The 288,358-nt window shown below is 48.3% G+C and overlaps 1 protein-coding gene and 1 long non-coding RNA gene across 3 annotated transcripts; one reads left to right on the top strand and one right to left on the bottom strand.

The window, feature by feature from the left end:
* Positions 1-91,060: 91,060 nt before the first annotated feature.
* Positions 91,061-279,326, top strand: EXTL3 (exostosin like glycosyltransferase 3). 2 transcript variants are annotated; one of them, XM_063915068.1, is made up of 7 exons: positions 91,074-91,163; positions 119,858-119,969; positions 151,993-154,570; positions 214,148-214,275; positions 262,957-263,101; positions 276,175-276,303; positions 278,518-279,326. In XM_063915068.1, the coding sequence occupies exons 3-7, from the start codon at positions 152,423-152,425 to the stop codon at positions 278,725-278,727; spliced, it is 2,760 nt and encodes a 919-aa protein (XP_063771138.1). In that variant the 5' UTR covers positions 91,074-91,163; positions 119,858-119,969; positions 151,993-152,422; the 3' UTR covers positions 278,728-279,326. The 2 variants fall into 2 exon arrangements, with proteins under 2 accessions (XP_063771137.1, XP_063771138.1); XM_063915067.1 differs by lacking the exon at positions 119,858-119,969 and having other exon boundaries at positions 91,061-91,163.
* Positions 223,951-226,016, bottom strand: LOC134911097 (uncharacterized). Its single transcript, XR_010176317.1, has 2 exons — positions 225,846-226,016; positions 223,951-224,292 (listed from the first exon to the last, which is right to left on the bottom strand). It is a non-coding gene; the product is annotated as an uncharacterized LOC134911097 (long non-coding RNA).
* Positions 279,327-288,358: the final 9,032 nt, after the last annotated feature.

Below are 288,358 nucleotides of genomic sequence, written 5' to 3'. Positions count from 1 at the left end.
CTCCTAACACTGCAGCGTGTCAACCATACTACGCCCTTGGCGAAGTGGGAGGGGGGGTAGTATCTGGGGGGGGGGGGGGTTAGAAACCTTTCTCTGTTTCTCTATCTCGTCTTTCATTGGAGACCTGGGAAATGTTTCATTTTCATTATCTGTTAATATTTATCTTGTTGCACACCAGGGATCCGTTCCCAATCCAAACCCCCCCTCTCCTCCTGCAGCCGTCACTGTATCTACAGAGCGCTGAACCATCCAACAAGCCAATGTTTTCTCACCTCTCCCCGGTGGCAGACGCCCTGAGCATCATTTTGGCTCAGCAATCTTTTATATACAGTACACTGTAGATGTAAATTTAATTAATCGTCACAAACATTGTTTAACTAATTAATGCGTTGCTAAGGGTTACAGCAGCAATTCTACATACCGCAAGACTTTTTTTATCTTTAAGCTAGCGTCTCGTCCCGGCTTCGCACAGGTCATGCCTTGCTTCACTATGATATACACTGGCATCCTGACATTGAAGATTCCGGCTTCGGAGGGGGTAAGAATTTGTATCCCCCATTACCCTAACCCTAACTCTCCGTGGATGGTGGCTAGGGCTAACCATCCAGGGGAGGCAGTTAGGGCCAACCCTCGGGAAGGTGGGTAGGGCTAGCCCCCCCCCCCCCCCCCCCCTCCCTAGTGCCTTACCCTAACTCCCCGGGGTCCTAACCCTAACAGTTACCCCAATACTTACAATTGGCCTGTCTGTCTTGCGGCATCGGTCTCCCAAGGCGTGTTGGGATTCCGACGTTGGTCACTTGACTGCTGACATCCCTTCCATCAGGATGCTAAACCATACCTCCCAAAATTTTCAAATTTTGGTGCAGGAATACTGCACACGGCCTATATGAAAGGGGGTGTGGCCTTACGGCAGTGTTGCGTTTGCTAGTCACACCCCCATTTTCCATCCCTGAGGGGGCATGCCCAGCACTCTGTGAGCTACTGGCATGCCCGCAGTTCCTCCGTCTCCCTTTTGTCATAGATTAATGTTTCATACACCTAAACATTCTTCAACAAATGCTGTAAAAAACTGTGAAAACCGCATCAAAATCTGTCCAGCGGATCTCGGGATTAACCCGAACAAATCGGCGGACAGATCTGCGCTTACCAGGGACTTGATTTATTACCTTTTTTTTTTTTTACTAAAATCCAATAACACATTAATTTAGTATCACTCACTTCACCTTTTCTTAGTAACCAGAACGCATTTTCCTTACTTATAATAGGATATACGATCTGTCCAAATTTACAAAAATAAATAAATACCTGTAATAGTAACGCTGTCCTGAGACACACAAGCTGATCACTGTGTAAAAAAAATAAACTAAATCATACTCGCCTATCCAGGTACCGGTGATCGGGGCTCGGGTGAGGGCTAGCGGTCATCGGGGCTCCCTACCGCTTCTGTGACCCCCGGTGCAGTAAAGTGATGCTGCAAAGTATAAACAGCCGTGGGGAATGGCGAGGGGGAGGTGGGGGTAGTCGTGATGGGGGGGAGGGGGAGGGGGGTTCAACCTCGCGGCATCAGTATCAGCGATGTAGGTGGCGGCGCATGCATAATCAGGGGTTTTTTTTATTAAAAATATCCCAATAATGCTGCGGAGGTATCACAGGTATCACAGGGACAGAACTGATATTAACAGATTGGGTCGATTTTCTGATATCCCATCTGCATCCTCAGCTGCGGATGATAATAAATTGTCACCACAGAGAGAGAGAGAGAGAGAGAGAGAGAGAGAGAGAAGTATAGCCAAAAGCATTGTTATATCTTTCAACACCGTTGAAGGGGATGTAGTCAAAAGGTTGTCAAAGACAATGGCGACATTTATAATGTCAAGCACCAATGTTAACAGCTAGGAGGTTGACATTTTTGAAAAGCTGATGGCAATGTGTCCACATTCTTAGAATGCCGACAAGTGAATGTCCACATTAGGGTTAGGCTGCTGGCTGGAGTGTTTGAGTTAGGGTGCAGGGGGGTGGCTTAGGGTTGGGATGTGGAGGGGAGGGTTAGGCTGCGGGGGGGGGGGGGTTAGGGTTAAACTGTGGGTGGAAGGGTTAGGGTTAGACTGTAAGGGAGGGTTAGGTCTAGGCTGCAGGGCTTGGTTAGGGTTAGGCTATGGGCGGGAGGGTTAGGAGTCAGGACATGGGCGGGAGGGTTAGGCTGTGGGGGGAAGTTAGGGTTAGGCTGTAGGGGGAGGTCAAGTTTAGGCTGCCGGGGGTGGTTAGGGTTTAGGCTGGTGGTGGGAAGGTTAGGCTGCAGGGGAAAAGTTAGGGTTAGGCTGCAGGGGGAGGTTTGGGTTAGACTGTGGGGGGATGATAGGGTTAGGCTGCAGGTGGGAGGTTAGGGTTAGACTGTGGGGGGATGTTAGGGTTAGGCTGCAGGGGGAGGTTAGGGTTAGACTGTGGGGGGATGTTAGGGTTAGGCTGCAGGTGGGAGGTTAGGGTTAGACTGTGTCGGGAGATTAGGGTTAGGCTTAGGGGGGAGGTTAGGGTTAGGCTGCGGGTGGGAGGTTAGGTTTAGGCTGTGGGTAGGAGGTTAGGGCTAGGCTGTGGGGAGAGGTTAGGATTAGGCTGCAGGAGGAGGTTAGAGTTAGGCTGCAGGGGGAGGTTAGGTTTAGGCTGCCGGGGGTGGTTAGGGTTTAGGCTGGTGGTGGGAGGGTTAGGCTGCAGGGGAAGGATTAGGGTTAGGCTGCATAGGGAGTTTAAGGTTAGGCTGTAGGGGGAGGTTAGGGTTAGGCTGCAGTTGGGAGGTTAGAGTTAAACTGTGGGCAGACGTTAAGGTTAGGCTGTAGGGGGAGGTTAGGGTTAGGCTGTGTTTTGTTCATACGTTTGTAAATCCAGTCATCAGGACACAGAGACATGTGAGTTCACTGCTGTGCTGTTTATTCCCTCCAACTCCAGACACACTGCACACTGGACCACCCACTTCCCAGCATTCCCCTGGTCCCAGGGACCATCACTAAAGATTCAGGCTTACACCTATTAGTAAGGGAGTGTCTACAAATATTAATACACTAACATCACATCCTCTTTTCTTTAAAGATAAGCCCTGTACGCTTCATTGCAACAATTAACAACGTCATATTAAGAACATCATCTAACACGTTTCAATGAGTCTCTCAGGTCTGCGTATTTCCCTTTTGGGTCTTTCATACACAGTCTGTGTTTCATCGACCATGTTGGACCTTTCTAGAATCGTGGTTTGTTCACCATTATGAGGATCATCATACATGTCAGATGAAGGGTATTCTTCAGTCATGTTGTCTTCATTATGGTTAGGTTGAGATCTTAAATCCACCCGATTTCTTCTTACTTCCGTTCCATGCTCTGTACGTATAGTATAAGATCTTGGTGCTACTTGTGCTTGCACAATACCTTTCTGCACCCAAATACCTTTCTCGTGATCTCTGAGACGGACTTGGTCACCCGATTTTAGATCAGATAAGCTTTTTGCTCGCCTGTCATGGAACAGTTTCTGTTTCGCCTGTTGATGTTCCTTACTCAGTCTGACCAACGCTGAGTTATGTGTATTAAGCAGTTCATCATGTATCGGGAGATTTGCTCTAATCCTCCTTCCCATCAGCATTTGTGCAGGAGAAAGTCCATTCTGTAAAGGTGTACTGCGGTAGATTAAAAGACTTTTGTAGAAATTTTCTTTACCTTCTTGAGCTTTTTTCATGAGACTCTTTACAGTTTTTACTGAACTTTCCACCAACCCATTTGAGCGTGGATAGTGGGGACTTGACGTAGTATGGACAAATTCCCACTCATCAGCAAATTGCCTAAATTCAGCACTGGAAAACTGAGGACCATTGTCAGTGAACACTTCCATAGGAACACCATGCCTTGCAAAGATTGACTTCATGCAATTGATTACGGCTTTACTAGTAGTTGTATGTAGTGTCTTCACCTCAGGGTAGTTAGAGTAATAATCAGTAACGACAATGTATGTTTTCCCATTACAATCAAACAAATCTGCGCCAACTTTCTGGTACGGTCTCTCTGGCACTGCGTGAGGACTCAGTGGCTCGACTTGTTGTTTCGGTCTATACGTAAGACATAATTCACATGTAGCTGTAGTCTGTGCTATGTCTTGGTTCATTCTTGGCCTAACTTCACGCGCTCTCCGCTTACATTTTTCTTCTCCTAAGTGGCCTTCATGTATCTTGCACAGCATAGTTTTTCTTAGTCGTGCAGGTATGACAAACCTATTGCCAGGGCCGGTGCAAGGTTTCTCGGCACCCTAGGCAAAACTTCTGCCTTCTGTCTCTTCCCCCTAACCACCCTTCAGATGAAAGGCATGCTGCTCTCACCCCCTACTCTGTTAAATGTCTGCTGTTCTATCCCCCCTAAAATCTGTGTGCATGCTGCTGCTCATCCCCCCAGACTGTGTGCATGCCTGCTCCTTATCTCCTCCCCCCACCCCCTCACCACACCGTTGTTATCGCTCTCTTTCCTTATCAATGCAGAGAATGCACTGTGCAGCCACCTTACCTGCAGGCTGCAGTGCAGAGTTGGAACTGAGTAGTCTGTGAAAGAGCCTGGAATGAAGAGCAGTGCTGCATATCACCCCCAGCAAGGACTCCAGGAGCTGTCAAAGTTACTGCCTGTGCCGGGTGGAGGTGGAGCTGGAGGCTGCAATACGGGAGCTTAGCAGTCACGGCTACTGTAAGATAAGCATTCTGGGGGATTGCAGTGGCTGTGAAAGGTAGGACTATGCTACCTTTTTTAGGCAGCTGTAGCAGGCCGCCCCCTCAGGTTCCGGCGCCCCTAGGCAGCTGCCTAAAGCTGCCTAGTGGAAGCTCCGGCCCTGCCTATTGCCTTTGTAAATAATACGATCGACAACTGTAAGGTCACTGCGGTACATCCAAAAATCATGGATAGACAGCGGGCACGCATGTTTTTCTGCTGGCCAACCTTTCAGAATGATATCTTTCAACACTTTCATTGTGTCATCTGTCTCAGTTTCTTTCCTAATCTGTTCTTGTCTTGCAAGAGACACTGGTAGAGAAGCTACGATCAAATTAACATAGGCTTCTATCTCTTCATCCATCAGACTTTTGGAACCTTCACTTTTGTCCACAGCACGAGAAAGTGTATCAGCAATGTACATGTATTTGCTGAGACAGTACAGCAAGTGTACATCATATTTCTGTAGTCTGATAAGCATTCGTTGAATTCTCATGGGACAGTCATGTAATGATTTAGTCATGATAGCTATCAATGGCTTGTGGTCAGTTTCCACTGTAAATGTTTGACCATACACAAACTGATGAAATCGCTCACATGCATATGTGATCGCTAGAAGTTCTTTTTCTATCTGAGCATACCTTGTTTCAGCACTTGTCAGTGCTCTTGATGCATAGATTACTGGTTGCCATGTATCTTCATGTTCTTGTAACAGCACTGAGCCTAGGTCAAATTGCGAAGCATCTGCTGAAGTTCTTATTCTTTTCGCAGGATCAAAGAATTTTAGCACTGGTTGCTCTGTAATGATCTGTTTCAAGTTTTGCCAACCTTCTTCTTGTTCATCTTGACCACATCTAATCGTTATCTTTGTCCAACAACCATCTAAGAGAGGCTATTTGTTCAGAGAGTTGAGAAATAAACTTTCCTAAGTAAGTAATCATTCCTAGGAATCTTCTGACATCGTCTTTGTTGTTAGGACGTTCCATGATTGTTCACTATGGCTGATTTTTTTCCTTGGGTCTGGTTTTACACCTTGATCCTAAACCACGTCGCCCATAAAGGTAAGCGTATTCACGCCAAATTCACATTTGTCCTTGTTTAGCTTTAGATTCACTTTCTTGACAAGTTCCATTACTTGTCTCAATCTAGAATCATGTTCTTCCTTTGTAGATCCCCAGACAATAATGTCATCCATCATTGTTTCAACACCTGGAATATGTTCAAAAATCATGTGTATCTTTTTGTGATATACTTCTGGAGCAGACAATATTCCATATGGTAGTCGAAGAAATCTGTATCGACCTTCTGGTGTATTAAATGTACAAAGCTTTGAGCTGGCCTCATCTAGCTTCATTTGCCAGAATCCTGAAGATGCGTCCAATTTACTGAACCATTTTGCTCCCGCAAATTGCGACATGATTTCATCTCTGGTTGGTAGTTTGAAATGTTCTCGTTTAATTGCTTTGTTTAAATCTCTGGGGTCTAGACATATTCGGAGTTGTCCAATTTTCTTTTCAACAATTACTAAGGAGCTTACCCATTCAGTAGGCTCATCAACTTTCTGTATCACACCCAAGGCTTCCATGCGATTTAACTCTTGTTTCAGTTTTTCTCTCAGCGCAAACGGCACTTTTCTACAGGGGTGTATCACTGAAGAAACTTGCGTGTCTATATTTATTTTATGCTCTCCAGGCAAACAACCTAGACCTTCAAACAAGTCTCTGTATTCTGTAAACATCAATTTGCAGTCATCTTCTACTTGTGATGTCACCATAAAAACTTTCTTTAGCAAGCTTAGTTTCTCACAGGAACTTAATCCTAAAATCGGTTGCACATTTTTATCCACAATCAGTAGAGATGTTTTAAACTGTTGTCCCTTATATTTCAGTGTCACTAAGCAAGTACCTTTCACAGGAATTTCCTCCGCAGTGTACCCTGTAACTCTCACTTTGGCTTGGTGAATTTTAGGTTTTACTCCAAAAGTCTTATAGTCTTGAAATGATATTAAATTCACCTGCGCACCAGTATCAAGCTTAAAGGGAATGACAATCTCGTTCACAGTTTAAGGGACAATCCAATCTTTCTTATCTGCACTGCAAAGTTCAATGCAATCCACAAAGAATTCATCTGTTTGTTTAACAGCATGCACTTTGGTTGTTTTACTTTTATTTTTACAGTGTCACAACTGAGGGCCTGAGCTGACGGGAGGCAGCCTCAGTTGTAGGGGCTGAGATGTACCGGAACCTGGGAGGTTGTATCAGACCCCTGGACATGTAAGTAACATGAATAATAACCGCCCGAAGGCGTGACCATGACAACTTGGATAAAAGTCAATGATGTTTATTATGACAACTCCGCAACACAGCAGCAGTAAAAGAAAACGTAAAAGTCAGCAAAGAATAAATACAGTTCCTGGGTACTACAGGATGGCAGGAGCCACAGGGCACTGGTAGTGTGAGATAGTTCTTATGATCTTCTAGATGGAAAGTCCTTACCAGGCCCGACTGTAGCAATGGAGATAACCCAGGATTGTGCCAGCTGGTGTTCCAGGAAAAGCTGGGTTGCTGAAGATAAAACAGCTGCTGTGGATACTGGCTGGAACCAGACTGTTGTTAGCACGGAGTGGATACTGGCTGGAACCAGTTAAATAATAAATGAACTTGGGAGCGATGAAATATGAACTGAAATGTAGAACTTGAGAGCGGAGAAATAATAATACCGGTGGAGAGTGGTAAAGTGTAGAAAGGACACCGGCCCTTTAAGGGAAGCTGTACTGATAAAGCTGAATCTATTTATCGTACTTATAACCCTTTAAGAGGTCTAAGAACACTATACGCTGACTACGTAAGAAGTACCGTAAGGGTACGCTACTTGCGTAACGATCGTTCAGCCGTAGGCGAGACGCTCAAGCGTCGCGTTCGCTCACGGCCCAGAGATCACAGACTGGCACACTAATGGCTACAGACAAACGTAATGATTCGCTATGGCGTAGCGGACGCTCGAGACCACGAGGAGATCACCAGCGGCGCAGACGCTCACAACGCTATACCTTGATATCTATACCTTTAACAATGAGATACACAGTATACCTTTATGTAGAGACAGTGTGTAAGTGCAACCTGGTGTAAGCTGATTAACTACAAAGCTGCTTGAGCGTCACCGACGCTCTGTGAACACTTAACACTATGAGAAAATACACAGATACTTGTTTAGGGTCCAAAGCCTATTAAATGTATTATAACTAATATACTTGTAAAAAGGAATCACAGTACAAATGATACACTACAATATAACAGAGACTTCCTAACCAAATAACTACACTATAAATACAATACAATTCAAGATACTTTAAGGAAAATACGAGAGAAAGAGTAGAGAGAGAGAGAGAGGGGTAGAGATGAGAGAAATGGCTCACAGTAAGACAATATGATCACGGAGAAAAACTTACGCACAAGGGGAAACGATCGCATGCGCCTGGACATCCAGCACCCGATTTTCAGCAATGAGAACCGTTGAAGAGTGAGAGCTGGATGTGGTCGGCCTGTCTATTTATGCCCCACACACAATGCAATCTAATGGTCCCTACAATCTGATCGTCCATTGGACACAGGAATTCGGCTTCGCATTATAACAAGAGGTCATAGGTTGATTCATACAGGTGGGCTGTGACGATTTCAAACAGCTCAGGTGGGTGGGACACTGGGTTTCCCGCCGCATACCTGAGTAAGAGTAAATAATAGTAATGGACATAAACTCCTTATGTCCATAACTATTCGCACGAGCGATTAATACGCTCCAAACCAACACCGGAATATTGCTATTTAAATACTCTTCCGATGGGTACCAAACACTACTGTATGACTCCTGTTAGACCCTTCCTACAATACAAAGAGGGATTCCTCCGTTCAGGGACATTCTATATTAACCAAACTTTCAGAATCTATCAAAGGGACCATGATCTATAAACTACGTTAATTGTGGAAATATGTAACGATTGGGTTGCACGCTACGACTACATACTCTTTACCGTAAATACGCATACCGATGCGAGCGGGTGCACGCATCAGCGGGTATGCGCTATCACGGGAAAGCGCACGCATGCGCAGCGCGGACCAGTGTGAGGTGCAAATATGGCAGTGTGCATAGAGATATTTTTCTGACTTTGACAGTCCACCCTTTGGCAGTCAATAATAACTGCCACCTTCTAAAACATTTCAAAAGGAGAAAAATATATGTCAGGGGTTAATTCATTTCCATGGTTGGGTAGGGGAGGAGAGAGGAGTAGGTGTGAAGAGGGTATGACCTAGTGAGATAGCAGAAGCATGTGTGTATGAGTCCATGTTTGGGGGGTCATGTATCATCGTGCCGTACGTGTTGTAAATCAAGCTTCGAGGTATTGCGAAGTATACATTTGAATTCCTTCTTATCCCGTGGTACAGGTCTGTGGATGGGCTATCAAACTTTACCGAGCTCTTTTCGGCTTTTGAACAAAATGGGGAGCACATTTTAGTTGATGATACATGAATGGGGGAATATGTGATTGCTGATATCTGTGCCTGTATTCCCTATATTATGTGTGTTATTACCTGAGGGTTGTAGAGATGAAGATGAAGAACACTTATGGAAAATGCAATGATATTCTATGTCAGGTAAATGTACATCTGTCGTCGAAGTTTTGTTCGGTATCAGTTGAAAGTCGTCTTCTTTGCGCTGTTTTGCTCGTTAGGCATGAGCAACAAGCTTTGTCAGTGCCATCAGATTTACAAAAAATGTTGGGCTAGCGTGAGTTTAAAAATACTAGGGAAACTGGGGATCCATGGCAAAGTTCATCAAGTGTCCATTTCTCAAGTGGTCAAAACTCTTTCTTTGGTCCATCCGTTGTCTGTATAGCGTCTCGTCAACTTCCTCGTCCAAGGGGGTCTTGTTATCTTGGAGAAAAGCAGAAAAACAGGTGAAAGAAACGGACCGTATAATCGCATTTTCATCACATCCTGGTTTCTATCATTGGGTCATAAATCAAATCCAGGTTAATTACAGTTTCCTCACTCCTCAAACTCATCACTCTTGTACTTTGTTTGCACCTCATTAAAGCCTGCCCGCATCTAAATATCAATCCAATAGATATAACAACACCTAAAATACATAGGAGAAACTTTCCAACATCCATTATGACTCCTTGAGCCCAGTCTCCCAAACCGGAGAACCAATTTCGCGGGTTCAACCATGACACCCAACCAGTCAGCTCATTACCTACAGCAGCAAGAGTGAGATTGTGTTTTCGGCGAAATTCCCACTTTAATTGGAGAATATCGTCCATCTTTTGGTCTATGACCTCTACCGGATCCTCGGTGCTATTCGTGATGTACGTGCAACACTTCACGCCGTACTGTGTTGCCAATGTAACACAATATCCGCCTGTCACTGCTGTGAGGTAATTAAGAACCATTCTATGCTGTACCAGTTCTGTTTTATAAGCTTGGAGTTCTCTTCCAGTGTATCTAAACGTGTCATCATACATTTCAGTGATATTATCTAACAAATTTGCAAGCGCAGAGATGTATCTATAATTCATCACTCCTCGAGCGGTGCGAGTGAAATCTAACGCCACCAGAACCTGAATCCCGGTGGATTCATGGATCAGATCAGAGGCCGGATGCTCTAACCTTTCTGACAGTTGTCTTTTAACGAGGTGCTCGTAATGAGTGTGAGTATAAGGAGCTTGGGCACCACGGTGTATGTCTTTCATTTTGTCATGTGTTACAGTCATCACTTCGGGCAATACTCTTCCAATATAACACAATCCTTCAGAGTTTGGGGCAAGCCACTTGTACGCCTTTCTCCCGCATATGAAATATGCATCATCGGGGAGAACATATGGGACGGAGAAAGACATTACCATATTACACACCTTCCAGGTGAAATCTCCTAGCCCTAATTCTTCCATCTGCTTAATGCACGTATCAGGTTGTACGATATGTGCACAGTATCCTGGTGATACTTCTCCAACTCTAGTAATCCTATTTCCTAAGGTGTAGCTATACCGGAAAGATTTTCCTCTACTGGCTATGTGGCGTACAAGCTCTGTATCTGTAGGCATTCTATCTGCTCTATGTGAAAAGGTCATGGTGTGGTTACTCCATGATACTTCCCAATTTCCCGGCTTTCTGGGATTGGAGATGTTAAAACATAATAGGGACCTATCCACGTGGTATTGGTGGAGTTTCAAACTAGGAGGGCTGGAGATATTAAACCTCCGGTCCACCGGTCTCCCACCATTTAACTCAAGTACCTCCCCTATCGTTAAAGGAAATGGTACTAGCCCTGATTTGCTATGACCCTGAGGTACTTGAGAGCATACCCAACAATCTGTTTTGTTTAATACATTACCCACTAAGGAGTGATAGTCACTCAATGGATGCCGGTCCATATGGATATTAAAACTGGATTGGCATTTCTTTATGCACCCATCCTCAACCAAATTGTCACAGAGCCTACAGATACAGTTTTCTTCAGCTAACAATCCATCACAATTTCTTCTATCGGATCGTTTTCTGATACTCGCCTTTGCTTGTTGGTTAGGTTGATCTTGGAAAACTACGCCTCCATCATCATAATCGGAACCCATTCCAGAACCTCTCTCGACCTCTATGGTATTCTCGCCGGAACAGACTGCTCTGGTCAACATCATGGTCAACAGGAAAATCCGGATCACAGTCTCTTGGGGCAAGTCCATCTTTGAGGAGGAAATTGAGAAAAATGAGGAGGGGGAAAAAGAAATTTTCAAGGGAGAGGGGATGGGAAGTGGAGAAAAACAATAAAAGGGAGAAGGGAGTTGACAACTGCTTTCGGTCTTCAAGGCTCAGGTGCCGCCTCAGTCCTCCTGGAACAGACACTCCAGTGATACAACCTCTACCGTCTGTTCCTTATCACGGGACTTCTCTGGATCAGCAACCTTCTTGCAGTGGGATGAATGGACCCAAGTCTCTCTCTCAGCAACCTTCAATGCTGTGGTGCTAGTCAATAAGACCTGGTATGGTCCTTCCCATCTATCAATAAGACAACCTGAGCGTAGAAAATTTCGTATCATTACATAATCCCCAGGTTCAATGTCATGACAATTACTATCAGGTAGATCAGGAATCACCAACTTCAGATTTTCATTTTGATTCCTCAACTGTTTACTCATGTTAATTAAGTACTTTACAGTTACTTCATGGTTACATTTCAAATCATCCTGAGGGTTAATCATGACATGCGGTTGTCGACCAAACAAGATTTCAAAGGGGGACAGATTAAGAGGGGACCTGGGAGTGGTTCTGATGCTATACAAAACAATGGGTAAAGCTTCTGGCCATGTCAATCCTGTCTCTGCCATTACTTTACTCAATTTATTTTTAATAGTGCTGTTCACTCTTTCGACCTTCGCACTCGCCTGTGGACGGTACGGAGTGTGCAGCTTGCTATCAATTCCCATCAACTTACACATTCCTTGAAAGACATCACCTGTAAAATGGGTACCCCTATCACTTTCGATTATTCTAGGGATACCATATCTACATACAAATTCCTGCACAATTTTCTTAGCTGTAAACATAGCGGTATTTGTAGCCGCTGGAAATGCTTCGACCCAATTCGAGAAAACATCTATACAAACAAGTACATATTTCAAATTCCGACATGGGGGTAATTGAATGAAGTCAATTTGTATTACCTGAAAAGGGCCGCCGGCAGGTGGGATATGGGATGGTTCTGTAGGTATTGCCTTTCCAATATTCTTTCTCAGACAGGTAAGGCATGACATTGCTCTTTTACTCGCATGAGAGGAGAATCCTGGGGCGCACCAGTATGCTCTTACCAATTTGCACATCCCCTCCTTGCCTAGATGAGTCAGCCCGTGAGCTGCTTCAGCCAGACATGGAAGATATGTCCTGGGGGCCACTGGTTTACCATGTCCATCCGTCCAGAGCCCTGAGGACTCCTGGCCATATCCCTTTGCCTTCCAGACTGCTCTTTCCTGTGCGGAACACAAATTCTGCATTTCACACAACTTCTGTGTGTTGATGGTATTGAATACCATCAGTTGTGTGGTGTCTGTCGGTATGGGGGTAGCAGCTGCTAACTTAGCAGCTTCGTCTGCTCGGCTGTTACCAAGTGATACTGGGTCTTGACCATATGTATGTGCTTTACATTTGATAACAGCCACTCTGTCGGGTTCCTGTATCGCTGTTAGAAGCCTTTTTATGTGAGCTGCATGCGCTATCGGTGTACCAGCTGCCGTCATGAAATTTCTGAGGCGCCATAGGGCTCCGAAATCATGGACTACCCCGAATGCGTATCTAGAATCGGTGTAGATATTGGCTGACTTACCCTTAGCCAATTCACATGCTCTGGTTAGGGCGACCAGTTCAGCAACCTGGGCTGAGTGAGGTGGGCCTAGCGGTTCCGCTTCTATGGTGTCTTGGTCATCTACGACTGCGTATCCAGTACACAAGTCTCCCGAGTCTGACTGTCTGTGACAACTACCGTCCGTGTAGAACGTGAGTTCTGCATCTTCCAGTGGATTGTCACTGATGTCAGGCCTTGCGGTAAAATTTTGGGTCAAATATTCCATACAATCATGTGTGTCTTCCTTTGTATTAAATCCTCCTTCCCCATCACTCTCACCTTCCACCCTTTGTGCCTGACCAGGCACACCTGGGAGATATGTTGCAGGATTTAATGCACTGCATCTCCTTATGGTGATGTTTACTGGGGCCATTAGTGCCAATTCCCATCTTGTAAACCTCGCTGATGAGACGTGTCTGGTTTGGGCAGAATTCAATAAGGCTGACACTGCATGTGGTGTATGGATTGTGAGGTTGTGGCCTAGCACGACATCTTCGCTTTTTGTTACTAGCAATGCTATTGCAGCAACGCTTCGCAAGCATGTGGGGAGGGATCGCGCTACCGTATCTAGCTGAGCGCTGTAGTATGCAACTGGTCTGCTGGCGTCACCGTGTTTTTGGGTTAGTACACCTGCTGCGCACCCAGCACTTTCTGTTCCGTATAGTTCAAAGGGTTTCCCATAGTCTGGCATACCTAGCGCTGGCGCCTGCGTTAGGCACTGTTTGAGTCTCTCAAATGCTGTTTCGGATTCGTCGGTATGCGAAATCCGATCAGGTTTGTTTGAGGAGACCATTTCCTGCAAAGGTAACGCCAATATGGAAAACCCTGGGATCCAATTACGGCAATACCCACACATTCCTAAAAACGTTCTGATCTGTTGCTGGGTTTGTGGCAGTGTCATGTCTCTAATTGCTTGGATTCTATCAGCGGTCAGGTGTCTCAGTCCTTGTGTTAGACAGTGTCCCAAATATTTTACCTTAGTTTGGCATAATTGCAACTTGTCTTTGGAAACCTTGTGACCTGTGTCTGAAAGATGAAACAGGAGCTGTTTCGTATCCTTCAGAGATGCTTCCAGTGAATCTGAACACAGTAATAAATCATCCACATACTGTATCAATACTGATCCACTCTCTGGTTGGAAAGACTGTAAACAATCATGCAAAGCCTGAGAAAATATACTTGGACTATCTATGAAACCTTGGGGTAGTCGAGTCCACGTGTATTGGACTCCTCTGTATGTGAATGCAAACAAATATTGGCTGTCAGGGTGCAGAGGTACCGAAAAGAAAGCGGAGCAGAGGTCAATAACAGTGAAAAATTTGGCAGTGGGAGGAATTTGCATTAGGATGACAGCTGGATTTGGCACTACGGGGAACTGACTCTCAACTATTTTGTTAATCCCCCTTAGATCCTGCACTAGCCTGTAACCCCTCCCCCCACTCTTTTTAACAGGGAAGATGGGACTATTGGCAGTGCTGGACGTTCTTACCAGAATGCCCTGTTGTAGCAAGCGCTCTATTACTGGGAAAACTCCTAACTCCACCTCTGGCTTCAGAGGATACTGTGGGATTTTTGGAGCTATCCTACCATCTTTTACTTGTACAACTACTGGAGCTACGTTTGCCATTAATCCAGTGTCCTGTCCGTCTTTTGTCCAAAGTGACTCTGGTATTTGAGATGTCATTTCTTCTACTTGGGATGGATTCCTATTTGTCATAATGGAATGTGACATTCATTTTGATGGGGAGTCTAACATGTCTCGCACTTCCTGAGCGTGATTCTCGGGTATATCCAAGAATACACCTTCAGAAGTACAATAAATGACGCACCCCATTTTACATAGTAAGTCTCTTCCCAGGAGATTGGTTGGTGCCGATGCAGCCAGCAAAAAGGAATGCTTGGTATGCAAAGGCCCTATTGTAATCTCGGCTGGTTTGCTAACAGGGTAGTGCTGGACTACTCCTGTTACTCCCATGGCTGGAATTGTCCTACCAGTGGTTCTCATGCCCACTGTCGAATTTATCACTGACTTGGCCGCCCCTGTGTCTACAAGAAAGTTTAAAGTTTTACCAGCTACATTGATTGCAATCTCTGGTTCACTTCCAAGACTGGCAATCAATTTAACTGGCTGCAGATTACAGGTATGGCCACACCCCTATTGGGTATGCTGACCTCCCTGAATCCCGTTGGCAGCAACTACTTGTGAGGGAGTTAGCTGGGAACTACCAGAGGCATGCCAATCTCTGTTCGGGGGGTATCTTTTTGTTTCCCCTGTATGTGGCTCAAAACTCCGCCTCTGTGGACCCTGCTCCCAATGTCTTGTGTTGTGTCGTTGTCTAGGGGGTTGAAAAGATCTTTGTACACTCTTTATTCTACAGTCTCGTGCATAGTGTCCCTGTCTGTTACAGGAATAACAAGTTATTTCAGTTGACTTACTTACAGGATTCGATGGTACATACGCAGGCTGCTTTGTGGTCAGCGCCTGTATACTTACTGACATTAACTTATCACTTTGCGATTCTCTGTGCCTGGTGATGTTTCTGTCGTGATCAATAGCAGCCTCTCTCAAAGTGGACACTGACAGACCTCGCCAACATGGTTGCGTGGTCTGTACCCTAGCCTTTAATGTTTCCTTTAAACCATCCATCAGTACAGATACTGCTACTTCTTGATGGTTTGGGTTGGTCCTAATGTCTTCTATACCAGTGTATTTTGCCATTTCTAATAGTGCCCGGTGAAAATATTCTGCTGCCGTTTCGGACTCTTTTTGTCTAATGGAGAATATTTTGTTCCATTTAACAACGGCTGGGAAATACTCCTTTAGCTGTAAATTTATCCTTTTTACGTTATCTTTGTTGTACACATCTGAAAGCGGTACATCTTTGTCTAGTCCACAATCAGCCAAGAATTGAACTGAGTCGACATTTGAAGGTAAACAAGCTCTTAGCAGTATCTGCCAATCTTTGTTGTTGGGCTCTACAGTGTTCCCTAGATCCCTGATGTATTTTTGGCTAGCAACTAAGTCTTTCCTGGGGTCAGGAAATTCGGACACTATGGTTCTTAATTCCATTCGGGAAAATGGTGTGTACATGGCAATGTTCCTTATGGGAGTGGCTCCTGATACATCTGTTTTCCCATTGGGAACTGCTATTACTCTAACAGGGTTAACTCTAACAACCTCATTCTGTGTAGATTCTACAACTTGTGGTGAAATTGTTTCGGTATAATGCATGGTGCCGTACTTACCCGTTGACACGACCTCACCTATCCCTCCGCTAGGGGCCTTCACTAATCTCGTGAGTGGTGCAGTTCCTACTGTGGTTTCTGATATGGTGGCCGCTAGAGAGAGCGCTGAAATTGTTGCCGAATCGTCTTCTTGATCACACTCCTGAGGAAAGTTCAGAACAGGGTACAACTTGCACGGGTTAATAATTGCATGGGTTACTTGGTTAACATCATTAACATTTACAGGGTTGCTAAGAGTTTGTGTTTTACACCCCAGTGCGTTTTTCTCCGCAATCAACTTCTCTCCTGCAATGTATGGTGGAGGCGGGGCTGTGGCTATCAGTTTCCTGACTGCCCCAGATCCCGCCGCCAGAGCCAAACCTCTCTGTATCTCACCTTCCTGTTGCCATAACTGTAAATAATCATGATGCTGGATTCGTCTCTTTGTTGATTTTATGAGACATATCCTCCTCCTTAAATTTTGTAACACTTCTGGGCTGAAGCTACCTATTCTTGGGAATTTCTCCCTGTCTTGTACAGTCATTCTCTCCCATTCATCACATAAAACCTCTGTGTGACTTCCATATTTCTCACACATGATGTACCTTGCCGACCCGACTGGTCGGTTCTCTGAATCAACCCGAACCGAGGTTGATCGCCCCCTACCTGAACAACTGGCCCCCATAATCTGCAGGCGTTGCTTACTACTCCTTTGATCTTTATATCACGGTCTTCAGCGAACCCTTACAGCAAACCAAATTATTCAAAATAGGCCGGCGGTGGCGGTTTACCGAGTACCCCACTCACTCGCCCACCTCGACCAATACGACCTGATCACACCGATATGGTGCTGGCGTACTCGATACAGGGCCCTACCAAAAACCTTCTGTTTACTGGAACATATGAGGGTTACCAGCAGGACACTTACTCTTTCCAGTAAAGGTGGGGCTGTTAGATAGTTCCTGAGTGACCAGCGAACTTCCCTTCAAAAATAAAAAATTACACAAATCACGTCAGAATGTACAACTAGCGTTTATGACTTTTGTACGCAAAATGATACTAGTCAGGTTTACTAATGCACACAATGACGTGCGGTACAATCGTTCAGTACATAAGCACTACCTGTTATGTACTGAGAGATCAATGGAATCGAAAATTTCGGCTGCGAATTCCTTCAGCCAGAGCTTGTATGGCCTATATGGGTTCTGCACCAACCCCCGGGGTTGTGCCTCTTACCTTTATAGCGGACTTCTTTGTCTCCTTATGACCTCCTGGTCTGTTATGACCTCCTGGTCTTGTTCTGTACGACCTCCTGGTCTGACCTCCTGGTCTGTGTGGTCCGCTATACTCTAATGCTCAAATATTATGTTTAACCAAGGATGCCTCCCTAGCCACCGTATATGTCACTTACACGTATGTCCCTTACGAGTACCCGATTTCTTTTTGGTTCAACCTCTTATGTGATAAAAAACACACTCACTCAACACATGTACACTTTTGCTTCTATTTCTATTTCTGCGCAGAAATTTTCTTTAGCCCAGCTGTGTTACCAATTAGGAGCAGGATCTGTTAAACTAAATTTCAGATTTTCCAAAAATAGACTTGCGTTATTTATCGCCTTTTGCGCTATTTACCGCTTAGCGCTAACTATCGCCTTTGCGTTAATTATCGCTTTGCGCTAAAATTCAACTTTTCGTGATTTGAGCTACGTGGGCGTAACCGGACGCTCCGTTGCGTAATGTACGCTGCGTGCGTCGGCCTTTGGATTGCGTACGCTAGTCTTTGTTAGAGACACGTGTACGCAATGCAAAGATCCACCGTAACACAATACACTTTTATCAATGTAGACGATCCCTGATCATCTACCGCGTACCCCACTGGCTTTGCCTTATCTCCCAGGCAAACCTGTGTGTTTCTCTACACTTTTAACTATTACCTCTATTCTTAAACTATGAAATAACAGCAAGTCTCTTTTAGCACTTTTCTATCAACTATAAAATTGGCAAACAGGATAGTGATATACGAAAATGAAAAAGAAATGCAGATATATGTATGCGTGCGTGTGTACGCAAGACAGAAGACAAATAAACAGTTTTAAAAGACACAAGCGTTTTGTTCTTACCTCCGGTTCCCGGATTCCTTCAGCACTCTTTATCTAAGCGAAGCAGACGCTTATCCCGTCAGCACTGCGAGACAACCTCCCACCCTTTGCTGGGGGATAATGTCTGCTGATCTACCTAGTGCAGATATGTGAAGGACAGGACGAGCCGCCAATTGATAAAGCTGAATCTATTTATCGTACTTATAACCCTTTAAGAGGTCTAAGAACACTATACGCTGACTACGTAAGAAGTACCGTAAGGGTACGCTACTTGCGTAACGATCGTTCAGCCGTAGGCGAGACGCTCAAGCGTCGCGTTCGCTCACGGCCCAGAGATCACAGACTGGCACACTAATGGCTACAGACAAACGTAATGATTCGCTATGGCGTAGCGGACGCTCGAGACCACGAGGAGATCACCAGCGGCGCAGACGCTCACAACGCTATACCTTGATATCTATACCTTTAACAATGAGATACACAGTATACCTTTATGTAGAGACAGTGTGTAAGTGCAACCTGGTGTAAGCTGATTAACTACAAAGCTGCTTGAGCGTCACCGACGCTCTGTGAACACTTAACACTATGAGAAAATACACAGATACTTGTTTAGGGTCCAAAGCCTATTAAATGTATTATAACTAATATACTTGTAAAAAGGAATCACAGTACAAATGATACACTACAATATAACAGAGACTTCCTAACCAAATAACTACACTATAAATACAATACAATTCAAGATACTTTAAGGAAAATACGAGAGAAAGAGTAGAGAGAGAGAGAGAGGGGTAGAGATGAGAGAAATGGCTCACAGTAAGACAATATGATCACAGAGAAAAACTTACGCACAAGGGGAAACGATCGCATGCGCCTGGACATCCAGCACCCGATTTTCAGCAATGAGAACCGTTGAAGAGTGAGAGCTGGATGTGGTCGGCCTGTCTATTTATGCCCCACACACAATGCAATCTAATGGTCCCTACAATCTGATCGTCCATTGGACACAGGAATTCGGCTTCGCATTATAACAAGAGGTCATAGGTTGATTCATACAGGTGGGCTGTGACGATTTCAAACAGCTCAGGTGGGTGGGACACTGGGTTTCCCGCCGCATACCTGAGTAAGAGTAAATAATAGTAATGGACATAAACTCCTTATGTCCATAACTATTCGCACGAGCGATTAATACGCTCCAAACCAACACCGGAATATTGCTATTTAAATACTCTTCCGATGGGTACCAAACACTACTGTATGACTCCTGTTAGACCCTTCCTACAATACAAAGAGGGATTCCTCCGTTCAGGGACATTCTATATTAACCAAACTTTCAGAATCTATCAAAGGGACCATGATCTATAAACTACGTTAATTGTGGAAATATGTAACGATTGGGTCGCACGCTACGACTACATACTCTTTACCGTAAATACGCATACCGATGCGAGCGGGTGCACGCATCAGCGGGTATGCGCTATCACGGGAAAGCGCACGCATGCGCAGCGCGGACCAGTGTGAGGTGCAAATATGGCAGTGTGCATAGAGATATTTTTCTGACTTTGACAGTACTCTGCTGGAAGCTGAGCTGGAAGCAGGTAATGTTGTAGCTGGAAACAGATGAATCCACAATGGATTGGAGAGTCAGGCTACACCGCAGGTGGAATGCTGGTGCGGGTCTCTATGGTGGAAGTCTTGAGACAGGAGCTGGAACCTGGAAGACAATCACAGGAGAGAGACAAACAGGAACTAGGTTTGACAACCAAAGCACTGACGCCTTCCTTGCTCAGGCACAGTGTATTTATACCTGCAGCAAGGAAGGGATTGGCTAGGCAATTATGCAGATTATCAATACTGAGAACAGATTGGTGGAAATGATCAGCTGACAGAATCCAAGATGGCTGCGCCCATGCAGACACTTGGAGGGAAGTTTGGTTTGTAATCCATGTGGTAATGAAAACAGTAATGGCGGCGCCGGCCACCGGAGACAGGAGGCGCCAGGCTGACAGATGCACATCCAACCACGCGGACACAGCGGAGGCCGCGGCTGACGTAATCGCCACTCAGACACTCTGCATGCAGAAGTTCAGGGACGGCGGCGGAGGCCGCGGGAGACGCCATGCCAGGTGTAATATGGCGTTTACTGTGACAGCGTCCCAGAGTGACAGGAGAGGATACAGGAATGTACACATCAGGATAACAGATGGGATCCGGTCCTGGAGCGCTGAGCCAGCCTTAGGAGGCATCTGATGGGTAAGAAATGGCGTCCAGATACCCGGATCGTGACAGCACCCCCCCCTTTAGGAGTGGCCCCAGGACACTTCTTTGGCTTTTGAGGAAACTTGGAATGGAATCTCCGGACCAAGGCAGGAGCATGGACATCAGAAGCATTGGTCCATGAACGTTCCTCAGGACCATAACCCTTCCAGTCAATAAGATATTGTAGTTGACCGTAACGGTGACGTGAGTCCAGGATCTTGGCCACTTCATACTCAACGCCTCGTTGAGTTTGGACTTTCGGAGTTGGAGGAAGTGAGGAATGAAACCGATTCAAGATCAGCGGTTTCAACAGGGAAACATGGAATGTCCTGGGTATTTTTAAGAAGGGAGGCAACTGGAGTCTGTAAGCAACAGGATTGATGACTTGTTCAATCTTGAAAGGACCGATATAGCGAGGTGCAAACTTCATACTGGGAACTCTTAACCTCAAATTCTTCGTGGATAACCATACCCGATCACCCACCTTGAGAGCAGGAACTGCTCGACGCTTCTTATCCGCAAACTTCTTGTACCTGAACGATGCCTTGAGCAGAGCTGATCGTACGCTCTTCCAGATATTGGCAAACTGATGCAAGGTGATATCCACTGCGGGAACAGAAGTTGCTGGAAGCGGTTGGAACTCAGGGACTTTAGGGTGGAATCCAAAGTTAGTGAAGAATGGTGTTGAAGCAGATGAAGAATGATACTGGTTGTTATGACAGAACTCGGCCCAGGGAAGTAATTGAACCCAGTCATCTTGAGAGGAGGACACATAGATGCGGAGGAAGGCCTCCAAGTCCTGATTCACCCTCTCGGTTTGACCATTGGTCTGAGGATGGTAAGCCGTGGAAAACTTTAGCTTGACTTGGAGGACTTGACATAAACTTCGCCAGAATTTGGCTGTGAATTGAACTCCTCGATCTGAGATAATTTCTTCAGGAAGACCGTGGAGTCGGAAGATCTCTTGTATGAATACTTGAGCCAACTTGGAAGCTGACGGAAGACCGGTGAGAGGAATGAAGTGTGCCATCTTGGTGAACCGGTCAACTACCACCCAGATGGTATTGAACTTGTTGCACATGGGTAAGTCTGTAATGAAATCCATCGACAAGTGGGTCCATGGTCGACGGGGAACGGATAGTGGAACCAGTTGCCCCGCAGGCGACTGGCGGGATACTTTATGTTGGGCACACTTTGGGCAAGATGCAATAAACTCCAAGACGTCCTTTTTCAGAGTTGGCCACCAATAGGACCTAGAGATAAACTCCAGGGTTTTTTGGATACCTGTATGTCCGGCAAAACGGGAAGCATGGGCCCAATGCATGAGCTTCTTCCTTAGCATCGGCTTCACAAAACTTTTCCCTGATGGGGGCGTAGAGTCCATCCCTACCGTGGAGAATGCCAACGGATTTATAATAGGATGCTTGTCTGAAGACTCTGACTCATTTTCTTGCTCCCATGAGCGGGAAAGGGCATCGGCCTTGCGATTCTGAGAGCCCGGACAGAACTGGAGTTTAAAGTCGAACCTGGAAAAGAAAAGTGCCCATCTGGCCTGACGAGGGTTGAGACATTGTGCGCCCTTCAGGTATAAAAGGTTCTTGTGGTCTGTAAGTATGGTGATTGAATGAGAAGCTCCCTCCAACAGATACCTCCACTCTTCTAGAGCGAGCTTGATGGCTAGCAACTCCTGGTCGCCAATGGCATAGTTGCGCTCAGCTGGGGAGAACTTCCGGGAGAAGAAACTGCAAGGGTGTAAATGGCCATCTTTAGCCCTCTGAGATAACACCGCTCCTACTCCAACGGAGGAGGCATCCACCTCTAAGATGAAAGGAGAGTCGATGTCAGGCTGTTTCAGAACAGGCGCAGAGATGAACCTTTGTTTTAAAAGATGAAATGCTTGCATGGCTTCTTCAGACCACTTGGACGGGTTAGCACCCTTCTTAGTGAAAGCAGTAATAGGCGCCACAATGGTGGAAAAGTCTCGTATAAACTTTCTGTAATAGTTGGCGAACCCTAAGAACCTCTGGACCCCTTTGAGGGTTAAGGGTACCGGCCAATTTTGGATTGCTTGTAGTTTCTCAGGATCCATCTCTAGTCCGGAACCGGACACAATGTACCCTAGAAACGGAATGGACTTGACTTCAAAGACGCATTTTTCTAATTTGCAATAGAGATGATTGACACGGAGACGGGACAGAACCTCTTTAACCCAAAAACGATGTTCCTCTAAATCGTTGGCAAAAATGAGGATATCGTCTAGATAGACCACGACATGACGGTATAGAATGTCTCTGAAGATCTCATTGACAAAATGCTGGAAGACAGCTGGAGCATTGCTCAATCCGAAGGGCATGACGAGGTACTCATAATGTCCGTCACGGGTGTTAAAGGCGGTCTTCCACTCGTCACCCTCACGGATCCGGATGAGATTGTATGCACCTCGCAAGTCCAGCTTTGTAAAGATGGTAGCTCCGCTAACTCTGTCAAAGAGCTCAGTAATCAGGGGTAAAGGATAACGGTTCTTGATGGTAATGTCGTTCAAACCTCTGTAGTCGATGCACGGCCGCAGACCACCATCTTTCTTTTTTACAAAAAAGAAGCCTGCGCCGGCTGGAGAAGAAGAAGGTCGAATGAACCCCTTTGCTAGGTTCTCTTTAATATATTCCTCCATAGAATGCGTCTCAGGCAGAGACAACGGATAAGTTCGGCCTCGAGGTGGAACCTTCCCTGGAACGAGATCAATCGGACAGTCCCATTCTCTATGAGGAGGAAGGATATCAGCAGAAGCTTTACTGAACACATCCGTGAAATCTTGATATGGAGGAGGTGGAACATCAGACGACCTGGGGGAGGAAGAACAGACAGGCAATACTTTAAACAAACATGTCTCAGCACAGGAGGAACCCCATGCCAGGATTTGCGTAGTCGTCCAATCAATTGTAGGATTGTGAAGACGGAGCCATGGAAGGCCCAGGACCACAGGATGTGTGGCTCTTGGAATCACTAAAAAAGAAATAAGTTCGGAATGAAGAACTCCCACTCTCAGACGAACTGGTAGAGTCCTTAAAGAAATAACTGCATCAAAAATGTTGCTGCCATCCACGGCAGTTAAAGAAATGGACGAAGGAAGTCTCTCGGTGGGTAGGGACCACCGTTTAACATAGGCTTCGGTAATAAAGTTCCCAGCTGCTCCGGAATCAAGGAGGGCAATGACGTTCCGATAACGTTGAGCAACTTGAAGCGAGACTGGGAGATTACAATCTTGAGGAGATGGAGAGGAGATCATTACTCCTAGCCGGCCCTCTCCTTGGCGAGCTAGGATTTGGAGTTTCCCGGACGTTTGGGACAGGCATTAATGGTGTGAGACGGAGCTGCACAATAGAGACAGAGAAACTCGGAGAGACGTCTTCGGCGCTCAGCAGGAGTTAAACGGGAACGGCCAAGTTGCATGGGCTCATCTTTAGATGGTGACAGTTGACGAGGAGGAGGAGCAGAAGATTTTGGAGCAGATGATCTTCCACGCTCAGTTGCTCTCTCTCTGAAACGTAAATCAACTTTCTTGCAGAGTGAGATTAGCTCATCTAACTTAGAAGGTAAGTCTCTGGTAGCTAACTCATCTTTAATACGCTCAGATAAGCCATGCCAGAATGCAGCATACAGGGCCTCGTCGTTCCATGCCAGTTCGGATGCCAGGATCTGGAACTGTATCAGATATTGTCCTACAGTACGTGACCCCTGGCGTAAACGGAGAATCTCGGATGAAGCTGAGGTTACCCGGCCTGGCTCGTCGAAGATGCACCTGAATGTTGACACGAAGGCAGTGTAGGAAGATAGCAGGGTGTCGGACCTCTCCCATAACGGTAATGCCCAATCAAGGGCTGAGCCACTGAGAAGAGAAATAATGTAGGCAATTTTTGTACGGTCACTGGGAAAATTGCCAGGTTGTAGCTCAAACTGAATCTCACACTGGTTGAGAAATCCCCTGCAGAATCTTGGAGATCCGTAAAATTTTGCTGGCGTTGGAAGATGAAGACGTGGAGCAGAAATGGGTAAGGTGGGTGGGGTTATAGCTGGAGTCACTGTGGTTGACGCACCAGACGCGCCTGATCCACGGAGAGTTGTCTGAATCCCATCCAGCCGAGTAGAGAGATCCTGGAGACAGCGGATGATGTGGCCCTGTGCAGCCTCCTGATGTTCTAGTCGGGCTGCCAGTTCTTGCATCGGCCTGGCCGCTTGATCCTGGTCTCCGGCTGGATTCATTTGGTCAGTGCTTACTGTCACAACTGAGGGCCTGAGCTGACGGGAGGCAGCCTCAGTTGTAGGGGCTGAGATGTACCGGAACCTGGGAGGTTGTATCAGACCCCTGGACATGTAAGTAACATGAATAATAACCGCCCGAAGGCGTGACCACGACAACTTGGATAAAAGTCAATGATGTTTATTATGACAACTCCGCAACACAGCAGCAGTAAAAGAAAACGTAAAAGTCAGCAAAGAATAAATACAGTTCCTGGGTACTACAGGATGGCAGGAGCCACAGGGCACTGGTAGTGTGAGATAGTTCTTATGATCTTCTAGATGGAAAGTCCTTACCAGGCCCGACTGTAGCAATGGAGATAACCCAGGATTGTGCCAGCTGGTGTTCCAGGAAAAGCTGGGTTGCTGAAGATAAAACAGCTGCTGTGGATACTGGCTGGAACCAGACTGTTGTTAGCACGGAGTGGATACTGGCTGGAACCAGTTAAATAATAAATGAACTTGGGAGCGATGAAATATGAACTGAAATGTAGAACTTGAGAGCGGAGAAATAATAATACCGGTGGAGAGTGGTAAAGTGTAGAAAGGACACCGGCCCTTTAAGGGAAGCTGTACTCTGCTGGAAGCTGAGCTGGAAGCAGGTAATGTTGTAGCTGGAAACAGATGAATCCACAATGGATTGGAGAGTCAGGCTACACCGCAGGTGGAATGCTGGTGCGGGTCTCTATGGTGGAAGTCTTGAGACAGGAGCTGGAACCTGGAAGACAATCACAGGAGAGAGACAAACAGGAACTAGGTTTGACAACCAAAGCACTGACGCCTTCCTTGCTCAGGCACAGTGTATTTATACCTGCAGCAAGGAAGGGATTGGCTAGGCAATTATGCAGATTATCAATACTGAGAACAGATTGGTGGAAATGATCAGCTGACAGAATCCAAGATGGCTGCGCCCATGCAGACACTTGGAGGGAAGTTTGGTTTGTAATCCATGTGGTAATGAAAACAGTAATGGCGGCGCCGGCCACCGGAGACAGGAGGCGCCAGGCTGACAGATGCACATCCAACCACGCGGACACAGCGGAGGCCGCGGCTGACGTAATCGCCACTCAGACACTCTGCATGCAGAAGTTCAGGGACGGCGGCGGAGGCCGCGGGAGACGCCATGCCAGGTGTAATATGGCGTTTACTGTGACAGCGTCCCAGAGTGACAGGAGAGGATACAGGAATGTACACATCAGGATAACAGATGGGATCCGGTCCTGGAGCGCTGAGCCAGCCTTAGGAGGCATCTGATGGGTAAGAAATGGCGTCCAGATACCCGGATCGTGACATACAGCATTTGGCAAAGTGATTAAGTCTACCACATTTCATGCAGGTTTTACCATAAGCAGGGCACATTTTAGGATTGTGAGCATTTCCACATCTACTAAACATTTCCTTATTAGACTGCGGCTTAGACTGCTTCATTCTTGAGAATGGAGGTGTGCATGGCTCTGTTTTCTGCACTACATGCACATCAGCTTCCTTGTGTAACTTTTTGGCTTGAAATCTAGTTATTTCTGCAGATCTACACATAGTCACTGCCTTTTCTAGTGTTAGGTCTTGCTCTCTCAGCAATCTCTCTCTGAGTCCATTATCAGGTATTCCACAGACAATACGATCTCTAATCAGTGAATCCTTTAAATCACCAAACTCACAGGTTTTACTGAGTGATTGCAGCTCTGTAACATACTGATCAAATCCATCTACAGACTTCTGATCACATGTGAAAAACTTATATCTTTCATATGTCACATTTTTCCTTGGCACAAAGTAATCTTCAAACTTTTGCATTATAGAAGATAGCACCATATTCTGCCCCTCAGCAAACTGAAAACTATTATAAATGTCCAGCACATCCTCTCCTATCACATGGAGGAAAATGGATGCCTTCGTTTTGTCAGTCTTTGAATCAGCTCCACATGCAGCAATATATATATTAAACCTTTGCTTAAATCTTTTCCAGTTTTCAGACAAGTTACCAGACATCAGCATGCCGGTTGGAGGAGCCAGTTTATTCATGGTTACTCACTGTTTGAAGATAGGAGCACACGGCAGGCTTTGCAGACACAGAGTATCCCAGCCACAGACTTCTGCAAGATTTTTTCACACTCTGAGAGCACTAGCAGTCCAAGTTAAACTTCTTCTGATACCATGTTTTGTTCATACGTTTGTAAATCCAGTCATCAGGACACAGAGACATGTGAGTTCACTGCTGTGCTGTTTATTCCCTCCAACTCCAGACACACTGCACATTGGACCACCCACTTCCCAGCATTCCCCTGGTCCCAGGGACCATCACTAAAGATTCAGGCTTACACCTATTAGTAAGGGAGTTTCTACAAATATTAATACACTAACATAACAGGCTGCCGGGTGGTGTTTAGGGTTAGGCTGCAGGTGGGAGGTTAGGGTTAGACTGTGAGGCGAGGTTAGAGTTAGGCTGTGGGGGGAGGTTAGGGTTAGGCTGCAGGTGGGAGGTTAGGTTGCGAGTAGGAGGTTAGAGTTAGGCTGTGGGTAGGAGGTTAGGGTTAGGCTGTGGTGGGAGGTTAGGGCTAGGCTGCGGGAGGTTAGGGTTAGGCTGTGGGTGGAAGGTTAGGCTGTGGGGGGAGGTTAGGGTTAGGCTGCGGGTGGGAGGTTAGGGTTAGGTTGTGGGTAGGAGGCAGTGGCGTAACTACTGCCCCCGCATCCCTCGTGGTGGCTTGGGGGCGAGGGGCTGCGGGGGCGCCGCCACTGATTTAGAGCAGATTGACATGCGGACGAGCGTCCGCATGTCAATCTGCTGTCTCCTCTCCCTCCCTGCTGTAACGGGACACGGAGGGCACAGCGCGCCGCGCGCGCCTCTCCAGTGTCCATCCTGCGTCTCCGTCCATCTGGTCTAATAATGGAAGTGCCGTTCGTGAGCTCTGATTGGCTCACGAACCGGCACTTCCTTTATTAGACCAGAGAGACGGAGATGCAGGAGGGACATGAGAGAGGCGCGCGCTGTGCCCTCCTTGTCCCTCCTTCACAGCAGCGAGGGGGGGGGGCACTGAGGGGGCATGTATGACACTGAGGGGGCATGTATGGCACAGGGGGGGCATGTATGGCACAGGGGGCATATATGGCACTGAGGGCATATATGGCACTGAGAGGGCATGTATGGCACAGGGGGCATATATGGCACTGAGGGGGCATGTATGGCACAGGGGACACTGAGGGGGCATGTATGGCACAGGGGCATATATGGCACTGAGGGCATATATGGCACAGGGGGCATATATGGCACTGAGGGGGCATGTATGGCACAGGGGGCACTGAGGGGGCATATATGGCACTGAGGGGGCATGTATGGCACAGGGGCACTGAGGGGGCATATATGGCACTGAGGGGGCATGTATGGCACAGGGGGCACTGAGGGGGCATATATGGCACTGGGGGGCACTGAGGGGGTATATATGGCACTGGGGCGGAAGTGTGGGGGCATATATGGCACTGAGGGGGCATGTATGGCACAGGGGACACTGAGGGGGCATATATGGCACTGAGGGGGCATGTATGGCACAGGGACATATATGGCACTGAGGGGGCATGTATGGCACAGGGGGCACTGAGGGGGCATATATGGCACTGAGGGGGCATGTATGGCACAGGGGCACTGAGGGGGCATATATGGCACTGAGGGGGCATGTATGGCACAGGGGGCACTGAGGGGGCATATATGGCACTGGGGGGGGGGGCACTGAGGGGGTATATATGGCACTGGGGCGGAAGTGTGGGGGCATATATGGCACTGAGGGGGCATATATGGCACTGGGGGGGTACTGAGGGGGATATATGGCACTGCATGTGTACCTGGCACATGGGGGGGCTATATTTGGCACTGGGGGCACGTGAGCACCTGGCACTGTGGGGGAATATCTGGCACTGGGGGCATATGTGGCACTGGGGGAGGGGGGGGGGGCTATATTTGGCACTGGGGGCATGTGAGTACCTGGCACCGTGGGGGAATATGTGGCACTGGGGACATATGTGGCACTGGGAGCACAGCCCTAGCAACAAGCACTACCCCCTAGCAATGAGCATGACACCCAGTGCATGAAACTCCTGGCAACGAGCATGACACCCAGTGCATGAAACACCTGGCAACGAGCATGACACCCTGAGCATGAAAACCCCTGGCACCGTGCATGGAACCAAGAGCATGAAACCCCTGGCAACGAGCAGGTAATTTAAAAGTAATTAGAAGCCTTACTGTAGGACTTAATGTGTAATGGGCATTACGGTGTGTGGCATAATGTATCACGGACATTGCGGTGTGTGTCATAATGTGTCACAGGCATTACGGTGTGTGGCATACTATATCACGTGCATTGTGGTATGTGGTATAATGTCTCAGGGGCATTGCAGTGTGGCATAATGTATAACGGGCATTGCGGTATGTGTCACAGGTATTATGGTGTATGGTATACTATATCACGGGCATTGTGATATGTGGTATAATGTCTCAGGGTCATTGCAGTGTGTGGCATAATGTATCACGGACATTGCGGTATGTGTCATAATGTGTCGGGCATTACTGTGTGTTGTATACTATATCACGGGCATTGTGGTATGTGGTATAATGTCTCAGGGTCATTGCAGTGTGTGTCATAATGTGTCACAGGCATTGTATGTGCTATAATCTATCAGGGGCATTGTGTGTGTAGCATAATGTATAACGGGCATTGCGATTCCTGTCGTCATGTGTCACAGGCATTACGGTGTGTGGCATAATGTGTCACAGGCATTACGGTGTGTGGCATAATGTATCACAGACATTGTATGTGCTATAATGTATCAGAGGCATTGCAGTGTGTAGCATAATGTATAACGGGCTTTGCGATTCCTGTCGTCATGTGTCACAGGCATTACGATGTGTGGCATAATGTGTCACAGGCATTACGGTGTGTGGCATAATGTGTCACAGGCATTACGGTGTGTGGCATAATGTGTCGGGGGCATTATGGTGTGTGCATATTGTGTCATGTGCATTATTGTGCGTGGAATAATGTCTAAGGGCCATTGCAGTATGTGGAATAATGTATACTGGGCATTACTATAAGGAGGAAAAATGACAAATAATGTAAGGGGCATGAATCAGGATTATTTTTCTTTCCAGTGGTGGCTAACGTCTGGGCGTGCAGGTTGCAAAACTGGGGTATAAGGAAGTCTTTTCCTGCAATACCACGCCCCTTTATGTAAAGCCACGCCCATTCCAGCGAAGCCACACACCCTTTTTGGCGGCGCGCGCGCGCATGTTTATCCCTTTCATGGTGCCAGTTATGGGGGATTGGGGGGGGGGGGGGGGGCGAAGAATTTTTTGGCTTGGGGGAGAAAAACTTCTAGTTACGCCACTGGTAGGAGGTTAGGGTTAGGCTGTGGGTAGGAGGTTAGGGTTAGACTGTGGGGGGGGAGTTTAGGTCTAGGCTGTGGGTGGGAGGTTAGGGTTAGGTTGCAGGTAGGAGGTTATGGTGTGGGTAGGAGGTTAGGGTTAGGCTGTGGGGGGAGGTTAGGGCTAGGCTGCGGGTGGGAGGTTAGGGTTAGGCTGTGGGTAAGAGGTTAGGCTGTCGGGGGAGGTTAGGGTTAGGCTGCGGGTGGGAGGTTAGGGTTAGGTTGTGGGTAGGAGGTTAGGGTTAGGCTGTGGGGGGGAGTTTAGGTCTAGGCTGTGGGTGGGAGGTTAGGGTTAGGTTGCAGGTGGGAGGTTATGGTGTGGGTAGGAGGTTAGGGTTAGGCTGTGGGGGGAAGGTTAGGGTTAGGCTGTGGGGGAGGTTAGGGTTAGGCTGCGGGTGGGAGGTTAGGGTTAGACTGTGGGGGGGAGTTTAGGTCTAGGCTGTGGGTGGGAGGTTAGGGTTAGGTTGCAGGTAGGAGGTTATGGTGTGGGTAGGAGGTTAGGGTTAGGCTGTGGGGGGAAGGTTAGGGTTAGGCTGTGGGGGAGGTTAGGGTTAGGCTGCGGGTGGGAGGTTAGGGTAAGGTTGTGGGTAGGAGGTTAGGGTTAGGCTGTGGGTAGGAGGTTAGGGTTAGGCTGTGGGGGGGAGTTTAGGTCTAGGCTGTGGGTGGGAGGTTAGGGTTAGGTTGCAGGTAGGAGGTTAGGGTGTGGGTAGGAGGTTAGGGTTAGGCTGTGGGGGGAGGTTAGGGCTAGGCTGTGGGTAAGAGGTTAGGCTGTCGGGGGAGGTCAGGGTTAGGCTATGGGGGGTGGTTAGGGTGAGGTGGAAAGAGAAGATGTGAAATGGGGGGACAGGAAGGAGGGGCAGAGAGAGGGGGTGTGACAAGTGAGAGAGAGAAAGTGAGGTGGAAAGAGAAGATGTGTGATGGGAAGCAGGAGGGAGGGGCAGAGAGCGGGGGTGGGGGTCTGAGTGCAGTTTGTGTACAGCGTCAGAACTGTAGGAGGTACAGGGTGTGGTGTCTTTAGTTTGTTGTATTTGCAGCCATGACAGTCATAGCGCCAATGACTCACGTACCTGCATATACAGAATGATAATATACAAAGTCTTCATTAATGCCACTGAGACGACACCAGGGGATGTGAGTGAGCAGGCTGACATTACAGGCTGTTTACTACACGGACGTTTGATGAAGGAATAAGGATGGTGCCATTTAAATGCCATGGAAACAAAGGCTGAATATTGAGGGTCCTTTTCTATCAGGACTAGCACAGTGATAATGGCTGGCTGTTACCGATGATAATGACAGATAACCAAATGAATCACATCATAGCAATTTACACTACACATACTGTACAAATCCAAATAATGGCCCTCATTCTGAGTTGATCGCAGCAGCAAGAAAGTTAGCAATTGGGCAAAACCATGTGCACTGCAGGAGGGGTAGATATAACATGTGTAGAGAGAGTTAGATTTGGGTGGGGTGTGTTCAATCTGCAATCTAATTTGCAGTGTAAAAATAAAGCAGCCAGTATTTACCCTGCACAGAAACAAAATAACCCACCCAAATCTAACTCTCTCTGCACATGATATATCTGCTTCCCCTGCAGTGCACATGGTTTTGCCCAATTGCTAACTTTCTTGCTGCTGCGATCAACTCAGAATGAGGGCCCATGTGTGACACTGGGCCTGATCCAGGCTTGTAAGTAAAGCAAAACAGCACACAACTGGGCGAAACCATGCTGCGCTGCAGGTGCGGCAGATGTAACATGTGCAGAGATAATTTAGACTTTGGTGGGTCATATTGTTTCTGTGCAGGGTAAATACTGGCTGATTTTGCATGTATCCCACACGTGTTACACAGCTTTATTTTTACACTGCAATTCAGATTTCAGTTTGAACACGCCACACCCAAATCTAAAGGTGTGTACACACGGCGAGATAAATCTGTAAGATTTTGACTATATAGTCAAAATCTTAAGGAAAGTTAGTGCATATCTCAAGGTGTTAGGCAGCTTGCGATTCAGATTCGATCCCGATGTGCTCCCGTGGGGTCGGTATCATAAGGCTAGATAGACTGGTCAATCTTGACTATCTAGTGTACTATCTAGTACAAAGTATAGACAAAATTGGCACTTAGTCAAAATTCTACATAGACAAAATCTCATGTACAGATAGTTACAATCTGTACTATCTGGGCTCTGGGGGAGTTCAAGGGAAATCACATAGTCAAAATCGGCATAGCAAGGATCTCACCATGGGGGTCATTCCAAGTTAATCGCTCGCTGATGATTTTTGCAGCGCAGCAATCAGGTAAAAAAAATGGCAAAACTGCGCATGCGTATGCACCGCAATTCGCAGGTGCGTCGTATGGGTACAAAGAGGATCGGTGCTGGGCGATGGATTTAGCGAAGATTCCATTCGCACAGCCGAACGCAAGGTGATTGACAGGAAGAGGGCGTTTGAGGGTGTCAACTGACCGTTTTCTGGGAGTGTTTGGGAAAATGCAGGCGTGTCCAGGCGTTTGCAGGGCGGGTGTCTGATGTCAATTCTGGCACCAAAAAGACTGAAGTGATCGCAGCGGCTGAGTAAGTCCAGAACTACTCAGAAACTGCACAAAATGTTTTTGCTGCACTTTTCTGCACAGGCGTTTGCACACTTGCAAAGCGAAAATACACTCTGCCGTGGGCGGCGACTATGCGTTTGCACGGCTGCTAAAAGTAGCTAGCGAGCGATCAACTCGGAATGACCCCCAATGTGTACACACCTTAACTCTTTCTGCACATGTTATATCTGCCCCACCTGTAGTGCAACATGGTTTTGCCCAGTTGTGTATCAGGCTTATTATTAATATTATCATCATCACCATTATCAAAGATATCTGTGCCTCATAGATACATTCAGGTGGTACTTAATATTATTTTAGGGGATATCCCTCTAAAATGCTTTGATAAATAAACTCTATAGACGATGTCTGTGTGCAGCTCAACATTCTGGACCACCAAATTTGAACTTGCTTTAAGGCTGACAGTTTATCTTTTTTTTTCTTTTTTTTACTTAAAAATAAATTAATACATTTTTCAATTTATTTACTTAACAGAACTATTTCTTTCAAATCAATTTCTTTCAAATCAATTGGCAACGCATTTCTTTGGACTTCCTGTGCCCATGGAAATGGATTGTCCATTGAGATTATGTCTCCATGGGTGATTCTGTCAATCGCCCTCTAATAGAATCCCCTGCGCCACAGTTCCAACGCAGAAATCCACCACTTTGCTTTGGTGCAGCATTTCTTCCTGAATGCGAACCCCTCAAATTGCAATGCATTGAAACCATGGTTTGGGCAGGTGCTGGATTTGCTCCTGTAAAGTGAGGCCTCTGGTGTTAGCGTTTTATGACTCTGCGCCGTCTGTGAGTTACACTAGATCTGTGAGTATAGATCAGCCTAGAGCTGAGCTGTCGTCCTGCTTAGTGACAGGTATGTGATGTCTTTGTAGTGTTCTCTCTGTTCCAGTACAACCTGTATTACTGTGTCTTACTGTAAAGTCAGAGGATTTCCCTCAAAGCTGTTGTTTTGTTCTGTTTACCTGACACAAAGCCATGTGTCTGTGCGCTGCACAGTAATCTATCACTACCTGTCTGCCCAAGGCCTAATCAGCCTCTCGGCTCCTATGAAGCCTCTATCTGTTGGCATTGCTACTGCTGGGAAGTTTGTGAACGCGTGCAAGAAATAGGCTGCTGAAACGGTGAAACACAGACAATAAACTGTATTTACAACATAATTTATTAATGCTTTATAGGCACTGACAGTGGTGCTAAATCCTATAAAACTCCATGTTGCCCCAGGGCGTCAGGTGTGCATGTCTGGAGAGAGATTACCTAGCAGGATTGCAGCCCACAATTCATCTTTCCATATGAGGCTAATTCTATTCTGTTATGGGCACGTCATAGACTGCAGGTTTTATGAGGATATTCTGTCTGCCTGTTGCTGCATGCTCAGTTACTCATTTATGGTCAGAAGAGGGTGAGGTCTATGATGGCGGGGGTGTCATGGTTTGGGCAACCCATGAGTGGGGCTTAATTTGGCCTGATTCTCCAATGAGGCATTTTGCCAGATGGGATATACCACAGCAGAGGGGGAACTAAATTACAGCCCGGTGAGAACAGCAATATTTCCTGGAATAACAGTGGTGGTCATTCCGAGTTGTTCGCTCGCAAGCTGCTTTTAGCAGCTTTGCACACGCTAAGCCGCCGCCTACTGGGAGTGAATCTTAGCATAGTAAAATTGCGAACGAAAGATTAGCAGATTTGCGAATAGACACTTCTTAGCAGTTTCTGAGTAGCTCCACACTTACTCGGCAACTGCGATCAGTTCAGTCAGTTTCGTTCCTGGTTTGACGTCACAAACACACCCAGCGTTCACCCAGACACTCCCCCGTTTCTTTAGACACTCCCGCGTTTTCCCCAGAAACGGCAGCGTTTTTTCACACACACCCATAAAAAGGCCAGTTTCCGCTCAGAAACACCCACTTCCTGTCAATCACACAACGATCACCAGAACGAAGAAAAAACCTCGTAATGCCGTGAGTAAAATTCCTAACTGCATAGCAAATTTACTTGGCGCAGTCGCAGTGCGAACATTGCGCATGCGCAATTAGCGGAAAATCGCTGCGATGCGAAGAAAATTACAGAGCGAACAACTCGGAATGAGGGCCAGTGAACGGAGACATGTGCTCTCGACAGTGGGAGAACTGCAAGTTCCAGCTTGCCCACCGAGTCAATGTGGAGGTGCCAAGCCAGCAATGGTTTGCACATATATATATTTATGCCTTTGCTAGATATGTAAATAGACACGGGCGCTGTCGCTTAAGACCAGTAGGGCCAGGGCAAAAATCACGTTAGTGGGCTATTACTTATAGCATGTAGCCTATGTTTTATGGTTTATAATAAATAGCGCATCTGCCTTGTAATGGTACTTTTCTTTTTTTTTTTCATTTTAAATGCTACCATACTATATAAGTTCACCAAATGCAGTATATAAGGGTGTGCAGAATAGGTAGACAAGCATATACTAGTTTCACTTTTTAAACATACATACAGATGTGTCCACATATATCTTTGCTATATCCCGCCATGTACGGCACGGTTTTGGTATATAAACTTGTGTAACAGGAGTCTTGCTAGAATGTGCTCTGCTACAAAAATTCCACCAGCGACCGACTCCAGGCTTGTGCAAAAACAACAAATACCTTTTATTCAGGTAGCTCAAAAACAAAGATATACATAAAACAAAGATCACTGTCTTTAGTATAAACTACCAGGGAGATTAGGCCCTGCCTCACTCCCTCTTACTTAATAAGGAACCCTTCAGGCCCCGGCATTCTGACACTAGTGGCCCAGCCCTCCGGATCCCACTGTCACTAGCAGGCCTATCACCTGGACACTAACTGCCTTCAGGAGCCCTGAATCATGGGAGAGACTCTGCTGGCTGATGAAGCAGTTTCTTGAGCTAAGAAGCCTATAAGACCTGGTCTGGGCCCAATGGATGGGAACACAGTCCATCCACACTTCCCATCCACCCCAGGACCCTGTGTGTACCTTACAGGGGGCAAAATACCTCTCCTGCCACACTTGCAAATGCAAATAAACTTACAAATGCAGTTTTGCTGCAGTCTGCAGGTAGTCAGGTTCCCACACTCAGCAATTCCTACCAATTTACCAGTTATTAATATATAGCGCACACATACTCCGCAGAGCTTTACAGAGAATATTTGGCCATTCACATCAGTCCCTGGCCGAGTGGAGCTTACACTCTATATTCCCTACCACATGTACACAAACATACACATTCACACTAGGGTTCATTTTGGTCGGAGATAATGAACTGACCAGTATATTTTTGGGATTGTGGGAGGAAACCGGAGCACCCAGAGGAAACCCATGCAAGCATGGGGAGAATATACATACTCCACACAGTTAGGGCCATGGTGGGAAATGAACCCACAACTTCAGTTGTGTGAGGCAGTAATGCTAACCATTACAATGTCCGTGCTGATGTTTGATGCCTGACAATTCTTAAAGCATATAAACTACCAATGACAGACGCAATACTGCCATGACACAGGGCAGACCCCCAGGTAGGGGGCGTGGCCAATGGAAGGGTTACAGTTAAGCATAACTTCCAGTGGTGCGCTGAGGGGGCATTGCCGAATCATCACATGGGGTATGGATATATCTCCTCTGAACTCTTGGGCCCCTATACAGGACTGACCCCAGATACTTTGTTCCCACCCCCCTTCCTCTCTTGGCACCACTGTGTGGGCAGCACTGCAGTAGCACAACTAGGGAACGAGGAGCCAAAGGCTCTGGTGGACCTGGGTAAATGCCCTTTTTGCCCATTGAATAAAGCAGCAATGAACATGGGGTACTTGATAAACATTCAGACAAAGGGCTTTGCGGATGCATCTTGTTCCATTAGGAACCCACGTCAGGATGAATCCATTAAGTTTTCTCCTTGCTTGTGCACACTGCTGACTTATTTCGTGCCCCTCGCAGACGCTGTCAGTGTTCTAGACCAGATAATTCTAATTTATTTTTGCCAATATTCACGGCCATAAGGAATTATATATTGCCTGGATGTACTATTAATTATCCGCGGGGACGGGGGCTCCCTGTGATGTGTAAGAAGTGAAATGATTACAGAAGCGATCGCTTCACCTCTGCTGCGGGAACCAGGTCCGTTCTGCACATGCGTGGTCTGCTGTCCGCCATTACCAGGGCTGGTTCTGGGGGAACCCTCTCCTGGTGATTTCAGCAGATTGGAGTCCATAGACTACAGTGGCTGACAGCCTCATGGTAACTGTGCTGTTGGAAGTGAATACTATGGAGATATCTGCTGAGGTTGCTCCTTCATACATTCGGAAGATCCTTAATATTTGCAGGTTCCGTTTTCGGGGGATATGCTGCAAATATTATTTGCTAACTATGTCCCAAATTCCTTTATGACAGCACAGATACAGAGTTAATGAGAGCATGACATACAGATGGGTCCTCCGTTATCTTGACTGTTTCTGCGCCTAGGCGGAGGTTTAGTCACGCCTAGGCGATAGCTTAGCTTGCTGAGTTTAATCACGGACAGGCGCGTTGAGGCGATACTAGATACTCGGCATGCATTACACATCTCCACCACTGGGTGACTAATGCTCCACTAATCCAGTACTATAGATCGAATAGCGGCGGATTGATCTACAGCTCTGGCAAATGGTAATATCATGGACGTCATGACATGATTTGATTTTGGGGTACACTGATGAAGGGGTAATGGCCATACAATGCTAGGGCGGTTGCAGCTGTGCCACTTTGGCATTTCTGGTCCCTCAGGCAGTCCCAGGTCAATTGCCTTGTGCCAGTGCCCTTGCGTGATTAAAAAAAATCCACACAAGATCTAGAGGTACATTAAAGACTCACTCACAACCACTGGTGTTTATTTTACTAGTGTTTAATGTGAGTGTCCGTTGCATTCTCCTGCTGCTCCTTCATGCCCCAGTTCCCCACCGACTGCAAATGTCTGCCATGTTCTAACAAACAGGAACCCGACCAATGACTCATTCATATTGTTGCTTATTAGGTGGACTAGGTACAAATATTGGTTCTGATTCTAAGTTGCACTCAGAAGCGCATGTGGGCCACCTGCAGCTTTATGCAAATCCCGCAACAAACTCCTCCCCTTGTGCACATCCGTTCGCCTGAATGTTCTGAATCGTTCTGAGTCATTATGCGTTCTCTTATCATTAGCCTTTGCTCTAGAAGGTCCACTGAAGGTGGTAGCAGCCACTGTGGGCCGTATTCTATAGGAGTCGGAAAGTGCCGTCTTGTCGGAAGGGGTTTTGACCTATTCAATGCCGCGCCTTTTTTTTCAGACAAGTCGGAAAACCTGACTTGTCGGAAGAGTGTTGGAATACTCGTGGATCGGCGGCTTCAGCCGCCGAGCCGCGGCTATTGTCAGAAGCGGGGCCAAACCCGACAGGTTTTAGCCCAGTTTATGACAATATCAATCCGACTTTAAAAAAAGTCGGATTGACCCTGTCGGCAGAGCTGGCCTTAGCTATAGGCAGGCTAGGCATTTGCCTAGGGCATCCAAGCATGTCTAGGGGCATCCAAGCATGTCCCTGCAGTATCTCATGCTGAGAGGGACAGTCTGAAAACTGTTACTTTCCAAATGTATTCAATCAGTACTTGTATACACTGCTTTTTACATTTGTCAAATAGAATGCCCACAGTCCCTTAAACTCCCTCCGACATGCTTGAATGACCCTGACTTGTGAGACCTCAGACAGCAGAAGCCTGGCATTGAATACAGTTCTGTCGGGTCATTTCTGTTGGAAAGGACCCGACAGCTGTTGCTTACAGCCCTAAGTGGGTAACTAACGTCTAAACATAACTATATAATTCCCCGGTGATCTTACATCGCCTTCCTAGTGTTTGAACATTTGCAAAGTCTATATATAGAACTGCAACATAGGAAGCCATATGGGAGCACGGAAGCGATGGCCTCCGTTTGTGAAAATGGGGGCGTGTCACCGCCGTTTAGGGGGCATGCAGAGGCCAGGGATCTCCATCATAGGACGGGCAGCATGCAGTGCCGCGGTGAGCCACCCTATAGTGGTAGAGAGATCCGATGGTGGGATCACTACTATTTACATACAGCGCTATCACTGCTGCTTCCAGAGAAGTGATAGGAAATCCCACCGCACCTGAATGACCCCCATAGTGAGCTGGACCTATTTGCTAAAATCCCAGGATCCATTCACTGTACCCTGGCTGTGTATTGTGTCCCGGAGTTTCTCCGCAAACCATCTCCCACACCTCAGCCAAGCGATCATAAGAATTTATACAAAACTTCCATGGGGTGCGTCTGTACCGCGTGCATGGATTCCACCGTGACTGAGGGCATCTGTTGCTATTGGAAACAGGCAGTAATAAGCTATGGCCGGGAAATGCCAGTTATCCTCCTTAACGAGCGGATCAGTTTTTATTGACAGCGCTTTTCAAGTATCGTTACAGTGTTATTTTACATCATTAAATCAGGCGACGGGGATTTGTGTGATTATGTGTTCTAGAGGCTGGAGAAGTGGACTATTAAATAGCGGATTCATTTTCCCCTCTGCCAATTATTCTGTCTATGTCTTATAGTATGGTAGCATTTGATTCTAATTAGAATTTGGATTTTCAGGACAGATACGGGGCTTGTGTTACCCAGGCAGAGATGCACCGTACAGATGTACTGCAGCTCCTGACCTTCAAGGTATTGAAGGCGGCAGCTGGTGTTGTCACAGGAACGGTGAGTGTATGACGCACTTTACCCAATGCAGCGAGACCAGCACCTGGGGGAATAAAATACATGTTCCAGACTACAGTGCCTGAGCCGGTTATGGCATAAATACAGTATTTACTATGCTGAATGTTATAGTACATCATGCATTGTTCTGTGTACAGGGTGCCCGACGTAGATGATATGCTGCTGCCAAAAGGGGGTGTGGCCACATCTTGCACCTACCTACCTGCCCGACCCATATACCAAGAGATACCCGGCTATCTGGTCCTGAACCCATTCTTCCTTTCCTGCCATAGACTTTTCACTCCAGAGTTTTGGCTATAAAAATGATTAGAATAATACAAAGAAGATATTTCTAGCACATACTTTGTATTTTTCATGTGCTTTATACAGTCAAAACTCTGGCACAAACGTTAGTATAACAGGAGAGGCTCTGCCTCACCTGCCTCACCCCACCGTACGTCACTGGTTGCTTACCCCCCACCCCAAATATTTAAGAGATGCCAGTCAATGTACTGGTACAGATGGAGACGCTCTTATCTACAGCAGCTCCATCGCAAACGTGCACTCCCGGCGTGACGAGGCGATGCGTCTGCCTAGTCACGCCGTGAATTCACAGAGACGCTTCCTATTCTGAGCGTCTCTGTCTTGGCAGCGCGCCCGCCCGGACGGAGATGCTTTCCATTCAAGTGAAGCGGGCGCGCCTAGTCACAGACGGAGCCCTGACTAGCGTGGCTCTATCTGTATGTGCAGGGCCATCTTAACGGCAGTGAAGGCCCATGGGCAAAGGAATGTTCTGGGGCCCCTATCCATCCTCCAGCAGTAGAGGTGGGGGGTGCTATCAACGGCAGCTTTGATGTCCCGCGGGCAGTAGGGGGTGTTCTATCTTCCGCTGGAGCAGTAATTTCTACTAATTACTCCTTTACTGCAGAGATGGTGGGAGATGGGGCAGGAGGGAGAACACTAACCTGTAGAATGGGCATTGAGTTGAATGAAGGGGCCCCGGTACATGACTTCCAGGGTGGTAGGGGGTATTTAATATACAGGGGAGGGGTGGATAGTGAAGTGGGCTTAATATTCATCATTTTCCAGTGGGAGGGCAGCTTGCCTGACTGCAGATATCTCCGGTTCCTGGAAATAGATTTCTTAGCTTTTTGGGGATAAAAAACTAGAGAGTCCCACCTTTCAGGAGACTTGGGGATCAGAGTTCAGGAGCCAGAGTAATCCACCAATGTAAAATATAAAACTGCATACCAGGCGTGTGGAGCGGGAAGCAGATAGCTTCGTGACAGACGGGATCCCGGAAGTTGATATACCGACACCGGGATCTCGAAGTAGGAGGCAATGCCTGCGTCGAGATACCGACGTTGCACGGGATGCCGAGGACACATTACCGACAGCTGGCATCCCGATCGTCCGGACAGCGGGACGGGATTCTGCTGTCGGCATTCCAACCGCCGGCACCCTGTCCATCGGCAAATCATATTGATCCTTGTGGAGCTGGAGCAGGGACCGGCTGCTGGAAGGCTGATATCTCTAGTTCTGGGCATAATAAAGACAAGCTGCCAGTGTCCACAGAAAGGGTAGAGTCGCAGCTTTCGGAGAATGCCCCCAGAAAAACTCTAAGTCAGACAGAACCCGAGATATCTGGCTGGAAAGAGCAATAAAGAGTCTCGGATGGGGACCACTGCTTTGAAGTCAGATATCTCCAGTTCCCCAGGGCAGATTATGAAAATTCTGGTACCCCTGGAAAAAGGGGACCCTTAGCTATACTCCTGGGGCCCTTGGGCAATTGCCTATTGAGCCCATACAAAAAGATGGCCCTGGGTACTAGGATACACAAAGATGTGTACATTCGATTTTGCGCATGCGCGGTATGCAAAAACTTGACGTTTGTGTATACGTTAAGAGATCTGTCCGACTGACTCAATGTCTCAATGTTTAGAATCCCCCTTATTACACTCAGATCAGAATCGCACGGCAGTTACTGACCATTTAACAAACTGGAATGGAACATAAGGCCAAAGGGAGCTGATTGACAAACGATTTGCCCGGACAATGGCATACAATTAAACAAGTCTGTAGAAGCTGCAGGACAGGTTCTTGGAATTTAATGCTGTAAAACACGCATACTCCCCAGGGTACAGGACGGAGACAGGCGCAGCCAGACAGAACACGGACATACTAAGGTGAAAGACGCAGCCAGACAGAACCGCACACGGACATACTAATGTGACAGACGCAGCTAGACAAAACCGCACACGACATACTAAGGTGACAGGTGCAGCTAGACAAAACCGCACACGACATACTAAGGTGACAGGTGCAGACAGACAGAACCACACACGGACATACTAAGGTGACAGATGCAGCCAGACAGAACCGCACACGGACGTACTAAGGTGACAGGCGCAGCCAGACAGAACCGCACACGGACGTACTAAGGTGACAGGCGCAGACAGACAGAACCGCACACGGGCATACTAATGTGACAGGCGCAGACAGACAGAACCGCACACGGACATACTAAGGTGACAGGCGCAGCCAGACAGAACCGCACACGGGCATACTAATGTGACAGGCGCAGACAGACAGAACCGCACACGGACATACTAAGGTGACAGGCGCAGCCAGACAGAACCGCACACGGGCATACTAAGGTGACAGGCGCAGACAGACAGAACCGCACATGGACATCCTAAGGTGACAGACGCAGACAGACAGAACCGCACACAGACATACTAAGGTGACAGGCGCAGCCAGACAGAACCGCACACGGACGTACTAAGTTGACAGGCGCAGACAGATAGAACCGCACACGGACATACTAAGTTGACAGGCGCAGACAGACAGAACCGCACACGGACATACTAAGGTGACAGGCGCAGACAGACAGAACTGCACGCGGGCATACTAAGGTGACAGGCGCAGCCAGACAGAACCGCACATGGACATACTAAGGTGACAGGCGCAGACAGACAGAACTGTACACGGACATACTAAGGTGACAGGCGCAGCCAGACAGAACCGCACACGGGCATACTAAGGTGACAGACAGAACCGCACACGGACATACTAAGGTGACAGACGCAGACAGACAGAACCGCACACGGACATACTAAGGTGACAGGCGCAGACAGACAGAACTGCACACGGACATCCTAAGGTGACAGACGCAGCCAGACAGAACCACACACGGACATACGAAGGTGACAGGCGCAGACAGACAGAACCGCACACGGGCATACTAAGGTGACAGGCGCAGACAGACAGAACTGTACACGGACATACTAAGGTGACAGGCGCAGCCAGACAGAACCGCACACGGACATCCTAAGGTGACAGACGCAGCCAGACAGAACCGCACACGGACGTACTAAGGTGACAGACACAGCCAGACAGAACCGCACACGGACATACGAAGGTGACAGGCGCAGCCAGACAGAATCGCACACGGACGTACTAAGGTGACAGGCGCAGCCAGACAAAACCGCACACGGACATACTAAGTTGACAGGCGCAGACAGACAGAACCGCACACGGGCATACTAAGGTGACAGGCGCAGACAGACAGAACTGCACACGGACATCCTAAGGTGACAGACGCAGCCAGACAGAACCACACACGGACATACGAAGGTGACAGGCGCAGCCAGACAGAATCGCACTCGGACGTACTAAGGTGACAGGCGCAGCCAGACAAAACCGCACACGGACATACTAAGTTGACAGGCGCAGACAGACAGAACCGCACACGGGCATACTAAGGTGACAGGCGCAGACAGACAGAACCGCACACGGACATACTAAGTCGACAGGCGCAGACAGACAGAACCGCACACGGGCATACTAAGGTGACAGGCGCAGACAGACAGAACCGCACACGGACATACGAAGGTGACAGGCGCAGACAGACAGAACCGTACACGGACATACTAAGGTGACAGGCGCAGACAGACAGAACTGTACACGGACATACTAAGGTGACAGACGCAGACAGACAGAACCGCACACGGATGTACTAAGGTGACAGGCGCAGACAGACAGTACCGCACACGGACATACTAAGGTGACAGGTGCAGACAGACAGAACCACACACGGACATACGAAGGTGACAGGCGCAGACAGACAGAACCGTACACGGACATACTAAGGTGACAGGCGCAGACAGACAGAACTGTACACGGACATACTAAGGTGACAGACGCAGACAGACAGAACCGCACACGGATGTACTAAGGTGACAGGCGCAGACAGACAGTACCGCACACGGACATACTAAGGTGACAGGTGCAGACAGACAGAACCACACACGGACATACGAAGGTGACAGACACAGACAGACAGAACAATGGGGGTCATTCCGAGTTGTTCGCTCGCAAGCTGCTTTTAGCTGCTTTGCACACGCTAAGCCGCCGCCTACTGGGAGTGAATCTTAGCTTTTCAAAATTGCGAACGAAAGATTAGCAGAATTGCGAATAGACACTTCTTAGCAGTTTCTGAGTAGCTCCAGACTTACTCGGCATCTGCGATCAGTTCAGTCAGTTTCGTTCCTGGTTTGACGTCACAAACACGGGTGGTCTTCTGTTTGCCAGCGGTCGGGCTCCCGGCGCTCAGTATACCGGCGCCGGGAGCCCGACAGCCGGCATACCGACACTTATTTTCCCTCGTGGGGGTCCACGACCCCCATAGAGGGAGAATAAAATAGTGTGGCGCGCGTAGCGCGCCACCGTGCCCGTAGCGTGGCGAGCACAGCGAGCCCGCAAGGGGCTCATGTGCGCTCGCCAAGCTGGCGGTAAGCCGGCGGTCGGGCTCCCGGCGCCGGGATGCTGGTCGCCGGGAGCCCGACCGCCGGCCAGCCGTAGTGAACCCCACAAACACACCCAGCGTTCGCCCAGACACTCCTCCGTTTCTCCAGCCACTCCTGCGTTTTTCCCAGAAACGGTAGCGTTTTTTCGCACACACCCATAAAACGGCCAGTTTCCGCCCAGAAACACCCACTTCCTGTCAATCACATTACGATCACCAGAACGAAGAAAAAACCTCGTAATGCCGTGAGTAAAAAACCTAACTGCATAGCAAATTTACTTGGCGCAGTCGCACTGCGGACATTGCGCATGCGCATTAGCGACTAATCGCTCCGTTGCGAGAAAAAAATAACGAGCGAACAACTCGGAATGACCCCCCATAGCTTTATTGCTGATGTTCCAGAAAATATAAATTCCTTCTTTGCCTTTGTTCTCCCTCCTTTCTCTCCCATACAATAAATAGAAGCACAGGCATCTCAGTGGGTCACTTTCTGTTGGGAAACCTTGGCAACCAAAGTACAGTAAATGCTGTTGTGTTGTTATGGGGGACGTCACATTAAGCGTATTTCAAAAAGTTCAATGGAAATGTATTGAGGAAAAGATAATAAGGCCCTATTTACTATTCCCTGCAGTCTGATAATATCCATTTCTTATCTTTGTATACTGCGAGTAAAAAGAATAAAGTGATAACTTACATCATCACTATACGCCTGGGATCACCCAGCTTGCTGGATATGCCTGTGTAACACTTAGTACAGTGGGGGTTATTCAGAGTTGCTAGCAAACCAAAAAAGTTAGCAATTGGGTAAATCAATGTGCAGTGCAGGTGGGGCAGATGTAACATGTGCAGAGAGAGTTAGATTTGGGTGGGGTGTGAAATCTAAATTGCAGCGTAGAATTAAAGCAGCCAGTATTTACCCTGCACAGAAACAATATAACCCACCCAAATCTCTCTGCACATGTTACATCTGCCCTACCTGCAGTGCACCATGATTTTGCCCAAATCCTAACTTTTCTGGTTTGCTAACATCGCTGAATAACCCCAAGTATGGACTGGGAAGAGGGATACCTACCACAGCCTATAAGCTATCATACTGTACCTTGATAGACAGCAGGGGGGAAGGGGGGGGGAGATGGACGACAGGGGCACCGACAGACCATTCCGAGGAGCGGTCCGGCCCACACAGGTGTGACCAGACTGTGGATGCCCCTGCCTACAGAGCGGCTGCATGTGGGGCATCCACAGTTGCTGCGACCGCAAATAAATTGCGGTCTCAGCCGCTGGGCGGCACTGTCGGCATGCTGGACGGCCCCCAGAATGCCATAGAAATAATTGCAGATTCTGCTAAAAACCAGAATCTGCAATCCAATCTAAATCAGGTCCTATATTAGGTCTTGATTCATATATATCACTAGGTGATTAATCGCGCCCTACGGGCGCTGTTCACACCGTCGTAAGGGGCTACGCCCCGTTAACCCTTGCACACCCTTGTGGCGTGCAATATTTTTATTATATGGAGTATTACCTCCAATCATAATTGTGTGAGTGGTTAAATATTGTACGGACAAAGGGCGTGCAATGGTTAAGGGGTGGAAGCCCCTTGCAAAGGCGTGAACAGCGCACACAGGGCCTGGTGAATAACCTAGTAGGTACTTTGGTTGGGGGAGTAGGGGGTGCGGGGAAGAGGCGGATGGGATCCTGGGGTGCCACGGGAGGGGCGGTTGCGGTGGTGCCGCAGGTGGGGAAGGGTGCATGGGTGCCGCGGGTGGTGGTCCAGAGGCGCTGCGGGTGGGGGAGGAGCAGTTGCGGGGTTGCCCAGGGTGGGAGAGGAGTGGATGTGGTGGGAGGTGCGGGGTCGCTGAGGGTGGGGGAGGGGGTCCGGAGAATCGTGGGCGTTGGAGGGGGTGTGTGGGGGTGCCGCGGATGGGACCCGGAGGTACTGCGAGTGGGGGAGAGGCGGGTAATGCTTATCCTGCTTCTCCTCCTGTCAGCATCTAAGCTGCTGTCCTCCTTTTGGCAGTGGCTCTCCCAGAGACTCGCACAGCAGCCAGTCACTATTGTTCGTGCCGGTGTCCCAATGTGCCGCATTACAGGGAAGAAGATGTACGCAATAAACTACAGCTCCCAGCAGCCCTAAGGGGCGGAATGCTTCGGCGCTAGGAGCTGCTGGGAGCTGTAGTTTATGTAGTGCGTCTACTTCCCTGTAATGCGGCGCGTTGGGACACTGGTGCTAACAATAGTGACTGGCTGGCAGAACTGTGTGACTGGCTGAATCAATGTAAAAGGTGAGAGTGCTGTGCAGTGTCAGTGACACTACACACATGCAGCGGCGCCGGAAGCACAAAACCTTTTCTCCCCCTCGGCGCCGACAGCACAAAGCCTCCTCTCCCCCTCGGCGCCGGCAGCACAAAACCTCCTCTCCCCCCTCCCCTCCCCTGTGTGACATTCAGTGGCCGGGAGGGAGCCAAAGTGGGCGGAGCTAGATGGGAGTAAGGGGCAGAGCTACACGGGACCATGCTGCAGCAGGAGGATGATCTGCTACAGCTTCGGCCAACCAGACTTCATTAGATAAGTGTCTGGAAAGAGAGTGAGTGTGTGTGTATATATACAGTGTCTGTGTATACTGTATATATGTGTGACTGTGTATGTGTGTAATGTATGTGTGTAAACGGTACTGGGAGAGGGGGCATTACGTGTGTAAGCGTCACTGGTATAGGGGGTGTTACGTGTGTAAGCATCACTGGTACAGGGGGCGTTATGTGTGTAAGCGGCACTGGTACAGAGGGCGTTACGTGTGTAATCGTCACTGCTACAGGGGGCATTACGTGTGTAATTGTCACTGCTACAGGGGGTGTTACGTGTGTAAGCGTCACTGGTACAGGGGGTGTTACGTGTATAAGCGTCACTGGTACAGGGGGCGTTACGTGTGTAAGCATCACTGGTACAGGGGGTGTTATGTGTGTAAGCGGCACTGGTACAGAGGGCGTTACATGTGTAATCGTTACTGCTACAGGGGGCATTACGTGTGTAATTGTCACTGCTACAGGGGGCATTACGTGTGTAATTGTCACTGCTACAGGGGGTGTTACTTGTGTAAGCGTCACTGGTACAGGGGGGGCGTGACATGTGTAAGCGTCAATGGTTCAGGGGGCATTACATGTGTAAGCGTCTCTGGTACAGGGGGCATTACATGTGTAAGTGTCTCTACTACAGGGGTCATTATGTACGCTGTGCGTTTGTAAAGTATGCAAGGGTGCAAATTTATAGTTTGCAGGGGGGCGCCGAACACTCTAGCACCGGCCCAGACTGCACACCCACTGCACTGCACAGCACTGTCACCTTTTACATTGATTCAGCGTCCATACATTACCCTCCATTATATCACCCTCTCTATCCGCTACATTAACCATCTCGGGGCTTCCAGGCCGGCAGGCCAGGTGCTGTGTTGCGGAGTCAGGGCCTCTGGGATTCTGGGCGCGGCTGTGGTGGGGAGGCACTTCTGTGACATCACACGCAGAGCAGGCTCCGGGGCTCAGAGAGTATGCGGCGCAGGGAGGGCTATGAAAGTCTTCCGCTGCGCCGCTTTCATACACATCTATGCCGGTGGCCGCAGCAGCTTTTGTTCCACCTGCGGCGCGGCTAGGGAGTGGGGATTGTTGATGCCGGAGGGGGCAGGTGGACTGGCAGCAAGACATTGGTGGTCATTCCGAGTTGATTGCTCGCTAGCAGTTTTTAGCAGCCGTGCAAACGCTATGCCGCCGCCCAGTGGGAGTGTATTTTAGCTTAGCAGAAGTGCGAACAAAGGGATCGGAGAGCGGGTACAAAAAATTTTTGTGCAGTTTCAGAGCAGCTTCAGACCTACTCGGCGCTTGCGATCACTTCAGACCATTCAGTTCCTGATTTGACGTCATGAAGACACCCTGCGTTCGGCCAGCCACGCCTGCGTTTTTCCGAACACTCCCTGAAAACGGTCAGTTGACACCCAGAAACGCCCTCTTCCTGTCAATCACTCTGCGGCTGCCTATGCGACTGAAAAGCATCGCTAGACCCTGTGTAAAACTACATCGTTCGTTGTAATAGTAAGCCGCACGTGCGCATTGCGCTGCATACGCATGCGCAGAAGTGGCGAGTTTTTGTCTGATCGCTGCACAGCGAACGAATGCAGTTAGCGATCAACTTGGAATGATCCCCATAGGACGCTGCAGTAAAAGGATTGTTTTTCCCCCTATCTACAGCGCAGAGACTTGCTGCAGATGTAGTGGCATACCCTCCAGCTGCACCTTTTTGGCAGGTACAGGACCTTTTTTTTATGGTCTGTACTGATTTTTGACTCTCCAAGCTTCCATTGAAAGTATAGGAAAAGGGGCGTGACCACGCTGGTGTACTCGTGGCCACGCCCCCTTTTCGAATTTGCATCAATGTTTATGTGTAAATTGTTGGAGGGTGTGTTGCTGCAGATGCAGTGGGACTATTTTGGGGTGTGGGGCTGGAGCTGCAGCTCCATCAGTCCCATTGCTAATCCTGCTCTGTGAAAACACAGCAGGCAAAGGGCAGAGCCTCCCATTGGATGTAACCTGTGTGGGAGGGCGTTTCTCACCCAATCAGCTGTGGGCTGGGTGTGATAGACCTGCCACTAACCCAATGAGAGCTCCTAGCCACGCCCAGCGTTAGAAACCCAGGCACAGAGTCACAGGGCTATTATATATATCATACTTGTGTACATATTATATCTGCAGGGCCGTAGAAAGCTTTCCCGGGCCCCAGTGATGAAAGGGGGCATGGCTTACCTGGGAGGTGTGGCCACACCCTCTTAAATGTTTTATTTTATTTTTAAATTACATTTGCTCCTCAGCCAGGGTCAACTACAGGGAGGGGGTGCGATCATTGTAATCGAACTCCCCTCCGCCAGCCGCCCTGCACCCTGCAGGCAGAAGCAGAGGTGTAGCTAGGGGCCACAGTGCCCGGAGCAGGGGTATGTTTCGGCGCCCCCTCCCCTGTACTGAATTGGGGGCATGTTACATTTGAAATGAAAAAATATTTGAAAATCCTAAATTGGTGACAGGGCCGGTTCTAGTCCTTGTTGAGCTCACGGTGTAAGTTTCCTTTGGGTGCTCCTCATGATTAAAAGAGGAACATTGTGCGCTGAAGGTGTGCAACAAAAATATAGGGGAGTGGCTTCATGTGGAAGGGGCGTGACCACAGAATTGTACCAATTCAGATTACACCACACAGTAGTGTCCGTTATTCACATTACACCACACAGTAGTACCCCTTATACACTTTACGCCACACAGTATTGCCCCATATACACGGTACACAACATAGTAGAGCTGTTTATACATGTTACACACCACAGTAGAGCCCCTTATACACGTTACACAACACAGTAGAGCCGCTTATACACGTTACATCACAATAGAGCCACTTATACATGTTACACCACAGTAGAGCACCTTATACACTTTACACCACAGTACAGACGCTTATACACGTTACACCACAGTAGAGCTCCTTATACACATTACACCACAGTAGAGGCGCTTATACACATTACACCACAGTAGAGCCGTTTATACATGTTACACCACAGTAGAGCCACTTATACATGTTACACCACAGTAGAGCCGTTTATTCATGTTACACCACAGTAGAGGCCCTTATACATGTTACACCACAGTAGAGCCACTTATACATGTTACACCACAGTAGAGGCCCTTATACAGGTTACACCACATTAGAGCTGCTTATACACTTTACACCACAGAGGAGCCGCTTATACACATTACAACACAGTAGATCCGCTTATAAACGTTACACCACAGTAGATCCGCTTATAAACGTTACACCACAGTAGAACCGCTTATATAGTTACACCACAGTAGAACCGCTTATAAACATTACACCACAGTAGATCTGTTGATAAACGTTACACCACAGTAGATCCGCTTATAAACGTTACACCACAGTAGAACCGCTTATAAACATTACACCACAGTAGATCTGTTGATAAACGTTACACCACAGTAGATCCGCTTATAAACGTTACACCACAGTAGATCTGCTGATAAACGTTACACCACAGTAGAACCGCTTATATAGTTACACCACAGTAGATCTGCTGATAAACGTTACACCACAGTAGAACCGCTTATATAGTTACACCACAGTAGAACCGCTTATAAACATTACACCACAGTAGATCCGCTTATAAACATTACACCACAGTAGATCCGCTTATAAACGTTACACCACAGTAGATCCGCTTATAAACGTTACACCACAGTAGAACCGCTTATAAACATTACACCACAGTAGATCCGCTTATAAACGTTACACCAAAGTAGAACCGCTTATAAACATTACACCACAGTAGAGGTGCTGCAGAAGCTGTGGCAGAAAGCGGTGCTGCAGCAGCTGGGGCAGAGAGTAGTGCAGCAGGACAGACGTAACACTGCTGCACAGCTACAAGCAGACAGATAAATAAAGAGGACAGGCAGAGCTCCGGCATATGCTGACGGTCAGGATCTCCTGCTGTTGCCTCTGGTCTGTCCTAATCTCTACCTAGTCTCCAAGTGAAGTCAGTGTGCGCCCCCTTTGCTTCTCCTCCTCCTGCTTTGCAGCGGCCTGCAGTATAGTGGGCATAGGGAGGGGTGAACAGGCTGCGGTGCGCCCTCTAGCTTTTCCAGTGCCCGGAGCTCGTGATCCACCGGAGAAAGCTGAGAGGTGACCCGGCAGAGTGATCAGATCTGTGTGTTCGATGGACACACAAGCTGATCACCGTGTAAAAAAACCCACAAAAAGTTTTTAAATAAAACAAAAAACCATACTCACTTGTTCAGGGAGCCGGTGTCCACTGCTCCGGTGAGCGTTGCCGGGCGCTGGGTCCCCCATTTGCTGCAATGTGACTCCGATGCAGTAAAGTGACGCTGCAAAACGGCAGTGCACTTTACAGCACCGGGGGTCACAGCACAGAAGAAGGACCCGGTGCCCGGCAGCAGCCTCCTGAAGCAGCGCGGACCGGTTCCCTGGACAGGTAAGTATATTATCCTGCTGGGGGGGTCCGCGGCGCGCGGGGGTAGTTGCGACGGGGGGGGGGGGGGTTGACCGGGTGGCGGTGGTAGCCGCGATGCCGGTGGGGGCGGCGCATGCGCAGCAGGACATCGGGGTATATTTTATGAAAAATACCCCATTGATGCTGCGGAGTGTCATCGCAGGGACAGAGCTTGACCGCAAGCTCTGTTCCTGCATGTGATAATTGATAGATCCCTGCGATGTAATCAGTTATCGCAGTGCGAGTTTGGGCGATTTTATCACCTGTCATCTACATCCTGGATGTGGATGGTGATAAATAGGCCCCAAAGCCTGTTATATCCTGTGGTGTTCTCTGAGGTAATAACCATTTTACCATACACCTTTATGTATGTTTACAATCCCGATCTTCGGAAGTCCTGCGCTGACCCAACTCTGTTGCTTAGGAACTCACCTGGATTGTGCCATTGTGAGTGTAACTATTAGTATGAATGGCTTACTCCTGTCTGGCTCTCTGCAGTATTTCTGTTCTGCATATTATATTATCCGCTACACTTCATCACATAATTGTCACATTAACCTGTTTGCATTTGCCAAGTACAAAGTCAAACATAAAGAAAAATCCAATTTGTACTTAGATTCAAATTATCCTTCACATGTCTGCGCTCATAGGCAAGCACAGGAGGGGTTTCCAGTTGCCAGTAATGGCATTTTTTTAAATTTTTTATCTACTTTTGTAAATACGGGGTGCTGATTTATTTCTGGTCATTCCAGGGTAGATTTACTAAACCTTCCAAAAATGAAAAGTGGTGGTATTTCTCACAGCAACCAATCACATTCTTTCTATCATTTCTCTATTGCATCCTAGAAAATGATACAAAGAATCTGATTGGTTGCTAGGGGCAATACCACCACTGGTATGTTTTAGAGGGTTTCATAAATATACCAGCCTGAAATACGCTCGCTATGTACTTGTTTACCCTCCCGGAAGTAGTGGGAGACTTACGATTTTTTGGGGAGTCCTCCGCACCCCCAGAAGAGTAGGTGGCACTCCCGCATCATCACCCACTAGTGAAGGGGGCAGTGCCAAGAGCGGAGCTTAAATACACAATGCACATCTTTAAGCCCCACCCCTGTCTGCGGACCCACAAATCGCAGCATTTTTCCTATGGTGGGGGAGGGCCTAAAGATTTGACAGCCCAGACCCACCCAGTGGTGCAAGTAGAAATATTTTCTTAGTGGTACTCAGTGCTGAAAAATGGGTGTGGTCATGTATTGTGAGGAGGCATGGCCACATGCTGCTAGTGGGAGTGGCTACATGACCCTAGTGGCGTGGCCACACGACACATGCCTCCAGTATAATAGAAATATATAGTGATACCTCCAGTATAATAATATATAGTAGTAATGCCTCCATTATAACAGAAAACAGCCACTGTCACACTCCCAGTAACCCTGACAAAGTGGGAGGAGCCGTCATGCTGACAAGCACCATGGTCTTGTTGCTTTGTGGTACATTATAATTGTGGTAATGGCAAAGTTTGTAGCAGGTGGTACTGCGTACCCTCTGCCAAATTCTTAAGGGTTCTCTGTACCCGAGCGTACCCGCATACTTGCACCGATGGACCCACCCCCCAAAAGTGGTTAGCAGGGATCTCCTCTCTAGAAAAGTACGTTGGTAAGTATGGTGTATCTACATGGTCAGGTCACATTATTATGACCACCTCCTACATGTGACGCTGGCAGCGCGTAGCCCATGAAGTACTGTATATCAGGCATCGTGCGCTGGCTTGGTGGGTGTATAAGGTGTGTGATAGGCCGTCTGCACACGTATCACTCGTTGCTGTCATGTATAAAAGGGGCGACTTAACCGAGATGCAAAAAGAGATTATTATCGGCTTTCGGGCCAAGGGGGGCGGTATCTCTGACACAGCGCAGTCTGTGAACTGTTCGCGTGCTGCTGCGGTGAAGATGTATCGTGACTGGACAAATGACACCAGTGCGAATAACGGATGTGGAAACTGCGGTGAGAGGTGAACATCGGCTAAGAAGGTGCGTGAGGGCCGACCGAAGTGTTACAGTGGAGCAGCTCACCGTCACACTGTACCTGGAGTCTGCCAGACGTGTGTCTAAAGTGACCGTTCAGCCCATCTACCTGCTGTCCGTGCTGCACACGGCGGTTACTCCGGTAATTAGCCTAATTCAGTAATGAGAGCATCGCTGGGCAAGACCGCCCAGCATACTGAACGGTCCCCCCCCCCCCCCCCCCTTGAATAAGCAAAAATTGCGATCGCATCGCAATTTCTGCTTGTTAACAGAAACTAAGGAAGCCTCCTGCCGGCGCAGCTTAGCATGAGGCCCGCCGACATCTTCCTGATCGCGGCGGCTGCGTGTGACGTCACGCAGCCGCCATGAACGCGCCCCCAACACGATCGCCCCCCCGCAGAAAATGCAGACGCATGCGCCGGACGGTCACTGTGCATGCGCCCGCATCTTTTTCTAAAAAATTCCGGCTGGATCGCACACTGCTATCCAACCTGAATTAGGCCCAATATACACATCTAGAACCAGCCAAAGGCTACATAACACTAGAGAGAGATTTTTAATGTAAGCCTTACTATAAATTCCCCCTAACACTGCAGACTACACACATTACTATGAGGTAAGGAAATACAGGTGAGATAAGAGTAGATGAGAGAAGACAGCAGCAGCCGCAGGTCACATTTCGGCTGGGCGCTGGGAGGGTAAGAGGTTCCTGGAGTGTAAACTGCAGGTACTTGTTCTGCAACTTCTGCGGTTACTCCGGGTAAAATAGGAGCTTGAGATTGAATTATGAGCCTTTGATCTTGTCTGTCGGAGTTCTCTTACAGAAACCACCCTGACACCTCCAGCCTTTCATCACAAATGACCTGGTAACTGCTAGAAAAGGCAACTTTATATGTGACTCACTTCATAAGCTTTAATTGATAATATGGTGATTTTAATATTCTTTTAATTAATTTTTGGAATTTCTTCATGGAAAAAAATAAGCGCATTCAGTGATCCTTCATTGTACCACCCTTGCTTATCGGCAGGTACATTCTCTGTACAAATGTGAGTCACCTGTGAAATAAAATGCATTACTAATGTTATTTTTTTTACATGGTGGCAAGAATGTTGCAAATCACTAATTGCTGAGTCTGCAACTCATTGTCATTGTGCATCTCCACCATTTATGTTCTAGCAATGGCAGATGAAGATGACCATGGGCCCCTGGACTGAGGCCAACAGCAGGGGCCCCACTTCCTTCTTTATGGAACTACTGTCTGACTACCTTTATCTCCCAATTAATGTAAACCCTATAAATGAATTTCAGCATCTACTATAGAGTGTAAGCTTGCATGCAGCGTACTCTTACCCCTCTGTCTGTTTGCTCATTGGCGCACCCAGTGGGGGTTTCTGAGAACCCAGAAATCTCCCCCGATGGACCAATTTTTTTTTTCAGTGATGAAAACAGCTTTGTCATTGGTTTGTTTAAGCATGCTGTGTACAGTGCTGGCAGTGGGACTATTTTTATGAGTATATAGAAATCCCCTCCCACCCCATGCGTTTGTCCTCACTATTATTTCCCAGTCATGTTTTCTTACTATGTGTTCCCAATTGTAAAGCGACACGGAATATGCTGGCGCTTTATAAGTAACTGCGCAGTGAGATATTGCTCTCGATCTACTTGTATTATTTCACTAGAAGCCTCAGCACATTAACATATAGAGAGACACAATATGTGCTCGCCTGGGGACAATAGGGGATATATTGGCAAGGGCCCATGAGGCCATAAATATCAACTTTATGAACGGTAGGGGGTCCCACAAAAAAAAGGATTTTAATACCTACCGGTAAATCCTTTTCTCCTAGTCCCTAGAGGATGCTGGGGTCCACTTCAGTACCATGGGGTATAGACAGTTCTGCAGGAGCCATGGGCACTTTAAGACTTTTTCAGAGTGTGACCTGGCTCCTCCCTCTATGCCCCTCCTCCAGACCTCAGTATAGGAACTGTTCCCAGGAAGACGGACATTTCGAGGAAAGGATTTACTTTTTTAAGTTAATGGTGAGAGTCATACCAGCTCACACTTCAACCATGCAGCACACATGGCATTCAACAAAATACATGCTAACGGCATGAACATTACAGCAACCTTGCTGAAAACATTTTTAACAAATTAACAACTGAACGCAAAGTACGCACTGGGTTGGGTGCCCAGCATCCTCTACGGACTAGGAGAAAAGGATTTACCGGTAGGTATTAAAATCCTGTTTTCTCATACGTCCTAGAGGATGCTGGGGTCCACTTCAGTACCATGGGGTTATACCAAAGCTCCAGTACGGGCGGGAGAGTGCGGATGACCCTACAGCACCGATTGACCAAACTGTAGGTCCTCATCGGCCAAGGTATCAAACTTGTAAAACTTAGCAAACGTGTTTGCCCTTGACCAAGTAGCTGCTCGGCAAAATTGTAATGCCGAGACCCCCGGGCAGCCGCCCAGGAAGAGCCCACCTTTCTAGTAGAATGGGCAGTCACCGAATTCGGTAACGGCAATCCTGCCGTAGAATAAGCATGCTGAATCGTATCTTTGATCCAGCGCGCAATAGTCTGCTTAAAAGCAGGACCCCCAATCTTGTTGGGAGCATAAAGGACAAACAGAACCTCTGTTTTCCTTATCCGAGCCTTTCTAGCGACATAGGCCCTCATTCCGAGTTGTTCGCTCGTTCTTTTTCATCGCATCGCAGCGATTTTCCGCAAACTGCGCACGCGCAATGGGGGTCATTCCGAGTTGTTCGCTCGCAAGCTGCTTTTAGCAGCTTTGCACACGCTAAGCCGCCGCCTACTGGGAGTGGATCTTAGCATAGTAAAATTGCGAACGAAAGATTCGCAATATTGCGAAAAGACTTCTCTGTGCAGTTTCTGAGTAGCTCGAGACTTACTCTGCCAGTGCGATCAGTTCAGTGCTTGTCGTTCCTGGTTTGACGTCACAAACACACCCAGCGTTCGCCCAGACACTCCTCCGTTTCTCCAGCCACTCCCGCGTTTTTCCCAGAAACGGTAGCGTTTTTTCACACACTACCATAAAACGGCCAATTTCCGCCCAGAAACACCCACTTCCTGTCAATCACATTACGATCACCAGAACGAAGAAAAAAACCTCGTAATGCCGTGAGTAAAATACCTAACTGCATAGCAAATTTACTTGGCGCAGTCGCACTGCGGACATTGCGCATGCGCATTAGCGACTAATCTCTCCGTTGCGAGAAAAAAATAACGAGAGAACAACTCGGAATGACCCCCAATGTTCGCACTGCGACTGCGCCAAGTAAATTTGCTTAGAAGTTTGGTATTTTACTCACGGCATTATGAGGTTTTTTCTTCGTTCTGGTGATCGTTGTGTGATTGACAGGAAGTGGGTGTTTCTGGGCGGAAACTGGCCGTTTTATGGGAGTGTGTGAATAAACGCTGCCGTTTCTGGGAAAAACGCGGGAGTGTCTGAAGAAATGGGGGAGTGCCTGGGCAAACGCTGGGTGTGTTTGTGACGTCAAACCAGGAACGAAACTGACTAAACTGATCGCAGTGGCAGAGTAAGTGTCGAGCTACTCAGAAACTGCTTAGAAATTTCTATTCGCAATTTTGAGAATCTTTCGTTCGCAATTTTGCTAAGCTAAGATTCACTCCCAGTAGGCGGCGGCTTAGCGTGTGCAATGCTGCTAAAAGCAGCTTGCGAGCGAACAACTCGGAATGAGGGCCATAGATTCTCAAAGTCCTAACCACATCTAGTGACTTTGAAGCAGCGATGGTGTCAGTAGCCACTGGCACCACCATAAGCTGGTTTATATGGAAAGAAAAAAAAACATCTTTGGAAGAAAATGTTGACGAGTTCGTAACTCAGCTCTATCTTCATGGAGAACCAAGTAAGGGCTCTTGTGAAACAAGGCCCCTAACTCGGACACCCTTCTTGCGGATGCCAAGGCCAACAGCATGACCACTTTTCAAGTGAGAAATTTCAATTGAATCTCCTGAAGAGGTTCAAACCAATCCGATTGAAGGAATCGCAACACCACATTAAGATCCCATGGTGCCACAGGAGGCATAAATGGAGGTTGGATGTGTAGCACCCCCTTCACGAATGTCTGAACTTCTGGATGGGAGGCCAATTGTTTCTGAAAGAAAACGGACAAGGCCGAAATCTGGACCTTGATTGAACCCAATCGTAGGCCCGCATCCACACCCGCCTGGAGCAAATGGAGAAAACATCCTAACTGAAACTGTTCCGTTGGAGTCTTCTTGGTTTCACACCAAGACACATATTTTCTCCAAATACAGTGTAATGTTTAGACGTTACTCCCTACCTGGCCTGAATAAGAGTGGGAATGACTTCTTTTGGAATACCCTTTCGGGCTAGGATTCGGCGCTCAACAGCCATGCCGTCAAACGTAGCCGCGGTAAGTCTTGATACACGCATGGCCCCTGCTGCAGTAGGTCCTCACGGAGAGGAAGAGGCCGAGAATATTCTATGAGCAACTCCTGAAGATCTGGATACCAAGGCCTCCTTGGCCAGTCTGGGAAAATGAGGATCGCTGGAACTCCTGTTCTTCTTATGATTTTGAGAACTTTCGGAATTAGTGGAAGTGGGGGGAAGACATATACCGACCGAAACACCCACTGGGTCACTAGTGCATCTACTGCTATTGCTTGGGGGTCTCTTGACCTGGAACAATATGTCTGAAGCTTCTTGTTGCGACGAGACGCCATCATGCCTATTTGAGGAATTCCCCAAAGACCTGTCAACTCTGCGAAGACTTCTTGGTGGAGGCCCCACACTATCCTGGATGAAGATCCTGTCTGCTGAGGAAGTCTGCTTCCCAGTTGTCCACTCCCAGAATGAAAATTGCAGACAGAGCTTTTGCATGTCTTTCTGCCCAGAGGAGGATCTTTGACACCTCTGCCATTGCCGCTCTGCTTTTCGTTCCGCCCTGACGGTTTATGTATGCGACTACTGTTACACTGTACGACTGGATCTGTACGGGTTTATCTTGAAGAAGATGTACCGCTTGAAGAAAGTCCCTTGTAAATGGCTCTCAACTCCAGAACGTTTTTGTGAAGACAAGCTTCTTGACTTGACCATCTTCCTTGGAAGCTCTCCCCCTGTGTGACTGCTCCCCAGCCTCGGAGACTTGCATCCGTGGTCACCAGGATCCAGTCTTGAATCCCGAACCTGCGTCCCTCTATGAGGTGAGAACTGTGTAGCCACCACAGGAGCGAAATTCTGGCTTTGGATGACAGGTTTATCCTCTGATGCATGTGTAGATGGGATCCGGACCACTTGTCAAATAGGTCCCACTGGAATCGGCCAAACTGTATGGCCTCGTAGGCCGCTACCATCTTTCCTAACAACCGAATGCATTGATGAATCGACACTTTTGTTGGTTTCAGAATTTGTTTGACCATTCTCTGGATTTCCAGAGCCTTTTCTAATGGAAGAAATACCCTCTGTACTTCTGTGTCCAGTATCATCCCCAGAAAGGACAATCTTGTCGTCAGTTCCAATTGTGACTTTGGAAAATTTATGATTCAACCGTGATGTTGGAGTACTGTCAGGGAGAGTGCAATGTTCTGCACCAACTTTTCCCTGGACCTCGCTTTTATCAGGAGATCGTCCAGGTAAGGAATTATATTGACTCCTTGCTGTCGAAGGAGGACCATCATCTCCGCCATCACCTTGGTGAACACCCTCGGTGCCGTGGAAAGTCCGAACGGCAACGTCTGAAACTGGTAATGACAATCCTGCACTGCGAATCTCAGATAAGCTTGATGTGGAGGATATATAGGAACATATAAGTAGGCATCTTTTATGTCCACTCACACCCTGAATTTCCCCTCCTCCAGACTGGAAATCACTGCACTCAGAGATCCCATCTTGAATTTGAACCTTTGCAGGTAGAGATTCAGATTTTTCAGGTTTAGAATTGGGCTGACCGAGCTGTCCGGCTTCGGAACTACAAATAGGCTTGAATAAAAACCTTTCTCCTTGTTGTGACAAGGGAACCAGGACAATGACTTGATCCTGACACAATCACTATATTGCTGCTGCTACCACTTCCCTATTTGTTACGGCCCACATGTCTAGGCCAGATTGAACCCAGAACTGACTGAAGAGTTTCAGACGTGCCCCCAACTAAGCGGACTCCCGCAAGGGAGACCCAGCGTCATGCTGAAGATTTGGCATAAGCAGAGGTTGAATTCTGCTCCTGTGATCCTGGAGACACTGTGGACTTTATTTCCTTTTATCCTTCCTTTACCCACAAAGAAAGGGGAACCTTTACCCTTTTTGTATTTATTGGGCCGACAGGACTGCATCTGAGAGTGATGTGTCTTTTTCGCCGGTGCAGGAGCATTAGGCAAGAATGTCGACTTACCTGCGGTAGCCGCAAAAACTAAAGCATCCAGCCCATCTCCAAACAGGGCCTCACCTTTATACGGGAGAGCCTCCATATTCCTTTTGGAGTCTGCGTCAGCATTCCATTGGCGAATCCACAACGCCCTCCGTGCTGAGATTGCCATGGTAGTGGCTCTTGATCCCAAGAGACCAAGATCTTTCATGGTTTCTAGCATGTACGCAGCAACGTCTTTGATATGACCTAACGTTAGGAGTATCTCATCTCTATCTATTGTGTCAATGTCTAATGACAAGTTTTCTGACCACTTTTCAATAGCACTACTCACCCACGCACAGGCAATGGTAGGCCTGAGTAGTGTCCCATTGGCCACATCAATAGATTACCTCTCCAACTTGCGGTCTGCCGGTTCCTTAAGTGAAGCCATCCCAGGCGCAGGGAGAAACACCTTTTTTCTTTAACCGTGACAGGGCACTGTCTAAAATGGGGGGTGACTCCCACCTTTTGGAAAAAGCTAAGCTGCCTGAAATCCTTTTGGGAATCTGAAATTTCTTTTCAGGTTAAACCAGACTCCCTCCAAGAGACTGTTCAGCTCATGAGGTGGAGGGAAAATTACATTACTTCTTTACTAAAGTAAACCCTCTCCTTGTGGTAAAAGAGGGGGCTCCGTAACTTCTAACACCTCCTTTATAGCTAAAACATGTTTTGAATGCTTTTCGCTAACTTAGGACCTATTCCCCTGGAATCACAAGTGTCGACACAGGAATCAGAGTCCGTGTCGGTATCAGTTTGTACTACTTGTGCAAATGTTTATGTGACCCAGAGGGTCCCCTGTGGATGAAAAGCAGAACTGTTACAAATCACATCTTCAACAGATTATTTTCAGTTTTCTGCCTGAGACTCAGTCCAATCTCTTACTGATATGATTCACACTATCACGTAAATCTTTCACCCAGTCAGGCTCTTGGTGTCATATTACAACTGTGTCCCTAACATGGCTCCCACAGAGGAAGAGCTCCCTGCCACAGACATGTCACACACGTACACAATCACACCACAGACACTCCGGGGCTTATAGGGGACAGACCCACAGTAAAATCTGTCAGAGGGACACAGAAATGAATTGCCAGTCCACAACTCAGTGCTTAAATAAAAATCCCTGTGTCGTGTACTTTGTACACAGAGACTTTCCACTCTGTATATATATATATATATATATATATATATATATATACAGGTTGAGTCTCCCTTATCCAAAACGCTTGGGACCAGGGGTATTTTGGATATCGGATTTTTCCGTATTTTGGAATAATTGCATAGCATAATGAGATATCATGGCGATGGGACCTAAATCTAAGCACAGAATGCATTTATGTTACATATACTCCTTATACACACAGCCTGAAGGTCATTTTAGCCAATATTTTTAATAACTTTGTGCATTAAACAAAGTGTGTCTACATTCACACAATTCATTTATGTTTCATATACACCTTATACACACAACCTGAAGGTCATTTAATACAATATTTTTAATAACTTTGTGTATTAAACAAAGTTTGTGTACATTGAGCCATCAAAAACAAAGGTTTCACTATCTCACTCTCGCTCAAAAAAGTCCGTATTTCGGAATATTCCGTATTTTGGAATATTTGGATATGGGATACTCAACCTGTATATATATATTGCCAATAATAGGTTATAATATCACAATATACACTTTCCCCCCCTTTTTTTTACTCTGACACTAAAAACAGAAGCTGAGAGGAGGATCAGCATTTCTTCCCTTGCTTTTTGCTGGAAGAAAATGGCGCTGAGCAGTGTGCTGGCTGACTGAGGAGGAAGCCCCGCCCCCTGTAATGGCGCGTTTCTCCTCAGAATTTTTCACAATATTTTTTATACTGGCGGGGGCGTAGGACTGTGCCTCGGCATCATATGCTACATTTAGCCAGTTTAGAGTAGGTTTCATGCTGCCCAGGGCGCCCGCACCCTGCACCCTGCTGTGCCTGTGTTATGGCTAGCATGCTCGCGCAGGGTTCCCGCCCGCTGCGCGGTACCTTTTGCCATCACGATGACCGGAGATGCTCTTCGGTAATACACTCACCTGTCTTCTGACTTCTGGCTCTGTTAGGGGGGTGACGGAGGGCTGTGGGAGTGAGCACATAGCCGCAGCTAGTGTTAAGTACCCTTCAGGAGCTAATGGTGTCCTGTCAGCAAGAAGGAGAGCCATGAAACTATTCAGGAAGTTGGTTCCTACTTCTGCCCCCTAAGTCCCACGAAGCAGGGAGACTGTTGCCAGCAGTCTCCCTGAAAATAAAAAACCTAACATAAAGGCTTTTAGTGAAACTCAGTAGAGCTCCACTAGAGTGCGACCAGTCTGCCTGGGCACATTTTCTAAACTGAGGTCTGGAGGAGGGGCATAGAGGGAGGAGCCAGTTCACACTCTGAAAAAGTATTAAAGTGCCCATGGCTCCTGCGGAACCGTCTATACCCCATGGTACTGAAGTGGACCCCAGCATCCTCTAGGATGTATGAGAAATATAAAGAGTTAGAGCTATTATATTTACGTTGGTTGAGATCTAGTATATAGGCATATCTTGCTTCCCTTGCCCACTTTGTGTAGTGGCCGGACCCCCTTTTGGTCCTCCAAGGGATCCTGCTCTTCCCACCATACAACTCTCTGCCTGTGGCTTCTTGCTGCCTCCATTCCCCTCCTTACATCATTTCAGTGCCCCTGTGAAATTATTATTTACAGTTTCTGATATAGCGCAGCACATTATGCATCTCGTGATATACTCTGTGCTGCTGGGGGACCCTGCTACTTCCACTATATATATCTCAGTCTGTGGCTTCCTGCTGCCTCCATTCCCCTCCTCACATCATGTCACTGCCCCTGTCACATGCAGCCCTGCCCTCACTGACACATCACTCATCTCCTGATATACTCTGTGCTGCTGGGGACCCTGCTCCTCCCACTATATAACTCTCAGTCTGTGGCTTCCTGCTGCCTCCATTCCCCTCCTCACATTACGTCACTGCCCCTGTCACATGCAGCCCTGTCCACACTGAGACATCACTCATCTCCTGATGTACTCTGTGCTGCTGGGGACCCAGCTCCTCCCACTATATAACTCTCAGTCTGTGGCTTCCTGCTACCTCCATTCCCCTCCTCACATGGGGGGTAATTCCAAGTTGATCGCAGCAGGTATTTTGTTAGCAGTTGGGCAAAACCATGTGCACTGCAGGGGAGGCAGATTTAACATGTGTAGAGAGTTAGATTTGGGTGTGGTGTGTTCAATCTGCAATCTAATTTGCAGTGTAAAAATAAAGCAGCCAGTATTTACCCTGCACAGAAATAAAATAACTCACCCAAATCTAACTCTTTCTGCACATGTTACATCTGCCTCCCCCGCAGTGCACATGGTTTTGCCCAACTGCTAACAAAATTCCTGCTGCGATCAACTTGGAATTACCCCCATCATGTCACTGCTCCTGTCACATGCAGCCCTGTCCTCACTGAGACATCACTCACCTCCTGATATACTCTGTGCTGCTGGGGACCCAGCTCCTCCCACTATATACCTCTCAGCATGTGGCTTCCTGCTGCCTCCATTCCCCTCCTCACATCATGTCACTGCCCCTGTCACATGCAGCCCTGCCCTCACTGACACATCACTCATCTCCTGATATACTCTGTGCTGCTGGGGATCCAGCTCCTCCCACTATATAACTCTCAGTCTGTGGCTTCCTGCTGCCTCCATTCCCCTCCTCACATCATGTCACTGCCCCTGTCACATGCAGCCCTGTCCTCACTGACACATCACTCATCTCCTTATATACTCTGTGCTGCTGGGGATCCAGCTCCTCCCACTGTATAACTCTCAGTCTGTGGCTTCCTGCTGCCTCCATTCCCCTCCTCACATTACGTCACTGCCCCTGTCACATGCAGCCCTGTCCTCACTGAGACATCACTCATCTCCTGATATACTCTGTGCTGCTGGGGACCCAGCTCCTCCCACTATATAACTCTCAGTCTGTGGCTTCCTGCTACCTCCATTCCCCTCCTCACATGGGGGGTAATTCCAAGTTGATCGCAGCAGGTATTTTGTTAGCAGTTGGGCAAAACCATGTGCACTGCAGGGGAGGCAGATTTAACATGTGTAGAGAGTTAGATTTGGGTGTGGTGTGTTCAATCTGCAATCTAATTTGCAGTGTAAAAATAAAGCAGCCAGTATTTACCCTGCACAGAAATAAAATAACCCACCCAAATCTAACTCTTTCTGCACATGTTACATCTGCCTCCCCTGCAGTGCACATGGTTTTGCCCAACTGCTAACAAAATTCCTGCTGCGATCAACTTGGAATTACCCCCATCATGTCACTGCTCCTGTCACATGCAGCCCTGTCCTCACTGAGACATCACTCACCTCCTGATATACTCTGTGCTGCTGGGGACCCAGCTCCTCCCACTATATACCTCTCAGCATGTGGCTTCCTGCTGCCTCCATTCCCCTCCTCACATCATGTCACTGCCCCTGTCACATGCAGCCCTGCCCTCACTGACACATCACTCATCTCCTGATATACTCTGTGCTGCTGGGGACCCAGCTCCTCCCACTATATAACTCTCAGCATGTGGCTTCCTGCTGCCTCCATTCCCCTCCTCACATCATGTCACTGCCCCTGTCACATGCAGCCCTGCCCTCACTGACACATCACTCATCTCCTGATATACTCTGTGCTGCTGGGGATCCAGCTCCTCCCACTATATAACTCTCAGTCTGTGGCTTCCTGCTGCCTCCATTCCCCTCCTCACATCATGTCACTGCCCCTGTCACATGCAGCCCTGTCCTCACTGACACATCACTCATCTCCTTATATACTCTGTGCTGCTGGGGATCCAGCTCCTCCCACTGTATAACTCTCAGTCTGTGGCTTCCTGCTGCCTCCATTCCCCTCCTCACATCATGTCACTGCCCCTGTCACATGCAGCCCTGTCCTCACTGACACATCACTCATCTCCTGATATACTCTGTGCTGCTGGGGACCCAGCTCCTCCCACTATATAACTCTCAGCATGTGGCTTCCTGCTGCCTCCATTCCCCTCCTCACATCATGTCACTGCCCCTGTCACATGCAGCCCTGTCCTTACTGACACATCACTCATCTCCTGATATACTCTGTGCTGCTGGGGACACTGCTCCTCCCACTATATAACTCTCAGTCTGTGGCTTCCTGCTGCCTCCATTCCCCTCCTCACATCATGTCACTGCCCCTGTCACATGAAGCCCTGTCCTCACTGACATATTATGCATGTCCTGATATAGTCTGTGCTGCTTCCTCACCCCTAGGTGTGCTAGGGGTGTCTTACCCGCACAGTGTTTGTTCCCCGATTGTAAGTCATATGTGTACCAATTTTGGTCTTAATTGCTCCAGGCATTCCAGAGTTATGCTGTCTGCTGACATACTCTGTACTGCTGCCTCATCCCTAGGTGTGCTAGGGGTGTGTTACCCCCACAATGTTTGTTCCCAGATTGTAAGTCATATGTGTACCAAGTTTGGTGTAAATTGCTGCAGGTATTCCGGAGTTATACTGGAACATACATATACACATACATACAGCACACACATACATACATACACACACACACACACACACACACACACACACACGCACATCCATTTTTGTCGATTTCCGTGGATGGACAGTGACATTTGTAAAACCGGTTCTTAGCAAGCACCTGGGACCTAAGGAGAAGCTACCTGCCAAGTTTCAAGATTGTAGGCCTTGTGGTTTAAGAGATTTCGTCAATCATTGAGTCAATCCCGTTTTTTGCCTTTCATACGTATATATAGATAACATAGACTGAGATTATATCTATCAAATCTAATATACAGCCACCTGCACAAGTGGGAGTTGGGTGGATTCAGGATGGCCCGGAGGTAGTTTCTTGGGTCCCTAACCTAGCTGCAGTGGGATTGGCGAGGGGGGGGGGGGGGGGCTGTTCCATCTAGGGGCAGTCTGTGCAAACCTCTTTGCTACAATTTGACCCCATTTTGTTTATTGCGGCTCTACGTGGGGAAGATAAAGCTGGAGCCATAAACCCGCTAATACTGTAAGCCCCCAGGCAGTCCCCCTATTCGCCCCACAAGGATCTGCACCTGGTCATACATGTCACCTTCCTCAATGGATTGTTAGAATCCAACACAGTTGGTAGAGCAAGTACATAAACTCGGCCACACACAGTAACATCCGGCAGCAAGACCTGGGCAACAGGATGGGTGTCCCCTAGAGGGGACAAGGGTTTTTCTGGGCCTTTTAGGGCACCTGGAAGATGACACCACCCACACACGGACTGATGGAGGTCACTTCCTGACTGGATTTACCAAGATGTCCGATAATGATCCAAGCAGATTAATATCAGGGATAAGGGCCACATACAAAGTGGTAGGAGGCTTATTGGCCATGATAGCCCTCTCCATTTAATGGTGTTCAACACTAAGGGTGCCCTGGGGTGACTAGAGTGTCCACCATTGGCCTCACCCCACAAGTGCGAGACCTCATTAACGCTGTATGTGAAATGTGATCACTTGCGTGCTGTGTCATTGAGCAATCGTCCTTAGATATATCAGAAGCTTTGGGAATAGGACACTGAAGACGTTTCAGAGAAATAATAAGAATTTACTTACCGATAATTCTATTTCTCGTAGTCCGTAGTGGATGCTGGGAACTCCGTAAGGACCATGGGGAATAGCGGCTCCGCAGGAGACTGGGCACAACTAAAGAAAGCTTTAGGACTACCTGGTGTGCACTGGCTCCTCCCCCTATGACCCTCCTCCAAGCCTCAGTTAGGATACTGTGCCCGGACGAGCGTACACAATAAGGAAGGATTTTGAATCCCGGGTAAGACACATACCAGCCACACCAATCACACCGTACAACCTGTGATCTGAACCCAGTTAACAGCATGATAATAGAGGAGCCTCTGAATAGATGGCTCACAACAATAACCCGTTTTAGTTAACAATAACTATGTACAAGTATTGCAGACAATCCGCACTTGGGATGGGCGCCCAGCATCCACTACGGACTACGAGAAATAGAATTATCGGTAAGTAAATTCTTATTTTCTCTGACGTCCTAGTGGATGCTGGGAACTCCGTAAGGACCATGGGGATTATACCAAAGCTCCCAAACGGGCGGGAGAGTGCGGATGACTCTGCAGCACCGAATACTCCAGGTCCTCCTCAGCCAGGGTATCAATTTTGTAGAATTTTGCAAACGTGTTTGCCCCTGACCAAGTAACAGCTCGGCAAAGTTGTAAAGCCGAGACCCCTCGGGCAGCCGCCCAAGATGAGCCCACCTTCCTCGTGGGATGGGCTTTAACAGATTTAAGCTGCGGTAATCCCACCGCAGAATGCGCCAGCTGAATAGTGCTACACATCCAGCGCGCAATAGACTGCTTAGAAGCAGGAGCACTCAGCTTGTTGGGTGCATACAGGATAAACAGCGAGTCAGACTTTCTGACTCCAGCCGTCCTGGAAATGTAAATTTTCAGGGCCCTGACTACGTCCAGCAACTTGGAATCCTCCAAGTCCCTAGTAGCCGCAGGCACCACAATAGGTTGGTTCAAGTGAAAAACTGAGACCACCTTCAGGGGGAAACTGAGGACGAGTCCTCAATTCTGCCCTATCCATATGGAAAATCAGATAAGGGCTTTTACAAGACAAAGCCGCCAATTCTGAAACTCACCTGGCCGAAGCCAGGACCAACAGCATGACCACTTTCCACGTGAGATATTTTTAAATCCACAGTCTTAAGTGGTTCGAACCAATGTGATTTCAGGAATTCCAAAACCACATTGAGATCCCAAGGTGCCACTGGGCACAAAAGGAGGCTGAATATGCAGAACTCCTTTGACAAAAAGTCTGAACTACAGGCAGTGAAGCCCGTTCTTTCTGGAAGAAAATCGACAGAGCCGAAATCTGGACCTTGATGGACCCCAATTTGAGGCCCAACGTCACTCCTGCTTGCAGGAATTGTAGGAATCGACCCAGCTGACATTCCTTCGTCGGGGCCTTCTTGGCCTCACACCACGCAACATATTTTCGCCCAATGCGGTGATAACATTTTGCGGTGACATCCTTCCTGGCTTTGAGCAGGGTAGGGATGACTTCCTCCGGAATGCCCATTAGGATCCGGTGTTCAACCGCCATGCCGTCCAACGCAGCCGCGGTAAGTCTTGGAACAGACAGGATCCCTGCTGCAGCAGGTCTTGTCCGAGCGGCAGAGGCCAAGGGTCCTCTGCAAGCATCTCTTAAAGTTCCGGGTACCCAGCTCTTCGTGGCCAATCCGGAACCACGAGTATAGTTTCCACTCCTCGCTTTCATATGATTCTCAGTACCTTGGGAATGAGAGGCAGAGGAGGAAACAGATAAACCGACTGGTACACCCACGGTGTCACTAGAGCGTCCCCAGCGATCGCCTGAGGGTCCCTTGACCTGGCGCAATATCTTTTCAACTTTCGTTGAGGCGGTACGCCATCATGTCCACCCGTGGTCATACCCAACGGTTTTTCCGCATTTGGAAAACTTCTGGATGAAGTCCCCATTCTCCCGGGTGTAGGTCGCCCATCGGAGAATCCTTGTGGCTTCTGCCATCGCCATCCTGCTTCTTGTGCCGCCCTGTTTGTTTACATGGGCGACCGCCGTGATGTTGTCTGATTGGATCAGTACCGGCTGGTTCTGAAGCAGGGGCCTTGCTTGACTTAGGGCATTGTAAAAAGCCCTTAGCTCCCGGATATTAATGTGAGGCGAAATTTCCTTGGAAATTTCTTCCCTGTGTGACTGCACCCCAGCCCCGAAGGCTGGCATCCGTGGTCACCAGGACCCCGTCCTGTATTCCGAATCTGCGGCCCTCTAGTAGATGAGCCCTCTGCAGCCACCACAGCAGCGACACCCTGTTTCTTGCTGACAGGGTTATCCGCTGTTGTATCTGTAGATGGGACCCGGACCATTTGTCCCACAGGCCCCACTGGAACGTCCTTGCGTGGAACCTTCCAAATGGAATTATGCTTCGTACGAAGCTACCATTTTTCCCAGGACTCGTGTGCATTGATGTGCCGACACTTGTCCTGGTTTCAGGATGTCTCTGACTAGAGATGACAACTCCTCGGCTTTTTCCACTGGAAGAAACACTCTTTTCTGGTCTGTGTCCAGAATCATTCCCAGGAACAGAAGACGTGTCGTCGGGACCAGCTGTGACTTTGGAAAATTGAGAATCCAGCCGTGCTGTTGTAGCACTTCCCGAGAGAGTGCTACCCCTATTACTAACTGTTCTTTGGACCTCGCCTTTATCAGGAGATCGTCCAAATACGGGATAATAAAAACTTCCTTCTTGCGAAGGAGTATCATTTCGATCATTACCTTGGTAAAGACCTTCGGAGCCGTGGGCAACTCCAACGGCAGCATCTGGAACTGATAGTGACAGTCCTGTACCACACATCTGAGGTACTCCTGGTGAGGAGGGTAAATGGGGACATGCAGGTACGCATCCTTGATGTCCAGGGAGACCCTGTAATCCCCCTCGTCCAGGCTCGTAATAACCGCCCTGAGCGATTCCATCTTGAACATGAATCTTCTGATATAAAAAATTCAAGCATTTTAAATTTAAGATGGGTCTCACCGAACCGTTCTGTTTCGGTACCACGACCATTGTGGTATAGTAACCCCTTCCTTGCTGAAGGAGGGGCACCTTGACAGTCACTTGTTGTGATTATAGTGTTGAATAGTCACCAACACCGCCTCCCTGGCAGAGGGAGGTGCCGGTAAGGCAGATTTTATGAAACGGCGGGGGGGCGAACATCTCGAACTCCAGCCTGTACCCCTGAGAAACTACCTGAAGGACCCAGGGATCCATGTGAGAGAGCCCACTGGGCGCTGAAATTTCTGAGACGGGCCCCCACCGTACCCGGGTCCGCCTAAGCAGCCCCAGCGTCATGCTGTGGGCTTACCGGACGCAGGGGAGGACTTCTGCTCTTGGGAACTAGCTGTTGCTTTTTCCTCTACCTTTGCCTCTCGGCAGAAAGGATGAGCCTCTAGCCCTCTTGCTTTTCTGGGGCCGAAAGGACTGTACTTGATGATACGGTGCTTTCTATTGTTGTGGGGTAACCTGTGGCAAAAAAGTCGATTTCCCAGCAGTAGCTGTGGAAACGAGGTCTGACAGACCATCCCCAAACAGTTTTACCCCCTTATAGGGCTAACTTCCATGTGCCGATTCGAGTCGGCATCGCCTGACCATTGCCGAGTCCATAACCCCCGTCTGGCGGCAATGGACCTAGCGCTTATTTTTGATGCCAGTCGGCAATTATCCCTCTGTGCATCACGCATGTATAAGACCACGTCTTTTATATGCTCTATTGTCAGGAAAATATTGTCCCTATCCCTAGTTATTTTCCGACAGGGAATCTGACCATGCAGCGGGAGCACTGCACATCCATGCCGAAGCAACGGCTGGTCGCAATATAATGCCCTAGTGTGTGACTATATCTTATAGGGTAACCTCCTGCTTTCTATCAGCAGGTTCCTTCAGGACGGCAGTATCCGGAGACGGTAGTGCCACCTTTTCTGATAAGCGTGTAAACGCTGTATCTACCCTATGGGGTGTTTCACCGCGTGACCTATCCTCTGGCGGGAAAGGGTACGCTGCCAATAACCGTTTTGAAATTATCAATTTCTTATCGGGAGAAAACCACGCTTCCTCACACACCTCATTTAATTTCTCAGATGCAGGAAAAACTACTAATAGTTTTCTCTCTCACCAAACACAATACCCTTTTTATGTGGTATCTGGGGTATAATCATAAATGTGTAATACATTTTTCATTGCCTCAATCATGTAACGGGTGGACCTATTTGGAGGGTACACTAGTCTCATCGTCGTCAACACTGGAGTCGGCATCCGTGTCGACATCTGTGTCTGCTATCTGAGGTAGCGGGCGTTTTTAGAGCCCCCCATGACATTTGAGACGCTGGAACAGGCACAAGCTGAGTAGCCGGCTGTTCTGTGTCGTCGACCTTTTATGTAAGGAGTTGACACTTTCACGTAATCCTTCCATAAATTCAACCTCACCGGTGTCGACCCCGCAGGGGGTGACAACATATTTACAGGCATTCGCTCCGCCTCCACCTCATTATCCTCCACATACATGTCGACACAGCCGTACCGACACACAGCCCACACACAGGGAATGCTCTGATAGAGGACAGGACCCCACAAAGCCCTTTGGGGAGACAGATGGAGAGTATGCCAGCACACACCAGGGCGCTATATATCACAGGGATAGCACCTATAAAAAAGTGTTTTCCCTTATAGCTGCATATATATTGTATACTGCGCCTAAAATGTGCCCCCCCTCTCTTTTTAACCCTTTCTGTAGTGTATTAACTGCAGGGGAGAGCTAGGGAGCTTCCCTCCAACTGAGCTGTGAGGGAAAAATGGCGCCAGTGTGCTGAAGGAGATAGTTCCGCCCCTTTTTTGCGGACTTTTCTCCCGCATTTTTATGGATTCTGGCAGGGGTTAATGTACATCCATATAGCCCTGGGGGTTATATGTGATGTATTTTTGCCAGCCAAGGTGTTTATATTGCTGCTCAGGGCGCCCCCCCCCCCAGCGCCCTGCACCCTCAGTGACCGGAGTGTGTGGTGTGCATGAGGAGCAATGGCGCACAGCTGCAGTGCTGTGCGCTACCTTGGTGAAGACTGATGTCTTCTGCCGCCGATTTTCCGGACCTCTTCTTGCTTCTGACTCTGTAAGGGGGCCGGCGGCGCGGCTCTGGGACCGGACTCCGAGGCTGGGCCTGTGTTCGATCCCTCTGGAGCTAATGGTGTCCAGTAGCCTAAGAAGCCCAAGCTGGCTGCAAGCAGGCAGGTTCGCTTCTTCTCCCCTTAGTCCCTCGATGCAGTGAGCCTGTTGCCAGCAGGTCTCACTGAAAATAAAAAACCTAAAACTAACTTTTTTTCTAAGAAGCTCAGGAGAGCCTCCTAGATTGCACCCTGCTCGGTCGGGCACAAAGATCTAACTGGGGCTTGGAGGAGGGTCATAGGGGGAGGAGCCAGTGCACACCAGGTAGTCCTAAAGCTTTCTTTAGTTGTGCCCAGTCTCCTGAGGAGCCGCTATTCCCCATGGTCCTTACGGAGTTCCCAGCATCCACTAGGACGTCAGAGAAATAATGATTAATGAAGTCATCAAACATTTTAAGGAACTTCCAATTGAGGAATAGGTTTATTTTTCTCATGCAGTAAATTGTCTTACTCCATCACCTAATTGGCACCAACATGCCGGAGGTCCCACGCATTTAATAAATCCCCCACACCAAGCTCTACCAGCAGAGATGTATGTTTTTTTGGTAAGGGTAACTGATCAGCCAAATAGGTATGCCTAGGGAAAGCGTCATCAGAGAGAGCAGACGATCGCTATTCCTGAGGCTTTAGTAGACAGACATAAACTAGACACCTACCAATAATGAGAAGGCCTATTAGTCATAGCTGTGGGAACGTAACATTGGAGAAGTTCCAGGTTCAGGGAAATAACAATTACAGAATGGCAGAAACCTTCAGAATGTCCAATCGAGTAAAGTCACTTCTTCAGGATACAGATATAAGACTTATTATATGAGCTCGCCTCTATTGCTAATGGATGAGGACACGTTACACTGTTGTAGGACCAATTGCCAAGCGCAATGACATATGCTGGTACTATATAAATACATGCTAATAATAATAATAATTGAGTCATTTATCCTGAAAGGAGTATGTCAGATAGAGGAGAAGAAAACGGGACAGACAGAAGTGTGGGAATCAGATAAAAAATGATTTAGGACCATGATGATCCAAAAACCCAATGCACCAGCTACCAAGAGGTGTAATGGTCTATTTCTCTCTTCCCCATATATCTACCAGCAGTAATAACCTGGGCTATTTACTGTATGAAGCGGAGATAAGCCACATGTCACTTTCTCCAGAGATTTGCCTTAACTCAGCCTCTCTCACACTTAGAAGAGGGTAACCCCACGGAAATATCTGGTTTCTGCAGTGCTTTTTTTACGCCCACTGTGCCTTCCCATTACACCTCTATGGACATGCCAGGTACAGAGTCAGTATAGCAAACGGCTTTTCACTATGAGCTAACGACATATCAGGATTCTCTTGATTCTCTCTGGGTCAAACTACAGTGCACATATAGATATTACTGGCTGGCAGTATAATACCAGTGACACTGGAATATGTATCGCTGTGATAAGCCATGATACATAGCGCTGCCACTGACACACCAATGATATATACAGCCCACCAGTGCTGCTTTTCCATGAGGAAAGGTACCAATAGCAGGCCTGCTAGTGGGCCCTGATGCTGGATGTAGGAGCTAGGTCCCATGGTCATGTAGGAGCTAGGTCACTTGGTCATGTAGGAGCTAGGTCACTTGGTCATGTAGGAGCTAGGTCACTTGGTCATGTAGGAGCTGGGTCACTTGGTCATGTGGGAGCTAGTTCAATTGGTCATGTAGGAGCTAGGTCACTTGGTCATGTAGGAGCTAGGTCACTTGGTCATGTGGGAGCTAGCTCAATTGGTCATGTAGGAGCTAGGTCACTTGGTCATGTAAGAGCCAGGTCACTTGCATTTGGGCTCCTTTAGTATAAATATGCACCACTGCTTTGCAGCAACATGCGCAGCAGATGGGGGGGGGGGGGGGGGGCACAGCATTTTAAGGGCCTCAGCACCCTGAGCACTCGGAAAACAGGTATTGGTACTGGGTGTGGTAGGGATGGTAGATATTAAGTAGGTCGACAGTGTCTAGGTCGACCACTATTGGTCGACAGTAACTAGCTCGCCTGGGTCTCTAGGTCGACAGGGTCTTTAGGCCTTTTTGTGTTGTTTTCTTCATACAGTGACCGGGAACCCCAATTATTACACCGTGTCTCCTCGTATGGCTCGCTTCGCTCTCGCCATGCTTTGGGCAAGGTGCTTCGCTCCGCTACCGCTGCGTTCGGCACAGGTTACCATTCCCAATTGTAGTCCACGTGGATCATTAAGTATGAAAAAGTAAAAAAAAAAAAAAAATTGTGAAAAAATAAGAATTTACTTACCGATAATTCTATTTCTCGTAGTCCGTAGTGGATGCTGGGAACTCCGTAAGGACCATGGGGAATAGCGGCTTCGCAGGAGACTGGGCACAAAAGTAAAGCTTTAGGACTATCTGGTGTGCACTGGCTCCTCCCCCTATGACCCTCCTCCAAGCCTCAGTTAGGATACTGTGCCCGGACGAGCGTACACAATAAGGAAGGATTTTGAATCCCGGGTAAGACTCATACCAGCCACACCAATCACACCGTACAACCTGTGATCTAAACCCAGTTAACAGCATGATAACAGAGGAGCCTCTGAAAAGATGGCTCACAACAATAATAACCCGATTTTTGTAACAATAACTATGTACAAGTATTGCAGACAATCCGCACTTGGGATGGGCGCCCAGCATCCACTACGGACTACGAGAAATAGAATTATCGGTAAGTAAATTCTTATTTTCTCTGACGTCCTAGTGGATGCTGGGAACTCCGTAAGGACCATGGGGATTATACCAAAGCTCCCAAACGGGCGGGAGAGTGCGGATGACTCTGCAGCACCGAATGAGAGAACTCCAGGTCCTCCTCAGCCAGGGTATCAAATTTGTAGAATTTAGCAAACGTGTTTGCCCCTGACCAAGTAGCTGCTCGGCAAAGTTGTAAAGCCAAGACCCCTCGGGCAGCCGCCCAAGATGAGCCCACCTTCCTTGTGGAATGGGCTTTTACAGATTTTGGCTGTGGCAGGCCTGCCACAGAATGTGCAAGCTGAATTGTACTACAAATCCAACGAGCAATAGTCTGCTTAGAAGCAGGAGCACCCAGCTTGTTGGGTGCATACAGGATAAACAGCGAGTCAGATTTTCTGACTCCAGCCGTCCTGGAAACATATTTTCCGGGCCCTGACAACGTCCAGCAACTTGGAGTCCTCCAAGTCCCTAGTAGCCGCAGGCACCACAATAGGCTGGTTCAGGTGAAACGCTGACACCACCTTAGGGAGAAACTGAGGACGAGTCCTCAATTCCGCCCTGTCCGAATGGAAAATCAGATAAGGGCTTTTACAGGATAAAGCCGTCAATTCTGACACGCGCCTGGCCGAAGCCAGGGCCAACAGCATGACCACTTTCCATGTGAGATGTTTTAAATCCACAGATTTAAGTGGTTCAAACCAATGTGATTTGAGGAACCCCAAAACTACATTGAGATCCCAAGGTGCCACTGGAGGCACAAAAGGAGGCTGTATATGTAGCACTCCCTTGACAAATGTCTGGACTTCAGTAACTGAAGCCAGATCTTTCTGGAAGAAAATCGACAGGGCCGAAATTTGAACCTTAATGGACCCCAATTTGAGGCCCATAGACACTCCTGTTTGCAGGAAATGCAGGAATCGACCCAGTTGAAATTCCTCCGTTGGGGCCTTCCTGGCCTCGCACCACGCAACATATTTTCGCCAAATGCGGTGATAATGTTTTGCGGTCACATCCCTCCTGGCTTTGATCAGGGTAGGGATGACTTCCTCCGGAATGCCTTTTTTCTTTAGGATCCGGCGTTCAACCGCCATGCCGTCAAACGCAGCCGCGGTAAGTCTTGAAACAGACAGGGTCCTTGCTGGAGCAGGTCCCTTCTTAGAGGCAGAGGCCACGGGTCCTCTGTGAGCATCTCTTGAAGTTCCGGGTACCAAGTCCTTCTTGGCCCAACCCGGAGCCACGAGTATAGTTCTTACTCCTCTCCGTCTTATAATTCTCAGTACCTTGGGTATGAGAGGCAGAGGAGGGAACACATACACCGACTGGTACACCCACGGTGTTACCAGAGCATCCACAGCTATTGCCTGAGGGTCCCTTGACCTGGCGCAATACCTGTCCAGTTTTTTGTTGAGGCGGGACGCCATCATGTCCACCATTGGTTTTTCCCAACGGTTCACAATCATGTGGAAGACTTCTGGATGAAGTCCCCACTCTCCCGGGTGGAGGTCGTGTCCACTCCCGGAATGAACACTGTTGACAGTGCTATTACATGATTTTCCGCCCAGCGAAGAATCCTTGCAGCTTCTGCCATTGCCCTCCTGCTTCTTGTGCCGCCCTGTCTGTTTACGTGGGCGACTGCCGTGATGTTGTCCGACTGGAACAGCACCGGCTGACCTTGAAGCAGAGGTCTTGCTTGGCTTAGAGCATTGTAAATGGCCCTTAACTCCAGAATATTTATGTGAAGTGATGTCTCCAGGCTTGACCTCAAGCCCTGGAATTTTCATCCCTGTGTGACTGCTCCCCAGCCTCGCAGGCTGGCATCTGTGGTCACCAGGACCCAGTCCTGAATGCCGAATCTGCGGCCCTCTAGAAGATGAGCACTCTGCAACCACCACAGGAGAGACACCCTTGTCCTTGGGGACAGGGTTATCTGCTGATGCATCTGAAGATGCGATCCGGACCATTTGTCCCGCAGATCCCACTGGAATGTTCTTGCGTGGAATCTGCCAAATGGGATTGCTTCGTAGGAAGCCACCATTTTTCCCAGGACCCTTGTGCATTGATGCACTGAGACTTGGCCTGGTGTTAGGAGGTTTCTGACTAGCTCGGATAACTCCCCGGCTTTCTCCTCCGGGAGAAACACCTTTTTCTGGACTGTGTCCAGGATCATCCCTAGGAATAGAAGACGTGTCGTCGGGATCAGCTGCGATTTTGGGATATTGAGAATCCAACCGTGCTGCCGCAGCACTACTTGCGATAGTGCTAACCCGACTACCAACTGTTCCCTGGATCTCGCCCTTATCAGGAGATCGTCCAAGTAAGGGATAATTAAAAACTCCTTTCCTTCGGAGGAGTATCAACATTTCGGCCATTACATTAGTAAAGACCCGGGGTGCCGTGGACAATCCAAACGGCAGCGTCTGAAACTGATAGTGGCAGTTCTGTACCACAAACCTGAGGTACCCTTGATGAGAAGGGTAAATTGGGACATGGAGGTAAGCATCCTTGATGTCCAGAGACACCATATAATCCCCTTCTTCCAGGTTCGCGATCACTGCTCTGAGTGACTCAATCTTGAATTTGAACCTCTGTATGTAAGTGTTCAAAGATTTTGGATTTACAATAGGTCTCACCGAGCCGTCCGGCTTCGGTATCACCAACAGCGTGGAATAATACCCCTTTCCCTGTTGCAGGAGGGGTACCTTGATTATCACCTGCTGAGAATACAGCTTGTGAATGGCTTCCAATACCGCCTCCCTGTCGGAGGGAGACGTCGGTAAAGCAGACTTTAGGAAAACGGCGAGGGGGAGACGTCTCGAATTCCAATTTGTACCCCTGAGATACCACCTGAAGGATCCCGGGGTCACTTGTGAGTGAGCCCACTGCGCTCTGAAATTCTTGAGACGGGCCCCCACCGTGCCTGAGTCCGCTTGTAAAGCCCCAGCGTCATGCTGAGGACTTGGCAGAAGCAGGAGAGGGCTTCTGTTCCTGGGAACTGGCTGTCTGCTGCAGCCTTTTTCCTCTTCCTCTGCCACGGGGCAGAAATGAGGAACCTTTTGCCCGCTTGCCCTTCTGGCAGAAATGGACAGCGCACTTACTCTTGATGCCAGTCGGCAAATATCCCTCTGTGCATCACGCATATATAAAAATGCATCTTTTAAATGCAATATAGTCAGTAATATACTGTCCCTATCCAGGGTATCAATATTTTCAGTCAGGGAATCCGACCAAGCCACCCCAGCACTGCACATCCAGGCTGAGGCGATTGCTGGTCGCAGTATAACACCAGTATGTGTGTATATACATTTTAGGATATTCTCCTGCTTTCTGTCAGTAGGTTCCTTAAGGGCGGCCGTATCAGGAGACGGTAGTGCCACCTGTTTTGACAAGCGTGTGAGCGCTTTATCCACCCTAGGGGGTGTTTCCCAACGTGCCCTAACCTCTGGCGGGAAAGGGTATGATGCCAATAACTTTTCAGGAATTATCAGTTTTTTATCGGGGGAAACCCACGCTTCATCACACACTTCATTTAATTCATCAGATTCAGGAAAAACTACGGGTAGTTTTTTCTCACCAAACATAATACCCTTTTTAGTGGTACTTGTAATATCAGAAATGTGTAAAAATAAGAATTTACTTACCGATAATTCTATTTCTCGTAGTCCGTAGTGGATGCTGGGAACTCCGTAAGGACCATGGGGAATAGCGGCTCCGCAGGAGACTGGGCACAAAAGTAAAAGCTTTAGCACTACCTGGTGTGCACTGGCTCCTCCCCCTATGACCCTCCTCCAAGCCTCAGTTAGGATACTGTGCCCGGACGAGCGTACACAATAAGGAAGGATTTTGAATCCCGGGTAAGACTCATACCAGCCACACCAATCACACCGTACAACCTGTGATCTAAACCCAGTTAACAGCATGATAACAGAGGAGCCTCTGAAAAGATGGCTCACAACAATAATAACCCGATTTTTTTGTAACAATAACTATGTACAAGTATTGCAGACAATCCGCACTTGGGATGGGCGCCCAGCATCCACTACGGACTACGAGAAATAGAATTATCGGTAAGTAAATTCTTATTTTCTCTGACGTCCTAGTGGATGCTGGGAACTCCGTAAGGACCATGGGGATTATACCAAAGCTCCCAAACGGGCGGGAGAGTGCGGATGACTCTGCAGCACCGAATGAGAGAACTCCAGGTCCTCCTCAGCCAGGGTATCAAATTTGTAGAATTTAGCAAACGTGTTTGCCCCTGACCAAGTAGCTGCTCGGCAAAGTTGTAAAGCCAAGACCCCTCGGGCAGCCGCCCAAGATGAGCCCACCTTCCTTGTGGAATGGGCTTTTACAGATTTTGGCTGTGGCAGGCCTGCCACAGAATGTGCAAGCTGAATTGTACTACAAATCCAACGAGCAATAGTCTGCTTAGAAGCAGGAGCACCCAGCTTGTTGGGTGCATACAGGATAACAGTGAGTCAGATTTTCTGACTCCAGCCGTCCTGGAAACATATATTTTCAGGGCCCTGACTACGTCCAGCAACTTGGAGTCCTCCAAGTCCCTAGTAGCCGCAGGTACCACAATAGGCTGGTTCAAGTGAAACGCTGAAACCACCTTAGGGAGAAATTGAGGACGAGTCCTCAATTCCGCCCTGTCTGAATGGAAGATCAGATAAGGGCTTGAACAGGATAAAGCCCGCCAATTCTGACACGCGCCTGGCCGAGGCCAGGGCCAACAACATGACCACTTTCCATGTGAGATATTTTAACTCCACAGATTCAAGTGGTTCAAACCAATGTGACTTTAGGAACCCCAAAACTACATTGAGATCCCAAGGTGCCACTGGAGGCACAAAAGGAGGCTGTATATGCAGTACCCCTTTTACAAACGTCTGAACTTCAGGAACTGAAGCTAGTTCTTTCTGGAAGAAAATTGACAGGGCCGAAATTTGAACCTTAATGGACCCCAATTTTAGGCCCATAGACACTCCTGTTTACAGGAAATGCAGGAATCGACCTAGTTGAAAATTCCTCCATCGGGGCCTTATTGGCCTCGCACCCCGCAACATATTTTCGCCCAATGCGGTGATAATGCTTTGCGGTTACATCCTTCCTGGCTTGATCAGGATAGGGATGACTTCATCCGGAATGCCTTTTTCCTTCAGGATCCGGCGTTCAACCGCCCTGCCGTCAAACGCAGCCGCGGTAAGTCTTGGAATAGACAGGGTCCTTGCTGGAGCAGGTCCCTTCTTAGAGGTAGAGGCCACGGGTCCTCCGTGAGCATCTCTTGAAGTTCCGGGTACCAAGTCCTTCTTGGCCAATCCGGAGCCACGAGTATAGTTCTTACTCCCCTCCGTCTTATAATTCTCGGTACTTTTGGTATGAGAGGAAGAGGAGGGAACACATACACTGACTGGTACACCCATGGTGTTACCAGAGCGTCCACAGCTATTGCCTGAGGGTCCCTTGACCTGGCGCAATACCTGTCCAATTTTTTGTTTAGGCGGGACGCCATCATGTCCACCTTTGGTTTTTCCCAATGGTTTACAATCATGTGGAAGACTTCTGGGTGAAGTCCCCACTCTCCCGGGTGGAGGTCGTGCCTGCTGAGGAAGTCTGCTTCCCAGTTGTCCACTCCCGGAATGAACACTGCTGACAGTGCTATCACATGATTTTCCGCCCAGCGAAAAATCCTTGCAGCTTCTGCCATTGCCCTCCTGCTTCTTGTGCCGCCCTGTCTGTTTACGTGGGCGACTGCCGTGATGTTGTCCGACTGGATCAGCACCGGCTGACCTTGAAGCAGAGGTCTTGCTTGGCTTAGGGCATTGTAAATGGCCCTTAGCTCCAAAATATTTATGTGAAGTGATGTCTCCAGGCTTGACCACAAGCCCTAGAAATTTCTTCCCTGTGTGACTGCTCTCCAGCCTCGCAGGCTGGCATCCGTGGTCACCAGGACCCAGTCCTGAATGCCGAATCTGCGGCCCTCTAGAAGATGAGCACTCTGCAACCACCACAGGAGAGACACCCTTGTCTTTGGTGACAGGGTCATCCGCTGATGCATCTGAAGATGCGATCCGGACCATTTGTCCAGCAGGTCCCACTGGAAAGTTCTTGCGTGGAATCTGCCGAATGGAATTGCTTCGTAGGAAGCCACCATTTTTCCCAGGACCCTTGTGCACTGATGCACTGACACTTGGCCTGGTTTTAGGAGGTTTCTGACTAGTTCGGATAACTCCCTGGCCTTCTCCTCCGGGAGAAAACACCTTTTTCTGGACTGTGTCCAGGATCATCCCTAGGAATAGAAGGCGTGTCGTCAGGATCAGCTGCGATTTTGGAATATTGAGAAAATCCAACCGTGCTACCGCAGCACTATCTGAGATAGTGCTACCCCGACTTCCAACTGTTCCCTGGATCTTGCCCTTATCAGGAGATCGTCCAAGTAAGGGATAACTAAAACTCCCTTCTTTCGAAGGAGTATCATCATTTCGGCCATTACCTTGGTAAAGACCCGTGGTGCCGTGGACAATCCAAACGGCAGCGTCTGAAACTGATAGTGACAGTTCTGTACCACAAACCTGAGGTACCCTTGGAGAAGGGTAAATTGGGACATGTAGGTAAGCATCTTTGATGTCCAGAGAGACCATATAGTCCCCTTCTTCCAGGTTTGCAATCACTGCTCTGAGTGACTCCATCTTGAATTTGAACCTTTGTATGTAAGTGTTCAAGGATTTTAGATTTAAAATTGGTCTCACCGAGCCGTCCGGCTTCGGTACCACCAATAGTGTGGAATAGTACCCCTTTCCCTGTTGCAGGAGGGGTACCTTGATTATCACCTGCTGGGAATACAGCCTGTGAATGGCTTGCAATACTGTCTCCCTATCTGAGGGAGACGTCGGTAAAGCAGACTTTATGAAACGGCGAGGGGAAGACGTCTCGAATTTCTTGAGACGGGCCCCCACCGTGCCTGAGACCGCTTGTAAAGCCCCAGCGTCATGCAGAGGACTTTGCGGAGGCGGGAGAGGGCTTTTGTGGGAATTGGCTGTTTGCTGCAGCCTTTTTCCTCTCCCTCTGCCACGGGGCAGAAATGAGGCGCCTTTTGCCCGCTTTATGGGGCCGAAAGGACTGCGCCTGATAATACGGCGTCTTCTTAGGTTGAGAAGCTACCTGGGGTAAAAATGTGGATTTTCCAGCCGTTGCCGTGGCCACCAGGTCTGTTAGACCTACCCCAATAACTCTTCCCTTATATAAGGCGATACTTCCATATGCCTTTTGGGATCAGCATCACCTGACCACTGTCTTGTCCATAACCTTCTTCTGGCAGAATTGGACAGCGCACTTACTCTTGATGCCAGTCGGCAAATATCCCTCTGTGCATCACGCATATATAGAAATGCATCTTTTAAATGCTCTATAGTTAGTAATATACTGTCCCTATCTAGGGTATCAATATTGTCAGTCAGGGAATCCGACCAAGCCACCCCAGCACTGCACATCCAGGCTGAGGCGATTGCTGGTCGCAGTATCACACCCGTGTGATTGTATATACATTTTAGGATATTTTACTGCTTTCTGTCAGTAGGTTCCTTAAGGGCGGCCGTATCCGGGGACGGTAGTGCCACCTGTTTAGACAAGCGTGTGAGCGCTTTATTCACCCTAATGGGTGTTTCCCAACGTGCCCTATCCTCTGGCGGGAAGGGGTATGATGCCAATAACTTTTTTATCGGGGGAAACCCACGCATCATCACACACTTCATTTAATTCCTCAGATGCAGGAAAAACTACAGGCAGTTTTTTCTCACCCAACATAATACCCTTTTTAGTGGTGCTGGTATTATCAGAAATGTGTAAAAACATTTTCCATAGCCTCAATCATGTAACGTGTGGCCCTACTGGAAGTCACATTCGTCTCTTAATCGTCGACACTGGAGTCAGTATCCGTGTCGGCGTCTGTATCTGCCATCTGCGGTAACGGGCGTTTTAGAGCCCCAGATGGCTTTTGAGACACCTGGACAGGCCCAGACTGAGTCGCCGGCCGTCTCATGTCATCAATCTTTTGTAAAGAGCTGACACTGTCACATATTCCTTCCATAAGCTCATCCACTCAGGTGTCGACTCCCTAGGGGGTGACATCTCTGTTACAGGCAATTGCTCCGCCTCCACCTCATTTTCCTCCTCATACATGTCGACACAACGTACCGACACACAGCACACACACAGGGAATGCTCTGATAGAGGACAGGACCCCACTAGCCCTTTGGGGAGACAGAGGGAGAGTATGCCAGCACACACCAGAGCGCTATATATATATACAGGGATAACCTTATATAAGTGTTTTTCCCCTTATAGCTGCTGTATTGTTATACTGCGCCTAATTAGTGCCCCCCTCTCTTTTTTAACCCCTTTCTGTAGTGTAGTAACTGCAGGGGAGAGCCAGGGAGCTTCCCTCCAACGGAGCTGTGAGAGAAAATGGCGCCAGTGTGCTGAGGAGATAGGCTCCGCCCCCTTCTCGGCGGCCTTTTCTCCCGTTTTTCTGTGGAATCTGGCAGGGGTTAAAATACACCCATATAGCCCTGGGGGTTATATGTGGTGTATTTATGCCAGCCAAGGTGTTTTACATTGCTGCTCAGGGCGCCCCCCCCTAGCGCCCTGCACCCTCAGTGACCGGAGTGTGAAGTGTGCCTGAGTAACAATGGCGCACAGCTGCAGTGCTGTGCGCTACCTTGTTGAAGACTGATGTCTTCTGCCGCCGATTTTTCCGGATCTTTTCTTGCTTCTGGCTCTGTAAGGGGGCCGGCGGCGCGGCTTCGGGACCGAGCTCCGAGGCTGGGCCTGTGTTCGGTCCCTCTGGAGCTAATGGTGTCCAGTAGCCTAAGAAGCCCAATCCACTCTGCACGCAGGTGAGTTCGCTTCTTCTCCCCTTAGTCCCTCGATGCAGTGAGCCTGTTGCCAGCAGGTCTCACCGAGTAGCCGGCTGTTTCATGTCATCAACTGTCTTTTGTAAAGAGCTGACACTGTCTAATTCCTTCCATAAGCTCATCCACTCAGGTGTCGACCCCCTAGGGGGTGACATCACCATTACAGGCAATTGCTCCGCCTCCACATCAGTTTCCTCCTCATACATGTCGACACAAACGTACCGACACACAGCACACACACAGGGAATGCTCTGATAGAGGACAGGACCCCACTAGCCCTTTGGGGAGACAGAGGGAGAGTATGCCAGCACACACCAGAGCGCTATATATATATATACAGGAATACCACTATAAAATGTGCTTTTCCCTTATAGCTGCTGTTATTATTAGAAACTGCGCCAAATTAGTGCCCCCCTCTCTTTTTTACCCTTTTCTGTAGTGCAGGACTGCAGGGAAGAGTCAGGGAGACGTCCTTCCAGCGGAGCTGTGATGGAAAATGGCGCCCGTGTGCTGAGGAGATAGGCTCCACCCCCTTCTCGGCGGCCTTTTCTCCCGCTTTTTGGTGAGTTCTGGCAGGGGTTAAAATACATCCATATAGCCCTGGGGGTTATATGTGGTGTATTTTTGCCAGCCAAGGTGTTTACATTGCTGCTCAGGGCGCCCCCCCTAGCGCCCTGCACCCTCAGTGACCGAAGTGTGAAGTGTGCCTGAGTAACAATGGCGCACAGCTGCAGTGCTGTGCGCTACCTTGTTGAAGACGGATGTCTTCTGCCGCCGATTTTTCCGGACCTCTTCTTGCTTCTGGCTCTGAAAGGGGGCCGGCGGCGCGGCTCTGGGACCGAGCTCCGAGGCTGGGCCTGTGTTCGGTCCCTCTGGAGCTAATGGTGTCTAGTAGCCTAAGAAGCCCAAGCTGGCTGCAAGCAGGCAGGTTCGCTTCTTCTCCCCTTAGTCCCTCGATGCAGTGAGCCTGTTGCCAGCAGGTCTCACTGAAAATAAAAAACCTAAAACTAAACTTTCACTAAGAAGCTCAGGAGAGCCCCTAGTGTGCACCCTTCTCGGCCGGGCACAAAAATCTAACTGAGGCTTGGAGGAGGGTTATAGGGGGAGGAGCCAGTGCACACCAGGTAGTCCTAAAGCTTTACTTTTGTGCCCAGTCTCCTGCGGAGCCGCTATTCCCCATGGTCCTTACGGAGTTCCCAGCATCCACTAGGACGTCAGAGAAACTCATGTTGACCCTTTGACTCATCGACCTAGAACATGTCGACCTAGAGACACTGTCGACCTAGTTACTGTCGACTAATAGTGGTCGACCTAGATAGTGTCGACCTAGTTACTACCAGGGGCGGATTGGGAACTGTAAGCGACCCTGAAAAAATTGGCTTACTGCTACCTCCATTCCCCTCCTCACATGGGGGGTAATTCCAAGTTGATCGCAGCAGGAAATTTTTTAGCAGTTGGGCAAAACCATGTGCACTGCATGGGGGGCAGATATAACATGTGCAGAGAGAGATAGATTTGTTATTAGTTATTTTGTTTCTGTGCAGGGTAAATACTGGATGCTTTATTTTTACACTGCAATTTAGATTGCAGATTGAACACACCACACCCAAATCTATCTCTCTCTGCACATGTTATATCTGCCTCCCCTGCAGTGCACATGGGCCCTCATTCCGAGTTGATCGCTCGCAAGGCGATTTTAGCAGAGTTACACACGCTAAGCCTCCGCCTACTGGGAGTGAATCTTAGCTTCTTAAAATTGCGAACGATGTATTCGCAATATTGCGATTACAAACTACTTAGCAGTTTCAGAGTAGCTTCTGACTTACTCGGCATCTGCGATCAGTTCAGTGCTTGACGTTCCTGGTTTGACGTCATAAACACACCCAGCGTTCGCCCAGACACTCCTCCGTTTCTTCAGCCACTCCCGCGTTTTTTCCGGAAACGGTAGCGTTTTTATCCACACGCCCATAAAACGCCGTGTTTCCGCCCAGTAACACCCATTTCCTGTCAATCACACTACGATCGCCGGAGCGAAGAAAAAGCCGTGAGTAAAAAAAACTATCTTCATAGCAAAATTACTTGGCGCAGTCGCAGTGCGAACATTGCGCATGCGCACTAAGCTGAAAAACGCTGCGATGCGAAGAAAATTACCGAGCGAACGACTCGGAATGAGGCCATGGTTTTGCCCAACTGCTAAAAAATTTCCTGCTGCGATCAACTTGGAATTACCCCCATGGGCAGCACCAAAGCTATACTGTGTAACCATGGCGGTAGCACCACCCCTCACATGTCAACAAACAAAACAGCCCCCCCCCTTCCCCGCCGCACATGCACATCTGCCCCAGCGGGTTAATTGGCTCCCAACTGTGTGTGGGGTAAGGAATATATATTGCAAGCTTCCATAAGGCAGGGACTGATGTGAATGGTAAAATATTCTCTGTAAAGCGCTGCCATATATGTGTGCGCTATATAAATAAGACTAAGTGGTAATAATAAATAAATAATAGCTTCATTGGGAAGGTGCGTGGCCACAGAATAGTACCAATTCACATTACACCGCACGGGAGTGTCCATTATTCATATTACACCACACAGTCGCACCCTTTATACATGTTAGAGATGTGCGGCGGGCACTTTACGTGTTTTGTGTTTTAGTTTTGGTTCTAATTCCACTTTCATGTTTTGGGTTTGGCTTGGTTTTGCAAAACCACCCTTTTGTATTTTGGTTTTGGTTTTGGATCTGGATGATTTAAAAAAAACAAACATAAAACCAGCTAAAATCACAGAATTTGGGGGTAATTTTGCTCCTACTGTATTATTAACCTCAATAACAATCATTTCCACTATTTCCAGTCTATTCTGAACACCTCACAATATCGTTTTTAGGCCAAAAGGTTGCACCGAGGTTGCTGGATGACTAAGCTAAGCGACACAAGTGTGCGGCACAAACACCTGGCCCATCTAGGCGTGGCATTGCAGGGTCAGACAGGAGGGCAGATATAAAAAAAATGGCCCCAAGCAGCACGATGCAAAGAAGAAAAATAATCACAATGAGGTAGTTGTATGACTAAGCCAAGCGACACACACAATTGGCCCATCTAGGCGTGGCACTGCAGTGGCAGACAGGAGGGCAGATATAAAAAAAAGGCCCCTAACAGCACATGATGCAAAGAAGAAAAAGAATTGCAATGAGGTAGCTGTATGACTAAGCCAAGCGACACAAACAATTGGCCCATCTAGGCGTGGCACTGCAGTGGCTGACAGGAGGGCAGATATCAAAAAAAGGCCCCAAACAGCACATGATGCAAAGAAGAAAAAAAGGTGCACCGAGGTTGCTGTATGACTAAGCTAAGCGTCACAACCACCTGGCCCATCTAGTAGTGTCACGCAGTGGCTGAATGTTGAGAGTGGGAAGCAATTGTTCGGTCCACTGACAGCATCTCCAGCACGTTCCAGTCACTTTAAAAAAAATCTGCAGTTGGTGGACTTATACAGCAGTACCCCAGGACTAATACAGTAGTACCCCTGGACTCATACAGCAGTGTCACACAGGATGGCACTTTTCAAAAACTAGGCCCCAAATAGCACCTCATGCAAAGATGTCAAAGAGGTGCAATGAGGTAGCTGTATGACTAAGCCAAGTGACACAAACAATTCCAACTGGAATTATACGTCCAAATCACTGGAATTATATGTCCAAATCACTGGAATTAATTGACAAGATCACTGTAATTAATAATTATAAATCACTGAAATTAATTGGCAAAATCACTGTAATTATATGTCCAAATCACTGGAATTAAATGGCAAGATCACTGTAATTAATAATTATAAATCACTGGAATTAATTGGCAAGATCACTGTAATTAATAATTATAAATCACTGAAATTAATTGACAAAATCACTATAATTATATGTCCAAATCACTGGAATTAATTGACAAGATCACTGTAATTAATAATTATAAATCACTGAAATTAATTGGCAAAATCACTGTAATTATATGTCCAAATCACTGGAATTAAATGGCAAGATCACTGTAATTAATAATTATAAATCACTGGAATTAATTGGCAAGATCACTGTAATTAATAATTATAAATCACTGAAATTAATTGACAAAATCACTATAATTATATGTCCAAATCACTGGAATTAAATGGCAAAATCTCGCTATCGCCTGCCTAGTGAAGTGGAATCTAGATGGGATTTGTTAGCGGGGACACAATACCTCCATCAATTGTCTAAATCCCACTGCACTAATGGCGGATACCGGACGCACGTCTAACACCAACATAAGTGTCAAGGCCTCAGTTATGAGGGCTTCCATCGTTATGTGAAGCTGAACCACTAGTCATGAACATAGGCCAGGGCCTCAGCCGTTACTTGCCACTCCGTGTCGTAAATGGCATATTGGCAAGTTTACGTTTCTCCTCAGACCATTTAAATTTCTTTTTTTGGCTCTTTTTACTGAACTTTGGCTTTTTGGATTTTACATGTCCTCTACTATCACATTGGGCATCGGCCTTGGCAGATGACGTTGATGGCATTTCATCGTCTATGTCATGGCGGGAGGCGGTCAATATCCCGCTGGACGGGATCCCGGCGGTTGAAATACCGACGCCGGAATCCCGACCAGCACAATCCCGACATATTCTCACTCCGTGGGTGTCCACGACACCCATAGAGGGAGAATATAATAGTGTGCCTGCAGCGTGGCTAGCGAAGCGAGCCCGCAAGGGGCCGCGTTCCGCTCGCCACCCCTGTCGTGATTGTGTGGTCGGGATTCCGGCGTCGGGATTTTGGCCGCCGGGATCCCGTCCAGCGGGATTTAGTACTGATCCCGTAATGGCTAGTGGCAGCAGCTTCAGTACTAGGAGGAAGTGGTTCTTCTTGATCTTTCCCTATTTTATCCTCAACATTTTTGTTCTCCATTATTTTTTTGGGAGTTATATGAGACAATATGCGGCACAGGAATGACTGGAGTGACTGATGAGACAGGACATTACCACTGGTCTGATGCAGCACAAACACAGCAACACTGTAAGGGACTTGTGGTTGTTGTTATAATTATTATACGGCAGCAGTGGACATATACTGTAGCATATATTGTCACTGGAATGACTGATGAACAGGACACTACCACTGGTCTGATGCAGCACAACACAACAACACTGTAAGGGACTTGTGGTTGTTATTATTATTATTATTATTATACGGCAGCAGTGGACATGCAGCGTATATTGTCACTGGAATGACTGATGAACAGGACACTATCACTGGTCTGCACAGCACAACACAACAACACTTTATACAGCTACACTGGATATATGGCAGCAGAGAACACCAACACTGTGACTGGCTGGACTGATGCAGCACAATACACTGTGACTACACTGGACTGGACTGAGCAGCACAACACAGCACAAGACTTGCCACCCCACTTTCACGCCCCCACACAGACACTGGAGGATGGCGACACGTTCTCTTACTACACCCTCCGAGACTGGAGTGAAAATGGCCGCGAATCCAAATCCCGCGAGAATCCGACAGCGGGATGATGACGTTTTGCCGCGTTTGGGCTTCCGAGTCAGGCGGAAAAACCTGAGGCAGGCTCGGAACCGAACTCAGAAGGCAAAGTTTGGTAGGGTTTGGTTCTCTGAGAACCGAGCCCGCTCATCTCTAATACATGTTATGCCACACAGTAGAGCCCCTTATGCAGATTAATTCACATAGCAGAGCCCCGTATATATGTTACACTATGGTTCAGCCCCTTATACACATTACACCATGGTAGAGCCGCGGAAGTGTGTAGAGATGTGCCCTGTGGGCACATCAGTGTTGCTGTCCCTAGCTGGGGACAGCGCTGGGGCAGCTTGTCTGTCCCCAGCGCTGGGTGCGTGGCGGCGGGTGTCCGGTGCAGGGATTACCCTTTTCCCTGCACCGGACCGGAGGCTGCGGGAAGATTCAAACGTTGGCGCCCTCCGGGAGCCAATCGCGGCTCCCGGAGCGGCAGCCAATCAGAGAGGGATGCGGCGAGCCAATCAGCGCTCGCCGCGTCATAGGCCCCGCCCGAAGAGGCGCAGAAGCGCGCTGAAGAGCAGAAGAGATCCCGGCGGCGCGAGGAAGAAGTCGTCGCGGTGGGAGCTCGGGAGGCCACGGAAGAGGCCTGAAGACGTCCGGCGGCAGGAAGATGTCCAGCGGCGGCTGGACGCGGCGAGGCGACGGCGGCGCCGCTGGCCAGGACGGGCCAGCGGCCGAAGATTAAAGAAGAACGCCGGAGGGGTCACCAGGGGTGGGAAGCCAAGGGCTGGCGAAGCTCCCCCCTGGTGCCTCTCCCAGCGGGTCAGGTAGGCCCTTTTTAGGTGCCCCTGTACCCACTCCTCCCTAGACCACCGGGTGTTCGGGCATTAGGCCCGTGGGCAGAGTCAGGCCCTCTCGGCCTGTGGGCATTCAGTCGGGCCCTCCCGGCCCGTGGGCACAAGTGTGGTCGGCTCTCTGGGTCCAAGGCCACGTGCAGCCGGGGTTCCACCCGGCCCGTGGCCCAAGCACCCAGACCCGACCACATTGATTAGGGGGTTTGGGCATTAGGCCCAAGCCACCTGAAAGCAGCGCAGTAGGCGGGCACTAGGCCCGGGGGCAGTTCAGGAAATAGGCCTGTGGGGACATTAGAGGGCATTAGGCCCTAGTGTATTTTGGCCGCCAGGAATAGATTAAGGTGACCCTGGGCATTAGGCCCAGGTCACCCAACGGGCAACAAGTTAGGCGGGCGCTAGGCCCGTGGGTGAAATCAGGCCTCCGGCCTGTGTGCAGCTAGGGGGCGCTAGGCCCAGTGAATAAGACCCCCGAGGTGAGTACAGGTGGCACTGGGCGCTAGGCCCAGGCCACCCTGAGGTATTTAGGTGGGCAGGCCGTGTGTGAAATCTGGGTGGCTGAGGCTTTGTGCCAGTGATGACCTTTCACCCAACCGGTGAAGGTCGCGGTCACCCCTGGGGTATCCCCTGTTCCAGTGGAAGAAGGGTCGATACCCCATTTAAGGTAAACTATTCTCTCCTCAGCTCGGTCGTCGGTCAGCTCCGAGAGGGAATCGCCGTGTCCGGATCCGATTGAAGATTTCCAGGTCCGTTGAAGGTTCCGGTACCTGAAGGTGAGAGAGAGCGGCGCCTGGGGAGTACCGAGTCTACACCTGCACGGCAGCCGGCACCACCACACCGCAGCCGCACCTCTCTCAAGTGCGTCACACTTTTTTGGCGCCCGAAGCTCGCGCTCCACTGGAGCCACCCTCGCTACACCCCTGACTACAGAGACTGGGTCTCACCCTATTCTGTATATATACTGTATACACTGTGCCAGCTAGCTGCTATAATAACCCCCGGGGAGCCAGAGGACCACAGCCAGCATGCCCCCACAGCTGGAGGAGAGACACCGGCGGACTCAGCCTCAGCGACCCGGCCAGTCTCCGACTGGCACACACAGAGTTACAGCCGTCTCCATAGTAACGCGGGAAGCGGCCGCCAGGTGGCGCTGTGACTCCTCCGGCTCCCTCTGAGCTGCCAGGGGCGGGGCCAGAGCATGAGGCGGAATCTCGCGAGATGTGAGCGCGGTGGCGGCGGCGGCATCATCCTGTGCGGGCAGCGGAGGTGCTGGGAGACCGGGGGGACCGGAGCCAGGTACCGTGCGGCATCACCACCCTCATGTCATTTATATACTGTGCCCTCATCATCATAATTATATACATATTACTGTGCGCTCTCATATCATATATCACTGTGCCCTCCTGTATACAGTATACTGTGCCCCCTCATATCATATATATCACTGTGCCCTCCTCCTATATACAGTATACTGTGCCCCCTTATATCATATATATATCACTGTGCATATATACTGTGCCCCCCTCATATCATATATATCACTGTGCCCTCCTCCTATATACAGTATACTGTGCCCCCCTCATATATCACTGTGCCCTCCTCCTATATACAGTATACTGTGCCCCCTCATATCATATATATCACTGTGCCCTCCTCCTATATACAGTATACTGTGCCCCCCTTATATCATTTATATATCACTGTGCATATATACTGTGCCCCCCTCATATCATATATATCACTGTGCCCTCCTCCTATATACAGTATACTGTGCCCCCCTCATATATCACTGTGCCCTCCTCCTATATACAGTATACTGTGCCCCCTTCATATCATATATATATCACTGTGCCCTCCTCCTATATACAGTATACTGTGCCCCCTTCATATCATATATATCACTGTGCCCTCCTATATACAGTATACTGTGCCCCCCTCATATCATATATATATCACTGTGCATATATACTGTGCCCCCCTCATATCATATATATCACTGTGCCCTCCTCCTATATACAGTATACTGTGCCCCCCTCATATCATATATATCACTGTGCCCTCCTCCTATATACAGTATACTGTGCCCCCCTCATATATATATCACTGTGCCCTGCTCCTATATACAGTATACTGTGCCCCCCTCATATATATATCACTGTGCCCTCCTCCTATATACAGTATACTGTGCCCCCCTCATATCATATATATCACTGTGCCCTCCTCCTATATATAGTATACTGTGCCCCCCTCATATATATTACTGTGCCCTCCTCCTATATACAGTATACTGTGCCCCCTCATATCATATATATTACTGTGCCCTCCTCCTATATACAGTATACTGTGCCCCCCTCATATATATTACTGTGCCCTCCTCCTATATACAGTATACTGTGCCCCCTCATATCATATATATCACTGTGCCCTCCTCCTATATACAGTATACTGTGCCCCCTCATATCATATATATCACTGTGCCCTCCTATATACAGTATACTGTGCCCCCCTCATATCATATATATCACTGTGCCCTCCTCCTATATACAGTATACTGTGCCCCCTCATATCATATATATCACTGTGCCCTCCTCCTATATACAGTATACTGTGCCCCCTCATATCATATATATCACTGTGCCCTCCTCCCTTATACAGTATACTGTGCCCCCCTCATATATATTACTGTGCCCTCCTATATACAGCATACTGTGCCCCTCATATCATATATATCACTATGTCCTCCTCCTATATACAGTATACTGTGCCCCCCTCATATCATATATATATCACTGTGCATATATACTGTGCCCCCCTCCTATATACAGTATACTGTGCCCCCTCATATCATATATATCACTGTGCCCTCCTCCTATATACAGTATACTGTGCCCCCCTCATATCATATCACTGTGCCCTCCTCCTATATACAGTATACTGTGCCCCCTTCATATCATATATATCACTGTGCTCTCCTCCTATATACAGTATACTGTGCCCCCCTCATATCATATATATCACTGTGCCCTCCTCCTATATACAGTATACTGTGCCCCCCTCATATCATATATATCACTGTGCCCTCCTCCTATATACAGTATACTGTGCCCCCTCATATCATATATATCACTGTGCATACATACTGTGCCCCCTCATATCATATATATCACTGTGCCCCCTCATATCATATATATCACTGTGCATACATACTGTGCCCCCTCATATCATATATATCACTGTGCCCTCCTCCTCCTATATACAGTATACTGTGCCCCCTCATATCATATATATCACTGTGCCCTCCTCCTATATACAGTATACTGTGCCCCCTTCATATCATATATATATCTCTGTGCCCTACTCCTATATACAGTTTACTGTGCCCCCCTCATATCATATATATCACTGTGCCCTCCTCCTATATACAGTATACTGTGCCCCCCTCATATCATATATATCACTGTGCCCTCCTCCTATATACAGTATACTGTGCCCCCTTCATATCATATATATCACTGTGCCCTCCTCCTATATACAGTATACTGTGCCCCCCTCATATCATATATATCACTGTGCCCTCCTCCTATATACAGTATACTGTGCCCCCCTCATATCATATATATCACTGTGCCCTCCTCCTATATACAGTATACTGTGCCCCCTTCATATCATATATATATCACTGTGCCCTCCTCCTTTATACAGTATACTGTGCCCCCCTCATATCATATATATCACTGTGCCCTCCTCCTATATACAGTATACTGTGCCCCCCTCATATCATATATATCACTGTGCCCTCCTCCTATATACAGTATATTGTGCCCCCTCATATCATATATATCACTGTGCATACATACTGTGCCCCCTCATATCATATATATCACTGTGCATACATACTGTGCCCCCTCATATCATATATATCACTGTGCATACATACTGTGCCCCCTCATATCATATATATCACTGCCCTCCTCCTCCTATATACAGTATACTGTGCCCCCTCATATCATATATATCACTGTGCCCTCCTCCTATATACAGTATACTGTGCCCCCCTCATATCATATATATCACTGTGCCCTCCTCCTATATACAGTATACTGTGCCCCCTTCATATCATATATATCACTGTGCCCTCCTCCTATATACAGTTTACTGTGCCCCCCTCATATCATATATATCACTGTGCCCTCCTCCTATATACAGTATACTGTGCCCCCCTCATATCATATATATCACTGTGCCCTCCTCCTATATACAGTATACTGTGCCCCCCTCATATCATATATATCACTGTGCCCTCCTCCTATATACAGTATACTGTGCCCCCTCATATCATATATATCACTGTGCATACATACTGTGCCCCCTCATATCATATATATCACTGTGCATACATACTGTGCCCCCTCATATCATATATATCACTGTGCATACATACTGTGCCCCCTCATATCATATATATCACTGCCCTCCTCCTCCTATATACAGTATACTGTGCCCCCTCATATCATATATATATCACTGTGCCCTCCTCCTATATACAGTATACTGTGCCCCCTTCATATCATATATATCGCTGTGCCCTCCTCCTATATACATTTTACTGTGCCCCCCTCATATCATATATATCACTGTGCCCTCCTCCTATATACAGTATACTGTGCCCCCCTCATATCATATATATCACTGTGCCCTCCTCCTATATACAGTATACTGTGCCCCCTCATATCATATATTTCTCTGACGTCCTAGTGGATGCTGGGAACTCCGTAAGGACCATGGGGAATAGCGGCTCCGCAGGAGACTGGGCACAACTAAAGAAAGCTTTAGGACTACCTGGTGTGCACTGGCTCCTCCCACTATGACCCTCCTCCAGACCTCAGTTAGAATCTTGTGCCCGGCTGAGCTGGATGCACACTAGGGGCTCTCCTGAGCTCCTAGAAAGAAAGTATATTTTAGGTTTTTTATTTTACAGTGAGATCTGCTGGCAACAGACTCACTGCATCGAGGGACTAAGGGGAGAAGAAGCGAACCTACCTGACTGGAGATAGTTTGGGCTTCTTAGACTACTGGACACCATTAGCTCCAGAGGGATCGAACACAGGACCCGACCTCGATCGTTCGGTCCCGGAGCCGCGCCGCCGTCCCCCTTACAGAGCCAGAAGCAAGAAGTGGTCCGGAAAATCGGCGGCAGAAGACCTCGGTCTTCAACAAGGTAGCGCACAGCACTGCAGCTGTGCGCCATTGCTCCTCATGCACACCTCACACTCCGGTCACTGATGGGTGCAGGGCGCTGGGGGGGGGCGCCCTGAGCAGCAATATAAACACCGTGGCTGGCAAATCATCACAATATATAGTCCCAGGGCTATATATGTGATAAATTACCCCTGCCAGAATTCCTAAAAAAAGCGGGAGAAAAGTCAGCCGAAAAAGGGGCGGGGCTAACTCCCTCAGCACACTGGCGCCATTTTCTCTTCACAGTGCAGCTGGAAGACAGCTCCCCAGGCTCTCCCCTGTAGTTTTCAGGCTCAAAGGGTTAAAAAGAGAGGGGGGGCACCAAATTTATGCGCAATATTGTGTATACAAGCAGCTATTGGGGGAAAAATCACTCAGTTATAGTGTTAATCCCTGCATTATATAGCGCTCTGGTGTGTGCTGGCATACTCTCTCTCTGTCTCCCCAAAGGACTTTGTGGGATCCTGTCCTCAGTCAGAGCATTCCCTGTGTGTGTGCGGTGTGTCGGTACGGCTGTGTCGACGTGTTTGAGGATACGTGGAGGCGGAGCAGATGCCGATAAATGTGATGTCGCCCCCTGTGGGGCCGACACCAGAGTGGATGGATAAGTGGAAGGTATTAACCGTCAGTGTCTACTCCTTATGTAAAGGGCTGGATGACGTAACAGCTATGGGACAGCCGGCTTCTCAGCCCGCGCCTGCCCAGGCGTCTCAAAGGCCATCAGGGGCTTAAAAACGCCCGCTACCTCAGATGGCGGATACAGATGTCGACACGGAGTCTGACTCCAGTGTCGACGAGGTCGAGACATATACACAATCCACTAGGAACATCCGTTGCACTCGGCAATGAAAAATGTGTTACACATTTCTGACATTAACCCAAATACCACAAAAAAGGGGTTTTATGTTTGGGGAGAAAAAGCAGCCAGTGTTTTGTTCCCCCATCAGATGAGTGAATGAAGCGCGGGTTCCCCCGATAAGAAACTGGTAATTTCTAAAAAGTTACTGATGGCGTACCCTTTCCCGCCAGAGGATAGGTCACGTTGGGAGATATCCCCTAGGGTGGATAAGGCGCTCACACGTTTGTCAAAAAAGATGGCACTGCCGTCTTAGGATATGGCCACTTTAAAGGAGCCTGCTGTTAAAAAGCAGAAGGCTATCCTGAAGTCTGTATATACACACTCAGGTACTATACTGAGACCTGCAATTGCCTCAGCATGGATAGTGCTGCTGCAGCGTGGTCTGATACCCTGTCAGATAATATTGATACCCTATACAGGGATACTATTTTGCTAACCATAGAGCATATTAAAGATGTCGTCTTATATATGAGGGATGCACAGAGGGATATTTGCCGGCTGGCATCCAAAAGTTAATGCAATGTCCATTCTGCCAGGAGGGTATTAGGGACCCGGCAGTGGACAGGTGATGCTGACTTTAAAAGGCACATGGAGATTCTGCCTTATGAGGGTGAGGAATTGTTTGGGGATGGTCTCTGGGACCTCGTATCCACAGCAACAGCTGGGAAGAATTTTTTTTACCTCAGGTTCCTCACAGCCTAAGAAAGCACCGTATTATCAGATACAGTCCTTTCGACTTCAGAAAAGCGAGCGGGTCAAAGGCGCTTCCTTTCTGCACAGAGACAAGGGGAGAGGGAAAAAGCTGCACCAGACAGCCAGTTCCCAGGATCAAAAATCTTCCCCCGCTTCATCTGAGTCCACCGCATGACGCTGGGGCTCCACAGGTGGAGCCAGGTGCGGTGGGGGCGCGTCTCGGGAACTTCAGCGACCAGTGGGCTCGCTCACAAGTGGATCCCTGGGTTCTGCAAGTAGTATCACAGGGATACAAGCTGGAGTTAGAGGCGACTCCCCCTCGCCGTTACCTCAAATCAGCCTTGCCTGCTGCCCTCGAGGAGATGTAGTACTGGCGGCAATTCACAAGCTGTACTTCCAGCAGGTGATAATCAAGGTACCCCTCCTTCAACAAGGCCGGGGTTACTATTCCACAATGTTTGTGGTACCGAAACCAGGCGGTTCGGTGAGACCCATTCTAAAATTGAAATCCTTGAACACTTATATACGAAGGTTCAAGTTCAAAATGGAATCGCTCAGGGCGGTTATTACAAGCCTGGACGAAGGGGATTACATGGTATCACTGGACATCAAGGATGCTTACCTGCATGTCCCCATTTACCCTCCTCACCAGGAGTACCTCAAAATTGTGGTACAGGACTGTCATTACCAATTCCAGACGTTGCCGTTGGTCTGTCCACGGCACCGAGGGTATTTACCAAGGTAATGGCCGAAATGATGATACTCCTTCAAAAAAAGGGAGTTTTAATTATCCCGTACTTGGACGATCTCCTTATAAAGACGAGGTCCAGGGAGCAGTTGTTCGTCGGAGTAGCACTATCTCGGGAAGTGCTACAACAGCGCGGCTGGATTCTGAATAGTCCAAAGTCGCAGCTGGTTCCTACGACGCGTCTACTGTTCCTGGGTATGGTTCTGGACACAGAACAAGAAAAAAGGGTCTCTCCCGGAGGAGAAGGCCAAGGAGTTGTCATCTCTAGTCAGAGACCTCCTAATACAAATACAGGTGTCGGTGCATCAATGCACGCGTGTCCTGGGAAAGATGGTAGCTTCTTACGAAGAAATTCCATTCGGCAGGTTCCAGGCAAGGATCTTCCAGTGGGATCTGTTGGACAAGAGGTCCGGGTCGCATCTTCAGATGCATCGGCTGATAACCCTGTCTCCAAGGGCCTGGGTGTCGCTGTTGTGGTGGCTGCAGAGTGCTCATCTTCTAGAGGGCCGCAGATTCGGCATACAGGACTGGGTCCTGGTGACCACGGATGCCAGCCTTCGAGGCTGGGGGACAGTCACACAGGGAAGAAACTTCCAAGGACTATGGTCAAGTCAGGAGACTTCCCTACACATAAATATTCTGGGACTAAGGGCCATTCACAATGCCCTAAGTCAGGCTAGACCCCTGCTTCAACACCAGCCGGTGCTAATCCAGTCAGACAACATCACGGCGGTCGCCCATGTAAACCAGCAGGGCGGCACAAGAAGCAGGATGGTGATGGCAGAAGCCACAAGGATTTTTCGATGGGCGGAAAATCATGTGTTAGCACTGTTAGCAGTGTTCATTCCCGGAGTGGACAACTGGGAAGCAGACTTTCTCTATCGTCCTAGTGGATGCTGGGGTTCCTGAAAGGACCATGGGGAATAGCGGCTCCGCAGGAGACAGGGCACAAAAGTAAAGCTTTCCGATCAGGTGGTGTGCACTGGCTCCTCCCCCTATGACCCTCCTCCAAGCCAGTTAGATTTTTGTGCCCGGCCGAGAAGGGTGCAATCTAGGTGGCTCTCCTAAAGAGCTGCTTAGAAAAGTTTAGCTTAGGTTTTTTATTTTACAGTGAGTCCTGCTGGCAACAGGATCACTGCAACGAGGGACTTAGGGGAGAAGAAGTGAACTCACCTGCGTGCAGGATGGATTGGCTTCTTGGCTACTGGACATCAGCTCCAGAGGGACGATCACAGGTACAGCCTGGATGGTCACCGGAGCCTTGCCGCCGGCCCCCTTGCAGATGCTGAAGTAAGAAGAGGTCCAGAATCGGCGGCAGAAGACTCCTCAGTCTTCTAAAGGTAGCGCACAGCACTGCAGCTGTGCGCCATTTTCCTCTCAGCACACTTCACACGGCAGTCACTGAGGGTGCAGGGCGCTGGGAGGGGGGCGCCCTGGGAGGCAAATGAATACCTATTTTGGCTAAAAATACCTCACATATAGCCTCCGGAGGCTATATGGAGATATTTAACCCCTGCCAGAATCCGTTAAGAGCGGGAGACGAGGCCGCCGAAAAAGGGGCGGGGCCTATCTCCTCAGCACACAGCGCCATTTTCCCTCACAGAAAGGCTGGAGGGAAGGCTCCCAGGCTCTCCCCTGCACTGCACTACAGAAACAGGGTTAAAACAGAGAGGGGGGGCACTAAATTGGCGTTAGAAATATATAAAAAAGATGCTATAAGGGAAAACACTTATATAAGGTTGTCCCTATATAATTATAGCGTTTTTGGTGTGTGCTGGTAAACTCTCCCTCTGTCTCTCCAAAGGGCTAGTGGGTCCTGTCCTCTATCAGAGCATTCCCTGTGTGTGTGCTGTGTGTCGGTACGTGTGTGTCGACATGTATGAGGACGATGTTGGTGAGGAGGCGGAGCAATTGCCTGTAATGGTGATGTCACTCTCTAGGGAGTCGACACCGGAATGGATGGCTTATTTAGGAAATTACGTGATAATGTCAACACGCTGCAAGGTCGGTTGACGACATGAGACGGCCGACAAACAATTAGTACCGGTCCAGACGTCTCAAAAACACCGTCAGGGGTTTTAAAACGCCCGTTTACTTTAGTCGGTCGACACAGACACAGACAGGGACACTGAATCCAGTGTCGACGGTGAATAAACAAACGTATTCCTTATTAGGGCCACACGTTAAAGGCAATGAAGGAGGTGTTACATATTTCTGATACTACAAGTACCACAAAAGAGGGTATTATGTGGGATGTGAAAAAACTACCGTAGTTTTTCCTGAATCAGATAAATTAAATAAAGTGTGTGATGATGCGTGGGTTCCCCCCGATAGAAAATTATGGGCGGTATACCCTTTCCCGCCAGAAGTTAGGGCGCGTTGGGAAACATCCCTTAGGGTGGATAAGGCGCTCACACGCTTATCAAAACAAGTGGCGGTACCGTCTATAGATAGGGCCGTCCTCAAGGACCAGCTGACAGGAGGCTGGAAAATATCATAAAAAGTATATACACACATACTGGTGTTATACTGCGACCAGCGATCGCCTCAGCCTGGATGTGCAGAGCTGGGGTGGCTTGGTCGGATTCCCTGACTAAAAATATTGATACCCTTGACAGGGACAGTATTTTATTGACTATAGAGCATTTAAAGGATGCATTTCTATATATGCGAGATGCACAGAGGGATATTTGCACTCTGGCATCAAGAGTAAATGCGATGTCCATATCTGCAAGAAGATGTTATGGACACGACAGTGGTCAGGTGATGCAGATTCCAAACGGCACAAAGGTGTATTGCCGTATAAAGGAAGAGGAGTTATTTGGGGTCGGTCCATCGGACCTGGTGGCCACGGCAACTGCTGGAAAATCCGCCGTTTTTACCCTAAGTCACATCTCTGCAGAAAAAGACACCGTCTTTTCAGCCTCAGTCCTTTCGTCCCTATAAGATCATATCTGCCCAGGGATAGAGGAAAGGGAAGAAGACTGCAGCAGGCAGCCCATTCCCAGGAACAGAAGCGTTCCACCGCTTCTGACAAGTTCTCAGCATGGCGCTGAGACCGTACAGGACCCCTGGATCCTACAAGTAGTATCCCAGGGGTACAGATTGGAATGTCGAGACGTTTCCCCTTCGCAGGCTCCTGAAGTCTGCTTTACCAAGGTCTCCCTCCGACAAGGAGGCAGTATGGGAAAAAATTCACAAACTGTATTCCCAGCAGGTGATAATTAAATTACCCCTCCTACTACAAGAAAAGGGGTATTATTCCACACTATATTGTGGTACTGAAGCCAGAAGGCTAGGTGAGACTTATTCTAAAAAATTTTTTTTGAACACCCACAAAGGTTCAAATCAAGATGGAGTCACTCAGAGCAGTGATAACGAACCAGGAAGAAGGGGACTATATAGTGTCCCGGGACATCAGGGATGCTTACCTCTATGTCCCAAATTTGCCCTTCTCACTAAGGGTACCTCAGGTTCGTGGTGCAGAACTGTCACTATCAGTTTCAGACGCTGCCGTTTGGATTGTCCACGGCACCCCGGGTCTTTACCAAGGTAATGGCCGAAATGATGATTCTTCTTCGAAGAAAAGGCGTCTTAATTATCCCTTACTTGGACGATCTCCTGATAAGGGCATAGTCCAGGGAACAGTTGGAGGTCGGAGTAGCACTATCTCGGATACTGCTACAACAGCACGGGTGGATTCTAAATATTCCAAAATCGCAGCTGATCCCGACGACACGTCTGCTGTGCCTAGGGATGATTCTGGACACAGTCCAGAAAAAGGTGTTTCTCCCGGAAGAGAAAGCCAGGGAGTTATCCGAGCTAGTCAGGAACCTCCTAAAAACAGTGCATCATTGCACAAGGGTCCTGGTAAAAATGGTGGCTTCCTACGAAGCAATTCCATTCGGCAGATTTCACGCAAGAACTTTTCAGTGGGATCTGCTGGACAAATGGTCCGGATCGCATCTTCAGATGCATCAGCGGATAACCCTATATCCAAGGACAAGGGTGTCTCTCCTGTGGTGGTTATAGAGTGCTCATCTTCTAGAGGGCCGCAGATTCGGCATTCAGGATTGGATGCTGGTGACCACGGAGCCCAGCCCGAGAGGCTGGGGAGCAGTCACACAAGGAAAAAATTTCCAGGGAGTGTGATCAAGTCTGGAGACTTTTCTCCACATAAATATACTGGAGCTAAGGGTAAATTTATAATGCTCTAAGCTTAGCAAGACCTCTGCTTCAAGGTCAGCCGGTATTGATCCAGTGGGAAAAACATCACGGCAGTCGCCCACGTAAACAGACAGGGCGACACAAGAAGCAGGAGGGCAATGGCAAAAACTGCAAGGACTTTTCGCTGGGCGGAAAATCATGTGATAGCACTGTCAGCAGTGTTTCATCCCGGGAATGGAAACTGGGAAGCAGACTTCCTCAGCAGGCACGACCTCCACCCGGGAGAGTGGAAACTTCATCGGGAAGTTTTTTCCACATGATTGTAAACCGTTGGGAAATACCAAAGGTGGACATGATGGCGTCCCGTCTGAACAAAAAACGGGACAGGTATTGCGCCAGGTCAAGAGACCCTCAGGCAATAGCTGTGGATGTACCAGTCGGTGTATGTGTTCCCTCCTCTGCTTCTCATACCTAAGGTGCTGAGAATTATAAGACGTAGAGGAGTAAGAACTATACTCATGGCTCCGGATTGGCCAAGAAGGACTTGGTACCCGGAACTTCAAGAGATGCTTACAGAGGTCTTATGGCCTCTGCCGCTAAGAAGGGACTTGCTTCAGCAAGTACCATGTCTGTTCCAAGACTTACCGCAACTGCGTTTGTCGGCATGGCGGTGGAAAGCCGGATCCTAAGGGAAAAAGGCATTCCGGAAGAGGTCATTCCTACCCTGGTCAAAGCCAGAAAGGAGGTGACCGCACAACATTATCACCACATGTGGCGAAAATATGTTGCGTGGTGTGAGGCCAGGAAGGCCCCACAAAGAAATTTCAACTCGGTCGTTTCCTGCATTTCCTGCAAACAGGAGTGTCTATGGGCCTCAAATTTGGGGTCCATTAAGGTTCAAATTTCGGCCCTGTCGATTTTCTTCCAGAAAGAATTGGCTTCAGTTCCTGAAGTCCAGAAGTTTGTCAAGGGAGTATTGCATATACAACCCCCTTTTGTGCCTCCAGTGGCACTGTGGGATCTCAACGTAGTTCTGGGATTCCTCAAATCACATTGGTTTAAAACCAGTCAAATCTGTGGATTTGAAGCATCTCACATGAAAAGTGACCATGCTCTTGGCCCTGGCCTGGACCAGGCGAGTGTCAAATTGGTTGTTTTTTCTCAAAAAAGCCCATATCTGTTTGTCCATTCGGACAGGGCAGAGCTGCGGACTCGTCCCCAGTTCTCTCCCTAAGGTGGTGTCAGTGTTTCACCTGAACCAGCTTATTGTGGTGCCTTGCACCTACTAGGGACTTGGAGGACTCCAAGTTGCTAGATGTTGTCAGGGCCCTGAAAATATGTTCCAGGACGGCTGGAGTCTGGAAAACTGACTTGCTGTTATCCTGTATGCACCCAACAAACTGGGTGCTCTTGCTTCTAAGCAGACTATTGCTAGTTGGATGTGTAATACAATTCAGCTTGCACATTCTGTGGCAGGCCTGCCACAGCCAAAATATGTAAATGCCCATTCCACAAGGAAGGTGGGCTCATCTTGGGCGGCTGCCCGAGGGGTCTCGGCTTTACAACTTTGCCGAGCAGCTACTTGGTCAGGGGCAAACACGTTTGCTAAATTCTACAAATTTGATACCCTGGCTAAGGAGGACCTGGAGTTCTCTCATTCGGTGCTGCAGAGTCATCCGCACTCTCCCGCCCGTTTGGGAGCTTTGGTATAATCCCCATGGTCCTTTCAGGAACCCCAGCATCCACTAGGACGATAGAGAAAATAAGAATTTACTTACCGATAATTCTATTTCTCGGAGTCCGTAGTGGATGCTGGGCGCCCATCCCAAGTGCGGATTATCTGCAATACTTGTACATAGTTACAAAAATGGGGTTATTATTGTTGTGAGCCATCTTTTCAGAGGCTCCGCTGTTATCATACTGTTAACTGGGTTTAGATCACAAGTTGTACGGTGTGATTGGTGTGGCTGGTATGAGTCTTACCCGGGATTCAAAATTCCTCCCTTATTGTGTACGCTCGTCCGGGCACAGTACCTAACTGGCTTGGAGGAGGGTCATAGGGGGAGGAGCCAGTGCACACCACCTGATCGGAAAGCTTTACTTTTGTGCCCTGTCTCCTGCGGAGCCGCTATTCCCCATGGTCCTTTCAGGAACCCCAGCATCCACTACGGACTCCGAGAAATAGAATTATCGGTAAGTAAATTCTTATTTTCTCAGCAGGCACGACCTCCACCCGGGAGAGTGGGGACTTCATCCAGAAGTCTTTAAAATGATTGTACACCGTTGAGAAAGGCCACAGGTGACGTGATGGCGTCACGCCTCAACAAAAAGCTAAAAAGATATTGCGCCAGGTCAAGGGACCCTCAGGCGATAGCTGTGGACACTCTGGTAACACCGTGGGTGTACCAGTCGGTGTATGTGTTCCTTCCTTTGCCTCTCATACCCAAGGTATTGAGAATACTAAGAAGGAGAAGAGTAAGAACTATACTCGTGGTTCCGGATTGGCCAAGAAGAGCCTGGTACTCAGAACTTCAAGAAATGATCTCAGAGGACCCATGGCCTCTGCCGCTCAGACAGGACCTGCTGCAGCAGGGGCCCTGCCTGTTCCAAGACTTGCCGCGGCTGTGTTTGACGGCATGGCGGTTGAACACCGGATCCTAAAGGAAAAAGGCATTCCGGAGGAAGTCATTCCTACGCTGATTAAGGCTAGGAAAGATGTGATCGCAAAATATTATCACCGCATGTGGCAAAAATATGTTGCTTGGTGTGAGGCCAGAAAGGCCCCAACGGAGGAATTTCAACTGGGTCGATTTCTGCACTTCCTACAGTCAGGAGTGACTACGGGCCTAAAATTTGGTTACGTTAAGGTCCAGATTTCGGCTCTGTACATTTTCTTCCAAAAAGAACTGGCTTCACTGCCTGAAGTTCAGACTTTTGTTAAGGGAGTGCTGCATATTCAGCCCCCGTTTGTGCCTCTAGTGGCACCGTGGGATCTCAACGTGGTGTTGGATTTCCTGAAGTCGCATTGGGTTGAGCCACTTAAATCCGTAGAGCTAAAATACCTCACGTGGAAAGTGGTCATGCGGTTGGCCTTGGCCAGGCGTGTATCAGAATTGGCGGTTTTGTCATGCAAAAGCCCTTATCTGAGTTTCATATGGATAGGGCGGAATTGAGGACTCGTTCCCAATTCCTTCCTAAGGTGGTATCAGCTTTTCATGTGAACCAACCTATTGTGGTGCCTGCGGCTACGTGGGACTTGGAGGACTCCAAGTTACTGGACGTAGTCAGGGCCCTGAAAATAGATGTTTCCAGGACGGCTGGAGTCAGGAAAACTGACTCGCTGTTTATCCTGTATGCACCCAACAAGCTGGGTGCTCCTGCTTCTAAGCAGACTATTGCTCGCTGGATCTGTAGCACGATTCAACTTGCACATTCTGCGGCTGGACTGCCGCACCCTAAATCTGTAAAAGCCCATTCCACGAGGAAAGTGGGCTCTTCTTGGGCGGCTGCCCGAGGGGTCTCGGCTTTACAACTTTGCCGAGCTGTTACTTGGTCGGGTTCAAACAATTTTGAAAAAGTCTGCAAGTTTGATACCCTGGCTGAGGAGGACCTTGAGTTTGCTCATTCGGTGCTGCAGAGTCATCCGCACTCTCCCGCCCGTTTGGGAGCTTTGGTATAATCCCCATGGTCCTTACTGAGTTCCCAGCATCCACTATGACGTCAGAGAAAATAAGATTTTACTCACCGGTAAATCTATTTCTCGTAGTCCGTAGTGGATGCTGGGCGCCCATCCCAAGTGCGGATTGTCTGCAATACTTGTATATAGTTATTGCCTAACTAAAGGGTTATTGTTATGAGCCATCTGTTAGTGAGGCTCAGTTATATTTCATACTGTTAACTGGGTATAATATCACGAGTTATACGGTGTGATTGTGTGGCTGGTATGAGTCTTACCCGGGATTCAAAATCCTTCCTTATTGTGTCAGCTCTTCCGGGCACAGTATCCTAACTGATGTCTGGAGGAGGGTCATAGTGGGAGGAGCCAGTGCACACCAGGTAGTCCTAAAGCTTTCTTTAGTTGTGCCCAGTCTCCTGCGGAGCCGCTATTCCCCATGGTCCTTACGGAGTTCCCAGCATCCACTACTGACTACGAGAAATAGATTTACCGGTGAGTAAAATCTTATTATATCACTGTGCATACATACTGTGCCCCCTCATATCATGTATATCACTGTGCATACATACTGTGCCCCCTCATATCATATATATCACTGTGCCCTCCTCCTATATACAGTATACTGTGCCCCCTCATATCATATCATATCACTGTGCCCCCTCATATCATATCACTGTGCCCTCCTCCTCCTATGTACAGTATACTGTGCCCCCTCATATCATATATATTTTGCCCTCCTCTTATATACAGTATACTGTGCCCCTCATATCATATATATCACTGTGCCCTCCTCCTCCTATATACAGTATACTGTGCCCCCTCATATATATATATCACTGTGCCCTCCTATATACAGTATACTGTGCCCCCTCATATCATATACATCACTGTGCCCTCCTCCTCCTATATACAGATACTCTGCCCCCTCATATCATATATATACTCTGCCCTCCTCCTATATACAGTATACTGTGCCCCCTCATCATATATATATATATATACTCTGCCCTGCTCCTTTATACAGTATACTGTGCCCCCTTATATCATATAGATCCAAATATACTGTATATATCACTGTGCCTCCTCATATCACACTGTATGTATCACTGTGCCCCCTCATCATGTAAATACTGCGCCCCCCTCCTACTCTTATATACAGTATACTGTGCCCTCATCATCATTATATAGATCACTGTGCCCTCTAATATTACATATTGTACTGCTCCCTCATATTTCTCTATCGTCCTAGTGGATGCTGGGGTTCCTGAAAGGACCATGGGGAATAGCGGCTCCGCAGGAGACAGGGCACAAAAAGTAAAGCTTTTCCAGATCAGGTGGTGTGCACTGGCTCCTCCCCCTATGACCCTCCTCCAGACTCCAGTTAGATTTTTGTGCCCGGCCGAGAAGGGTGCAATCTAGGTGGCTCTCCTAAAGAGCTGCTTAGAAAAAGTTTAGCTAGGTTTTTTATTTTACAGTGATTCCTGCTGGCAACAGGATCACTGCAGCGAGGGACTGAGGGGAGAAGGAGTCAACTCACCTGCGTGCAGGATGGATTGGCTTCTTGGCCACTGGACATCAAGCTCCAGAGGGACGATCACAGGTACAGCCTGGATGGTCACCGGAGCCGCGCCGCCGGCCCCCTTGCAGATGCTGAAGTCAGAAGAGGTCCAGAATCGGCGGCTGAAGACTCCTGCAGTCTTCTAAAGGTAGCGCACAGCACTGCAGCTGTGCGCCATTTTCCTCTCAGCACACTTCACACGCGGTCACTGAGGGTGCAGGGCGCTGGGGGGGGGCGCCCTGGGAGGCAAATGTAACCTATATAAAGGCTAAAAATACCTCACATATAGCCCCTAGAGGCTATATGGAGATATTTAACCCCTGCCTGATTTCTCTAAATAGCGGGAGACGAGCCCGCCAGAAAAGGGGCGGGGCCTATCTCCTCAGCACACGGCGCCATTTCCTCTCACAGCTCCGCTGGTCAGGACGGCTCCCAAGTCTCTCCCCTGCACTGCACTACAGAAACAGGGTAAAACAGAGAGGGGGGGGCAAATTTATGGCGATATTTTGATATAACAAAGCAGCTATAAGGGAGCACTTATTATAAGGCTATCCCTGATATATATATAGCGCTTTTGGTGTGTGCTGGCAAACTCTCCCTCTGTCTCCCCAAAGGGCTAGTGGGTCCTGTCTTCGTTAGGAGCATTCCCTGAGTGTCTGCTGTGTGTCGGTACGTGTGTGTCGACATGTATGAGGACGATATTGGTGTGGAGGCGGAGCAATTGCCAAATATGAGGATGTCACCCCCTAGGGAGTCGACACCAGAATGGATGCCTTTATTTATGGAACTACGGGATAGTGTCAACACGCTAAAGCAGTCGTTTGACGACATGAGGCGGCCGGACAATCAATTAGTGCCTGTCCAGGCGACTCAAACACCGTCAGGGGCTGTGAAACGCCCTTTGCCTCAGTCGGTCGACACAGACCCAGACACAGGCACTGACTCCAGTGGTGACGGTGACGAATCAACCGTATTTTCCAGTAGGGCCACACGTTATATGATTTTGGCAATGAAGGAGGCGTTACATTTAGCTGATACTACAGGTACCACTAAACAGGGTATTATGTGGGGTGTGAAAAAACTACCTATAGTTTTTCCTGAATCAGAAGAATTAAATGACGTGTGTAATGAAGCGTGGGTTGCCCCTGATAAAAAGCTGATAATTTCAAAGAAATTATTGGCATTATACCCTTTCCCGCCAGAGGTTAGGGAGCGCTGGGAAACACCTCCTAGGGTGGACAAGGCGCTAACACGCTTATCTAAACAAGTGGCGTTACCCTCTCCTGAGACGGCCGCACTTAAAGATCCATCAGATAGGAGGATGGAAAATATCCAAAAAAGTATATACACACATACAGGTGTTATACTACGACCAGCTATAGCGTCAGCCTGGATGTGCAGTGCTGGGGTAGTTTGGTCAGAGTCCCTGATTGAAAATATTGATACCCTGGACAGGGACAATATTTTACTGTCGTTAGAACAAATAAAGGATGCATTTCTTTATATGCGTGATGCACAGAGGGATATCTGCACACTGGCATCACGGGTAAGTGCTATGTCCATTTCGGCCAGAAGAGCTTTATGGACGCGACAGTGGACAGGCGATGCGGATTCAAAACGGCATATGGAAGTTTTGCCGTATAAAGGGGAGGAGTTATTTGGAGTCGGTCTATCAGATTTGGTGGCCACGGCTACAGCCGGGAAATCCACCTTTCTACCTCAAGTCACTCCCCAACATAAAAAGGCACCGACTTTTCAACCGCAGCCCTTTCGTTCCTTTAAAAATAAGAGAGCAAAGGGATATTCATATCTGCCACGAGGCAGAGGTCGAGGGAAGAAACAGCAACAGGCAGCTCCTTCCCAGGAACAGAAGCCCTCCCCGGCTTCTACAAAAGCCTCAGCATGACGCTGGGGCTTCTCAAGCGGACTCGGGGACGGTGGGCGGTCGTCTCAAAAATTACAGCGCGCAGTGGGCTCACTCGCAGGTAGATCCCTGGATCCTGCAGATAATATCTCAAGGGTACAGGTTGGAATTAGAGACAGATCCACCTCGCCGTTTCCTGAAGTCTGCTTTACCAACGTCCCCCTCCGAAAGGGAGACGGTTTTGGAAGCCATTCACAAGCTGTACTCTCAGCAGGTGATAGTCAAGGTACCTCTTCTACAACAAGGGAAGGGGTATTATTCCACTCTTTTTGTGGTACCGAAGCCGGATGGCTCGGTAAGGCCTATTCTAAATCTGAAGTCCTTGAACCTGTACATAAAGAAGTTCAAGTTCAAGATGGAGTCACTCAGAGCAGTGATAGCGAACCTGGAAGAGGGGGACTTTATGGTATCCTTGGACATCAAGGATGCGTATCTCCACGTTCCAATTTACCCCTCACACCAGGGGTACCTCAGGTTCGTTGTACAAAACTGTCACTATCAGTTTCAGACGCTGCCGTTCGGATTGTCCACGGCACCTCGGATCTTTACAAAGGTAATGGCCGAGATGATGATTCTTCTTCGAAGAAAAGGCATATTAATTATCCCATACTTGGACGATCTCCTAATAAGGGCAAGGTCCAGAGAACAGCTAGAGATGGGATTAGCACTGTCTCAAGAAGTGCTAAAACAGCACGGGTGGATTCTGAATATTCCAAAATCCCAGTTAATGCCGACAACTCGGCTGCTGTTCCTAGGGATGATTCTGGACACGGTTCAGAAAAAGGTTTTTCTCCCGGAGGAAAAAGCCAAGGAGTTATCCGAGCTTGTCAGGAACCTCCTAAAACCAGGAAAGGTGTCTGTACATCAATGCACAAGAGTCCTGGGAAAAATGGTGGCTTCTTACGAAGCAATTCCATTCGGCAGATTCCACGCAAGAATTTTCCAAAGGGATCTGTTGGACAAATGGTCAGGGTCGCATCTTCAGATGCACCTACGGATAACCCTGTCTCCAAAGACAAGGGTGTCTCTTCTGTGGTGGTTGCAGAGTCCTCATCTATTGGAGGGCCGCAGATTCGGCATACAGGATTGGATCCTGGTGACCACGGACGCCAGCCTGAGAGGCTGGGGAGCAGTCACACAAGGAAGAAACTTCCAGGGAGTATGGACGAGTCTGGAAACGTCTCTTCACATAAACATTCTGGAACTAAGAGCAATATACAATGCTCTAAGCCAGGCAGAACCTCTGCTTCAGGGAAAACCGGTGTTGATCCAGTCGGACAACATCACGGCAGTCGCCCATGTGAACAGACAGGGCGGCACAAGAAGCAGGAGTGCAATGGCAGAAGCTGCAAGGATTCTTCGCTGGGCAGAGAATCATGTGATAGCACTGTCAGCAGTGTTCATCCCGGGAGTGGACAACTGGGAAGCAGACTTCCTCAGCAGACACGATCTTCACCCGGGAGAGTGGGGACTTCATCCAGAAGTCTTCCACATGCTGGTAACCCGTTGGGAAAGACCAATGGTGGACATGATGGCGTCTCGGCTCAACAAAAAACTGGACAGGTATTGCGCCAGGTCAAGAGATCCGCAGGCAATAGCTGTGGACGCGCTGGTAACGCCTTGGGTGTACCAGTCGGTGTATGTGTTTCCTCCTCTGCCTCTCATACCAAAAGTATTGAGAATTATACGGCAAAGAGGCGTAAGAACGATACTAGTGGTTCCGGATTGGCCAAGAAGGACTTGGTACCCGGAACTTCAAGAGATGATCACGGAGGATCCGTGGCCTCTACCTCTAAGGAGGGACTTGCTTCAGCAGGGTCCCTGTCTGTTTCAAGACTTACCGCGGCTGCGTTTGACGGCATGGCGGTTGAACGCCGGATCCTAAAGGAAAAAGGCATGCCGGAAGAAGTCATTCCTACTTTGATTAAAGCAAGGAAGGAAGTAACCGTGCAACATTATCACCGAATTTGGCGAAAATATGTTGCGTGGTGCGAAGATCGGAGTGCTCCGACGGAGGAATTTCAACTGGGTCGATTCCTACATTTCCTGCAATCAGGATTGTCTATGGGTCTCAAATTGGGATCTATTAAGGTTCAAATTTCGGCCCTGTCGATTTTCTTTCAAAAAGAATTGGCTTCAGTCCCTGAAGTCCAGACCTTTGTTAAGGGAGTGCTGCATATACAGCCTCCTGTGGTGCCTCCAGTGGCACCGTGGGATCTCAATGTGGTTTTGGACTTTCTAAAATCTCATTGGTTTGAACCACTAAAAAAGGTGGATTTGAAATATCTCACTTGGAAAGTGACCATGCTTCTAGCCCTGGCTTCTGCCAGGAGAGTATCAGAATTGGCAGCTTTATCTTACAAAAGCCCATATCTGATTTTCCATTCGGACAGGGCAGAACTGCGGACTCGTCCGCATTTTCTCCCTAAGGTGGTGTCAGCATTTCATCTGAACCAGCCTATTGTAGTGCCTGCGGCTACAAGTGACTTGGAGGACTCCAAGTTACTGGACGTTGTCAGAGCATTAAAAATATATATTGCAAGGACAGCTGGAGTCAGAAAATCTGACTCGTTGTTTATATTGTATGCACCCAACAAGATGGGTGCTCCTGCGTCTAAGCAGACGATTGCTCGTTGGATCTGTAGCACAATCCAACTTGCACATTCTGTGGCAGGCCTGCCACAGCCTAAATCTGTAAAGGCCCACTCCACAAGGAAGGTGGGCTCATCTTGGGCGGCTGCCCGAGGGGTCTCGGCATTACAACTTTGCCGAGCAGCTACGTGGTCGGGGGAGAACACGTTTGTAAAATTTTACAAATTTGATACTCTGGCTAAGGAGGACCTGGAGTTCTCTCATTCGGTGCTGCAGAGTCATCCGCACTCTCCCGCCCGTTTGGGAGCTTTGGTATAATCCCCATGGTCCTTTCAGGAACCCCAGCATCCACTAGGACGATAGAGAAAATAAGATTTTACTTACCGATAAATCTATTTCTCGGAGTCCGTAGTGGATGCTGGGCGCCCATCCCAAGTGCGGATTATCTGCATAAATTGTACATAGTTATTGTTAACTAATTCGGGTTATTGTTGAAGGAAGCCATCTTTCAGAGGCTCCGCTGTTATCATACTGTTAACTGGGTTTAGATCACAGGTTGTACGGTGTGATTGGTGTGGCTGGTATGAGTCTTACCCGGGATTCAAAATCCTCCCTTATTGTGTACGCTCGTCCGGGCACAGTACCTAACTGGAGTCTGGAGGAGGGTCATAGGGGGAGGAGCCAGTGCACACCACCTGATCTGGAAAAGCTTTACTTTTTGTGCCCTGTCTCCTGCGGAGCCGCTATTCCCCATGGTCCTTTCAGGAACCCCAGCATCCACTACGGACTCCGAGAAATAGATTTATCGGTAAGTAAAATCTTATTTTTATTATATATATATATATATATATATATATATATATATACTGTGCCCTCCTCCTATATACAGTATATTGTGCCCCCTCATTTATAGATCCAAATATCATACTGTATATATCACTGTGCCCCCTCATAACATGTAAATACGGTGTCCTCCTCCTCTATACAGCATACTGTGCCCTACTCATCATTATATAGATCACTGTGCCTCCTCATATCACACACTGTGCCCCCTTGATTCATATGTATCACTGTGCCCCATCATATCATATATAGATCACTGTGGCCCCTCATGTCACATAGATCACTGTGGCCCCTCATGTCACATAGATCACTGTGCCCCCTCATGTCACATAGATCACAGTGCCCCCTCATGTCACATAGATCACTGTGCCCCCTCATGTCACATAGATCACTGTGCCCCCTCATGTCACATAGATCACTGTGCCCCCTCATGTCACATAGATCACTGTGCCCCCTCATGTCACATAGATCACTGTGCCCCCTCATGTCACACAGATCACTGTGCCCCCCCATTTCACACAGATCACTGTGCCCCCTCATGTCACACAGATCACTGTGCCCCCTCATGTCACACAGATCACTGTGCCCCCTCATGTCACATAGATCACTGTGCCCCCTCATGTCACATAGATCACTGTGCCCCCTCATGTCACATAGATCACTGTGCCCCCTCATGTCACATAGATCACTGTGCCCCCTCATGTCACATAGATCACTGTGCCCCCTCATGTCACACAGATCACTGTGCCCTGTCTTGTATATATCACTGTGCACCCTCAAATCATATATATCACTACCCTCCTCATTTGATACATCACTGTGCCCGCTCTTATTTTATATATATATATATATATATATATACACACACACACACACACACACTGTGTCCTCATCCTATATATCACTGTGCCCACTCTTATATAAATATATATATATATATTTATATTGTGCCCCCTCATATCATATTATATATAGCACTGTGCCCTTCTCATTCTATATATACTGTGCCCCCTTATGTCATATATATATGTGCCCTCCTCTTCCTACAGTATATATATTACTGTACCTTCCTCATCCTATATATCAATGTGCCTTTCACATCCTATATATTACTGTACCCTCCTCATATCACCATGCCCTACTCATCCTGTATATATCACTGTGCCCTTCTCATCCTATATATTCCTGTGCCCCCCCCATTTATATCACTGTGCCCTCCTCATCCTATATATACTGTGCACCCTCATATCATATATATCACCGTGCCCTCCTAATCCTATATATACTGTGCCCCCCTCATATCATATATAACACCGTGCCCTCCTAATCCTATATATACTGTGCCCCCCTCATATCATTTATATCACAGTGCCCTCCTAATCCTATATATACACTGTGCCCCCCTCATATCGTATATATCACCGTGCCCTCCTAATCCTATATATACTGTGCCCCCCTCATATCATATATATCACTGTGCCCTCCTAATCCTATATATACTATACCCTCCATATTTCCTATATATCACTGTGCCCTCCTCATATCATATATATCACTGTGCTGTCCTCATCCTATATATACTATGCCCCCTCATATATATCACCGTGCCCTCCTAATCCTATATATACTGTGCCCTCCTTATATCCTATATATCACTGTGCCCTCATCATATCATATATCTCACTGTGCCCTCCTTATCCTATATATACTGTGTTTTCTTGTACCCCCCCTAATAATGTGCTCTGTGTACCCCCTCTAATTACAGTATATATACTGATACATATCACTATATTACTGTACTCTATGTCCTACTCATTATATATCCACTGTCATATAATGTATCACTGTCCTCTGTGTCCCACATATTATCTATACACTGTCGTATATCACTGTGCTCTGTGTCCACCTCATATTATATATATACACTGTCATATATCACTGTGCTCTGTGTCCCCCTCATATTATATATACACTGTCATATATCACTGTGCTCTGTGTCCCCCTCATATTATAGATACACTGTCATATATAACTGTGCTGTGTCCCCCTCATATTATATATACACTGTCATATATTACTGTGCTCTGTGTGCCCCTCATATTATATATACACTATCATATATCACTGTCCTCTGTGTCTCCCTCATATTATATATACACTGTCATATATCACTGTGCTATGTGTCCCCCTCATATTATATATACACTGTCATATATCACTATGCTCTGTGTCCCCCTCATATATACACTGTCATATCACTGTGCTCTGTGTCCTCCTCATATTATATATACACTGTCATATATCACTGTGCTCTGTGTCCCCCTCATATTATGGGGTATATGCAATTCACGGCGAATCGCTGCAATTTTTCGCCGTTTTTTAATTCGACTAAATTCGCCAGGTGAATTCCGGAAGGTGGCTTCCGGAATTCACCATATTCAATTAAAAACGGATTCGCCAGAATCGCGGGCGAAAATCGGCCGATTTGGCGGATTTTGCCGCGATTTTAAAAAACGGGAAAAAACGGGAAAAACCCGGAAAAAAAAATGGCGTGGGGTCCCCCCTCCAAAGCATAACCAGCCTCGGGCTCTTCGAGCTGGTCCTGGTTCTAAAAATGCAGGGGGAAAATTGGGCAGGGATCCCCCGTATTTTTAAAACCAGCACCGGGCTCTGCGCCTGGTGCCAAAAATACGGGGGACAAAAAGAGTAGGGGTCCCCCGTATTTTTAACACCAGCATCGGGCTCCACTAGCTGGACAGATAATGCCACAGCCGGGGGTCACTTTTATGCCGTGCCCTGCGGCCGTGGCATTAACTACCCAACTAGTCACCCCTGGCCGGGGTACCCTGGGGGAGTGGGGACCCCTACAATCAAGGGGTCCCCCCCCCAGCCACCCAAGGGCCAGGGGTGAAGCCCGAGGCTGTCCCCCCCCATCCAATGGGCTGCGGATGGGGGGGCTGATAGCCTTTTGTGATAATAAAAAGATATTGTTTTTTCCATTAGTACTACAAGTCCCAGCAAGCCTCCCCCGCAAGCTGGTACTTGGAGAACCACAAGTACCAGCATGCGGGAGAAAAACGGGCCCGCTGGTACCTGTAGTACTACTGGAAAAAAAATACCCAAATAAAAACAGGACACACACACCGTGAAAGTAAAACTTTATTTCATACGCCGACACACACATACTTACCTATGTTGACACGCCGACTGCCACGGTCTCCGACGATCCGAGGTACCTGTGAAAAAATTATACTCACCTTCCAGCGTCCAGAGGTACATCCAGGTCCAGAGATAATCCACGTACTTGGCAAAACAAAAAAACGAACACCGATCCATACCGGACTAGAAAGGGGTCCAATGCTTTCACATCAGACCCCTTTCTCCCGAATGCCGGGACATCACGTGACTCCTGTCACTGAAGTCCCTTCAGCCAATCAGGAAGCGCTACTTCCGTGGCGCTCATCTGATTGGCTGTGCGCTGTCTGTGATGTGACAGCGCATCGCAAAGCCGCTCCATTACTTTCAATGGTGGGAACTTAGCGGCTAGCGGGGGGGTCACCCGCCGGTCAGCCGCTGACCGGCGGGTGACCTCACCGCTAGCCGCTAAGTTCCCACCATTGAATATAATGGACTGGGCTGTGCGATGCGCTGTCTGCTCAGACGCACAGAGCCAATCAGATGAGCGCAACGAAGTTGCGCTTCCTGATTGGCTATAGAGACCTTTCTGTGACAGCTGTCACTGACAGGTCTCTCTGCATTCGGGGATAGGGGTCCCATGTGTCAGCATGGGACCCCTTTCAGTCCGTTTGGTCGGGTATTTGCGGTTTGTTATTTTCTACAAGTACGTGGATGTATCTCTGGACCATGGCTGAGGTGAGTATATTGATCTTTTTTTTCAGGTACCCCTGGATTCTACATGGAGAAGAGGACCGATGTCGGCGTGTGAACATAGGTAAGTATGTGTGTGTCGACGTAAGAAATAAAGTTTTACTTTCACGGTGTGTGTGTCCTGTTTTTATTTGGGTATTTTTTTTCCAGTAGTACTACAGGTACCAGCGGGCCCGTTTTTCTCCCGCATGCTGGTACTTGTGGTTCTCCAAGTACCAGCTTGCGGGGGAGGCTTGCTGGGACTTGTAGTACTACTGGAAAAAACAATATCTTTTAATTATCACAAAAGGCTATCAGCCCTCCCATCCGCAGCCCATTGGATGGGGGGGGGACAGCCTCGGGCTTCACCCCTGGCCCTTGGGTGGCTGGGGGGGGGGACCCCTTGATTGAAGGGGTCCCCACTCCCCCAGGGTACCCCGGCCAGGGGTGACTAGTTGGATATTTAATGCCACGGCCGCAGGGCACGGCATAAAAGTGACCCCCGGCTGTGGCATTATCTGTCCAGCTAGTGGAGCCCGATGCTGGTGTTAAAAATACGGGGGACCCCTACTCTTTTTGTCCCCCGTATTTTTGGCACCAGCACCAGGCGCAGAGCCCGGTGCTGGTTTTAAAAATACGGGGGATCCCCTGTCAATTTTCCCCCCGCATTTTTAGAACCAGGACCAGCTCGAAGAGCCCGAGGCTGGTTATGCTTTGGAGGGGGGACCCCACGCAATTTTTTTTTCGGATTGTACCGTTCCAGCAATAAAAAAAAAAAAAAAATAATATTTAAAAAAAATTATAAATAATATTTGTACCTCCAAAAAAAAAAAGTACCTAATCCCTTCTAATATAAATAGATCTGCTATTCCCAAAAAAAAAACCACAAAAAAAACCATGTTTAAAAATTTTTTATTTGTTTTCACCCTCCAAAGTGTGGCGGATTGAAAATGACGAATTTGCTGTCTAAAAGCACTGCTGTCGAATTTCCAAACTTGAATTGAATATGCTTTGGTCGAATTGCAGCACTTATATCATTGCAGAAAAGTCGAATTTGCAAAAATTCGAATTTCAAAAAGTCGAATTTTGAAAGTCCGTTTTTTGGTCGGAAAGCACTGAATTGCATAGGCAAATTTTTTTTTTGGTCGAAAATGACCCGAAATTCGACAATTTCGGGAATTCGACCGCAATTGCATATACCTTTATATATACACTGTCATATATCACTGTGTTGTGTCCCCCTCTTATTATATATACACTGCCATATATCACTGTGCTCTGTGTCCCCCTCATATTATATATACACTGTCATATATCACTGTGCTCTGTGTCCCCCTCATATTCTATATACACTGTCATATATCACTATGCTCTGTGTCCCCCTCATATATACACTGTCATATTACTGTGCTCTGTGTCCTCCTCATATTATATATACACTGTCATATATCACTGTGCTCTGTGTCCCCCTCATATTATATATACACTGTCATATATCACTGTGCTCTGTGTCCCCCTCTTATTATATATACACTGTCATATATCACTGTGCTCTGTGTCCCCCTCATATTATATATACACTGTCATATATCAGTGCTGTGTCCCCCTCATATTATATATACACTGTCATATATCACTGTGCTCTGTGTCCCCCTCATATTATATATACACTGCCATATATCACTGTGCTCTGTGTCCCCCTCATATTATATATACACTGTCATATATCACTGTGCTCTGTGTCCCCCTCATATTATATACACTGTCATATCACTGTGCTGTATCCCCCTCATATTATATATACACTGTCATATATTACTGTGCTCTGTGTGCCCCTCATATTATATATACACTATCATATATCACTGTCCTCTGTGTCCCCCTCATATTATATATACACTGTCATATATCACTATGCTCTGTGTCCCCCTCATATATACACTGTCATATCACTGTGCTCTGTGTCCTCCTCTTATTATATATACACTGTCATATATCACTGTGCTCTGTGTCCCCCTCATATTATATATACACTGTCATATATCACTGTGCTCTGTGTCCCCCTCATATTATATATACACTGTCATATATCACTGTGCTCTGTGTCCCCCTCATATTATATATACACTGTCATATATCACTGTGCTCTGTGTCCCCCTCATATTATATACACTGTCATATCACTGTGCTGTATCCCCCTCATATTATATATACACTGTCATATATTACTGTGCTCTGTGTGCCTCTCATATTATATATACACTGTCATATATCACTTTGCTCTGTGTCCCACATATTATATATACACTGTCATATATCACTGTGCTCTGTGTCCCCCTCATATTATATATACACTGTCATATATCACTGTGCTCTGTGTCCCCCTCATATTATATACACTGTCATATATCACTGTGCTGTGTCCCCCTCATATTATATATACACTGTCATATATTACTGTGCTCTGTGTGCCCCTCATATTATATATACACTGTCATATGTCACTGTGCTCTGTGTCCCCCTCTTATTATATATACACTGTCATATATCACTGTGCTCTGTGTCCCCCTCATATTATATACACTGTCATATATTACTGTGCTCTGTGTCCCCCTCATATTATACATACACTGTCATATATCACTGTGCTCTGTGTCCCCCTCATATTATATATACACTGTCATATATCACTGTGCTCTGTGTCCCCCTCATATTATATATACACTGTCATATATCACTGTGCTGTGTCCCCCTCATATTATATATACACTGTCATATATCACTGTGCTTTGTGTCCCCCTCATATTATATACACTGTCATATATCACTGTGCTGTGTCCCCCTCATATTATATACACTGTCATATATCACTGTGCTCTGTGTCCCCCTCGTATTATATACACTGTCATATATCACTGTGCTGTGTCCCCCTCATATACACTGTCATATATCACTGTGCTCCTCTCATATTATATACACTGTCATATATCACTGTGCTATGTCCCCCTCATATTATATACACTGTCATATATCACTGTGCTCTGTGTCCCCCTCATATTATATACACTGTCATATATCACTGTGCTCTGTGTCCCCCTCGTATTATATACACTGTCATATATCACTGTGCTCTGTGTCCCCCTCATATTATATATACACTGTCATATATCACTGTGCTCCCCTCATATTATATATACACTGTCGTATATCACTTTGCTCTGTGTCCCCCTCATATTATATATACAGTGTCATATATCACTGTGTTGTGTCCCCCTCATATTATATGCACTGTCATAGATCACTGTGCTGTGTCCCCCTCATATTATTATATATACACTGTCATATATCACTGTGCTGTGTCCCCCTCATATTATATATACACTGTCATATATCACTGTGCTGTGTCCCCCTCATATTATATATAGACTGTCATATATCACTGTGCTCCCCTCATATTATATATACACTGTCATATATCACTTTGCTCTGTGTCCCCCTCATATTATATACACTGTCATATATCAGTGTGCTCTGTGTCCCCCTCATATTAGATATATATAGTAACATAGTCACAGTTTCTGAGGTTGGAAAAAGACAATTTGTCCATCGAGTTCAACCTACCAATGCTCTCCTATACTGTATTATTTTTAGGACTTATTTTATCTGTTGTGAATGTTGGCCGTTTTATTCCTCTTTTTTTAATTATAGTTCGTGATCTACCCACCATAACCCTGTACCACCCCTCTTTGCATTTTTCATGTTTTGTTGCCTCACAAGCGGGTATTAAAATGTATTGTTTTAAGGTTTGCATCATTTCATTCACAGAACATGCTACAACTTTGAAGATGTTTTTTATTTTATTTTTATTGTGAAGCAAACAACAAATAGGACAAAATAACAGAAAACGTCAGCGTGCAAAACTATTCACCCCCCTAAAGTGAGTACTTTGTAGAGCCACCTTTTGTGGCAATTACAGCTGCAAGTCGCTTTGGATAAGTCTCTATGAGCTTGCCACATCTTGCCACTGGGATTTTTGGCCATTTCTCAAGGCAAAACTGCTCCAGCTCCTCTATGTTGGATGGTTTCCGCTTGTGAACAGCAATCTTCAAGTCTGACCACAGATTCTCAATTGGATTGAGATCTGGGCTTTGATTAGGCCATTCCAACACGTATAAATGTTTCCCCTTAAACCACTCGAGAGTTGCTTTAGTAGTATGCTTCGGGTCATTGTCCTGCTGGAAGGTGACCTCCGTCCCAGTCTCAAATCACAGGCAGACTGAAACAGGTTTTGCTCAAGAATATCCCTGTATTTAGCCCCATCCATCTTCAAGATCAATTTTAGTCTCATCTGACCAGAACACTTTTCTCCATACATTTGGGGAGTCGTCCACATGCCTTTTGGCAAACTCAGAACGTGCCTTCTTATTTTTAACACTAAGTAATGACCTTTCTCTATCGTCCTAGTGGATGCTGGGGTTCCTGAAAGGACCATGGGGAATAGCGGCTCCGCAGGAGACAGGGCACAAAAGTAAAGCTTTTTCCGATCAGGTGGTGTGCACTGGCTCCTCCCCCTATGACCCTCCTCCAGACTCCAGTTAGATTTTTGTGCCCGGCCGAGAAGGGTGCAATCTAGGTGGCTCTCCTAAAGAGCTGCTTAGAAAAAGTTTAGCTAGGTTTTTTATTTTACAGTGATGCCTGCTGGCAACAGGATCACTGCAGCGAGGGACTGAGGGGAGAAGGAGTCAACTCACCTGCGTGCAGGATGGATTGGCTTCTTGGCTACTGGACATCAAGCTCCAGAGGGACGATCACAGGTACAGCCTGGATGGTCACCGGAGCCACGCCGCCGGCCCCCTTGCAGATGCTGAAATCAGAAGAGGTCCAGAATCGGCGGCTGAAGACTCCTGCAGTCTTCAAAAGGTAGCGCACAGCACTGCAGCTGTGCGCCATTTTCCTCTCAGCACACTTCACACGGCAGTCACTGAGGGTGCAGGGCGCTGGGAGGGGGGCGCCCTGGGAGGCAAATGATTACCTATAATGGCTAAAAATACCTCACATATAGCCCTAGAGGCTATATGGAGATATTTAACCCCTGCCTAATGTTTCTAAATAGCGGGAGACGAGCCCGCCAGAAAAGGGGCGGGGCCTATCTCCTCAGCACACGGCGCCATTTCCTCTCACAGCTCCGCTGGTCAGGACGGCTCCCAAGTCTCTCCCCTGCACTGCACTACAGAAACAGGGTAAAACAGAGAGGGGGGGGCACATTTATGGCGATATTTTGATATAACAAAGCAGCTATAAGGGAGCACTTATTATAAGGCTATCCCTGATATATATATAGCGCTTTTGGTGTGTGCTGGCAAACTCTCCCTCTGTCTCCCCAAAGGGCTAGTGGGTCCTGTCTTCGTTAGGAGCATTCCCTGTGTGTCTGCTGTGTGTCGGTACGTGTGTGTCGACATGTATGAGGACGATATTGGTGTGGAGGCGGAGCAATTGCCAAATATGAGGATGTCACCCCCTAGGGAGTCGACACCAGAATGGATGCCTTTATTTATGGAACTACGGGATAGTGTCAACACGCTAAAGCAGTCGTTTGACGACATGAGGCGGCCGGACAATCAATTAGTGCCTGTCCAGGCGACTCAAACACCGTCAGGGGCTGTGAAACGCCCTTTGCCTCAGTCGGTCGACACAGACCCAGACACAGGCGATGACTCCAGTGGTGACGGTGACGAATCAACCGTATTTTCCAGTAGGGCCACACGTTATATGATTTTGGCAATGAAGGAGGCGTTACATTTAGCTGATACTACAGGTACCACTAAACAGGGTATTATGTGGGGTATGAAAAAACTACCTATAGTTTTTCCTGAATCAGAAGAATTAAATGACGTGTGTAATGAAGCGTGGGTTGCCCCTGATAAAAAGCTGATAATTTCAAAGAAATTATTGGCATTATACCCTTTCCCGCCAGAGGTTAGGGAGCGCTGGGAAACACCTCCTAGGGTGGACAAGGCGCTAACACGCTTATCTAAACAAGTGGCGTTACCCTCTCCTGAGACGGCCGCACTTAAAGATCCATCAGATAGGAGGATGGAAAATATCCAAAAAAGTATATACACACATGCAGGTGTTATACTACGACCAGCTGTAGCGACTGCCTGGATGGGCAGTGCTGGGGTAGTTTGGTCAGAGTCCCTGATTGAAAATATTGATACCCTGGACAGGGACAATATTTTACTGTCGTTAGAACAAATAAAGGATGCATTTCTTTATATGCGTGATGCACAGAGGGATATCTGCACACTGGCATCACGGGTAAGTGCTATGTCCATTTCGGCCAGAAGAGCTTTATGGACGCGACAGTGGACAGGCGATGCGGATTCAAAACGGCATATGGAAGTTTTGCCGTATAAAGGGGAGGAGTTATTTGGAGTCGGTCTATCAGATTTGGTGGCCACGGCTACAGCCGGGAAATCCACTTTTCTACCTCAAGTCACTCCCCAACAGAAAAAGGCACCGACTTTTCAACCGCAGCCCTTTCGTTCCTTTAAAAATAAGAGAGCAAAGGGCTATTCATATCTGCCACGAGGCAAAGGTAGAGGGAAGAGACAGCAACACGCAGCTCCTTCCCAGGAACAGAAGCCCTCCCCGGCTTCTACAAAAGCCTCAGCATGACGCTGGGGCTTCTCAAGCGGACTCGGGGACGGTGGGCGGTCGTCTCAAAAAATTACAGCGCGCAGTGGGCTCACTCGCAGGTAGATCCCTGGATCCTGCAGATAATATCTCAAGGGTACAGGTTGGAATTAGAGACAGATCCACCTCGCCGTTTCCTGAAGTCTGCGTTACCAACGTCCCCCTCCGAAAGGGAGACGGTTTTGGAAGCCATTCACAAGCTGTACTCTCAGCAGGTGATAGTCAAGGTACCTCTTCTACAACAAGGGAAGGGGTATTATTCCACTCTTTTTGTGGTACCGAAGCCGGATGGCTCGGTAAGGCCTATTCTAAATCTGAAGTCCTTGAACCTGTACATAAAGAAGTTCAAGTTCAAAATGGAGTCACTCAGAGCAGTGATAGCGAACCTGGAAGAGGGGGACTTTATGGTATCCTTGGACATCAAGGATGCGTATCTCCACGTTCCAATTTACCCCTCACACCAGGGGTACCTCAGGTTCGTTGTACAAAACTGTCACTATCAGTTTCAGACGCTGCCGTTCGGATTGTCCACGGCACCTCGGATCTTTACAAAGGTAATGGCCGAGATGATGATTCTTCTTTGAAGAAAAGGCGTATTAATTATCCCATACTTGGACGATCTCCTAATAAGGGCGAGGTCCAGAGAACAGCTAGAGATGGGATTAGCACTGTCTCAAGAAGTGCTAAAACAGCACGGGTGGATTCTGAATATTCCAAAATCCCAGTTAATACCGACAACTCGTCTGCTGTTCCTAGGGATGATTCTGGACACGGTTCAGAAAAAGGTTTTTCTCCCGGAGGAAAAAGCCAAGGACTGGTACGCCTTGGGTGTACCAGTCGGTGTATGTGTTTCCTCCTCTGCCTCTCATACCAAAAGTATTGAGAATTATACGGCAAAGAGGCGTAAGAACGATACTAGTGGTTCCGGATTGGCCAAGAAGGACTTGGTACCCGGAACTTCAAGAGATGATCACGGAAGATCCGTGGCCTCTACCTCTAAGGAGGGACTTGCTTCAGCAGGGTCCCTGTCTGTTTCAAGACTTACCGCGGCTGCGTTTGACGGCATGGCGGTTGAACGCCGGATCCTAATGGAAAAAGGCATGCCGGAAGAAGTCATTCCTACTTTGATTAAAGCAAGGAAAGAAGTAACCGTGCAACATTATCACCGAATTTGGCGAAAATATGTTGCGTGGTGCGAAGATCGGAGTGCTCCGACGGAGGAATTTCAACTGGGTCGATTCCTACATTTCCTGCAATCAGGATTGTCTATGGGTCTCAAATTGGGATCTATTAAGGTTCAAATTTCGGCCCTGTCGATTTTCTTTCAAAAAGAATTGGCTTCAGTCCCTGAAGTCCAGACCTTTGTTAAGGGAGTGCTGCATATACAGCCCCCTGTGGTGCCTCCAGTGGCACCGTGGGATCTCAATGTAGTTTTGGATTTTCTAAAATCTCATTGGTTTGAACCACTAAATAAGGTGGATTTGAAATATCTCACTTGGAAAGTGACCATGCTTCTAGCCCTGGCTTCTGCCAGGAGAGTGTCAGAATTGGCAGCTTTATCTTACAAAAGCCCATATCTGATTTTCCATTCGGACAGGGCAGAACTGCGGACTCGTCCGCATTTTCTCCCTAAGGTGGTGTCAGCATTTCATCTGAACCAGCCTATTGTAGTGCCTGCGGCTACAAGTGACTTGGAGGACTCCAAGTTACTGGACGTTGTCAGAGCATTAAAAATATATATTGCAAGAACAGCTGGAGTCAGAAAATCTGACTCGTTGTTTATATTGTATGCACCCAACAAGATGGGTGCTCCTGCGTCTAAGCAGACGATTGCTCGTTGGATCTGTAGCACAATCCAACTTGCACATTCTGTGGCAGGCCTGCCACAGCCTAAATCTGTAAAGGCCCACTCCACAAGGAAGGTGGGCTCATCTTGGGCGGCTGCCCGAGGGGTCTCGGCATTACAACTTTGCCGAGCAGCTACGTGGTCAGGGGAGAACACGTTTGTAAAATTTTACAAATTTGATACTCTGGCTAAGGAGGACCTGGAGTTCTCTCATTCGGTGCTGCAGAGTCATCCGCACTCTCCCGCCCGTTTGGGAGCTTTGGTATAATCCCCATGGTCCTTTCAGGAACCCCAGCATCCACTAGGACGATAGAGAAAATAAGATTTTACTTACCGATAAATCTATTTCTCGGAGTCCGTAGTGGATGCTGGGCGCCCATCCCAAGTGCGGATTATCTGCATAAATTGTACATAGTTATTGTTAACTAATTCGGGTTATTGTTGAAGGAAGCCATCTTTCAGAGGCTCCGCTGTTATCATACTGTTAACTGGGTTTAGATCACAAGTTGTACGGTGTGATTGGTGTGGCTGGTATGAGTCTTACCCGGGATTCAAAATCCTCCCTTATTGTGTACGCTCGTCCGGGCACAGTACCTAACTGGAGTCTGGAGGAGGGTCATAGGGGGAGGAGCCAGTGCACACCACCTGATCGGAAAAAGCTTTACTTTTGTGCCCTGTCTCCTGCGGAGCCGCTATTCCCCATGGTCCTTTCAGGAACCCCAGCATCCACTACGGACTCCGAGAAATAGATTTATCGGTAAGTAAAATCTTATTTTTTCTGGCCACTCTTCCATAAAGCTCAGTTCTATGGAGTGTACGGCTTATTGTGGTCACATGCGCAGATACACCAGTCTCTGGTGTGGAACTCTGCAGCTCCTTCAGGGTTTAACTTTTGAGGGGCTTCATAGCAAAGGGGGTGAATACATATGCAGATGCCAACTTCCAGATTTTTATTTATAAAAATTATTTTTTTATATACATTTTTCTCATTTCACTTCACCAACTTAGACTATTTTGTGCAGATCCATCACATAAATTTCAGGGAAAAAAAAAATATTAAATTGCAGGTTGTAATGTAACAAAATAGGTAAAAAGCCAAGGGGGGTGAATACTTTAGCAAGGCACTCTATATCCTTGTCCATTAGGAATTTATCTAGCCCATTTTTAAAAGTAATGACCGAGTCCGCCATTACTACTCTCTCAGGCAGGAAATTCCAAATACATATTGTCCTTACTGTGAAGAAACCTTTTCGTCTCTGTGTGCGGGAATCTCCTCTCCTCTAACCTAAGCGGGTGTCCTCTGTGTTGATCTTGCCAAAAATAAATCTCCCACAAGCTCTGTGTATTGACCACTTATATTTCTCTGACGTCCTAGTGGATGCTGGGACTCCGTCAGGACCATGGGGATTAGCGGCTCCGCAGGAGACAGGGCACAAAAATAAAGCTTTAGGATCAGGTGGTGTGCACTGGCTCCTCCCCCTATGACCCCCCTCCAAGCCCCAGTTAGGTTTTTGTGCCCGTCCGAGCAGGGTGCAATCTAGGTGGCTCTCCTAAAGAGCTGCTTAGAAAAAGTTATTAGGTTTTTTATTTTCAGTGAGACCTGCTGGCAACAGGCTCACTGCTACGAGGGACTTAGGGGAGAGAAGTGAACTCACCTGCGTGCAGGATGGATTGGCTTCTTAGGCTACTGGACACCATTAGCTCCAGAGGGATCGAACACAGGCCCAGCCATGGAGTCCGGTCCCGGAGCCGCGCCGCCGACCCCCTTGCAGATGCCGAAAAGTGAAGAGGTCCAGAAACCGGCGGCAGAAGACTTTTCAGTCTTCATGAGGTAGCGCACAGCACTGCAGCTGTGCGCCATTGTTGTCACACACTTCACACCAGCGGTCACGGAGGGTGCAGGGCACTGGGGGGGGGGCGCCCTGGGCAGCAATGATAATACCTTATTCTGGCTAAAAAATACATCACATATAGTCCCTGGGGCTATATGGATGTATTTAACCCCTGCCAGGTCTCAGAAAAACGGGAGAAGAAGCCCGCCATTTTCCCTCACAGAAATGCTGGTGGGAAGGCTCCCAGGCTCTCCCCTGCACTACAGAAACAGGGTTAAAACAGAGAGGGGGGGCACTTATTTGGCGATATGATTATATATTTCTCTATCGTCCTAAGTGGATGCTGGGGTTCCTGAAAGGACCATGGGGAATAGCGGCTCCGCAGGAGACAGGGCACAAAAAAGTAAAGCTTTACTAGGTCAGGTGGTGTGCACTGGCTCCTCCCCCTATGACCCTCCTCCAGACTCCAGTTAGATTTTGTGCCCGAACGAGAAGGGTGCAATCTAGGTGGCTCTCCTAAAGAGCTGCTTAGAGAAAGTTTAGTTTAGGTTTTTTTCTTTACAGTGAGTCCTGCTGGCAACAGGATCACTGCAACGTGGGACTTAGGGGGAAAGTAGTAAACTCACCTGCATGCAGAGTGGATTTGCTGCTTGGCTACTGGACACCATTAGCTCCAGAGGGATCGAACACAGGCCCAGCCGTGGAGTCCGGTCCCGGAGCCGCGCCGCCGACCCCCTTGCAGATGCTGAAGCGTGAAGAGGTCCGGAAACCGGCGCTGAAGACTCCTCAGTCTTCATAAGGTAGCGCACAGCACTGCAGCTGTGCGCCATTTTCCTCTCAGCACACTTCACTGGGCAGTCACTGAGGGTGCAGAGCGCTGGGGGGGGGCGCTCTGAGAGGCAAATATAAACCTTATACAAGGCTAAAAATACCTCACATATAGCCCATAGGGGCTATATGGAGATATTTAACCCCTGCCTGACTGGAAAAATAGCGGGAGAAGAACCCGCCGAAAAAGGGGCGGGGCCTATCTCCTCAGCACACGGCGCCATTTTCTGTCACAGCTCCGCTGGTCAGAACGGCTCCCAGGTCTCTCCCCTGCACTGCACTACAGAAACAGGGTAAAACAGAGAGGGGGGGCACATTAATGGCTATATATATATATATTAAAGCAGCTATAAGGGAGCACTTAATATAAGGATATCCCTTGTATATATAGCGCTTTGTGGTGTGTGCTGGCAGACTCTCCCTCTGTCTCCCCAAAAGGGCTAGTGGGTCCTGTCTTCATTAGAGCATTCCCTGTGAGTTTGCGGTGTGTGTCGGTACGTGGTGTCGACATGTATGAGGACGATATTGGTGTGGAGGCGGAGCAATTGCCAAATATGCAGATGTCACCCCCCAGGGGGTCGACACCAGAATGGATGCCTTTATTTGTGGAATTACGTGATGGTTTATCTTCCCTTAAACAGTCAGTTGAGGACATGAGGCGGCCGGACAATCAATTAATGCCTGTCCAGGCGCCTCAAACACCGTCAGGGGCTGTAAAACGCCCTTTGCCTCAGTCGGTCGACACAGACCCAGACACGGGCACTGATTCCAGTGACGACGGTAGAAATTCAAACGTATTTTCCAGTAGGGCCACACGTTATATGATTTTGGCAATGAAGGAGACGTTACATTTAGCTGATACTACAGATACCGTAAAACAGGGTATTATGTATGGTGTGAAAAAACTACAAACAGTTTTTCCTGAATCAGAAGAATTAAATGACGTGTGTGATGAAGCGTGGGTTGCTCCTGATAAAAAGTTGATAATTTCAAAAAAGTTATTGGCATTATACCCTTTCCCGCCAGAGGTTAGGGCGCGCTGGGAAACACCCCCTAAGGTGGACAAGGCGCTCACACGCTTATCCAAACAAGTGGCGTTACCCTCTCCTGAGACGGCCGCACTTAAGGATCCATCAGATAGAAAGATGGAAGTTATTCAAAAGAATATATACACACATGCAGGTGTTATACTACGACCAGCTATAGCAACTGCCTGGATGTGCAGTGCTGGAGTAGTTTGGTCAGAATCCCTGATTGAAAATATTGATACCCTAGATAGGGACAATGTTTTACTGTCGTTAGAACAAATAAAGGATGCATTTATCTATATGCGTGATGCACAGAGGGATATTTGCACACTGGCATCTCGGGTGAGTGCTATGTCCATTTCAGCCAGAAGAGCCTTATGGACACGACAGTGGACAGGCGATGCGGATTCAAAACGTCACATGGAGGTTTTGCCGTATAAAGGGGAGGAGTTATTTGGAGTTGGTCTATCAGACTTGGTGGCCACGGCTACTGCCGGGAAATCCACTTTTTTACCTCAAGTCACTCCCCAACAGAGAAAGGCACCGACCTTTCAACCGCAGCCTTTTCGCTCCTACAAAAATAAGAGAGCAAAGGGCTTGTCGTACCTGCCACGAGGCAGAGGAAGAGGGAAGAGACACCAACAGGCAGCTCCTTCCCAGGAACAGAAGCCCTCCCCGGCTCCTGCAAAAACCTCAGCATGACGCTGGGGCCTCTCAAGCGGACTCGGGGACAGTGGGGGGCCGTCTCAAAAATTACAGCGCGCAGTGGGCTCACTCGCAGGTAGACCCCTGGATCCTGCAGATAATATCTCAGGGGTACAGGTTGGAATTAGAGACGGATCCTCCTCATCGTTTCCTGAAGTCTGCCTTACCAACCGTCTCTTCCGAAAGGGAGAGGGTGTTGGAAGCCATTCACAAGCTGTACGCTCAGCAGGTGATAGTCAAAGTACCCCTATTACAACAAGGAAAGGGGTATTATTCCACTCTATTTGTGGTACCGAAGCCGGATGGCTCGGTAAGGCCTATTCTAAATCTGAAGTCCTTGAACCTCTACATAAAAAAGTTCAAGTTCAAGATGGAGTCACTCAGAGCAGTGATAGCGAACCTGGAAGAAGGGGACTTTATGGTATCCTTGGACATCAAGGATGCGTATCTACACGTTCCGATTTACCCCGCACACCAGGGGTACCTCAGGTTCATTGTTCAAAACTGTCACTATCAGTTTCAGACGCTGCCGTTCGGATTGTCCACGGCGCCTCGGGTCTTTACCAAGGTAATGGCCGAGATGATGATTCTTCTTCGAAGAAAAGGCGTATTAGTTATCCCATACTTGGACGATCTCCTAATAAGGGCAAGGTCCAGAGAACAGCTGGAGACAGCTTTAGCACTATCTCAAGAGGTGCTAAGACAACACGGGTGGATTCTGAATATTCCAAAATCCCATTTAATCCCGACAACTCGTCTGCTGTTCCTAGGAATGATTCTGGACACGGTTCAGAAAAAGGTTTTCCTTCCAGAGGAAAAAGCCAAGGAGTTATCCGATCTGGTCAGGAACCTCCTAAAACCAGGAAAAGTGTCAGTACATCAATGCACAAGAGTCCTGGGAAAAATGGTGGCTTCTTACGAAGCAATTCCATTCGGCAGATTCCATGCAAGAATATTCCAAAGGGATCTGTTGGACAAATGGTCAGGGTCGCATCTGCAGATGCACCTGCGAATAACCCTGTCACCAAAGACAAGGGTGTCACTTCTGTGGTGGTTGCAGAAGGCTCACCTATTAGAAGGCCGCAGATTCGGCATTCAGGATTGGATCCTGGTGACCACGGACGCCAGCCTGAGAGGCTGGGGAGCAGTCACACAAGGAAGAAACTTCCAGGGAGTATGGACGAGTCTGGAAAAGTCTCTTCACATAAACATTCTGGAACTAAGAGCAATCTACAATGCTCTAAGCCAGGCGGAACTTCTCCTGCAAGGAAAGCCGGTGTTGATTCAGTCGGACAACATCACGGCGGTCGCCCATGTAAACAGGCAGGGCGGCACAAGAAGCAGGAGTGCAATGGCAGAAGCTGCCAAGATTCTTCGCTGGGCGGAGAATCACGTGATAGCACTGTCAGCAGTGTTCATCCCGGGCGTGGACAACTGGGAAGCAGACTTCCTCAGCAGACACGATCTTCATCCGGGAGAGTGGGGTCTACATCCAGAAGTCTTCAACATGTTAATAGACCGTTGGGAAAGACCAATTGTAGACATGATGGCGTCTCGCCTCAACAAAAAACTGGACAAATATTGCGCCAGGTCAAGAGATCCACAGGCAATAGCTGTGGACGCACTGGTAACTCCTTGGGTGTACCAGTCAGTGTATGTGTTTCCTCCTCTGCCGCTCATACCAAAGGTATTGAAGATCATACGGCAAAGAAGAGTAAGAACAATACTAGTGGTTCCGGATTGGCCGAGAAGGACTTGGTATCCGGAACTTCAAGAGATGCTCACGGACGAACCGTGGCCTCTACCTCTGAGAAGGGACCTGCTACAGCAGGGTCCCTGTCTTTTTCAAGACTTACCGCGGCTGCGTTTGACGGCATGGCGGTTGAACGCCAGATCCTAAAAGGGAAAGGCATTCCAGAAGAAGTCATTCCTACCTTGATTAAGGCACGGAAGGAAGTCACCGTGAAACATTATCACCGCATTTGGCGAAAATATGTAGCGTGGTGCGAGGATCGGAGGGTTCCGACGGAGGAATTCCAACTGGGTCGTTTCCTACATTTCCTGCAATCAGGATTATCTATGGGTCTCAAATTGGGATCCATTAAGGTTCAAATTTCGGCCCTGTCAATATTCTTCCAAAAAGAATTGGCCTCTGTCCCTGAGGTCCAGACTTTTGTCAAGGGAGTACTGCATATACAGCCTCCTGTGGTGACTCCGGTGGCACCGTGGGATCTAAATGTAGTTTTAGATTTCCTCAAATCCCATTGGTTTGAACCATTGAAAAAGGTGGATTTGAAATATCTCACATTGAAAGTGACTATGTTACTAGCCCTGGCCTCTGCCAGGAGAGTATCTGAATTGGCGGCTTTATCTTATAAAAGTCCTTATCTAATCGTCCATTCGGATAGGGCAGAACTGCGGACTCGTCCGCATTTTCTCCCTAAAGTGGTATCAGCATTTCATCTGAACCAACCTATTGTGGTGCCTGCGGCCACTAGCGACTTGGAGGACTCCAAGTTGTTGGACGTTGTCAGAGCCTTAAAAATATACATTGCAAGGACGGCTGGAGTCAGAAAATCTGACTCGCTGTTTATATTGTATGCACCCAACAAGTTGGGCGCACCTGCTTCTAAGCAGTCGATTGCTCGTTGGATTTGTAACACAATTCAACTTGCACATTCTGTGGCAGGCCTGCCACAGCCTAAAACTGTAAAAGCCCACTCCACAAGGAAGGTGGGCTCATCTTGGGCGGCTGCCCGAGGGGTCTCGGCATTACAACTCTGCCGAGCAGCTACGTGGTCGGGGGAGAACACGTTTGTAAAATTTTACAAATTTGATACCCTGGCAAAGGAGGACCTGGAGTTCTCTCATTCGGTGCTGCAGAGTCATCCGCACTCTCCCGCCCGTTTGGGAGCTTTGGTATAATCCCCATGGTCCTTTCAGGAACCCCAGCATCCACTTAGGACGATAGAGAAAATAAGAATTTACTTACCGATAATTCTATTTCTCGGAGTCCGTAGTGGATGCTGGGCGCCCATCCCAAGTGCGGATTATCTGCAATACTTGTACATAGTTATTGTTAACTAATTCGGGTTATTGTTAAGGAGCCATCTTTAAGAGGCCCTTTCTGTTGTCATACTGTTAACTGGGTTTAGATCACAAGTTGTACGGTGTGATTGGTGTGGCTGGTATGAGTCTTACCCGGGATTCAAAATGCCTCCCTTATTGTGTATGCTCGTCCGGGCACGGTACCTAACTGGAGTCTGGAGGAGGGTCATAGGGGGAGGAGCCAGTGCACACCACCTGACCTAGTAAAGCTTTACTTTTTTGTGCCCTGTCTCCTGCGGAGCCGCTATTCCCCATGGTCCTTTCAGGAACCCCAGCATCCACTACGGACTCCGAGAAATAGAATTATCGGTAAGTAAATTCTTATTATTAAGATGCTATAAGGGAAAAACACTTATATGAAGGTTGTCCCTGTATAATTATAGCGTTTTGGTGTGTGCTGGCAAACTCTCCCTCTGTCTCCCCAAAGGGCTAGTGGGGTCCTGTCCTCTATCAGAGCATTCCCTGTGTGTGTGCTGTGTGTCGGTACGTGTGTGTCGACATGTATGAGGACGATGTTGGTGAGGAGGCGGAGCAATTGCCTGTAATGGTGATGTCACTCTCTAGGGAGTCGACACCGGAATGGATGGCTTATTTAAGGAATTACGTGATAATGTCAACACGCTGCAAGGTCGGTTGACGACATGAGACGGCCGGCAAACAAAATAGTACCTGTCCAGGCGTCTCAAACACCGTCAGGGGCATTAAAACGCCCATTTTACCTCAGTCGGTCGACACAGACACAGACATGGACACTGACTCCAGTGTCGACGGTGAAGAAACAAACGTATTTTCCTTTAGGGCCACACGTTAATTGTTAAGGGCAATGAAGGAGGTGTTACATATTTCTGATACTACAAGTACCACAAAAAAGGGTATTATGTGGGGTGTGAAAAAACTACCTATAGTTTTTCGTGAATCAGATAAATTAAACGAAGTGTGTGATGATGCGTGGGTTTCCCCCGATAGAAAATTATTGGCGGTATACCCTTTCCCGCCAGAAGTTAGGGCGCGTTGGGAAACACCCCTCAGGGTGGATAAGGCGCTCACACGCTTATCAAAACAAGTGGCGGTACCGTCTCCAGATAGGGCCGCCCTCAAGGAGCCAGCTGATAGGAGGCTGGAAAATATCCTAAAAAGTATATACACACATACTGGTGTTATACTGCGACCAGCGATCGCCTCAGCCTGGATGTGCATCGCTGGGGTGGCTTGGTCGGATTCCCTGACTGAAAATATTGATACCCTTGACAGGGACAGTATTTTATTTACTATAGAGCATTTATAGGATGCATTTCTATATATGCGAGATGCACAGAGGGATATTTGCACTCTGGCATCAAGAGTAAGTGCGATGTCCATATCTGCCAGAAGATGTTTATGGACACGACAGTGGTCAGGTGATGCAGATTCCAAACGGCACATGGAAGTATTGCCGTATAAAGGAGAGGAGTTATTTGGGGTCGGTCCATCGGACCTGGTGGCCACGGCAACAGCTGGAAAATCCACCTTTTTTACCCCAAGTTACATCTCAGCAGAAAAAGATACTGTCTTTTCAGCCTCAGTCCTTTCGTCCCCATAAGGGCAAGCGGGCTAAAAGCCAGTCATATCTGCCCAGGGATAGAGGAAAGGGAAGAAGACTGCAGCAGGCAGCCCATTCCCAGGAACAGAAGCCCTTCACCGCTTCTGCCAAGCCCTCAGCATGACGCTGGGGCCGTACAGGACCCCTGGATCCTACAAGTAGTATCCCAGGGGTACTGATTGGAAATTCGAGACGTCTCCCCCTCGCAGGCTCCTGATGTCTGCTTTACCAACGTCTTCCTCCGACAGGAAGGCAGTATTGGAAACAATTCACAAGCTGTATTCCCAGCAGGTGATAATCAAAGTACCCCTCCTACAACAAGGAAAGGGGTATTATTCCACACTATATTGTGGTACTGAAGCCAGACGGCTCGGTGAGACCTATTCTAAATCTGAAATCTTTGAACACTTACATACAAAGGTTCAAATCAAGATGGAGTCACTCAGAGCAGTGATAGCGAACTAGGAAGAAGGGGACTATATGGTGTCCCTGGACATCAGGGATGCTTACATCCATGTCCAAAATTGCCTTTCTCACCAAGGGTACCTCAGGTTCGTGGTACGGAACTGTCACTATCAGTTTCAGACGCTGCCGTTTGGATTGTCCACGGCACCCCGGGTCTTTACCAAAGTAATGGCCGAAATGATGATTCTTCAAAGAAAAGGCGTCTTAAATATCCCTTACTTGGACGATCTCCTGATAAGGGCAAGGTCCAGAGAACAGTTGGAAGTCGAAGTAGCACTATCTCAAGTAGTTCTACGACAGCACGGGTGGATTCTAAATATTCCAAAATCACAGCCGTTTCCGACGACACGTCTGCTGTTCCTAGGGATGATTCTGGACACAGTCCAGAAAAAGGTGTTTCTCCCGGAGGAGAAAGCCAGGGAGTTATCCGAGCTAGTCAGGAACCTCCTAAAACCAGGAAAAGTGTCAGTGCAGCATTGCACAAGAGTCCTGGGAAAAATGGTGGCTTATTACGAAGCGATTCCATTCGGCAGATTCCACGCCAGAACTTTTCAGTGGGATCTGCTGGACAAATGGTCCGGATTGCATCTTCAGATGCATCAGCGGATAACCCTATCTCCAAGAACAAGGGTATCTCTCCTGTGGTGGTTACAGAGTGCTCATCTTCTAGAGGGCCGCAGATTCGGCATTCAGGATTGGATGCTGGTGACCACGGAGGCCAGCCTGAGAGGCTGGGGAGCAGTCACACAGGGAAAAAATTTCTAGGGAGTGTGATCAAGTCTGGAGACTTTTCTCCACATAAATATACTGGAGCTAAGGACAATTTACAATGCTCTAAGCTTAGCAAGACCTCTGCTTCAAGGTCAGCCGGTATTGATCCAGTGGGACAACATCACGGCAGTCGCCCACGTAAACAGACAGGGCGGCACAAGAAGCAGGAGGCCAATGGCAGAAACTGCAAGGATTTTTCGCTGGGCGGAAAATCATGTGATAGCACTGTCAGCAGTGTTCATTCCGGGAATGGACAACTGAGAAGCAGACTTCCTCAGCAGAAAAAACTGGACAGGTATTGCGCCAGGTCAAGAGACCCTCAGGCAATAGCTGTAGACGCTCTGGTAACACCATGGGTGTACCAGTCAGTGTAGGTGTTTCCTCCTCTGCCTCTCATACCAAAAGTACTGAGAATTATACGGCAAAGGGGAGTAAGAACGATACTCGTGGCTCCGGATTGGCCAAGAAGAACTTGGTACCCGGAACTTCAGGAGATGCTCACGGAAGATCCGTGGCCTCTACCCCTAAGACGGGACCTGCTTCAGCAGGGACCGGGTCTATTCCAAGACTTACCGCGGCTGTTTTTAACGGCATGGCGGTTGAACGCCGAATTCTAAGGGAAAAAGGCATTCCGGAAGAGGTCATCCCTACGCTGGTAAAAGCCAGGAAGGAGGTGACTGCACAACATTATCACCGCATTTGGAGAAAATATGTTGCGTGGTGGGAGGCCAGGAAGGCCACCACGGAGGAATTTCAACTGGGTCGATTCCTACATTTCCTGCAAACAGGATTGTCTATGGGACTCAAATTGGGGTCCATTAAGATTCAAATTTCGGCCCTGTCGATTTCTTCCAGAAAAAATTGGCTTCAGTTCCTGAAGTCCAGACTTTTGTAAAAGGAGTACTACATATACAGCCCCCGGTTGTGCCCCCAGTGGCTCCGTGGGACCTTAATGTAGTTTTGTATTTTCTCAAATCCCATTGGTTTGAGCCACTCAAATCGGTGGATTTGAAATATCTTACATGGAAAATAACCATGCTACTGGCCCTGGCTTCAGCCAGGAGAGTATCAGAATTGGCGGCTTTATCGTATAAAAGCCCATATCTGATTTTCCATTCGGACAGGGCAGAACTGCGGACGCGTCCTCAGTTTCTGCCTAAGGTGGTGTCAGCGTTTCACCTGAACCAACCTATTGTGGTTCCTGCGGCTACTAGCGATTTGGAGGATTCCAAGTTGCTGGACGTTGTCAGGGCATTGAAAATATATATTTCAAGGACGGCCGGAGTCAGAAAATCTGACTCGCTGTTTATACTGTATGCACCCAACAAGCTGGGTGCTCCTGCTTCTAAGCAGACGATTGCTCGTTGGATTTGTAGCACAATTCAACTTGCACATTCTGTGGCAGGCCTGCCACAGCCTAAATCTGTCAAGGCCCATTCCACAAGGAAGGTGGGCTCATCCTGGGCGGCTGCCCGAGGGGTCTCGGCATTACAACTCTGCCGAGCAGCTACGTGGTCGGGGGAGAACACGTTTGTAAAATTCTACAAATTTGATACCCTGGCTAAAGAGGACCTGGAGTTCTCTCATTCGGTGCTGCAGAGTCATCCGCACTCTCCCGCCCGTTTGGGAGCTTTGGTATAATCCCCATGGTCCTGACGGAGTCCCAGCATCCACTAGGACGTCAGAGAAAATAAGATTTTACTTACCGATAAATCTATTTCTCTATCGTCCTAGTGGATGCTGGGGTTCCTGAAAGGACCATGGGGAATAGCGGCTCCGCAGGAGACAGGGCACAAAAGTAAAGCTTTCCGATCAGGTGGTGTGCACTGGCTCCTCCCCCTATGACCCTCCTCCAAGCCAGTTAGATTTTTGTGCCCGGCCGAGAAGGGTGCAATCTAGGTGGCTCTCCTAAAGAGCTGCTTAGAAAAGTTTAGCTTAGGTTTTTTATTTTACAGTGAGTCCTGCTGGCAACAGGATCACTGCAACGAGGGACTTAGGGGAGAAGAAGTGAACTCACCTGCGTGCAGGATGGATTGGCTTCTTGGCTACTGGACATCAGCTCCAGAGGGACGATCACAGGTACAGCCTGGATGGTCACCGGAGCCTTGCCGCCGGCCCCCTTGCAGATGCTGAAGTAAGAAGAGGTCCAGAATCGGCGGCAGAAGACTCCTCAGTCTTCTAAAGGTAGCGCACAGCACTGCAGCTGTGCGCCATTTTCCTCTCAGCACACTTCACACGGCAGTCACTGAGGGTGCAGGGCGCTGGGAGGGGGGCGCCCTGGGAGGCAAATGAATACCTATTTTGGCTAAAAATACCTCACATATAGCCTCCGGAGGCTATATGGAGATATTTAACCCCTGCCAGAATCCGTTAAGAGCGGGAGACGAGGCCGCCGAAAAAGGGGCGGGGCCTATCTCCTCAGCACACAGCGCCATTTTCCCTCACAGAAAGGCTGGAGGGAAGGCTCCCAGGCTCTCCCCTGCACTGCACTACAGAAACAGGGTTAAAACAGAGAGGGGGGGCACTAATTTGGCGTTAGAAATATATAAAAAAGATGCTATAAGGGAAAACACTTATATAAGGTTGTCCCTATATAATTATAGCGTTTTTGGTGTGTGCTGGTAAACTCTCCCTCTGTCTCTCCAAAGGGCTAGTGGGTCCTGTCCTCTATCAGAGCATTCCCTGTGTGTGTGCTGTGTGTCGGTACGTGTGTGTCGACATGTATGAGGACGATGTTGGTGAGGAGGCGGAGCAATTGCCTGTAATGGTGATGTCACTCTCTAGGGAGTCAACACCGGAATGGATGGCTTATTTAGGGAATTACGTGATAATGTCAACACGCTGCAAGGTCGGTTGACGACATGAGACGGCCGGCAAACAATTAGTACCGGTCCAGACGTCTCAAAAACACCGTCAGGGGTTTTAAAACGCCCGTTTACTTTAGTCGGTCGACACAGACACAGACAGGGACACTGAATCCAGTGTCGACGGTGAATAAACAAACGTATTCCTTATTAGGGCCACACGTTAAAGGCAATGAAGGAGGTGTTACATATTTCTGATACTACAAGTACCACAAAAGAGGGTATTATGTGGGATGTGAAAAAACTACCGTAGTTTTTCCTGAATCAGATAAATTAAATAAAGTGTGTGATGATGCGTGGGTTCCCCCCGATAGAAAATTATGGGCGGTATACCCTTTCCCGCCAGAAGTTAGGGCGCGTTGGGAAACACCCCTTAGGGTGGATAAGGCGCTCACACGCTTATCAAAACAAGTGGCGGTACCGTCTATAGATAGGGCCGTCCTCAAGGACCAGCTGACAGGAGGCTGGAAAATATCATAAAAAGTATATACACACATACTGGTGTTATACTGCGACCAGCGATCGCCTCAGCCTGGATGTGCAGAGCTGGGGTGGCTTGGTCGGATTCCCTGACTAAAAATATTGATACCCTTGACAGGGACAGTATTTTATTGACTATAGAGCATTTAAAGGATGCATTTCTATATATGCGAGATGCACAGAGGGATATTTGCACTCTGGCATCAAGAGTAAATGCGATGTCCATATCTGCCAGAAGATGTTATGGACACGACAGTGGTCAGGTGATGCAGATTCCAAACGGCACAAAGGTGTATTGCCGTATAAAGGAAGAGGAGTTATTTGGGGTCGGTCCATCGGACCTGGTGGCCACGGCAACTGCTGGAAAATCCGCCGTTTTTACCCTAAGTCACATCTCTGCAGAAAAAGACACCGTCTTTTCAGCCTCAGTCCTTTCGTCCCTATAAGATCATATCTGCCCAGGGATAGAGGAAAGGGAAGAAGACTGCAGCAGGCAGCCCATTCCCAGGAACAGAAGCGTTCCACCGCTTCTGACAAGTTCTCAGCATGGCGCTGAGACCGTACAGGACCCCTGGATCCTACAAGTAGTATCCCAGGGGTACAGATTGGAATGTCGAGACGTTTCCCCTTCGCAGGCTCCTGAAGTCTGCTTTACCAAGGTCTCCCTCCGACAAGGAGGCAGTATGGGAAAAAATTCACAAGCTGTATTCCCAGCAGGTGATAATTAAATTACCCCTCCTACTACAAGAAAAGGGGTATTATTCCACACTATATTGTGGTACTGAAGCCAGAAGGCTAGGTGAGACTTATTCTAAAAAATTTTTTGAACACTTACAAAGGTTCAAATCAAGATGGAGTCACTCAGAGCAGTGATAACGAACCAGGAAGAAGGGGACTATATAGTGTCCCGGGACATCAGGGATGCTTACCTCTATGTCCCAAATTTGCCCTTCTCACTAAGGGTACCTCAGGTTCGTGGTGCAGAACTGTCACTATCAGTTTCAGACGCTGCCGTTTGGATTGTCCACGGCACCCCGGGTCTTTACCAAGGTAATGGCCGAAATGATGATGATTCTTCGAAGAAAAGGCGTCTTAATTATCCCTTACTTGGACGATCTCCTGATAAGGGCATAGTCCAGGGAACAGTTGGAGGTCGGAGTAGCACTATCTCGGATACTGCTACAACAGCACGGGTGGATTCTAAATATTCCAAAATCGCAGCTGATCCCGACGACACGTCTGCTGTGCCTAGGGATGATTCTGGACACAGTCCAGAAAAAGGTGTTTCTCCCGGAAGAGAAAGCCAGGGAGTTATCCGAGCTAGTCAGGAACCTCCTAAAAACAGTGCATCATTGCACAAGGGTCCTGGTAAAAATGGTGGCTTCCTACGAAGCAATTCCATTCGGCAGATTTCACGCAAGAACTTTTCAGTGGGATCTGCTGGACAAATGGTCCGGATCGCATCTTCAGATGCATCAGCGGATAACCCTATATCCAAGGACAAGGGTGTCTCTCCTGTGGTGGTTATAGAGTGCTCATCTTCTAGAGGGCCGCAGATTCGGCATTCAGGATTGGATGCTGGTGACCACGGAGCCCAGCCCGAGAGGCTGGGGAGCAGTCACACAAGGAAAAAAATTTCCAGGGAGTGTGATCAAGTCTGGAGACTTTTCTCCACATAAATATACTGGAGCTAAGGGTAAATTTATAATGCTCTAAGCTTAGCAAGACCTCTGCTTCAAGGTCAGCCGGTATTGATCCAGTGGGAAAAACATCACGGCAGTCGCCCACGTAAACAGACAGGGCGACACAAGAAGCAGGAGGGCAATGGCAAAAACTGCAAGGACTTTTCGCTGGGCGGAAAATCATGTGATAGCACTGTCAGCAGTGTTTCATCCCGGGAATGGAAACTGGGAAGCAGACTTCCTCAGCAGGCACGACCTCCACCCGGGAGAGTGGAATCTTCATCGGGAAGTTTTTCCACATGATTGTGAACCGTTGGGAAATACCAAAGGTGGACATGATGGCGTCCCGTCTGAACAAAAAACGGGACAGGTATTGCGCCAGGTCAAGAGACCCTCAGGCAATAGCTGTGGACGTTCTGGTAACACCGTGGGTGTACCAGTCGGTGTATGTGTTCCCTCCTCTGCTTCTCATACCTAAGGTGCTGAGAATTATAAGACGTAGAGGAGTAAGAACTATACTCATGGCTCCGGATTGGCCAAGAAGGACTTGGTACCCGGAACTTCAAGAGATGCTTACAGAGGTCTTATGGCCTCTGCCGCTAAGAAGGGACTTGCTTCAGCAAGTACCATGTCTGTTCCAAGACTTACCGCAGCTGCGTTTGTCGGCATGGCGGTGGAAAGCCGGATCCTAAGGGAAAAAGGCATTCCGGAAGAGGTCATTCCTACCCTGGTCAAAGCCAAAAAGGAGGTGACCGCACAACATTATCACCACATGTGGCGAAAATATGTTGCGTGGTGTGAGGCCAGGAAGGCCCCACAAAGAAATTTCAACTCGGTCGTTTCCTGCATTTCCTGCAAACAGGAGTGTCTATGGGCCTCAAATTGGGGTCCATTAAGGTTCAAATTTCGGCCCTGTCGATTTTCTTCCAGAAAGAATTGGCTTCAGTTCCTGAAGTCCAGAAGTTTGTCAAGGGAGTATTGCATATACAACCCCCTTTTGTGCCTCCAGTGGCACTGTGGGATCTCAACGTAGTTCTGGGATTCCTCAAATCACATTGGTTTAAAACCAGTCAAATCTGTGGATTTGAAGCATCTCACATGAAAAGTGACCATGCTCTTGGCCCTGGCCTGGACCAGGCGAGTGTCAAATTGGTGTTTTTTTCTCAAAAAAGCCCATATCTGTTTGTCCATTCGGACAGGGCAGAGCTGCGGACTCGTCCCCAGTTCTCTCCCTAAGGTGGTGTCAGTGTTTCACCTGAACCAGCTTATTGTGGTGCCTTGCACCTACTAGGGACTTGGAGGACTCCAAGTTGCTAGATGTTGTCAGGGCCCTGAAAATATGTTCCAGGACGGCTGGAGTCAGGAAAACTGACTTGCTGTTATCCTGTATGCACCCAACAAACTGGGTGCTCTTGCTTCTAAGCAGACTATTGCTAGTTGGATGTGTAATACAATTCAGCTTGCACATTCTGTGGCAGGCCTGCCACAGCCAAAATATGTAAATGCCCATTCCACAAGGAAGGTGGGCTCATCTTGGGCGGCTGCCCGAGGGGTCTCGGCTTTACAACTTTGCCGAGCAGCTACTTGGTCAGGGGCAAACACGTTTGCTAAATTCTACAAATTTGATACCCTGGCTAAGGAGGACCTGGAGTTCTCTCATTCGGTGCTGCAGAGTCATCCGCACTCTCCCGCCCGTTTGGGAGCTTTGGTATAATCCCCATGGTCCTTTCAGGAACCCCAGCATCCACTAGGACGATAGAGAAAATAAGAATTTACTTACCGATAATTCTATTTCTCGGAGTCCGTAGTGGATGCTGGGCGCCCATCCCAAGTGCGGATTATCTGCAATACTTGTACATAGTTACAAAAATCGGGTTATTATTGTTGTGAGCCATCTTTTCAGAGGCTCCGCTGTTATCATACTGTTAACTGGGTTTAGATCACAAGTTGTACGGTGTGATTGGTGTGGCTGGTATGAGTCTTACCCGGGATTCAAAATTCCTCCCTTATTGTGTACGCTCGTCCGGGCACAGTACCTAACTGGCTTGGAGGAGGGTCATAGGGGGAGGAGCCAGTGCACACCACCTGATCGGAAAGCTTTACTTTTGTGCCCTGTCTCCTGCGGAGCCGCTATTCCCCATGGTCCTTTCAGGAACCCCAGCATCCACTACGGACTCCGAGAATTAGAATTATCGGTAAGTAAATTCTTATTTTCTCGTAGTCCGTAGTGGATGCTGGGCGCCCATCCCAAGTGCGGATTGTCTGCAATACTTGTACATAGTTATTGTTACAAAAAAATCGGGTTGTTATTGTTGTGAGCCGTCTGTTCAGAGGCTCCTACGTTTTGTCATACTGTTAACTGGGTTCAGATCACAGGTTGTACAGTGTGATTGGTGTGGCTGGTATGAGTCTTACCCGGGATTCAAAATCCTTCCTTATTGTGTACGCTCGTCCGGGCACAGTATCCTAACTGAGGCTTGGAGGGGGGTCATAGGGGGAGGAGCCAGTGCACACCACCTGATCCTAAAGCTTTATTTTTGTGCCCTGTCTCCTGCGGAGCCGCTAATCCCCATGGTCCTGACGGAGTCCCAGCATCCACTACGGACTACGAGAAATAGATTTATCGGTAAGTAAAATCTTATTATTTGTAAATGTTAATCATGTCACCTCTTAATCTCCTCTTTTCCAGTGTAAACATGCCTAGCCTAGCAAGCCTTTCCTCGTTTTCTAGCGTCTCCATCCCCTTAATCAATTTTGGTCGCCAGTCTCTGAACCTTTTCTAGTTCCAGGATATCCTTTTTTGGAGTATGGTGCCCAAAATTGTGCACAGTATTCAAGATGTGGCCTCACTAGGGATTTATATAATGGGAGTATAACACTCTCGTCCCTTGCATCAATTCCCCGTTTTATACATGCTAATACCTTGTTAGCCTTCTTTGCTGCACTCCTACTTTGGGTACTACTGCTAAGTCTGTTATCTATGTGAACACCTAATTCTTTTTTCAGAATAGAATCACCTAGTTTTACCCCATTTGGTATGTAGGTGGTATGCTTCTAGTGTGTACCCGGGTTTAGGCTGATCGCTGGAGTAAGGGTAATGAGCCTATACTCTGGCACTTTCACTGCTCAGAAACTCACTTTTAGAAGGAGGAGATTCAAAACTTAATTTTTCATGTGCAGAGCCGCTGCTCTCACCATATTGAGGTGAGGACAGCAATAGGAGGACACCCGATGGTACCTGTGTCACCGCTATCCTTGTAACACACAAAAACACTCTTGCTGCACATTAGTAGTGTGGTACAGCGCTTCACTTTTTCCACATTTTGTTATGTTACAGCCTTATTCCAGAATGGAAGAAATTAATTTTTCCCTCCAAATTTTACACACAATACCCCATAATTACATTGTGAAAAAAGTTTTTTTGAGATTTTTGCAAATTTATTAAAAATAAAAAACTAAGAAATCACATGTACATAAGTATTCACAGCCTTTGCCATGAAGCTCAGATGCATCCTGTTTCCACTGATCATCCTTGAGATGTTCCTTCAGCTTAATTGGAGTCTGCCGGTGGTAAATTTAGTTGATTGGATATGATTTGGAAAGGCACACACCTGTCTATATAAAGTCCCACACTTGACAGTGCATGTCTGAGCACAAACCAAGCATGAAGTCAAAGGAATTATCTGTAGACCTCCGAGACAGGATTGTCTCAAGGCACAAATCTGGGGAAGGGTACAGAAAAATATCTGCTGCTTTGAAGGTCACAATGATCACAGTGGCCTCCATCACCTGTAAATGGAGGAAGTTTGGAACCACCAGGACTCTTCCTAGAGCTGGCCGGCCATCTAAACTGAGCGATCGGTGGAGAAGGGCCCTTGTCAGGGAGGTGACCATGAACCTGGTGGTCACTCTGTCAGAGCTACAGCATTCCTCTGTGGAGAGAGGAAAACCACCTCTGCAGCAATCCACCAATCAGGACTGTATGGTAGAGTGGCCAGACGGAAGCCACTCCTTAGTAAAAAGCACATGGCAGCCCGCCTGGAGTTTGCCAAAATGCGCCTGAAGGACTCTCAGACCATGAGAAACAAAATTCTCTGATCTGATGATACAAAGATTGAACTCTTTGGCGTGAATGGCAGGCGTCATGTTTGGAGGAAACCAGGCATCTCTCATCACCAGGCCAATACCATCCCTACAGTGAAGCATGGTGGTGGCAGCATCATGCTGTGGGGATGTGTTTTTCAGAGGCAGGAACTGGGAGACTAGTCAGGATAGAGGGGAAGATGAAAGCAGCAATGTACAGAGACATCCTGGATGAAAACCTGCTCCAGAGCGCTCTTGACCTCAGACTGGGGCGACGGTCATCTTTCAGCAGGACAACGACCCTAAGCACACAGCCAAGATATTAAAGGAGTGGCTTCAGGACAACTATGTGAATGTCCTTGAGTGGCCCAGCCAGAGCCCAGACTTGAATCCGATTGAACATTTCTGGAGAGAACTGAAAATGGCTGTGCACCGACGCTTCCCATCCAACCTGATGGAGCTTGGGAGGTGCTGCAAAGAGGAATGGGCGAAACTGCCCAAAGATAGGTGTGCCAAGCTTGTGGCATCATATTCAAAAAGACTTGAGGCTGTAATTACTGCCAAAGGTGCATCAACAAAGTACTGAGCAAAGGCTGTGAATACTTATGTACATGTGATTTCTTAGTTTTTTTAGTTTTAATACATTTGCAAAAATCTAAAACAAACAAACCCTTTTTCCACGTTGTCATTATGGGGTATTGTGTGTAGAATTTTGAGGGAAAATTATGAATTCATTGCATTTTGTAACATAACAAATTGTGGAAAAAGTGAAGCACTGTGAATACTTAACAGATGCACTGTACATCAAATACACGGCGGATGGGCCTCTATTACCCCCAATAGAGGTCTGTGGAAGCCACAAAGACTGTCTGCTGGGATGGGTGAATCAGATAAAAGTGAACTTTGTTTCTTTAGCTTCAGTTGCAAAATCTGTTTTGTAAATGACTCGCTGTTTAAATATGTGATAATGTGTCACCGAGATAGTGCTAGGATCCTCCACGTGATGTAATAGGGCTGACGCGTAGTATGGAGACGTGTGCGCAGCATTGCCAGGCAGGATACTTGGTGGTATGTGACTGCGCTGTAACAATAAACTTTGACAGAAACGTTCAGTTTATCAGTCAGAGGCTAAAGTGTAGTCTGCTCTATGTCCCTATTATAGCCAGCTGTCACAGGCAGGGCCGGGTAACCTGCCTGCAGCATCAGGTGTCATGCATGTACCATCTGAGGGGTGTAGTAGGGTATGCCAGCGACCAGAATACTGTCGCCGGAATCCCGACCGCCGGCATACCGACAGCTGGGCGAGCGCAAATGAGCCCCTTGCGGGCTCGCTATGCTCGCCACACTGCTGGCACGGTGCCACGCTATCTATTCTCCCTCCAGGGGGGTCGTGGAGAGGGAGAAAACATGTCGTTATGCCGGCGGTCGGGATCCCGGCGCCGGTATGCTGGTCGTCGAGAGCCCGGCCGCCGGTAAACAGAAGACCACCCCCATCTGAGTGGTGCCTGTGACCCTTCCTAGCCCACACTGGCTGCGACCAGCGGTCACGGAACGGGTTTAGTTCACACGGGACCTGGTCAATTAGGGGATTCCTGCAGTAATGACCTGTTACTGGGGGTCATTCTGACCCGTTTGCTCGCTGCTTTTTGTCGCAGCCGAGCGAACGAGTCCCTACTGCGCCGGCGCCGTAGTGCGCTGGTGCATGCCAGACGGCCGAAGGCCGTAGCAGGGCTGCGAACGCCTCTGCCTGATTGACAGGCAGAGCCGATTGGTGGGCGGGAGGGGACAGAACGGCGGCGTTTGGCCGCGGTTTCATGGGAGCAGTCCGGCCAACGCAGGCGTGGCCGGATCGAACGGGGGGCGGGCCGCAGCGGCTGCATGACGTCACACGGCCAGCACGCTAAAGGGGCTGCGTTCCGCTCGCCAACCCTGTCGGGATTGTATGGTCGGGAATCGGCGTCGGGATTTCGACCGCCGGAATTCCGGCCGGCAGCATTTAGTACTGATCCCTGACCAACGCATCAAAACACATTCAAGGGAAAGCTTGGGGGAAGCCCAGCACGCACACCCCCACGAGTGATGCGATGGGCCAGACACGCCCCCACTGGTGACATCGAGGGGTCTGACCTGCCCCCAATAGTGACACCAGCTGGGCCGCGCTCCCCTCCCAGGCCGGCCATGCCCCCTTTTACGTACGCGCGACCCGCATGAAGTGCCCCCGCAGCACCTGCGCCCTGCCCCCCGAAAATCCTGGAGGAACACTATATATACACACACACACACTATGTGACAATATGTGTGTGTCTTTATATATATATATATATATATATATATATATATATATATATTTATATAGGTATATATGCAAATAGTGTGCTAAATAATTTTTATTACTTATTATATATTTTTTTGCAATGGAATTAGTATAAAGTGGCAGATCATGCATAACGCTGCACGGTGCCAGTCACTGGTATCAGTCCTGTTCTTTCCCTTTATACACACTGTAAACTGTATGTGTAGAAGTGCTAGGCTATATATGCATCCTGTCTGCTGCGGCGGGGCGGACTCTGAATTCTGCAAGCGTCTTTGCACCCCATAGAGATCATTTAAAGAAGACTTTTTTCCACCATGCTCCTTGGATGGCGCACATTCACCTAGACGTCCATCACAGCACAGAGGTTTTTTATGGTGGCGTTTGCTAAGGCAAGGCGTGGCGTTGCAGTAGTGTGGCTTACCTCGCTAAGTACCAGTTATTGGCACGGTGAAGCTGTGCGCATCGTCAGAGCAATCTTCTTACTATCACAATTGTCTCCATAGAGAGGAATGTTTGCGCAGACTGTGATACGCACGGGGTGGGCTGTCGAGGCACAGTAGTCTATAGAGCGTGCTATCTGAGGTGTTCATCAACGTCCTTCGTAATTGAGGCACACTGTGGTTTAATGGATGTCGGTGAACCAGTGGGATGTTTTTAAAAATATTTTTAATGGTAATTGTGTCATATGCTTACATTCCAAACGCAGAGGCACGTAGCCAGCTGGCAGTGCCCCCATTGATTCCTACAGTCCAAGACTTATTGCCAATCCAGAACTATGACAACATAGTAACAAATGCCCGTCGGCTATAACAGCCACAGTGCCGTGTGACATACAATGTGATGCACCAAGGCATGCGAGGCTGAGAGAGAGTGATGCCTCCGTGTAACCAAGCACTGTATAATACCCCCACTCCCCAATGATTTATAACCACGCAGCTAGAGGTGATATAACCATTACTCTGTATAATGCAACATGCTGTAACACAACACATCCGTCACACGTGGGACTCCCAACAATGCGGCATAACACAATAAGGGGATAGAACATAACGCTGTCATTGTTCTGCGGATGGCTGCAGGGAACAGAAACATTGTGTGACCGCACATCATATTAAAGGAATAGAAAGTGATAGATGAGTCTGTAGTGAGCGAGATCTCGGGGTAGTGAGAATAATGATGGCAGTAGTGAATGATAAAAACTCTGCCTCTCCGTTATCACACAGTACAGACACTGATATAAACGGCTTTACCACGCTGACCTCTATCAGGGGGGGGGGTCATTGCCTAAGGGAAAGTAGATGTTAAAAGGGATTACCAGTTTTATGTAATACGGGTCCAGAGGAGGGGTCCTCATTGCTGTACAGAGGGGGGCATGGCTTTTTGAGTAGGGTCTGTCCAAAAGTGGCCTATCTTGCTGTATAATTGGTATCAGTCAGTTGGCTGCTGTCAGATCCATTGTCAGAACTAGAGATGAGTCGGCTAAGCTGTGAGTGTCGGAGGTTACCGCAAGCCCTGATCAGAATCTCCCTACACAGTCACCCAATTGCTACAGCATTATTCTTGCGCTAATGTAGCGCCTATTATTTTTCCAGTCTCACTTTGGGGTCTATTCATGAAGCAGTGAAAAGAGTGGAGAAATAGACTAATGGAGAAGTTGCACATGGCAGTCAATCAGCATCTCCCTTACATTTTATAGACTGTGCATGATAAAGGGCTTCCTTCAAAGCTGATTGGTTGCCCAGGGCAATTTCCCCACTGATTCTTTTCTCCATTCTTTACACTGCTTCATGAATAGACCTCTAAATCTTTCAGTCATTACTCGCCGACATGAATGTACAGTATTAATGTGTAAGTGGACACATATGTATCAAGCAGTGTAAAGAGTGGCGTAGTGGACCAGCGGAAAAGTAAAGGACAACCAATCCACTTTGAGTTAACCTATATCAAGTACGTTCTTTAAATATATAGACAGAAGCAACTTCTCCACTATTCCCCTCTGTACACTTCTTGGTACATCTCCCCCAGTGTCACTTGGTGTTGTGTCACCGCTGCAGTCAGCTCTGTAGCTGGAGAGGTAACACAGCCGTGTCTATGCTCCCCCCCCCCCCCATTGCTGAGTAGCGGATGTCCTAGTTCAGTCCTTAGAGTCCCGTAGCTCTTCCTTCCCTGCACATATGTTCCGTCATTTCATTATGCATTTCCCATCCCTGCTCTGCTGATTTCTCCCTCCCACATGGAACGCCTGTAGCGCCTTGTCATGTCTGCACGATATGGCTTTTATCTCGGTTCATACCCGGTGTTACAGTATTTGTGGACTTAACAGTGCAGCCCAAAAAAATAATTGCTTTCCCCCCCCCCGAACTCTGGAGCTCTACTTAGAAGTAGAGATGAGCGGATTCGGTTTTACTCGGTTCTCAAAACCGAATCTTATTGGCTCACGGATGTCACGTGTTTTGGATAGCCAATAAGATTCGGTTTTGAGAACCGAGTAAAACCGAGTAATACCGAATCCGCTCATCTGTACTTAGAAGGGCCACTAGTGGGTTACTCTGTAGGAAGGTGGCCACACGGAAAGTTCCTGAATCTATAATTGTCCCCTGAAATGTTTTTATGCGTTCTGGCCGCAGTGTTTGTTATAGTTGGATGGCGTAGGAATACGGTGCCTCTGTATACTCTCTGCAGCTGCTGCCTCTTCTGTCTGTACCAGGCCCTGACGGCAAATAAGACACTTTCTCCATGGTTGCACTTCATATTTAAATAAATATTAAATGACATTTAAAACCATAGCAACCCATCTTCTAGTATCTGAGTAATTCAGATTAGATACAGCAAGCAATTGTCAAGATTTTTTTTTTTTCATGGTTTTTCTGCTAATTTTCCTTTGAATCCTGTGTTAATAGATGAATAAGTCTGTGTCCATAGTTTCTCATGGTCCAAATAAAGCATTTGGTGAAATATATAAAATCTCTATTTTGATATTTTCCTTTCCCACACAGATTCTGACCTGGACAGATCTCTGTGTTAGGAAGCAAATAGTGAGTATATCGCCACTATTCGTCGGGAGGTGGCACTCGGAGGTGAGAAGATCTCCAAGTGCCACCTCTTCCTATGGTGTGAACAGGTTCTGGGTCTCATCGCCCCCTGCTTACCCGTTCACACCGCACCACGAGCCGAGTTGAACACGTGTTCGACCCTGCTCGCTACCCAAGTTGAAATACCGACCCGGATTATTTCACCTGGCCCCTTTCAGACTGCGCCGCAAGCAGGGAGACCGCTTCTTTTAGAACAGAGTTTTGTGAGAGGGTATCCGGTCAGAAGGTCGACATTAACTTTAGATCAACGACCAATATGTCGATATTCAAAAATGTTGACGGTTAATATAGAGACTTGTTTATAATTAGTGTTCATTCTAGCACCCTGCACCTTATCAGTGAGGAGGGTAAACTTTTACCAGTGATGTATCGCTGTAGTAGCTGTAGCGATACATCACATGTAAACTTTGGGTGGTCTTCAGGTTGCCGACTGTCAGGATCCCGGCGCACAGTATACCGGCGCCGGAATCTCGAAAGCTGGCATACCGACAGTTTTTCTCCCTCGTGGGGATCCACGACCCCCCTGGAGGGAGAACAAACCGTGCCCGCAGCGTGGAGACAGCAGCGAGCCCACAAGGGGCTCATTTGCTCTCGCCACGCTGTAGATAAGCTGGAGGCCGGGCTTCCGGCGCCGGTATGCTGGTCACCGGGAGCCTGGCCGCCGGCATACCATACCACACCCGTAAACTTTTGCCCTTCAAAATTAAAATATGCCCTCCTCACTGATAAAGCGCGGGGTGCTAGAATAATAACTACATAATGTCCACATTTAACATGCCGACACCAGTTGTCAGGCCAAACTAAGAAAAAACTGTGTCGTCTTTTTCGTGGCGACATGTTAAACGTTGACATTATGAACAAGTCGAAATTTTAACCATGTTGACATTTTTTTAAATGTCAACATACTGGGTGCCGACCTAAAGTCCAAGTCGACAGTGTGACTGTCGACCTTCAGAGCCTGCATTCCAGCATATATAGCAGAGACATTGCAACGGTTCTAATGCAATGCAGTTAAAAGGTTCTATAAACCTAAACCCATTGATGATGATTGTGAAAGACCTGGTACCCACTGGTGTTTTACTAGTGTTCTTCTGTCTTGTATTTGTGCACTGTGGTATTGTCATTTTACTGTTGTGCTGATACCGACCAAGGATAGGGTTACCCCTACACATATCTCACTGACTCACTGCATTGCCTTGGGGAATTCTAGTGCTTGGCACGCGATAAATTGGCCTGTACCTGTGTTATTTAATGACCTGCTGTGGAGAAGTATACTTTCTCTTCTTGCTGTAACATAAGCAGATTCCGTCCCTGTGTGATAATCCGGGACCAGGCAGGGGTACATTTAGCTTAATAGAGCATAACATTCTTCCAGCGGCCACGCCGGACCTCCAGGCCACGTTTCTGTGATTAAGCGATTTCTGCAATTGCAGGCACCTGTGAGAGATAATTGCTCCCAGATAGAACTCTTCCATTTCAGTTTGACATCAATTGCTACCTGCATTATTCTTTGCATCTGTAATCTTCCATAGATTAGACACGGATCAGATGATATAGCACGTTCACGAGAGAACTGCAGCTTTACGGATCTGCAGAAAGAGGTCCCATTGGGGGGGGGCATAAGGGTAGCATGATAGATGAGGGCAGCGAGAACACCGCGGTAACTTAACCTACAAACAAACTGCATATTAATAAGACACATAATCGTACAGCTCATTACTAAACCTCTTACATTTTACTGTGTGTTACAGCTTTATAGTGTATTTTGTAGTCCTCTGTTTTTACGTGTCTGCCTGAATTTAGCAGTCTTCTGGAGAGGATTTTGATTGTGGCCATTCCTAGTACTTGCAGGATCTGGCTCAGAGAGCTCCGGACAAACCGGTGACATCATCAAGCTGCCAGCTCTCTGTACATTGGCTGTATAAGATCACATGATCTCATGGTCGAAGGAGCTTGCCAGCTAAAATGCCTAAGGCAGAGGTTCCCAAACTGTGTGCCGTGGCTCCCTGGGGTGCCTCGGGACACTTGCAGGGGTGCCCTGGGTTGGTGGTCCAGGACCAATTCAAATTATTCATGGTCAATATAATAGGCAAAACCAGTGCTGGTGGCTGCCAGTCATAAAATATGTGGCCAAACAGAAGTGAATCTTGTCCCTCACCACACAACTGACCCTAAGGATGACATATAAACGCGATCTACTTAATGTAATATTTCTCTCTAAATTTCTCAATAAGAAATTTTTGGCCTAAAGGTGCCGTGAAAAAAATTCTGATATTCTATTGCGCCGTGATTCCAAAAATTTTTAAAATCACTGGCCTAAGGCATTTTTGAAAGAGGTGGAGGTCCACTGTTTTTGTATTTGAGAAATAGATTTTCTCTGAACTTGCTTACTGCATACCGTCCTGTGAACGTCAGTCTGTCATACCAACTTAATGATTTAGATTTATTATTATTTTTAATGCTTGGTTCATCGTCCCTTCACTACATGCACAAAATTATTATGGTAAAAGTATTCATATATGCAATATGTCTTCCTGATTAGTTATTACTGTACTTTAACGTCTCTACTTTCCTTCTTTGATTTTAGGCCTGGAAAATCGTTGGCATCTGAAGTGTCCTATGATTGTGACTTATCTGGAGGGTTCCGTTCATTTTCTTCTACACCGTGTGTTTCCATCACTTATTTATGTAACCAAGACGCTATGTTCAGCACAGCAGAAACTGTAAACGTAGTCCAGATGGGCTTCTCACCGCCCCGCCACAACCACAGAGTAACTTGTGTATTAAATCGTGGATAAAGCGGACTCTCGGAAAGCCTGCATGACCCTGCCCGATATTTTCTTTGGCAAAACAAGCTTTGTGCTGACATTACTGTTACGTGCTGTAAAATGAAATTTCCATTTTATTGGCTCGTTACTACTCAAGCGGAGTAATTACTCTCCAGAGTTCGCTAATCCAAAATCCTGTTGGCATGGCTACGGACCCGACGTGATTGCTTGGCGGCACTCTTGGACTCAATGAGTGGATACACCATGCTGCGCAATGGGGGATTTGGGAACGGAGGCCAGCCTTGGATGCTCCGTTGGTCCAGCCGGATCAGGCTCTCGTGGCTCAGCTTCACATTGTTCATCATCCTGGTTTTCTTCCCCCTGATCGCCCACTATTACCTCACCACCATCGATGACGCCAATAACGCAGGCAAGCCAATTTTCGGCCCCCGGACAGGAAATGAACTCTGCGAAGTGAAGCACGTTCAAGATCTGTGCCGGATACGAGAGTCGGTAAGCGAAGAGCTCCTGCAGTTGGAGGCCAAGCGGCAGGAGCTCAACAGCGAGATCGCTAAGTTAAACCTAAAGATCGAGGCATGTAAGAAAAGCATAGAGAACGCAAAGCAGGACCTCCTTCAGCTCAAGAACGTCATCAGTCAGACGGAACATTCATACAAAGAACTGATGGCACAAAACCAGCCAAAACTTTCATTGCCAATACGGCTGTTGCCGGAGAAAGACGATGTTAACATACCATTGCCAAAGTCCAAAGGGGACTGCCGGCTGCATAACTGTTTCGACTACTCGCGGTGCCCGCTCACTTCTGGGTTTCCCGTATTTGTCTACAACAGCGATCAATACCCTTTTGGCAACTTCATAGATCCTTTAATCAAACAAGCCTTGGAGGCAAGCGTCAGAACTAATGTCTATGTGACTGAAAATGCAAATATTGCTTGTATATATGTAGTTTTATTAGGAGAAATGCAGGAACCGGTGATGCCAAAACCTACTGAATTGGAGCAACAATTGCACTCTTTGCCATATTGGAGGACTGATGGTCACAACCATCTAATCATTAATTTGTCCAGGAAATCGGAGACCCAGAACTACCTTTATAATATCAGCACAGGGCGCGCCATGCTTGCCCAGTCTACCTTTTATGATTCCCAGTATCGGCCTGGCTTCGATATAATTGTGTCGCCATTAGTCCATGCAATGTCTGAACCAAACTACTTGGAGATCCCGTTGCAGGTGCCGGTGAAGAGGAAATACCTGTTCAGCTTCCAAGGTGAGAAAATCGAATCGCTGAGGTCAAGCTTGCAGGAAGCGCGCTCGTTTGAGGAGGAAATGGAAGGCAACGCTCCAGCTGATTATGACGACCGCATCATCACCACTCTTAAAGCTGTCCAGGACAGTAAGTTAGACTTTGTCATGGTTGAGTTTACGTGTAAAATCCAACCTAAGGAAAGTCTGCCCACTGAGTGGGCTCTATGTGGGGGAAGGGAAGACCGATTAGAGCTACTGAAACAGTCCACTTTTGCACTGATCATTACCCCGGGAGATTCCCAGCTTGTTATATCTGCTGGCAGTGTCATGCGTCTCTTTGAGGCTCTCGAGGTGGGAGCCATCCCAGTCATACTCGGGGAACAGGTCCAGTTACCCTACCATGACATGATACAGTGGAATGAGGCAGTTCTAATCATACCTAAACCACGTATCACAGAAGCGCATTTTCTCTTGAGGAGCATATCTGATAACGACCTCCTCTCCATGAGGAGACAAGGACGGTTCTTGTGGGAAACCTACTTTTCAACATCGGATACAGTTTTTAATACCATCTTGGCAACTGTAAGGACTCGTATCCAAATTCCAGCTGCCCCCATCAGAGAAGAACCAGCCGTGGAAATTCCTCATCGTTCTGGCAAAGCCGCCGGTACAGATCCAAACATGGCGGACAACGGAGACTTGGATTTGGGTCCAGTTGAAACCGAGCCACCCTATGCCTCCCCTAAATATCTGCGTAACTTCACACTGACAGCGACTGATATCTACCGTAACTGGAATTCGGCTCCGGGTCCGTTCCACCTGTTTCCTCACACACCGTTTGACCCGCTTCTGCCCTCTGAGGCAAAGTTCTTAGGATCTGGAACCGGGTTTCGGCCAATTGGTGGCGGTGCTGGTGGATCGGGAAAAGAGTTTCAGGCTGCCCTTGGTGGAAATGTACCTAGGGAACAATTCACTGTGGTTATGTTAACTTACGAACGCGAGGAAGTGTTAATGAACTCTTTGGAAAGGTTGAACGGTCTCCCGTACTTAAACAAAGTTGTTGTGGTTTGGAACTCTCCCAAGTTACCGTCTGAGGACCTCCTGTGGCCTGACATCGGTCTACCCATTGTGGTAAGTCTTTTCTACCATATGGTTTCAAAAATGTGAAAAGATTTTTTTACATGGAAGGGGGGGGGGGGAGGGGGGGGGTAACTTTTTGCCATATCTAGTGGTTTGTGTATGGCCGTTTTAACTGCACGTTTGAATAGAAAACTTTATTTGTATTTGACAAATCTTGAAGCTGTTTTGTTCAGAGGCAAGTTCAGAATTTCAGTGGGTATCCAAATATTATGACCATAGCGAACTGGAGGGGCGATGTATCAAAGATTGGAGAGAGATAAAGTGCCAACCCATTAGCTTCTAACTGTCGGTTTTCAAACACAGCCTGTAATATGACAGTTAAGAGCTGATTGGTTGGTATTTTCATGACAGTTAAGAGCTGATTGGTTGGTATTTTATCAGTACATTTCCCCACTTGGAAACGGTCGCAGGTGCAAACATGGGTGTCATTGAACTTTTAAGGAATGTGTGTGGTGTGTAGCCAGACACACACACACACACACACACTCTTTCTCTCTCTCTCTCTCTCTCTCTCTCTCTCTCTCTATCTATCTATCTATATTTCTCTCTCTCTGTCTCTCTCTCTCTCTCTCACTCCTGCCCTGTAGCTAGAGTGGTAGCTTTGGCTCCTTTTCATGGGCACTGATATATATTTGCAGGAACGCACCCTTACTGTAGTCATCCCGAATTTGTACTCACTGTGTTCGCCCCGTAACGAGGCTCAAGTGGCAGATACATGCAAGTTTGCATTGGCGCATATGTATACTCGTTGTGATGAAGCGTGGTGCGAATTTGCGTAATTTACACTAGACGCACTGGCGGGGGTGCAACTCCGCATTGGGAGTCTTAAGCCGCATACACACGGTGCAATATAACTACCGATATGGGCTATTTAGTCTGTATTGGTAGAAAACATAGTGCATAGCACACCGTGTGTATACACCTTGCGATTCCGATGCGCGCTCCCGCAGGGTCACTATCGCAAGAAAAAAAAAGACTGCGCAGGCAGGCCGATTTTGACTAGAAAGTGTACAATCTAGTACATAGTATAGTCAAAATCGCACTGTGTGTATAGTCGGTAACGGTGGTTCTGGGCTCCAGGGATTTCCAAGGAAATCGCATAGTGGAAATCGGCCACATAGGCAGAATCGCAGCGTGTGTAGGCCTTTAAAGTGTGATACAGATGGTCTTTTTATTCCAAGTCTGTGACAGCCAGGCACAGGGGATAGAATATGAGCTTAGGGGTAAATTGCTAAGCGGCACCTTTGGCCCCAGAATGTAATAAATCGATATAGAAAGCAGTATACGCAGTGCTCTGCCTGTACTATCAGTAGCGTCATTACTACAGTATACACTTAGTTCCACAGCGCAGTGACGGGAGGCTGTAACTGCGGCACGCACCCTTGCTACACAGACCTGCTATTACCCCTTATAGGGGTATATTCAATAACTGTCGGAAGCTGCTGTCTTGTCGGAAAGACGTCAGCTTCTGACAGTTTTAGGTCGGAAGGGGTTCCGACCTATTCATTAGTGCCCCGTTTATTCCGTCAAATCAGGAAATCCGACTTGTCGGAATGCACGCTGATCGGCGGCTTCAGCCGCCGATCAGCGTGCATTGTCGGAAGTGGGCCAAAAACTACAGGTTTTAGCCCCGTTTCCGACAATCTCAATCCGACTTTAAAAAAAGTCGGATTGAGATGAGGAGACTAGTGGTGCTGCGGCGCCGGGGGAAGCAGAGATCGGCGGGAGGAGCAGGCTGCGGAGGGACATGTCTGCGGCGGCGGGGGGAGGCGTTGCAGGGAAAGAGGTGCCTGGCCGTCTCCGGCCAGGCACACCTCTCCCTGCAGCATATCCCCCCGCCGCCGCAGACATGTTACCCCGCTGCCAGCAGCGGCCACCGATCAATGCTTCCCCCGCCGCCTGCAGCACCTCTCTTCCTGCTGTCTGCGACTCCACACAGGTCCCCCCGCAGCCAGCCGCTCCCACTCACGGCCGCCGCTCTCTGCTCCCCTGGCTGCTGCTATCCGCGCATCCGCTGACAGCAGCGGCCTGACAGGACGGCCAAATCTGACAGTCGGATTTGGCCGTCCATTGAATAGGGGTTGTCGGATCCATTCCGACAACTGCATGTCGGAATGAATCCGACTCCTATTGAATATACCCCTTACAGTATTAATGGTCTATAGCACTGGGCTACAGAGTGGTCGTTTTTTAACTGAATCGCCTAAAAGTGCGTGATTGACCAATTAATCTCATCATCAGTGGACACAATAAACTGCTTGTGGTTATTGTAACTATTCCGTTGCATCGCCAAGGTGACAGTTGCGCTACATGGCGGTTTTCTATTTGCTTGTGTAGGTTGGTCCACAGGAAATTGGCAGCTGAAAACTAGGCAATGACCACGCAGCTGAGGATCATTAGTGGTCTAATTGTTTACATTAAACTGGCAAAGACAAATCTGGAGAAATTTGTGGTTGCAGATGGATTCCGTATGATGTACCGGCCGTCAGCGGCATCCCAGCCACCAGTATGCCAGCAGCGGGGCCAGTGATTGAAAGCCCCTTGCGGACTTGCTGTGCTCGCCATGCTGCGGGCACGGTGGCTCGCTGCGCTTGCCACAGGCTATATTCTCCCTCTATGGGTGTCGTGCCACAGGCTATATTCTCTCTATGGGTGTCGTGGACACCCGCAGGAGACTAGTCTGTGTCACCGGTATTCCCCCACTGGCATTTGACCGCTTGTCGGGATTCCGGCGTCTGTTTTGGGATCACCGAGATCCCGACTGGCGGTATGTTAACCACTTCCCTTCCAGATAGCCAAAACGATTTCCTCATTTCCTGGGTTTGTCTTGTTTAGTTTGTACTTGTACATAGTTGTGAAGAAGCCTTATGCACAGTCACTCTGCTTGTAGACATTAGTGTTAGTAGACATTCGTGTTGGGTCCCCAGCAGCACAGAGTATATCAGGAGGACAGGGCTGCATGTGACAGGGGCAGTGACATGATGTGAGGAGGGGAATGGAGGCAGCAGGAAGCCACAGACTGAGAGTTATATAGTGGGAGGAGCAGGGTCCCCAGCAGCACAGAGTATATCAGGAGATGAGTGATGTGTCAGTGAGGACAGGGCTGCATGTGACAGAGGCAGCGACATGATGTGAGGAGGGGAATGGAGGAAGCCACAGACTGAGAGTTATAAAGTGGAAGGAGCAGGGTCCCCAGCAGCACAGAGTATATCAGGAGATCAGTGATGTGTCAGTGAGGACAGGGCTGCATGTGACAGAGGCAGTGACATGATGTGAGGAGGTGAATGGAGGAAGCCACAGACTGAGAGTTATACAGTGGAGGAGCAGGGTCCCCAGCAGCACAGAGTATATCAGGAGATAAGTGATGTGTCAGTGAGGACAGGGCTGCATGTGACAGGGGCAGTGACATGATGTGAGGAGGGGAATGGAGGCAGCAGGAAGCCACACACTGAGAGTTATATAATGGGAGGAGCAGGGTCCCCAGCAGCACAGAGTATATCAGGAGATGAGTGATGTATCAGTGAGGACAGGGCTGCATGTGACAGGGGCAGTGACATGATGTGAGGAGGGGAATGGAGGCAGCAGGAAGCCACAGACTGAGAGTTATATAGTGGGAGGAGCAGGGTCCCCAGCAGCACAGAGTATATCAGGAGATGAGTGATGTGTCAGTGAGGACAGGGCTGCATGTGACAGAGGCAGTGACATGATGTGAGGAGGTGAATGGAGGAAGCCACAGACTGAGAGTTATACAGTGGAGGAGCAGGGTCCCCAGCAGCACAGAGTATATCAGGAGATGAGTGATGTGTCAGTGAGGACAGGGCTGCATGTGACAGGGGCAGTGACATGATGTGAGGAGGGGAATGGAGGCAGCAGGAAGCCACAGACTGAGAGTTATATAGTGGGAGGAGCAGGGTCCCCAGCAGCACAGAGTATATCAGGAGATGAGTGATGTGTCAGTGAGGACAGGACTGCATGTGACAGGGGTGGTGACATGATGTGAGGAGGGAAATGGAGGCAGCAGGAAGCCACAGACTGAGAGTTATATAGTGGGAGGAGCAGGGTCCCCAGCAGCACAGAGTATATCAGGAGTGAGTGATGTGTCAGTGAGGACAGGGATGCATGTGACAGGGGCAGTGATATGATGTGAGGAGGGGAATGGAGGCAGCAGGAAGCCACAGACTGAGAGTTATATAGTGGGAGGAGCAGGGTGCCCAGCAGTACAGAGTATATCAGGAGATGTGTGATGTGTCAGTGAGGACAGGGCTGCATGTGACAGGGCAGTGACATGATGTGAGGAGGGGGATGGAGGCAGCAGGAAGCCACAGACTGAGAGTTATATAGTGGGAGGAGCAGGGTCCCCAGCAGCACAGAGTATATCAGGAGATGAGTAATGTGTCAGTGAGGACAGGGCTGCATGTGACAGGGGCAGTGACATGATGTGAGGAGGGGAATGGAGGCAGCAGGAAGCCACACACTGAGAGTTATATAGTGGGAGGAGCAGGGTGCCCAGCAGCACAGAGTATATCAGGAGATGAGTGATGTGTCAGTGAGGACAGGGTTGCATGTGACAGGGGTAGTGACATGGGGGCAGATTTATTAAGCCTGGTGAAGTGATAAAGTGGAAGGTGATAACGCACCAGCCAATCAGCTCCTAACTTCCATGAAACAGGCTGGGTTTGAAAAATGACAGTTAGGAGCTGACTGGCTGGTGCGTTATCTCCTTTCACTTTATCACTTCTTCAGTCTTAATACATCTGCCCCGTGATGTGGGGGAGCAGGAAGCCACAGACTGGGAGTTATACAGGGGATGCATTATCTCCCGGCATGCACAGAATAGTGACATGAGGCTTGCAGAGTAAGAATGTTACTCACAGTAAAGAATAATAGGTTCCTGCTGTATAGAGTGCATCTTTATCATTGTAATGCTGATGTGCTCTAGGCAGTGAACCTGTATAATGAACCCATTCTGTATCTGCAGGTTTAGAGAATACTGCAATATTTGTAAACATAATAAGGAGATCAGTCCACATTAATTGGTATTAATGGTGTGTGTGTGTGTGTGGGTGGGGGGAGGGTGTTAGTATACTTGTATAATGAACACACACACATACACACACACACACACACACATACACACACAGCTGTCACGTTCCGACCACATTCAGCAACCTGCCTAATAATGGTAGATTGTGTGCCAGCTGTCTGATACTGCCGCGTGCGACCAGTGTTATATGTTACTTGCGGTCTCCTATATCAGCATCTCTAATAGGGGCCCATCTAAGGGCTTGCTCATAATTTTAAGCCTGATTCTTCCAGATGACATGCGGTTTCTCCAAATGAGAAGCAGATGTGAGAGATTCACATAAAGCACATGAGTCAGTGGGGCAGCTCCCTGGTGCGGTCACGTGCTGCAGCAGTGACGGGTGGCTGTCTCCAACTGGCCAGCCACAGAACCCATCACTGATTACTAAAGAAAGTGTCACACACACCCTTATACTGCCAGTATTTACTTACATTTGTGCCCCTAATCTGCCAGACATCACATGTCTCACGCAATACCCACGCCCTTTATGAAGCTAAAATAATTGTCACTGTCCAGCAAAAATCAGGGCTGAAAATGTAACGTTGCAGTGATGCCTGTACTGCTACACATCATGTATTCTCCCCTCCGCAGGTGTGACCCGTCCTGCGTGTATTCTATTCATTATTATTATCCATTATTTCTCTGACGTCCTAGTGGATGCTGGGAACTCCGTAAGGACCATGGGGAATAGCGGCTCCGCAGGAGACTGGGCACAAAAGTAAAAGCTTTAGGACTACCTGGTGTGCACTGGCTCCTCCCCCTATGACCCTCCTCCAAGCCTCAGTTAGATTTTTGTGCCCGAACGAGAAGGGTGCATACTAGGTGGCTCTCCTGAGCTGCTTAGAGTAAAAGTTTAAATTAGGTTTTTTATTTTCAGTGAGTCCTGCTGGCAACAGGCTCACTGCACCGAGGGACTAAGGGGAGAAGAAGCGAACTCACCTGCGTGCAGAGTGGATTGGGCTTCTTAGGCTACTGGACATTAGCTCCAGAGGGACGATCACAGGCCCAGCCATGGATGGGTCCCAGAGCCGTGCCGCCGGCCCCCTTACAGAGCCAGAAGACAGAAGAGGTCCGGAAAATCGGCGGCAGAAGACGTCCTGTCTTCAATAAGGTAGCGCACAGCACCGCAGCTGTGCGCCATTGCTCTCAGCACACTTCACACTCCGGTCACTGAGGGTGCAGGGCGCTGGGGGGGGGGCGCCCTGAGACGCAATAAAAACACCTTAGATGGCTAAAAATACATCACATATAGCTCCTGGGCTATATGGATACATTTAACCCCTGCCAAAATACACAGAAAAACGGGAGATAAGGCCGTCGAGAAGGGGGCGGGGCCTATCTCCTCAGCACACTGGCGCCATTTTCCCTCACAGCTCCGTTGGAGGGAAGCTCCCTGGCTCTCCCCTGCAGTCACTACACTACAGAAAGGGTTAAAAAAGAGAGGGGGGCACTAATTAGGCGCAGTATTAAAAATACAGCAGCTATAAGGGGAAAAACACTTATATAAGGTTATCCCTGTATATATATAGCGCTCTGGTGTGTGCTGGCAAACTCTCCCTCTGTCTCCCCAAAGGACTAGTGGGGTCCTGTCCTCTATCAGAGCATTCCCTGTGTGTGTGCTGTGTGTCGGTACGTTTGTGTCGACATGTATGAGGAGGAAAATGATGTGGAGACGGAGCAAATTGCCTGTAATAGTGATGTCACCCCCTAGGGGGTCGACACCTGAGTGGATGAACTGTTGGAAGGAATTACGTGACAGTGTCAGCTCTGTATAAAAGACAGTGGTTGACATGAGACAGCCGGCTACTCAGCTTGTGCCTGTCCAGACGTCTCATAGGCCGTCAGGGGCTCTAAAGCGCCCGTTACCTCAGATGGCAGATACAGACGCCGACACGGATACTGACTCCAGTGTCAACGGTGAAGAGACAAATGTGACTTCCAGTAGGGCCACACGTTACATGATTGAGGCAATGAAAAATGTTTTACACATTTCTGATAATACGAGTACCACCAAAAAGGGGTATTATGTTCGGTAAGGAAAAACTACCTGTAGTTTTCCTGAATCTGAGAAATTAAATGAGGTGTGTGATGATGCGTGGGTTTCCCCCGATAACAACTGATAATTTCTAAAATGTTATTGGCATTATATCCTTTCCCGCCAGAGGTTAGGGTGCGTTGGGAAACACCCCCTAAGGTGGGTAAAGCGCTCACACGCTTGTAAGAACAAGGGCTCTACCCTCTCCTGAGATGGCCGCCCTTAAGGATCCTGCTGATAGAAAGCAGGAGGGTATCCTAAAATGTATTTACACACATACTGGTGTTATACTGCGACCAGCAATCGCCTCAGCCTGGATGTGCAGTGCTGGGTTGGCGTGGTCGGATTCCCTGACTGAAAATATTGATACCCTAGATAGGGACAGTATATTATTGCCTATAGAGCATTTAAAAGATGCATTTCTATATATGCGTGATGCACAGCGTAATATTTGCCGACTGGCATCAAGTGTAAGTGCGTTGTCCATTTCTGCCAGAAGAGGGTTATGGACACGACAGTGGTCAGGTGATGCGGATTCCAAACGGCATTTGGAAGTATTGCCTTATAAAGGGGAGGAGTTATTTGGGGTCGGTCTTTCAGACCTGGTGGCCACGGCAAAGCTGGGAAATCCACGTTTGTACCCCAGGTCGCCTCTCAACATAAGAAGACGCCGTATTATCAGGCGCAGTCCTTTCGTTCCCAGAAGGGCAAGCGGGCAAAAGGTTCCTCATTTCTGCCCCGTGACAGAGGGAGAGGAAAAAGGCTGCAGAAATCAGCCAGTTCCCAGGAACAGAAGCCCTCTCCCGCCTCTGCCAAGCCCTCAGCATGACGCTGGGGCTTTACAAGCAGACTCAGGCATGGTGGGGGCCCGTCTCAATGAATTTCAGCGCGCAGTGGGCTCACTCGCAAGTAGACCCCTGGATCCTTCAGGTGATATCTCAGGGGTACAAATTGGAATTCGAGACGTCTCGCCCTCGCCGTTTTCCTAAAGTCGGTTTTACCGACGTCTCCCTCTGACAGGGAGGCAGTTTTGGAAGCCATTCACAAGCTGTATTCCCAGCAGGTGATAATCAAGGTACCCCTCCTGCAACAGGGAACGGGGTATTATTCCACACTGTTGTGGTACCGAAGCCGGACGGCTCGGTGAGACCGATTCTAAATCTAAAATCTTTGAACACTTACATACGGAGGTTCAAATTCAAGATGGAGTCATTCAGAGCAGTGATTGCGAACCTGGAAGAAGGGGACTACATGATGTCTCGGGACATCAAGGATGCTTACCTTCATGTCCCAATTTACCCTTCTCACCAAGGGTACCTCAGTTTTGTGGTACAGAACTGTCACTATCAGTTTCAGACGCTGCCGTTTGGATGGTCCACGGCACCCCGGGTCTTTACCAAGGTAACGGCCGAAATGATGATACTCCTTCGAAGGAAGGGAGTTTTAGTTATCCCTTACTTGGACGATCTCCTGATAAGGGTAAGATCCAGAGAACAGTTGGAGGTCGGTGTAGCACTATCTCAGGTAGTGTTGCGGCAGCACGGTTTTATTCTCAATATTCCAAAATCGCAGCTGGTTCCGACGACTCGTCTTCTGTTCCTAGGGATGATCCTGGACACAGTCCAGAAAAAGGTGTTTCTCCCGGAGGAGAAAGCCAGGGAGTTATCCGAGCTAGTCAGGAACCTCCTAAAACCGAGCCAAGTCTCAGTGCATCAATGCACAAGGGTTCTGGGAAAAATGGTGGCTTCCTACGAAGCAATCCCATTCGGCAGATTCCACGCAAGAACTTTACAGTGGGACCTGCTGGACAAATGGTCCGGGTCGCATCTTCAGATGCATCAGCGGATAACCCTGTCACCAAGGACAAGGGTGTCCCTCCTGTGGTGGTTGCAGAGTGCTCATCTTCTAGAGGGCCGCAGATTCGGCATTCAGGACTGGGTCCTGGTGACCACGGATGCCAGCCTGCGAGGCTGGATAGCAGTCACACAGGGAAGGAATTTCCAGGGCTTATGGTCAAGCCTGGAGACATCACTTCACGTAAATATCCTGAAGCTAAGGGCCATTTACAATGCTCTAAGCTTAGCAAGACCTCTGCTTCAAGGTCAGCCGGTGTTGATCCAGTCGGACAACATCACGGCAGTCACCCACGTAAACAGACAGGGTGGCACAAGAAGCAGGAGGGCAATGGCAGAAGCTGCAAGGATTCTTCGCTGGGCGGAAAATCATGTGATAGCACTGTCAGCAGTGTTCATTCCGGGAATGGACAACTGGGAAGCAGACTTCCTCAGCAGACGCTCTGGTAACACCGTGGGTGTACCGGTCAGTGTATGTGTTCCATCCTCTGCCTCTCATACACAAGGTACTGAGAATTATAATATGGAGAGGAGTAAGCACTATATTCGTGGCTCCGGATTGGCCAAGAAGGACTTGGTAACCGGAACTTCAAGAGATGCTCACGGAGGATCCGGGGCCTCTACCTCTAAGAAGGGACCTGCTCCAGCAAGGACCCTGTCTGTTCCAAGACTTACCGCGGCTGCGTTTGACGGCATGGCGGTTGAACGCCGGATCCTGAAGGGAAAAGGCATTCCGGATGAAGTCATCCCTATCCTGATCAAAGCCAGGAAGGATGTAACCGCAAAACATTATCACCACATTTGGCGAAAATATGTTGCGTGGTGCGAGGCCAGTAAGGCCCGACGGAGGAATTTCAACTGGGTCGATTCCTACATTTCCTGCAAACAGGAGTGTCTATGGGCCTGAAATTGGGGTCCATTAAGGTTCAAATTTCGTCCCTGTCAATTTTCTTCCAAAAAGAACTAGCTTCAGTCCCTGAAGTTCAGACGTTTGTAAAAGGGGTACTGTATATACAGCCTCCTTTTGTGCCTCCAGTGGCACCTTGGGATCTCAATGTAGTTTTGGGTTCCAAAAGTCACATTGGTTTGAACCACTTAAATCTGTGGAGTTAAAATATCTCACATGGAAGGTGGTCATGCTGTTGGCCCTGGCCTGGGCCAGGCGCGTGTCAGAATTGGCGGCTTTATCCTGTAAAAGCCCTTATCTGATTTTCCATTCGGACAGGGCGGAATTGAGGACTCGTCCTCAGTTTCTCCCTAAGGTGTTTTCAGCGTTTCACCTGAACCAACCTATGGTGGTGCCTGCGGCTACTAGGGACTTGGAGGACTCCAAGTTGCTAGACGTTGTCAGGGCCCTGAAAATATATGTTTCCAGGACGGCTGGAGTCAGAAAATCTGACTCGCTGTTTATCCTGTATGCACCCAACAAGCTGGGTGCTCCTGCTTCTAAGCAGACGATTGCTCGTTGGATTTGTAGTACAATTCAGCTTGCACATTTTGTGGCAGGCCTGCCACAGCCAAAAATCTGTAAATGCCCATTCCACAAGGAAAGTGGGCTCATCCTGGGCGGCTGCCCGGGGGGTCTCGGCTTTACAACTTTGCCGAGCAGCTACTTGGTCAGGGGCAAACACGTTTGCTAAATTCTACAAATTTGATACCCTGGCTGAGGAGGACCTGGAGTTCTCTCATTCGGTGCTGCAGAGTCATCCGCGCACTCCCGCCCGTTTGGGAGCTTTGGTATAATCCCCATGGTCCTTACGGAGTTCCCAGCATCCACTAGGACGTCAGAGAAAATAAGAATTTACTTACCGATAATTCTATTTCTCATAGTCCGTAGTGGATGCTGGGTGCCCATCCCAAGTGCGGATTGTCTGCAATACTTGTACATAGTTATTGTTACAAAAATCGGGTTATTGTTGTTGTGAGCCATCTTTCAGAGGCTCCGCTGTTATCATGCTGTTAACTGGGTTCAGATCACAGGTTATACGGTGTGATTGGTGTGGCTGGTATGAGTCTTACCCGGGATTCAAAATCCTTCCTTATTGTGTACGCTCGTCCGGGCACAGTATCCTAACTGAGGCTTGGAGGAGGGTCATAGGGGGAGGAGCCAGTGCACACCAGGTAGTCCTAAAGCTTTCTTTAGATGTGCCCAGACTCCTGCGGAGCCGCTATTCCCCATGGTCCTTACGGAGTTCTCAGCATCCACTACGGACTATGAGAAATAGAATTATCGGTAAGTAAATTCTTATTTTATATGGCGTCATAAGGGTTCTGCGGCGCCTTACAAAGTAAGCATAAACAATGCACACAAAACATCGCAGGACATGGAATACAAGCTATATGGGATCCGTTCAATTTGTCAGCAGTCAGGGTGCCGACGGCGGAATACCAACGCACAGGAGCCATTTCCACTTGCGGGTGGAACACGCCACCCATAGAGTGGGAATATAACCTGCAGAGAGCCCGCAAGGGGACTCGCCCCGCTGCCAGCATTCTGTTGGGCGGGATGCCGCTGTCGGAATACTGACAGTGGCACCCCGTCCGGCAGGATTACGTATGTAATCCAGCTATGTACATATATGCCGTCACAGTACCCACAGAGGCATCTCTACCTCTCGAGCCCAAAGGCCTGGTGCCAGCGTGGGCAGGGGAAGAGGGCCCTGGTAGTGAAAGCTTACAGTCTAGAGGGGTATGGTATAGAAGAGTTACGGCTGTTATATAGAGAGGCATTAGGTCGACAGGTAAAATGTAGACAGTGAAAAAGCTTGACAGGGTTAATAGGACATCGTGGAAATAAAAAATGTGAACCCCCCCCCCCCCCCCCCCACAGAAATTGTTAACCTTTTGTATTTTACTACCTATCGATCATATGGTGTTGACCTATTGACTGTCTATCCATAGTTTGGATAGCATCTAGAGGGGAGGGACAGACATACGGGGGGCCACAGAGAGGGAGAGACAGTGATGAGCAGGGTGGGGTGCGTTAGGTTGAGAGCTTACAGTCTAGAGAGGAGGGGTACAGACAGATGTGACACAGAGGGGAGACACAGGCAGGAGCATGGAGGGGTGAGTTAGGATTAGGGACGGCCATCGATCATCAAAGATTACAAATGATCGATGGTTGATGGCCAATGTCAAATAGATTTGCCATTGATGGCAGAGAACTAATGGATTCTCCACCAACGATGGTAGAGAGACCACGATGGTGTGTGTGTGTGTCTCCTCACCTTCTTAGTGCCAAGTAGCATAGCCCCGCCCTTCGACAGACCCACTAAACCCCGCCCTCAGGCTCTGATTAGCCAGCGGCTTACTAATGCATAGCAGAGGGATGACCATTGTTGGTTGAAATCATCTATGGATTACCTGTGTATAGTTTTATACTATCAAGGTTAACCACCGATGGTACCAACAATTAGTAACCCACCGATGGCCATAGTGTACAGTCTAGAGGGGAGGGAGAGACAGACAGGTGACACGGGAGAGACAGGCAGGAGTATGGAGGGGTGAGATAGGATGAGAGCTTACAGTCTAGAGGGGAGGGAGAGGCAGACAGACAGGTGACACGGGAGAGACAGGCAGGAGTATGGAGGGGTGAGTTAGGATGAGAGCTTACAGTCTAGAGGGGAGGGAGAGACAGACAGACAGGTGACACGGGAGAGACAGGCAGGAGTATGGAGGGGTGAGATAGGATGAGAGCTTACAGTCTAGAGGGGAGGGAGAGACAGACAGACAGGTGACACGGGAGAGACAGGCAGGAGTATGGAGGGGTGAGTTAGGATGAGAGCTTACAGTCTAGAGGGGAGGGAGAGGCAGACAGACAGGTGACACGGGAGAGACAGGCAGGAGTATGGAGGGGTGAGTTAGGATGAGTGCTTACAGTCTAGAGGGGAGGGAGAGACAGACAGACAGGTGACACGGGAGAGACAGGCAGGAGTATGGAGGGGTGAGTTAGGATGAGAGCTTACAGTCTAGAGGGGAGGGAGAGGCAGACAGACAGGTGACACGGGAGAGACAGGCAGGAGTATGGAGGGGTGAGTTAGGATGAGTGCTTACAGTCTAGAGGGGAGGGAGAGACAGACAGACAGGTGACACGGGAGAGACAGGCAGGAGTATGGAGGGGTGAGTTAGGATGAGAGCTTACAGTCTAGAGGGGAGGGAGAGACAGACAGACAGGTGACACGGGAGAGACAGGCAGGAGTATGGAGGGGTGAGATAGGATGAGAGCTTACAGTCTAGAGGGGAGGGAGAGGCAGACAGACAGGTGACACGGGAGAGACAGGCAGGAGTATGGAGGGGTGAGATAGGATGAGAGCTTACAGTCTAGAGGGGAGGGAGAGACAGACAGACAGGTGACACGGGAGAGACAGGCAGGAGTATGGAGGGGTGAGTTAGGATGAGAGCTTACAGTCTAGAGGGGAGGGAGAGACAGACAGACAGGTGACACGGGAGAGACAGGCAGGAGTATGGAGGGGTGAGATAGGATGAGAGCTTACAGTCTAGAGGGGAGGGAGAGGCAGACAGACAGGTGACACGGGAGAGACAGGCAGGAGTATGGAGGGGTGAGTTAGGATGAGAGCTTACAGTCTAGAGGGGAGGGAGAGAGACAGACAGGTGACACGGGAGAGACAGGCAGGAGTATGGAGGGGTGAGATAGGATGAGAGCTTACAGTCTAGAGGGGAGGGAGAGACAGACAGACAGACAGGTGACACGGGAGAGACAGGCAGGAGTATGGAGGGGTGAGTTAGGATGAGAGCTTACAGTCTAGAGGGGAGGGAGAGACAGACAGACAGGTGACACGGGAGAGACAGGCAGGAGTATGGAGGGGTGAGATAGGATGAGAGCTTACAGTCTAGAGGGGAGGGAGAGGCAGACAGACAGGTGACACGGGAGAGACAGGCAGGAGTATGGAGGGGTGAGTTAGGATGAGAGCTTACAGTCTAGAGGGGAGGGAGAGACAGACAGGTGACACGGGAGAGACAGGCAGGAGTATGGAGGGGTGAGTTAGGATGAGAGCTTACAGTCTAGAGGGGAGGGAGAGGCAGACAGACAGGTGACACGGGAGAGATAGGCAGGAGTATGGAGGGGTGAGTTAGGATGAGAGCTTACAGTCTAGAGGGGAGGGAGAGACAGACAGACAGGTGACACGGGAGAGATAGGCAGGAGTATGGAGTGGTGAGTTAGGATGAGAGCTGGAAAGATTTCATAAAGTTACATAAAGTTGAATTGTAGAACATGTTGATAGTGTGTAACTTCCTGTTACTGATGATAAATACACATCATGAATGATCCTGCGGATGTAACTGAACAGCCCCCTGACTTGTGCGTCTCTGGGTTTAATCTGTATAACTCTATTTTACGGCGTGTTACATGAATGAATGAATCACAAGGAGCTTTGTGTCCCTTCTATGGCTCCGTGTAATTAGCCAGGGAAAATATTACTAATAGAGGAGGGGGGGGGGGGCTATAGCCCTAGTTTCCATGTACCTGCACAACAGCCCAACACCTGCTTTCCATTCACATACCAGCGTCAGGGAACGTCGGAGGGAGAGTGCAGGTGCCTGGGAATGCTCCTGTCACTCCCACACCTGTCGCACATGTTCTCACTGCGCGGGGATTAAAGAAACCAAAAGACTGTGTAGACCATTCTATTTTCTTACATGATAACCGGATAAATAGGTATTTTGTACTGACGTGCGGCTGGCCATGCAATGAACGGCGTTCAGACACTGTTCTGTGGGCTTATCATTCAGTGTATGGACCTGAGCGATGATCAGTAACAGCCTGGGAACGGTAGAATAACGGTCAGGAGTGTTTGGTTATCGATCCAGCCGGCTCTAGGCAGTGACTAGAGATCCCATGTTTAGACCTTGCAGTGTATGCAGGCGCTCCGATTATCGAGCCGTCGCTATTCCCCTCATCCGTGTCGGCTGTACTATCTATGGCAGCTTCAGTATTGCGTCCCCGGCTTTCCACAACTGCGCTAGGAAGAGGATGTTACCCGGGAAATGACGGGTCCTGTTACTGGGTTACTCCACTTTTATCCACTAGAGAGTCTGCGTACCGACTGTTTATACCAGATCCAGAAAACTAATCCTCGGTACCCAGTACAAAGTTGAGGAAAGCGTAGCGAAGCTGTGAATAATGTACGCAGTGCGGGAACCGCACCAGGCGTCCTGCGCTGTATGGCGTAAAAGGTATAGGTGAATGAGGACACCGCTGTAAGATGGCTTTTTATCTATCCGTTCAGGAATTGTTATTGGCAGTCGCCAGATTGCCGGGCAGTGTTTTAGAACTGTCTGGTATAGCAGAGGATGTGGCTCACTAGAGGTTCTACTGTGACTATAACATCTTCCCAGGCCCGTTGTGCTGTAGTGTCAGGGTAAGAGGTCTACGGCACGTACTATGCCACACATATATATAATACCGTATCCATCACTGCAGTCCTGGCCAGTGTGAAAATATATTAGCTTACACTTCCCACGGCTCTCCCCCCCCCCAGTCATCCGTATCTGAGCATGCAGAGACCCCTTGTCCCAGGGCCTCTGTCTAATTATAAGCTGCAGAAATCACCGCTGTCTCTCGTGGCAAGGCTGTAAATAGAAAGATGCCTTCTCATGGCTCCGATGTATTTATAGCATTTCCTGCACAAGCATTTATCTATCATCTTAGAGCATTGCATCTAACCGCACAATTCCGTCGGGATGTGCCGCCCTGTACTTCCCATCTGCCTCTGAGTGGTGCCTGGGATCCAAGCCGTTCATTCTCCTCTCTTTACTGGTGGCAAAAATGTATTAAAACACCAAAAGGCACTCGCTGTGCGAGGCTTATTGTTGTCATCTATTTATTGTTTCAGTTTCTTCTTCTCCTGTGTAATCCTTCCCCTTATTACACAGACCTGCAGCTATAGCTGTTATTTGCAGTCTATTAAAACTGCAACCGCTGTGCTTTACCTCTGACATACAGTACAGGCAGGCTGATGAAATCCTCATTCACGTTACAGATTGTCTACCTCCTTGTACAACTCCCGGCGCACACGCCGTAGCAGCTGTGTTGGTTGGGGTTGTGTAAAGTGCAGACAGTAACAGGCCATTGGGACTAATTTGGATAGATGCTAAGTTGCTCATTCCCGCATGGGCAGTGTGCACAAAACCTCAGTTCTTGCAGTTTTGATGCATACCCCTGTGGTGGTGCAAACTGAATTGCACAACGTGATTGCGATGTACTGGTGAGTTTGGGGGCTGTTGTCGGCACTCACTCCAACATCACTCCTAATTGAATTGACCCCCTAAGACAGCAGTTGTGCCAGAGTATTCTTCACACTCTGTGTAATAATTCTATAAGGTTTGTCAGGTCTCCATTATGTGCGGTACGAAGCAGAGCAGGCCTCCCAATAACTCCCGCACCTAGGGGGTAATTCTGAGTTGATCGCAGCAGGAAATTTTTTAGCAGTTGGGCAAAACCATGTGCACTGCAGGGGGGCAGATATAACATGTGCAGAGAGAGAGAGATTTGGGTGGGTTATTTTGTTTCTGTGCAGGGTAAATACTGGCTGCTTTATTTTTACACTCAATTTAGATTGCAGATTGAACACACCCCACCCAAATCTAACTCTCTCTGCACATGTTACATCTGTGTCGTCCCCCCCCCACCACCACCACCACCCCTGCAGTGCTCATGGTTTTGCCCAACTACTAACAAAGTTCATGATGCGATCAACTCAGAATTACCCCCCTAGGGTGATGGGACAGACCTAGCTCAGGTTGAGGACTCGGACAGGTGCCAGGAAAGGGGTGAGTGTGGGGGTGAGGTGGGGTTTCAGAGCTGGGGGGGCAGACAGCATATGACGTGTCCTGTAAATTAGTCTGTATATACATTTCTACTTGGAAATCCTCTTTAAATAAACATTTATGTTTGTCACTCCTAGTTCATCCAAGCTTCTTATTCCCACCTTTATCAATTCCGTCCTTGATTGCCCTGAACTGGCCTTCAGTCTCCAGCCACATTAGATAATATTGAACAGAGGCATTCTACAGATTAAAAACACCTAACACACTTTTTCCACATTTTGTTATGTTACAGCCTTAATCCAAAATGGAATAAATTCATTTTTCCCTCCAAATTCTACACACAATACCCCATAATGACAACGTGAACATTTTTTTTGTGTGATTTTTGCAAATTTATTACAAATAAACTCACATGTACATAAGTATTCACAGCCTTTGCTTTGAAGTTCAGAATTGAGCTCAGGTGCATCCTGTTTCCACTGATCATCCTTGAGATGTTCCGTCAGCTTAATTGGAGGTCACCTGTGGTAAATTCAGTTGATTGGACATGATTTGGAAAGGCACACACCTGTCTATATAAGGTCCCACACTTGACCTTACATGTCTGAGTACAAACCAAGCGTGAAGTCATAGGAATTGTCTGTAGACCTCCGAGACAAGATTGTCTCGAGGCACAAATCTGGGGAAGGGTACAGAAAAATATCTGCTGCTTTAAACGTCCCAGTAAGCACAGTGGCCTTCATCTGTAAATGGAAGAAGTTCAGAACCACCAGGACTCTTCCTAGAGCTGGCCGGCCTTCTAAACTGAGCGATTGGGGGAGAAGGGCCCTAGTCAGGGAGGTGACCAAGAACCCGATGGTCACTCTGTCAGAGCTACAGCATTCCTCTGTGGAGAGAGGAGAACCTTCCAGAAGGACAACCATCTGTGCAGCAATCCACCAATCAGGCCTATATGGTAGAGTGGCCAGACGGAAGCCACTCCTTAGTAAAAAGCACATGGCAGACCGCCTGGAGTTTGCCAAAATACATCTGAAGGACTCTCAGACCATGAGAAACAAAATACTCTGGTCTGATGAGACAAAGATTGAACTCTTTGGTTAGAATGGCAGGCGTCATGTTTGGAGGAAACCAGGCATCTCTCATCACCAGGCTAATACCATCCCTACAGTGAAGCATAGTGGTGGCAGCATCATGCTGTGGGGATGTTTTTCAGCGGCAGGAACTGGGAGACTAGTCAGGATAGAGGGAAAGATGAATGCAGCAATGTATAGAGACATCCTGGATGAAAACCTGCTCCAGAGCGCTCTTGATCTCAGACTGGGGCGACGGTTCATCTTTCAGCAGGACAACGACCCTAAGCACACAGCCAAGATATCAAAGGAGTGGCTTCAGGACAACTCTGTGAATGTCCTTGAGTGGCTCAGCCAGAGCCCAGACTTGAATCCGATTGAACATCTCTGGAGAGATCTGAAAATGGCTGTGCACCGACACTTCCCATCCAACCTGATGGAGCTTGAGAGGTGCTGCAAAGAGGAATGGGCGAAACTTCCCAAAGATAGGTGTGCCAAGCTTGTGGCATCATATTCAAAAAGACTTGAGGCTGTAATTACTGCCAAAGGTGCATCAACAAAGTATTGAGCAAAGGCTGTGAATACTTATGTACATGTGCTTTCTTAGTTTTTTTTATTTATAACACATTTGCAAGAATCTCAAAAAAAAAAAATTTCACGTTGTCATTATGGGGTATTGTGTGTAGAATTTTGAGGGGGAAAAAATTATTTATTTCATTTTGGAATAAGGCTGTAACATAACAAAATGTGGAAAAAGTGAAGCACTGTGAATACTTTCCGGATGCACTGTATAATGGTACTACGTAAAATGACGTCTGCTTCCTGAATGCTGGTTGTATTTATTATTACTACCAGTTAGTTATATAGCGCACACGTATTCCAGATAATATTTGGCCATTCACATCAGTGTCAAAGTCGAAAAATATCCTGATACATATGCCTTGTACTAACCCCTCATGCACATGCCCGCTGCACGTGCACACGCTCTGCCGTGCGTGCACATATCCGCAATTTGCGTAAGATCGCTCCGGCGATCACGCGCGGTGTATGCGCATTTACAGTAGAGTTTGTAAGCGTCTAGCGTGCGACTCGATCATAGCATATTTAACCCAAATAGCGTATATTTTAGTAAATATTCCCCTAGACAATGTCAGCAAGTATGTTTAGTTTAAACTGTTCCTGGACAGAGAGATTCCTCTTTGCATGATAGGAAGGGTCAGACAAAGGTTGAAAGGTGGTGTTTAGTATCCAGCTGTCGGGTATTTTATGAGTAACATTCCGATGCTAGTTAGGAAAGGATCGCTCGCTCCTGCGTATAGTTATGTGGAAAAGTATTTTATGAACATGTATTGTATTTGCTGTAAATTACACATGCGGCGGGAATCCTGAGGATTCCTCCCACCAGAGCAGTTGGAGAAAGACACAGCCCACCTGTTCAAATCCACCTATGACCTTTGCTATAATGTGGAGACACATTCCTGTGTCCAATGAACAATGAGATTGTAGGGACCATTGTGTTGTGAATATATGTTGTGTATATAAAGACCACCATTGCCTGTCCAGTCACTCACTCTCTCTGAAGGCTTTCTCTCTGAATGCTGAGGGCTGGATCCAGGACGCGCTTGCAAATCATCCCCACGTATGTATTATTCTCTGTCGCCATTTTGTTATCCATTTTGTTCGCCATTTGTTCTCATTGTATTCTCATTCTGTTCGCTTTTGTTTGCGATTGTTCGCTATTGTTCATGTATATTCTGTTATTCTGTTTAGATTTCCCTGTTAGTTTGTAGTGTATAACTTGTATTGTGTTTCCCCTTTTTCTCTAAACAATCCACGGCAGTGTTAGAACTGCTGCGGTTTTAAATCCAAACCAGGTCTTGTGTTTTCACTGTTTATTGCAGAGGGCTTTTCTTAGTGACTCAATTGCTTTTCGGTACTTGGTTATTAAGGTGTAAAGTATAAGTATCTTCTCTCTGTGTTTTTATTAGAAAGGTTTTAAGGTTATCCACTGTGTGTGCGCCCGCTGTGTGTGATCCGTACACCCAGCGCAGCGTGTGTACGCCAAGTGCGTACCACGTGCAGGACTCTGTACGCAAATAGCGTACAAAGTGCGTAGCACGTGCACGTGGTCTAGCGGCCATAACGGCCCCACGGTATTAGTATATAGCTTCATGTTTAAAGGTAATATTTGACATTATCATCAGTCCCTGCCCCAGTGGAGCTTACACTCTATATTCCCTACCACATGTACACGCACACGCATACACACTAGGGTTAATTTTGTTGGAAGCCAATTAAACTATCAGCATATTTCTGGGTTGTGGGAGTAAACCCACGGTAACGTGGGGAGAATATACAAACTCCACACATACAGGGCCATGGTGGGAATTGAACCCATGACCTCCTTGCTCTGAGGCAGTAACGCTAACCATTACACCATCCGTGCTGCTGGTCCCTTTGTCACCAGCCTGCTTCTAGAGTTGCTTGTTTGTACCTAATGTCCTTTATAGAACGTCACCGATCACATTATCTCTTGGTAGTTTTCCCTGCGTAGTAGATGCAGCATCACGTACGTACATAGGCTGGTTGTTGTGTGTAGATTCCCAGTAATCTGCACATCTTCCTCCTTGGCATTAATATGGGGTGCCAGGGTCTATTAACCTGTCAGCACAAAAGGAAATGTGCCTCAGTAATAGCTGCAGATAGCGATGCCGGTGATTAGTGAGCGTCATTGTGCTGGGATTGTTCAATTCGTCCACATTAGCGGCTCATTTATGTGATGAGTGCTTGTACAGTACTTTCAGCGCGTTCTCCTACTGCTTCTGTATTACAGGCTCCGTAACCATAATATCGCTCTCATTAGTTGTGTGTAGTACGGGGAATGCCTGTGCCTTGTTCTTATATCTCTCTGTACACCGCGTGTGACCGTAATGTCATTCCCAAGCGCTGGTTTCTGGTTATTAGAAGTAATGAGTTATTACACTTTGCTGCAGATTCAGTTAGGGATGAGGTCGTCCCGGAGCTTTGCGTGCTACAGTAACGTGGGTTGTCCGGGTATAATAACTGCGCTCGTTTTTGCTTGGGACTTATAAGCTGTGAGCAAGGTTTTCCCTTTCTTAATTACCCGCATTGTGTGCAGCGTGATGTTCAGATGGAAACTTGCCTTTAATTGACTCTGCCCCTCAGGGGGGAATTTAATTGCCAGCGAATGGTGCAAATTGCCATTGGCGCAGCATTTAAACTCCGGAAATGGCAGCCCGTCTCGCACCCTTCTACTGGCCAGCTGAATGCCCAATTTGCACAAAAGTGCTCGCTACCCTATGGGGCAGCAAAGCCTGTTGTGCGAGATCCCGTTGCTGTAAAGCAAACCGACTGCCACGCTGGTTCGGCAGGGCGAGTGCATTCGCCTGCAGTTGAATTCCCCTGTTAAGTGTCTTGTTATGGGATTTAACTGCAGTGTTTTTCTTTACTATAACAGCAAGTGTTATTGCAGTTACGTGTCCAGCCCTAGTCAGCCTATAATGTCCCGTCCCCCCCACTAAAATCACCCCCCTCCCTAAAAGGACACTTACCTAGCATCATTTCTGGGTGCAGGTAAGCTCCAGTCATCTGTTCTCCTGTGACCTCTGTGATCAGTGGGCAGAGATGACCGCACTTTGCAGCATCTCGGTTCACTTTACTGCTCAGGTCACGGAGGTCGCAGCAGGAGCACAGGAACAGATGACCGGGGCTCACCAATCACCACTCTCTCAGTGCAGGTAAGCTCCAGTCATCTGTTCTCCTGTGACCTCTGTGATCAGTGGGCAGAGATGACCGCACTTTGCAGCATCTCGGTTCACTTTACTGCTCAGGTCACGGAGGTCGCAGCAGGAGCACAGGAACAGATGACCGGGGCTCACCAATCACCACTCTCTCAGTGCAGGTAAGCTCCAGTCATCTGTTCTCCTGTGACCTCTGTGATCAGTGGGCAGAGATGGCGGCTCACTTTACTGCTCAGGTCACGGAGGTCGCAGCAGGAGCACAGGAACAGATGACCGGGGCTCACCAATCACCACTCTCTCAGTGCAGGTAAGCTCCAGTCATCTGTTCTCCTGTGACCTCTGTGATCAGTGGGCAGAGATGGCGGCTCACTTTACTGCTCAGGTCACGGAGGTCGCAGCAGGAGCACAGGAACAGATGACCGGGGCTCACCAATCACCACTCTCTGGGTGCAGGTAAGCTCCAGTCATCTGTTCTCCTGTGACCTCTGTGATCAGTGGGCAGAGATGGCGGCTCACTTTACTGCTCAGGTCACGGAGGTCGCAGCAGGAGCACAGGAACAGATGACCGGGGCTCACCAATCACCACTCTCTCAGTGCAGGTAAGGTGTGTTTTTTTTTTTGTTTTTGTTTTTACAAAGGGATCAGCCTGTGGTCTGTCAGACACACATTGGCTGATCACAGGGACCAGACCCGAGCACAGCCCTCGCTGCCAGCAGGCAGGTAAGGCTGTGAAGGAGTCTGGAACCCGAGGGAAGCCTGGATTACGCTATCTGGAGATATCATTATTATCATGGGCTCCCTCCGGTGTTTCTCTTACATTTTCTTTTTTTTTTTTTTTTAGTAAATTTTGGCAGATCACATTTCCCATTATAAGTATGGGAAGTGCGATCTAGTTTCTAAACATGTGAAGTTTATGGCTTGGAGGAGAATTTTGCTAATTATTCTCCAGCACATTCAGGTGATACTAAAATAATGTGAAAATGACACAACCCATTTCATATTATTTTAGCAAAACTAATATTGATAAATATGCCTGATTATAGTGTGCTCTCTTATAGAGTAATAATAATTTACCAAGTCCCCACACTTCTGAATGCTGCAGGCAGTGTTGCAAATAATATGTTAGAAAGTGAGCGTATGCACAGGCCAGTGCACTTACATTGGTATGATATGCAGATGCCGGCTGTCAGAATACCGACAGCGGCATGCCGACGCTCAAGATCCCAGAACCTGTTAGGTAAGTGTTCTAACACTAACCCCTTACCCCCTAAGCCTCCCTTCTCGCAGCCTGACCCTATCTCTGGCGCTGCAACCCCCCCACCCACCCGCCATCTGAACCTAACCCGCCCCAGCTTACTTATGATCGGGATGCCGGCAGTGTGATCCGTGTCGGGTTCCTGGTGTCGGTCTTCTGACCAGTATTAGGATTCCGGCGTCAGTATTCCGATTAAAGTATGCTGACCGGATCCCTTTACATTATCATGTGTATTTAAGCGTCTCTGAAAATGCGCGCCCGTATGTGCGAGGGCGCCCCATCTGTTTGCCTGCCTGGCTGACATATTTAATAGGGGTGGAGGCAACTCAGAGCTAGCTGGCAAACGGAACAGCTCCATGTCCTGTGTAAGCTCTGCCCCACAAGTAGCTGGGTTAGAATCAACCTCAATATATGCAGACATACCGGCACAAGCAGTGTTACTCTGCTGCAGTTCCGGACCTTGGTGGTAGAACTTACATAGCGCTGAATGGATCTGGAGTGCTCAGGTGGGTAGAAGAGGCGTAGTGTACACAGTGAGGAGCTCAGGTGACTGGTAAATATGTGGGACACCTTGTTGCATAGGATTTTTGGCAGGGAATGTGCATCGTATTTTGCTGAATCCTCTGGCACACCTGCAAACAGTAATGTTACAGTATGTGCTGCGACGAGCCTCCTTAACTTGACCTAAAATGTATTATTATTATTTATTGTTTAATTTTAATTTATTTCCCTTACGTCAGGCCTGGCCAACCTGTGGCTCTCCAGATGTTGTGAAACTACACATCCCATCATGCCCTGCCATAGTTTTAGCATTCCCTAATAGCAAAACTGTGGAAAGGCATGATGGGACTTGTAGTTTTACAACAGCTGGAGAGCCACAGGTTGGCCAGGCCTGCCTTACGTCCTAGAGGATGTTGGGGACTCCGTCAGGAACCATGGGGTATAGACGGGCTCCGCAGGAGACATGGGCACTCTAAAGACTTTAGAGTGGGTGTGCACTGGCTCCTCCCTCTATGTCCCTCCTCCAGACCTCAGTTAGATCCTGTGCCCAGAGGAGACTGGGTGCACTGCAGGGAGCTCTCCTGAGTTTCTCTGAAAAATACTTTTGTTAGGTTTTTTTATTTTCAGGGAGCGCTGCTGGCAACAGGCTCCTTGCATCGTGGGACTGAGGGGAGAGGAGCAGACCTACTTAAATGATAGGCTCTGCTTCTTAGGCTACTGGACACCATTAGCTCCAGAGGGTCGGAACGCAGGTCTCACCCTCGCCGTTCGTCCCGGAGCCGCGCTGCCGTCCTCCTCACAGAGCCGGAAGATAGAAGCCGGGTGAGTATTAAGAAGATAAGACTTCAAAGGCGGCAGGGGGGGCGCCCTGGGCAGCAATATTAACCTCAAGGGACACTGGCATATAGGTAGATACTGCGGAGGCGGTATATTAAAAAAAAACCCTGCCAGTATAAATAATTTGAGCGGGACCGAAGCCCGCCGCTGAGGGGGCGGAGCTTGATCCTCCAGCACTAACCAGCGCCATTTTCTCCACAGCACACTGCAGAGAAGCTGGCTCCCCGGACTCTCCCCTGCTGAACACGGTTACAGAGGGCAAAAAAGAGGGGGGGGGGGGCACATTTAATTGGCGCAGTGAGTGTAATTGTATATATTTATATAAAAGCGCTGTACTAGCTGGGATTTTCTCTCCAAAGGGCCTTATTCGGGGACTGTCTCCATTTAGATATATCCCTGAGTGTGTGGGGGTCTCGGTACGTGTGTGTCGGCATGTCTGAAGCGGAAGGCTCATCTAAGGAGGAGGTGGAGCAGATGATTGTGGTGTCTCCGTCGGCAACGCCGACACATGATTGGTTGGATATGTGGAATGTTTTAAATGCAAATGTGTCTTTATTACATAAGAGATTGGACAAAGCAGAGACCAGAGATAAAACAGGGAGTCAATCCATGGCTTTGGCTGTATCACAGGGCCCTTCACGGTCTCATAAACATCCCCTGTCCCAAGTAGCAGACACTGATACCGACACGGATTCTGACTCCAGTGTCGACTATGATGATGCAAGGTTACACCCAAGGGTGGCCAAAAGTATTCATTATATGATTATTGCAATAAAAGATGTTTTGCATATCACAGATGACCCCTCTGTCCCTGACACGAGGGTCTGCATGTTTAAGGAAAAGAAACCTGAGGTAACCTTTCCCCCCATCTCATGAGCTGAATGAGTTATTTGAAAAGGCTTGGGAAACTCCAGACAAGAAACTGCAGATTCCCAAGAGAATTCTTATGGTGTACCCTTTCACTGCACAGGACTGGGTACGGTGGGAAGCCACGCCCAGGGTGGACAAGGCTTTAACGCGCTTGTCCAAAAAGGTGGCGCTACCGTCTCCAGACACGGCGGCCTTCAAGGATCCTGCTGATCGCAGACAGGAGACTACCTTGAAATCAATTTATACACATACGGGTGCCTTGCTCAGACCGGCAATAGCGTCGGCTTGGGTTTGTAGCGCTGTAGCAGCTTGGGCAGATACCTTGTCAGCTGACATTGATACCCTAGATAGGGATACCAGTTTATTGACCTTAGGTCACATTAAAGACGCAGTCTTATATATGAGAGACGCTCAGAAAGACGTTGGTCTGCTAGGTTCGAGAGCCAACGCCATGGCGATTTCTGCTAGGCGAGCCCTGTGGACCCGCCAATGGACGGGTGATGCCGACTCAAAGAGGCATATGGAAGTTTTGATTTACAAGGGTGAGGTTTTATTTGGGGAAGGTCTCGCGGACCTGGTTTCCACAGCTACCGCGGGTAAATCTACTTTTTTACCTTATGTTCCCCCACAGCAAAAGAAAACGCCACAATATCAGATGCAGTCCTTTCGGTCGCATAAGTCCAGAAGTGGTCGGGGCTCTTCCTTCCTCGCCACAGGTAAGGGTAGAGGGAAAAGAATGCCTGCTACGGCTAGTTCCCAGGAGCAGAAGTCCTACCCGGCTTCTACTAAATCCACCGCATGATGCTGGGGCTCCATTGAGGGAGTCCGCCCCAGTGGGGGCACGTCTTCGACTCTTCAGCCACGTCTGGGTTCAATCAGACGTGGATCCTTGGGCGATGGAAATTGTATCCCAAGGATACAAGCTGGAATTCGAAGAGGTGCCTCCGCGACGATTTTTCAAATCGGCTTTACCGGCGTCTCCCCCAGAGAGGGATATAGTTTTAGCTGCAATTGCTGTATCAACAGCAAGTGATTGTCAAGGTTCCCCTAGTTCAGCAGGGGAAGGGGTACTATTCAACCCTGTTTGTGGTTCCAAAACCGGATGGCTCAGTCAGGCCCATTCTAAATCTAAAATCCCTAAACCTGTACGTGACAAAGCTCAAATTCAAGATGGAAGCGCTCCGAGCGGTTATCTCCAGCCTGGAAGGGGGGGATTTTATGGTGTCACTAGACATAAATGATGCATACCTTCATGTCCCCATATATCCTCCTCATCAGGCGTACCTGAGATTCGCTGTACAGGACTGTCATTACCAGTTTCAGACGTTGCCGTTTGGGCTTTCCACGGCCCCGAGGATTTTCACCAAGGTAATGGCGGAAATGATGGTGGTCCTATGCAAGCATGGAGTCACAATTATCCCATACTTGGACGATCTCCTGATAAAAGCGAGATCAAGGGAGAAATTGCTGAGCAGTGTGGCACTCTCTCTGAGAGTGCTCCAGCAACACGGTTGGATTCTAAATCTACCGAAGTCACAGTTGATTCCCACAACTCGACTACCGTTCCTAGGTATGATACTGGATACGGAACAAATGAAGGTCTTCCTCCCAATAGAGAAAGCCCAGGACATACAGAACATGGTCAGAGACCTGCTAAAACCGAAAGGGTGTCAGTTCACCAATGCACTCGAGTTCTGGGAAAAATGGTGGCGGCCTACGAGGCCATTCCCTTCGGAAGGTTCCATGCAAGAACTTTTCAATGGGACCTTCTGGACAAGTGGTCCGGGTCCCATCTGCACTTACATCGGAAAATAAGTCACAATTATCCCGTACTTGGACGATCTCCTGATAAAAGCGAGATCGAGAGATCAGTTGCTGAAAAGAGTGTCGCTCTCCCTGAGAGTGCTGCAGCAACATGGCTGGATTCTAAATCTACCAAAGTCACAGTTGGTTCCAACGACTCGGCTATCTTTCTTAGGCATGATTCTGGACACGGAAGAAAAGAGGGTTTTTCTCCCGATGGAAAAAGCCCAGGAACTCCAGAACATGGTCAGAGACCTGTTATGACCGAAAAGGGTGTCGGTCCATCAATGCACTCGTGTACTGGGAAAAATGGTGGCGACCTATGAGGCCATCCCCTTCGGCAGATTTCATGCGAGGACATTTCAGTGGGACCTTCTGGACAAGTGGTCCGGGTCCCATCTTCAAATTCATCAGAAAATAAGCCTGTCCCCCAGGGCCAGAGTGTCTCTCCTGTGGTGGCTGCAGAGTGCTCACCTTCTAGAGGGTCGCAGGTTCGGCATTCAAGACTGGGTTCTGGTGACCACGGACGCGAGCCTCCGAGGATGGGGAGCAGTCACACAAGGAAGAAATTTTCAGGGAACATGGTCAAGCCAGGAGGCTTGTCTACACATCAACATTTTGGAATTAAGGGCCATATACAACGGTCTACGACAAGCGGAGAATCTTCTTCGCGACCTACCGGTTCTGATTCAATCAGACAACGTCACAGCCATGGCTCATGTAAACCGCCAAGGCGGAACAAGGAGCAGAATGGCAATGGCGGAAGCCACAAGGATTCTGCGCTGTGCGGAAAATCACGTAAGCGCTCTGTCAGCAGTCTTCATTCCGGGAGTGGACAACTGGGAAGCAGACTTCCTCAGCAGACACGATCTCCATCCAGGAGAGTGGGGACTTCATCAAGAAGTTTTTGCAGAGATAACAAGTCTTTGGGGACTTCCTCAAATAGACATGATGGCGTCACGCTTCGGAGGTATTGTGCCAGGTCAAGGGACCCTCAGGCAGTAGCGGTAGACGCCCTGGTGACACCATGGGTGTTTCAGTCGGTCTATGTATTTCCTCCTCTTCCTCTCATCTCCAAAATATTGAGAATCATAAGAAGAAAAAGAGTGCAGACAATACTCGTTCCAGATTGGCCTCGAAGGGCCTGGTATTCAGATCTTCAGGAGATGCTCACAGAAGATCCATGGCCTCTTCCTATCAGGGAGGACCTGTTGCAGCAGGGGCCCTGCGTGTTCCAAGACTTACCGTGGTTACGTTTGATGGCATGGCGGTTGAACACGGAATCCTAGCTGGGAAAGGTATTCCTGCGGAAGTCATCCTTACTCTGATAAGGGCCAGGAAGGAGGTGACGGCGAAACATTATCACCGTATCTGGAGGAAGTATGTTTCTTGGTGTGAAGCCAAGAATGCTCCTACGGAAGATTTCCACCTGGGCTGTTTTCTCCACTTTCTACAAACAGGAGTGGATATGGGCCTGAAGTTAGGCTCCATTAGGGTACATATTTCGGCCCTATCTATATTCTTTCAGAAGGAATTGGCTTCTCTCCCAGAAGTCCAGACTTTTGTAAAGGGAGTGCTGCACATCCAGCCTCCTTTTGTGCCCCCAGTGGCACCATGGGACCTTAACGTGGTGTTACAGGGGCAGATGTATTAACCTGGAGAAGGCATAAGGAAGTGATAAACCAGTGATATGTGCAAGGTGATAAAGGCACCAGCCAATCAGCTCCAATATGTAAATTAACAGTTAGGATCTGATTGGCTGGTGCCTTTATCACCTTGCACATATCACTGGTTTATCACTTCCTTATGTCTTCTCCGGGTTAATACATCTGCCCCACAGTTCCTTAAGTCACACTGGTTTGAACCTCTTCAAACAGTTGAGTTGAAATTTCTCACTTGGAAAGTGGTCATGTTGTTGGCCTTGGTATCTGCGAGGCGGGTGTCCGAATTGGCGGCTTTGTCTCACAAAAGCCCCTACCTGATTTTCCATGTGGATAGAGCAGAGTTGAGGACTCGTCCTCAATTTCTGCCTAAGGTGGTTTCATCATTTCATATGAACCAACCTATTGTGGTGCCTGTGGCTACGGGGTACTTGGAGGATTCCAAGTCTCTTGATGTAGTCAGGGCCTTAAAAGTTTATGTAGCCAGGACGGCTCAAGTTAGGAAAACAGAGGCACTGTTTGTCCTGTATGCTGCCAAAAAGATTGGCGCCCCTGCTTCTAAGCAGACTATTGCCCGCTGGATCTGTAACACGATTCAGCAGGCCCATTCCACTAGGAAGGTGGGCTCTTCTTGGGCGGCTGCCCGAGGTGTCTCGGCATTTCAACTTGGTCGGGTTCAAACACTTTTGCTAAATTCTACAAGTTTGATACCTTGGCTGAGGAGGACCTCATGTTTGCTCAATCGGTGCTGGAGAGTCATCCGCACTCTCCCGCCCGGTCTGGAGCTTTGGTATAATCCCCATGGTCCTTACGGAGTCCCCAGCATCCTCTAGGACGTAAGAGAAAATAAGATTTTAAACCTACCGGTAAATCTTTTTCTCCTAGTCCGTAGAGGATGCTGGGCGCCCGTCCCAGTGCGGACTAAATTCTGCAAGACTTGTGTATATAGTTATTGCTTACATAAGGGTTATGTTACAGTTTTGATCAGTTTCGGGCTGATGCTGTTTTGTTTCATACTGTTCACTGGTTCGTTTGTTCCAAGTTGTACGGTGTGGATGGTGTGGGCTGGTGTGTATCTTGCCCTTAGATTAACAAAAATCCTTTCCTCGTACTGTCAGTCTCCTCTGGGCACAGTTCTCTAACTGAGGTCTGGAGGAGGGGCATAGAGGGAGGAGCCAGTGCACACCCATTCTAAAGTCTTTAGAGTGCCCATGTCTCCTGCGGAGCCCGTCTATACCCCATGATCCTTACGGAGTCCCCAGCATCCTCTACGGACTAGGAGAAAAAGATTTACCGGTAGGTTTAAAATCTTATTTTTACCACCTTCTCCCAACTTGCAGAACTGCAGCCAGGGTCAGTGTCTAACTGTGTGGGCCGCCATCCCTCCCTGTTGGTGACACGGGGTAGTGGCAGTGCCAGAGGTGGTGTTATGTTTTCCGCACTGAGAATGGAGGGGTGGTAGGGGGCGGCGGGAGTCCTGGCATAGGAACATTGCTGGGATAGAAGAGGGGCATCTCTACACAGTATAAAATAAAGTCCCCGGTAGACATCTGTCTGTCTGTTTGGGCTAATCTCGAGAACCACTTGATGGCTTTTGATGCTGTTTTCACAGTTCTGTAGAGAATTTTGTCAAGGAAGGTTTAGGTGTATGAAACATTAATCTATAACAAAAGGGATCCGAGCAGTGCCGATTTTAGTGAAACAAGTAAAAGAAAAAAAAGAGTGCCTGAGCGCTGTTATCAATATGATGGACTTTATTTTATACTATGTAAAGATTGATACGTATTATCCAGTTTCTCCAGACAAATTGATGTAAGCCCTGTTTACTGATACAAAATTAGGAACAGATGTTATAAGGTGGATGCCGAGCCGGCAGAGGACAGGGGGTGGTGGGGGTGCTTCGGAGGTGCATACATGGCTGGCAGGTGTGAGAGTATACGCAGTGCTCACCCATAGTAAATGCGTCCGTTGTTGCGTCAACAGATCTCTGTTTGAGGAGCCCTTTAATTAAAATGCAAATATTGTGTTACCAGAGGAAAGACCACTAATGTCGCCTACAAGGAAATCTTATAAGACATTGGTTAAAAAAGCCTCGTTGTGCGTAGCCAGGACGTGTCGCCACTTAGGTATAACACATATAAGAGGGGACAGCGGCACATTTGTCACACATAAGCCCTTATTACTTTGCTGGCCCTGTGCCCTTGTAAATAGGATATGTAGGGTCCAGCTACCTTAATGTCCAGGTTATGAACAGAAGATTTGGATAAGAGCGGATACATTGTGTTCTCTGTGGATATAATTGATTCTGACTCAGTGTGTTCTGCTATGTGGATCTGTTATGTCTCTGCACTGTACAGGGGACGCGAGCTGGCATGGAGTTATGCAACGCTAATTTCTGATTGGATGGGCATCGGAGCGACATTGGGGGGGTGTCAGTGCATTGTTCTGGCAGTTCTTAGTAGTGTACGGTGAACTAATGTGGTGAAAGTACAGTGAATGCATTCAGGCAGCCGTTCCTGGAGTGCGGGAAATAGCCTTACAGGTCTCGCTCCTGAGATAAGGGTATCCCATGCTGTTGGAAATGTTCTGTATCACTTGTCACTTCACCTGCTGTATAATCGTGTATCGGGATAGCTCTGTGTCCCTGTTACCCGCATACGCAGCTCATACTCTGATCTTTGGGGGTCATTCCGAGTTGATTCTCGCTAGCTATTTTTTGCAGCGCAGTGATCAGATAGTCGCCGCCTATGGGAGAGCGTATTTTCGCTTTGCAATTGTGCAAACGCTTTTGCAGCCGAGCGGTACATACATTTTTTTTTGCAGTTTCTGAGTAGCTCTGGACTTACTCAGCCGCTGCGATCACTTCAGTCTTTTTGGTCCCAGAATTGACGTCAGACGCCCGCCCTGGACACGTCTACGTTTTTCTAACCACTCCCAGAAAATGGTCAGTTGACACCCACAAACGCCCTCTTCCTGTCAATCACCTTGCGGCTGTGAGAATGGATTCTTCGTTACATCCATCACCCAGCACCGATCCTCTTTGTACCCGTATGACGCGCCTGCGCATTGCAGTGCATACGCATGCGCAGTTTTGACCTGATCACAGTGCTGCAAAAAATAGCTAGAAAGTGATCAACTCGTAATGACCCCCTTTGGCTTGCGCTGGTCTGGCTGAGCCCTGGATGGTAGGGGTCTTCGGCCTGTGTTTTGGCCCTGGTGAAATGCACAATACCGCTTTGTCCTTTGTTCCGGGTGCTGGTTTCTGCCCGTGCTCCTAATCTATGTTAATATTTATTTAAGGAGGAGTTTAGAACACAGTGCAGAGCTATTAGAAGGGCAGTGTTTCTCCTGCCTAACTCACTGAGCTAATTACTGCACTACTGAGATAGTTATAAAAATGAAACCGTGGCAACAGTCTTTCTTATTACAGTCTCTCCTGTGCAACGATGTGTCTGGTCCGTACCTGTAATCATTCTCAGATAGTTGCTGGCCCTTCATTGGTAACAGTCTGTACATAGCTACGCTCAGATGGCAATATCAGAGGTTTTATTCTAATTTGGAAGAGGGAGTGAGATCTATATTATTATTACATTTTATTTATAAGGCACCACAAGTGTTTCGCAGCACCGTACAGAGGACAGTACAGGGAGACAAAACTTAGCATTACAGTAAATAAAAGAAATAGAGTACAGGTAACAACGAGCACCACAATTCTCATACATAATACAGCTAAGATGTACGTAGCCAGGGAGTGATCATTGTACTACTAGGAGCTGGCGGCCATAGGTAGAGATGAGCCTTTACCAGCAGGAGAAAGCGGTAAAGATGGTCGCTGAGTAGGAGAGAGCTGTGAGTGAAATGTGTCGAGAAGAGGGCTTTGACAACAAGAGGAAAGAGGGCCCTGCTCTGAAGAGCTAACAATCTAGTGGGAAGGGTTGACAGACAGATGACATGAGGTGCAAGCAAGCGGGAGGTAGCCTGATGGCAGTATGTAAGCAAAGCTGAGCTGTTCACGGCATGAGGCAGGGGGGTGGAGGTGCGGCTTCAGAACTGGGTTATGCATCGGGAGGGTACGCTTTGATGAATAGGTGAGTTTTTAGTGCCCGTTTGAAGCTTTGCAAGGTCGGGGAGAGACTAATAGAGCGGGGAAGCGCGTTCCACTGAAGGGGTGCAGCACGGGCATAGTCTTGAACTCGAGCATGGGAAGCAGTGACCAGGGCGGAGGAGAGGCGACGGTCATTGGCCGACCGTAGGGGGCGGGAGGGAGTATGAAGGGAGAGGAGGTTGGAGATGTAGGGAGCAGTGGAATTAGAGAGGGCCTTGTATGTGAGGGTGAGGAGTGTGAAGAGGATTCTGTAAGGGAGTGGGAGCCAGTGCAGGTTTTGTGGAAGAGGAGTGGCAGAAGTGGAGCGGCGGGAGAGGAAGATAAGCCTAGCTGCGGAGTTCAGGACAGATTGGAGGGGAGCAAGCGAGGCCAGTGAGGAGAACATTGCAGTAGTCGAGTCGTGAGATGACCTCCATCTCTCTCGGCTGCTTGTCTTCTGTCCATACCCTCCCCCCACAGCTGATATCAGGTGGATAAGCTCAAATGTACGGACATAGACCACTTTCCTGCACACTTCTAAGCTGAGCCATCAGTGACCCAGGCTGAGTAATATAAATAAATAAAATGCTAAGATCAATGAAATAGGTGGGAGCAGCTATCCTCCGTCTGTACCACACTGCATGGTGGTGGTAAGGCTGGGCTCTGATGATGTGCTGTGCATGGCCAACGTTCAAGGAACGATTGTGGACATATAATGACCAGTGAGGCACAGAGTGGATACGGTAGACCGTCTTCTCCACCACAGGGCCTTATTCACTGGGTCTGGGCTCTCTCGCAGGCTCTGTCCGGAGAAAATAAATTCTGGCGGAAGATTACAATACTGCAATGCAAGGTTGGGGGTGGTCTTTTCACAGCACAAATTGTATTTAAGATGCGGCTTGTGATAATTATGCCCCTAGGTGAGAAACACGCTGTCACTCTGAGATCTGCCGCGCTGCGACCAGTGACAGCGGCGTATGTTATACGTTATTTCAGTATGACTGGGGGTAGTTAGAGATAAAGGGGCGATGCTAATGAATGGAGACTGTGATAATAAAGAGACATCCTGCACTTTGTGTAGACGTACAAAGTCCCCAGGGAGCATGCTGCTGCGCTCGGCTTTGCAGGGAGGGGTAATCCGGGGCTAATGAATGGGCCACAAACCTCGCTCAGCATGTGGGTGTCTTTATGATCCACTACCGCAGGTTTCTGGTGTTGGTATGAAACTCGCTCAGATTCCAGCGAAAAGCTTATGTTTGTTCTTGTACAATGGCTTGCCAGGCTGGAATGTTATCTCTCTGCCACATCACAGGGAAACGCTCTCCTTTAGAGAACGTTTCCCGGACATATTTTGTATAATAGCCAATTTGTATTTATTTCTGTAATCAGTAGATAGTGAAACCCTGCATTTACTTGGAACACCTTTCTACGTCCGGTTCTCTTAAGCTAGAGATGTTTTTTTTTTAATTATTATTACCTGGCTGACTTTCCGGCGATTTCCCAGTGTGTTATAATCCTTGACGGTACAACCTCCAGGAAAAGTGCTGCCTGGGGAACAAAAAATCCAGGATCCATTCAGGGATCTATTTATTTTTATTTCCAATAGCTGCAAGAAAAGCCCATTTATATGGGAGTCAGAGGATTTCTTATAAAGGGAGGTATTCAGTTAGCAGTCGGCCGGAAATTGATGCGAAAACGGCTTTTCGCTGGTGTGCGTGCACCCATTTTTCGACCTATTCAATTCCAAACGGGTTTCACGTGAAAATTCTTGAGGTGGAAAGTGTAGGTGAAAATGGGGAAATCAGCCTGTACCCCAAAAAATGCTAAACTAACATAGGATAACAGAAGAGAAGTGTATTAGAGATCACAGAGAGTTTTTGGGGACTTAAATTGTGTGAAATGGTTGTGTTTTTGTGCAAAATATATGCTCTGATTAAATTTGGGGTACCTGAAAAGGGGTATATAAAGTATATTTTTGAGTCATTTGAGGGTACTTAAAAAAAAAAAAAAGTGGAAACAGACCGATTACTCCCACCTGCAAGCCTAAAAACACTTGTCGCACTCATAAAGCACCCCAATATACCTGTTCCATACCTTGAACCCCAAATTTCCATCACTTTGTACTTTTTCACCCCAAAACTTACGTCATCATTGGCCAATTTAAAAATAATCAAAAACTTCAACGTGCATAATTAGTCTTTAAGGGGGGTGTCGCAGGGGTTCTGTACTATATCCAGACATTTTTACCTTAGAATATGGATTTTTCCCAACTTTTCACCTGCTCAGAGTAGGTGAAGTGAAATTTGCGAAAAAATGATCACTGATAAATTTTCCCAGATAATTGAATAGGTTGTAATCGCAATTCAGGGGAAAAGTCCGTTATAGCAGCTAATTAAATCCCCCCCAAAGTGAGAGACGACATAAGGACCGGTGTAAAACAATACCCAGTTGTTACTGGTGCAGGCATGTGTTTAGGATCTAAAGATGCCAATGTGTTTTATTAGAGGTAGTGCAGCTTGCTGTCCAACTGTAGGCCCCTGGGCCAGACGTCACCCATCAATGATATTTTTGGCTGTTCCTACCTTTCCAATGGTTACTGTTGTATATATTTTTGTGGTAACTGTATAAAGTCATTACAGCAGGGACTTGGGTGGAGTTGAGAAGTAACGAGCGTCAAAACAACGAATGACGCGACAGCGGTGTCGCCATCTAATGGGCGAGAAGCAGAGATCTAACCACCTCTATCACTGTGCGGCTTCTCCTCTGTGTTCAATATGAATAATGTAAATGTGTATAAAGAGTGGGGAGGGGGAAGTTTCTAATTAAAGCAGATCAAATATTTGTCTCCCTTTTGTAAACTGTACGAGTGAGAATCTGAGCAGCCGGCACCCAGGGAGCCGCAGGTGAATTATCTCTGTCCTGTCGGCAGTGATTCTGACACCCTCCAGAGGAGCGCCAATCGCTTTACTGCCGCAGCATCGGAATACGCACGTTTTCACATCAACGTTGATGTTAACGACCCTTAGACGTAATACTAGAATAATTTTGCTCATGGCACTAAATTAAAATGTCTTTATTTTTTTGTTTATAGCCCAACTGCTGTAAAGAGACCTAATTAGAGTGGAGATAATGAGTGACACAGTAGTGTGAGCTCGTTATCCCCCCCCCCCCCCCCAGCTCCGGTCCGTAGCCTGGCAAAGCGACACTGCTGTGTACCCCACTTGTAACATGAAAACCAGATTATATATGCTGAAGAGCCATGAAGGGGCCATTAGATGCGCTGCCTCCAGTCCCGGCTGAGATTTATGTCTCGTGAAGAATAAATATGGATGTACCACAAGGCTCATTACTAGGCGACAGTATAATAAAAGGAAGCCAGTGTGCCTCTGCAGCGTGTGGCATCGGCGTTCCCTGTATGATAAATGTCATGTGTTCTCTCACTGTCCCGGACATTAACCTGAATTATACAGCACCAGGCGCCAGCTCGGTATTTATATTCTAGTGGTAGAAATCCCTCTCATCATTGGAATCTTTAAAACCTCACATGTCGGTCCAGATGACTGAACTGGACTTGCTGCTACTACCCTTACACCCCCCGGGTCCAGCATATGTCGCCCCCTATAGACCAGTCCGCTGACTCTCCCTGCGATCTGCCTGTGACGTACAGAAGGAGGCACACTGCTGCTGGAACTCTGTGTGCTTATAGAGGGAGAGGGGTGGGGGGAATTCAGCCTTCCTGGCAGAACTAGTGTATATCATTATAGTTACCTGCAGTTTACTTGGGTTCAGAATGATTTACCGACGGACACAATACAGACAGTCAAAATACCGACATGTTCAACATACCAACAGAAGTTTTTCTGGGTTTTTTTGTGTGTCAGTGTGGACATAGGTCGACATGGAAACCGTGTAAGTGTACCGCGTCCCCTCGCATGCACAGTGTCTTTCTGCGCTCGGCACACTGTTATATTTCCCCTCCAGGTCCACTGGGATGGTAAAGTATGAACAAGTTTGTTTTTGGGCAAAAAATTCCTTAGAAATGCATGTCGGCATCTCAAATGTCGGTATTCTGACTATGTCGGCATTTTGAGCATGTCGGTATTTTGACTTTCTGTCAATGGTTGTCGGGTTTATGAAAGTCGCTATTGTGTCTGTCGGTAAATCAGCTGCTACCCTTTTACTTGTGTACTGTAATGATAAAGGTCGCATCCATATAGGGGTCGATTCAATTCACCGACAGTTGAATAGCGCCGGGAATTAGCTCCCGTCGCTATTCAATTCAGCTCAAGTTAAGTTGGCAAAGGCCCGTTCTCCCGGACTTAACAGGTTGAATTGTCGGGAGAACGGGCATTCTCCGACTTAACTCCCCGCCGCGATGCTGATTCCCGACAGAATCAGTCTCGAGCCGGCACTTTTGTTGGATTTCTTCTCTCATCCCCCGGGGGTGAGAGAAGAATTCCCAACAATTGTGGGTCACTTGTTGCTGTATTGAATAGCGCCAGGAGCTAATTCCCGGCGCTATTCAACTGTTGGTGAATTTAATTGATCCCAAAGAGGTAATGTTTTAATGCACAGGTTCTCAAACTCAGTCCTCAGGACCCCACACTGTCCATGTTTTGCAGGTCACCTTTAGACTTTTTACATGTGACAGTTGGTGATACACAGTGCAGCTGCTGGGTGACATGGAAAACGTGAACCGTGTGGGGTCCTGAGTATCGAGTTTGAGAACCACTGTTTTAATGTAATGTGTAGATGAAGGGGAGCTTTAAGAAGGTTCATTTTCCTGCCTCAGCGGCATTCATTACCAGCTTTCAGATTTCTTGTGTCCAGGCAGAATGGCCGGCTGCCTGCCTCTGTGTAGGCGTCCTGTCCTGCAGTACCTTCAGAGTCCTCCAGGGAAACATTAGGACGTCCTTATGCAGAAAGCATGCAGGCTTCTCACTACACAGCCGGTATTGGACCTGCTTTATGATGTCTGACCACTAGGGGCAGTGTCTTATTGGAGTCCATGACTGTGAGAGCGCAACTTTTCAAAACACAAAGACAAATCAGATTAATGATAGATATTCCGCTATAGAGTGTATCTAACATCAAACTAAACACCTGGGGGATTATTTATAATATATATATATATATATATATATATATATATATATATATATTTCTCTATCGTCCTAAGTGGATGCTGGGGTTCCTGAAAGGACCATGGGGAATAGCGGCTCCGCAGGAGACAGGGCACAAAAAAGTAAAGCTTTACTAGGTCAGGTGGTGTGCACTGGCTCCTCCCCCCATGACCCTCCTCCAGACTCCAGTTAGATTTTGTGCCCGAACGAGAAGGGTGCAATCTAGGTGGCTCTCCTAAAGAGCTGCTTAGAGAAAGTTTAGTTTAGGTTTTTTTCTTTACAGTGAGTCCTGCTGGCAACAGGATCACTGCAACGTGGGACTTAGGGGGAAAGTAGTAAACTCACCTGCATGCAGAGTGGATTTGCTGCTTGGCTACTGGACACCATTAGCTCCAGAGGGATCGAACACAGGCCCAGCCGTGGAGTCCGGTCCCGGAGCCGCGCCGCCGACCCCCTTGCAGATGCTGAAGCGTGAAGAGGTCCGGAAACCGGCGGCTGAAGACTCCTCAGTCTTCATAAGGTAGCGCACAGCACTGCAGCTGTGCGCCATTTTCCTCTCAGCACACTTCACTGGGCAGTCACTGAGGGTGCAGAGCGCTGGGGGGGGGCGCTCTGAGAGGCAAATATAAACCTTATACAAGGCTAAAAATACCTCACATATAGCCCATAGGGGCTATATGGAGATATTTAACCCCTGCCTGACTGGAAAAATAGCGGGAGAAGAACCCGCCGAAAAAGGGGCGGGGCCTATCTCCTCAGCACACGGCGCCATTTTCTGTCACAGCTCCGCTGGTCAGAACGGCTCCCAGGTCTCTCCCCTGCACTGCACTACAGAAACAGGGTAAAACAGAGAGGGGGGGCACATTAATGGCTATATATATATATATTAAAGCAGCTATAAGGGAGCACTTAATATAAGGATATCCCTTGTATATATAGCGCTTTGTGGTGTGTGCTGGCAGACTCTCCCTCTGTCTCCCCAAAAGGGCTAGTGGGTCCTGTCTTCATTAGAGCATTCCCTGTGAGTTTGCGGTGTGTGTCGGTACGTGGTGTCGACATGTATGAGGACGATATTGGTGTGGAGGCGGAGCAATTGCCAAATATGCAGATGTCACCCCCCAGGGGGTCGACACCAGAATGGATGCCTTTATTTGTGGAATTACGTGATGGTTTATCTTCCCTTAAACAGTCTGTTGAGGACATGAGGCGGCCGGACAATCAATTAATGCCTGTCCAGGCGCCTCAAACACCGTCAGGGGCTGTAAAACGCCCTTTGCCTCAGTCGGTCGACACAGACCCAGACACGGGCACTGATTCCAGTGACGACGGTAGAAATTCAAACGTATTTTCCAGTAGGGCCACACGTTATATGATTTTGGCAATGAAGGAGACGTTACATTTAGCTGATACTACAGATACCGTAAAACAGGGTATTATGTATGGTGTGAAAAAACTACAAACAGTTTTTCCTGAATCAGAAGAATTAAATGACGTGTGTGATGAAGCGTGGGTTGCTCCTGATAAAAAGTTGATAATTTCAAAAAAGTTATTGGCATTATACCCTTTCCCGCCAGAGGTTAGGGCGCGCTGGGAAACACCCCCTAAGGTGGACAAGGCGCTCACACGCTTATCCAAACAAGTGGCGTTACCCTCTCCTGAGACGGCCGCACTTAAGGATCCATCAGATAGAAAGATGGAAGTTATTCAAAAGAATATATACACACATGCAGGTGTTATACTACGACCAGCTATAGCAACTGCCTGGATGTGCAGTGCTGGAGTAGTTTGGTCAGAATCCCTGATTGAAAATATTGATACCCTAGATAGGGACAATGTTTTACTGTCGTTAGAACAAATAAAGGATGCATTTATCTATATGCGTGATGCACAGAGGGATATTTGCACACTGGCATCTCGGGTGAGTGCTATGTCCATTTCAGCCAGAAGAGCCTTATGGACACGACAGTGGACAGGCGATGCGGATTCAAAACGTCACATGGAGGTTTTGCCGTATAAAGGGGAGGAGTTATTTGGAGTTGGTCTATCAGACTTGGTGGCCACGGCTACTGCCGGGAAATCCACTTTTTTACCTCAAGTCACTCCCCAACAGAGAAAGGCACCGACCTTTCAACCGCAGCCTTTTCGCTCCTACAAAAATAAGAGAGCAAAGGGCTTGTCGTACCTGCCACGAGGCAGAGGAAGAGGGAAGAGACACCAACAGGCAGCTCCTTCCCAGGAACAGAAGCCCTCCCCGGCTCCTGCAAAAACCTCAGCATGACGCTGGGGCCTCTCAAGCGGACTCGGGGACAGTGGGGGGCCGTCTCAAAAATTACAGCGCGCAGTGGGCTCACTCGCAGGTAGACCCCTGGATCCTGCAGATAATATCTCAGGGGTACAGGTTGGAATTAGAGACGGATCCTCCTCATCGTTTCCTGAAGTCTGCCTTACCAACCGTCTCTTCCGAAAGGGAGAGGGTGTTGGAAGCCATTCACAAGCTGTACGCTCAGCAGGTGATAGTCAAAGTACCCCTATTACAACAAGGAAAGGGGTATTATTCCACTCTATTTGTGGTACCGAAGCCGGATGGCTCGGTAAGGCCGATTCTAAATCTGAAGTCCTTGAACCTCTACATAAAAAAGTTCAAGTTCAAGATGGAGTCACTCAGAGCAGTGATAGCGAACCTGGAAGAAGGGGACTTTATGGTATCCTTGGACATCAAGGATGCGTATCTACACGTTCCGATTTACCCCGCACACCAGGGGTACCTCAGGTTCATTGTTCAAAACTGTCACTATCAGTTTCAGACGCTGCCGTTCGGATTGTCCACGGCGCCTCGGGTCTTTACCAAGGTAATGGCCGAGATGATGATTCTTCTTCGAAGAAAAGGCGTATTAGTTATCCCATACTTGGACGATCTCCTAATAAGGGCAAGGTCCAGAGAACAGCTGGAGACAGCTTTAGCACTATCTCAAGAGGTGCTAAGACAACACGGGTGGATTCTGAATATTCCAAAATCCCATTTAATCCCGACAACTCGTCTGCTGTTCCTAGGAATGATTCTGGACACGGTCAGAAAAAGGTTTTCCTTCCAGAGGAAAAAGCCAAGGAGTTATCCGATCTGGTCAGGAACCTCCTAAAACCAGGAAAAGTGTCAGTACATCAATGCACAAGAGTCCTGGGAAAAATGGTGGCTTCTTACGAAGCAATTCCATTCGGCAGATTCCATGCAAGAATATTCCAAAGGGATCTGTTGGACAAATGGTCAGGGTCGCATCTGCAGATGCACCTGCGAATAACCCTGTCACCAAAGACAAGGGTGTCACTTCTGTGGTGGTTGCAGAAGGCTCACCTATTAGAAGGCCGCAGATTCGGCATTCAGGATTGGATCCTGGTGACCACGGACGCCAGCCTGAGAGGCTGGGGAGCAGTCACACAAGGAAGAAACTTCCAGGGAGTATGGACGAGTCTGGAAAAGTCTCTTCACATAAACATTCTGGAACTAAGAGCAATCTACAATGCTCTAAGCCAGGCGGAACTTCTCCTGCAAGGAAAGCCGGTGTTGATTCAGTCGGACAACATCACGGCGGTCGCCCATGTAAACAGGCAGGGCGGCACAAGAAGCAGGAGTGCAATGGCAGAAGCTGCCAAGATTCTTCGCTGGGCGGAGAATCACGTGATAGCACTGTCAGCAGTGTTCATCCCGGGCGTGGACAACTGGGAAGCAGACTTCCTCAGCAGACACGATCTTCATCCGGGAGAGTGGGGTCTACATCCAGAAGTCTTCAACATGTTAATAGACCGTTGGGAAAGACCAATTGTAGACATGATGGCGTCTCGCCTCAACAAGAAACTGGACAAATATTGCGCCAGGTCAAGAGATCCACAGGCAATAGCTGTGGACGCACTGGTAACTCCTTGGGTGTACCAGTCAGTGTATGTGTTTCCTCCTCTGCCGCTCATACCAAAGGTATTGAAGATCATACGGCAAAGAAGAGTAAGAACAATACTAGTGGTTCCGGATTGGCCGAGAAGGACTTGGTATCCGGAACTTCAAGAGATGCTCACGGACGAACCGTGGCCTCTACCTCTGAGAAGGGACCTGCTACAGCAGGGTCCCTGTCTTTTTCAAGACTTACCGCGGCTGCGTTTGACGGCATGGCGGTTGAACGCCAGATCCTAAAAGGGAAAGGCATTCCAGAAGAAGTCATTCCTACCTTGATTAAGGCACGGAAGGAAGTCACCGTGAAACATTATCACCGCATTTGGCGAAAATATGTAGCGTGGTGCGAGGATCGGAAGGTTCCGACGGAGGAATTCCAACTGGGTCGTTTCCTACATTTCCTGCAATCAGGATTATCTATGGGTCTCAAATTGGGATCCATTAAGGTTCAAATTTCGGCCCTGTCAATATTCTTCCAAAAAGAATTGGCCTCTGTCCCTGAGGTCCAGACTTTTGTCAAGGGAGTACTGCATATACAGCCTCCTGTGGTGCCTCCGGTGGCACCGTGGGATCTAAATGTAGTTTTAGATTTCCTCAAATCCCATTGGTTTGAACCATTGAAAAAGGTGGATTTGAAATATCTCACATTGAAAGTGACTATGTTACTAGCCCTGGCCTCTGCCAGGAGAGTATCTGAATTGGCGGCTTTATCTTATAAAAGTCCTTATCTAATCTTCCATTCGGATAGGGCAGAACTGCGGACTCGTCCGCATTTTCTCCCTAAAGTGGTATCAGCATTTCATCTGAACCAACCTATTGTGGTGCCTGCGGCCACTAGCGACTTGGAGGACTCCAAGTTGTTGGACGTTGTCAGAGCCTTAAAAATATACATTGCAAGGACGGCTGGAGTCAGAAAATCTGACTCGCTGTTTATATTGTATGCACCCAACAAGTTGGGCGCACCTGCTTATAAGCAGTCGATTGCTCGTTGGATTTGTAACACAATTCAACTTGCACATTCTGTGGCAGGCCTGCCACAGCCTAAAACTGTAAAAGCCCACTCCACAAGGAAGGTGGGCTCATCTTGGGCGGCTGCCCGAGGGGTCTCGGCATTACAACTCTGCCGAGCAGCTACGTGGTCGGGGGAGAACACGTTTGTAAAATTTTACAAATTTGATACCCTGGCAAAGGAGGACCTGGAGTTCTCTCATTCGGTGCTGCAGAGTCATCCGCACTCTCCCGCCCGTTTGGGAGCTTTGGTATAATCCCCATGGTCCTTTCAGGAACCCCAGCATCCACTTAGGACGATAGAGAAAATAAGAATTTACTTACCGATAATTCTATTTCTCGGAGTCCGTAGTGGATGCTGGGCGCCCATCCCAAGTGCGGATTATCTGCAATACTTGTACATAGTTATTGTTAACTAATTCGGGTTATTGTTAAGGAGCCATCTTTAAGAGGCCCTTTCTGTTGTCATACTGTTAACTGGGTTTAGATCACAAGTTGTACGGTGTGATTGGTGTGGCTGGTATGAGTCTTACCCGGGATTCAAAATGCCTCCCTTATTGTGTATGCTCGTCCGGGCACAGTACCTAACTGGAGTCTGGAGGAGGGTCATGGGGGGAGGAGCCAGTGCACACCACCTGACCTAGTAAAGCTTTACTTTTTTGTGCCCTGTCTCCTGCGGAGCCGCTATTCCCCATGGTCCTTTCAGGAACCCCAGCATCCACTACGGACTCCGAGAAATAGAATTATCGGTAAGTAAATTCTTATTATATATATATATAAATAATATAAACTGACCCTCAGGATCTTTCTATGTAAATATATTTATGTAGACTTGATTAAGAAGATCAGAATAGTGTAGAATACTTCCGTATTGTTTTCTTCCCTCGATCCAGTTATCAGGCTGTAATGAGTAAGCGGCAGTAATTAATCTGCATACTCAGTCATACTGCTCGTCATCCGCTGTGCTAATAGACAGCAGACACCTTTATGTGTGAGTTATATATACGGATCTGTAGGACATGATTGTATACAGTACATGGTTACCAGCAGAAGAAGATGACGGCTGATCTCAGAGCCTTTACAATGTACATGAACCACCTGTGGCTGTCTGTAGTGGTTTTCTAGCCGCAGGTCATTGTACATGAGGAACATGTAGTAATCTCTGCACAGTGCGATCCCCCGATGTCTCTGGCTCCCAGGCCCTTCTCAGACCTATCCGCTGATAATGTGCTTTTCATCTGCCAACACCTAAAAAGTGCTTCAAACGTAGGATGAAAAGGATGTGTTTGTCCCCACCATTGCGTTCTAAATTGTCATAACGCCGCAGTCCCCATTCCTCACGCGTTTCACCCCTCTTCTGTATGCGTGCCGAACCGTAATCCTTTTACAGACCTGTGCTATGTTGTACTACATGCTTTATTTCTGCTGTTCATGTTCCCTGCAGTGCAGGTAAAGGCTCAGGTGTGGATCGTTGGGTCCACAGTAACTAGGTCCACAACTATTGGTCGACAGTAACTAGGTCGACCCTGAAATAGGTCGATGCGGCCATTAGGTCAACATTTAAAAAGGTCAACATGAGTTTTTGTATTTATTTTTGGTGGTGTTTTCTTCATAAAGTGACCGGGAACCCCAATTAGGGCACCGTGTCCACTCACGTGGCTCGCCATGCTTCGGGCAAGGTGCCTCGCTACGCTACCACTGCACTCGCCACAGGTTACCGTTCCCAATTGTAGTCCACGTGGATCGTAAAGTATGAAAAAGTAATTTTAAAAAAATGTGAAAAACTCATGTCGACCTTTTCATGAGTCATCCTTTGCCATGTCGACCAATAGTGGTCGGCCTAATGAGTATCGACCTAAAGACCGGATCCCAAAGGCTCAGATCTGCATCTCGGTGTCACAGTGGATTAATCAGTGACTCTGTAGATCAGTGTCATTGGTGAGCTGATCATAGACATTAGCGGGATGATGATGGGATATACTATCTCTCTCTCTCTCTATCATACTATCACTTTAAACTGGAATACTTATGAACTACACAGATTCTGTGGCTATTTAAACCAGGTGAAATGCAGGCTTGAAGTCAGCCAGCCACAGAACCTGTGTAAAGGGATAGTATGGTAAGCCTGAATAAATACTGTATGTATGTACGTATATATATTTATATAAAGTACGTACTCACATACCCCCCCCCCCCCTCCCCCCTTCCCATATCCTGAAGTTGATCAGATGCATAATACACGCTGGGAAGCACTGGGGATGTTGGGATAAGTGGAGCTGGGGATGTTGGGATAAGTGGAGCTGGGGGGGGGCACTGGGGATGTTGGGATAAGTGGAGCTGGGGGGGGGGAGCACTGGGGATGTTGGGATAAGTGGAGCTGGGGGGGTGGGGGAGCACTGGGGATGTTGGGATAAGTGGAGCTGGGGGGGAGCACTGGGGATGTTGGGATAAGTGGAGCTGGGGGGGAGCACTGGGGATGTTGGGATAAGTGGAGCTGGGGGGAGCACTGGGGATGTTGGGATAAGTGGAGCTGGGGGGGAGCACTGGGGATGTTGGGATAAGTGGAGCTGGGGGGGAGCACTGGGGATGTTGGGATAAGTGGAGCTGGGGGGGAGCACTGGGGATGTTGGGATAAGTGGAGCTGGGGGGGAGCACTGGGGATGTTGGGATAAGTGGAGCTGGGGGGGAGCACTGGGGATGTTGGGATAAGTGAAGCTGGGGGGGAGCACTGGGGATGTTGGGATAAGTGGAGCTGGGGGGGGAGCACTGGGGATGTTGGGATAAGTGGAGCTGGGGGGGGAGCACTGGGGATGTTGGGATAAGTGGAGCTGGGGGGGAGCACTGGGGATGTTGGGATAAGTGGAGCTGGGGGGGAGCACTGGGGATGTTGGGATAAGTGGAGCTGGGGGGGAGCACTGGGGATGTTGGGATAAGTGGAGCTGGGGGGGAGCACTGGGGATGTTGGGATAAGTGGAGCTGGGGGGGAGCACTGGGGATGTTGGGATAAGTGGAGCTGGGGGGGGAGCACTGGGGATGTTGGGATTAGTGGAGCTGGGGGGGAGCACTGGGGATGTTGGGATAAGTGGAGCTGGGGGGGAGCACTGGGGATGTTGGGATAAGTGGAGCTGGGGGGGAGCACTGGGGATGTTGGGATAAGTGGAGCTGGGGGGGAGCACTGGGGATGTTGGGATAAGTGGAGCTGGGGGGGAGCACTGGGGATGTTGGGATAAGTGGAGCTGGGGGGGAGCACTGGGGATGTTGGGATAAGTGGAGCTGGGGGGGAGCACTGGGGATGTTGGGATGAGTGGAGCTGGGGGGGAGCACTGGGGATGTTGGGATAAGTGGAGCTGGGGGGGAGCACTGGGGATGTTGGGATAAGTGGAGCTGGGGGGGAGCACTGGGGATGTTGGGATGAGTGGAGCTGGGGGGGAGCACTGGGGATGTTGGGATGAGTGGAGCTGGGGGGGAGCACTGGGGATGTTGGGATGAGTGGAGCTGGGGGGGAGCACTGGGGATGTTGGGATAAGTGGAGCTGGGGGGGAGCACTGGGGATGTTGGGATAAGTGGAGCTGGGGGGGAGCACTGGGGATGTTGGGATAAGTGGAGCTGGGGGGGAGCACTGGGGATGTTGGGATAAGTGGAGCTGGGGGGGGAGCACTGGAGATGTTGGGATAAGTGGAGCTGGGGGGGAGCACTGGGGATGTTGATAAGTGGAGCTGGGGGGGAGCACTGGGGATGTTGGGATAAGTGGAGCTGGGGATGTTGGGATAAGTGGAGCTGGGAGGGAGCACTGGGGATGTTGGGATAAGTGGAGCTGGGGGGGAGCACTGGGGATGTTGATAAGTGGAGCTGGGGGGGAGCACTGGGGATGTTGGGATAAGTGGAGCTGGGGATGTTGGGATAAGTGGAGCTGGGAGGGAGCACTGGGGATGTTGGGATAAGTGGAGCTGGGGGGGAGCACTGGGGATGTTGATAAGTGGAGCTGGGGGGGAGCACTGGGGATGTTGGGATAAGTGGAGCTGGGGATGTTGGGATAAGTGGAGCTGGGAGGGAGCACTGGGGATGTTGGGATAAGTGGAGCTGGGGGGGAGCACTGGGGATGTTGGGATAAGTGGAGCTGGGGGGGAGCACTGGGGATGTTGGGATAAGTGGAGCTGGGGGGGAGCACTGGGGATGTTGGGATAAGTGGAGTTGGGGGGGAGCACTGGGGATGTTGGGATAAGTGGAGCTGGGGGGGAGCACTGGGGATGTTGGGATAAGTGGAGCTGGGCAGCTGCCTGTGTAAGTGGGGCGTCTGCTGAACATTGCAGTGCAGAGGTGGTAATTACCAGAGTGCAGAGACCACCATGGTGGGTCCCTGATATCTCACATTCGGGATTGTTAAGACCTTTGCGCGTTTTCGGGATTGGCTGACGAGCGTTGCTGCAGAGGTGTGCGATGTCTGCCTGAGCTGCGACATTAGATCATCTTTATCTCCGTCTCTGCCAGTTAAGTGCTTGGCAGCTGGCATCTCGGAGGTGCGGCAGGCATCTTACAGTACGGGCACCCCTGAGAGTCTTTGTCTCACTTGTTTATTCTCAGGCAGCCTTCACATCTCTCTCACCCCGGTGTGCATAATAAATGTATAAAGCATTCTTACTTGTACAGACTTTAGTAATGTGTGATTTAGCACAGCGTTCCTAGCACCAACAAAGGGGATCGGGAAGACACAGCCAGAAAATGGTATTGAAGCTGTGGATTTAAAGGTACAGGGGCTGATTCTGAAACGCATTCAAAGTGGATGTATCGGAGGGCAGCCGCTGATACAGGGCTCCGTGTGCCTCCGTATTGGGTTAATGTAATAATAATCATTTATATTGCGCTGTTTCTCCAGTAGGACTCAGCACTGGTATTGCATGTCTACTCGTTACTTGTATTTCTTTAATGCTAGTAAAATGCATGTCAGTGGGAACGGCGCTGCAGACCAGTCCCCGTACCCGTTGTTACGTGCTAGCATTGCGCTAGTGATATCGTTTTTGGAACACCTCTTGTTCTATCCACATGCATTTGCAGCCGCTAATCACTGTGACGGCCTACCGTGGGCTCCAGACACGAGAAGCGTCTATTGTTTCCGGGCGGCTGCTTCACTTGCAATGATTGCCAATTCCGTAGGCTGAAAAATCGCAGCTGTGTAGTAAAGTGTGTACAAATCGGAACCAGGCCCTGTCTCCGCAACCCAGTGATTGTCACTGCCTGGCTTCCTGGCTAGAACCTCGCTCAGTTGTTGTCTTTCTATGTCACTGCCTGGTTTTATTTTACCGCTGTATGTACTGTTGCTTTATCTTTCTTTGTTCACTTTCAAGCTGACAGTTTTGGGATCTTATGTTCTAGAACAGGTACAGCATTCCAGCTGTTGTGGAACTACATATCACAGCATGCCCTGCCACAGCTTTGCTGTTTGTGCAAAATAAAATTGTGTCATGCTGGTTTTGGAGTGCCACAAGTTGCCTAGCCCTGATCTACAAAGTAAATACTGATTTATAAACTTACAGAATGATATAAACCTGATTTAGGGGCTAATTCAGATCTGATCGCAGCAGCAAATTTATTAGCAGTTGGGCAAAACCATGTTGCACTGCAGGGGGGGGGGCAGATGTAACGTGTGCGGAGAGAATTAGATTTGGGTGGGTTATATTGTTTCTGTGCAGGGTAAATACTGGCTGGTTTTTCTTTACACTGCAATTTAGGTTTCAGTTTGAGCACACCCCACCCAAATCTAACTCTCTCTGCACATGTTACATCTGCCCCACCTGCAGTGCACATGGTTTTGCCCAACTGCTAACAAATTTGCTGCTGCGATCAACTCTGAATTAAGCCTTTAGTCCGTTCCCTTGTGGCCATCCAGTGCCGTATGGTCACCCATTGTACAGTTATTATGAGTGTTAGTCTCACTCTGCCCTGTGGGGTGTGAGATTGGATGATCCCACCTCCTGTATGAGAGCAGGACCCTCCTGCCATTTCCATAGGACATAGGAGGAGCATACAGCTCTGAGAAATACAGAGACTTAGGGCGACCGGTCCTCTCACATCATCTCCTCTAACTGAACGGCATGTACTTATCAGGGAAACAGACATGAGAGATTGCGTGATCCGTGCCCCAGATTACTCTCCGGGACCCATGTGACCTCCCCTCATCACCACATTTTTGTGGTTTGAGTTTTTTTCCTCTGTGCACTTTTATTTTCACGGGCGTGTCTGTAAATGCTTTCATGGTAATAGTATTTACCCTTATCAATGAGAAGACAATGCGGTGCGCTGTGGTAGGTTTGTATGTGCCTTGTGTGTAGAGTTGGCTGAACATGAGAACGCTGAGAGATGTGTAATGGGGACTGGATCTCCTGGAACAGGCCTTTTCCTGCTGCCAGATAACATGCTTTTGTTCTATAGGAACTCCTTGCACAGAGTACGGTAAGGAGTGGCTAATCCGATCGCACATCTGCGTCATTATCCTGCACCTTCTGCAGCGCGACACGTACAGCGAGACACACACAATAATGGGGGAAATTCAGTTGTTTTTGGGCGCCCGACAGAGCTATTCAATTGTTGTGACGGGCACCCCTTATTTGTGCTCGAACCCTCCTGAGTAATGGATGTCCATTTACTTGCGCCCGATCAGCAAAACAATTGAATATCGCTGTCACTCTAGATGGGAGATTGGGCGCAATATGGTGCACAAAAACCATTAAATTCCCCCCGAGTGATATCTGCTACACTCTGATCACGTTTTATGATTGCAAATTGCATCACCGGCTTTCCAACTTCACCCCACACAGTGCAGTATACTGATATAAGCTGGGAAATATTGGGCAGTCACAGAGGTGTCGGGGTCCCTGCTGCATAGTATGGGATGAGATAGGCCCGCTCTGTGCTGAATAATAGGCCACTCCACACTTATTACTGCCGTGAGCTGCAGTGTGATTTGAGGACAGCAGTGAATGGTTTTGTTCTGTCTGTATTTGGAGTGTTCCAGTGTAAACATTCATACAGCCAGCGCTGCGCAGGGTTTCGGTGACATGACGGGACACGTCCTGCCTTTGCAAGCACCGTTTAGGGCTATATAATTTAGAATATTGAGAGAGGCATACATGAAAGCCTTGTCATATATAACAGGTGCCTTGGGTGAATCGGCCTTATTCTCAGAGGAATGCTGGCTAAAATATGTGTATTGTAAAAGAAATACTTTCACAGTGACTGCAGTTCCCAGAGCTGTGGTGCAGGAACCAGTGTTGTATGGGAAGAGATTTAGCCACGCACGTCTTCCTTCCTGTTGGTAAATCTGACACTGTGTTTTCTTGCTGTATTCCCCTTTCCCCTGAAGTACCACGTTCCTTGTACTGCCGTGTTCCTGTCTGGTCAGTGACCGGTCCGGCCGCATTCCACGGCTCACACACACAGTTGTGTCACTCGAGCCAGATATATCTCAGGCGTTTATTACTGGCCTGTGCCCACAGGTCGGCCTCATGCTAGTACCCCGGCTCCTCTCTTATATAGTGTGACAGGCTGCCGTGTCCTAACTTGTGCAGCTGTGTATGAGGATGCTCATTACACTGCAGACTATTCTGGAAGTGATAAAAAAAACTGCAAGGTTTGTTGGCGCAGTGTAAGGTGACACCTGTGCACAAGCAGCCACCTGGTGAGGGGGCAGCCAACCTCCTCTTCTCTGTAAAGGCCCGTACACACTGGTCGATATATCGGACGTTCTCTTGAACGGCCGATATATCGCGGGACCGTCGGCCAGTGGGTACGGCCGATACGTCTGTGAACTCCGTCGTTCACAGACGTATCGCGTCGGCCGCGCAGCACAGCCGACGGCCAATATATCTACCGATATATTGGCGCGTCGCTGTGTGTGTACGGGGCGGTCGGCCGACCGCCTGTACACATGCTGCGGCGGCCGACGGTGATTGACAGCTGAACTGGGCGGGCGTGTGTACACGCCCGCCCAGTTCATGACGTCAGTCCCCTACGGATCAGGCAGTGTGTATGCACAGCACACTGCCCGATCCGACCATAGATATATCTGCTGATCAATTGATCTGCAGATATATCTACTAGTGTGTACCCACCTTAAGGCATCTACTCATAGCTGCCGTATCTGTTACTCCCCTGTGCGGACAGATGATCCTAGATAAGGTCACCGGACGGGTAGAGTTTGGTGTAAGTAATTGTACCGGGTGTTCACACGTCTGGATGCTTTCTGTATGGTCGCGCAGCGTACAGTGAGCGTATCATCCGGTTACCACAGGTCAGACTGTCAGCAGTCTCATAAATAGACCAACTACCCTACCTGTGTTGGTGTTCCAAATGTCCCGTAATCCATATGCCCTTTGGTTCTGTGAATCAATTTCCTTATCTCAAACAAAGAAAAAATATCATGGTGCAGATCCACTTATGGGGGACAAAGGATTTATTTTACACAAGAAACTCACAATTTATAAAAACAAACAAGCATATAACCACTGCAAGTGGAAGGCGGGGTGCTGTCGTTACTGGTAGTCAAAGTTACCCTCCTAAAATGGTCAGGCTGCACTGAAGGTTCCGGATATCGTAAAAGTGCAAAGAGTAGCTTTAACGACCCAGGTCAGATCACCCTCAGTCCCAAATCACCAACTGCTCAAACGCATTTCGGACAGCTGCGGTCCTTCATCAGGAGCATAGTGGTGAAAGGGAATAACACAAATATTTATACTCAAACATAATTTCTCTGACGTCCTAGTGGATGCTGGGAACTCCGTAAGGACCATGGGGAATAGCGGGCTCCGCAGGAGACTGGGCACAAAAGTAAAGCTTTAGGACTACCTGGTGTGCACTGGCTCCTCCCCCTATGACCCTCCTCCAAGCCTCAGTTAGATTTTTGTGCCCGGCCGAGAAGGGTGCACACTAGGGGCTCTCCTGAGCTTCTTAGTGAAAGTTTAGTTTTAGGTTTTTTATTTTCAGTGAGACCTGCTGGCAACAGGCTCATTGCATCGAGGGACTAAGGGGAGAAGAAGCGAACCTACCTAAGTGGTGGTAGCTTGGGCTTTTTAGGCTACTGGACACCATTAGCTCCAGAGGGACCGAACACAGGCCCAGCCTCGGAGCTCGGTCCCAGAGCCGCGCCGCCGGCCCCCTTACAGAGCCAGAAGCAAGAAGAGGTCCGGAAAAATCGGCGGCAGAAGACATCAGTCTTCAACAAGGTAGCGCACAGCACTGCAGCTGTGCGCCATTGTTACTCAGGCACACTTCACACTTCGGTCACTGAGGGTGCAGGGCGCTAGGGGGGGGCGCCCTGAGCAGCAATGTAAACACCTTGGCTGGCATAAATACACCACATAAAACCCCCAGGGCTATATGGATGTATTTTAACCCCTGCCAGAACTCACCAAAAAGCGGGAGAAAAGGCCGCCGAGAAGGGGGCGGAGCCTATCTCCTCAGCACACGGGCGCCATTTTCCATCATAGCTCCGCTGGAAGGACGTCTCCCTGACTCTCCCCTGCAGTCCTGCACTACAGAAAAGGGTAAAAAAGAGAGGGGGGCACTAATTTGGCGCAGTTTTAATACTAACAGCAGCTATAAAGGGAAAAGCACATTTTATAGTGGTATTCCTGTCTATATATATATAGCGCTCTGGTGTGTGCTGGCATACTCTCCCTCTGTCTCCCCAAAGGGCTAGTGGGGTCCTGTCCTCTATCAGAGCATTCCTTGTGTGTGTGCGGTGTGTCGGTACGATTGTGTCGACATGTTTGAGGAGGAAAATGAGATGGAGGCGGAGCAATTGCCTATTATAGAGTTGTCACCCCATAGGGAGTCGACACCTGAGTGGATGAGCTTATGGAAGGAATTGCGTGACAGTGTCAGCTCTTTACGACAGACAGTTGACGACATGAGACAGCCGGCTACTCAGCTTGTGCCTGTCCAGGGGTCTCAAACGCCATCAGGGGCTTTAAAACGCCCGTTACCTCAAATGGTAGACACAGACACGGATACTGACTCCAGTGTCGATGATGAGGAGACAAACGTGACTTCCACTAGGGCCACACGTTACATGATTGAAGCAATGAAAAATGTATTGCATATCTCTGATAATACAAGTACCACTAAAAAGGGTATTATGTTTGGTGAGAAAAAACTGCCTGTAGTTTTTCCTGTATCCGAGGAATTAAATGAAGTGTGTGATGAGGCGTGGGTTTCCCCCGATAAAAAACTGATAATTCCTAAAAGGTTATTGGCATCGTACCCTTTCCCGCCAGAGGATAGGGCACGTTGGGAAACACCCCCTAGGGTGGATAAAGCGCTCACACGCTTGTCTAAACAGGTAGCACTACCCTCTCCTGATACGGCCGCCCTAAAGGAACCTGCCGATAGAAAGCTGGAGAGTATCCTAAAATGTATATACACTCACACGGGTGTTATACTGCGACCAGCAATCGCCTCAGCCTGGATGTGCAGTGCGGGCCTGGCGTGGTCGGATTCCCTGACTGAAAATATTGATACCCTAGATAGGGACAGTATATTACTGACTATAGAGCATTTGAAGGATGCATTTCTATATATGCGTGATGCACAGAGGGATATTTGCCGACTGGCATCAAGAGTTAGCGCGCTGTCCATTTCTGCAAGAAGAGGTTTATGGACGCGGCAGTGGTCAGGTGATGCGGATTCTAAAAGGCACATGGAAGTATTGCCGTATAAGGGGGAGGAGTTATTTGGGGTAGGTCTATCAGACCTGGTAGCCACGGCAACTGCTGGAAAATCCACATTTTTACCCCAGGTAGCTTCTCAACCTAAGAAGACGCCGTATTATCAGGCGCAGTCCTTTCGGCCCCATAAGGGCAAGCGGGCAAAAGGCGCCTCATTTATGCCCCGTGGCAGAGGGAGAGGAAAAAGGCTGCAACAAACAGCCAGTTCCCAGGAACAAAAGCCCTCTCCCGCCTCCGCAAAGTCCTCAGCATGACGCTGGGGCTTTACAAGCGGACTCAGGCACGGTGGGGGCCCGTCTCAAGAAGTTCAGTGCGCAGTGGGCCCACTCGCAAGTGGACCCCTGGATCCTTCAGGTGGTATCTCAGGGGTACAAATTGGAATTCGAGACGTCTCCCCCTCGCCGTTTTCTAAAGTCTGCTTTACCGACGTCTCCCTCAGACAGGGAGGCAGTATTGGAAGCCATTCACAAGCTATATTCCCAGCAGGTGATAATCAAGGTACCCCTCCTACAACAGGGAAAGGGGTACTATTCCACACTATTTGTGGTACCGAAGCCGGACGGCTCGGTGAGACCAATTTTAAACCTAAAATCCTTGAACACTTACATACAAAGGTTCAAATTCAAGATGGAGTCACTCAGAGCAGTGATTGCAAACCTGGAAGAAGGGGACTATATGGTGTCTCTGGACATCAAAGATGCTTACCTACATGTCCCAATTTACCCTTCTCACCAAGGGTACCTCAGGTTTGTGGTACAGAACTGTCACTATCAGTTTCAGACGCTGCCGTTTGGATTGTCCACGGCACCCCGGGTCTTTACCAAGGTAATGGCCGAAATGATGATACTCCTTCGAAGGAAGGGAGTTTTAGTTATCCCTTACTTGGATGATCTCCTGATAAGGGCAAGATCCAGGGAACAGTTGGAAGTGGGAGTAGCACTATCTCAGATAGTGCTGCGCCAGCACGGTTGGATTCTCAATATTCCAAAATCGCAGCTGATCCAGACGACACGACTTCTATTCCTAGGGATGATCCTGGACACAGTCCAGAAAAAGGTGTTTCTTCCGGAGGAGAAAGCCAGGGAGTTATCCGAACTAGTCAGAAATCTCCTAAAACCAGGCCAAGTCTCAGTGCATCAATGCACAAGAGTCCTGGGAAAGATGGTGGCTTCTTACGAAACAATCCCATTCGGCAGATTCCACGCAAGAACCTTCCAGTGGGATCTGCTAGACAAATGGTCCGGGTCGCATCTTCAGATGCATCAGCGGATAATCTTGTCACCAAGGACAAGGGTGTCTCTCCTGTGGTGGTTGCAGAGTGCTCATCTTCTAGAGGGCCGCAGATTCGGCATTCAGGACTGGGTCCTGGTGACCACGGATGCCAGCCTGAGAGGCTGGGGAGCAGTCACACAGGGAAGAAATTTCCAGGGCTTGTGGTCAAGCCTGGAGACATCACTTCACATAAATATCCTGGAGCTAAGGGCCATCTACAATGCTCTAAGCCTAGCAAGACCTCTGCTTCAAGGTCAGCCGGTGCTGATCCAGTCAGACAACATCACGGCAGTCGCCCGCGTAAACAGACAGGGCGGCACAAGAAGCAGGAGGGCAATGGCAGAAGTTGCACGGATTCTTCGCTGGGCGGAAAATCATGTGATAGCACTGTCAGCAGTGTTCATTCCGGGAGTGGACAACTGGGAAGCAGACTTCCTCAGCAGACACGATCTCCACCCGGGAGAGTGGGGACTTCACCCAGAAGTCTTCCACATGATTGTGAACCGTTGGGAAAAACCAAAGGTGGACATGATGGCGTCCCGCCTCAACAAGAAACTAGACAGATATTGCGCCAGGTCAAGGGACCCTCAGGCAATAGCTGTGGACGCTCTGGTAACGCCGTGGGTGTACCAGTCCGTGTATGTGTTCCCTCCTCTGCCTCTCATACCCAAGGTACTGAGAATCATAAGAAGGAGAGGAGTAAGGACTATACTCGTGGCTCCGGATTGGCCAAGAAGGACTTGGTACCCGGAACTTCAGGAGATGCTCACAGAGGACCCGTGGCCTCTACCTCTAAGAAAGGACCTGCTCCAGCAGGGACCCTGTCTGTTCCAAGACTTACCGCGGCTGCGTTTGACGGCATGGCGGTTGAACGCCGGATCCTGAAGGAAAAAGGCATTCCGGATGAAGTCATCCCTACCCTGATCAAAGCCAGGAAGGATGTAACCGTACAGCATTATCACTGTATTTGGCGTAAATATGTTGCGTGGTGCGAGGCCAGGAAGGCCCCTACAGAGGAATTTCAACTGGGTCGTTTCCTGCATTTCCTGCAAACAGGACTGTCTATGGGCCAGGCGTGTCTCAGAATTAGCGGCTTTATCCTATAAAAGCCCTTACCTAATTTTTCATACGGACAGGGCAGAATTGAGGACTCGTCCTCAATTTCTCCCTAAGGTGGTTTCAGCGTTTCACTTGAACCAGCCTATTGTGGTACCTGCGGCTACTAGGGACTTGGAGGACTCCAAGTTGCTGGACGTAGTCAGGGCCCTGAAAATATATGTTTCCAGGACGGCTGGAGTCAGAAAATCTAACTCGCTGTTTATCCTGTATGCACCCAACAAGCTGGGTGCTCCTGCTTCTAAGCAGACTATTGCTCGTTGGATTTGTAGTACAATTCAGCTTGCACGTTCTGTGGCAGGCCTGCCACAGCCAAAATCTGTAAAAGCCCATTCCACAAGGAAGGTGGGCTCATCTTGGGCGGCTGCCCGAGGGGTCTCGGCTTTACAACTTTGCCGAGCAGCTACTTGGTCAGGGGCAAACACGTTTGCTAAATTCTACAAATTTGATACCCTGGCTGAGGAGGACCTGGAGTTCTCTCATTCGGTGCTGCAGAGTCATCCGCACTCTCCCGCCCGTTTGGGAGCTTTGGTATAATCCCCATGGTCCTTACGGAGTTCCCAGCATCCACTAGGACGTCAGAGAAAATAAGAATTTACTTACCGATAATTCTATTTCTCGTAGTCCGTAGTGAATGCTGGGCGCCCATCCTAAGTGGGGATTGTCTGCAATACTTGTACATAGTTATTGTTACAAAAATCGGGTTATTATTGTTGTGAGCCATCTTTTCAGAGGCTCCTCTGTTATCATACTGTTAACTGGGTTCAGATCACAGGTTGTACGGTGTGATTGGTGTGGCTGGTATGAGTCTTACCCGGGATTCAAAATCCTTCCTTATTGTGTACGCTCGTCCGGGCACAGTATCCTAACTGAGGCTTGGAGGAGGGTCATAGGGGGAGGAGCCAGTGCACACCAGGTAGTCCTAAAGCTTTACTTTTGTGCCCTGTCTCCTGCGGAGCCCGCTATTCCCCATGGTCCTTACGGAGTTCCCAGCATCCACTACGGACTACGAGAAATAGAATTATCGGTAAGTAAATTCTTATTTATGAGATAATGTCCACATGTGGCGTTTTTTCTGCCCATGTAAGAATTTGTTTGATATTTTGCGCCGATTTGACAATTTTTTTTTTTGTTTTACTATTTGTGGAATTGTGTGTGAAGGTTCCTATTGTTTTAATTGGCTGCATCATATCTTGGCAGCGCATTTATTCACTCCTTTTTTTCTGCACTACCTGTGTTGGGACAAGGGGGTAGATGTATTAAGCCTGGAGAAGGCTAACATGCGGGCGGGAGTGGGGTGGGGGGCAGCACAGGACAAGTCCGCCCCCCTTCTCCCGCACACATGCAAAAACATTGCACTGCGGCGGTGCTTTCACTTGTTTAGGGTAGCCCTCTGCCTACACAGCCTAGCTACTAAGGCAGAACGCTACCCATCATGTTTCGTGTAGCAGCTCCGCAAATGGTCCGAACACGTCTGCGTTGTCCGGACTGGGCCCCCCGCAACGAAGCCCCCTCCCCCGCCGCAAACGCCTCTACCGCAGATATGAGATGCCGTCGCACCTCCCAGTATGCGCACACGCAGTGCGGCTTCTGTGCGTGCGCACACTACACAGGGCATCAGCATGCGAACGCTGCCGCAGCGGCGTTCCCTGCTGAATGAGGCCCAGATTTATCAAGCCTTGGAGAGTGATAAATTGCACAGTGATAAAGTACCAACTAATCAGCTCCTAACTGTCATGTTACAGGCTGTGTTTGAAAAATGACAAGAGCCGGTCGGTTGGTACTTTATCACCGTGCTATTTATCACTCTCCAAGGCTTGATAAATCTGGGCCTGAGTCCAGTATATAAGCCCCCTGCAGAATCTGATTCCTTAACCTGCTATTACGTTACAAGTGGAATCCTTGGAGCCTGTTACAGTGGAGTGTTGAGCAGCGAGGAAGCCAGCGCTGTGCGTTTAGCATGTGTATATAGATATATATATATATATACAGTTATTACTGTGCCATTAGTACACCACCACATAATTACATCCTCACAGCCACTCTTACTGGTACTAGGATGGGCACATAGGGGCATTTCATGCCTACTATTAAACTGTTAGAGAATGCCTTAAGAGGCACGCGGTCTCCTATGTAACGGGGCGCACACTGCGCCCGTCCTCGCCAGCCACCAGCGCACAGTACAAGTTCTGCAGTGATTTCATACGTTGGCACTATATAATGGAGAGATTGTCTCCCCTCTGTTCTGTATACGGCCAGTTAGTTACACAATTGTATACTGTACTTATGAGAATTGTCACTCAAGTTAGTTCAATTAGAAGTGACTTAATTACAGGCTTCCTTGTTTGGTTTAGTTATTGCGCCTCTGTCCTGCAGACGTTACTGGTTAATAATGTCCTAAGCCTGTATGTGTATAATAAAGCTTGGGTTGTGTTTAGAGGTCTTACATAAATCTAGAATTAAACTTGTACCGGTTACCAAATGCCGCTGCAGCAGTGGTCAGCGTGTCTAAGATGGTCGTCACTGCAGGTGTCAAAGAACCTCACCGTTCTGGCGAATGGGAACACAAAGGGGGGGCTGCTGCGACACCGGTCAGTGTATAGTCCTCTTACACAGAGTGTCATTTCTACATTATGCATCGTCCAGAAGCTCTAACCACAGCTCTGATTTCTCTCACACTTTAGGCAAATTGTAATCAAATGAAATATTTACATACAGGTGCAGCTACCTAATGTGCTGCCTCTAGATCTGTTATGTCTGTGCTTATCCATCAGTGTGCATTTTTATACATGAATGCATGTACTTACTGTAAATAGGCAGAGATCTTTCTGTAATGTGTGATGTATCCAGTGGTGTATGATACACTGGGGCAGATGTATTAACCTGGTGACGGCACAAGGAAGTGATAAACACACCAGCCAATCAGCTCCAATATGTAAATGAACAGTTATGAGCTGATTGGCTGGTATTATTATTATTATCCTTTATTTATATGGCGCCACAAGGGTTCCGCAGCGCCCAATTACAGAGTACATAAACAAATAATCAAAACAGGAAAACAGCAACTTCCAGTTGACAACAATATAGGACAAGTACAGGGTAAATAAACATAGTTACATCAGCAGATGACACTGGAATAAGTATCAGGTGGCAGAAGACTGCTGGATGTGGTACAGTTGAAGATTATTAAAGTAAGACAAAGGATAAGCACATGAGGGAAGAGGGCCCTGCTAGTGAGAGCTTACATTCTAAGGGGAGGGGCAGACAGACATGGGTGACACAGATGGGGTACATAGAGAGCGTGGAACAGAGGGTTAGGATGAGATTTGGCTGGGTTTTGTGAAGAGGTGGGTTTTCAGAGCCCGTTTGAAGTTTTGTAGAGAGGTGGAGAGTCTGAGGGGGAGAGGTAGGGAATTCCAGAGAAGTGGTGCAGCACGTGAGAAATCTTGGAGGTAGGAGTGGGAGGAAGTAATCCGTAGGCAGGAGCGTCAGCATGCATTAGCCGAGTGTATCCTTCTCACACACTTCTGCCTCCCACCTCAGGAAGCTGCAAGCTAATATGTTGGTGCCGACTGTGGTGAATGGCAGAACAGTTGAATTGTTGCTGCTGGGAGCCACCTATTGGCCAGTGTCTGAAAAACAATTGAATCGCCCCCAGAGTATCCTCCATTGATGTCAGAAAGACAATTTAACAATGTATCCTGGTTGCCATCTGTCTGATGAACACTGTATCCTAATCTCCATACATTGATGTATGTTTATATAATGTATCCTCTCTGTCTGCCCTCAGGTGGTGCGCACGGAAAAGAACAGCCTTAATAATCGCTTTCTCCCTTGGGATGAGATAGAGACAGAAGCCGTTCTCTCCATCGATGATGACGCTCATCTTCGCCATGATGAAATCATGTTCGGTTTCCGGTACGTTTGCTCTACAAGGCCTGCTAGCTGAACATGAGACTGATCAATGACCTCCCCCCCGGAAGACATTACTATTCTATCCATGCTGAAATGGATCGTATACAATCTGCTATTGCAGTTACTTAGAAGTCCTGGCTGCATTATATATGAGTAACAGTAGGGAAGACTATTTGAGTCTCTTATGACTTTTAAAATTCTGCCCTTGTGCTTGTACGGAGCGCGGGGTGCTTGTATACGGAGCGCTGGGTGCTTGTATACGGAGCGCTGGGTGCTTGTATACGGAGCGCTGGGTGCTTGTATACGGAGCACTGGGTGCTTTTATACGGAGCGCTGGGTGCTTTTATACGGAGCGCTGGTTGCTTTTATACGGGGCGCTGGGTGCTTTTATACGGGGCGCGGGGTGCTTTTACAAGGGGCGTGGGGTGCTTTTATACGGAGCACTGGTTGCTTTTATACGGAGCGCTGGTTGCTTTTATACGGGGCGCGGGGTGCTTGTACGGAGCGCGGGGTGCTTGTACGGAGCGCTGGGTGCTTGTACGGGGCGCTTATACAGAGCACAGTGTGCTTATACAGGGCGCGGGGCGCTTATACAGAGCACTCAGTGCATATACAGAGCTCGGGGTGCTTATACAGAGCGCAGGGTGCTTATACAGAGCGCTGGGTGCTTATACAGAGCGCAGGGTGCTTATACAGGGCTCGGGCGCTTAGACGGAGCACAGGGCGCTTATACAGAGCGCAGGGTGCTTATACAGGGCTCGGGCGCTTAGAGCGCTGGGTGCTTATACAGAGCGCAGGGTGCTTATACAGGGCTCGAGGCGCTTATACGGAGCACAAGGTGCTTATACAGAGCGCTGGGTGCTTATACAGAGCGCTGGGTGCTTATACAGAGCGCAGGGTGCTTTTATACAGGGCTCGGGCGCTTAGACAGAGCGCTGGGTGCTTATACAGGGCTCGGGCGCTTAGACAGAGCGCTGGGTGCTTATACAGAGCGCTGGGTGCTTATACAGAGCGCTGGGTGCTTATACAGGGCTCGGGGCGCTTATACGGAGCACAAGGTGCTTATACGGAGCACAAGGTGCTTATACAGAGCGCTGGGTGCTTAGACAGAGCGCTGGGTGCTTATACAGGGCTCGGGGGCTTATACAGAGCGCTGGGTGCTTATACAGAGCGCTGGGTGCTTATACAGAGCGCTGGGTGCTTATACAGAGCGCTGGGTGCTTATACAGGGCTCGGGGCGCTTATACCGGAGCACAGGGTGCTTATACAGAGCGCAGGGTGCTTATACAGGGCTCGGGCGCTTATACGGAACACAAGGTGCTTATACAGAGCGCTGGGTGCTTATACGGAACACAAGGTGCTTATACGGAGCGCTGGGTGCTTATACGGAGCACAAGGTGCTTATACAGAGCGCTGGGTGCTTATACAGGGCGCTGGGTGCTTATACAGAGCGCAGGGTGCTTAGACAGGGCTCGGGCGCTTAGACAGGGCTCGGGCGCTTAGACAGAGCGCTGGGTGCTTATACAAAGCACTGGGTGCTATACAGAGCACTGGGTGCTATACAGAGCACTGGGTAATCCACTAAATTTTCTGTTTCTAGCCAAACCCAAAAGTCCTAAAACAAATATAAACTATCTCTGTATGATATTTTATTACCACCTTTCACTATAGTTACATTGTCATCAAATTGTGCCTTGTTACTGTTTCATTAGCGTAAAATCATAATCTTCCAAGCCGTTACCGAGCCCTTTGTTCCCCATAAACACCAACAAGAACTCAGCACTTTTCTGAAAAGCCCCCGTGCCCTCTAGTGGTAGAACCGCAGAAGTGCAGCCTGATCTCTGGACCTGAGACTACTGTGGCAGCCAATACATGGATATCTAAATGAATCTGCTTGCATGTAAACATCTGATTGGTAGGTTGTGAGTTCATGGGTTGAGATGACCCCGAGCAATGAAATATTACTGCCAACTTTGTGTGTGGGAGATATAAACATCAGTGGGAGGTTACGCAATGCTCAGCCTGCAGCTACATCTTTCTGTGAAACACCAGTTGTACTGTGTAGCCGGGAAGAAGCAGAGTTTATGGCGTGATCATAACTCTGCACACGGCTGGGGGGCAGCGAATGTCTCCATCCGCAGCGGCATTCTTAGAAATGATCTGTAATTGTTCTCCGAATGTGGTGCTTTAATTGCACGAGATTCTTTTCTGTATTACTGGAATGCTCAAAGGTGCAGAGGTTTAATAATTCATATTTTCATCAGGATCGCAGGGAAATTTCATTTGCATAATTAGCACAGCCAGGAATGATGTTGGGCTGATTTTTTTAATTTGGTGTTACATTTTAATGAAATCCAGAGGAGAAGGGTGTTTGTAATCCCCCGCGCCTCTCCTCTCGCAGTTTTTGACTCCATAATTTCTGTGGAGCTAGGTTTTTTTGTTTTCTTTAAAAGCGCAAACACGTAATACAATGCAGTATGCTAAATTAAATAGGGATTGTGTCTGAAATACTTTTTAGTGCACGTGGTTAAAAAGGTCTAAAAATGATTTCCTTTAATTCTGGCATTGCAGACAGGCTACCCCTGAATTGCTCACATTTGAGGCTACAGCGACACACAGTGGCCATGAGAGGTATTGCCCCTCGGTTTTGGCATTTTCTTAATCGGATTTCCTTAGATCAAGAGTATTTAACGTGAGGCCATCCATCTGCTGTGCAACTACACATCCCAGCATGCCCTTCACAAGTTTTGCTCTTAGGGCACGCATGTTGGCTCGTGGATTCAGAATGGAATTATTTGTGAATTTGCACCAATAGTCTTCCTTAATTACTACAGAGTCCGTCAGATAACAAATGTGTATAGACTAGAATTGATTGCGTGAATATTCGCCACCCTTGCTAGAAGCATCAGTTATCTCTGGGAGTATATTTGGAGAAGTCTCCGCCAGCTTTAAACCTCTGGACAGCTCAGTTTCTCTTACGTCCTAGAGGATGCTGGGGACTATAAAATGACCATGGGGTATAGACAGGATCCGCAGGAGACATGGGCACACTATAAGACTTTGAATGGCTCCTCCCTCTCTCAGTTAAATTCTGTGCCCAGAGAGACTGGACACACACTAGGGGAGCTCTCATGAGTTTCTCTGAAAAGACTTTATGTTAGGTTTTTTATTTTCAGGGAGACCTGCTACCGGCTACAGGCTCCCTGCTTCGTGGGAGTGATGGGAGAGAAGCAGACCTACTTCTTCTGAGTTTAAAGGCTCTGCTTCTTAGGCTACTGGACACCATTAGCTCCAGAGGGTTCAATCACTTGGTGCGCCTAGCTGCTTGTTCCCGGAGCCGCGCCGTCAACCCCCTCACAGAAGCCAGAAGAAAGAAGCCGGGTGAGTATAAAGAAGTACAGAAGACTTCAGTGACGGCAGAAGACTTCAGTAACGAGGTACCGCGTGGCTTAGCCCTCACAGCTTACCAGCGCCATTTTCTCTTCACAGGCTGCAGAGACGCTGGCCCGGACCTCCACTCTCCTGATCAAGTAACAGAGAGCAGTAATTTGGTGCTATTAACCCTTTGTGGGAACAGTGCAGACATCTGATATTAGATATCAGTGATAGGCGCTGGGGTGTGAGCTGGTAACTCCCTCTGTGTTTCTCTAACAGGCTTCCCTGTGGGTCTGTCCCCTATAGCCAGTGTGTGTGCGCGTGTCTGTACGTGTGTGTCGACATGTCTGAGGTTGAATGCTCCTCCCCGGAGGAGGTTGCTGGGGGCGCTGATAAGGAGTTGTGAGTGACTCTGTCGGCACCGCAGACTGCTGATTAGGTTAATATGTTGAGTACATTGAATTCAAATGTGGCGTTATTGACTAAAAGACTGGATAAATTTGATTCTCAGACACAAACGTGGAGAAAATCCATGGTGGACGCCTTGTCTCAGGTACAGGCCCCCTCAGGGTCACAAAAGCGTTCATTTACCCAGATGGCAGATACGGATACCGACACGGACTCTGATTCCAGTGTCGACTATAGTGAGGCCAGTTTACATCCAAAAAATCCAAACTTGGCTAAGAGTATTCAGTACATGATTGTGGCAATTAAAGATATTTTACATATTTCTGAAGTGCCTGCTGTTCCAGATACAAGGGTTTGTTTGTATAAGGGTAAGAAGTCTGAGGTGACGTTTCCTCCCTCTCATGAACTGAACGCTCTTTGCGAAAAAGCTTGGGAATCTCACTATAAAAGGTGGCAGGTTCCCAAGAGAATTCTTATGGCTTATCCTTTCCCCTCTGACGATTGGGAAAAATGGTAGTCATCCCCTAATGTGGACAAGGCTTTATCACGACTGTCCAAGAAGGTGGCGCTTCCGTCTCCCGACACTGCTGCCCTTAAAGACCCTGCAGATCGTAAGCAAGAAACGACCTTAAAGTCCATTTATGTCACTACGGGTGCACTGCTCAGACCTGCTGTGGCGTCGGCATGCGTGAGTAGTGCTATTGGCAAGTGGGCAGATAATTTGGCATCTGACATGGATACCCTGGATAGGGATAACATTCTTTTGACTCTCAGTTATATCAGGGACGCTGCAGCTTACCTAAAGGATGCGGCGAGGGATATTGACCTCTTGGGATCAAGGGCCAATGCCATGGCAGTCTCGGCCAGGAGAGCGCTGTGGATTCATCAGTGGAATGCTGATGCCGACTCTAAGAAAGCTATGGAGGCTCTCCCATATAAAGGTAGTGTCTTGTTTGGTGACGGCCTCGCTGACCTAGTGTCTGCGGCTACAGCGGGTAAGTCATCTTTTCTTCCTTATGTTCCTGCACAACAGAAAAAGGCACCCCATTATCAGATGCAGTCCTTTCGGCCTAATAAATACAAAAAAGGAAGGGGGTCGTCCTTCCTTGCCTCTAAAGGTAGAGGAAGAGGAAAAAGGTCGCCTGCTGTGTCAGACTCCCCGGACCAGAAGTCCCGCCCGGCTTCTGCCAAGTCCACCGCATGACGCTGGGGCTCCCCTACGGGAGTCTGTACCGGTGGGGGCGCGTCTCCAACTCTTCACTCAGGTCTGGTTTCACTCGGGCCTGGATCCTTCGGTGTTAGAAACAGTGTCCCAAGGATACAAACTGAAGTTTCAGGAGGTGCCCCCCCCACCCACCGATTTTACAAATTAGCCTTGCCAGTTTCTGTCCCAGAAAGGGAAGTAGTGTGTGCTGCGACACAAAAGCTGTGTCAACAGCGTGTCATTGTCACAGTACCCCCGTCTTAACGGGGAGAAGGGTTTTATTCGAGCCTCTTTGTCGTACCAAAGCCGGACGGCTCGGTCAGACCGATCCTGAACCTAAAATCCCTCAATCTGTATTTGAAAACTTTCAAGTTCAAGATGGAATCTCTTCGAGCTGTGATCTCCAGCCTAGAAGGGGGGGATTTTATGGCATCAGTCGACATAAAAGATGCCTACTTACACGTCCCGATATATCCTCCACGTCAAGCTTTTCTGAGGTTTGCGGTGCAGGATTGTCATTACCAATTTCAGACGTTGCCGTTTGGTCTTTCCACGGCCCCGAGGGTCTTCACCAAAGTAATGGCGGAAATGATGGTGCTCCTACGCAAGCAGGGTGTCACAATTATCCCGTTCTTGGACGATCTCCTGATAAAGGCGAGATCAAAGGAACAGTTGCTAAGAAACGTGGCACTCTCCCTGACGATTCTGCAACAACATGGTTGGATTCTAAATTTGCCAAAGTCACAGTTGATTCCGACAACTCGGCTGTCTTTCCTGGGCATGATTCTGGACACGGAACTGCAGAGAGTATTTCTCCCAGCGGAACACTCTCTTCGAGGTTTACCTGTCCTGAATCAGTTGTACAACGTAACAGCGGTGGCGTACATAAACCGCCAGGGCGGAACAAAGAGCAGAGCGGTGATGGCGGAGGCCACAAAAGTTCTCCGCTGGGCGGAAAAGCACGTGAGCGCTCTGTCGGTGGTCTTCCTTCCGGGCGTGGACAACTGGGAAGCAGACTTCCTCAGCAGACACGATCTTCATCCAGGAGAGTGGGGTCTTCATCAAGAGGTTTTTGCAGAAGTGACAAGTCGTTGGGGAATTCCTCAAATAGACATGATGGTGTCTCGCCTCAACAAGAAGCTTCCGAGATATTGTTCCAGGTCAAGGGACCCTCAAGCCAGTGCAGTGGACGCCCTGGTAACTCCGTGGGTGTTTCAGCCGGTATATGTGTTCCCTCCTCTTCCACTCATTCCAAAAGTGTTGAGGATCATAAGAAGAACAAGGGTTCAGGCGGTACTCATCGTTACAGATTGGCCACGGAGGGCCAGGTATCCGGATCTTCAGGAATTGGTCATAGAAGATCCCTGGCCTCTTCCTCTCAGAGAGGATCTGTTACTGCAGGCGCCATGCGTCTTCCAGGACTTACCGCGGCTCCGATTGACGGCGTGGAGGTTGAACGACAAATTCTAGCTCAAAAGGGTATTCCCGGGGAAGTCATCCCCACTCTCCTTAAGGCTAGAAAGGAGGTCACGGCGAAGCATTATCACCGTATTTGGAGAAAGTATGTGTCTTGGTGTGAAGCCAAGAAAGCTCCTACGGAGGAGTTTCAGCCGGGTCGTTTCCTCCATTTTTTGCAGGCAGGCGTGGATGCAGGCCTGAAATTAGGTTCTATTAAAGTGCAAATTTCGGCCTTATCTATTTTCTTTCAAAAAGAATTGGCCGCCCTTCCAGAGGTTCAGACTTTCGTGAAGGGAGTGCTGCACATCTATCCTCCGTTTGTGCCTCCCGTGGCACCGTGGGATCTTGACGTGGTGTTACAATTTCTTATGTCTCACTGGTTTGAACCTTTGCGAAAGGTTGAGTTGAAATTTCTCACTTGGAAAGTGGTCATGCTTTTGGCCTTGGCGTCCGCCAGACGGGTGTCGGAATTGGCGGCTTTGTCTCACAAGAGCCCCTATTTGATTTTCCATGTGGATAGAGCGGAATTGAGGACTCGTCAACAATTTCTGCTGAAGGTGGTTTCTTCGTTTCACATAAATCAACCAATTGTGGTGCCTGTGGCTACGGATGCCGTGACGGTGCCAAAATCTCTCGATGTCGTACGAGCTTTGAAAATTTATGTCGCCAGAACGGCTCGTATTAGGAAAACAGAGGCTCTGTTTGTCCTGTATGCTTCCAGCAAGATTGGTAATCCTGCTTCCAAGCAGACTATTGCACGCTGGATCTGTAATACGATTCAGCATGCTCATTCTACGGCTGGATTGCCGTTGCCGAAGTCAGTGAAGGCCCATTCTACCAGGAAGGTGGGCTCATCTTGGGCGGCTGCCCGAAGAGTCTCAGCGCTTCAACTTTGCCAAGCAGCTACGTGGTCGGGTTCAAACACTTTTGCTAAGTTCTACAAGTTTGATACCCTGGCTGATGAGGACCTCATGTTTGTTCAATCGGTGCTGCAGAGTCATCCGCACTCTCCTGTCCGGTCTGGAGCTTTGGTATAGACCCCATGGTCCTTTTGGAGTCCCCAGCATTGTCAAAGTCGAAAAATATTCCAGTACACCCATCACGTACTAACCAGACACACATGCCCGCTGCACTTGTTCCGCCGTGCGTGCACATATCCACAATTTGCGTATGATCGTTCCCGCGGTCCTGCGCGTGGTATGGGTATTTACGGCGGCGTTTGTGAGCGCATAGAGGGTTATCAAAACATTACATATTTAACCCAAATAGTGCACATTGTACACATAGCCCCCTGCACCACATCAGCAAGTATCAACAGTTTAAATGATTCCAGGACTAAGGGATTCGCCTTTGCATGATGGGAAGGGACAGACTAAGGTTATAAGGTGATGTCTAGTATCCAGCTGTAGGGTATTTTAAGGGTAACATTCCGGTGTTGGTTAGAGGAAGATCGCATGTTCCTGCGTATAGTTATGTGCAGAAGTAGAATATAGATATAAACTGTATTTACTGTATATTATGTATGCGGCGGGAATCCAGAGGAGACCACCCACAAGAGCAGTTGAGAAAGACATCGCCCACCTTTGCAAATCAACCTATGACCTTTCCTGTAATGTAAAGATGCATCTCTGTGTCCAATGGACAAAGGGATTACAGTATCCATTGTATTGTTTATGGAAGTTGTGTATAAAAAGCCTGTTGCTGCCTGGCCGGTCAGAAGACTCTTAACGCTATCTACCTTATTAGCAGAGGACTGGTCCAGGTTGCGCAAGCGAATATTCTCACGTATGTACATTGACTGTAGCCATTTACTCTGTTGTATATTGTAGTGTATAAATTGTATTGTTATCCCCTTCTAGATATATACGCTGAGGTGTCGGAGCCCAGTGTTTAACTACAAATCGGTGTTGTGTCCTCTTTTCCCTGCTAAGGTTTAAAGCATATTACATTACCAAACTGTATAAGGTTTAAAAGTGTATATCAAGTTGTGTACGCGCTGCGGGTACTTTGTACCGTCAGCGCTGCATAAGGTTTAAGGTGTAACATCATTGCAGTGCTTTGCTGCATAAGGTTTAGAGTGTAATAATATCATTGCATTGCATTACTAATAAGGTTTAAAGTATATCAAGAGTGGGGGTACAAAAGTACACACAGCGCGGCGTTTGTACGCTAAGTCCGTACACGGTACAGGACTCTGTACGCAAATAGCGTACAAAGTACGTAGAGTGCATATTAAGTCTAGCGGCCGCAGCGGCTCCATGGTAAAAGTGTGTTTAAAGGTATAGCTTTATGGTTTAAGATAATATCGACATTGTCAGCATCCTCTGGGACGTAAGAGAAAATAGGATTTTAATACCTACCGGTAAATCCTCTTCTCCTAGTCCGTAGAGGATGCTGGGCGCCTGTCCCAGTGCGAACTATTACTTGCAGTTGTATTGATGGTTATTGGTTACCTGTTAAACGAAGGTTGTGTATCGGTTATATTCAGCTTGTTGCTGTTGTTAGTTCATACTGTTATCTGGTATTGCTTGTAAACCATGTTCTACGGTGTGTTGTGGTGTGAGCTGGTATGTATCTCACCCTTAGTTTAACAAAAATCCTTTTCTTTGAAATGTCTGTCTCCCTGGGCACAGTTCCTATACCTGAGGTCTGGAGGAGGGGCATAGAGGGAGGAGCCAGTTCACACCCATTCAAAGTCTTATAGTGTGCCCATGTCTCCTGCGGATCCCGTCTATACCCCGTGGTCCTTTTGGAGTCCCCAGCATCCTCTACGGACTAGGAGAAAAGGATTTACCGGTAGGTATTAAAATCCTATTTTTCCCCTGTTCTCTCAGTCTTGTACAATATCTTTAGATTTCAAGGTGAAAACTAAAGATATTGTATGTCGTTATCGACCCGCGGGAGCGCCACATCGTTAACGATATAGTGAATACACACTGGACGATGTGAACGATATATCGGGTGTACTTCGCCAAGTCTGTACCCAGCCTTAACTTCACTGCTGTCGGACTACAAGTCTCAGTATGCCCCGTTAGCCTCTCTGAGTACACCAGCTCTCTCTCTCTGCTGCGTGACATTGTCCCAGCATGTCCTTTGCTGAAGTCCGATGTACGGCTAGGACACACACAAGTGCATGGTGGTATATAAATAAGAGGCTCAGTTATGCATCAGAAGGCACCCAGGCGCCAGTGATAGGGCGGCCGAATGATGCAGCAAATATCGTACAACAGATCTGACTTACAGTACATTAAGTTTACTCTTTAGTAAAACACGCACCTACATTGTCTTTATGAAGATACATTGTGCATTTCTTGTCTCTTACAGTTACAATTACTACTAAACAGACATTAATATTATTCATCTTCTGTGTGTAAATAAGGTAGCCCAGGGGAATGTACATACAGTACTATACGCTCTCTGCTATCCCTCTGGATCTGACATCTCTTTCTGTGATCCATCATATTTCCAGACCTGGCCAGACCCCCAGCGATGTTGCACCGATCACCCAGCTTTAGGCCACTCCCATATCGTTTTGTTTGTTTCTTTCTTGTTTTGTCGTTGTTATCTTAATTTGTCTGACAGTAGAAGTACAAGGGAGAGATAATAGGATTCAGGAGAAGAGAAGGCAAACAATGGAGCTGTACTTAATGATTGAGAGATACAATTGCTATATCCAACATTCCCTGTAGGGGTCACTGTACTCTGCAACACTCGGACAGATACAATTGCTGTATCCAACATTCCCTGTAGGGGTCACTGTACTCTGCGCCACTCGGACAGATACAATTGCTGTATCCAACATTCCCTGTAGGGGTCACTGTACTCTGCAACACTCGGACAGATACAATTGCTGTATCCAACATTCCCTGTAGGGGTCACTGTACCTGCGCCACTCGGACAGATACAATTGCTGTATCCAACATTCCCTGTAGGGGTCACTGTACTCTGCAACACTCGGAGAGATACAATTGCTGTATCCAACATTCCCTGTAAGGGTCACTGTACCTGCGCCACTCGGACAGATACAATTGCTATATCCAACATTCCCTGTAAGGGTCACTGTACTCTGCGCCATTCGGAGAGATACAATTGCTGTATCCAACATTCCCTGTAAGGGTCACTGTACCTGCGCCACTCGGAGAGATACAATTGCTATATCCAACATTCCCTGTAGGGGTCACTGTACTCTGCAACACTCGGAGAGATACAATTGCTGTATCCAACATTCCCTGTAGGGGTCACTGTACTCTGCGCCATTCGGAGAGATACAATTGCTGTATCCAACATTCCCTGTAAGGGTCACTGTACTCTGCAATCCTTGGACAGATACAATTGCTGTATCCAACATTCCCTGTAGGGGTCACTGTACTCTGCAACACTCGGAGAGATACAATTGCTGTATCCAACATTCCCTGTAGGGGTCACTGTACTCTGCAACACTCGGACAGATACAATTGCTGTATCCAACATTCCCTGTAGGGGTCACTGTACTCTGCAATCCTAGGACAGGTACAATTGCTGTATCCAACATTCCCTGTAGGGGTCACTGTACTCTGCAACACTCGGAGAGATACAATTGCTGTATCCAACATTCCCTGTAGGGGTCACTGTACTCTGCAATCCTAGGACAGGTACAATTGCTGTATCCAACATTCCCTGTAGGGGTCACTGTACTCTGCAACACTCGGAGAGATACAATTGCTGTACCGTACTACATACACAGCATCACAGATAGTTGAGACACTGTGATTGACCCCTGATCTCTCATGTGTAGACTCCAGGCACAATGAATTGGTAATGCTGGTAAAGGGGTCTCCGGGAGGTGATGTGCAGAAATCTATAGAGCTTGATTAGCGCTGCGAGCCGCTTAAATCGCATAAAAACCGAGGGATTTTCTGGCAGTATCCCGATCTGAATTTTGCAAACGCTTCGATCTTCTGAAATCATAAGCACCATATGCACAGAGGTGGAAACATTGCTTATGACACTAGATGGGGGTACTCCTGACCCCCCCATGTGGCAGTGATGTGTGAGCAGTCAGCACAGTAATAGTATGGGGTGGTGTACATGGTGCTATACTTCCCTCTACTCCCTACTGTACTGCAGAGAGAACACTAACATTACTGACCTGCCAGCAGATTCCTGCTCTCTCATCTCCATAACGAAGCTTCCTAATGACAGTCTACACTGGAGTGTGACACCGCGGTCTCCTATCCATTCTCTATCTGATTATATAACATTGTCTCATGTACCGTACATGTATGTATTATTGTGTGTCACAGAGGAGGATGCTAGTGTGTTATACTGTGTCACAGAGGAGGATGCTAGTGTGTTATATTGTGTGTCACAGAGGAGGATGCTAGTGTGTTATACTGTGTGTCACAGAGGAGGATGCTAGTGTGTTATATTGTGTGTCACAGAGGAGGATGCTAGTGTGTTATACAGGTTGAGTATCCCATATCCATATATTCCGAAATACGGAATATTCCGAAATACGGAATTTTTTGAGTGAGATAGTGAAACTTTGTTTTCTGATGGCTCAATGTACACAAACTTTGTTTAATACACAGAGTTATTAAAAATATTGGATTAAATGACCGTCAGGCTATGTGTATAAGGTGTATATGAAACATAAATGAATTGTGTGAATGTACACTTTGTTTAATGCACAAAGTTATTAAAAATAATGGCTAAAATGACCTTCAGGCTGTGTGTATAAGGTGTACATGAAACATAAATGCATTCTGTACTTAGACTTAGGTCCCATCGCCATGATATCTCATTATGGTATGCAATTATTCCAAAATACGGAAAAATCCGATATCCAAAATACCTCTGGTCCCAAGCATTTTGGATAAGGGAGACTCAACCTGTACTGTGTGTCACAGAGGAGGGTGCTGGTGTATTATATTGTGTGTCACAGAGGAGGGTGCTAGTGTGTTATATTGTGTGTCACAGAGGAGGATGCTAGTGTGTTATATTGTGTGTCACAGAGGAGGATGCTAGTGTGTTATACTGTGTGTCACAGAGGAGGATGCTAGTGTATTATATTGTGTGTCACAGAGGAGGGTGCTAGTGTGTTATACTGTGTGTCACAGAGGAGGATGCTAGTGTGTTATATTGTGTGTCACAGAGGAGGATGCTAGTGTGTTATACTGTGTGTCACAGAGGAGGATGCTAGTGTGTTATACTGTGTGTCACAGAGGAGGGTGCTGGTGTATTATATTGTGTGTCACACAGGAGGATGCTAGTGTGTTATACTGTGTGTCACAGAGGAGGGTGCTGGTGTATTATATTGTGTGTCACAGAGGAGGGTGCTAGTGTGTTATATTGTGTGTCACAGAGGAGGATGCTAGTGTGTTATATTGTGTGTCACAGAGGAAGATGCTAGTGTGTTATACTGTGTGTCACAGAGGAGGGTGCTGGTGTATTTTATTGTGTGTCACAGAGGAAGCTGCTAGTGTGTTATATTGTGTGTCACAGAGGAGGGTGCTGGTGTATTATATTGTGTGTCACAGAGGAGGATGCTAGTGTGTTATACTGTGTGTCACAGAGGAGGATGCTAGTGTATTATAATGTGTGTCACAGAGGAGGATGCTAGTGTGTTATATTGTGTGTCACAGAGGAAGCTGCTAGTGTGTATTATTGTGTGTCACAGAGGAGGGTGCTAGTGTGTTATACTGTGTGTCACAGAGGAGGATGCTAGTGTGTTATATTGTGTGTCACAGAGGAGGGTGCTAGTGTGTTATACTGTGTGTCACAGAGGAGGATGCTAGTGTGTTATATTGTGTGTCACAGAGGAGGGTGCTGGTGTATTATATTGTGTGTCACAGAGGAGGATGCTAGTGTGTTATATTGTGTGTCACAGAGGAGGGTGCTAGTGTGTTATATTGTGTGTCACAGAGGAGGGTGCTAGTGTGTTATACTGTGTGTCACAGAGGAGGGTGCTGGTGTATTTTATTGTGTGTCACAGAGGAGGATGCTAGTGTATTGTATGTCACAGAGGAAGCTGCTAGTGTGTATTATTGTGTGTCACAGAGGAGGATGCTAGTGTGTTATATTGTGTGTCACAGAGGAGGATGCTAGTGTGTTATATTGTGTGTCACAGAGGAGGGTGCTAGTGTGTTATATTGTGTGTCACAGAGGAGGGTGCTAGTGTGTTATACTGTGTGTCACAGAGGAGGATGCTAGTGTGTTATATTGTGTGTCACAGAGGAGGGTGCTAGTGTGTTATATTGTGTGTCACAGAGGAGGGTGCTAGTGTGTTATACTGTGTGTCACAGAGGAGGGTGCTGGTGTATTTTATTGTGTGTCACAGAGGAAGCTGCTAGTGTGTTATATTGTGTGTCACAGAGGAGGGTGCTGGTGTATTATATTGTGTGTCACAGAGGAGGATGCTAGTGTGTTATACTGTGTGTCACAGAGGAGGATGCTAGTGTATTATAATGTGTGTCACAGAGGAGGATGCTAGTGTGTTATACTGTGTGTCACAGAGGAGGGTGCTGGTGTATTATATTGTGTGTCACAGAGGAGGGTGCTAGTGTGTTATATTGTGTGTCACAGAGGAGGATGCTGGTGTATTATATTGTGTGTCACAGAGGAGGATGCTAGTGTGTTATACTGTGTGTCACAGAGGAGGATGCTAGTGTATTATAATGTGTGTCACAGAGGAGGATGCTAGTGTATTGTATGTCACAGAGGAAGCTGCTAGTGTGTATTATTGTGTGTCACAGAGGAGGGTGCTAGTGTGTTATACTGTGTGTCACAGAGGAGGGTGCTGGTGTATTATATTGTGTGTCACAGGAGGGTGCTAGTGTGTTATATTGTGTGTCACAGAGGAGGATGCTAGTGTGTTATACTGTGTGTCACAGAGGAGGATGCTAGTGTGTTATAATGTGTGTCACAGAAGAGGATGCTAGTGTATTGTGTGTCAGAGGAAGCTGCTAGTGTGTATTATTGTGTGTCACAGAGGAGGATGCTACTGTATTATATTGTGTGTCACAGAGGAGGGTGCTAGTGTGTTATATTGTGTGTCACAGAGGAAGCTGCTAGTGTTAATTATTGTGTGTCACAGAGGAGGGTGCTAGTGTGTTATACTGTGTGTCACAGAGGAGGATGCTAGTGTATTATATTGTGTGTCACAGAGGAAGCTGCTAGTGTGTATTATTGTGTGTCACAGAGGAGGATGCTACTGTATTATATTGTGTGTCACAGAGGAGGGTGCTAGTGTGTTATATTGTGTGTCACAGAGGAAGCTGCTAGTGTTAATTATTGTGTGTCACAGAGGAGGGTGCTAGTGTGTTATATAGTGTGTCACAGAGGAGGATGCTAGTGTGTTATATTGTGTGTCACAGAGGAGGATGCTAGTGTATTATATTGTGTGTCACAGAGGAAGCTGCTAGTGTGTATTATTGTGTGTCACAGAGGACGATGCTAGTGTATTATATTGTGTGTCACAGAGGAAGCTGCTAGTGTGTATTAATGTGTGTCACAGAGGAGGATGCTAGTGTGTTATATTGTGTGTCACAGAGGAAGCTGCTAGTGTGTTATATTGTGTGTCACAGAGGAGGATGCTAGTGTATTATATTGTGTGTCACAGAGGAAGCTGCTAGTGTGTTATATTGTGTGTCACAGAGGAGGATGCTAGTGTGTATTATTGTGTGTCACAGAGGAGGATGCTAGTGTATTATATTGTGTGTCACCGAGGAAGCTGCTAGTGTGTTATATTGTGTGTCACAGAGGAGGATGCTAGTGTGTATTATTGTGTGTCACAGAGGAGGATGCTAGTGTATTATATTGTGTGTCACCGAGGAAGCTGCTAGTGTGTTATATTGTGTGTCACAGAGGAGGATGCTAGTGTGTATTATTGTGTGTCACAGAGGAGGATGCTAGTGTATTATATTGTGTGTCACCGAGGAAGATGCTAGTATGTTATACTGTGTGTCACAGAGGAGGATGCTTGTGTCACAGAGAAGGATGCTAGTGAATTATATTGTGTGTCACAGAGGAGGATGCTAGTGTGTTATATTGTGTGTCACAGAGAAGGATGCTAGTGTGTTATATTGTGTGTCACAGAGGAAGCTGCTAGTGTGTTATATTGTGTGTCACAGAGGAGGATGCTAGTTTGTTATATTGTGTGTCACAGAGGAGGATGCTAGTGTGTTATATTGTGTGTCACAGAGGAGGATGCTAGTGTGTTATATTGTGTGTCACAGAGGAAGCTGCTAGTGTGTTATATTGTGTGTCACAGAGGAAGGTGCTAGTGTGTTATATTGTGTGTCACAGAGGAGGGTGCTGGTGTATTATACTGTGTGTCACAGAGGAGGATGCTAGTGTGTTATACTGTGTGTCACAGAGGAAGGTGCTAGTGTGTTATATTGTGTGTCACAGAGGAGGATGCTAGTGTATTATATTGTGTGTCACAGAAGAAGCTGCTAGTGTATTATATTGTGTGTCACAGAGGAAGCTGCTAGTGTCACAGAGGAGGATGCTAGTGTATTATATCGTGTGTCACAGAGGAAGCTGCTAGTGTGTTATATTGTGTGTCACAGAGGAGGATGCTAGTGTTATATTGTGTGTCACAGAGGAGGATGCTAGTGTATTATATTGTGTGTCACAGAAGAGGATGCTAGTGTGTTATACTGTAGTGTGTGTCACAGAAGGATGCTAGTGTGTTATCTTGTGTGTCACAGAAGGATGCTAGTGTGTTATATTGTGTGTCACAGAGGAGGATGCTAGTGTTTTATACTGTAGTGTGTGTCACATAGAAGGATGCTAGTGTATTATATTGTGTGTCACAGAGGAGGATGCTAGTGTATTATATTGTGTGTCACAGAGGAGGATGCTAGTGTGTTATATTGTGTGTCACAGAGAAGGACGCTAGTGTGTTATATTGTGTGTCACAGGAAGCTGCTAGTGTTATATTGTGTGTCACAGAGAAGGATGCTAGTGTATTATATTGTGTGTCACAGAGGAGGATGCTAGTGTGTTATATTGTGTGTCACAGAGAAGGATGCTAGTGTGTTATATTGTGTGTCACAGAGAAGGATGCTAGTGTGTTATATTGTGTGTCACAGAGGAAGCTGCTAGTGTTATATTGTGTGTCACAGAGGAGGATGCTAGTGTGTTATATTGTGTGTCACAGAGGAGGATGCTAGTGTGTTATACTGTAGTGTGTGTCACAGAAGGATGCTAGTGTATTATAGTGTGTGTCACAGAGGAGGGTGCTAGTGTTTTATATTGTGTGTCACAGAGAAGGATGGTAGTGTGTTATACTGTGTGTCACAGAGAAGGATGCTAGTGTGTTATATTGTGTGTCACAGAGGAAGCTGCTAGTGTATTATATTGTGTGTCACAGAGGAGGATGCTAGTGTATTATATTGTGTGTCACAGAGGAGGATGCTAGTGTGTTATATTATGTGTCACAGAGGAGGATGCTAGTGTTGTGTGTCACACAGGGGGATGGTAGTGTTGTGTGTCACAGGGGGATGGTAGTGTTGTGTGTCACAGGGGGATGGTAGTGTTGTGTGTTACACGGGGGGATGGAAGTGTTGTGTGTCACACGGGGGGATGGCAGTGATGTGTGTCACAGGGGGATGGCAGTATTGTGTGTCACACGGGGGGATGGTAGTGTTTATTGTCACACAGTACGATGGCAGTGTTGTGTGTCACACGGGGATGGCAGTGTTGTGTGTCACACAGGGGGATGGTAGTGTTTATTGTCACACAGTACGATGGCAGTGTTGTGTGTCACACGGGGATGGCAGTGTTGTGTGTCACACAGGGGGATGGTAGTGTTGTATGTCACACAGGGGGATGGCAGTGTTGTGTGTCACACGGGGATGGTAGTATTGTGTGTCACATAGGGGGATGGCAGTGTTGTGTGTCACACGGGGATGGCAGTGTTGTGTGTCACACTGGGGGATGGCAGTGTTGTGTGTCACACGGGGATGGCAGTGTTGTGTGTCACACTGGGGGATGGTAGTGTTGTGTGTCACAGGGGGATGGTAGTATTGTGTGTCACACAGGGGGATGGCAGTGTTGTGTGTCACACAGGGGGATGGTAGTGTTGTATGTCACACAGGGGGATGGCAGTGTTGTGTGTCACACGGGGATGGTAGTATTGTGTGTCACACAGGGGGATAGCAGTGTTGTGTCACACGGGGATGGCAGTGTTGTGTGTCACACTGGGGGATGGCAGTGTTGTGTGTCACACGGGGGGATGGCAGTGATGTGTGTCACACGGGGGGATGGCAGTGTTGTGTGTCACACAGGGGGATGGTAGTATTGTGTGTCACACAGGGGGATGGTAGTGTTGTGTGTCACACAGGGGGATGGTAGTATTGTGTGTCACACAGGGGGATGGTAGTGTTGTGTGTCACACACGGGGACGGCAGTGTTGTGTGTCACACAGGGGTATGGTAGTATTGTGTGTCACACGGGGACGGCAGTGTTGTGTGTCACACAGGGGTATGGTAGTATTGTGTGTCACACACGGGGATGGAAGTGTCGGATGTTGGTAATCACACGTCCTCTTTGTATGCTGCAGAGAATTACAGGGCTGTGTATGTGTTTAGCTGCTGCTCCCCGTAGGGACATCCTGCTGGTGCTGCTCCCATTGCTATATCTGTGTATGTTATTATCAGCCACTATTTATAGTCACTGTGCAGCTCCCTGTGTAACCACACATCACTGCGGCTGGAAGTATAGGCATCCCTGGTTCCGTGTGCTCTCAGTGTAAAGGCACGGGGGTGGGGCAGAGGGCAAGATCCCCTGTACAGGAAGAAAGGGGCCACATGTGCTGGGTGCAGGGAGATATTTCCCCACAGTTAGGAGACACCTCCTTATAACGTAATGGCAGAGATCTGCGGGTGCATTAGAGCACAGGGGTGAGGTGCTGCGGAGAGAATGGGGAGTGTGGGAGGCTGTGAGGAGGCGCAGTGGACAGAGATCCAGAATAGGTCAGGAAGGAATAGACTCATGCTGAGGATTACATGACGTGATCCTGGTAAGCTAGATCTGTGTCCTGAGCTGCTTTTCTCTATAATGAGTGTACAGTATATGGGGATCTTGTTAACAATCTCCATTAAGTCATTAAAGAAAGGAAATGCCACAGATGAAGGATAAAGAAAGCGCCTTCCTATTGGTAATTGATTGTAAAGGGATTTACAAAGATCAAGCTGAGCAGCCTCTGGAACATACAGTAATAATACACCAATAGGTAGCGTGCACAGAGATGCAGCTGTGTCCCAAACATTTCCCTACAGTCCTGCGACAGTCAGTGTGTAAATGCTGTTACGTAACTGATTGTCCGGAGTATAATCTTTATTCTGTCTGCATCTCGGCAAGGACTGGTGTTTCCTTGTATTACTAGTGCTATTTTCAAGCCTAAATATAATATATTTCTCTGACGTCCTAAGTGGATGCTGGGGACTCCGTAAGGACCATGGGGAATAGCGGCTCCGCAGGAGACAGGGCACAAAAGTAAAAGCTTTAGGATCAGGTGGTGTGCACTGGCTCCTCCCCCTATGACCCTCCTCCAAGCCTCAGTTAGGTTTTTGTGCCCGGCCGAGAAGGGTGCAATCTAGGTGGCTCTCCTAAAGAGCTGCTTAGAGTAAAAGTTTTGTTAGGTTTTTTATTTTCAGTGAGTCCTGCTGGCAACAGGCTCACTGCAACGAGGGACTTAGGGGAGAAGAAGTGAACTCACCTGCGTGCAGGATGGATTGGCTTCTTAGGCTACTGGACACTAGCTCCAGAGGGACGATCACAGGTACAGCCTGGATGGGTCACCGGAGCCGCGCCGCCGACCCCCTTGCAGATGCTGAAGAGAGAAGAGGTCCAGAAATCGGCGGCTGAAGACTTCCCAGTCTTCTTAAGGTAGCGCACAGCACGGCAGCTGTGCGCCATTGCTCTCAGCACACTTCACACCAACGGTCACTGAGGGTGCAGGGCGCTGGGGGGGGCGCCCTGGGCAGCAATGAAAGTACCTATGCTGGCTAAAAATACATCACATATAGCCTCTGGGGCTATATGGATGTATTTAACCCCTGCCAGGTTGTCAGAAAAACGGGAGAAGAAGCCCGCCGAAAAGGGGGCGGGGCCTATTCTCCTCAGCACACAGCGCCATTTTCCTACACAGCTCCGCTGCTAGGAAGGCTCCCAGGCTCTCCCCTGCACTGCACTACAGAAACAGGGTTAAAACAGAGAGGGGGGGCACTTATTTGGCGATATTATTATATATTAAGATGCTATAAGGGAAAACACTTATATAAGGTTGTCCCTGTATAATTATAGCGTTTTGGTGTGTGCTGGCAAACTCTCCCTCTGTCTCCCCAAAGGGCTAGTGGGGTCCTGTCCTCTATCAGAGCATTCCCTGTGTGTGTGCTGTGTGTCGGTACGTGTGTGTCGACATGTATGAGGACGATGTTGGTGAGGAGGCGGAGCAATTGCCTGTAATGGTGATGTCACTCTCTAGGGAGTCGACACCGGAATGGATGGCTTATTTAGGGAATTACGTGATAATGTCAACACGCTGCAAGGTCGGTTGACGACATGAGACGGCCGGCAAACCAATTAGTACCTGTCCAGGCGTCTCAAACACCGTCAGGGGCTTTAAAACGCCCATTACCTCAGTCGGTCGACACAGACACGGACACTGACTCCAGTGTCGACGGTGAAGAAACAAACGTATTTTCCATTAGGGCCACACGTTACATGTTAAGGGCAATGAAGGAGGTGTTACATATTTCTGATACTACAAGTACCACAAAAAAGGGTATTATGTGGGATGTGAAAAAACTACCTGTAGTTTTTCCTGAATCAGATAAATTAAATGAAGAGTGTGATGATGCGTGGGTTTCCCCCGATAGAAAATTATTGGCGTTATACCCTTTCCCGCCAGAAGTTAGGGCGCGTTGGGAAACACCCCCTAGGGTGGATAAGGCGCTCACACGCTTATCAAAACAAGTGGCGTTACCGTCTCCAGATACGGCCGCCCTCAAGGAGCCAGCTGATAGGAGGCTGGAAAATATCCTAAAAAGTATATACACACATACTGGTGTTATACTGCGACCAGCGATCGCCTCAGCCTGGATGTGCAGCGCTGGGGTGGCTTGGTCGGATTCCCTGACTGAAAATATTGATACCCTTGACAGGGACAGTATTTTCTTGACTATAGAGCATTTAAAAGATGCATTTCTATATATGCGAGATGCACAGAGGGATATTTGCACTCTGGCATCAAGAGTAAGTGCGATGTCCATGTCTGCCAGAAGATGTTTATGGACACGACAGTGGTCAGGTAAACGGCACATGGAAGTATTGCCGTATAAAGGGGAGGAGTTATTTGGGGTCGGTCCATCGGAGCTGGGGGCCACGGCAACAGCTGGAAAATCCACCTTTTTTACCCCAAGTCACATCTCAGCAGAAAAAGACATTGTCTTTTCAGCCTCAGTCCTTTCGTCCCCATAAGGGCAAGCGGGCAAAAGGCCAGTCATATCTGCCCAGGGGTAGAGGAAGGGGAAGAAGACTGCAGCAGGCAGCTCCTTCCCAGGAACAGAAGCCCTCCACCGCTTCTGCCAAGTCCTCAGCATGACGCTGGGGCCGTACAAGCGGACTCAGGTGCGGTGGGGGGTCGTCTCAAGAGTTTCAGCGCGCAGTGGGCTCACTCGCAAGTGGACCCCTGGATCCTACAAGTAGTATCCCAGGGGTACAGATTGGAAGTTCGAGACGTCTCCCCCTCGCAGGTTCCTGAAGTCTGCTTTACCAACGTCTCCCTCCGACAGGGAGGCAGTATTGGAAACAATTCACAAGCTGTATTCCCAGCAGGTGATAATCAAAGTACCCCTCCTACAACAAGGAAAGGGGTATTATTCCACACTATTTGTGGTACTGAAGCCAGACGGCTCGGTGAGACCTATTCTAAATCTGAAATCTTTGAACACTTACATACAAAGGTTCAAATCAAGATGGAGTCACTCAGAGCAGTGATAGCGAACCAGGAAGAAGGGGACTATATGGTGTCCCTGGACATCAAGGATGCTTACCTCCATGTCCCAATTTGCCCTTCTCACCAAGGGTACCTCAGGTTCGTGGTACAGAACTGTCACTATCAGTTTCAGACGCTGCCGTTTGGATTGTCCACGGCACCCCGGGTCTTTACCAAGGTAATGGCCGAAATGATGATTCTTCTTCAAAGAAAAGGCGTCTTAATTATCCCTTACTTGGACGATCTCCTGATAAGGGCAAGGTCCAGAGAACAGTTGGAGGTCGGAGTAGCACTATCTCAAGTAGTTCTACGACAGCACGGGTGGATTCTAAATATTCCAAAATCGCAGCTGATTCCGACGACACGTCTGCTGTTCCTAGGGATGATTCTGGACACAGTCCAAAAAAAAGGTGTTTCTCCCGGAGGAGAAAGCCAGGGAGTTATCCGAGCTAGTTAGGAACCTCCTAGAACCAGGCCAAGTGTCAGTGCATCAATGCACAAGAGTCCTGGGAAAAATGGTGGCTTCTTACGAAGCGATTCCATTCGGCAGATTTCACGCAAGAATTTTTCAGTGGGATCTGCTGGACGAATGGTCCGGATCGCATCTTCAGATGCATCAGCGGATAATCCTGTCTCCAAGGACAAGGGTGTCTCTTCTGTGGTGGCTGCAGAGTGCTCATCTACTAGAGGGCAGCAGATTCGGCATTCAGGACTGGGTCCTGGTGACCACGGATGCCAGCCTGAGAGGCTGGGGAGCAGTCACACAGGGAAGAAATTTCCAAGGAGTGTGGTCAAGTCTGGAGACTTCTCTCCACATAAATATACTGGAGCTAAGGGCAATTTACAATGCTCTGAGCCTAGGAAGACCTCTGCTTCAAAGTCAACCGGTGCTGATCCAGTCGGACAACATCACGGCAGTCGCCCACGTAAACAGACAGGGCGGCACAAGAAGCAGGAGGGCAATGGCAGCAAGGATTCTTCGCTGGGCGAAAAATCATGTGATAACACTGTCAGCGGTGTTCATTCCGGGAGTGGACAACTGGGAAGCAGACTTCCTCAGCAGGCACGACCTCCACCCGGGAGAGTGGGGACTTCATCTAGAAGTCTTCCACATGATTGTGAACCGTTGGGAAAGACCAAAGGTGGACATGATGGCGTCCCGTCTGAACAAAAAACTGGACAGGTATTGCGCCAGGTCAAGAGACCCTCAGGCAATAGCAGGGACGCTCTGGTAACACCGTGGGTGTACCAGTCGGTGTATGTGTTCCCTCCTCTGCCTCTCATACCCAAGGTACTGAGAATTATAAGACGGAGAGGAGTAAGAACTATACTCGTGGCTCCGGATTGGCCAAGAAGGACTTGGTACCCGGAACTTCAAGAGATACTAAGAAGGGACTTGCTTCAGCAAGGATCATGTCTGTTCCAAGTCTTACCGCGGCTGCGTTTGACGGCATGGCGGTTGAACGCCGGATCCTAAGGGAAAAAGGCATTCCGGAAGAGGTCATCCCTACCCTGGTCAGAGCCAGGGAGGAGGTGACCGCACAACATTATCACCACATTTGGCGAAAATATGTTGCATGGTGTGAGGCCAGGAAGGCCCCACGGAGGAATTTCAACTCGGTCGATTCCTGCATTTCCTGCAAACAGGAGTGTCTATGGGCCTCAAATTGGGGTCCATTAAGGTTCAAATTTCGGCCCTGTCGATTTTCTTCCAGAAAGAATTGGCTTCAGTTCCTGAAGTCCAGAAGTTTGTCTGGGGAGTACTGCATATACAACCCCCTTTTGTGCCTCCAGTGGCACTGTGGGATCTCAACGTAGTTCTGGGATTCCTCAAATCACATTGGTTTAAACCGCTCAAATCTGTGGATTTGAAATATCTCACATGGAAAGTGACCATGCTGTTGGCCCTGGCCTCGGCCAGGCGAGTGTCAGAATTGGCGGCTTTGTCTCACAAAAGCCCATATCTGATTGTCCATTCGGACAGGGCAGAGCTGCGGACTCGTCCCCAGTTTCTCCCTAAGGTGGTGTCAGCGTTTCACCTGAACCAGCTTATTGTGGTACCTGCGGCTACTAGGGACTTGGAGGACTCCAAGTTGCTAGATGTTGTCAGGGCCCTGAAAATATATGTTTCCAGGACGGCTGGAGTCAGGAAAACTGACTTGCTGTTATCCTGTATGCACCCAACAAACTGGGTGCTCTTGCTTCTAAGCAGACGATTGTTAGTTGGATGTGTAATACAATTCAGCTTGCACATTCTGTGGCAGGCCTGCCACAGCCAAAATATGTAAATGCCCATTCCACAAGGAAGGTGGGCTCATCTTGGGCGGCTGCCCGAGGGGTCTCGGCTTTACAACTTTGCCGAGCTGCTACTTGGTCATGGGCAAACACGTTTGCAAAATTCTACAAATTTGATACCCTGGCTGAGGAGGACCTGGAGTTCTCTCATTCGGTGCTGCAGAGTCATCCGCACTCTCCCGCCCGTTTGGGAGCTTTGGTATAATCCCCATGGTCCTTACGGAGTCCCCAGCATCCACTTAGGACGTCAGAGAAAATAAGAATTTACTTACCGATAATTCTATTTCTCGTAGTCCGTAGTGGATGCTGGGCGCCCATCCCAAGTGCGGATTGTCTGCAATACTTGTACATAGTTATTGTTAACTAAAACGGGTTATTATTGTTGTGAGCCATCTTTTCAGAGGCTCCGCTGTTATCATGCTGTTAACTGGGTTCAGATCACAGGTTGTACAGTGTGATTGGTGTGGCTGGTATGAGTCTTACCCGGGATTCAAAATCCTTCCTTATTGTGTACGCTCGTCCGGGCACAGTATCCTAACTGAGGCTTGGAGGAGGGTCATAGGGGGAGGAGCCAGTGCACACCACCTGATCCTAAAGCTTTTACTTTTGTGCCCTGTCTCCTGCGGAGCCGCTATTCCCCATGGTCCTTACGGAGTCTCCAGCATCCACTACGGACTACGAGAAATAGAATTATCGGTAAGTAAATTCTTATTTTTTCTCTGACGTCCTAAGTGGATGCTGGGGACTCCGTAAGGACCATGGGGAATAGCGGCTCCGCAGGAGACAGGGCACAAAAGTAAAAGCTTTAGGATCAGGTGGTGTGCACTGGCTCCTTCCCCTATGACCCTCCTCCAAGCCTCAGTTAGGTTTTTGTGCCCGGCCGAGAAGGGTGCAATCTAGGTGGCTCTCCTAAAGAGCTGCTTAGAGTAAAAGTTTTGTTAGGTTTTTTATTTTCAGTGAGTCCTGCTGGCAACAGGCTCACTGCAACGAGGGACTTAGGGGAGAAGAAGTGAACTCACCTGCGTGCAGGATGGATTGGCTTCTTAGGCTACTGGACACTAGCTCCAGAGGGACGATCACAGGTACAGCCTGGATGGGTCACCGGAGCCGCGCCGCCGACCCCCTTGCAGATGCTGAAGAGAGAAGAGGTCCAGAAATCGGCGGCTGAAGACTTCCCAGTCTTCATGAGGTAGCGCACAGCACTGCAGCTGTGCGCCATTGCTCTCAGCACACTTCACACCAACGGTCACTGAGGGTGCAGGGCGCTGGGGGGGGCGCCCTGGGCAGCAATGAAAGTACCTATGCTGGCTAAAAATACATCACATATAGCCTCTGGGGCTATATGGATGTATTTAACCCCTGCCAGGTTGTCAGAAAAACGGGAGAAGAAGCCCGCCGAAAAGGGGGCGGGGCCTATTCTCCTCAGTACACAGCGCCATTTTCCTACACAGCTCCGCTGCTAGGAAGGCTCCCAGGCTCTCCCCTGCACTGCACTACAGAAACAGGGTTAAAACAGAGAGGGGGGGCACTTATTTGGCGATATTATTATATATTAAGATGCTATAAGGGAAAACACTTATATAAGGTTGTCCCTGTATAATTATAGCGTTTTGGTGTGTGCTGGCAAACTCTCCCTCTGTCTCCCCAAAGGGCTAGTGGGGTCCTGTCCTCTATCAGAGCATTCCCTGTGTGTGTGCTGTGTGTCGGTACATGTGTGTCGACATGTATGAGGACGATGTTGGTGAGGAGGCGGAGCAATTGCCTGTAATGGTGATGTCACTCTCTAGGGAATCGACACCGGAATGGATGGCTTATTTAGGGAATTACGTGATAATGTCAACACGCTGCAAGGTCGGTTGACGACATGAGACGGCCGGCAAACCAATTAGTACCTGTCCAGGCGTCTCAAACACCGTCAGGGGCTTTAAAACGCCCATTTACCTCAGTCGGTCGACACAGACACGGACACTGACTCCAGTGTCGACGGTGAAGAAAAAAACGTTTCTCTGACGTCCTAAGTGGATGCTGGGGACTCCGTAAGGACCATGGGAATAGCGGCTCCGCAGGAGACAGGGCACAAAAATAAAGCTTTAGGATCAGGTGGTGTGCACTGGCTCCTCCCCCTATGACCCTCCTCCAAGCCTCAGTTAGGTTTTTGTGCCCGTCCGAGCAGGGTGCAATCTAGGTGGCTCTCTTAAGGAGCTGCTTAGAAAAAGTTTTTAGTAGAGATGAGCGGATTCGGTTTTACTCGGTTTTACTCGGTTCTCAAAACCGAATCTTATTGGCTATCCAAAACACGTGACATCCGTGAGCCAATTAGATGCCGTTTTGAGAACCGAGTAAAACCGAGTAAAACCGAACCCGCTCATCTCTAGTTTTTAGGTTTTTTATGTTCAGTGAGTCCTGCTGGCAACAGGCTCACTGCATCGAGGGACTTAGGGGAGAGAAGTTCAACTCACCTGCGTGCAGGATGGATTGGCTTCTTAGGCTACTGGACACCATTAGCTCCAGAGGGAGTCGGAACACAGGTCTCACCCTGGGGTTCGTCCCGGAGCCGCGCCGCCGACCCCCCTTGCAGATGCTGAAGATTGAAGGTCCAGAAACCGGCGGCAGAAGGCTTTTCAGTCTTCATGAAGGTAGCACACAGCACTGCAGCTGTGCGCCATTGTTGTCACACACTTCACACCATAGGTCACGGAGGGTGCAGGGCGCTGCTGGGGGCGCCCTGGGCAGCAATGTATAATACCTTTTATGGCTAAAAAAAATACATCACATATAGCCCTTGAGGCTATATGGATGTATTAAACCCATGCCAGATATCTCAAACTCCGGGAGAAAAGCCCGCCGGAATAGGGGGCGGGGCTTATTCTCCTCAGCACACAGCGCCATTTTCCTGCTCAGCTCCGCTGTGAGGAAGGCTCCCAGGACTCTCCCCTGCACTGCACTACAGAAACAGGGTAAAACAGAGAGGGGGGGCACTTTTTTTGGCGATATTTTATATATTTAGGCTGCTATAAGGATACAACACTTATATAAGGTTGTTCCCATATATATTATAGCGCTTGGGTGTGTGCTGGCAAACTCTCCCTCTGTCTCCCCAAAGGGCTAGTGGGGTCCTGTCTTCGATAAGAGCATTCCCTGTGTGTCTGTTGTGTGTCGGTACGTGTGTGTCGACATGTATGAGGACGATGTTGGTGTGGAGGCAGAGCAATTGCCGATAATGGTGATGTCACCCCCCAGGGAGTCGACACCGGAATGGATGGCTTTGTTTATGGAATTACGTGATAATGTCAGCACATTACAAAAATCAGTTGACGACATGAGACGGCCGGAAAACCAGTTGGTACCTGCCCAGGCGTCTCAGACACCGTCAGGGGCTGTAAAACGCCCTTTACCTCAGTCGGTCGACACAGACCCAGACACGGACACTGAATCTAGTGTCGACGGTGAAGAAACAAACGTATTTTCAAGTAGGGCCACACGTTATATGATCACGGCAATGAAGGAGGCTTTGCATATCTCTGATACTGCAAGTACCACAAAAAGGGGTATTATGTGGGGGGTGAAAAAACTACCTGTAGTTTTTCCTGAATCAGAGGAATTGAATGATGTATGTGATGAAGCGTGGGTTAACCCAGATAGAAAAGTGCTAATTTCAAAAAAGTTATTAGCATTATACCCTTTCCCGCCAGAGGTTAGGGCGCGCTGGGAAACACCCCCTAGGGTGGATAAGGCGCTCACACGCTTATCAAAACAAGTGGCGTTACCGTCTCCTGATACGGCCGCCCTCAAGGATCCAGCTGATAGGAGGCTGGAAACTACCCTAAAAAGTATATACACACATACTGGTGTTATACTGCGACCAGCCATCGCCTCAGCCTGGATGTGCAGTGCTGGGGTGGTCTGGTCGGATTCCCTGACTGAAAATATTGATACCCTGGATAGGGACAGTATTTTATTGACTATAGAGCAATTAAAGGATGCTTTCCTTTATATGCGAGATGCTCAGAGGGATATTTTCACTCTGGCATCGAGAGTAAATGCGATGTCCATATCTGCCAGAAGAAGTTTATGGACGCGACAGTGGTCAGGTGATGCGGATTCTAAACGACATATGGAAGTATTGCCGTATAAAGGGGAGGAATTATTTGGCGTCGGTCTATCGGATCTGGTGGCCACGGCAACTGCCGGAAAATCCACCTTTTTACCTCAGACCCCCTCCCAACAGAAAAAGACACCGTCTTTTCAGCCGCAGTCCTTTCGGTCCTATAAGAACAAGCGGGCAAAAGGACAGTCATATCTGCCCCGGGGCAGAGGAAGGGGTAAGAGAGGACAGCAAGCAGCCCCTGCCCAGGAACAGAAGCCCTCCCAGGGTTCTGCAAAGCCCTCAGCATGACGCTGGGGCTTTACAAGCGGACTCAGGAGCGGTGGGGGGTCGACTCAAGAATTTCAGCGCACAGTGGGCTTGCTCACAGGTGGACCCCTGGATTCTACAGGTAGTATCTCAGGGTTACAGGTTGGAATTCGAGAAGTCTCCCCCTCGCCGGTTCCTAAAGTCTGCTTTGCCAACGTCTCCCTCAGACAGGGCGACGGTATTGGAAGCCATTCACAAGCTGTTTTCTCAGCAGGTGATAGTCAAGGTACCCCTCCTACAACAAGGAAAAGGGTATTACTCCACGCTATTTGTGGTACCGAAGCCGGACGGCTCGGTAAGACCTATTCTAAATCTGAAATCTTTGAACCTGTACATACAGAAATTCAAATTCAAGATGGAGTCACTCAGAGCAGTGATAGCGAATCTGGAAGAAGGGGACTTTATGGTGTCCCTGGACATAAAGGATGCTTACCTGCATGTCCCAATTTGCCCTTCACATCAAGGGTACCTCAGGTTCGTGGTGCAAAACTGTCATTATCAGTTTCAGACGCTGCCGTTTGGATTGTCCACGGCACCTCGGGTCTTTACCAAGGTAATGGCCGAAATGATGATTCTTCTTCGAAGAAGAGGCGTATTAATTATCCCTTACTTGGACGATCTCCTGATAAGGGCAAGGTCCAGAGAACAGCTGGAGGACGGAGTAGCACTAACCCAATTAGTGCTGCAACAACACGGGTGGATTCTGAATTTTCCAAAATCTCAGTTGACACCGACAACACGTCTGCTGTTCCTGGGAATGATTCTGGACACGGTTCAGAAAAAGGTGTTTCTTCCGGAGGAGAAAGCCAAGGAGTTATCCAAACTTGTCAGGAACCTCCTAAAACCAGGAAAAGTGTCTGTGCATCAATGCACAAGAGTCCTGGGAAAGATGGTGGCTTCTTACGAAGCGATTCCATTCGGCAGATTCCACGCACGAACTTTTCAGTGGGATCTGTTGGACAAATGGTCCGGATCGCATCTGCAGATGCACCAGCGGATAACCTTATCACCACGGACAAGGGTGTCTCTTCTGTGGTGGTTGCAGAGTGCTCATCTGTTAGAGGGCCGCAGATTCGGCATACAGGACTGGGTCCTGGTGACCACGGATGCCAGTCTGAGAGGCTGGGGAGCGGTCACACAGGGAAGAAACTTCCAGGGAGTATGGTCAAGCCTGGAGATGTCTTTTCACATAAATATACTGGAGCTAAGAGCGATTTACAATGCTCTAAGTCTGGCAAAACCCCTGCTTCAGGGTCAGCCGGTGTTGATCCAGTCGGACAACATCACGGCAGTTGCCCACGTAAACAGACAGGGCGGCACAAGAAGCAGGACAGCAATGGCAGAAGCTGCAAGGATTCTTCGCTGGGCGGAAGATCATGTGATAGCACTGTCAGCAGTGTTCATTCCGGGAGTGGACAACTGGGAAGCAGACTTCCTCAGCAGACACGATCTACACCCGGGAGAGTGGGGACTTCATCCAGAAGTCTTCCACATGATTGTGAACCGTTGGGAAAAACCAAAGGTGGATATGATGGCGTCCCGCCTCAACAAAAAACTGGACAGGTATTGCGCCAGGTCAAGAGACCCTCAGGCAATAGCTGTGGACGCTCTGGTAACACCGTGGGTGTTCCAGTCAGTGTATGTGTTCCCTCCTCTGCCTCTCATACCAAAAGTACTGAGAATTATACGGCAAAGGAGAGTAAGAACGATACTCGTGGCTCCGGATTGGCCAGGAAGAACTTGGTACCCGGAACTTCAAGAGATGCTCACGGAGGATCCGTGGCCTCTACCTCTAAGACGGGACCTGCTTCAGCAGGGACCGTGTCTATTCCAAGACTTACCGCGGCTGCGTTTGACGGCATGGCGGTTGAACGCCAAATTCTAAGGGAAAAAGGCATTCCGGAAGAGGTCATTCCTACACTGGTAAAAGCCAGGAAGGAGGTGACTGCACAACATTATCACCGCATTTGGAGAAAATATGTTGCGTGGTGTGAGGCCAGGAAGGCCCCCACGGAGGAATTTCAACTGGGTCGATTCCTACATTTCCTGCAAACAGGATTGTCTATGGGCCTCAAATTGGGGTCCATTAAGGTTCAAATTTCGGCCCTGTCGATTTTCTTCCAGAAAGAATTGGCTTCAGTTCCTGAAGTCCAGACTTTTGTAAAAGGAGTACTACATATACAGCCCCCGGTTGTGCCCCCAGTGGCACCGTGGGATCTTAATGTAGTTTTGGATTTTCTCAAATCCCATTGGTTTGAGCCACTCAAATCGGTGGAGTTGAAATATCTTACATGGAAAGTAACCATGCTACTGGCCCTGGCTTCAGCCAGGAGAGTATCAGAATTAGCGGCTTTATCATATAAGAGCCCATATCTGATTTTCCATTTGGACAGGGCAGAACTGCGGACGCGTCCTCTTTTTCTGCCTAAGGTGGTGTCAGCGTTTCACCTGAACCAGCCTATTGTGGTGCCTGCGGCTACTAACGATTTGGAGGATTCCAAGTTGTTGGACGTGGTCCGGGCATTGAAAATATATATTTCAAGAACGGCTGGAGTCAGAAAGTCTGACTCGCTGTTTATATTGTATGCACCCAACAAGCTGGGTGCTCCTGCTTCTAAGCAGACGATTGCTCGTTGGATTTGTAGCACAATTCAACTTGCACATTCTGTGGCAGGCTTGCCACAACCAAAATCTGTCAAGGCCCATTCCACAAGGAAAGTGGGCTCATCCTGGGCGGCTGCCCGGGGGGTCTCGGCATTACTACTCTGCCGAGCAGCTACGTGGTCGGGGGAGAACACGTTTGTAAAATTCTACAAATTTGATACCCTGGCTAAAGAGGACCTGGAGTTCTCTCATTCGGTGCTGCAGAGTCATCCGCACTCTCCCGCCCGTTTGGGAGCTTTGGTATAATCCCCATGGTCCTTACGGAGTCCCCAGCATCCACTTAGGACGTCAGAGAAAATAAGATTTTACTTACCGATAAATCTATTTCTCGTAGTCCGTAGTGGATGCTGGGCGCCCATCCCAAGTGCGGATTGTCTGCAATACTTGTACATAGTTATTGTTACAAAAAAATCGGGTTGTTATTGTTGTGAGCCGTCTGTTCAGAGGCTCCTACGTTTGTCATACTGTTAACTGGGTTCAGATCACAAGTTGTACGGTGTGATTGGTGTGGCTGGTATGAGTCTTACCCGGGATTCAATATCCTTCCTTATTGTGTACGCTCGTCCGGGCACAGTATCCTAACTGAGGCTTGGAGGAGGGTCATAGGGGGAGGAGCCAGTGCACACCACCTGATCCTAAAGCTTTATTTTTGTGCCCTGTCTCCTGCGGAGCCGCTATTCCCATGGTCCTTACGGAGTCCCCAGCATCCACTACGGACTACGAGAAATAGATTTATCGGTAAGTAAAATCTTATTTTCTCTAACGTCCTAAGTGGATGCTGGGGACTCCGTCAGGACCATGGGGAATAGCGGCTCCGCAGGAGACAGGGCACAAAAATAAAGCTTTAGGATTAGGTGGTGTGTACTGGCTCCTCCCCCTATGACCCTCCTCCAAGCCCCAGTTAGGTTTTTGTGCCCGTCCGAGCAGGGTGCAATCTAGGTGGCTCTCCTAAAGAGCTGCTTAGAAAAAGTTTTTAGGTTTTTTATTTTCAGTGAGTCCTGCTGGCAACAGGCTCACTGCATCCAGGGACTTAGGGGAGAGAATTTCAACTCACCTGCGTGCAGGATGGATTGGATTCTTAGGCTACTGGACACCATTAGCTCCAGAGGGAGTCGGAACACAGGTCTCACCCTGGGGTTCGTCCCGGAGCCGCGCCGCCGACCCCCCTTACAGATGCTGAAGATTGAAGGTCCGGAAACAGGCGGCAGAAGGCTCTTCAGTCTTCATGAAGGTAGCGCACAGCACTGCAGCTGTGCGCCATTGTTGTCACACACTTCACACCAAGCGGTCACGGAGGGTGCAGGGCGCTGCTGGGGGCGCCCTGGGCAGCAATATTTAATACCTTTATGGCAAAAGAATACATCACATATAGCCATTGAGGCTATATGTATGTATTTAACCCATGCCAGATATCTAAAACTCCGGGAGAAAAGCCCGCCGAAATAGGGGGCGGGGCTTATTCTCCTCAGCACACAGCGCCATTTTCCTGCTCAGCTCTGCTGTGAGGAAGGCTCCCAGGACTCTCCCCTGCACTGCACTACAGAAACAGGGTAAAACAGAGAGGGGGGGCATTTTTTGGCGATATTTTGATATATTTAAGCTGCTATAAGGAACAACACTTATATAAGGTTGTTCCCATATATATTATAGCGCTTGGGTGTGTGCTGGCAAACTCTCCCTCTGTCTCCCCAAAGGGCTAGTGGGGTCCTGTCTTCGATAAGAGCATTCCCTGTGTGTCTGCTGTGTGTCGGTACGTGTGTGTCGACATGTATGAGGACGATGTTGGTATGGAGGCAGAGCAATTGCCGATAATGGTGATGTCACCCCCCAGGGAGTCGACACCGGAATGGATGGCTTTGTTTATGGAATTACGTGATAATGTCAGCACATTACAAAAATCAGTTGACGACATGAGACGGCCGGCAAACCAGTTAGTACCTGCCCAGGCGTCTCAGACACCGTCAGGGGCTGTAAAGCGCCCTTTACCTCAGTCGGTCGACACAGACCCAGACACAGACACTGAATCTAGTGTCGACGGTGATGAAACAAACGTATTTTCAAGTAGGGCCACACGTTATATGATCACGGCAATGAAGGAGGCTTTGCATATCTCTGATACTGCAAGTACCACAAAAAGGGGTATTATGTGGGGGGTGAAAAAACTACCTGTAGTTTTTCCTGAATCAGAGGAATTAAATGATGTATGTGATAAAGCGTGGGTTAACCCAGATAGAAAAGTGCTAATTTCAAAAAAGTTATTAGCATTATACCCTTTCCCGCCAGAGGTTAGGGCGCGCTGGGAAACACCCCCTAGGGTGGATAAGGCGCTCACACGCTTATCAAAACAAGTGGCGTTACCGTCTCCTGATACGGCCGCCCTCAGGGATCCAGCTGATAGGAGACTGGAAACTACCCTAAAAAGTATATACACACATACTGGTGTTATACTGCGACCAGCCATCGCCTCAGCCTGGATGTGCAGTGCTGGGGTCGTCTGGTTGGATTCCCTGACTGAAAATATTGATACCCTGGATAGGGACAGTATTTTATTGACTATAGAGCAATTAAAGGATGCTTTCCTTTATATGCGAGATGCTCAGAGAGATATTTGCACTCTGGCATCGAGAGTAAATGCGATGTCCATATCTGCCAGAAGGAGTTTATGGACGCGACAGTGGTCAGGTGATGCGGATTCCAAACGACATATGGAAGCATTGCCGTATAAAGGGGAGGAATTATTTGGCGTCGGTCTATCGGATCTGGTGGCCACGGCAACTGCCGGAAAATCCACCTTTTTACCTCAGACCCCCTCCCAACAGAAAAAGACACCGTCTTTTCAGCCGCAGTCCTTTCGGTCCTATAAGAACAAGCGGACAAAAGGACAGTCATATCTGCCTCGGGGCAGAGGAAGGGGTAAGAGAGGGCAGCAAGCAGCCCCTGCCCAGGAACAGAAGCCCTCCCAGGGTTCTGCAAAGCCCTCAGCATGACGCTGGGGCCTTACAAGCGGACTCAGGAGCGGTGGGGGGTCGACTCAAGAATTTCAGCGCACAGTGGGCTTGCTCACAGGTGGACCCCTGGATTCTGCAGGTAGTATCTCAGGGTTACAGGTTGGAATTCGAGAAGTCTCCCCCTCGCCGGTTCCTAAAGTCTGCTTTGCCAATGTCTCCCTCAGACAGGGCGACGGTATTGGAAGCCATTCACAAGCTGTTTTCTCAGCAGGTGATAGTCAAGGTACCCCTCCTACAACAGGGAAAGGGGTATTACTCCACGCTATTTGTGGTACCGAAGCCGGACGGCTCGGTAAGACCTATTCTAAATCTGAAATCTTTGAACCTGTACATACAAAAATTCAAGTTCAAGATGGAGTCACTCAGAGCAGTGATAGCGAATCTGGAAGAAGGGGACTTTATGGTGTCCCTGGACATAAAGGATGCTTACCTGCTTGTCCCAATTTGCCCTTCACATCAAGGGTACCTCAGGTTCGTGGTGCAAAACTGTCATTATCAGTTTCAGACGCTGCCGTTTGGATTGTCCACGGCACCTCGGGTCTTTACCAAGGTAATGGCCGAAATGATGATTCTTCTGCGAAGAAGAGGCGTATTAATTATCCCTTGGACGATCTCCTGATAAGGGCAAGGTCCAGAGAACAGCTGGAGGACGGAGTAGCACTAACCCAACTAGTGCTGCAACAACACGGGTGGATTCTGAATTTTCCAAAATCCCAGTTGACCCCGACGACACGTCTGCTGTTCCTGGGAATGATTCTGGACACGGTTCAGAAAAAGGTGTTTCTTCCGAAGGAGAAAGCCAGGGAGTTATCCGAACTTGTCAGGAACCTCCTAAAACCAGGGAAAGTGTCTGTGCATCAATGCACAAGAGTCCTGGGAAAGATGGTGGCTTCTTACGAAGCGATTCCATTCGGCAGATTCCACGCACGAATTTTTCAGTGGGATCTGCTGGACAAATGGTCCGGATCACATCTGCAGATGCATCAGCGGATAACCTTATCGCCACGGACAAGGGTGTCTCTTCTGTGGTGGTTGCAGAGTGCTCATCTGTTAGAGGGCCGCAGATTCGGCATACAGGACTGGGTCCTGGTGACCACGGATGCCAGTCTGAGAGGCTGGGGAGCGGTCACACAGGGAAGAAACTTCCAGGGAGTATGGTCAAGCCTGGAGATGTCTCTTCACATAAATATACTGGAGCTAAGAGCGATTTACAATGCTCTAAGTCTGGCAAAACCCCTGCTTCAGGGTCAGCCGGTGTTGATCCAGTCGGACAACATCACGGCAGTTGCCCACGTAAACAGACAGGGCGGCACAAGAAGCAGGACAGCAATGGCAGAAGCTGCAAGGATTCTTCGCTGGGCGGAAGATCATGTGATAGCACTGTCAGCAGTATTCATTCCGGGAGTGAACAACTGGGAAGCAGACTTCCTCAGCAGACACGATCTACACCCGGGAGAGTGGGGACTTCATCCAGAAGTCTTCCACATGATTGTGAACCGTTGGGAAAAACCAATGGTGGATATGATGGCGTCCCGCCTCAACAAAAAACTGGACAGGTATTGCGCCAGGTCAAGAGACCCTCAGGCAATAGCTGTGGACGCTCTGGTAACACCGTGAGTGTTCCAGTCAGTGTATGTGTTCCCTCCTCTGCCTCTCATACCAAAAGTACTGAGAATTATACGGCAAAAGGGAGTAAGAACGATACTAGTGGCTCCAGATTGGCCAAGAAGAACTTGGTACCCGGAACTTCAAGAGATGCTCACGGAGGATCCGTGGCCTCTACCTCTAAGACGGGACCTGCTTCAGCAGGGACCGTGTCTATTCCAAGACTTACCGCGGCTGCGTTTGACGGCATGGCGGTTGAACGCCGAATTCTAAGGGAAAAAGGCATTCCGGAAGAGGTCATTCCTACACTGGTAAAAGCCAGGAAGGAGGTGACTGCACAACATTATCACCGCATTTGGAGAAAATATGTTGCGTGGTGTGAGGCCAGGAAGGCCCCCACGGAGGAATTTCAACTGGGTCGATTCCTACATTTCCTGAAAACAGGATTGTCTATGGGCCTCAAATTGGGGTCCATTAAGGTTCAAATTTCGGCCCTGTCGATTTTCTTCCAGAAAGAATTGGCTTCAGTTCCTGAAGTCCAGACTTTTGTAAAAGGAGTACTACATATACAGCCCCCGGTTGTGCCCCCAGTGGCACCGTGGGATCTTAATGTAGTCTTGGATTTTCTCAAATCCCATTGGTTTGAGCCGCTCAAATCGGTGGAGTTGAAGTATCTTACATGGAAAGTAACCATGCTACTGGCCCTGGCTTCAGCCAGGAGAGTATCAGAATTGGCGGCTTTATCATATAAGAGCCCATATCTGATTTTTCCATACGGACAGGGCAGAACTGCGGACGCGTCCTCATTTTCTGCCTAAGGTGGTGTCAGCGTTTCACCTGAACCAGCCTATTGTGGTGCCTGCGGCTACTAACGATTTGGAGGATTCCAAGTTGTTGGACGTGGTCCGGGCATTGAAAATATATATTTCAAGAACGGCGGGAGTCAGAAAGTCTGACTCACTGTTTATATTGTATGCACCCAACAAGATGGGTGCTCCTGCTTCTATGCAGACGATTGCTCGTTGGATTTGTAGCACAATTCAACTTGCACATTCTGTGGCAGGCTTGCCACAACCTAAATCTGTCAAGGCCCATTCCACAAGGAAAGTGGGCTCATCCTGGGCGGCTGCCCGGGGGGTCTCGGCATTACAACTCTGCCGAGCTGCTACTTGGTCAGGGGCAAACACGTTTGCAAAATTCTACAAATTTGATACCCTGGCTGAGGAGGACCTTGAGTTATCTCATTCGGTGCTGCAGAGTCATCCGCACTCTCCCGCCCGTTTGGGAGCTTTGGTATAATCCCCATGGTCCTGACGGAGTCCCCAGCATCCACTTAGGACGTTAGAGAAAATAAGAATTTACTTACCGATAATTCTATTTCTCGTAGTCCGTAGTGGATGCTGGGCGCCCATCCCAAGTGCGGATTGTCTGCAATACTTGTACATAGTTATTGTTACAAACAAATTCGGGTTGTTATTGTTGTGAGCCGTCTGTTCAGAGGCTCCTACGTTTGTCATACTGTTAACTGGGTTCAGATCACAAGTTATACGGTGTGATTGGTGTGGCTGGTATGAGTCTTACCCGGGATTCAATATCCTTCCTTATTGTGTACGCTCGTCCGGGCACAGTATCCTAACTGAGGCTTGGAGGAGGGTCATAGGGGGAAGAGCCAGTACACACCACCTAATCCTAAAGCTTTATTTTTGTGCCCTGTCTCCTGCGGAGCCGCTATTCCCCATGGTCCTGACGGAGTCCCCAGCATCCACTACGGACTACGAGAAATAGAATTATCGGTAAGTAAATTCTTATTATTTTCCATTAGGGCCACACGTTACATGTTAAGGGCAATGAAGGAGGTGTTACATATTTCTGATACTACAAGTACCACAAAAAAGGGTATTATGTGGGGTGTGAAAAAACTACCTGTAGTTTTTCCTGAATCAGATAAATTAAATAAAGTGTGTGATGATGCGTGGGTTTCCCCCGATAGAAAATTATTGGCGTTATACCCTTTCCCGCCAGAAGTTAGGGCGCGTTGGGAAACACCCCTTAGGGTGGATAAGGCGCTCACACGCTTATCAAAACAAGTGGCGTTACCGTCTCCAGATACGGCCGCCCTCAAGGAGCCAGCTGATAGGAGGCTGGAAAATATCCTAAAAAGTATATACACACATACTGGTGTTATACTGCGACCAGCGATCGCCTCAGCCTGGATGTGCAGCGCTGGGGTGGCTTGGTCGGATTCCCTGACTGAAAATATTGATACCCTTGACAGGGACAGTATTTTATTGACTATAGAGCATTTAAAGGATGCATTTCTATATATGCGAGATGCACAGAGGAATATTTGCACTCTGGCATCAAGAGTAAGTGCGATGTCCATATCTGCCAGAAGATGTTTATGGACACGACAGTGGTCAGGTGATGCAGATTCCAAACGGCACATGGAAGTATTGCCGTATAAAGGGGAGGAGTTATTTGGGGTCGGTCCATCGGACCTGGTGGCCACGGCAACAGCTGGAAAATCCACCCTTTTTACCCCAAGTCACATCTCAGCAGAAAAAGACACCGTCTTTTCAGCCTCAGTCCTTTCGTCCCCATAAGGGCAAGCGGGCAAAAGGCCAGTCATATCTGCCCAGGGGTAGAGGAAAGGGAAGAAGACTGCAGCAGGCAGCCCCTTCCCAGGAACAGAAGCCCTCCAGCGCTTCTGCCAGGTCCTCAGCATGACGCTGGGGCCGTACAAGCGGACTCAGGTGCGGTGGGGGGTCGTCTCAAGAGTTTCAGCGCGCAGTGGGCTCACTCGCAAGTGGACCCCTGGATCCTACAAGTAGTATCCCAGGGGTACAGATTGGAAATTCGAGACGTCTCCCCCTCGCAGGTTCCTGAAGTCTGCTTTACCAACGTCTCCCTCCGACAGGGAGGCAGTATTGGAAACAATTTCACAAGCTGTATTCCCAGCAGGTGATAATCAAGGTACCCCTCCTACAACAAGGAAAGGGGTATTATTCCACACTATTTGTGGTACTGAAGCCAGACGGCTCGGTGAGACCTATTCTAAATCTGAAATCTTTGAACACTTACATACAAAGGTTCAAATCAAGATGGAGTCACTCAGAGCAGTGATAGCGAACCAGGAAGAAGGGGACTCTATGGTGTCCCTGGACATCAAGGATGCTTACCTCCATGTCCCAATTTGCCCTTCTCACCAAGGGTACCTCAGGTTCGTGGTACAGAACTGTCACTATCAGTTTCAGACGCTGCCGTTTGGATTGTCCACGGCACCCCGGGTCTTTACCAAGGTAATGGCCGAAATGATGATTCTTCTTCAAAGAAAAGGCGTCTTAATTATCCCTTACTTGGACGATCTCCTGATAAGGGCAAGGTCCAGAGAACAGTTGGAGGTCGGAGTAGCACTATCTCAAGTAGTTCTACGACAGCACGGGTGGATTCTAAATATTCCAAAATCGCAGCTGATTCCGACGACACGTCTGCTGTTCCTAGGGATGATTCTGGACACAGTCCAGAAAAAGGTGTTTCTCCCGGAGGAGAAAGCCAGGGAGTTATCCGAGCTAATAGAAAGGGTTTGTCAGTTCCGCACTAGTAGTGTGATGTATGGCCACACCTATGAATCTGATAAATCTGAAAATACCAATATACACAGTGCTTTTTAGTTAAAGCTATTAACAGCACTTCACTTATTGGTGGTGCTCCACCAAAAGACAAAAGAAATCCTTTTTGGGAGCACTCTTTTGAAATTTTGATCAATATTAAATCATATTATACAATGAAATGATGTGAAGATGAATAATTTAAAACTTAACTTTTATTCTGTTCCTTAAAAAAATGACCTATGCGGTCTTCTGTTCCCAACATTAGAGACCAATTATGGTCCGAGTATTAAGTATATCTATCTAAATTTCTTAGATAGGAAGATAGAAGGGTGAAATTATAAGTTATAATGAGAGTGAGCAGTATAGAATTACTCCACCAGTGTTGTTCAATTGTACTACACATCCAACAATATACGTGATCATCTTAGTGATATCCACAGTGCCTGGTATTCCTGAGGGGGACCACTCAGGAATACCAGGCACTGTGGATATCACTAAGATGATCACGTATATTTTCAATTGAACAACACTGGTGGAGTAATTCTATACTGCTCACTCTCATTATAACTTATAATTTCACCCTTCTATCTTCCTATATAAGAAATTTAGATAGATATACTTAATACTCGGACCATAATTGGTCTCTAATGTTGGGAACAGAAGACCGCATAGGTCATTTTTTTAAGGAACAGAATAAAAGTTAAGTTTTAAATTATTCATCTTCACATCATTTCATTGTATAATATGATTTAATATTGATCAAAATTTCAAAAGAGTGCTCCCAAAAAGGATTTCTTTTGTCTTTCCTTTCCTTCCATATATGTAGTTATCCGAGCTAGTCAGAAACCTCCTAAAACCAGGCCAAGTGTCAGTGCATCAATGCACAAGAGTCCTGGGATAAATGGTGGCTTCTTACGAAGCGATTCCATTCGGCAGATTTCACGCAAGAATTTTTCAGTGGGATCTGCTGGACGAATGGTCCGGATCGCATCTTCAGATGCATCAGCGGATAATCCTGTCTCCAAGGACAAGGGTGTCTCTTCTGTGGTGGCTGCAGAGTGCTCATCTACTAGAGGGCAGCACATTCGGCATTCAGGACTGGGTTCTGGTGACCACGGATGCCAGCCTGAGAGGCTGGGGAGCAGTCACACAGGGAAGAAATTTCCAAGGAGTGTGGTCAAGTCTGGAGACTTCTCTCCACATAAATATACTGGAGCTAAGGGCAATTTACAATGCTCTGAGCCTAGGAAGACCTCTGCTTCAAAGTCAACAGGTGCTGATCCAGTCGGACAACATCACGGCAGTCGCCCACGTAAACAGACAGGGCGGCACAAGAAGCAGGAGGGCAATGGCAGCAAGGATTCTTCGCTGGGCGAAAAATCATGTGATAACACTGTCAGCGGTGTTCATTCCGGGAGTGGACAACTGGGAAGCAGACTTCCTCAGCAGGAACGACCTCCACCCGGGAGAGTGGGGACTTCATCTGGAAGTCTTCCACATGATTGTGAACCGTTGGGAAAGACCAAAGGTGGACATGATGGCGTCCAGTATGAACAAAAAACTGGACAGGTATTGCGCCAGGTCAAGAGACCCTCAGGCAATAGCAGGGACGCTCTGGTAACACCGTGGGTGTACCAGTCGGTGTATGTGTTCCCTCCTCTGCCTCTCATACCCAAGGTACTGAGAATTATAAGACGGAGAGGAGTAAGAACTATACTCGTGGCTCCGGATTGGTCAAGAAGGACTTGGTACCCGGAACTTCAAGAGATACTAAGAAGGGACTTGCTTCAGCAAGGATCATGTCTGTTCCAAGACTTACCGCGGCTGCGTTGGACGGCATGGCGGTTGAACGCCGGATCCTAAGGGAAAAAGGCATTCCGGAAGAGGTCATCCCTACCCTGGTCAGAGCCAGGGAGGAGGTGACCGCACAACATTATCACCGCATTTGGCGAAAATATGTTGCATGGTGTGAGGCCAGGAAGGCCCCCACGGAGGAATTTCAACTCGGTCGATTCCTGCATTTCCTGCAAACAGGAGTGTCTATGGGCCTCAAATTGGGGTCCATTAAGGTTCAAATTTCGGCCCTGTCGATTTTCTTCCAGAAAGAATTGGCTTCAGTTCCTGAAGTCCAGAAGTTTGTCAAGGGAGTACTGCATATACAACCCCCTTTTGTGCCTCCAGTGGCACTGTGGGATCTCAACGTAGTTCTGGGATTCCTCAAATCACATTGGTTTAAACCGCTCAAATCTGTGGATTTGAAATATCTCACATGGAAAGTGACCATGCTGTTGGCCCTGGCCTCGGCCAGGCGAGTGTCAGAATTGGCAGCTTTGTCTCACAAAAGCCCATATCTGATTGTCCATTCGGACAGGGCAGAGCTGCGGACTCGTCCCCAGTTTCTCCCTAAGGTGGTGTCAGTGTTTCACCTGAACCAGCTTATTGTGGTACCTGCGGCTACTAGGGACTTGGAGGACTCCAAGTTGCTAGATGTTGTCAGGGCCCTGAAAATATAGGTTTCCAGGACGGCTGGAGTCAGGAAAACTGACTTGCTGTTATCCTGTATGCACCCAACAAACTGGGTGCTCTTGCTTCTAAGCAGACGATTGCTAGTTGGATGTGTAGTACAATTCAGCTTGCACATTCTGTGGCAGGCCTGCCACAGCCAAAATATGTAAATGCCCATTCCACAAGGAAGGTGGGCTCATCTTGGGCGGCTGCCCGAGGGGTCTCGGCTTTACCACTTTGCCGAGCTGCTACTTGGTCAGGGGCAAACACGTTTGCAAAATTCTACAAATTTGATACCCTGGCTGAGGAGGACCTGGAGTTCTCTCATTCGGTGCTGCAGAGTCATCCGCACTCTCCCGCCCGTTTGGGAGCTTTGGTATAATCCCCATGGTCCTTACGGAGTCCCCAGCATCCACTTAGGACGTCAGAGAAAATAAGAATTTACTTACCGATAATTCTATTTCTCGTAGTCCGTAGTGGATGCTGGGCGCCCATCCCAAGTGCGGATTGTCTGCAATACTTGTACATAGTTATTGTTACAAAAATCGGGTTATTATTGTTGTGAGCCATCTTTTCAGAGGCTCCGCTGTTATCATGCTGTTAACTGGGTTCAGATCACAGGTTGTACAGTGTGATTGGTGTGGCTGGTATGAGTCTTACCCGGGATTCAAAATCCTTCCTTATTGTGTACGCTCGTCCGGGCACTGTATCCTAACTGAGGCTTGGAGGAGGGTCATAGGGGGAGGAGCCAGTGCACACCACCTGATCCTAAAGCTTTTACTTTTGTGCCCTGTCTCCTGCGGAGCCGCTATTCCCCATGGTCCTTACGGAGTCCCCAGCATCCACTACGGACTACGAGAAATAGAATTATCGGTAAGTAAATTCTTATTATTATTAACCTTTACAGAGATTCTTTGATTATTGGTGTCAGTCCTGGCCCCAGGAACTTCCGCTCTAAGGGGGTCATTCCGAGTTGATCGCTCGCTAGCTACTTTTAGCAACCGTGCAAACGCATAGTCGCCGCCCACGGGGAAGTGTATTTTCGCTTTGCAGGAGTGCGAACGCCTGTGCAGCCGAGCGCCTGCAAACACATTTTGTGCAAAACAAGACCAGCCCTGTAGTTACTTATCCTGTGCGACGATTGCTGCGACGAGTGACACGGTAATGACGTCAGATACCTGCCCGGCCCAGAAAACGGTCAGTTGACACCCAGAAACGCCCTTTTCCTGTCACTCTCCTTGCGATCGGCTGTGCGAATGGAATCTTCGCTAGATCCAGTGCACAGCAGCGATGCTCTTTGTGCCCTTATGACGTGCATGAGCATTTCGGTGCATGCGCAGTTTTGCCATTTTTCTCTGACGTCCTAGTGGATGCTGGGACTCCGTAAGGACCATGGGGAATAGCGGCTCCGCAGGAGACAGGGCACAAGAATAAAAGCTTTAGGATCAGGTGGTGTGCACTGGCTCCTCCCCCCATGACCCTCCTCCAAGCCTCAGTTAGATTTTTGTGCCCGAACGAGAAGGGTGCAGGCTAGGTGGCTCTCCTAAGCTGCTTAGAATAAAAGTATATTTTTGGTTTTTTTATTTTCAGTGAGTCCTGCTGGCAACAGGCTCACTGCATCGTGGGACTAAGGGGAGAAGAAACGGACTCACCTGCGTGCAGAGTGGATCGGGTTTCTTAGGCTACTGGACATTAGCTCCAGAGGGACGATCACAGGTTCAGCCTGGATGGGTCCCGGAGCCGCGCCGCCGGCCCCCTTACAGAGCCAGAAGAGCGAAGAGGTCCGGTGAAATCGGCGGCAGAAGACGATCCTGTCTTCAGACTAAGGTAGCGCACAGCACCGTAGCTGTGCGCCATTGCTCTCAGCACACTTCACACTCCGGTCACTGAGGGTGCAGGGCGCTGGGGGGGAGCGCCCTGAGACGCAATATAACAGATAATACCTTAGATTGGCTAAAGAATACATCACATATAGCTCTTGGGCTATATGGATGTATTTTAACCCCTGCCATTTTTTACAGAAAAAGCGGGAGATAAGGACGTCGTGAAGGGGCGGAGCCTATCTCCTCAGCACACAAGCGCCATTTTCCCTCACAGCTCCGCTGGAAGGACGGCTCCCTGACTCTCCCCTGCAGACTTGCTACTGAATCAGGGTAAAAAAGAGAAGGGGGGGCACTATTGGCAGCTAAAAACTATACAGCAGCTATAAGGGAATAACACTTATATAAGGTTATCCCTGTATATATATATAGCGCTTGGTGTGTGCTGGCAGACTCTCCCTCTGTCTCTCCAAAGGGCTAGTGGGGTCCTGTCCTCTATCAGAGCATTTCCGGTGTGTGTGCTGTGTGTCGGTACGTGTGTGTCGACATGTATGAGGAGGAAAATGATGTGGAGGCGGAGCAATTGCCTGGGTTAGTGATGTCACCTCCTAGGGAGTCGACACCTGACTGGATGATCGTATTTAAAGAATTAAGTGATAATGTCAGCACTTTGCAAAGAACGGTTGATGACATGAGACAGCCGGCAAATCAATTAGTGCCTGTCCAGGCGTCTCAGACACTGTCAGGGGCCCTAAAACGCCCGTTACCTCAGTGGGTCGACACAGACCCAGACACAGAAGGGTATTATGTGGGGTGTGAAAAAACTACCAATAGTTTTCCCTGAGTCAGATGAGTTAAATGAGGTGTGTGATAAAGCGTGGGTTTCCCCCGACAAAAAACTGCTAATTTCTAAAAAATTATTGGCACTATATCCTTTCCCGTTAGAGGTTAGGACACGTTGGGAAACACCCCCTAGGGTAGATAAGGCGCTCACACGTTTATCAAAACAAGTAGCGTTACCGTCTCCTGATACGGCCACCCTCAAAGAACCAGCAGATAGAAGGCTGGAAAATATTCTTAAAAGTATATACACACATACTGGTGTTATACTGCGACCAGCAATCGCTTCAGCCTGGATGTGCAGTGCTGGCGTCGCGTGGTCGGATTCCCTGACTGAAAATATTGATACCCTGGATAGGGACAATATACTGTTAACTATAGAGCATTTGAAGGATGCATTACTATATATGCGTGATGCACAGAGGGATATTTGCACCCTGGCATCAAGAGTAAGTGCTATGTCCATTTCTGCCAGAAGAGCGTTATGGACGCGACAGTGGTCAGGAGATGCGGATTCCAAACGACATATGGAAGTATTGCCGTATAAAGGGGAGGAGTTATTTGGGGCTGGTCTATCGGACCTGGTGGCCACGGCAACGGCTGGAAAATCCACCTTTTTACCCCAGGTCACTTCACATCAGCAGAAAAAGACACCGTCTTTTCGAACTCAGTCCTTTCGTTCCCATAAGTACAAGCGAGCTAAAGGCCGTTCCTTCCTGCCCCGGGGCAGAGGAAGGGGAAAAAGACTGCACCATGCAGCCGCTTCCCAGGAGCAGAAGCCCTCCCCTGCTTCTGCCAAGTCTTCAGCATGACGCTGGGGCTTTACAAGCAGACTCAGACATGGTGGGGGCCCGTCTCAAGAATTTCAACGCGCAGTGGGCTCACTCGCAAGTGGACCCCTGGATTCTACAGGTGGTATCGCAGGGGTACAAACTGGAATTCGAGGCGTTTCCCCCTCGCCGGTTCCTGAAGTCTGCTCTACCAAAGTCTCCCTCCGACAGGGAGGCAGTTTTGGAAGCCATTCACAAGCTGTATTCCCAGCAGGTGATAATCAAGGTACCCCTCCTACAACAGGGAAAGGGGTATTATTCCACGCTGTTTGTGGTACCGAAGCCGGACGGCTCGGTGAGACCAATTTTAAATCTGAAATCCCTGAACACTTACATAAAGAGGTTCAAATTCAAGATGGAATCACTCAGAGCGGTGATAGCAAACCTGGATGAAGGGGACTATATGGTGTCTCTGGACATCAAGGATGCTTATCTCCACGTCCCAATCTACCCGTCTCACCAAGGGTACCTCAGGTTTGTAGTACAAAACTGTCATTATCAGTTTCAGACGCTGCCGTTTGGGTTGTCCACGGCACCTCGGGTCTTTACCAAGGTAATGGCCGAAATGATGATTCTTCTTCGAAGAAAAGGCATCTTAATTATCCCTTACTTGGACGATCTCCTGATAAGGGCAAGGTCCAGGGAACAGTTAGAAGTCGGAGTAGCACTATCTCAGGTAGTGTTACGTCAGCACGGGTGGATCCTAAATATTCCAAAATCGCAGCTGATTCCAACGACACGTCTACTGTTCCTAGGAATGATTCTGGACACAGTCCAGAAAAAGGTGTTTCTCCCGGAGGAGAAGGCCAGGGAGTTATCCGAGCTAGTCAGGAACCTCCTAAAACCAGGCCAGGTGTCAGTGCATCAGTGCACGAGGGTCCTGGGAAAAATGGTGGCTTCTTACGAAGCAATTCCATTCGGAAGATTCCATGCAAGAACGTTTCAGTGGGATCTACTGGACAAATGGTCCGGATCGCATCTTCAGATGCATCAGCGGATAACCCTGTCGACAAGGACGAGGGTGTCTCTTCTGTGGTGGCTGCAGAGTGCTCATCTACTAGAGGGCCGCAGATTTGGCATTCAGGATTGGGTCCTGGTGACCACGGACGCCAGCCTGAGAGGCTGGGGGGCAGTCACACAGGGAAAAAATTTCCAGGGCTTGTGGTCAAGCATGGAAACATCTCTTCATATAAACATTCTGGAACTAAGGGCCATTTACAATGCCCTAAGTCAAGCGAAACCCCTGCTTCAGGGTCAGGCGGTATTGATCCAATCGGACAACATCACGTCAGTCGCCCACGTAAACAGACAGGGCGGCACGAGAAGCAGGAGGGCAATGGCAGAAGCTGCAAGGATTCTTCGCTGGGCGGAAAATCATGTGATAGCTCTGTCAGCAGTGTTCATTCCGGGAGTGGACAACTGGGAAGCAGACTTCCTCAGCAGACACGACCTTCACCCGGGAGAGTGGGGACTTCACCCAGAAGTCTTCCACCTGATTGTAAACCGTTGGGAAAAACCAAAGGTGGACATGATGGCGTCACGTCTAAACAAAAAACTAGACAGATATTGCGCCAGGTCAAGGGACCCTCAGGCAATAGCGGTGGACGCTCTGGTGACACCGTGGGTGTACCAGTCAGTGTATGTGTTCCCTCCTCTGCCTCTCATACCAAAAGTACTGAGAATCATAAGAAGGAGAGGAGTAAGAACGATACTCGTGGTTCCGGATTGGCCAAGAAGGACTTGGTACCCGGAACTTCAAGAGATGCTCACGGAAGACCCGTGGCCTCTACCTCTAAGAAAGGACCTGCTCCAGCAAGGGCCTTGTCTGTTCCAAGACTTACCGCGGCTGCGTTTGACGGCATGGCGGTTGAACGCCGGATCCTGAAGGAAAAAGGCATTCCAGATGAAGTCATCCCTACCCTGGTCAAAGCCAGGAAGGATGTAACCGCAAAACATTATCACCGCATTTGGCGAAAATATGTTGCGTGGTGTGAGGCCAAGAAGGCCCCTACAGAGGAATTTCAACTGGGTCGTTTCCTCCATTTCCTGCAAACAGGACTGTCTATGGGCCTAAAATTAGGGTCCATTAAGGTTCAAATTTCGGCCCTGTCGATTTTCTTCCAGAAAGAACTGGCTTCAGTACCTGAAGTTCAGACATTTGTAAAAGGGGTACTGCATATACAACCTCCTTTTGTGCCTCCAGTGGCACCTTGGGATCTCAATGTTGTTTTGAGGTTCCTTAAGTCACATTGGTTTGAACCACTCACCACTGTGGACTTAAAATATCTCACATGGAAGGTGACGATGCTGTTAGCCCTGGCTTCAGCCAGGCGTGTGTCAGAATTGGCGGCTTTATCATATAAAAGCCCTTGCTTAATTTTTCATTCTGACAGGGCAGAATTGAGGACTCGTCCTCAATTTCTCCCTAAGGTGGTTTCTGCTTTTCACATGAACCAACCTATTGTGGTGCCTGCGGCTACTAGGGACTTGGAGGACTCCAAGTTACTTGACGTTGTCAGGGCCCTGAAAATATATGTTTCCAGGACGGCTGGAGTCAGAAAGTCTGACTCGCTGTTTATCCTGTATGCACCCAACAAGCTGGGTGCTCCTGCTTCTAAGCAGACTATTGCTCGTTGGATTTGTAGTACAATTCAGCTTGCACATTCTGTGGCAGGCCTGCCACAGCCAAAATCTGTAAAAGCCCATTCCACAAGGAAAGTGGGCTCATCTTGGGCGGCTGCCCGAGAGGTCTCGGCTTTACAACTTTGCCGAGCAGCTACTTGGTCAGGGGCAAACACGTTTGCTAAATTCTACAAATTTGATACCCTGGCTGAGGAGGACCTGGAGTTCTCTCATTCGGTGCTGCAGAGTCATCCGCACTCTCCCGCCCGTTTGGGAGCTTTGGTATAATCCCCATGGTCCTTACGGAGTCCCAGCATCCACTAGGACGTCAGAGAAAATAAGATTTTACTTACCGATAAATCTATTTCTCGTAGTCCGTAGTGGATGCTGGGCGCCCATCCCAAGTGCGGATTGTCTGCAATACTTGTACATAGTTATTGTTAACTAAATCGGGTTATTGTTGTTGTGAGCCATCTTTTCAGAGGCTCCTTCGTTGTTATCATACTGTTAACTGGGTTCAGATCACAAGTTGTACGGTGTGATTGGTGTGGCTGGTATGAGTCTTACCCGGGATTCAATATCCTTCCTGATTATGTACGCTCGTCCGGGCACAGTATCCTAACTGAGGCTTGGAGGAGGGTCATAGGGGGAGGAGCCAGTGCACACCACCTGATCCTAAAGCTTTTATTCTTGTGCCCTGTCTCCTGCGGAGCCGCTATTCCCCATGGTCCTTACGGAGTCCCAGCATCCACTACGGACTACGAGAAATAGATTTATCGGTAAGTAAAATCTTATTTTTTACCCGATTGCTGCGCTGCGAAAATTTGCAGCGAGTGATCAACTCGGAATGACCCCCTAAATCCTCTGCAGCACAAACCTAAATCTACCTCTGTAAGGAGGCAATACTAACCACCGTGCTTATATAGCGAGATCATTTTCTGGATGTAAGTGTCTGGGACAGTGTATTAGGCCTCATACAGGCTGCACTGCTCATATATCACCATGATGTTTAATGCTGCTTATCTGTCTCTTCTTGCAGTGTCTGGAGGGAGGCCCGCGACCGGATTGTTGGCTTTCCGGGACGGTACCACGCCTGGGATATTCCTCACCAGTCCTGGCTCTACAACTCTAACTATTCCTGCGAGCTGTCCATGGTGCTGACCGGAGCTGCCTTCTTCCACAAGGTGAGACAGCAGCCCACAGAACTCTCCAGCGATGGACCTCAAGTTCACTTTGTTTGTAGGAAGCTTTTTCTGGTCTGTAAACTCATGTCTGACTTTGCTTTCTCTGAGGTCCTAGTGGATGCTGGGAACTCCGTAAGGACCATGGGGAATAGACGGGCTCCGCAGGAGACTGGGCACTCTAAGAAAAGAATTAGGACTACTGGTGTGCACTGGCTCCTCCCTCTATGCCCCTCCTCCAGACCTCCGTTAGAATCTGTGCCCGGCTCGAGCTGGTTGCACACTAGGGGCTCTCCTGAGCTCCTAGTAAAGAAAGTATTTATTAGGTTTTTTATTTTCAGTGAGATCTGCTGGCAACAGACTCACTGCTACGAGGGACTTAGGGGAGAGAAGCGAACCTACCTGCTTGCAGCTAGCTTGGGCTTCTAGGCTACTGGACACCTTTAGCTCCAGAGGGATCGAACACAGGCCCAGCCTCGGTCGTCCGGTCCCGGAGCCGCGCCGCCGTCCCCCTTGCAGAGCCAGAAGACGGAAGATCCGAGGAGAAAATCGGCGGCTGAAGACTCCGGTCTTCATTAAGGTAGCGCACAGCACTGCAGCTGTGCGCCATTGCTCCCCATGCACACCACATACTCCGGTCACTGATGGGTGCGCTGGGGGGGGGGGGGCGCCCTGGGCTGCAATTAGATTACCTTAAAAATGGCAAAAATACACATAATAATGTCTAATACACTATATATGTGTAAAATCCCCTGCCATAATATTAATATAAAGAGCGGGAGAAGCCCGCCGAAAAAGGGGCGGGGCTATCTCCCTCAGCACACTGGCGCCATTTTCTCTTCACAGCTCCGCTGGAAGGACGCTCCCCAGCCTCTCCCCTGCAGTTTCCAGGCTCAATAGGGTAAAAAAGAGAGGGGGGGCACTAAATTTAGGCGCAATACTGTGTATTATAGCTGCTATAGGGAAAAATCACTTTGTGTAGTGTAATATCCCTGTGTTATATAGCGCTGTGGTGTGTGCTGGCATACTCTCTCTCTGTCTCCCCAAAGGACTTAGTGGGGTCCTGTCCTCAGTCAGAGTATTCCCTGTGTGTGTGCGGTGTGTCGGTACGGCTGTGTCGACATGTTTGATGAGGAGGCTTATGTGGAGGCGGAGCAGGTGCCGATAAATGTGATGTCACCCCCTGCGGGGTCGACACCAGAGTGGATGGATATGTGGAAGGTATTAACCGACAGTGTCAACTCCTTACATAAAAGGCTGGATGATGTAACAGCCGTGGGACAGCCGGCTTCTCAGCCAGTACCTGCCCAGGCGTCTCAAAAGCCATCAGGGGCTCAAAAACGCCCGCTACCTCAGATGGCAGACACAGATGTCGACACGGAGTCTGACTCCAGTGTCGACGAGGATGAGACATAAACACAATCCACAAGGGGCATCCGTTGCATGATTACGGCAATAAAAAATGTGTTGCACATTTCTGACATTAACCCAGGTACCACTAAAAAGGGTATTATGTTTGGGGAGAAAAAGCAACCAGTGGTTTTTCCCCCATCAGATGAGTTGAATGAAGTGTGTGAAGAAGCGTGGGCTTCCCCCGATAAGAAACTAGTGATTTCTAAAAAGTTACTGATGGCGTACCCCTTCCCGCCAGAGGACAGGTTACGCTGGGAGACTTCCCCGAGGGTGGATAAAGCGCTCACACGCTTGTCAAAAAAGGTGGCACTGCCGTCTCAGGATACGACCGCCTTAAAGGAGCCTGCGGATAGAAAGCAGGAGGCTATCCTGAAGTCTGTATATACACACTCAGGTACTATACTGAGACCTGCTATTGCTTCAGCATGGATGTGCAGTGCTGCAGCAGCGTGGTCTGATTCCCTGTCTGATAACATTGATTCCCTTGACAGGGACGCTATATTGCTAACCATAGAGCATATTAAAGACGTAGTCTTATCTATGAGAGATGCACAGAGGGATATTTGCCGGCTGGCATCTAGAATAAATGCAATGTCCATCTCTGCCAGGAGAGTATTATGGACTTGGCAGTGGACAGGTGATGCGGATTCTAAAAGGCACATGGAGGTTTTGCCTTACAAGGGTGAGGAATTGTTTGGGGATGGTCTCTCGGACCTCGTTTCCACAGCAACAGCTGGGAAGTCGACATTTTTACCTCAGGTTCCCTCACAGCCTAAGAAAGCACCGTATTATCAGGTACAATCCTTTCGGCCCCAGAAAGGCAAGCAGGTTAGAGGCGCGTCCTTTCTGCCCAGAGGCAGGGGTAGAGGGAAAAAGCTGCACCATACAGCCAGTTCCCAAGAACAAAAATCCTCCCCTGCTTCCACTAAATCCTCCGCATGACGCTGGGGCTCCACTGGTGGAGCCAGGTGCGGTGGGGGCCCGTCTCCGGAACTTCAGCGACCGGTGGGTTCGCTCACAGGTGGATCCCTGGGTTCTACAAGTGGTATCTCAGGGATACAAGCTGGAATTCGAGACGTCTCCCCCTCGCCGTTACCTCAAATCGGCCTTGCCAGCCACTCCCCAGGACAGGGAGGTAGTACTGGCGGCAATTCACAAGCTGTACCTCCAGCAGGTGATAATAAAAGTTCCCCTCCTTCAACAGGGAAGGGGTTACTATTCCACAATGTTTGTGGTACCGAAACCAGACGGTTCGGTGAGACCCATTCTAAATTTGAAATCCTTGAACACTTATATAAGGAAGTTCAAGTTCAAAATGGAATCGCTCAGGGCGGTTATTGCAAGCCTGGAAGATGGGGATTACATGGTATCACTGGACATCAAGGATACTTACCTGCATGTCCCCATTTACCCACCTCACCAGGTGTACCTCCGTTTTGTGGTACAAGACTGCCATTACCAATTCCAGACGTTGCCGTTTGGTCTGTCCACGGCACCGAGGGTATTTACCAAAGTAATGGCCGAAATTATGATACTCCTTCGAAAGAAGGGAATTGTAATTATCCCATACTTGGACGATCTCCTGATAAAGGCGAGGTCCAGGGAGCAGTTGTTTTTTTTTTTTTTTTAAACGTTTTTTTATTGGGTAGATGAGATACAATACATAGGTGGACAAAGATTAGGTACAATAGAGAACTTATATGGTCTTTTGAATACAAACGAATAAACATCCCAATCGGGGAGATCAATAACCATAACAAGCAATTTCCGTATATCTTATAGTCACTTCTAAAGAGAGCTTAAACTCATCAATTTTCAAAATATTATGAGATAGCGTATAGAGACAGGGGAAAGAAAGAAAAACAAAGAAAGAGAAGAGAGGGGGCAGAGTGGAAGATTGGTATAGAGGGAGCAGATTAGGGAAGACTCGACCGGTCCGGTCCTGAGAATATGGGGCTGTGGATAATGTTTAAAACTAACGGTATGACTTAGTCCTGTTAAAAGAAGGGAGGAGATGCCTTAAAAAAGGCCGTCCAGGGCTCCCAAGTCCTAAGAAAGGTCTCAGAAGAGCCCTTCAAGATGCCAGTGATGTGTTCCATAGTTTGAATGTGCCATATTTTCCCTATAATTTCCCCCGTGGTTGGAACCTCCGGGGATTTCCAATATGCTGCTATGGCACATCTAGATGCGAGGACCATGTGAGTGAATAGTTTAGTTTGACATCGCGATGCCCCAGGCAGTGACACAGAGAGCAGGAAATACTTGGGGAACAGGGGAATGGGGATCCCCAAAATTGTGGAAAATAGGGAGCCCAGTTCCCTCCAGAGGGGGAGCAGTCTAGGGCATTCCCACCAAATATGCAAGAACGTCCCATCCAGTGTCTTACATCTCCAGCACAGAGGAGATAGGTCTGGAAACATCCTGGCAAGACGGGTGGGAACATAATACCATCTATAGAAAAGTTTGTATGCGTTTTCCTTTGCACGAACACATATGGAACTAGATGCTAAGCTAGCGTATATGTCGGACCAGTCTTCGGAATCAAACGTTTCTCCCAGGTCCAATTCCCATGCCCTCTCGTGTGGTTCTCTATCTGCTTGTGAGGAGGGCCCCAATAATTTATAAATGGTAGAGATAAGTCCCTTAGCCGATTCTGTTCGCAGTGCAAGAGCCTCCAAAGAAGTCAGTGGTCTATGATTGAATTGCGTTAGTAGCGTTGAGTGGAAGTGTCGGATTTGTAGGTATTGGAAGAAGAGGGAGCGCGGTAACATGAGTTTAGCTTGAAGATATGTAAAAGATGGGAAAGTGTGATCTGTAGCTATGTCATTTAATAGTTTGATCCCCTTCTCCCGCCACTGCGGTAGGGCATTGGGGTGTCGGCCTGGTTGGAACAGGGGGTTATCAAATAGCGGAACTAAGGGGCTAGGGGGCGGCGCCAGGTGGTATTTACGGTTAGCCATGTCCCATATGTCCAAGGAGTGGGAGATTACTGGGTGTGATTTAATGGAACTGGGGCATGACAGACAGGGAAGCCACAGCAAAGAGGGGATATAGTTCAACTTCATAGAGTCGGTTTCTATTGTGACCCAGACTCTCTCCGTTTTCGGTGTATTCCATTGAATACATTGTGCAAGTTTGGACGCTATGTAGTAAGCCTTGAAATCCGGTACCCCCAGACCGCTCTCCGATGTGTGTTTCTGTAAAGTTATACGCTTCACTCTGGTTTTTTTTTTGGACCAGATAAAATGGGACGTGGCGTGTTGAAGGTTTTTGAAGACGTAAGGTGGCACCTGCACCGGGAGGGTTTGGAACAAATAGAGGAGTCTGGGCAAGAGGTTCATTTTAACTGCGTTGATACGCCCGATCCACGAGATATAATGGGTACCCCAATTTTCAAGATCCCTTTGAAGCTGGAAGAGAAGCTTGGGGAAATTCGCTTGAAAAAGTTGGGAATAGTTTTTGGTTATAGCAACTCCCAAATACGTAAGTTGCTTTGTATTCCATCGAAAATTGAAGCTGTTGGCCAACATATTTTTCGTGGATTGCGAAATATAAAAGTCTAGGACCTCAGTCTTGTCTGGGTTAATTTTATAGCCAGAATGTGTACCAAACTCCTCTATTTCCCGAAAAAGATGGGGTAATGAATGTATGGGATCGGAAATTGTAAGTAACACGTCATCGGCATATAGTGCAATTTTGTGTTCAATAGCACCCACTTTCACTCCCTTAATTAAAGGGTTGGCTCGGATCCTAGTAGCAAGGGGTTCTATAGAGAGGGCAAATATTAGTGGGGATAGTGGACAGCTCTGACGCGTACCGTTAGTAATTTGAAAAGACGGGGACATAACCCCGTTGGCAAGTACAGCTGCTTTAGGATTTCCATATAGAGCTGAGACTCCCTGAAAGAATTGTCCTGTAATCCCTGCTTGTTGAAGCGTGTGGAACATAAAGGGCCATTTAATCCGGTCGAATGCCTTTTCAGCGTCCAGTCCTAGGACCAGCGCTGGCTTCTTTTGTCTATGAATTTCATGTATCAGGTCCACCGTTCTGCGCGTGTTATCTAAGGCTTGACGACCCGGAATGAAACCGACCTGGTCCGGATGTACCAATTGAGGGAGAAGAGGCCCCAATCTGTTGGCCAATAGTTTTGCGTATATTTTGATATCAACATTTAAGAGCGATATGGGCCTATAATTAGTAACCAACTCAGGGTCTCGACCGGGTTTTGGGATCACAACTATACTTGCCAAGGAGGTCAGAGCGTCAAAAGAAGCACCGTGTAGTATATCGTTGAAGAAACTTGTTAGGAAAGGAGTGAGCACCGCCGCACTCTTTTTATAATATTGGGGGGAGAAGCCATCCGGGCCTGGGGCAGCTGATGTCTTGAGATTTTTAATGGCATTAAGAATTTCTATATCTGTGAAATCGGTATTTAAGTCTAACAATTGCTGGTCCGAGATCCGGGGAAGTAAAATATCAGTGAAAAAGGTAGATAGGGAGGGAATGTCTCCTGGTTCACGTTGGGGGGTGGCAGTATGTAGATTATAAAGGGCTTCATAGTAGGTTTGGAATTCTCGAACAATTGCCTCTGGGTCGTACGTGACGTTCCCCGTGGTGGGGGACCGTACTTTGTTAATCAAGTTTGAGGCCTTTTTTTCCCGAAGTTTATTAGCTAGGACCGAGTCGGCTTTGTCAGCCTTATCATAATATTTCTGCTGGAGCCGTCTTAAGATAAAGGCCGATCTGCGTGACAATATAGTGTTGAGCCTGCCTCTAAGCGTGGTAATTTGCGAGAGCAAAGCAGGGGTGGGACGCAATTGGTGTTCCGCTAGTAGCAATGCTATTTCAGTTTCTAAGGCCGAGATTTCACGTTGAGTTTGTTTCCGACGGTGCGATGCCACACTAATGAGCTTACCTCTAATCGTTGCTTTATGAGCCTCCCAGATGATACTACTAGCGATCTCATCAGAGACATTGATCTCAAAGTATTCTGAGATAGCCGACCGCACGTCCCGGAGAGTGGAGGGATCCAGTAGGAAGCTATCGTCCAGTCTCCAGGACCCGGACCTACCATTGAAACCCCCAAGGTCAAACACGAGGACCGTTCCCGAGTGGTCAGTCCACGAGATTGGTTTAATACCCGCATAGGTAACTTTCGATGCCAGAGAGCGAGATACTAGTATCATATCAATTCTGGCATATACTTGGTAGGGCGCAGAGTAGTGGGTGTAATCTTGAGCCGAAGAGTTCTTAAGGCGCCAGGAATCTAATAGCATCAGCCTATTCATACCCTCACCCAGGACCTGCGACGTTCGCAGTATCTCAGGGGAATGCTTGATCCGTGTGACAGCTTTTTTATCCAAGGTCGGGTCTAGAACCGCATTAAAGTCACCACCAATCAATACATGACCCCGAGAGAATCTCTCGATTTGTCTGAATATACTGCGAAAGAATCGTCCCTGGCCAGTATTCGGAGCATACAGGTTAACCAGGGTTATTGTCTCCGCTCCGATGGCGCCCAGCAACATAAGAAATCTACCCTCCGGATCCGCTAAATACTTAGTCAGAGTAAAAGGGACCTTATTGGATATCAGGATAGCAACCCCTCTTTTCTTGCAGGGGGCAGATGCGAAATAGGATTGTGGACAGCGCTTACCTCGTAATTGTGAGTGGGGACCCGTCATGTGAGTCTCCTGTAACATCACGATGTCAGCCTTCTCGCGTCTGCAAGCATCTAGGACCAGCGTACGGCGTTTGGGGGAGTTAAGACCATTAACGTTCAAGGAGAAGACCTTCAAACCCATGGGACAGGCCATCCACAAGGATCTCTCGAGTTCCGCTGAAAAAACTTAGGAAAATTGAACTGGACCGGTCGAGTCAGGGAAAGAGAAAAGGAGGGGGGGAGAGGAGGAGGGAAGGCGATGAGCGAAAAGGTGGAGAGGAGAGGAACCAGAAAGAAAGTAGAGGGCCTCAATAGGCCAGAGCCCCTTGCATATTGGACCCCAACTATGGGGCCAAGCATAATAGTGATATATAGGAATGCACTAGAATTAAAAGGGGAAAGAAAAAACATGGTAAACAGTAAGCACAAAAATGACCTCCACTAGAGGAGGAGAGAAAGTTTAGGGCTGGCGAAACACCACAGGCCCCCAAACCATTAAACAGACCTCCCTATAAGGGAGGAGTCAGGGTGGTGGATTCGTAGCACACAAAGTGCAACCCATGATCAACAATAACATCTAAAACAGGTATATTGAGTTAACTACTGAGAGAGACAGAGTACAAAAAGAAAAGAACAATTGCAGCCATCAGTGTAGATATTTAACAGCAGGTGGTGTGTAGGCTGCAGCCAGGTCCCCAATGGAGGGTAGTCACAACAACATCATTCAACTATAAGTATGTACCGCTAAACAACCCTCGTTACAACTCAGCACTAAGGAGGCCGAGCGCAAGGAGGGAAACCATTAAGAACGCACCTGTGAGAGAAATTAAACCGTTACATTTCCGTCTCCAAACGGACTATTAAACTAAGCGCTTGATAGCTCCAAGTCAAGGCGGGGCAGAGTCATTTTTCGGACCACGGCGCGCCTGTTGCCATGTCGCCTGAGGTGGACGGGTTCGCTGTGATTTAGGGGAGCCCGGAGGAACATTACCGGAATTAGCTTCAGGCAGTATATCTAAATCCTCCAGCAATTTTTGACCTTGTTCTACCGTCTTGGCTGTGCGAACAGTGTTGTCCGCTAGAACTTGGAGCTGGAAGGGAAAGTTCCATCTATATTTAATGTTGTGCTGGCGCAGAATTCTGGTAATGGGCTGAAGGTCCCTCCTTTTCTGTATGGTAGAAGGTGCTAGATCTTGGTACAGTTGGACTTGAGTGTCCCTAAAAGTGATGGATGGTGTATCTCTGGTCGCCACAACGATCCTCTCTTTCGTCTGGTAGTAGTGCAGGCGAGTGATAATATCTCGGGGCTGTTGGTCCGGTGGGGGCCTGGCTCTGAGTGCCCGGTGCGCCCTATCGAGAAGAAGTTCGTTATCATGAAGTCCAGGAAGAATATGCCGGAAGAGATCTTTAAGGAATGCGGGTATAGATGGCGCCGAGATAGTCTCAGGAACACCCTGAATCCGCAGGTTATTCCTGCGCGATCTGTTCTCCATATCCTCTTGTTTCTCCTTAAGGTCGGCAATTTCAGATCTGAGGAGAGAGAGCTCCTTTTCCACTGAGCTTTGATATCGGCATATGTCGTCCGTTTTGGACTCCAGGGCGTCTGTTCTCGTACCAAGAGAGGTCAGTTCAGATTTAAAGTCGTCCACTGCCCGCTTGAGCTCCTGTTGAAAGGTCAGTTTTATTCCGTCAACTAGGGTAGTAAGGACAGATTGTATGGACGGGTCTATGTCCAGTTCCGGCGGGGAGTCGGGGGGAGATGATCCCGCACGATATGTATTCTGTGGCGGAGCTTTAGATTTGGGTGTAAATATAGAAGGAGTAGTCGCAGCCGACGCTTTTTTGTTCTTGTTAGACATATTAACAGCTGGCCCGCTGTCACTTAGGAACACAAAGTATGCACGAATCCACAGGTAGAATTAAATAGAAAAACACTGGGCATGGGGGCCACACGTGGGTAGCATCAGTCCATCATCTGTGAGGCCAGGATGCTGGTTATTTTCGAGCGCTGTGACCGTGCTCCCAATACGTGAGGGCTGTGTACCCCAGATCGGGGGCGGTGGGGCGTCTGTCCTGGCACAGGCCGCAACCCGCACGGGCACCAGGAGTGTCCGCCGGCTCCGCAGCGAGCACCAGGGAGCTGTTGACTGGTATGAGCAGCACGGGGGAAGCTTTTAAAGATGGTTGGGGTAGCTCAGGCAGGGCTATTTTAGTTATTACAGTGGGAGCTGTAAGGCCACACGTCCTCTCTCTTAAAGGCCTCTTATTCGGACCAGGTCCTTCTTATTTGCCCCCTCGGTTGTCCAAAGGGGAACAGGCACCTCCAGGCAGTGTCAACCTATTCACAGAAATCTAATATGGCCGCCGTGGCCCACCAGAAGCAGTCCCCCCCCCTGCAGATAATATATAGGGCCGTGCTGGGGTCCCCTCTCACCGCTGTGGGGCTTGCTGCAGGCCTCGAGGGGCAGGTGAGGCAATGTGAGCGGCCCAGGGACAGACCAGCAGCTCCGGATCGCGGGAACGAGCGTCTCCGGCTCCACGGAGCTCAAGGTCCGGGTAGCCACCGCACTCGAGTCCCCGGCTTCCGGCGCGGCTAGGCCGTAGCACGCAGGGGCCGAACAAACGGATCCCCAGCACCGCGGGTGCCAGCGGCCGGCTCTGGGGGTCGTCAGGAGCGTCAGGGGACCGAAGGATCCGGTGTACAGGGCGACGGGCATCCAGCGAGAAGGCCCCAACCGAAGGCCTCCTCCAATATGGCCGCCGGCCGTCTCACAGAGCGGGCGGGCCGGCTCCTCTTCCCTCACAGCTTGATATCGGCAGCAGGCTGGGGAGGCAGAAAGTGCTCCTGGGCAGCGTCCAATATCCAAGGAGATCCCTGGGAGGGAGAGTTATCAGGTCCACTGCAAGTCCCCAGCGATGGAGGCCCACGGTGGGCTGGAGTGAAAATCAAGGCCCCGGTCTGGAGGGCTCGGGTAGGCCGCAGTCCGCAGGAGCTCCGTATCCGCTCCCCGACTCCGCAGCCTTCACCCAGACACCCCAGGGGGGCTAGAGAAGTCAGCAGGTGAGGCAGGGTTATTGAGAGTGCCCTGTTAGTGGCTTTTAAAGCTTAACTTTGTACCCAGGGAGCAGTTGTTGGTCGGAGTAGCACTATCTCAGGAAGTGCTACAACAGCACGGCTGGATTCTGAATATTCCGAAGTCGCAGCTGGTTCCTACGACGCGTCTGCTGTTCCTGGGTATGATTCTGGACACAGAACAGAAAAAGGTGTTTCTCCCGGAGGAGAAGGCCAAGGAGTTGTCATCTCTGGTCAGAGACCTCCTAAAACAAAAACAGGTGTCGGTGCATCACTGCACGCGAGTCCTGGGAAAGATGGTAGCTTCTTACGAGGCAATTCCATTCGGCAGATTCCATGCAAGGATCTTTCAGTGGGACCTGTTGGACAAGTGGTCCGGATCGCATCTTCAGATGCATCGGCTGATCACCCTGTCCCCGAGGGCCAGGGTGTCTCTGCTGTGGTGGCTGCAGAGTGCTCATCTTCTAGAGGGCCGCAGATTCGGCATACAGGACTGGGTCCTGGTGACCACGGATGCAAGCCTCCGAGGTTGGGGGGCAGTCACTCAGGGAAGAAACTTCCAAGGACAATGGTCGAGTCAGGAGGCTTCCCTACACATAAATTTTCTGGAACTAAGCGCCATTTACAATGCCCTAAGTCAGGCATGACCCCTGCTTCAAAATCAGCCGGTGCTGATTCAGTCAGACAACATCACGGCGGTCGCCCATGTAAACAGACAGGGCGGCACAAGAAGCAGGATGGCGATGGCAGAAGCCACAAGGATTCTCCGATGGGCGGAAAATCACGTGATAGCATTAGCACTGTCAGCAGTGTTTATTCCGGGAGTCGACAACTGGGAAGCAGACTTCCTCAGCAGGCACGACCTCCACCCGGGAGAGTGGGGACTTCATCCAGAAGTCTTCCAACTGATTGTCAACCGTTGGGAAAGGCCACAGGTGGACATGATGGCGTCCCGCCTAAACAAAAAGCTAAAAAGATATTGCGCCAGGTCAAGGGACCCTCAAGCAATAGCTGTGGACGCTCTAGTGACACCGTGGGTGTATTAGTCGGTTTATGTGTTCCCTCCTCTTCCTCTCATACCAAAGGTGCTGAGGATAATAAGAAAGAGAGGAGTAAGAACTATACTCATCGTTCCGGATTGGCCAAGACGGACTTGGTACCCGGAACTGCAAGAAATGATCTCAGAGGACCCTTGGCCTCTGCCTCTCAGACAGGACCTGCTACAGCAGGGGCCCTGTCTGTTCCAAGACTTACCGCGGCTGCGTTTGACGGCATGGCGGTTGAACGCCGGATCCTGATGGAAAAGGGCATTCCGGTTGAAGTCATTCCTACGCTGATAAAAGCTAGGAAAGATGTGACAGCAAAGCATTATCACCGCATATGGCGAAAATATGTTGCTTGGTGTGAGGCTATGAAGGCCCCCACAGAAGAATTTCAGCTGGGTCGTTTTCTGCACTTCCTACAGTCAGGACTGACTATGGGCCTAAAATTGGGTTCCATTAAAGTCCAGATTTCGGCCCTGTCTATTTTCTTTCAAAAAGAACTGGCTTCACTGCCTGAAGTTCAGACGTTTGTTAAGGGAGTGCTGCACATTCAGCCCCCTTTTGTGCCCCCGGTGGCACCTTGGGATCTCAACGTTGTGTTGGATTTCCTCAAATCGCATTGGTTTGAGCCACTTCAGACCGTGGAATTAAAATATCTCACGTGGAAAGTGGTCATGCTTTTGGCCTTGGCTTCGGCTAGGCGGGTGTCAGAATTGGCGGCATTGTCCTGTAAAAGCCCTATCTGATCTTCCATATGGACAGAGCAGAATTGAGGACGCGTCCCCAATTCCTCCCTAAGGTGGTATCAGCGTTTCATTTGAACCAACCTATTGTGGTGCCTGCGGCTACTGGGGACTTGGAGGCCTCCAAGTTGCTGGATGTAGTCCGGGCCCTGAAAATCTATGTTTCCAGGACGGCTAGAGTCAGGAAGACTGACTCGCTGTTTATCCTGCATGCACCCAACAAGCTGGGTGCTCCTGCTTCTAAGCAGACTATTGCTCGCTGGATCTGCTCCACGATTCAACTTGCACATTCTGCAGCTGGACTGCCGCATCCTAAATCAGTCAAAGCCCATTCCACGAGGAAGGTGGGCTCTTCTTGGGCGGCTGCCCGAGGGGTCTCGGCTTTACAACTTTGCCGAGCTGCTACCTGGTCGGGTTCAAACACGTTTTCAAAATTCTACAAGTTTGATACCCTGGCTGAGGAGGACCTTGAGTTTGCTCATTCGGTGCTGCAGAGTCATCCGCACTCTCCCGCCCGTTTGGGAGCTTTGGTATAATCCCCATGATCCTTACGGAGTTCCCAGCATCCACTAGGACGTCAGAGAAAATAAGAATTTACTCACCGGTAATTCTATTTCTCGCAGTCCGTAGTGGATGCTGGGCGCCCATCCCAAGTGCGGATTGTCTGCAATACTTGTATATAGTTATTGCCTAACTAAAGGGTTATTGTATGAGCCATCTGTTGAGAGGCTCAGTTGTTATCATACTGTTAACTGGGTATTGTATCACAAGTTGTACGGTGTGATTGGTGTGGCTGGTATGAGTCTTACCCGGGATTCAAAATCCTTCCTTATTGTGTCAGCTCTTCCGGGCACAGTGTCCTAACTGAGGCTTGGAGGAGGGGCATAGAGGGAGGAGCCAGTGCACACCAGGTAGTCCTAATTCTTTTCTTAGAGTGCCCAGTCTCCTGCGGAGCCCGTCTATTCCCCATGGTCCTTACGGAGTTCCCAGCATCCACTATGGACTACGAGAAATAGAATTACCGGTGAGTAAATTCTTATTTTTACATGCACAAACCTCATTCAGTTCCAGAGCTGTGGTTAGTCCACCACTAAGCCCCACCCTGATTGGTGTAATAATCTCATCTTCTTTTCCTTCCCTAGTACTACGCCTATCTGTACTCCTATGTCATGCCGCAAGCTATCCGGGACATGGTGGATGAGTATATTAACTGTGAGGATATCGCCATGAATTTCCTCGTCTCCCACATTACCCGGAAGCCTCCTATCAAGGTGAGTGCGTCTCCGTCATGTACACTGCCCGTTCCCTCCCCGACCGCACCTGATCAGTGGGTTATTGTTGGCAAGCTCACGTTGCTTAGTCTGCCGTACGTCCAGAGATCCTTAATGTATTTTAAGTGCTCTGTAATCGACTCAAGCAGTGGACGCCGGGCAGGTGTCCAGGTCTGATCGGGGAGTAATAGGCAGCTCGTGCACAGTTGTTATAGCTGGAAAATAATTTAGGGCATGTGAGCAGCAATTTAAGATCCATTCTGCTGCATGATTGCTTCTCCTAATGGATCTGCCTCTATAGCATCTACAGGTTAGTTTTAGGATTTGTCTTAAACCAAATAAAAGTCTAGTTTGGCTTGTGTATAAACGTTCTCGCTCGTGTTTCATCATCCACAGTAGGCAACCCTTTTGTGCAGGGAGTGTGCAGCTTCACTTGATGCATAGACTAAACTTTAGAAACTACTACAGTATGTGTTTCTTATTCAGTTGTGCTCTAAACTTTATGCCTAGATGACATGTCATTGCCGTGTCACCCACCTCCATATCTCTCAGCAGATGGGTTCTGCCACCCACAGACCATACTTGATACGCTGCACAGATTACCATGTCTCACGCTCATAGAAGGCTGTCTGTGTGAGCAGCTGCAATAGACTTTACTGTCCTCTTTCTGTTCCTCCTATAAAAAAGAAGCAGTGTCCCGTTTTCTTTAGCACTTGGCTTACTATGTCTGATTTATAAGCTGCAAGAGCACATCAGTCACCAGCTCTTGGAGATGGCCCAATCAGTATCCCCTCCAGAGTCCGTGCTTTCTTCCACCAGTGCTCCGGCCAACGCTTATCTCGCACGTACTGGTGTTAATAAAGGCCGTATGTACCTAGAAATACGAATAGAATGGCAAAGCACAGCTCTCCCAATAAGAGCTGCAATGACTGGACTTCTGGGTTTAGGCCCAAGACTCCTTCTGCCCCTGGTGTTGCTGGGAGGGATCCGTTTGGATCCCTTTCACAGGGAAACACGAAAAAAAAAAAATGCCCACAGGCTCTTCTGTTGGGTAACGCCATCAGATCCAAGCTCTGAATGTTTCGAAGGTCTGGAGCAGGGTACACATGGGGATTCCAGCCAGATTGTAAACAGCATTTTCGGATTTTTGTTTGCATTTCCACCTTTAGTAGATCCCGCGCTGTGCAACAACAGTTTACTCTCCGTAACCGCAAGCTGTGTGCTGCCAGCTTCCTCGGAAACAACACAAAAGTGATTGTGCACTGATTTTATATCCAAGAATGTCGGTAATTCCAGCTTGCAGTACAGTCTTCACTGGCTTTATATATACACTCACACTGGTATCTTCCTTGCTCAGCTACCTCATGCCTTATATAGGGACTGCGGATCCCTATGAAGAGAGCATAGGCCCTCATTCCGAGTTGTTCGCTCGCTAGCTGCTTTTAGCAGCTTTGCACACGCTAAGCCGCCGCCTACTGGGAGTGAATCTTAGCTTATCAAAATTGCGAACGAAAGATTAGCAGAATTGCGAATAGACACTTCTTAGCAGTTTCTGAGTAGCTCCAGACTTACTCGGCAACTGCGATCAGTTCAGTCAGTTTCGTTCCTGGTTTGACGTCACAAACACACCCAGCGTTCAGCCAGACACTCCTCCGTTTCTCCAGCCACTCCCGCGTTTTCCCCAGGAACGGTAGCGTTTTTTCGCACACACCCATAAAACGGCCAGTTTCCGCCCAGAAACACCCACTTCCTGTCAATCACATTACGATCACCAGAACGAAGAAAAAACCTCGTAATGCCGTGAGTAAAATACCTAACTGCATAGCAAATTTACTAGGCGCAGTTGCACTGCGGACATTGCGCATGCGCATTAGCGACTAACCGCTCCGTTGCGAGAAAAATATAACGAACGAACAACTCGGAATGACCCCCATAGTGCGTTCCATTGATTTTATAAGCTTGTTTAGGGAATATATGAGTCCTTATGTACTTACCTCGTGTAAACCGCAATAAACAATCTTGGTAGTCGCTCCCAGTAAAAGGCCACACGCGCAGTAAACGGTGTGATGTCACTGGGGACGCACAAGTTGTGTGCAGGTGACGACAAAGCCGCAGGTAGAAGCTAGTCGTAAAATAATTATTGTAACCTGTTCCATTCCACTTGTATACATCATTTATTTTATGTGCCATGCCTCTTGTTTTCTTTGTCTTCAGGTTACATCCCGCTGGACGTTTCGCTGCCCAGGCTGCCCGCAGGCTCTCTCTCACGACGATTCTCACTTCCACGAGCGTCACAAATGCATTAATTTCTTCGTAAAGGTGTACGGGTACATGCCGCTACTGTACACCCAGTTCCGGGTGGACTCTGTGCTCTTCAAGACCCGGCTACCACACGACAAGACAAAGTGTTTCAAGTTCATCTAACGACTTTGCGCCGGAAGCCCAGAGAGGCGGCGGACGTCACCCTGCTCTCGGACTTTGCCTCAAGTGTTTTTTGCTCCAGTCTTAAATGAACTATAGAAAAATATGTACACTAGGAAACTTAGGATACACTGAAGGACAATGGGGACTGCAGTCAGAATCCAATTGTACTTTTTTTTTTTTTTACGTAAAACGGCCAAGGGAATTACGTTTCTATTGGATTATTTTTATTATTTTTATAACCATACAAATATTTAACATTTGTCTGGTGGACCCTATGATTTCTCTGTAAAATTTAACGCTGCGCAAGTTGTGCACAAACGGTTCGATCACCAAAATAGACAGTCAATCTGGAATGTCTGCTCCGATATGACCCCCTCCCCAATTCCTCATCTACACTGTATACTTTATTCTTCCCATCCAAAGACTATAAATCTAGTATACATGGATTGTTCTTGTTGTCCTCGAGAGATGCAGAAGGCAGCTGTCTACAGCTAGCTCTTAAGATGTACCAATAAAGCACAGAAGCACCACTTCATGACAGATCTTACCTCTGTACGATAATAAATTGCTGTACAGGTCGAGAGATGTACATACTGTAATGACGTCTTTAGAGTTTTTTGGAACGGTGCTCTGGCCTTCTAAGTGGTAACTTGTTTACAGTCATAGACGTTAGTAGTGAAAAATCACCAATAGATTTGGATAGAAGTTTCAAGAAAATTAGCCTTGAAGTGTTGTCCTGTATTAGGCATTGATAGAAGCCGGGAAAGGTGGAGCTGGTGATTCCCTTTATTATTCGGTAAGATTTCCAGACTACTTGCGCCTCTGTTCTGGCATGACTGCCAAGTAGACGCCAAAGTAGTTTGTGAATCCGTACCAGAAGTTAGGACAGGTGGTGTGTCCACATCACAGTGTGGGTGCGGCTGGGTTCACAAGGGTTGTGGCTATGACTCCGAGGGGGCACAACTACACCCGCCAGTGAACGGGAGATTCAACTTAACCACCGAAAGACAAAGCTATCCCCATTGAGATAGAGGGACATAGCCCTAAAATAGGGACTATCCCCCTTAAACTGGGACACTTGGGAGGGTATATTTCTCTGACGTCCTAGTGGATGCTGGGGACTCCGTCAGGACCATGGGGATATAGCGGCTCCGCAGGAGACAGGGCACAATAATAAAAGCTTTAGGATCAGGTGGTGTGCACTGGCTCCTCCCCCTATGACCCCCCTCCAAGCCTCAGTTAGATTTTTGTGCCCGACGAGAAGGGTGCAATCTAGGTGGCTCTCCTGAGCTGCTTAGAATAAAAGTTTAAGTTAGGTTTTTTATTTTCAGTGAGTCCTGCTGGCAACAGGCTCACTGCTACGAGGGACTTAGGGGAGAGAAGAAAACTCACCTGCGTGCAGGATGGATTTGCTTCTTAGGCTACTGGACACCATTAGCTCCAGAGGGAGTCGGAACACAGGTCTCACCCTGGGGTTCGTCCCGGAGCCGTGCCGCCGACCCCCCTTACAGATGCCGAAGTTGAAGAGGTCCAGAAACAGGCGGCAGAAGACTTTCAGTCTTCATAAGGTAGCGCACAGCACTGCAGCTGTGCGCCATTGTTGTCAGCACACTTCACCAACAGTCACCAACTGTCACTGAGGGTGCAGGGCGCTGGGGGGGGCGCCCTGGGCAGCAATGTATAATACCTTTTTATGGCTAAAATACATCACATATAGCCCTTGAGGCTATATGGATGTATTTAACCCCTGCCAGATCTCACAAACTCCGGGAGAAGAGCCCGCCAAAAAGGGGGCGGGGCCTATTCTCCTCAGCACACGGCGCCATTTTCCTGCTCAGCTCTGCTGTGAGGAAGGCTCCCAGGCTCTCCCCTGCACTGCACTACAGAAACAGGGTTAAAACAGAGAGGGGGGGCACTTATTTGGCGATATTACATATATAAAAATGCTATAAGGGAAAACACTTGTATAAGGGGTTGTCCCTGTATAATTATAGCGTTTTTGGTGTGTGCTGGCAAACTCTCCCTCTGTCTCCCCAAAGGGCTAGTGGGGTCCTGTCCTCTGTCAGAGCATTCCCTGTGTGTGTGCTGTGTGTCGGTACGTGTGTGTCGACATGAAGGAGGACGATGTTGGTGAGGAGGCGGAGCAAATTGCCTGTATTGGTGATGTCACTCTCTAGGGAGTCGACACTGGAATGGATGGCTTATTTAGGAATTACGTGATGTCAACACGCTGCAAGGTCGGTTGACGACATGAGACGGCCGGCAAACAAATTAGTACCTGTCCAGGCGTCTCAGACACCGTCAGGGGCTTGTAAAAACGCCCATTTACCTCAGTCGGTCAACACAGACACGGACACTGACTCCAGTGTCGACGGTGAAGAAACAAACGTATTTTCCTTTAGGGCCACACGTTTCATGTTAAGGGCAATGAAGGAGGTGTTACATATTTCTGATACTACAAGTACCACAAATAAGGGTATTATGTAGGGTGTGAATAAACTACTTGTAGTTTTTCCTGAATCAGATAAATTAAATGAAGTGTGTGATGATACGTGGGTTTCCTCCGATAGAAAATTATTGGCGGTATACCCTTTCCCGCCAGAAGTTAGGGCGAGTTGGGAAACACACCTTAGGGTGAATAAGGCGCTCACACGCTTATAAAAACAAGTGGCGTTACCGTCTCCAGATACGGCAGCCCTCAAGGAGCCAGCTGATAGGAAGCTGAAAAATATCCTAAAAGTATATACACATATACTGGTGTTATACTACGACCAGCAATCGCCTCAGCCTGGATGTGCAGCGCTGAGGGGGCTTGGTCGGATTTCCTGACTGAAAATATTGATACCCTTGACAGGGACAAGATTTTATTGACTATAGAGCATTTTAAGGATGCATTTCTATATATGCGAGATGCGCAGAGGGATATTTGCATTCTGGCATCAAGAGTAAATGTGATGTCCATATCTGCCAGACGACAGTGGTCAGGTGATGCAGATTCCAGACGGCACATGGAAGTATTGCCGTATAAAGGGGCGGTCCATCGGACCTGGTGGCCATGGCAACAGCTGAAAAATCCACCTTTTGTTACCCCAAGTCACATCTCAGCAGAAAAGGACACAGTCTTTTCAGTCTCAGTCCTTTCGTCCCCATAAGGGCAGGCGGGCAAAAGGGCCAGTCATATCTGCCCAGGGGTAGAGGAAAGGGAAGAAGACTGCAGCAGGCAGCCCATTCCCAGGAACAGAAGCCCTCCACAGCTTCTGCCAAGTCCGCAGCATGACGCTGGGGCCGTACAAGCGGACTCAGGTGCGGTAGGGGGTCATCTCAAGAGTTTCAGCACGCAGTGGGCTCACTCGCAAGTGGACTCCTGGATCCTTCACGTAGAATCCCAGGTGTACATTGGAAATTCGAGACGTCTCCCCCTCACAAGTTCCTGAAGTCTGCTTTACCAACGTCTCCCTCCGACAGGGAGGCAGTATTGGGAACAATTCACAGGCTGTATTCCCAGCAGGTGATAATCAAAGTACCCCTTCTACAACAAGGGAAGGGGTATTATTCCACACTATATTGTGGTACTGAAGCCAGACGGCTAGGTGAGATCTGAAATATTTGAACACTTACATACAAGCGTTCAAATCAAGATGGAGTCACTCAGAGCAGTGATAGCGAACCAGGAAGAAGGGGACGATATGGTGTCACTGGATATCAGGGACGCTTACCTACATGTCCAAATTTGCCCTTCTCACCAAGGGTACCTCAGGTTCGTGGTACAGAACTGTCACTATCAGTTCAGACGCTGCCGTTTGGATTGTCCACGGCACCCCGGGTCTTTACCAAGGTAATGGCCGAAATGATGATTCTTCTTAAAAGAAATATGGACGCTTTCCTGATAAGGGCAAGGTCCAGAGAACAGTTGGAGGTCGGAGTAGCACTATCTTAAGTAGTTCTACGACAGCACGAGTGGATTCTAAATATTCCAAAATCGCAGTTTTTTCCGACGACACGTCTACTGTTCCTAGGGATGATTCTGGACACAGTCCAGAAAAGGATGTTTTCTCCCGGAGAAGAAAGCCAGGGAGTTATCCGAGCTAGTCAGGAACCTCCTAAAACCAGGAAAAGTATCAGTGCATCATTGCACAAGGATCCTGTGAAAAATGGTGGTTTCTTACAAAGCGATCCCATTCGGTAGATTTCACGCAAGAACCTTTACGTGGGATCTGCTGGAAAAATGGTCCGGATCGCATCTTCAGATGCATCAGCGGATAACCCTGTCTCCAAGGACAAGGGTGTTTCTTCTGCGGTGGCTGCAGAGTGCTCATCTATGAAAGGGCCGCAGATTCGGCATTCAGGACTGGGTCCTGGTGACCACGGATGCCAGCCTGAGTGGCTGGGGAGCAGTCACACAAGGAAAAAATTTCCAGAGAGTGTGATCGAGTCTGGAGACTTCTCTCCACATAAATATACTGGAGCTAAGGGCAATTTACAATGCTCTAAGCTTAGCAAGACCTCTGCTTCAAGGTCAGCCGGTATTGATCCAGTGGGACAACATCACGGCAGTCGCCCACGTAAACAGACAGGGCGGCACAAGAAGCAGGAGGGAAATGGCAGAAACTGCAAGGATTCTTCGCTGGGCGAAAAATCATGTGATAACACTCTCAGCAGTGTTCATTCCGGGAGTGGAAAACTGGGAAGCAGACTTCCTCAGCAGGCATGACCTCCACCCGGGAGAGTGGGGACTTCATCGGGAAGTCTTCCACATGATTGTAAACCGTTGTGAAAAACCAAAGGTGGACATGATGGCGTCCCGCCTGAACAAAAAACTAGATATTGCGCCAGGTCAAGGGACCCTCAGGCAATAGCGGTGGACGCTCTGGTAACACTGTGGATGTACCAGTCAGAGTATGTGTTCCCTCCTATGCCTCTCATACAAAAAGTACTGAGAATCATAAGAGGGAGATGAGTAAGAATGATACTCGTGGTTCCGGATTGGCCAAGAAGGACTTGGTACCCGAAACTTCAAGAGATGTTCACGGAAGACCCGTGGCCTCTACCTTTAAGAAAGGACCTGCTCCAGCAGGGGCCTTGTCTGTTCCAAGACTTACCGCGGCCGCGTTTGACGGCATGGCGGTTGAACGCCGGATCCTGAAAGGGCATTCCAGATGAAGTCATCCCTACCCTGGTCGAAGACAGGAAGGATGTAACCGCAAAACATTTTCACCGCATTTGGCGAAGATATGTTGCGTGGTGTGAGGCCAAGAAGGCCCCTACAGAGGAATTCCAACTGGGTCGTTTCCTACATTTCCTGAAAACAGGACTGTCTATGGGCCTAAAATTAGGGTCCATTAAGGTTCAAATTTCGGCCCTGTCGAATTTCTTCCAGAAAGAACTGGCTTTAGTCCCTGACGTTCAGATGTTTGTAAAAGGGGTACTGCATATACAGCCTCCTTTTGTGCCCCAGTGGCACCTTGGGATCTCAATGTTGTTTTGAGTTTCCTAAAGTCACATTGGTTTGAACCACTCACCACTGTGGACTTAAAATATCTCACATGGAAGGTGACGATGCTATTAGCCCTGGCTTCAGCCAGGCGTGTGTCAGAATTGGCGGCTTTATCATATATAAAGCCCTTACTTAATTTTTCATTCTGACAGGGCAGAATTGAGGACTCGTCCTCAATTTCTCCTTAAGGTGTTTTCTGTTTTTCACATGAACCAACCTATTGTGGTACCTGCGGGTACTAGGGACTTGGAGGACTCAAAGTTACTTGACGTTGTCAGGGCCCTGAAAAATATGTTTCCAGGAAGGCTGGAGTCAGAAAATCTGACTCGCTGTTTAGCCTGTATGCACCCAACAAGATGGGTGCTCCTGCTTCTAAGCAGACGATTGCTCGCTGGATTTGTAATACAATTCAGTTTACACATTCTGTGGCAGGCCTGCCACAGCCAAAATCGGTAAAAGCCCATTCCAAAAGGAAGGGGGCTCATCTTGGGCGACTGCCCGAGGGGTCTCGGCTTTACAACTTTGCCGAGCAGTTACTTGGTCAGGGGAAAACACGTTTGCAAAATTCTACAAATTTGATACCCTGGCTGAGGAGGACATGGAGTTCTCTCATTCGGTGCTGCAGGGTCATCCGCACTCTCCCGCCCGTTTGGGAGCTTTGGTATAATCCCCATGGTCCTGACGGAGTCCCCAGCATCCACTAGGACGTCAGAGAAAATAAGATTTTACTTACCGATAAATCTATTTCTCGTAGTCCGTAGTGGATGCTGGGCGCCCATCCCAAGTGCGGATTGTCTGCAATACTTGTACATAGTTATTGTTACAAAAATCGGGTTATTCTTGTTGTGAGCCATCTTTTCAGAGGCTCCTTCGTTGTTATCATACTGTTAACTGGGTTCAGATCACAGGTTGTACGGTGTGATTGGTGTGGCTGGTATGAGTCTTACCCGGGATTCAATATCCTTCCTTATTATGCACGCTCGTCCGGGCACAGTATCCTAACTGAGGCTTGGAGGGGGGTCATAGGGGGAGGAGCCAGTGCACACCACCTGATCCTAAAGCTTTTATTATTGTGCCCTGTCTCCTGCGGAGCCGCTATATCCCCATGGTCCTGACGGAGTCCCCAGCATCCACTACGGACTACGAGAAATAGATTTATCGGTAAGTAAAATCTTATTATCAGTCTATTGATTTAGCGAATAAAGGGCCTCACTTTAACTCCAGTTTCTCCTGCTAAGAAAATTAGCAGAACCCAATCTACCTGCCTGCAGAGACCACAACGAGAAATGCATTATTCTACCTAGTGCGAATACGCGCCGGTATAAAATGACAAATCCATTATCTAGGTTTAGTGATGTAGTTTTAACCTGTGGTATTTACTTTTTTATTTATTTTTTTATTTTTATTTTTTAATTTCAACAAGCAAAAGGCTGAATAAAAACTGTTGATTATTGGTGAATACTGACGTTTTAATGAAAGAGACGTTAATATGTTTGGGGAAGTCTGACCGAAAACCACCTTGGATGAAAAAGCAAATGATTAATTGTGAGTTTTAAATCTGTTCGCAGTATTGTCCTTTAATAAATTGTAGGGTTATCCTAGCTTGTACAGATAGTATTGTAAATATGTGTCAATGATTAAGCACAAACTCTTTAATAAACATTTAAAATGACCATCAGACTTAAAATGTGGCGGCTGTCAGCGACACACACACTACAGGCGGCCATTTTGTCGGGCTGAACCAATATTCAGCCTATTTACTTAAGTCATATTAGGCCAAATATTAATTTATCCCCAAACAAGCAATTGCATTCTCTGGGCCTGATTGGGAGATTTATGCTGATGCCGGCGCAGCTGCGGATGAGAATGCAGCGACTATGCCAAAATGTGCAAATGCCGCAGCTGTCTGGATTTGTAACGAGGCGCCCGTTGGCATCTTTCCGAATCTCAGATCAGTGGATTAGCAAACCGGAGTAGCCCTATGCACAAAAGAAAACAACACAATGCCACACCGGGGCTGCCGCCCGCTGCTATTTAGTGGAGTGTGTTAAGCTCCTAATAAACATATAAAAATATGAAAACGAGAACAAAAACACACTTGGTTAATTAAAATTATGTATACAATGCGGTTTGGTTATTATAAACAATAACATTCAGTAAAGTGTCAATACAATCCAAACATACTGTATGTATTATCAGCATTAAAAGAAGACCAATCTATTTGCAGAGACTAATACCCCTTTAACACTGCCGCTAAAAAAAAAAAAACAGGTTAATACCGTGATAACCCGGGTCGTGGCTCAGTGGAAAAGGATTAATCCGGGTCCAGTGAACCGGGAATCCAGTCCTGCTAGCTTGCATGGTTGGTCCAGGGAAGGACCCAAATTAAGGGGTGGTGTAAATGGGTAAACCGGGGTCATCCGACCCGGCTCCCGTTTACAGCATGGGGAGATCCACAGGTACGCAGCTTCTAGGGGCAGGGCCAGTGACAAATCTGGGGGCGGGGCCAGTGTACTCAGTGCTGGTCTGGATATGCATATGCTCCTGAGGAAGATGTTAGTACTTCCACATTGAAACGCGTTGAGCCCACTGCTGACTATTACATATCCAGACCAGCACCACTAATCGGGGTAGACTCGCAATCCCGGATCCACCATTCACCTGCAACATTGCAGAAAGATTTCCTTGCCAACAGGGACCGTATGGCCTATCAAACCTATGGGTGACAATTTGCTGGATATTATGTCGGAATGAATGGCATACCAATATCTCTCTGCATCCATTCACTGTCTTTACAATTTAAAGGGTACACCAAACTCTATATACAGTGCACAAGGAGAATGGTTACTGCCTCTCTTAAGGCCGCCATACACAGGTGCGGTCAGGTGCAATTTCTCCTACGGGAGAAATCGCAGCCGATGCCCCTTGAGCCGCCCGGGAAGCAGGATCGCATGCGATATATCGCATGCGGTTCTGTTTGCATGTGACATGTCGCATGCGATCCCATTCCCCACTGCCGGAGCCCGCCCCAAGTCTGTGGTCGGACGTGCAGCACGTTCGATCTCTGACTCCGATCCCATGCGCAAGGGAACGCACATCGGATCCAACCTCATGTCAAAACACAGACGATTTGACCAGTTTTCATCCGATACTTCAGAATCGGATGAAAACAGGCCAAATCGGACTTGTGTATGTGGACATTTAGTCTCCTCTAATAGACTGGTTTATGGACTCTATATAACATAATTCTTTTAATGCTGGTAATACATATATTTGGATTGGATTGATACTTTATTAAATGTTACTGTTTTTAATAACTAAAACGCATTGTATACATATTTTGCATTAACCAAGTGCGGTTTTTATACTCATAGCGTAAGGCGCTGAAGCCATTGCAGTTGCGTACAGGATCACAGAGACACTACCCCCTCTCCCCCTCCCAAAAAACGGTCATGTCGCAACTCTGTCTTTGCCGCCACTCCCCGTAACCACCACTGAATGCTCTCCGACTGTCAAACACTTCGCTAATAAATCCTCACTGCGACCGCTGTTACAAAACCATCGCAGCACACGCTCATTCGCCCGATAATCGCTCAGCTGCGTAAATATCGGCTTTGTATCCATCTCTGAATTGGGCTATCTCCTGCAGGTGTCCGATACACTGTAAAATCCAAACTGTGTAATTTAAAGGCGCCAGTGATGAGGTTCTAGTACAGTTCACAAAAAATGCATCTAATTGTTTGGGGAACTCATCGTTAATATTAATTAGGATTGATTTGTGATTACGATGGGCTCGCTACTTTCTCTGCGGGCTCGTAGAAGGTATCGTACATACGGTGGCAAACAGCTGAACTTCCCTCATAGTAAGGAAACTTTTACATATATATGTATTATGTTTACTGGGTGCCTTTTCATATTGGACAAACGTAGGATTTAGTTTTAAAGATCATTTGTGCGCAACGTACTCAGTGGGAGGTTCTCGTGTAATGTCAGTGACGCCATGTAAAGTGTCTGTAAAAGTTTTACTTTGTGCTCTTCCTCTCTTTGAATGTAAAGATGTTGGCTTCTTCCAACGCCGGGCCTCCGTCTCCTGCGCTCACATGGAAGGTTTGTTATATAAGCATGCTTTTATCGTTA

Source organism: Pseudophryne corroboree, chromosome 4 (assembly GCF_028390025.1).
Source record: "Pseudophryne corroboree isolate aPseCor3 chromosome 4, aPseCor3.hap2, whole genome shotgun sequence".
Lineage (NCBI taxonomy): Eukaryota > Metazoa > Chordata > Amphibia > Anura > Myobatrachidae > Pseudophryne > Pseudophryne corroboree.
The sequence above is the reverse complement of the archived record's forward strand: the minus strand, read 5'-3'. Positions and strand labels throughout refer to the sequence as shown.

What these genes read in the sequence shown, in the direction of transcription:
- EXTL3 (XM_063915067.1), top strand. Translation starts at nt 152,423, where the DNA reads ATGAGTGGATACACCATGCTGCGCAATGGGGGATTTGGGAACGGAGGC. An exon ending in GAAATCATGTTCGGTTTCCG is followed by an intron (nt 214,276 to 262,956) that starts GTACGTTTGCTC and finishes CTCTTCTTGCAG; the next exon opens with TGTCTGGAGGGAGGCCCGCG. An exon ending in GAGCTGCCTTCTTCCACAAG is followed by an intron (nt 263,102 to 276,174) that starts GTGAGACAGCAG and finishes TTCCTTCCCTAG; the next exon opens with TACTACGCCTATCTGTACTC.